Source organism: Lonchura striata, chromosome 3 (assembly GCF_046129695.1).
Source record: "Lonchura striata isolate bLonStr1 chromosome 3, bLonStr1.mat, whole genome shotgun sequence".
NCBI lineage: Eukaryota > Metazoa > Chordata > Aves > Passeriformes > Estrildidae > Lonchura > Lonchura striata.
In genome coordinates this window covers 78,274,583-78,562,940 of record NC_134605.1, presented here as the reverse complement: position 1 = coordinate 78,562,940, position 288,358 = coordinate 78,274,583, and the positions used below count along the sequence as shown (strand labels likewise).

Here is a 288,358-nt window from a genome sequence, read left to right as displayed (position 1 = left end):
GGGGGCAACCCCATCACTCCCACTGCCACGGTTCTGTGCTCCGACTGCAGGGTGAAGAGCTCAAGGGGATGTGTGGAGATGGCAAAAAAAAAAAGTGTTTTCAATCATCAGTGTCTCTTTTTCCCAGTTCTGGTCTCCCCAGATAGCTGATACTTTGCAGTCCCACAGAGCTGCTATTTCTTAGCAGCATCTTCTTGCTGCTGGCACCTGCACTTTATGTTCTGAGTCAGACATCCATGCTATATTGGCACACACACTACCATTTTCTATGGCCAATAAAAATGTGTTTGTGCCTGTGTTCTTGGAAATGAGTCCCCATCTCGCCTCGACAGCATTTAGCCTGTGAGTTAGTGTTCAGATGGGAGGCAATTAGGTCCTACCGGGGGTCTGGATTTACCACTAGCTCTGAAACCAAAAGAATGTGTGACGCACAGCTCATGTTCTCTGTTCCTGAACGATGTCTCCAGCATTTACCTCTGCTCCCCTTGGAGCAGGTACTATCAGCCTCTGTGTCTCAGCTGTAGTTAAGGCACCTGGGAGAGAAGTAAGGAGGATGTTGGCATAGATCTAACATATGTTGTTAGCACAACACACAAGCATATCCCTCAGGCTACTTCACTGCCATTTCTAATGCAAGCAGCGAAGTCTTTTTTAACAAAAACACCATGCTCCTTCCCTTAGGCAGGCAGAGGGAATGAGGGTGTGTTAGCAAGATTTACTCTCTCATCTCCCAGTGCAGGTTAAACGGAGACCCTTCCGTATGCCTGTGATCCCAGAGCATGGTCTTGGGGATCAGAAGAAAAGTTTGGCAAACATTCACAGAGTGCTAACTGTATCAGTGGATGCACATCATGAGTATCCAGATACCTCAGTGGGGAATTTAAGTAATCTAAGTGCTTGACAGGGAGCAATCACAGTCCAGGCAGCTAAACAATTAAAATCAAATGCAGACTTATTACCGTGAGCATGTAAGAACATTATCAGGAGTACTGGACACAAAAGCACACTCTCATACACTTTAATTCCTCTTACACTCGTGGTATGTGCCTGTCTGAACTCCCACAATAAATTCTCATCATTTGATGCTCAATAGGTTGTGCTGCCCTAATGATGCGCATTAATATTTTTTAACCTTTCTGATTCTGCTTTGGTAATTAGCCCAACATTTTGAAGCCTCATTTGCCAATTTTGTCTGATATGTTGATTAAATAAATCTATGGGCTTCCAGTATAAATCAGAAGAATGTGGCAACCAGAACAAAGCATTGTTCCAGCTTTGTGTACAGTTACTCTAATTATCATAATGTATAATTACACATATTCACATGTATATTTGTGCACATTCATGCACATACTCATTTACACATGCACATACTCATTTACACATCCTTAGAGTGAAGGCTGAGGGATAGATAGACAGATACTCAGCATATATAGAACCTACTATCTTGAGAAACCCATATTTTTTGAAGTACTGAGACTACTGGCCAGATAACAAGCCCATAATCTCCCTCTTTCCCCACTGAAAGAGCAGTGCTGGAGCTCTGACATAAATACACAAAAGCAGGAATATTTGAAGTTAAAGCTTCCAGTTCCCTGGATGTGTGTGATATATCATACTTTAACCCATAGATTGCTGCATGACTAACAGAATTAAGGTCACAAGAGACAATGAATCTCAGAGGATTTTTGTACCAGGCTGAAAGAAGACAAAGAAAATTACTGACTTTTCAAAAGCAGAACTAGTGGAGAAAGGTATTTCTGTGTAGATGTCAAAGGAAAGAGATGCCCTTGGTTCATATCTCCATCCATATGTGCCCAGACATGCACTCCCACACAGACACAGAGGCATGTGTGTTTATGCACTGCTAACAGAGAGGATGCACCTATATTTTTAGCCTACTGTATTTAAATCTGTATTTTTTAGTACTATTGTGCATGAGTTGAAAATTTGTTAGCCTATTTTTTAGTCTATTGTATTTTTATCTGCAAGTTTTAGTGCTACTGTGAATGCATTGCAAATGTGTTCTTAAGGGACATTTACAGCCTTTTCCCCCCAGTCTTACTATTCAAACAATTTCATCTACTTCTGAAATTTTTCCTATGAGGATACAAGTCTCTACCACTAAATTATTTCTTGTATGGTATATTTCAGCATTATACTTTAGTGTCCAATTGGATGTCAAAATATTTAAGAAGCAGGAAGGCATGATGATAAAGGATTGACTCTCCACACCCTAAATCTATCAGGGAGTTCTCATGGGAGCAATATAGCCCCATACATTTTGAAATGTAGCATTTCTTATTCATTTAAATCATTTCACCTTTCAACAGTTGCTAATGATGCTTAATATCACATTCAAACCATTTACCAGCTAACCAAGAATGAAAATAAACATCATTGGCTGCTTTGTTTAAATTTGGGAAAGTGGCCACATTTCAAGAATTAAGAGAGACTCATTTGACTGACTGTTCAGCTAGTACAGTGTTGACAAATTGTGTGACTGGTGCTAAAAAAATCCAACCCTCTAGATTCTACGGCTTGCTAAAAATGTAGATATCCCAATGGTTTTTTAATACAGCAATGAAACAGAAAGTTTCCCCCGGAATGTGTTGATTGAGAAATATTAAAGGTTAACTTTCCCCATGCTGCAGAAGGTCAAATATACCCCCTTCCTGGGGATTAGCTCTCTGGTAATTCAAGCTACAACAAAACATATGCCTTTGCCTCTCTTCTCCTGCAACACTGGCTCTTCTTAGGGTTTCCTGCAGGACTCCCATCTGTTAGACCAGTCATTTTCCTGGTGTGCATATAGCAAGATCTATAATTATCTAGGTATAGATATGTAAAAGATAGATGATACACATAAATTATACAGATACATATATTCATACACACGTGCCTCCACATTTTTAATTCCTGACTCTTTGAAGCCTCTGACAGAATCATGACTGATTTCAACAGAGCCCAGATGTGTGACTTTATTTGCAGGTGCAACTGAGCATTCTGTTAACAGTAGAATCAATCTGAAATTTTCTAACAGAATATTTTCCTGTTAGAAAATACCAGTTTGTCCAAAGGGAACTATTTCATGAAAATGTACTAATTACCATGACATTTCTCTTGCAGATAGAAATTTTAAATAGCATATTGATTGGGTCAGATGTGACCCTTTTTGGACATATTTGGAATAGAACAAACTTCCTCCAAACTATTTTTTCACATAGAGAAGTTAATGTAGCATTTGATACTGTTTTATTAACTAAAATGGAAGGGGATATGGTTAGTTTATAAAAATAAAACTCCTAAGTATTTTTTTTCCTATGGAGACATTTGAGATAGTTTTTTACGTTCTTGCTGCAGCTTTGGAGATTTTTCTCTCTCTCTGTTTTTTTGTTGGTTTTTTTTTTTTTTTTCCCTTAATGGTGCAATTCCTAGTGAAACTCAGTTCCAAAGAAACTAGTTCAATCACAGCCATATCCTACATGGATTTTCTGTGAGGTCAGGCTTGAAGCATCTGATAGGAAATTGGCAGATGAAGAGGCAGCCGTGGCCATGCTATCATTAGTCCTGCCCGAGGCACTGCAGAGATGTCCTGCCTCTGTGCTCTGTGAAGCCTTTGGCTGCCCTGGGAGCCAGCTCCAGAGGACTGCTGACACCAAAGGGAGCTGCCTTTGGGTCTCTGCCTCGACTCAGAGCTCCTCTTTACTTGTATCTTCTAAAACCTTCAGCATATTTTCAGTGCTTAGCCAATACCAATATCCTGTGAACCAGGGAGGAGGAAGCTGCTTGTGGTGCTTTTTAAAAAATGGTATAATAAAGCAATGGTCACCTTTTCTGGGACAATGGTCAGTAATAGGCTATTCTATTTTTCCTTCTATCCTTTACAAGCCCATGTGAATAGATTACTTAAATCTCATTTGCTGTGAAATGTGCTACATGGCCCTTTGTAAGTAGGTTGTGTTCAATGCTGAATAAAAGAACGATATGTCATGAACCTCTCATTATTTTAATTTTCAAACCTATTGGTTTTCAAGTTGATGAAAGACATGTGCTATTCACAACAAAATGGTATTGTTTTACTTAATTTTGAAACATTTTTGCAGTGAAAAACATGACCATGAGTCCTCAATTTTCCATTACAGGTAGACAACTTTATTGTCAGGCTGATAGTTATGGGATTTTATCTTTTCTGGAAATGTTGAAAAACCTGCCACATTGTAGATAAATTTCAATCTTGCTGGCAGTGGAAATTCCAAAATAGACTTCAGGTGATGCTGTTATGAACAGCAGAATCAATCCAGTAGTTCAGAAGGAGGTAGGATTAGGAAAAAAAAATTAAAAATAGAAGAGCACTGCTCACATATGGAAATTAAAACAGTCACTGATGACTCCACAAAGAGACAGCTCAAATTATCCTCACAATTATCAGGTAGAAGACTGCAAATTATGCTCCCAGTTCACAAAGAAAAAGCAATCTAGAGGAGAAGTGCTGATTTACATAATCAATATCATCCAAATTCAGGGAGGCTGCCTTTCAGCACACACAAAAAGAGAAAGCAGTGCAGGAGACAGGATTTGCACTAGGCAGATAATGGAAGAAGAACCATGCTGAGAGAAAACTGAGATAAAAGAAAAAGGACTTTAGAGAGAGGAGGCAGGACAGCACCACCTTGCCTGTGTGCCAGTCCAAGCATGAGCTGTAAGAAAGCTGAAGTGGGGGGGAGGATTTAAGGAAACTTGTAAGTTTCCTAATGTCATCTGAAACTGAGACTAAGCCCTTGGGCTGGCTTCTTCCAGCCTAAAATTTTGCTTGAAGTTACATGCATTTGATTTCCATGAGTTATAGGCAGATACTGAACACATCTTTTAACTGCAACATTGAAGTTCCCAATTATATGTTCAATTACAATTATAGTATTCAATTACAATTACCATATTCCAGGTGCCTTTGAACTGTGATGATACAATGACTCAAACCTCTTTGTTTCGCACCCACCTCTTTTTTATGGTGTACAGACTCCAGGAGGCAGATTAACAGCTCAAGAAATGAGAAGTGTGCCATGAACTCAGTCATGCTGAGTCCCCTGAGCATCACACCATCCACTGAGCAAACACCCCACAGTTGTTCTCACCTGGATCTTTCAACCTGCAGCATCCTGCTGCTGGGGAGAAGCTGAGCATTCACAGACATGACTGCAGCCACGACCCTTTTTGCAGTTGTGACCTGCAAAGTTGATGAAAGCATTAATTTGGGCTTGTGGCTGCAACTGCCAGACCTGTAAATGGAACAGACTTGATTATATGGATCCTGATCATACTCAGCTTGTTCCAAAGGCAGGAGGTGATTCTCGTGGGATTGTGAGCATTGATTAGCAGGGAGCTGGTCCTACAAGATAGGCTTTGGACTCTATCCACATTCTGAAAAGGGCTTGGATACATTTGTAGCTTTAAGCACATTTCCATGGCTCACTGGAGTCACTGGGACCTGGTGAGCTCAAGGTTGGGACAAGACCAGAGGAACTTCTGGAAAGCAGTAGTGATGGAAAAGGATGTGCCAGAGCAGGGTACTAGTGCCAGAGCTCATCACTTTACTGCTGTGTTTGGCTGAACAGGCTGTAGCCCTTGCAGGGTGCTCCCAGAGGGAATGCAGCAGCCACAAACTGCAGGGAGTGCAGGCATGCACGTGTGCAAATGGATCGCTGCAGTCACAGCACAGAAATTCCCGTGGCAAGCGCAAAGGCATCCTTCTCATCAGACTTTTCCTTTGCTCCAAAGCAGCTGAAATGAGGTGCTGGCGTCAGCAGATTGACCTGTGCAAACACATTCGGGTGTGGAGAAACTCCCTCCTGACTCCTGTCAGGGGGTCCCAGCACACCACGTCCTCTGGATTGCTGAAGCAGAACCACGGCTGGCCAAAATCAGCTGCCAGGAAGTTGACCAGAGCTCTCTGCTGCTCCAGGCAACAGTGAATAATGCAATATCCACAACCTTGGAAGAAAACTAAAAATAATTTTACAGGAAAATAATACATACTTTCTAATCTGAGTCAAACCTAAAAATTAAGCAGCTATAATTATCAAACCTAATTTAATTAAAACTAGCTGATCACCATCTGGTGTTATTTGTATAAATTTGGAAATCTACTATTTCATATGAAATTCCTCCATTTAACAAATTATATTAGAGAATATATTTACCCACTGTAATCATTATGGAATTGATAATTTTACAAATTGTATTTCCTTCCACTTGATCGAAATATATTTTGTATAGTAACAGGCAAAGGATCAGCTACTTTTTTCATCAGAACTGAATTTAAAATTAAGACTTGGCACATCAATAAAAATAATTCACTGAAATAAAATATATAGGATGAAGCAAGATTTTTTATTTCTCAGTTTGGTCGCTGTGAGTATAAATGAGAACTCAATTGAATTTTTCTGTAGATGCAAGCATATATTCAGACCTATAATATTATATGTCTATTATGTGTATGCATACATTCTATAATAGCTAGCGAAGAACAACAGTTTGATTGGGAGAGCACTATGCACTTTCCTGAGGCAGTATGGAAATGTACAGTTGTAGATATTTTAAAAGTACTGTCAAAAATGTATTTATCTTTTTCCCCCAAGACATATAATGATCATTTATACAGTGATATGTATATCACTGTAGAAACAGAAGCTAAAATAATGATGAGGACATCATGAGAAGACCACACATTCATTGGCACCTAAATACAAGTGTTTGACATAGCCAGCATGAGAGTTGTGGGTTTGTGAAGGACTTCTTAAAAAATTTCTGTGATTTTTGATATGTATTTCAGTAAGGAAGTAGACCAATAAAAATAAGTACAATAAAATAAGTACAATAAAAATAATCTATTGAAATGGGCTCGACTGGATGTGTTCACAGAATGTTACACACATGGGAAGCCACAGAATGGAGCAAGATCACAGCAAAGTACTGAGACAGCAGAGGGGGTGCAGTTTAGAGGCTAAGTTACTTAAATCAGATTTGGAGACATGGAGTTTATTCCAGCTTGCCTGCTGATCTGCTGTATGAATTATGTATGAATAAGCTCTGTTAGTCCATTCACGTCACATGCAGATTGTAAACACGTATGGGCAGTGGATGGTTCTCCAGTTGCACTTGGCTTAAAAGACAGAACCTCTTAGTGGTGGCTTCCAGACAGCACTGCAAAAATAAACAACACCAAAATGCAAAGAAGTCATTCAAACTGGATGGTGAGGGGAAGGAAAGGAAGCAATAGAGAGAAGGTGGAGGGAAAAAAATCTTCCCTAAATCTTAAAAAGATGCAGTTTTCAGAAATATGTTTACACCCACAGTTTTGGCATCACCTGTGGCTGCAAGAACATGAGTTAATCTGTAAGTCACCTATTTGCAATCCCCTAAAAATAAAGCAGGGAATTCCCTTAAAGTGGAGGCAGGGACACTCTAAACTATCCACAGTGAAGCCCTCTTCAGAGTGAAGCATTTGTTAGTAACAGGAGTATATAGAAACAAAAAGGGGAATAGTACTCATTTTTAGCTGGTTTAATAAGCAATTATCTTTCACATAGAAAACTTGGCTGGTGCAAGTTTCCTGGGGCTGACCAGTGAGCAAGATGCTTCCACCCATCTTTCTCTTATGCAGCTCCCAGGCTTTTTCCTTGCCAGCCTGGGCTCTCTGCCCCAGAGCTGCCTCATTGCAGTGGGCCACTCCATTATACAATAATTCTTTTGCACTGACAAATCACTTGCAGAACTTCACCCCCTTTTGATTCATCAGTATTTATAGATTAGCACACAGCAGCACCCATTCCATAACACTTGGTACTTTGCTTTTTAACAAGCAAAAAAATCCAGTATGGTGGGATTTTGTAGTTTGGCTGCTGTTAGACATTACCCTGATGGGAGCCTAAACCCACTAGTGCTCTTTGGACCTGAGCTGCTTGGCAGCAGAAGGGGATGAACAGGGAACAAAGTAGCCCAAATGCAAGAAGCTAAGATGTATGCAGAGAATGCAACATGACAAAGTGCTAGGTTTGGTTAAATTGGGACTGTTAATTATAGCAGTTTAAATTGGGTTCTGACTCAGATTTTGAATTTGTAGTGGCAAGATGACAGCCTGGAGAAGGTGGTTGTAAATGGCTGACTCAGAGGATGATGATCAGCACGACACTGCCTTCTGCCTGTGCTAGTACTATGTGTTTATGGGAGAGATGTTATAAGGTGACCGCCACCAGTTCAGCTCCACCCCGTGATCTGTTCACCATGCGTTATGGAGACTGGAAAGACCAAGAGAGCAAATGGAGGAAGAAATATATTAATTGGGTGAGTACAAAATGGCAATCTGCCATCTTTTTGGTGCTCTGTCCTCTTCTTTCCACATGTAATGCTGGCTTTCCAGATTCTTCTGTAGGCATTCAGCTGCTTCTGACTTGAATTGATGAAATGGCTTCTAAGGAAAGGATGACTGGGATCTTGGTATCTCCATGCAGGAGCTGCCAAGAGAATGGACACTTGGGAGAAAAGCTCTCTGATAAGAGGGTTGGAAAACCTGCTTTAATTTCAGAGCAAATTATGCAAAAATTGAACACTGATCCTGGAAACACCAGATGCTGACAACTCCAGTGTCTTTCCTCTCCCCAAAGTGCTTTTATCCTACCAGTTGTCCTTGAAGTACTTTCAGTCATGCTTTTATGCAAAATGCAAATGTCCAAGATTCCTTTCCCTGTGTGCTAATATGAATTAGCTCAGCTGTTCAATTGGTTGTTGAAATTCATTTGCAAGCATTGTAGGTGACTAAGTTTCGTAACTGTAATTTGTGCATTACAAACAGGGGTCAAAAATCTAATTCCACAAGAATAATGTAGCTAACCCATGCTTTGATCTTAGAAATCCTTACACCAGTGCTTGGCTGTGGGCACTGTCAGCCAGCCTCCAAACGGGGAGTGGGGAGGATTTGTTACGAACTACTTGTGACTGAGCTAGAAGCCAGGAACTACATGCACTCACAACACTTATCAGTTGCTTGTAGGAATTATATATAGAACCTGAAATTATAGTCTTCATCTAACTCTGCTCTAATAATTGCTAGAATTGAGAGACTAATATATTCAATAAATTACTTTTTTCATCCATTGAATAGCTGAGAACAGATTGTGATTCCCCAGTCTATTTGCTATTCAAATGAATTCAACAGATACCTTTTCTAATCTTTAACACTGTGGTCTGAGAGCAAATATCCAGGGCATGTAGTGGCTGGTGCTTTGATAAATCATATGCATCACTGCTGTTTCCTGACAGGAACACTGTGCAGATACCTCAGCTGAATCCTTGTTTATGCAAGCATACAACTGGGTTTTCAGAAGAACTTCCATATGTGGCTTTAAAAACTGTTTCCTCTTGCCTTTTTTTTTTGTTGTTGTTACCAAAAGTCTATTTTCCAAACCATCACTGAAAACAAAAGGAATTTAGATGTGGCCAAAACAAACTTATTTATTCTTTTTTCGCCCATCAAATATCAATTAACACGCAGTGATTAAGACCCTGATGCAGAAAGGTGATTTATGATAGGCATAGATTTCAATGTGCTGTCATGTTCCCATTTAATTCTGTGTGACTGTGCAAGCAAAAAAAATGAAGCATGAGCATTTTTTTTTGGGAAGATCAGGACCTAAGCAAAGCTTATCTGAAAACTTTCTGAATTATTCAGCTCCAGTAATCACTATTTGAATACTACTCCTGAAAGAACTAAGTCGGTCATCACAGATTCACTATCTTGTAGACAGCCCAAGAAATTGAATGTTGACACTATTCGCCTGTGCAAACAAAACAACAAATATAACAGTGAGCATCCACAAACATATGCAGCCTGTAAGGGGAATGCCCAAGAGACACTGACCCTGGACAAAGGGACAGTCATTGATAATTTCCCAGAGGTTGCCAATGGGATTTTTTACAATGTAACTTGTTTCACCAACCAGTGCTTCCCTTTTATTTTTTTTTTTCCCAGAATAAATTTTGTATTTTTTTAGATGTAAGCGAGAACATTTCTCAAGGGCTTCCAGGAGATTTCACGAAGTTTGGACTGCATGTAGCTGAGAGAAGGAGGATGGGCAGAGACCTATCTGTTTGAGATCATGTCACCCTATTTATTAATCCACAGCAGAATTCCTGCAGGTAACACCAGGAAGCCTGACTGCTGGCAAAAAGAAAACACCGATCTTCAAGTGTTAATTGAACTGTAATTAAAATTTCCACAGCAACAACACACTGCTTCCTGGAAACTATTCTTGTGTTGGGTGAACACTTCCTGGTGGCTTTTGTGCCACTTCTTTCCAGTCTGGGAGTCCATTCCTATAACCAAAGATACCCTGCTTTCAGGTTTATGTGCCTGCTTTGTAGAGAAGCCATACAGATCCATCACACAAACTCAATCCAATTCTCAGTCCCTGCTGTGAAATAGATGTTCTGAAGGTGGGGAGAAACCCTCTATCAAAGGCATAAAATCAGTGGAGTGCCTTTCCCCAGACACAAACGTACGCATAGCCATATGAGAAATGTTCTAACCTACATTTGTGCCTGAAACAACTCAGTTGGAAGAAGGAACAAGGCATAGGTACAGAGATTTGCAGTTTTTTATGTCCTCTGGGGTAGAGATGTAGTGACAGATTGCCTAGTCAGAGAGAAGTCTGGGAGAGATGGAAAGATAAGGCAGGGTATTGGCCCCTTTGGATCAGCCTGCAGTCTGGGTGAGCAGCTCTGTTACTATTGCCATTTGTGTATTTTTCTCCTACACATGCTATCCATCCAGTTATGGTACATTCCACTGGCATATTGTGGTGTATCACCTTCACCTTTCCCCCCACCCCTCTGAGTACATTTGTGTCTGTGTTTGCACCACAGAAGACACTCATAGGGTATTTAAACCAGGGATAGCCAAGCTTTTCCTCTGGGAAGCTACAATCAACATTGCCAAAGTCCAAACTGCAACACTTCCACCACAGTCAGTAGTTTGAAGCAACCTGGGAATGGTTCCCTGTGCCGGAGTTACTCCTGCCCAAACTCTTGCTGTGGTGGAGAAAGTCCATGTGGTGGAGACCCTTAGAGAAATCAGTTTCTGGCTCCTTACTATGCTGAAGCAGTGCAGTGGATGGAGGAGGCTGGATGAGTCCAGAAACTGAATGCTGCTCTGGAGAATAAAAGAAGTCAGGAGGCAAATAAATAAAATAAAATAAAATAAAATAAAATAAAATAACAAACAAACAAAACACAAAAAAACAAACAAACAAACAAAAAACAATCAAACAAACAAAACAGCACACAGGTGGGCAGGAGACAAATGGAGAGTGAGTGGCAAGAAGGGCTGGCAGGTGCTGCGGGTCCTGTGAGTGTCGCTGGAGGGCACATTCTCATCTTTTTTGCTTGTTGCACCTTCTTGGGGCTGATGACTTGCAGCAAAGCAGCCATAAAACCCAGCATTGTTTCAAAGCACTTACTCAGTCATGCTTGAAGGGTTTGTACATGTTTGTTAGAGGCTGGAAGAAAAAAATGTGACTGAAAAACATAAGGCCAGCCCTCAGGGTAGATGTACTCTGTGAGACAGTGTAATCTTGTCCTGCTGCTTACCAGCTTTGCACCTGGTTAACTCTAGGTCAGAATGAAACTATATAGTCAGAAGTGATTATTTGTGACCCCAGACAAGAACACGACCTTTCTATCTATAGACTCCATTGAAATGGCAATACCCTGATTATGGAATATTTCTCAGCTAATTAGGAATGCAGACTCTACAGGTCACTGGGAGTTCATACTATTCCCTTGGCATAAGCAGATGTGTTCAAGATAAACTTGTACTAAACACATCAACAGCTCCACACTATCTCATGTGCACTGGAGAGGAAAAAAAAAAAAAAAAAGAAAAGGAAAAGAGAAAAAGGGAGACAGAATCTCACCAAAGCTTAAAGAGCCAGATGACTCCAGGAGCTGGATATTAATTTATGAACATTAAGTAAATAATTGCCTTTCAAGTAGTAGCTGCTGGGCTCTACAGCACATGGCTGCCAATATGTAAGCAGGACTTACTGGGGAAGTGCAAATCTGAGGCCAAGAAGATATGCTGCATAGCTGTAATTCCTGCAGAGCTGTGCAGGATTCATGCAGGGCCAACATGGGTATCTGTGCTGTGCTCCCAGCCTGGAGGAGTTAGGGAGCACACCACATAGGCACTAGGGTAATCATCATCACAAGAACCTGGACAAACTTGGTGCAGCAACATCTTCATTTCTGTTTCTACCTGTTTCTACGTCTATTTTTGTCTTTTTCTTCACTGCATTTCCCCTCCCAGACCCACTACAGGCTTCCTGATTGCTTCCCATCTGATAGCTAAATTTTACATTCCACTTTATATCTCCTTCATCTTTCCTTGCCTACCTTAAACAAACCCACACACCTTCTCTAAACTTTATTCTCTATTTCTGTCCTCTTTGCCTGATCTATTTTCCCATTTCTCATTCAGACAAATGCCATATTCCTGTTGCAGTTTGTCCAGGATTCTCTTCTACTCATTGTTCTTGCTATAATTTCCCCTCCTATAGCAAAGGACTGCGTTCGAAAGAAAATTGGTCATGTTTCCTGGTGAACTTACCTGCCTCTGCCCTCCCATCAGTCTTCTCTGTACCAACAGTTGTGTTTCAGCTGGCAACCACCACACACTCCTCAAATAGATGCTCAAGGGAGGAGAGTCCTGCTGGCATTTCACTGCCAGCAGAGAAGTTGTGTGACAGCCTCTCTCTCTCTGAGCAGCCACTATGGCTCTACTGTCCCAGAATCACTCTCTTATTTTCCCAAAAAACAGCAAGTATTTTATTTTCTTGGCCAAGCAGGAGAGCTGAATCTTTCTCATGCTCATGGCTTATGACTCTTCCTATGACAGGTCATGATGGTGAAGGCATCTGCTTTGCTCTTTGGGAAGCAATTGAATTTCATCTGCTGTATTACAGAGTGCTGTTGAACAAGGCAGCTGATGTTAGAGTTGCTGTCCTGGCCATTTTCTGGGAGGATGATATACTGCCTAGCTGTGCCCAGCCTGCACAATGAGCACTGTAAGCACAGCCCTTGTATGGTTTTATCCTGCAGGACACGGAAGTGTTTGCAGCTGATAGAGATGCGGGATACCATCAGCGATCCTTCAAGTGCTGGGATTTTGTCCCCACTGCCGTTTTCACACGAAAAGAGGTGATAAATAAAAGCCCTTTATATGCCTCTGCCTGGAGATTCATGGGTGAATCCTCCCCTCCTGTCTGTGGCAATAGTGAGACAGAGATAAACAGGGGGATACAGGAGAAGCCCCCAAAGGGTAAGGGACATACCCAAAGCCAGTGTTAGTCGTGTGCAGTGGGCACAGTGCCTGTGAATTGGGAATTGCCATAATACTGGAATTAACATTCCTGCTTGAGCCATAAAGAAACCAGGACCATATCTTTGTGTGTCATAACAACCCTAATGCTAGGGTGGAGCTAGGGAGGCTGGCAGGAGAAGGTAGGGGACTGCAGAAAGCTATGCACTGCTGTCAGAGTTGAGCTCAAGCAGGTTTGTACGGGCTGGTCACTCCAGGATGGATACATGTACTGCCCTTTCCCATGCAGAAAAACAGGTTCTTCTGTCACCATGCCTCTTCCTCAACCCAGCTGCACACAGCTGGTTGGGAGACAGGAGGGACAGCCAGGGACTTGCTGTGGTACCTGTATTTTCCTTCTCATTAGAAGCACCATCTCTGATTTCTATTTTATTGCCTCGACTTCCTTAACACCATTGATTGTGTGAACAATAACATTCTAATGCCAGCAGTATTAAGGCACTGCAGTAAATAGGGGCATTTTTAACTCTGAGCCATTTTTCTCTTCACTAGGACACTTTATTGTATTGTTCAAAACTGAAAGACTGAAAATACAGTAGGAAAATGGTTTCTCAGTGGCACCAGTGATGTCTGTTGAAAATGTGTACTGAAGAGGAAAATCTCATCTGCTGTAGAAAAGAAATTCAGAGATATCAGCCTCTGAAAAATGTGAGCTAAGCACTGAACAGGTCTTATTCTCTGCCCTCAGATACTTACACAATACAGTGTAGGGACAGAGCTTTTTCCAGCTGTTATATCTACATATGCTATCTCTTTAAACATAAACAAATACCTTTCTGCAGAAGATAACTGTGCCTTTCCTTCTTTACTGTCAGCAAAGATAGAGATATTTTGACTGGTGGAGTCATTCAGGTGAGGAGGGACTCCAGAATGTGTCATGATGTCCTCCTCACAGTGACAGATGGCTCCTAAGCACCCCCAAAATTGCCTTTTCTCTAAGCTGAGAAAGTGAGGTCCCTCAGCACATCCTTATGGAGCCAGTGTCCCTTACCATTTTGCTGGCACTCTGAATTTGTTCCCATTTACCAATGCCTTTCCTACTTATCAAGGATCTCAAGACTGGATGCAGTAACTGATGTGGTCCCATGAATGAAGAGGGATAGTCCCTCGCCTTCAACTCCGCAGCAGGGAGACACTCACCTGCATCACATGGAAATATATTTCCATGATATATGCAAGTAGCAGGCAGATAGATAGTGATGTCCTGGTGAATTATTTGTTCCAGTTGTGCTCTCAGGGGATTTCTACTTCTCAAGGCCCCTACATATTTTGGAGGAAAGCATAAATATTTTCTTCCAGTGTCATGTTGGCCTTTGGAAGGCTGACATCACTGTCTGGTCTCCTCTGACACAAAGGGAAACTGTCTATAAAATATCCCTCCTTTTTGGTAATAATATCTTAAATAGACTTTGGTATCACAGCAGTAAAGTGGGTTACAATATTTAATATAATTTACCTTTCATAGTGGACCTGTGAGACAGAAAACGTGTTTCATCTTGAATTTATGAATATGTAAATGAAGCATGGAAAAACAAATAGATTTATAGGTAGAAAGGCTGTCACAGAATAGGAGCTGAACTCATATCTGCTCAGCTATCATGCTCTGTGTTCTGGCTGTTTCTTCTTTCCTGCTTCTATTTTGGTGTCATGTTGCCTTCATGGATGAGATGACTTGTATCACTGCACCCTGTCGAGATGTGCAACAAGATGCAATCTGATCCCACACACCCATGGAAGTGGGAAAGCATTTGGGTTAATCTATCAGCTCATCAAGAGAGCCCCAAGGGTTGCTGAACTTTGTCATCTCCTTTTTTTCTTATGCTGCCTTGAAATGAGCTGATTTTTCATGCTATAAAATGACAATATAAAAGAATACAGAAAATTAATTCTTCAAATGCTGATCCAGGAGTACTAGTGGAATAAACACAATCTTCCTTTTATCTATTCTGCTTTTCTGTTTGGTTTTGGCATTGAATCGTCTCTGTCCCTCTTTGCCTTGTTCCAGTGCACAAATCATACCCGGATCTCCCCAGCTCCCACTCCCTATTTCATTAAAAAAATGGAATATGAAAGGTGTGCAGAAGCCCTGGAGGGAAGTGACACAAACCCAGATGTTGTACAATCTATGTCCCAGCTGCAACGAGCCTGCATGAGGCAGCTGCTTTTGTACAGCCATCAGCAGCAGCAGCTGGAGGGGCTCTGCTGTTAATGGCTCATCCCCCAGGAAGGAGCCAGTGTGAGGAAAACCAGCAGGCTTTATGTACAAGATATCACATTGCTACGCTTTATGTTTCGGTTTCATTATAAAACAAGCAAGAACCTAGAGAAAAAGAAAGCAAAATTAGATATGGTCCTTTGCCCTAAAACTGCCATGAGATATTACTCCCTGCCCCCTGATTAAGTCCTTTCCTTTCTGATTCAGTCAATAGGAGATCAAGGTATTTGTTACTGTATGAACTATTCTAAATACCTTTTCTAAGGCAGTAAAAAATAAAAGTGGTCTAAAAGCAAAATTAAAATGAAAAAAGAATCACAAGCTTTAGAGCCTGTCCAGTGAATGCATATTCCTAGTGGGATTTTTTCTCATCCTTGAAGAAAAAGGCATATTTTAGGACAAATAAAACAAAATAGACGTTTATATCCTCACTAAAGAAAAAGTAGTTTCCACCTTAATTGTCACTGTGTTTTGATATATGTTTAGTTGTGTTATATCCTAGTATCATCTAATTTCCATATAAAGTGTAGCTACTTTCAGTTTTACTATATAGTGTTCAGGGGAGACTTTGATTTGTGTGCCCTAGGGTAGACCTGAGAAATGCATAATTTTCTTTAAGTTCCTTCTGTCATGCACCATCAGTAAATTCCTGTACAGATTACAACATGGATGTTTAGTCAGAGGTCTGCACTCCCATGGAGGAGAGTGGGAGGGATGATAATAAATGTGTGGACCGAAGTGGAAAAAAAAAGGTAAAATAAAAGAAAGGAAGAGAGAGAGAAATTCCATTAAGAAAGGTTACTGAATCAAGAAGAATTTATCAAAACTAGACTGGTGAGAGTGGCTCTTGAATTTTTATGAATTTGTGGGGTACACTAGTCAGTCTGCTTTGGACTGTAATTTCAGGTAATAGCAGAACTGGGACCACTAGGGCATAGTCTGACACTGTTTCTAATCTCCACTGCTCTGGAACAATAGTTACACATCAATTCAATTAATCACCAATGATAACAAAAGTTGTTTTTTTCCCACTTTAGAAATGTTATTTTTTAAAATTCTTTTTGTTTTTTTAGTGCAGAACTTTATCAGACACAATTTCTTTTTCCCTTGTGAAGAAAAGCTTATGAAGTTCATTTATACAGAGAGCATAAATCGTATCTCCTACTGTTTTCCCCTGTAACCTAACATGAAATATGGCTTATAGCTCAACTAATTCTCAACATTTAGTGTGAACTGATGAAAGTAGTTCATCACTCACAGGGATTCACCAGGCTTGCAGCAGCACACACAGACCAGAAAAGGTGCATGCAGCAGTGTCATCGCGTGACACATACAGTCTCGGATATACCAAAGCGGCCAGGTATCTTCATGATGTTCATTGTGGACATATGCCATTAAAAAATGAGTGCTTCCCATTTTACAGCAACACTGCCTCTCTTTCTTGTCACTCTTCCCCCTTCCCAGATTTATCTCCTTTTCCTAATGACTCCCTTTTTTCAATTTGTGTCTCTGTCTGACAGATAATACTTTGTCTCCTTGTTCTCTTGGCTTGGTATGTGTGTTGCCTTGTTTGCTGCTCATTATTTGCACTATTTATTTGCAGGACATAGATACAAGTACTTGCCCATAATAAGTTCAATAATTCCACTTCAAAACAAGCCATTCTGCTGCCACATATAATCCTGACAACTCATTATCCACCAGAGTGGGTAGGTCTGGCTATTGCGTATTAGCTGTGCTGCAACACCAGCCTCTTTCCCTTGCCTCCTACACTTTAATTCACTGCAATGGGAAGGGAAGGGAAGGGAAGGGAAGGGAAGGGAAGGGAAGGGAAGGGAAGGGAAGGGAAGGGAAGGGAAGGGAAGGGAAGGGAAGGGAATGAGCAATGCAGCAGGGATGGCCAGCTCTTCCTGACTCCCCAAATAGGACTTTTCCTGGTGAGAACACCTGAAACTGTATTTTCAACTTGTGACATATAAATTATTAGAGCTGACATTTACAATATCTGTCATCTGAAGCCTGAGAGATAACATTGGCCAGCCTGCAGGCAGGCAGGTATGATCACCCCATGTAATGGAAGGGTAAACTGAGGCATAGGGTAAGGACATGCACCTGCCAAAGGAAGTCAGCCCTGCACCTTAAATCATTATGTGCAGTTCCACTATCAGATGGATGAATAATGAGACAAACCTCTGTTGAGACACAAATGCAGCCCAGCACCACAGCCCTGTTGCCAGCCAGTGATCCCAGCAGAGCAGGTAGTGCAAGGTTTTACACTGTCCAGCGGCTGCCCTGGAGGGGTCACTAGGAGCAGAGCAGAGTGATGGCCCCAAGGACCCCAGGCACTTCACAGGATGGGGAAGTTTTCCTGCTGCTGCATGCAGGAGGATTGTCTTAAAAGATAAGGGATGGTCTCCATGGCAAACAGGAGTATCTTGCTATGTTCCAAGGGACAGGAAAGTCAGACAGTTAGTAAGGCAGATAAAGACCTAACCACATCCTTCATAGAGAGGCCGGAGCATTCATGTACAGTTCCTGTATCAGTGTGAAAGGAAAAGGTTGACTATGAAGTTTACTAGGCAGCAAATAGATCTGTCTTATATCTCCTCTCCTTCAGTCAGGTCTATTTCTAGTCATGGACACCCAACTAACCATAATGTTTCTCATTGCAAAGTGGAGGACAGGAAAATTTCACAGCCTGATTTCTCTCAGATGGTTTGTGTAAGAGTCAAATGTGCATTTGAAGCTGAGCATTCATGTATAGCTCAGAAGATGAATCAGAGTTTTGGCTCTGGTTCTTCTGCAGAGACAGCAGCCCCAGCGATGACCAATGTGGTGGCTCTTGCATCAGCTCCTCAAAGTGACAAATGTCTCTGACTCAGTGTTTATGCCAGGCCATACAGCATCACCTGGCTCAGCCTTTCAGGTACTGCCACAGCACAGACAATGGAAAGAGGCTCTGATTTTTTTTTGGACACTCAGTGGAGCCGTCAGATAAGTTCAGCTACCACTGCCCTGAGGCGGCTGGGAAGGTCCCAAGCCGGGGTTGTGCACAGCAAACTGCTCCCTTTTGTAGCACTAACCCGTGTCCCCCCTCCACTAAAGGCATCCACTCTCCTGCCCGGTCTAAGGGGCGTGCTGTTCATTCAGCACCATTCCACACCACCTCCAAAGGAGCAGTCCGCAGGGGCAGCAAGCACATAGAGCCCCATTTCCAGTGCATCACCCATATGCGACCTCTGCAGCAGTGCCCTGGATGACAGGAAACCTCAACGCGTGTGACACGCCAGTTCTGCGCAACCCTGGGCAAGGTAAGGCAAGCTCCAGGCTTGCTCCAGCAAGCTTTGGGAGAGGGGATGCAGATGGCTTTAGGAGACCTGTTCACACCTCTTTTACACTTTTGAGTTCTGTTTGTTGGCTGCTTTTGGTTTGGTGTCAATGCTTAGGTCAGAGAAGACCAGTTCAGGCTAAAGAAATATTCTCAGCTCTTTTGCAGTGATTCAGTTCCCAGCTGATGCCCCCAGGATGAGAGGGTCTGAGGGCACAATAAAACTGATAGCTTGAACAGCTGGGCAAGGGCATGCAGTTAGAATGCTCTGAGGACAGTAATGTGTCTCCTGCTTTTCTTCTTGTTGTCTATCTTAATCTTTTTCCACCATAGGGAGTGCTTTCTTTTTTTTTTTTTTTTCTCTGATCACCTTCCTAAATTGTGCCAACTGACTGTAATTTTCTCCATATCATCCCTCAAATTCGTAAACCATGTTTTCCTGGGTCTCTCTTGTGGTTGCTCTTGCATGACCCTTACAGAAAATTTATGCAACAAGAAAGGGCTTTATACAGTAAAAAGACTGCTCAGAGAGTCAGAAGGCCTTGGGTGGTCAGTTCAGCTTCACATAAAAGGCAAAGAGGGATATTAAGCAAAGGGGAGAGCAGCAGTGACAGCTGCCTGAACGAGTGTAGCAGGGCTAAGTACAGAGTGGGGCTGTGGCTGAACCTCAGGCAGGCTGAAAGCTTCTCACTGTGAGCTGCCACTGCTGCTCCCTGGCCCAGCCTCTCCTCTCCCACAGCAGCGCTCCTTTGTCCCACCGCCACTTATTCGGTGGGTGAGCCGGGCTGTGTCACCACCCCAGAGGGACAGGGCCCATCACACCACCAAGACACATCCCTGGCTCTGTGGTTTGGGAGCTGCTGGCACTGCTCATCCCCAAGGCTGACCAGACCTACCTTTGACAAATGGAAGCTTTTTTGGCATTTTTGCTCTTGTCACGTCGATTAAGTAGATTTTTATGGAAGGGTCAGAACAGTGCTGATGAACAGTGCTGATGAACACCCTTTGCCACCCCTTTGTATATTTAGCTTGCTGTATCTCTTGATGATGTGCCTCTGTCCTACCTCTGTGAAAGTGGTTTCATTAACCTTAATGTCGGATTGACTCTCTTGTCTCTTAAAATCACTTACTGCCTCTGCCTTCCCCATGCCCCATTCCTGCCTAAGGGCTGGGCTTCACAGAGTCCTGGTGTTTCTTAGGATATTTAAGAGAAACATATAGAAAGAAGTGGAAGAAATATAAGTACAGTGATGACCCAACATTCTGGGACAGTAATTAATAATCTAGGATCTAGTGCAATGACCTGGATGAATTAGGGGAGTTGTCAGGAAAGAATGAAATATGACAAGTATAAGCTGAGTACAGTTAAGAGAATTGCAGATGCAAATACAAAACAGGTTATCCATGAGTGGACAAGACTAGAGCAGGGAAAGAACCTGGGGTGATCAGTCATGAAGAAATAAAGATGAGTAGTTAATGAAAAGCCATAATTAAGAAAAGACAAATACAATCCTGGGATGTATGAGAAGGAAAATAATATGAAAAATATTACCCCAGAGTGTTTTGTCAGAGCAGCTACCATCAGCTGAGGTGCAGCTACTAGCAGTACTGGGTTTGTACCTCTGGAAGGAGAGGACAGGTATTCATCTTTAGGCTGAAAAACAATACTCAAGAGCTCCCTTCCCTCCCTGGGCCAGCAAAGCCTCTGTTTGTTAACAAACACTCAGTGCAAGGTCAGTCAATTTTCAGGCTGTTTCAGGGGCTGAAAGAGCAGGGAGAGCTTAAACCTTCCTTTCTGGATCAGATGCCAGTTTTCACATCTTTATATTTGATGTTCATTTTTTAATTCTCTTGTTAGTACACAGTGGGGTGATTCTTAAAGCTATAGCAAACACATGTGTGGATGAAGAGTTTATCTCCTGCTCACAGCATGCTATTGTACACACTGTAGAAATTATACACAATGGTGGCCAATGCAAAAGGAGATGTGACATTGCTGAAATGCAGGTGAGAGTCTGCTGAGCTGCAACTAGGCAGCATCTAATGTTTGACTAAAGTCACAAAGTGACTAAAAGTTACTAAAGTCACATAGTGACTTCTTAAATTTTTCTGAAATTGCTGCTTTCAACAGCTCCCATGCTGTATGGCCAGCAGCATGAGGAGGACAGCTGGCAGAAGTCAGGGTGTCAAGCCTCTCAAAGAATTACAATACTCAAAGGTGGGATGTCCAAAGTTCATAGTGGACTCATTGCAAGTGGCTGCCTGACTTACTGCTTTTGGAAATTTTGTCCACCCACAGGGACAGTTGCCCATCTGGGCTACCCAAGTCAGCACTCTGGGATGGTGGGAGACTGACCCATAGCAGGCAGAAAAATGTGACTCAAAGAGAAGATAGCTGCTAACTCCAAAAATGATGGGGCTATCATGAAATACAAATCACTTGAGCTAAAATAAAAGCAGAGTGTGTTATGGAGAATGAGTAACTGGCAAGACAGGCACTGGCTGTGTCCTAAACATGAACAGACAAGGTAGTCTCAGAATACAGCAGAAATGGAAATGCCAGTGGAAATGCCAGCAAACACAGTGAGTGGAGCAGGAGTCTGCTGTGGTTCTTAACCATGTCAATGGAAAACTATTGCTGCCATCAGAGTACATTTCCCAGATGTAACCATGCTGAGCTATATATCCCTTACACTTTTCTTTCATGGTGGAAACATGAACCCTCTCAGCCCTGTTCCCTGGGGACTCCAGACCCTGGTCTGACTGTGTCTTGACCACCCATCCCTCACTTGCACTGGAGCTCGGTGTGGCCTGGGGCACGGTGATAAAGAGGAAGGGCAAGGTTGCCTCAAACCATTTTTCAGGGAGACCCATGGGGCTGATTTTAGTTGGTGTCTTCCTTCCCTCTGTGTTTGCAATGTCAGGGGACTATCCTCTGAAGAGACTGATGAATAGTATGTTGGGATAGGAGATAAAACCAGGAGAAAAATATTCAGTACTCAGGAGAAGAGGAAAATTTTGAGGAAGACAAGGTGACTATCTACTTACCCAACTTTCTTAATCCTATAGAGGCAAAAAGTTACTTTAAAAGTCAATATTCCGTTTGTTTCCTCACCTACCTGTCTTTGAAGTGAGCTCTTGCCTGAGTTCTTTAAATTCTACAAGGAAAGGAGAAGGAATAGGGATTGTCTTACCTCAGGAAAAACATCCATGCTGATAACTGTCTGACTTCCCTTTGATGTAGTGAAGCTTGAGTCTCTAATACCACCACAGTAAAACTGGACATGCTGGGCTCTATGCCCATTTTAATGCCTTGAAGCTGTGGAGGAACTTCTATGATCAAAAGTTTGCTGCTAGTAGACAGGAGGTTGGTTTTGTCCTTCTTGTCCCAGCTGAGCTACAGCAGCTGACATTGCCATCTTAGTAGTGGTTTTTAGCTCTTTGGATACTGTGTCCCTACCCCCTCTGACACACAGGAGAGAAGACTCCAGCGTTTGCACATCTAGAAAGCAAATGTGATTCATTATTAATACAGACCTGATAAAAGTGTGTTGCACTTTAGAGACTTTAACTGATTGACAGGTCTCTGACCTAAGGAGATTTCTTTCTATGTTTAAGCATCACAGGACAGGTAAGCATGGTAAAAAAAAGAAGGTTGGATGGAAGAGGCTGAAAGGCCACAAAATTAATATTACATGCTAGCATGGTTCGTTACACCAAAGTCTTACACACACTGAAACTTTGCTGACACTAAGAAGTCTGTAGCGTCCAGAAAAGAATTTGGTATTTTACTGTTATCAGTAAGTTTGAGTGGTTTCTAGGGAGCTTTCCTAACTCCAAAACCTTACTGAAACTATTGGACAAAGCAGCAGTTTTCCATGAGGAGGTGTGGAGTAAGTGCACCTTTATTCTGCAGTAGTTATGGGCTCACGTGAAGATCAGGACACATAGTGTGGGGGTTTTAATGCAAATATTTGAGAGCCTACCTTGGGGCTGTGAGTCAGAGGTAAAAAGATGACAAGAAATCCTTTAAGTTATAGTCTAGAAATAGCAAGTGGAGCAAACTGCTGCATGGCCTGGGGGTCAAGGCTACAAGACAAGCAACTTCTTTGGGCAGTATTCCAGCTGAAAAAAGAGGTTTCAAATTTTGCTATGGAAAATGCTTCCTGTGTTCTTGGTGCCAAATAAAAAATGTTCTTCAAAGAAATATCTGATCACATACTGATTAAAGGCACAGTAAAGAAGATCATCTGCAGCAAATACAAGTGCAGAAGCTGCAGGAACCAAGGATATATCCAGCTGGCAAGGTAATAAAGTCTGTCTGAAATTACCCCCACACTGCAGACCCACCTAGGGCTCTTAATCACGTTTAGCTCCAAATTCCCTATTATTAATATACCAAATCCTTTGAAATCTGACTTGGGCTCTTAGGCTTTCCATGGCTAAGAATATGGCTTAAAGGTGTTGGGATTCCTCTAACAACTGGCTCTGGAGTGGGGAAACATCTCCTGTCCATAACGCAGATTTTGGTAATGATCGGTGGGGAGCAGTGACTGTGATCCTTTCAGTTATTTTACACTCCTACCTTGGAATGCATGAACCAGCCTCTGGAGGGCTTTTCTTCTCTTCATACTGAGACCTGTGGGTGCTCAGCCCCAGTCAATTAATTACAATTAACCTTTGCTAATTTGCAGGCCTCTCAGTCAAACAAGGCAAATCCCATTGGAGCTTGTCTAGCAGTGGCCAGGAAGCCTTAGTGAATCTGCTGAAGACAATGTCACACACAGGGGTGCCCTCTTTCACCCCATTCCGTACATATTCTGCTCTCTCTCTTTAGTCTTCTGAGGCATACATGGGCATGTTTTTTTTCATAAGCACAAACCACTTTTATTCCAAAAACAAATTTACCTTTTATTTAGGTATCTGAGTAGAATTGCACTAGATTATTGTGGTCCTGGTTGCTTTCATAGGCAGTACAAATGTGTCTTCTTTGCTTGTTTTGTTTCATTTTGTTTCATTTTTTTCTTTTACATATGCCTATATTACAGGGAAATACTGAACCTACACAATGTATGCAAACACAATTTGTGGTTTGAGCAAGAGGAATCACAGTTGGGTGACATTCTGTAATTCATCAAGAGGTCTGACACTGTGTTATGAACGTTATGCACTTTTCTGTATTTTATTCTGTTGTACACTTTTCTGTATTTTGGAAAACCTTTTCCCCAGAAAACATTCAAGTACATTGTTTGATCAAGCAATAATAACACTTTAATCTACCTTGTGTATTCTCTTCAAAATAAGAGGTCAGAGAATAATAGCTCTCTCTGGCTTTAAAATGAATCCCTTAACAAATGGTTTTAGATGCAAAGATATGGTGAAAGGATTTTTCTTACTTGGAGAATTTAACATTTTGCTGGAAGAAAAGCCATGTCCATGGAGTCCAAGATGACAGATAATGGGATTTATTCTTTTGGTGTCACAGATGTGTATCCGCACAGATGTACAGCTCCCCTGTTCTTCACCAGAGTCACTCTCAAATCAAGGTCTGATGCCATTATTTCCTCCACTGCTATCAATCACCTCTGGATTAGGCCTTCAGAGGATAAAGGAAGAAGTATCTGAATTTATTTATTTGCATCCTTACCTCCCATTGACTCAGTATGAAGAAAAGAGACTTGGCACATGGTGTCAGAAACTCAGTACCTTATGCAGAGGGAGTGAAACAAAGCTGTGAGGTGGGTAAGATAGGTGTAGAGCAGCTGAAGCACTTGTGGAGTTCACAAAATGTGGTCTCACTCACAGCTCAGTGACACCAAGTGAGTGTGGGAGGAGACCTTGATCAAAGGTCTAGGATAGATCAATGAATGATTCTCCTACTCCTCACGTGTATGTTCAACTCCTGACCATGATTGCCACAAAATATTACTGATCTCAAGCACTGATTTAGGAGCACTTCAAATACCTGGACATTTCTATCAAAACCAAACAACCTTCAGCTGTGCTTCTTTTTCTTACCAAAAATTAAATTAGTGCTGGGATCCAGTTCACCCAGATTTGCCTGTGAAAGGACAAGTGCCAGTTCTATCCTAGTTTTCCTGGATATCTTCTTTTGCTACCAGGCAAAAATGTCTATCCCACACAACTTCCATACCTCCTACAGGAATGTAAAGTACTTGTTAAGCTTTTAAGTGGGCAGTGGTGAGTAATATGAATGTGTCCTACAGGTAATATAAATGTCTCCTGCAAGGACATGGGTATTACACCATACTTGATCAGGATTTTGTTCACTGCACACTGTTAGCCCCAAAACTGCATAGCAAAATTCTTTTCTGTCTTGGCTGTTCCTTTGAAAATGATTAGATGCCTGGCTGCTTTCAAATTCATTTAAAAGTCTAGAATGCAGCCAGATAGCACAACAGTCAATCATGACTGTTTTTATCAGGACCTCATCTGTTTCGGGATGTCAGTGGAGGTTCTGCTTAACCAACCAGGATAGAAGTTGCCCTAAGCATTCCCCCCTCCCTCTGGCTATTATGTTGCTTTGCCAGCAGTTTCTGTATTTCATCTATAGTTATGGGAACACCTTTTGCTGGAAGTTAGAAAAGTGAAAGCAAAAACTGGAAAGTTAAATTTAACAATAAGTTAATAAGGATAATTTGGCAATAGTGTAGAAAGACCATTTGTCTGAACAAAAAGCTCTGAATATGTATGGCCATGTTCGAAAAGGCAACAGTCAAAAATAATATAATAAGAAATTCTGTAAAGCTAAGGTGTCAAAGTGGAGAGCCAAGATGAACTTTTTCTACCTGCAATTTTAAAGCATTTCTAATGATACAAGACTTTCGAAGGAGATGGGGGAAAATGTATCTTTCAAGTTTGCCCATTTGGCAGACAGTAATTCAGCTGACTTAGGAAAAGTGGAGCTGATAAACCCCTTATCCTTGGTGATAAGGGGTTTTTCTCCTTTATTTTTAATGAATACAAGAAGGACCCAACTTTTCTCCTACAGAAGACCACATCTGGAGATTTTCCAGAAAATTCAGGGTCACTGTCTTGTTTAAGATGGAGCAAAATAGAGCTACCTAAATTTTTAATAAGAAAGTAAGACCTGAACAGAACACAGCTCCAACATGCTATGCTAAGCTGCTGCCAAGGCTGGCCATCTTGAGGAGCTGCAGCCGTGGGTTAAACCTCTGTGAGTCTCCAGAACTCAGTGGTACAGGCACAGCAGGGCCATGAAACATCAGCCTTGGCTGATCCAAAAGCTGTTTTCACCCATAAAGTTGTTCTTTAAAACAAAACCCAAGTCTGCAAAATTATGTTTCTCTTTGTATCTTTTAATGGAGATGAGCAACATTCTTTGGGTTTTTTTTTCCCACTCAAATGAACAGCCATAATTCTATATTCCCTGCAGCATTTTAGGTAAATTTCTATTCCTTCCTTTTCATGGAATACATATTCCTAGAAGGACCAAGTGGAAGTAATTTAAATAAATATCATGAATATTTTTATGACAACAAAGTTAATTAAAAAACAAGTGTTTGTGAACCTCAGACTAATTTCTACCTTATTGATGCTGATGCTGCACATCGCAATTCTGAGATGGCCTCTCATGTCCCCCTGATGTTATTTATTGGAAAAGGTGCTGAGATGAGAACCAGGCTCTGCATTTCACATTTTAAGGTCACTTTTAACAAATGAGCTCATTTCACACCAAGCTATCCTAGAGCATCTTACCATAATAAACATAATAATTAACAAGCCCTCTTGAGGCTTGCATAATAAGCAAGCCCTCTTGAGTAATTTTCTGGCATGGGGAAGTTGACCTTTTGTAGGAAGTTTATGCCTCCCCTAGCCCATCTCTGAGGGTCTGTCACAGCAGCTCTGCCCACAGCCCTGCTGAGAAACCTGCTCTCCTCTTCTGCTCTGTGCTGCCTTGGGCTGCATCCACTTCCTGCTAGCCAGGCATCCCATGGGTGCTGGGAAAAAGAGAGCACCAAGCTACCATCTGGAGCTGATCTGAAAGCCCATAAAGCTTCCCCACAAGTGCAGGGTCTGGGTAATCACACACGGCCCTGCATGCAGACGGTGCAAAGCACCAGGCATTTGGGAAAGCCCAATAGCACCCAAGGAAAATGAGGGGTTTTTAAATTTCAATTAGTTTATAAGAGCACATGCATTGTTGAAATGTCATAAATGATGAAGTAATTTGCATTTAACTCAATTATTATGTTGTGGGATTCACCAGAGCTCTTCAATTCAGGTTACAAACTGTGTTTTTCTAAACAACCAGGATAGGCTGCATGTTAGTCACCAGTTTGTCACGTGGATGCTTCAGCCTGGGTGGTGGAAAAGGAGGGGGATCTGCACAGTAGTTCCATTGCAAAGAACATTGCCAGCACGATGAGGGAGGTGATTCTCTCTGTGTAGCCCTGGGGTGATGTCTCGAGTGCTGGGCTCAGGTCTGGGCTCCCCAGTACACAAGAGACTTTGACATACTGGAGTGCATCTGGGAAGCATCTTCATGTCCCTCTTCCAAACTCACTCCAGTGAATCCTGGAGAAAGAAAAGCATCTCACCAGCTGGGGAATCCCAGCTTCTGCTACAGGGAGGCTGCAACCCAGCCTAACATCAATGCAGTTTTCTAGAGAGCATGGACCCTGGAAAGCTGTTTGGTATAATGAACACAATCCACATTTCCCAGACGGATGGTAAAGATAGAAAAATGACTCCTGCCTAAGGAATTTAATTTTTTAGAGCTATAGGGCTGTCTCTGTTGAGAGAATTCTACCTCTCCACACTCAGCCCCTCAGTGATGCTCCAGGAGAGACTGGATGGCAGCAAGAGCCCTGCTGCCTCTGCCATCCTGAAATGATGACCCTCTTCCAATGCCAAGATATTCCCAAGTTAGCAATCATTCAGCTGGACCTTCCTAGCAAATCAGAACCCCAGAGGTATCCCAAAGCTGCAATGGCTAAAATAAACATTCAGAGAAAACTTCCTGGATGTCAGCAGAGGATACAGCAATATCCCTACAGTGCTATGAGAATTTTACCATGTAACAGTAGTTCTTTCCATGCCTCATAACTGCAGGTGTAGTGGGATGATGGGATCGCTGTCAGGTGTGGGTAGCGACATGCAATCTGAACACGTGACAAGACAAGTGTTGTTTTATTTGCCTTTGGTTAAAAATTATGATGGTCTCTATATTTGCTGTATCACAATGACCTTGTTTCCCAGTTTCCACTTCCATTTTAGAAGATGGTCAGTTAGCTGCACTTACAAATTGCCAGTAATCCATAACTTAAGAAGAAAAATTTCCCTGCTAAATTACTACTATCATGTCCTCTCCTATTAGAGGTTCTGCTATTTACTTGTATTTCTTTAAGATTTTATTTCTCTTATCATTGGAATTATTATAAATATCTTACCTGTATTTGGTATTCTCCAGTTTGGTAATATTAGATTATAGTTGTGGAAAAATATATAATCCCTTGTTTATAAACCTAGAATAGTGCATCTAGGCAATGTATCGTCCAACAGATTTATTTGTTTGTATTTCCCCAGTGATGAATCACTTTCTTCACACCACTGTACTCTAACTTCATAATGACATTCATTATCATAACACATTCAAAGCCTGTGCCTTTGGCTTTGAAGTAAGGATTGGTTCTTATAATAAAGATAAATGGGATGGGAAATCTGGTAGTTAGTGCTAAGCTAAGTTACAGTAACTCTTTAGAATGAAAGTTCTACATTCATTTGTCAATTAGAAGTTCATACATAATATGGATTAAAACCAGGTATTAGCATCTGGACTTTTCCCAATTCTGCTCTGAAGGACTGCCTAGAATCATTGAATCATAGAAGGGTTTGGGTCAGAAAGCACCTTTAAAGGCCATCTAATCCAGCCCCCCATGCAATAATCAGGGATGTCTTCAACTACAGGTTGCTCAGAAACCATCCTGCCTGCACCAAAGCGTTTCCAGGGATGAGGCATCTACAGCCTCTCTGGTCAACCTGTTCCAGTGTTTCACTGCCTTCATCATTAAAAATTTCTTCCTTGTATCTAGTCTGAATCTACCCTCTTTTGGATTAAAAAAAATATTCCTTGTCCTATTGCTGCAGGCCCTACTGTAAAGTCTTTCTCCATCTTTCTTACAAGCTCCTTTTAAGTATTGAAAAGGCACTGTAAGATCTCCCTGGAGGCTTCTGTTCTCCAGGCTGAACAATTACAACTCTCTCAGCCTGTTTTCATAGGGTAATTTTTGTGGCCCTGTGGCATGGTACCCCCAGCAAAGATTTTTTTCATCCTAATTTCAAACTTTTTTCTGTCCTAGGCTTTGAGATGTGTCCTACCCTGCTATAATGATCTCTGTGTTTGCCACCTCATGATAGCCTCATGTCAGATGCTGACATGCCTTCCCTGATGCATCTATCAATAATCCTGTGATTTTTAGCAATGTAGTAGTGGAAATAAAGGCAAATCAGGCTGCTGAGAGTCTCAGTTAAGTAGGAGGGAGGTTTTTTTGCATTTGATGTAAGGAATTGGCTTATGCTGAAGATGATGCATGGAGTAATTTGTTCTCTACCCAGAAAGGGCAAACAGCTTTATTTCAACAGAGAAGTTTAAGCCATCTTTGTTTTAGCTGGGAAACAGATTATGAAAGATATCAATGCTTAGTAGTTAGGGATGTGTACAGAGTAAGTTCTGGGATCATTTTGCTTTAGGGAATTTTGGTAAGACATCTGCAATAGTAATATAGCAACACATATACAATAATGATGATAAGGTAACCATGGCAATGATGATAACACAGAACTGATTCCAATGCACACATGTCAGCCACAGAGGAGAGATCCATGAAAATAAACAGTTTAAGAAAATTAGTATGTCAAATGCATATTCTCAGGCCTAAAAGCCACTTGTGCAAAGGGTAGTTGCTTTACCCATTAGAATATCAGCTACCCTCTTCTTCTTTTTATTTCTTGTTAAACTAGAGACATGATGGACCTGGAGGATATAAAAGACTGAGAGATTTGCTTTCTTGATTTTAGCAACAGAGTGAGTTAATAAAGATTTTGGCTTCTGAGGCAGCCATACAAATACCACAGTAATAATTTCTGTTTGATTAGACAGGCGAAGCAAGTACACTGCAAAATGTTTGAGCATTTCTACTTTTATCTCAGAAGAAACTTGAAGTCAGACCCAGTATTTCTTTTAAAATTAGAGGCATCAGTTTCTGTCTGAGATGCCTGTATTATCATCAGAGGCTGACAATGGAGTGGCAGGTCTGGGAATGGGGATGATGTGCAGGCCATGTGCTGTGCAGCCAAGCTCAGGCATGTGCACAGCCTCTTACTTGTGCAGTCACAAGAGCCCAACCAGGCTTTACAGCTCCACTGGTCAGTCCCAGTCTCTCTAAGTCCTCTCTACACATGTCACAATCCAGGTAGCACAGTGATCTCAAAAATGTAAAGAAGTGCAGCAGGTAAAGAAGAGGAGCCCATCATGGATGGGGTCTTTAGAGATGAAGAACAATAGTTTTTCAAGCAGTAACCAATCTCATAAACCTGATTAAGAAAAAAATTCTCATTGATTTTAGCTGGAATTTTCCTGTGTTGGACTTACAATATTCAGCCCACTGCAATGTATTTCAGAAGCATTTGATTGCAAATATGGTTCACAGGTCCATAGGCTTGGATTAGCATTGTTAAAGACACTGAAGTTTCCACTCCTCCGTCTTTTCAGGCTTGCAGCTTCATGGCAGTATCAACTGTTGCTTTTTTCCTCCTTGAAAGAGAAAGGAAAAATACAAATTTGCAACATTACAAATCTGTTTTGCATAAGTCCTTGGGCCAAAGCCATCTCTGATGGAACTCTGTTGCCTGGAGTTGTATATATTTTCTTCCTGCATTTCATTCCAGAAGTGTCATCACTGTAGACAGTAAGATGATTTGCTAAGAACAATTGCAGAGATTATCACAGAGATCCTGATCTCAAACCTAATCCAAATCTCTGTCTAATACTCTTCACATTAAGTCCAAGTTCAACATACTGTGCAGTAAATGATGCACTTGGCATCTCTTGGACCAGGCAGCAGAAGAAGGAGATGAATGCATAAAACAGGAAATGGATCATGGCCAATTAGTGGTGCAGAAACTATGGAGGGTCACTTCTAAAATAACAAATGAGCCTGGCAGGCTGGCATATCTTTTTGCAGTGACCTGGATCAGGCAAGTGTTGAAGACCTTATCTGTGTGGGCTGGTTTTGGTGCTGCAAGATGAGCTTAGGAGGCCCTGCTAGTCTGCAGGCACAGAGCAGCTGCGTGAGGGAAAGAACAAGAAGAACTTGAGATATAAGTCAAACTTGTCACTGCAAGAAATCATCTGAACTATGATCCCCATTACTCAGAGCCTGCTTCTGTCCAAGAGAGATATCTATCCAGCAGGGAGGAGGAGAGGAAAGTCAAAGCACAGATTTCAGCCAATTCCTTTCACTGATTTTTTTCCCCTTCAGTTTTCAAGAGGGAAAAAAGCATCTGAGGAGCTGGGAACATCTAGTCAGGTCATTAGAGGTCCATGAGCCCAACTGAGCTCAGAGCCCACCAGGGCAGGCAAAACACAAACAAACCATACAAGTTGCTCCCTGCTGGAATGGGACTGCAGGATAAAGAAGGGAAAGGGTAGAAGGGGAAACAGAGGCAGAGAAAGATGATGAGATTTGTCTTGGTTTGCTGTTGACCACAGTGGTGGGCACTGACCTTCCACGAATGACTGACCCCCAGCTAATGACTGTCCTGGTGGGTACCCTCTTGGTTGGTCAGGGTGAAGCCCCAGTGTACAGAGGGAAGATTCTGTTCCAATAAAAAAAAAAAAAAAAAAAAAAAAAAAAAAAAAAAAACACCACCAAAAACCCAAAAACACCTAGTAACAATAACACTAGGGTTTTGATGTTTACAGATGTCACTGTTAAATGAGAATGATCAAATTAGTTCACTGTAACTTGATGTCAATGTGAAACAGAACAAAAGATGAAAGGACCAAAAGCTTTTGGGGGGTTTTTGTGACACCAGAGAGCACTTAGAAGAGAGGGGGGAAAAGCAAAAGAGAAGAAAACAGGAAATAAATACATTTGAAAACCTTTTCCTCACAGCTTTTGTTTAAAGGAGAGCTAGGTACTTATATGTACTTAATATTTCTTACTTGTTTTTCAGGCAAAGAACAGGTGAGAACTCAAAAGAATTGCTTCTTTTGTATTTTATTTCTGTTTTTTAAACTTACTGGTTTTGTTATGTGGCTCAAAAACTTCTTATATAATTTGTGCTTTAGATTTCTTTCCATCATTAAGGCCTTCAACAAATAGTTTTCTCCACAGAAACATTTGGGGGCTGGATATGAAAAATTGTAATTTCTAGAACCTTATGCATGAATTGATGAGCTATAGGTAAAAATGAAGACAAAGGCAACTTTCTTGCAAAAGAGGCATTTGGAATTGCAGCTCGGAATTAGGCTGTACAATGCATATTCCTGACACCAGACAAGTTTTACTCATTCTTCTCTCTGATCTTGTTACTGATTCTATTACAGATAAACATGTTGACAGCTCATCTTAGGAAAAGAATCATCTCATCTCTGTAGAGAACCACCTGCAGGATGGGGTGTATGGCTGCATAATCTATACAAATCCTTGGGCAGAAAAACTGCATCTGTCTTGGAAGACAGGCAGAAAAATCTTCAATATTCTTGTCTAAGTCTTCAAGTCCTCAGTAAGAAACTGACCCAGGACTACTAGCTAGAGTAGGTTGTGCTGAATTTTTGAGCATTTTTATGTTGGGATTGAAGCTGTGAAGAGAAAAGAAATTCTGATTAATGTAAATTTTCAAGGTCTTCACGTAAGTCTTCACCATGAAACCCTTACGCTTCAGAATTCTTCACAAAAACATTTTGAAGATTTAAGTTGCTCGAAATACCTTTCAGCAATGATACTTCATTTTTATTTTATTTCTCAGAAATGTTGTTACAATATAAAATAGAATACACAAATAAGCAATTCAAAGGAACACATTCCCTTTAAAACCTTGATGTTTAATTCCAAAAAACAGGATAGTTCAAAAGAGGATATTCTATCAGAGCTACTTTTGGTGTTCAGACTGGGATTTGGTGAAATTGACATGGTTATATAATAGAAAATGGTACTGCTAGGTTTTTTCCTGTCCAGTTCTAATGGACATCTGCTAAAATAGGTACAAATTATTAACTACTTATCAATATTAACATTTTTCCTTGCTGAACAACAAAGTTTATCAGACAAGTAATGTGGCTGGTTCTATGACATACTTTAAAGGGAAAACAGCACTTTGTTTTATATGAAATTTTATACTGCTTACAAAGGAGTTTTTATTTTACAAACTCATTTTGTAAAATTGTACTAAAAGCAACAAATTATTGGGAGAGGACACAAAAATATCTGAGTGTATCAAATAATCAATTTACTTATTCAAACACCCCACACATATAACAGGAGATTGGTTACTATTCTGTAATAGGGTCATAACGCAATTGATCCTATGGTAAAATAGGGAAGTGACATTGTCACATTGCACAACCAACCTGATAACTCTATAGCTAGAGTGAACAGAAGCTTTATGAAGAAAAAAAGAACATCTTAAGAGTTAAAAAAAAATGTATGCAAAAACCCCAAAAGTTGCCCTTTACCAGGTAGACCCAAGACATTTGCTTATGACCAATGGACTTACAGCCACAAATGAAGTCTGGGACACCTTGTGAAAGAAGCTTTCTGAATTTGAGATGGTCATGAACTGGAGCTATACAAAGGCACTGAACTCCAGAATAATACAAACACTGGGGAAAACAGGAAATTCAGTAAGTCAGGAGGAACAGAAAGGAATATTAGAAGTTGGAAGTCTTCACTCTAGGAATGAAGACCAGGTCGGACTTTCAAAGGAGTGGAAAGGCTGTGTTAACTCATGGGCTAGATGAATAGAGGTGCAATAGCATGACATATGAGTTTATCTGCTTAAAAATAGCCCAGCTGTGAGTTGGAAGTTTGCTAACTGGAAATGACAGAGAAGAAAGAGCTGGGTGGACACAATCAGTTGACCATAGCTATGACATTTCCATAGGTAAGTAGGCTGGTCGAGCTATTTCCACTTGATACATGAACACAACTGTTTTGGAGACTTAATATGGATTTTTGCATGCAACTGTAATTATTCATGTTTCAGAAGGTAGCTTAAAACTAGACCAGGCAAATGAAGAACTGGTATGAATATCAAGGGAATGGAAACAGGTACAAAAGTGAAGTCTAAAAGAAATTATATCTTTATATATGTTATATGGTAATAAACCATAAATTCAATGCCTACAGTTAAACAATATGATGATTTCCTAAAAATATTTATACCACTTCCTGCAAGTTTGGTATCTTTAATCCAGCTGTTTTCACACTGCCTTTTATCAGCTTATGGCAGAGTTTGGCATGTATAAACTTAGAGAGCAAATGCTGAGACAGAATCTGATTACCACCCATAAATATACTGAAGGTGGGAAAGGGAAAGCAATAGAGAAGAACAAAAGCTAATGAAGCTCCAGGACTACACTGTCACCTGGGCAATAGATAAAAATTGGTCATAAGCAAATTCAGTCTGGAATTCTGAAGAAGGATTTTACCAGTCCAAGTAGGATAGCTGGAGAATGGCTGTGTAGTAGAAAAAGAAGGAGCAGAAAACTTAATTGGTTTTACAGTTTCATCAAACTGAAACTCAATTAATATTTTAAAGGGATTTCATGGCATAGCTCTCTGAAATAATTGAGATCTGGATTCAGTGATCCAGAACATTGCTTCTAATTCTATTTTACTAAAATACAGCTGTAAATAATATGCCCAGAAAACACAAAAGACAACAACAACAAAAAACCCTCTGAAAAAAAAGCATAATGGAGAAAATAGAAAATAGCTACAAAGCGCAGTGTCAGGGTTCCGGGAGAAAGAAGACTCTGAACTGGAAAGCAAAATATGCATAGGGAAGGGACAAAGCACCAGGCAACACATGAGAGTTATTTAGTAAAAAAAAAAAATCACAACACATTGTTTGTGTCAAAAACACTGTGATTTAGTGTCCTTATTAAAAATATAGGAAATATGAGCTGTACATAGAGGGCTCTCACAGATGACCCTGGCCTGAGAGGACCTGAGAGGTGAGTCAGAATATGGAAATAACACAGAGTGGCCTACAGAGTCTGGGGACATTACAAGAGCAAATAACAAGATGAGTTTCCACTTGTAAGCATGAAAATATACCTGAGGCAAAATCCTCCAAAACACTTGTAGTCAATGGCAAACTGCTAGCAGGAATACTGAAACACTTTGCAATGAGAGTGGGTGGCCAATTGAACGTAAGTGCACATTACAGTTTGGCTGCAAAAATGCTGATGTAATTTTAGGGTGAAGTTCCCTTGATATTTGAATCAAAGACAATAGAGATCTATTTTCTTCATCATTTTAATGCAAATGTATCTGGAATAATACACCCATTTAGGGGAGTTACTGTGCATGGACAAATTGGTAAAAGGAGAAAAAACAATAAAATATACAGGAAATCTAGACAGACAACCTTACAAAGCAGATTTAAAAGCTCTGTGAGTATGAACAACAAAGTCCCTGTTTTTCTGTGACTCCAGGCTAAGCAGGTATAGATTCAGAAGACAGGAATGCCAAAGGGGAGGTAACACTTTTGACTACTACATAGAAACAGAAATGCCAAATAGGGTGAAACTAGCAACATGAAACCATAGGCTGAGTAGCAGGCAAATCTTTCAAGATGTACTCAGCTGTAGAAAAGCTGCTGGGGGACCTGGTGGAAGCCTGGTCACTCAGGATTTTTGCAAGGCTGGACAAAACATTAGAAAATATACCATAGGGAGCAGTTCTCTGCTGGCCAAGAGCAGTGGAGCAGATGATCTAATAGGCTTCTTGCATCTCTAACCTCTGCAGTTTTATAATTCTTACTGTGAAGCACAGTATTTCAAGAGGAAAAAGAAATAAATACAAGGTAAAATATTGGATGGTAAAAAGCCCCAACAAACAAACACAAAACAGATGGAGAATGAATCAAGTTTTGTCCTTTTGCCTTTCTGCATTTAAAGGAGTTGCTTCTGGCATATTGTTTCCTTGTCAGATGCACTTCATTTTCTTTCTTTCTCTTACCATTTTCTTTCTCACTACAAAAGCAGAAATAGCCACTTGGGACTGCTGATGTCTTTCTAAGGAAGGATGCTGCTCTCATTCTGTGGAACAGCATCAAGACTTTGGTCAGTCAAAACATAAAAATCTTACTGTTTTCTTTGAAAGCAGATTTCTTTTTAAATCAAGGCCCAAGCAATTACATGCATCATGGTATATATTCCCCAGCATAGCAGTCCTTCTCATCTTCTGCATTTCCTTCCTCCCCCCTTCCAGTACAGACTCTCATTTTACCACCTTCTTCACCCATTGCTTTTGTGCAAGCTGAGCATTCTTAAGTCCATACTACCTTTAGGGAGAAGTATGTGTGAACAGCATGTCCAAAAAAAAACCAGGGACAGTAGTTCAGGTTTTTCAGTGTGTATTAATTTGTCCCATTCATCATTAGTGGAGATTGTGAGACCTCTGGTGACTTCAAAATTTTGATCAGCACACAGGTCCTGATGACAGGCAAATGCACTTTCAAAGGGAATAATAAACTGATTTTCAGAAGTCATGGCAGCTTTGACATACAAACATGTCAGCTAGATAGATATGTAACACAAGACTATGCACATCGCTGTTACCTCTGTCTGCCCTGGGGCATTTTCACAGCACGTGGTCCCCCTCAAACACCAGGGTACACTCTACATGAGATCAACAGGGTTACTGAAACCTTGAGGCATTGTTTCAAAATGCTGTTTGAGCAGGGGTTTCTTTGCTGAGGTTTGTTTGCTGGGAGTTTTTGTAGAGAAGGAGCATGGTAAATATAAGAGGGCAGATTGTAATTGTGTGCGTCAAAAAGAGTTTCCCAAAGCAGGTGCTTCAGCAACACTTCCTAAAGACAGATGTATGATATTACTTCCTCAAAACCTACTTTCAGATAGCAGTAATAATCTAACTATGATTTTGGTCATGACAATACCTCTAAATTGGGTGGGGTTTTTATACAGGGAAAAAAACTGTTTCTATTTCTTGTGCAAATCATGCATTCTGTATAACATACTATGAATACTTTGTCTATTGACAAACTGCAGCCAGCTTCAGGTGAGTAGCTGTGATTTACCACAGAGCAAGGCTGCACTTGCACCATGAGAAGAGAGCTATTCAGCCTAGAGACTGAATCCAGGATCTTAAAGCTTCTGTCTTAAACTGTGTGCACATGCTGGAATAGTTAGCCTGTCAGGACCAAGCAGTTCCTAGAGGAATGTCCTCCAGCACATGGCTAGTTTTCAGAAGATAAGCAAACCCAGCAGACATGCTGTTGAGTAGAAAGTGGTCTGAAGGTGCTTTGCATAGTAGTTTCATTCTTCTTCCCTTTGCCATAAGTCAGTCCTTCCCAGCCTACTTCAGTAATTTAACATTTTGACTTCTGAAGCTGGAGAAAGAAAAAAAAAATAGAATTAAAATTAATCAAAAGCCTGAAGTAGCCTTAACACAGGCTGTGCAAGAGTAGAGCATCTCTGATGGCAAGCTTGTGGTCAGAGGGTTGCCTTGAGTATCTGAGGGAAAGGGATCTGCCTGAAACAGCTGTCTTACAAAACATGAGGGAAAAGAGATTCCTATTTACCTTATAAAACTACTGGCAGCACATACAAATTTGTCACAGTTTGTGATATTAATGCTAGCAATGGGATATGGGACTTTCAGATTCTACATCTCAGCTTCACGTTGCTGACAGCTCACTGCTCATCGTTTCCAATTTGGGGGATCTTCTCATCTATTTTTAGTTACCTAAAGATCTAGCATATGGTCTGAGCTTGTAATTTGCCTTCATTTTAGAATCAGTGGAGAGGGCCTATGACTATATGACTTGTGCCATCCTGTCCTGCAGGATTCTGAGCTTGAGTGGAGATGTCAAACTGGGGACAGCAGTGCTCACTGATCTACAAGCAAAGGTGCTTGAAACAGACTGAGAAAATTACTTCGCTCGCGCAATTAGAAAATCTGGTTTTGTGCTCAGCTAAAGCATTGTAAGTCAGTGAGAGAAGATATGGACCCTGTCTTCACGTTCAGGTTTGCCCAATGTCTTTAGAAATTACAATAGGGTCTCTGATATTCTTATCTTGGCATGTCAGTGCATGAACACCCTTGCTTACACAGGGTAATCACAGGGACATAAAAAACAATACAAGCCAGGAAGACAGAAACACTTGTAAACACCTCCTCAGACAAAATAGAAAGGTCAGTGTTCTGAGCTCTGCCTGACTTTTTAAATCCTCATTTCCTCACTCCTGACAGGTGTGAACAGGACACCATCCTCTTTGAGGACTGTTTTCTAAAGGAAACACATACAATAAATGAACCTTGATTTAAAGTCAGAGAATTAGTCCAAACCATATGGCTTGTGATACTGCTTCAGCCTCCCTCTTTGTCAAGCTAAGGTTCAGTCTTTTTCTGTTCCTTTGAGGACTGTCCTTTGGTCTTCTTCAGGCTACGTGGTCCTTGTGTTCAAATACCCCTGGGGGAAAAAAAAAATTAAACCAAAGCAAAACAGCCCAAAATTCATCCAGGGTTAAAAGGAATATGTTATGCCACAGAGAGTGCCCATTACTTTTGTTGACTTCAGGGCCGTAGTCATTCACAGAGAACGGGTGATAATATTTACATTGGGATTTCAAGGAAGACTGCTCTTATAAATTAGTAAAAGGCATGAGTCATCCCAGCGCAGTGTTGGATCCAAGAGATGCAGTTATCAGCCCAGCATAACACTCTAGCATCTGTCCAAAACACTGCACACCCTCATTAGCACGCTATTCCTGGGAGCTAAGCAGGCTGAAGGTTGCAAAGAGGTGCTATTGTTATACCAGGAGTAATTCTTATGTTTTATTGATACCCAATAAACTGTGTGTTAGCCTGAAAGCACAGAGAGAGAGAGAGAGAGGGAGCAGAGGGCTGGAGTAGTCTGTTATATAACACTCAAACAGAGGGAGTGGAACTGGACAAATCCTTTTCAATTACTTTTTTTCAATAAATGTCAGGTTTGGGGAGGAGGACCATCTGAGCAATTTAATAATTAATAAGAATACATTCATCTCTCTGTATAGCTGGACACATCACCTGTGAATAAATCCCCCAGATAATATATTTGTGGATTTTCATATTTTTTCATTCTGCTTTTTTCACCAATTTTTTTTTTTTTTTTAATGTGTCTGTCTAGACCCAGTTGTCCTAGGATTTTTCTGGAAATCAACAAGCAAGATAACCACTTGGGGGAAAGGGAATAAGCCTGTGGACCTCAGGTGGTTGGCTGTTCAGGAGCAGAAGTGATGTTTGCAATGATTAGGGCTCATGGCAATGCAGGGAACCTGGCTGGTGAGCTGCGCAGATTAGGTGATGTGACAGGAATCTGGAAAAGACAGACAAATATGGGTGCTGTGCACAAACTGGGAATTACTGTGTATATCAATTAACCTTGCAGATAACAGGGTTTATTAGGCTGAATTATTTATCCCAAAGATAAAACACTGGAATAAAGTAAGGCATCATTAAACAGCACAGCCTTGCACACAGTTTAGGCAGTGAACCAAGTTTCTGAACAATTTAATTTATTAGGGACCTAAATTGTACTAGATTATCAAATCAAGTGGAATAGAGGGAGGCAATGCATTTTATGTTCAGTGTTCAGAATGTAATAAGTGTGTTATTCTATTCATGCCATGTCTCAGCCTGAGTTCTGAAGAGAAAGGGATATTTCCTCTGTAGGGTATTTTTCCATTTTATATCCATTTTTAAAAACTGTCAAACTGTTGTCATGAAGGAAAAACATTTCTAGTTTATTACTGAAGCTTGAAACCTGTTAAATGTTAAATGAAGAACTACATATAGTCCCAATACAATGGGAATAAGCTTAACTGTTTGAAGTCTGTCTTTGTGAAGATTATACCCTGGCAGAAAAAAGACAATAGGAGAGTTTTGCCTTGGGAAAAGAGAGATTGACAGGTCCGCATGTTTTTCTGCAATCAATATTGTAGACAGAGCTCTTCTTACATGGTGGGGTTCAATTAAAGAAAAAAAAAACACGAGAATTTGGGGGAATTCCCTAAAGAGTTGAAATCCTTTCTGAGAGGAGGGAATGTTTTTTTCAAGATGAGCTTGCATGAAAAATTCATGCAATGGATGGATACATTCATACAAAAAGAAATTTGATAAATAAATAATTGTTTTAATACTGAGTCACATAGCAGTTGCCCATCCATATTGACCAATTTAGTTGCAAAACTAGTCCTTAGTGTAAACATGTGTAAAATTAAATCACCCAGAAAAACAAAATAAGACAAAAGGTCATACATGTTAACTGAAGCAAGTAGTTCATACTAAAGTCTCTCACAACATCCAGGAAATAAGGAACTGCCACATGCAGACAAGAAAGCAGTACAGGGATGAACACAAAGAGACAGACAAAACACAGCATGAAAACGGGTGATAAGCAGAGATTTGCAGCCATCAGGAAGAAGAGAAGAGGAGGCAGCTGCAAAGACAGGAGGCCGGAAAAGATAGACGAATTGAGCTGGAAATATATACAGTTATGATAGTGGCTATGAAAGTGATTACATGAAGCTGCAATTAGCTAGCTGTACTCGACTGCTATTCAGCCATACTTGCAGCCCTCTCCTCATTTTCCCCTGTATTGACTGCATGAGAGTCAGTTATCTTTGTTGGAAAAGAGTTATGTATAGAACACCTGGGATGGGCAAACACAGCGCCAGCCTGGTCTAGGGTCTCTGCATCTCCAGGCCATGGAGAAATGCAAGAGGACAGGAGCTCAGGGAGAGCTCATCAACTAGCACAGCCTGTATTTCTGCTGCACTCCTTCCCCACCAGGAAAGCAAAATCAAAGAGGGAAGACTGCAATGCTTTTTATTCTAGTAATTTCCGTGTCTTTGGTACCTGTCAGTTCCTCTCCCTCACCTTTTTTCCATCTTTTTATGGCTGTTTTTTGTGTTGTCTCATATAATTTTCTTTCCTCAGCCAGTTGTTCCCTGAGATATCTACAGCTCAGTGAACAGTCTTGTAAACATCTTTCCTTTCTTTTTCTGCACCTTTCTCCACCTGCCTTCTCCCCTACCTGTGCCCCTTGCTACAAGAAAACCTTCCTTTGTGTTTCTTTCACAATCTGTCTCTGCACAGTCATATTCTGTCTGCACCAAGGGAAGACCTAGGACGCAAGATTGAAAAGACCTTTTCTTCAGTTGCAGGGTAAGCTGCTCCAGTGCTGGCATGATCCTGATAAATTAGATGAAATCTTCTGTAAGAAGCTAGGAAAAGTCTCACAATCACTAGCCCTTGATCTCACAGGGAACTTTAACTTGTCAGATGTATGCTGGAAATATCAAACAGCACAGAGGAAGCAGTCTAGAAGGTTCCTGACACAACTGGTGAGTGAGGCAACTAGGGAAGGCAATAATGAAATTACAGAGATTGTTAGAGAAGTAAGGAGGAGGATCAGCAGAATTGCTAGCTTGGACTTCCAGGGGGCAGACATTGGCCTGTTTAGGAGCCTGGTTGAGAGAGTCCCTTGAGAGGCAATACTAAGGGCAAAGGAGTCCAGGAGAGCAGGACATTCTCCAAGAAGGAAATCTTAGAGGTGCAGGAGCAGAACACTCCCATGTCCCAAAATACAAGCTGGTGTGGAAGACCAGCCTGGCTGAACAGAGAGCTTTGGCTGAAATTAAAGAAGAAAACTATCTTTGGAAGAAGGGGCAACAACTTAGGAAGACTACAAGGATGTCTCATGAGGTTATGCAGGAACAAAAAAAAGGGGCCAAAACCCAATTAGAATTTAAGGCTATGGTTTACTGGAAGACTTGGGGATGCTGGGTTAATGGTTGGGCTCAATGATCTTAAAGGTCTTTTTCAGCCTAAATGATTCCATGATTCATCTTCTTTTCCCTTCACTGAACGGGACTCCCAAAGCCTTGCTCAGAGCATTTGTCTTTAACTGCTCCCCAATGACAATGAGCTTGGCTTCCTAAGCAGACCAAAAAAATTAGAAGAAAAGTCATGCCTCCCATCCTTCCCCCTGTAACAGCAATTACCTTAGGAAAAGAAAATTTTCCTATTTTTTTAAAAAAAGAAGCTAGAATTAACTCTCCCTCACCCTATGGTACTACAATAGCCCGTGCTCTGCTTTGACTCATGACTGGGTCACTTTCAAGTTAGAGAACAGCACAATGTAGTAAAAAATACTAATTTTTAAAGAGTTAACTAAAAAGTAGAGGCTGGTGGTTGTTTTAAGTTATAGGATACATTAAAACTGCATTGTTTAGTCCCAAACTGTGTCCCTTACTACATTAGATGTTTCACCACAAAAGAGCTCTTCTGTGAAGGAGGCTGGTGAGCAGAACTTCATGGCCATTGCAATGGTGAAGACAGGTTTTGGCAAATAGTGCTTGGGCAGACAGCTAGGTTTATGTAAAATAGCCTGAATCTCTGATTTATAAATCTGTAAAATTCATCGTTGCAGCAAAAGGCGAAAACTCATGTGCCGGTGCATTTTTAAGGTCTTGTCCAAAAGACCCTACTACAGAAAAATCATTTAATCTACCTTAGAGGGATGAAGGACTGAGTCAGTCCTGCTAGGATTTGAACCTATCACTCCAGGGAGCCTAATTATTGCAAATGTGGTGTTTAAACCACTAAACCCTTCCCTCCTGCTCTAATCACTTCTCAAAGAGTCCGTTTTGATCCCCGAAGTTTACACAGCACCTGTGATAAAGGCAAAGTATTTAACAAAGTCTCTTTAAGCTGAGTATATCATTATTCATATTACAGCAGGTTTAAAAGAGCTGGGCAAGGATGAGAACATTGTGCTGCAACAAAGATCACAGCAGCAGCATCATGAATTGCTTCTCAGCTCCACTCTCACTTTTCTTTCTGCTACACAATAGAAAAATAGAGTGAGAGGAGAGCTGAGACAAACTGTGTGTGCTCCCTCCATGCTGCACCCCTAACCATAGGTTTACTTGAAGGAGGTTTCATGTCATGTGTCTTGGTGGCAGGCTGGTGCACGGCTGGAGGGTGACAGCTGACTGAGCTTTGTTCCCCTCTGAACCCATGCCAAGTGTCACCAGGAGCCATGCACTTGGAAATGCTCCTGATAGAGGCATGACTGTGCTGCAGGAGCATTGGAGGCTCGTTGTGTGGCATTGGGAGGGCATTGGTGCTGCAGGGTAGCAGGTGATAAAATATCCGTAACAGGAAATGCTAATGACAGCTCCTTGAGGTTTTCTTTTTTTTGCTTATCTCAGGATGTTGGTAGTATTTCTGCACAGTTTAGAAGGCAGAAGTGGAAGCTGATGAGAATCTCTTGACAAGGCTCCTGGTTGGAGGTGGAAGAAAAAGCAGGGCTGAAGAATAAAACTTTCTTCCAAACTCAAAAACCCCCATATCCAATGTTCCTCCTCAGAGATAACACTGCAGCTAATAATTTTGCCTTTTATTCTCTGGGAGAAAAGGGAATTTTTTTCCCCCCCTTCCTCCTTCTATTACCTGGAGGGATACATTTTTTTCTACTGACACACAGGGAAACTAAATCTAAAATGCTAATGGACTGGCAGTGTTTGCAGTGGGGCGAGCAGTTTTCTGCTGGAAGGCTGGTTGGCAGGATACCGTCCTGCAGTCATTGAATCATTGCACTGAATCACAGCCATGTTGGCAGGATCCCATTCTGAGGAAGTTCACAGTACTGTCAAACACCTGCTGTTGCCATTGAATGGTATTATGCAAGATCTGAAATTCTATTTATTGAAATCCCTATTTGATTTTTCCCCCTCCTTTTCAGTCACTAGTCTCAAATGACTGCAGCAAAACCTATTCCCAAGAGCATTTTAATTCAGCCTGGTGCCAGGATACCAGTTCTCATAGGGTGAAAATCTGCTCTTCTTTGTGCTGATGCAGAGATTCCAAGGTAGCACAGGATATAAAGACACACAATCATTCCTACAGCATGCACTCTGAAGAGTTACTCGGGTAAAAAGATCAAACAGCCTGACTCACAGAAGCCAACCACCTTTTATTTCCCTTGAAAGTCTCAGGTGTACAGCCTGGTGGGAGAGTCCACTGCTATAAATAGGTTTTATCTCTTACTCTTCTTAAAGGTAGCGGTTGTTTCAAGTTTGAGTCACCATTATGAGAAACTTGGCTTACACACAACTAGGAAGTGAACAATGCCAGGTTATGAGAGCTAGAGAGCAAGTGTGCTCCTCTTTCTATTAGCTCATAAAATATAGTAATTTAAAGTGGTATTTCACTGGCATGACCCATACCTTCTGTCCTGCCATACATCCCATTTCACCTTTTTGTTTTGGGGCCCTTCCTCAAAAGCAGTAGCTCCACTCTGTCTCTGACTTTGCTCACAGCCCAGCTGGGATCAAGCATCTCTGGCCCCAGGGCAGCCTCAGCCATCCCAGCTTTCCATGCAGCCACCTGTATCATGACAAATCTTCTTCTTTTTTTGTTTCTATGGACCTGGCATTCTCTTTCCTGCAATCCTCTACTTTTGTCTCTTCTGTGAACACCATTCCCTGACTCTTTCCTCAACCAGTGAATCTGCCCTCTGCACAAAAAAGGTCTCTCCCTGTCCAAACTAAAATACCTATTTGGTTAGCAATTCATGAGGAGATATCAGCGAGTTACGCCAGGCTGCAACAGAGCTCTTCCTGTCAAAGCCCAGTCTTTCCTGCTGGTTCTTTCTTAAGCCATTGGATAACACTGTTACCTAGCATCAAACTCACAGTCTGTGTGTGAGCTTCTCTTTAGCTTCTCACACCCATCCCCTAGCTTAAATTTCACCTTTTTTTTTTTAAGTAAAAATAAAATCTAACTTCCTTATCCAGTTACACAATAAAACCCTCAACCAGGAGCTCAATAACTGGTGTCTCAGTTCTTGCTGCATCCTTTACTTTAGCACTAACACAATCTTGCCTTGCCAGTATTCCTCTGAGCACCACTGCAAAAATAATTTTTGTAGCCTGTCTGTTTGCTCGTGTCACCTCTCATTGTGAATCTCTCCACTGGCTGTCGTTGCTCTGTTGTGTAAAGATATTGCTTGTCCCTGTGCTGTCATTTTCTTTTTAACACTTAGAAGATGATTTCTGTCTCCCATTTGCCCATGGCTCTCATCTCTGCTGCCCTGTTTGAATCTCAGACAAGTCCATTTTCTTTCATACCATATTCTCCTTCATGATAACACCTGGTGTTTCAAACGGCATGTCCCCAAACAGGTGTAAAAAATGCCTTATTTTTGTCCTTGAAATCCTTCCTCTACACTTGTCTTGCATGGGAGTGTTACAAAAGCCTTCATATAGTTAGGCTGGCAACAAGTTCTTCACTATAACCAAGAATCCCTCTCCAGCTGCATCCTTCTCCCTTCCTTCCTTCCACAAGAAGTCACCATCTCTTCAGCAGATTGTGACACAATAGGATTTAACAACAAAAAAACAAATTCAAGCAAGTTTCTTTAAAAGAAACCAAACCAACAATAAAGCAAAAAAAAAAAAAAAGTCCTAAGAAAAACTGCAAACCACACTCAGTTTTACACACTTATTTTAGAACAGAGCCCCAGAATTAGTTTATATTTGTAGGAGGGATGTGACGGAACCTGCAACTGGGGTAACAGAGATTGGTTGCTGAGGTATCAGTAATGCAGAACTGTGTCCAAAGCCACTTTCTTCCCCCAGTCATGTGTAGAGCCTGTGGCAGTGCAAGGGCCTGGACCCCTCTCACAGATCCCCATTAATCATCTGCACACTTGCTGTCTTCAAGCTGATACAAGCTATTTACTTCTAAACTAAGAGCTTAGAAACAAAGGCTTTTAAAATCAGGAAGCAAGATAGTAATTAATATGACCTGTCTATCTCCCAGAATATTAAACTGCACTATAAATGTTTTGTTGCTGAAGATTAATTATGTAAATCTTCACAGGAGTCTCACACAACTGAAGGAAATATCAATGTTTGTTCATCAGCTCTGATTTTTAGCTCTCAACTGCTTTCTAAAGGTTGTTGGAGTTCTAGTCTGCTATCAACATCACACAATTACCATCAGCAGTAGCCCAGTGCTTTGTGCTGTGTGTAGCTAATAGCTCTGTGTGCATATGGTTGACTAGAGCTTGTCACAGAGATTTACACAAACATTGTCTGAACCTACAGAAATGGCAGGTCAGGGGCTGCAGCTCTGGCTGTGGTCACACCCACTGTAACCTGCTCCTAATTCCATGAGCAAGAGTTGCCAGGTGGTTCGTGGAAAAATATTGCTTAGTGAAAAATAAAAGAAACTGAACTTTTAAGACAATTGGAACAATATTTTTATTACTTTTTCACTGTGTAACACAAATGCCATTCTGGAAAGCAACTTTTAAGCCTTGTGTGGACTCCTTAGAGCTTTTTATGTGCTACTGGCAAAGCAGAATCAGCTGAGAAGTATTACTTCTGATGAAATTTTCATGAAGCTCAATGAAATTATTTTCAGCATGTCCAAAACTCATAGGCTCAATCAAAAAATATGTTCTGGCGAGTTGGTAATTTGTCAATAGCCAAGTGCTAACATGAACCTGTGTCTTGAGGACTTTGTGGGAATGTGATTATGTGTTCAAGCTCCAGCTTCAGTTTTTGCTACCAGCATCTCCACTGCTCAAAGTCACATGATTTTGCAACCCAAGAGCTCTCCTGGACAGAAAGGAAGCTGTGATGCAGGTGGAACACATCATTACAAAAGCACAGTAAGAAACTAATTTTAAACAGGGAGCAACTCTGCATTTTAAGTTACAAGAGAAGTGAGCATACTTGGGCACAGTTTCAAATATAAGATTTCTCTTTTGTACTCCAGGCCTCACAGCCATTTAACAGTTTATCTTTGCTGCAGAATGGAGATTTTCTTTTAAAAAATGGAACATTTTTACTAGAGCTAACCATGGGAAAATTATATGGCAAACCTGTGTCTTGTTGATCCCACATATCTCAGTACATTGTTGACCCTGAAACATAAAGTCAGAAATAAAAAAGATATCATTGATTTGCAGTCCTTCCCTAATGATCATGTTAGCAGAAAAACTCAGCTACCTTGTTTGTTTTAGACAACCTCCAAGCCTCCTCAGGAGCCAAACCCAGCACTTATTAACACCCTGTTCCCCCGGGCTCCTTGTGGAACACTTGGTTGCTGCTGCTAGTGGCTTTCACGCATAACTGCACAAAATTACAAAACAAGAGTGTTAAAAAAAAAAAAAAAGCTTGCAAAATTAACATGTGAACAAACAACAGGGGCCACATAACTGATTATATTTTCACTGTCATGTTGTATTAATTAAAGGTTCCCATCCCATAATTAATATGAAACAGTCAGAGAAACTCCCCCATGTTATGCAGGGTGGCTGAATCAAAGGGTTGCTCTTAGGGGTTTACAATAATGCTGCCAGGTAGTACCCAGGGCTTTGAGTGAAGAGATCATTCTAATCAATGGCATTCAGAGCTTGGATCCCAATTTCCATGAAGTATAGGCTTGTGACCCAAGTTTTTTTTCTGGTCCCATCTTTAATTAGAACCTGCTTTGGCTTTCCCTAACTCAGCTGCAATACTTGGCATGGAATTCCTGCATATTTAGATGACAACTAATGAGGATTTTTATTAAACTTGAGCCTCGCCTGGGTGGGAAAAGGGAGCAGCTTTTTCAAATCAGATGGAAAAGACTTTTGCCTCTGGAATATTTCTCAGCACGGAGCAAAGAACTGGAGGAGGAGATGGCGATAGGAATGCTGTCAGTGCTGCCACTAATGGGGCCTGCCTGGGGCACACTGTTTGGTATCCCTTGGAAGGTGACCTTGATTGCTAACATTTACATTTTAGCAGCCATTTGGCATATTTGATTGTGTCTACAGCAGAAAGCAGCACAATTCTCTGAAAGACATGTAAGCTCAGATCAATGTCCTCAACGCCACTGTCCCCTCATCCTGACACCCTCTGATGTTTGCTAGTTAGTCTGAAAGTGCAGACTACAAGAACACCACAGCACTGCCCCTTCTTATTAATGTGGGTAATCAATTCCATCAAGCACCATCCATACAGGCTGACTCAAGGCACAATCTGCAAATTAGAGGCTTTCTCAAAACAATTAAGTAATTGAAATGGGTAAGAAAAGTGTTTGTTGTCCAATGAACCAAACAGCTGGCCATTATTATTTGCCTTTGGTGTGATTTATCAGGCTTGGACATGTGGGAGAGACTGTAGGTGTGTGCCAGAGGTATTGCTGGAGGTATTGCTGGGTCAGATCCCAGAAAGCTTTGTGACTGCAGCTCCTGTCATTTCCTTACTCCACAGGATCTGTCTTGCAGAAGGTGGAGATTTGACAATAACTCCCAGTCCTCTCTGCCACATGTTTCAGAAGTTCAGCAGATGGCTGTGTGCTCCTACCACCTGGGCAAAGGGTGCTGTCACCCTTCCAAACACATGGCATTAGCACCTCTGAGGGATAGGCTAACCCACTGATGCTGATGTGCTTTAATTCACAATATCAGGATGGCTAAGAGCACACATGGGGCTAGATAGGATGGCTTACCAGATGGGTGGTAATTTGTTAAGCTGCAAAAGCTTTCAAATGAGTAATCATAGGCTAAGGTCTTCAGCCAACATAAGAGTCATCTGGTTTTTCTTTAATATAATTGTAGAAAAAAAAAAAGAAATTAGAATTTTGGGGCACAGTGTGTGCCAATCCTTTTATTTACTTTGGAAATAAAAATCTCCCTTCTGCCTTCCCTCTCTGCTGCTGAAAGTTCAACCACTTATCAAATTAGTGATGCCCTTTGTCCTGGTACATTACTGTAATGCTAAAACATATGTGTATATTAAATATTAACCAACTGCTAATTGGAGCATCATTTAGACACAGAAAGAGGTGGCTTCATATTGTCAAAGGTTGTTTTCAGTCTCCTCAAAGATAATAGGATAAGGTAACTTTGCTCTACAGCTAGCTTTTCCTGTTACTCCATCAGCCTTGAGCTTGAGAAGCATCGCATCATCTCCTGAAATCAGTCTTGTGCTCCCTTTTATACCACAGTTTATGTACACTGGGAGTCTCCATTGTGGGCAATATTGCACAGAGTATGAGCTGATGAATTGAACACTGGATTTCAATTCAGTTTTCCAACTGTCCTCCCATGTAAACATGGGAAAATCACTTAATTTACCCTGTGTTTCTCTTTCTGAGGTATAAACTACAGGAGGAAAACCATCATGTTTAAATTAAGGTTGTCTTCTCCCTGCAGGTCATAGGAAGAAATATGCATTGTAAAATCCCATGCTGGAAAATCTTTGTCAAAATCATTGCATCAGCTATACTGTTGACAAATTCTTAAATATGAGATTGTTTCAGTCAACACACCTGGAGATGATGAGTGGCTTACAGGCTTCAGTTGCAGTGTGAGATGAATAACTGTCTGATTAATTGAATGGCAGTGATTTTTCAGAACAAGATGTGTAACACACCTTCATTTGCATGGCAGGAACTTCAGGCCTTAAAATATTTTCCAGATTCCTGAGCAAAACCAGCTTCTCACTGAGAGCTGCAACTGGGGCAGTTGCAGGGAGGGACCAGTTGGAAGATCTGTAGAAGCCCAGCCTGCTAGGGGAAAAGACAGTGCACACTAGAAACTCTGACCATACTGCAGTTTGGTCACTCTTTATCCTTCCAGCAGGGACAAGATGTAAAAGTTACCAATTGGATTAATCATTAACATTCCCCAAGCTTCTTGGATGTGGTCTAGTTTTTGCAGCTTCAGATATACCAAACTGATATACAAAACTCTAGTCTCACAGATCTGGCCCTGTGGCCCATATTTCCCAAAAATCCTAATGGTACTGGTAAAAACGCTGAGGCTTCAGAGCAGAAGTCAATCATTGGCAAGTCAGGTTGGAAAGAAGCACTCTCAATAAAAAGTTTGTCCCCAGAACAGGGAGTTATCCTTAAAAAACACTAGGTACCTGTCTTATCAAGATAAATGACTGGGGTGGGTGATGGTTCTCTGTTCCTGTGCTCTTCAACACCTTCATTAATGTCTAGGAGCAGGACTGGAAGGAATTTTAAGCAAATTCACAGATTATACAAAATCAGAAGGAGCTGTTGTCTCCCTCAAAGGCCATGAGACCCTGCAGAGAGATAAATTAGAGGACTGGGCAATCAAAAACCACATGAAGTTCAACAAATGCCAAACTCTGCACCTGGGATGGAGCAACCCTGGATGTACGGACAGAGGAGGGAATGAAATGCTGGAAAGCAGAGCCACAAAAGCGACTTGGCATTCTTGGTCAAGTGAAAGTTGAACATGAACCAGCAGTGCCCTGGCAGCTGGGAGGGCCAACCCTGTCCTGGGGGACATCAGGCATAGCATGGCCAGCCCAGAAAGGGAGGGGATTGTCCCTCTCTGCTCTGCATTGGGATGGCCTCACCTTGAGTGCTGGGGGCAGGTCTGGGTGCCACAATGTAAAAAAGACATTATTAGAGAGCATCCAAAGTAGAACCACACAGATGATGAAGGATCAAGAGGTGAAGCAAGAAGAAGAGCAGCAGAAGACACTTGGTCAGTTCACAGTGGAGAAGAGGAGACTGAGGGGAGGCCCCATTACAGTCTACAACATGCTCATAAGGGAAAGAAAAGAGGCAGGCATGGATCTCTTCTGCATGGTAAACTAACTAGCTAAGGCTGGTTCAAAGAGAAAGCTGTGGAGGAAGCCATGTTCTGGGAATTCTGGTTCCCCTTGGCATGCCTTCTTCAGCTGTAGTGTTCTTGGAGCTCTGGGCTTTGTGCCTTTCAGAACCCTAAACCTAGGTGTAACCCTAACCTTAGGTGATTGATGAAACATGAATAGGCATTACCCTGGTGACAAGCAAAAAGATGTGGAGGAACACATATTGTGGCAGTTCAGTGCTCTCCTTGGCATGCCTTTTCCAGCTGCAGTGTTCTTAGAGCTGTGGGCTTTGTGGCTTTCAGAACCCTAACCCTCAGCGTAACCCTAACCCTGGGCAGAGCATTAAAAGCAGCCTTGGCTAAGACTGGTTCCAAGAAAAAAGCTGGGGAGGAACACATGTTTTGGCAGTACTGTATTTCCCTTGGCACACGTTTTGCACCTGTAGTGTTCTTGGAGCTCTGGGCTTTGTGGTTTTTGGAACCCTAACCCAAGGCATAACCCTAGCCCTAGGTGGTTGATGAAACATGCATAGGGGTGACCCTAGTGTCAAGCAAAAGGATGTGGAGGAAGCCATGTTGTGGGAGTTCTGTGTTCCCCTTGGCATGCCTTTCACACTTGCAGTGTTCTTGGAGCTGTGGGCTTTGTGGCTTTCAGAACCCTAATCCTAGGCGCAACCCTAACCCTAGGTGAGGGAGAAAAGGTGCAAGGGGGTGAGGCTTCGGCCAAGCTGGGAGACTGGGAGAAATCCATGTTTTGGGACTACTGTGTTCCTCTTGGCATGCCCTTTGCAGCTGCATTGTACCTGGAGCTTTGGGCTTTGTGGTTTTTGGAACCCTAACCTGAGGTATAACCCTAACCCTAGTCAGAACACTGCAAGAAGACTTGGGATAAAGCTGGTTCAAAGAAGAAAGCTGTGGAGGAAGGTATGTTTTGGGAGTTCTGTGTTGCCCTTGGCATGCATTTTTTAGCTGCAGTATTCTTGGAGCTGTGGGCTGTGTGGATTGTGGAACCCTAACCCTAGGCAGAACCCTAACTCTAGGCAGAGCACTGCAAGATGACTTGGTATACAGCTGGTTCAAAGTAGAAAGCTGTGGAAGAAGCCATGTTGTGGGAGTTCTGTGTTCCACTTCTCATGCCTTGTGCAGCTGCAGTGTGCCTGGAGCTGTGGGCTTTGTGGTTTTCTGAACCCTAACCCTCAGCGCAACCCTAGCCCTAGGTGACCAGTAAAACATGCATAGGGGTGACCCTAGTGCCGAGCATAAAGATGTGGAGGAAGCCATGTTGTGGGAGTTCTGTGTTCCCCTTGGCATGCCTTTCACACTTGCAGTGTTCTTGGAGCTCTGGGCTTTGTGGTTTTTAGAACCCTAACCCTAGGGGTAACCCTAGCCCTAGGTGATTGATGAAACAAGCATTGGCATTACCCTGGTGACAAGCAAAATGATGTGGAGGAACACATATTGTGGCAGTTCTGTGTTCCCCTTGGCATCCCTTTTGCAGCTACAATATTCTTGGAACTGTGGGCTTTGTGGTTTTCAGAACTCTAACTCCTAGGTGTAACCCTTACCGTAGGTGAGGGAATGAAACATGCAAAGGGGTGACCCCTGGTGCCAAGCAAATAGATGTGGAGGAACACATGTTTTGGCAGTTCAGTGTTCCCCTTGGCATGCATTTTGCAGCTGCAGTGTTCTTGGAGCTGTGGGCTTTGTGATTTTTGGAACCCTAACCTGAGGCACAACCCTAACCTTAGGTGAGAGCGGTAATTATGCATGGACTTGATATAACAGCCTCAAGGTTTCTAAGTGTAGGTTCAGGTTGACTGTCAGGAAAAGGTTCTTTAGTTATAGGCTGTTTGGTCACTGGAGCATGTCCCCATGGAAATGATCACAGCACCAAGCCTGACAGATCTCAAGAAGTACTTGGACAAAACTTTCAGGCACACAGTATCCTTCTTTGGCATGGTGCTGGACAGGGCCAGGAGTTGGACTTGATGATCTTTGTGGGTCCCTTCCAACTCAGTGTATTTTGTGATTTTTTGCGAAGTCCTCTACCTCTGAATTAGAAAGAACAAGTATAAGCTGAGCCTCTTTGTATTCACTTCCCTTCTTGCTGCCTAAAGGATGGATGAGAGAACTACTGAGCCACCTGTCTTTGGGGCAGGAGTCTGGGCTGACCCTCCTGGCCATACAGCAAGGCTTGGCTATCAGCTTCAGAGCTGAGACAAGGAGAAATGCTGATGGCTGAAGTCAGGAAACAGTGAGGCAATATGGTCTGAAGAGTTATCCCAAAGTTAGAGTCACTGAAGAGCAACCTCATCCACAGAACCTGTGTGGCCAGATCCACCACTAGCACATCTCTAGATTTACTTCCTCAACACAAGTTATTACAGGAGTGAGATATTAAAGATTTGCCTGGATAGGTCAATGTTTAGAAGACTGTTTTTTCCCTTTCTTAAAGAACTCAAAAGTCCTGTTCTGTTTTGCAAAGAGTTAATTCTCTGTTAAGAAATATAATGCATTAAAAAAATATTTTCATTGTGCAGGCCCCAGGTTTTTGAGATGGTTCAGCGTGCTGCTGGAAAATCTCTTTAGGACAGAGTCTGGCTGAACTGTCAGATTGACTGCTAGAAGCACAGCTGAGTTTCAAATGGATGAGCAGTGCGTGTGAGAGACACATCCCAGAAAAGGAAGATGTTTGACAAGTGAAGTGTTTTTATTTTACGATGGAGAACGAGCAGGAACATCAGACAGGTAAATCAGCCTGCCGAGCATGAGAGTCCCTGACTGACAGGCTCATCACCAGCCCTGCTTGCTCGAGAGGATCCAGCATTCATTCTCCTGAAAAGCAACTGTTTAAATTGTTATTTACTGACTTTTCATTACTGATTATAATTGGCATGTGCAGGTTCAGAAGAGCAAAGGGAAACCTTTGCTTTGCAGGCAGGGGAGAATGGGATGTGATTCTTCTTGAGCCAAACAGAAATGAAGGAAGCTGGTGCAAGTGAAAAAAAGCCTGGAAATGGTCAGAATAAAAACCAAACAATCTGAGGCAGAGAAGCAGGACTATCACTGATGTTTATCAAAATTTATTCATTAAAATCACAAAATACCTATTAGAATATATTTAATTATTTACTCCTACTACCATGCTCTAGCAATGCAAGCATCTTTATATAAGAAACTTTGAAAACATATCCCTGTAATTTGAGATTATTTACTATCATGTTACTATACAAACATTTCTAATTAAGCATTTTGCTGAGTGCTATGATAAAGATGTTCAAATAAACAAACAAACTAGAAGGACAGCATGAGGACATTTGATAGTGTGACATAAATTGTTCACCCATCTGAATGAGAAATGCCTTCTTTAGTCACAAGTGCCAAGGCCACTAGTGAATGTGTCATTTCATCCCTGAATGGGTGAAGAAAAAACCTTGCAATACAACATCTTGCATTTAGTATGGACTGTATTCAGCAAAGTGTTTAAATCTGTGCTTTAATCTATTACTATTCAGCAGTTAAGTACTTAACTTTTACTAAAATCCAGGAGAAAAGTTATGCTGAATCAGACACTATAACTGAATATTTTAAAGCAAAATTATTTTGACAGTGCTTGGAAACATTTTTAAAACTTCATTGGGACCATTTTGAGATCTCTGTACTTTTCAAGCTCTGGTTGCTGTAAGGTCAACTGTACACAGACCAGAATAAAAAAAAAATTAAACTTAATTAATCCAAAGTGATTCATAAAATGTCTGAAATAATTTCCCCATACCTAGGAAAAGGGCTCAGCTTTGAAGTCTGCTATTTGGAGAACACTCAGGGCTAAAGACAAAAGCTAAAGATCTTGGCAGAAGTCTTTGATGTTCTCCCTTCCACCACTGTTATAAAGTTCACAGTTCTACTCAGTAAAATTATAAGGTATTTGATCCTCAAGCAAGACTTGGCAAAAAACTGAGCCCTGCATACAGCAGCAGTGAAAACAGACTAACCCCAGGGGTGAGAGCAGGGAGGATCTTTGGAAAAAAAATAAATAGGCAAGATATCCAAAATGGCAGCAGCTGGAAGCTGCTCCGAGGTGGGATGTCAGGATGAACCCCCTGGGAGATGCGATACCACACACAGGGCAGGGGAGGAGGTCAAATGTGCAAGGCCCTGTAATTTGTCAGACGGCTAACACCATCATTACCTGTGTGTGTGTGCAAGGGGCATGCTTGACAATAAATTACACTCACAAATTTCCAGGCTAAATGTCCTCTTATTGGCAGCACAGAGCACTGCACCCCCCCTATTAGGAGATATTGTTTTATAATGGGCAATAAAAGTTGGCTCTCACAGCATGAGCCTGAAAAAGAGTCACTGCTGAAATTAGCAGCAATGTAAATACTTTGGATTTTTCTGCATATTACATATTTTTTCCTTTTTTTGACATAGCTGGGAAGAGGAGTGTGGGCTTGAAAATGGGCATAGAAATGGAGAAGGGGTCTGAGGGTGGAGCAAGAGGAACAGGGAAGAAGATAAGGTCTCTTGTAACCATTGTTACCCAGTATCAGGCACACCAGCCTCAAATAGCTGGCATCAGTGGCAGAAGCCAACATCTTAGCAACATCAGTGGAAGAAAGAAGGTGAGAGGACACAGAAAAGGGAAAATTAGAGTCTTTCCATTCCCAGTGGAAAATCAGCAGCCAGTTCCATAAGGTGACTGCAGAGAGATCTGTCCCATCACCCTGCTTGGTCCAAGAGCAGCACATGACTTAATCACAGCTGTATTGCCTTTTTGTATTGCTTTCCCACAGCCATCTCTGGCTGAGGAGGAAGGCTCTCTTTTGCAGTTGACAGGTGCCACTCCCAACACTTTCAGGGCTGGGAACCAAGGAATTGCAGAAGAGGCCACTACTCCAAATTAGATAAAGCCAGAAGTCTTGGCAGTGGCACTGTCACTCCTTATCTATGCACACTGCTGTGTTTCAGTCACAGTGAGCCTGCCCAGAGTGGGAATAGGAGAGGGTGGTGAATGCAGCAAAAATGTCAACATTGAAATCTAAATATGTTGAAATTTTCCTACATAAGCTGTATCTAGTGCTTTCCTAAGAGTCCAATGCTCCTGTTTCTTTAGACCCCTGCCTTGTTACTCCCAGAATAGCTATCTCTTTACATCCTGTTGAAAAACATCAGCTGCTGCATTGGTACCTCCTCTGATAATCAGTGAGGAGAACTGGCACTGAGATGGCAGATAACAACTGCAAGGTAATGCACACTGAGAGATACCATTTGAACTACCCATATGCATTGCTGGGTTCTGAATTAACTGTAACCATTTAGAAAAAACAAAGGTCCAGGCAGCTTACTGAAAACTTTGCTATTTTATGCTAGTCATTATCTCAGACTCTGTGGAGGAGAATTTTTTGTATTATTTTTTTCCATTATATAAATTGAAGACCTTTGTTCCATTCTGGTTATCTCAGATTGAAAAAGAGGTATGGTAAGAATAATAGGGGCCTGGGGACAGGTGACAAAGAGGATTAGAGGGATAGAAAAGCCAGTGTGTAGAAGAGATTGAGACGTAGGATTTGTCACAGTTCCAGGGTTAGCTGCTCCTCTGACCTCTTTCTAGTATAGAGGCATGCTCTGCTTCTTCAGGCCCCTGTGGGAGTCTGTCTATCTGCTTGTCCTTTCCCTGCTAACAGCTCCCTGACAGCTAAGTGAACATGTCTTTTAAGGACTTTGCTTTTTAATGTCCAGCATGCTTGGGATCTTTTTACTCCTGGCCTTGGCAAAAGAAATATATAGCTGTACTCTGAAAATAGCATCCTTCCAATTCTGGCTGTTTTGTCATGACCCCTACCATGCTAATTGCTAATCTGGAGGCACTGTGCAGCCTTACAGCTAGTTAGTTCCCTGCTATTAAACTGAGACAATATTTGCATAGAGTAGTGTCCACTGCCACTCCATCATATACCTTATTCTTAGTGACTTAAAAGCAGCCCTGCATTCTCCACACTCTGGTTCAGTGATGGTGACACATACTTGAGGCCTTTTTCCCTTTTTAAGAATGGGGGTTATGTTTCTCCTTTTCCAGTCAGAGGGAACTTCACTAGACTCCCATGACTTCTCAAATATGATGGACCGTGACTTAGCAACTTCCTCCACCAGTTCATTTACCACTCATGGATACATCTGATCAGGTCATGGACTGAATCATGGAATCATAGAATGGGTATGTTTTTGAAGGGACCTCAAAGATCACCCAGTTTCAAACCCTCCTGCTATGGGCAGGGATGCCATTCACTAGATCAAGCTACTCAAGGCCCTTTCTAGTCTGGAGCATCCCTTCCAGGGATGGAGCATCCACACCTTCCCATGGCAACCTGTTCCAATACTTCACCACTATCTGAGTAAAGAATTTTTCATAACGTTTTCCCTAGTCTTTCTTTTATCACTGATGTACCTATGGAAACTTTTCTTGTTGCCCTTGATGTCTCTAGCCGGATTCAATTCTATAAGGGTTTTAGATTTCATAACCTGATACCTGGCTGTTTGGACAATTTCTTCTATTCCTCTCAGGCTACCTGTCCTTGATTCCTGTTTTGTGTTTGAGTTTGTTCAGGAGCAAATATTTCATCCATGCTGACCTCCTGGCATTTCTGTCTGACTTTCTCTTTGTTGGAATGCATCTCTCCTGATCTTGGAGAAGGAGGTGATTCTTGAATATCAACCAGCTCTCTTGGGCCCTTCTTCCCTCCAAGGCTTTATTCCACAGTGCTCTATCAAGCAGATCCCTGAAGAAGCCAAAGTCTTTTCTCTGGAAGCCCACAGAAATGACAGGTATTAGCAAGGGAAATGGCTCTGCTCTTCCCCACTCAAAGCTGCATGGCTGAATAAGCATGATGAGGAGAAGCTCACCTGAGGTTGCTCTGGTCCCCAGGGAAGGTGGACTTAAATACTCCTGAGACACTGAGAGAAAGCCACTAGGCTTGTTTCAAGCAAATCTAGAGGGCTGAATCAACCCACCTAGTGCCTCGTGTTTCCAAGGATGTTCCATGTTAGTCTGCTGCCATCAAAAATAAAGCAGGCACTGAAGAGTGAAGAAGTGATCAGCAATTTTTCCAATATATAAGACTTCTAGCTCTAAATGCCCTGGTCTGTAAATGACTTTGTATCTTAGCTTGGGTTCACTTGGCCTCTCAACTGCCCAAGAGAAAAATCAAAGTGGCATAGGTCCACTTTTGGCTCCCAGTTGCTTACACATATCAAAACAAGATGATGCCACTGAGGTCTGAGTGACTATTCCTAGGAAAACAACTAAGAAAAAAAACCAAAAAATGTCCTTGTAGGGGCAACCAACCCTTGTGAAGAATTAATGGAGAAAGCTGTTTCTGTAGAAAAATAAAGAATTAGTTGTGCCTTCAAATCTCCTCAACTATGGAAATGTAAAAATATCCTAATTTTTCATTTTTTGTATTTATAAGCCTGTTTTGCAGAGCTGCCCTTCTTTTACACAGATACTTAACACGGTACATACCCTTCCTTCCTTTGCTGTCATAAATTATCTTGTGGATATGGTCTGTGAAGTTACTAACTGTACTTTTGCTATTAATCTTGGCTCTAACTTTTCTAGACTTCGTCTCCTTGCCAATCCATCTTAGGCAAGAAAAAGAGAGCTTTGGTCAGGGCTCTTCTCCCCTCCAGGGAGCACCACTCTGTAAAGTGTCTGTAACAATGCACCTTTTAATGATGCTCCCCTTTGGCTTTTACTGGGCTCATTGCAAGGCTTGTACTCCATTTTCCTGTAATAACTCAACTGCCACCAGGTTGGTTCTCCTGACAGTTACATCCTTTCCAAGACTTTTCTGACTTACCCCATCTGGAGCAGGGAGACGCAAAGCGACTGCCGTGCTCTGGGGAAGCGATAAGGGCTCACCTCTTCAGTGACCTGGAGTATTTCCACTGGGGATACGATCGGCAGCAGCCAGCAGAAGAGCATGTGAATTAATGCTCCCTGCAGATCCCTGGAGTGGTGTTATTCACTCATTTCCCTGCACATCTTTCTGCAGACCTGAGCACATGTACACTTTGTGCCATGTTTACCACCTTAACCTCTTCCTTTAGTGGACTGTATCAAAATAGAGTCAAAGAAAATTCATTCCCTGTACTAGATGCTAATACAAATAAGAGAACTCTTCAGCTGAGTGAGTTCAGATGGTAAAATAATTGGTGTAACTATACTCAGCATGAATATATGCATGCAAGATGCAGTAAAAATATTTATGTCCTTTAACTCCAAAGCACACAACTCTACCAAATAAGAGCATTTTTGCTCTTATTTAACTCAGCCAGTGGAAAGAACTGATAAACACTTGAGCAACCCTCATGTATATTTATTCTGGTAGGCAAGGGTGATGGGTGCACACACACACACAAATGCATATGTACCTTCTACTATTGCTATATAGTATTTCTGATGTATTTTAAAATATCAGAGACTAAACATGCACCTCCCTACCTTGCATACCACAATAGGAGGGGCAAGGAGGAGCACCGTGATAAGGCAAAGGCCATGCATGAAAATGTAGTGCCTGGGATTCTGTTTTATTTTTACAGGTCAGCACCTAATTTTGTTAAAATAAGTTAGGAGGCTAGTGTCCTCCCACATCCAGATGGGCTCAGGCACTCCTGTTTCAGAGATTAAGGCAATGCCTGCAGGATGGAATTCAACAGCAGCCACATCAAGAAGAGAAACCAATATTTTGTTGAAAACAGAACAAAGCCAAACAAAAGATCCTTCTCTGAACAGCAGCACATAGAAATGTGAGAATATCCCTTCCTGGGAACATTTAGCTTCCCTTCCCTTCCCTTCCCTTCCCTTCCCTTCCCTTCCCTTCCCTTCCCTTCCCTTCCCTTCCCTTCCCTTCCCTTCCCTTCCCTTCCCTCCCCTCCCCTCCCCTCCCCTCCCCTCCCCTCCCCTCCCCTCCCCTCCCCTCCCCCTACTGACACAAAGTGCAAATTTTAGGAAAGTGCACCCCATAAAATCTAGGAAAGCTGTAGTGCACTTTGTCATGCTTGAGGAGCTTAATCCATTGAAAACAGGGATCAAATTGCTGATAAGCAATATACTTACTTAAGGGAGAAAAAAACCCTACTCTGACAAGGTAGAGTTGCAATAAATAATTGGTTAAATATATCTACAGCTCAAACAAATTGCAGTCTTCTGGAGGAGGCTGGTGGGTTGCTTCTCCCATCACGCTGTAACCTTCCCTCTCAGTCTGAGACTATTAACTTCTGACAAGGTGTGAGGCCTGATTTAGACTGATCTGATCTGATGGAGTGACCTATTTCTATTATCTGCTCCCTCTCTCCTGCTGCTCTCTTCTCTGATGGCCACTCTGGCTCACTCCCACAGGTCTGCCAGCAGCTTTTGTATTTCAGCTCTTGGAAGAGTCACCATAATAATGAGACCTGGACATGGTTTCTTAGCTCACAGGTATTTTTGAAGCCATTTCTCTTGTCTCACACACATCACAGGGAACTCTTACTCTTTTTCCTTTCTTTACTTAATGTCATCACTCCCACTGTAGCAGAAATGCCCCTCAAACATGTAAAACAATCTGGCTAGCCTACTATTTCTTGACACTTTTTCCCTCTTCTCTCCACCTGATGCTGAGGGTCACTTCTCCTGTGGGATCCCCACCCTGGGAACAGAGAGGGGCTGTGGGAAGCAGAGTGGAAGGGAGGTGTCTTCACTCTTGACTTGCACTACAGAAGGCTGCACGTATTTAGGTGTCTTTTTCTAGAGCAACTATGCAGGGTCCTGTCAGGTTCTGAACTTGTCCATTCTTGGACTTCTTTTATAACTCACTGTGATAAACAAGCCAAAATCTCCAGAATTTTGGGGATTTTGCACATCTTTTTTATTTTCCTTCAGATTAATATTTTTCTTTTATTTGTTTGTTGATGTTTTTTTTTTCTGCACTCTGCAAGCTATTGCCCTTTTCAAACTACTTGACAGAACACTGCTTCATGACACAAGGTTGACAAGCAAAATATTGAATGGTTAAATGCTATTTTCTAAAACAATATGGGACAGTTTACCACCAGGAAATGTACCATGGCCAGAGACACTGGGAGAAAAACCATCACCACCGCAAGTCAATGCTGGCTCTTGATATAACATTAGGGTTCTAATTGTCTTAAACCAGGATTTTGTGACCTAAGACAAATTATGAAAAAGTTTAGATTTTTTACAGCTACTCTTTATACTAGGACAAGCTGAAAGAGCTTGGAGTTTTGCTATTGATTCTGACTTAAAGTGATATTGATATGAATTTTAAATGCGGACGTAGATAAAGAGTGTGCAATGATCATTTCAAATATAGTCTATTAGTGCTTGTTCAGGCAATTTTGTATTCTATAACATGATAAAAATTGGACAATACCTTATTTGGTTTCTGTGTTTGAAGCTTTAGCAGGTATGTGTCCCATGTCTAATCAATACATCCTGGCTCTTTGGATGAGTCCCAGGGTCACTGCTTAAGGACTGATGGAGCTTAAATGCTGGGACTTTACTTCATTGTGCAGTTTTCCTTTCCATTTCTGTATAATCATTGTCATTCTGGGGAGGCAAGGTATTGTATATCAAGGAGCATATTCACAGGCCTTTTGTGTTGGCCTTCATCATGATAACAACAAAAGTACTGGTAATAGCAAGAATACAAGAAGTAATAACAATATACATGCATGTCCTGAATTGCACCCTATTGCATCTGAGCTCAAATCTTTGTAAATGCTGATAATATTTTGTCTTCCTAAAGCTAGAAGATGCTTTACTGTTTCAAGTTTTTCTGCACAGAAACTCTTTTCAAGGTTGAAGTATTGTTGGAAGCTAACAACGGTGGCTTTGAAATATGTAATTTAAACTGGAGAGTGACAAACACCCTATCCTTCTCCTGGGAGAGTAGCTGTGCTTTCACTTAATGAGGTAGCTGAAGACATCTCTGGTCCTTTTCCTACTTTGAGCCCAAATGCCAGAGGCAAAATGGTGAGCTTTCCTTGCATGTGTGCAAAGATTTCAAGCTGTGTCTCTATGCACTTGCAGCTGTTGTCACCTTTCTGGAAAGGTCATTTTGACTTGCATAGTTATTAAATCTTGGCTCTTTTGTTCTACCCAGATCAATCCTAGGCCAATGCATCAATGAAGCGATGTCTGATTCTTTGTAAAATGGAGCATGAGTTCTGTTTCCTTTTGAGAGCATGGCATCGCTCAGTGCCAGGGTATATGGGTCTCTGTGACCATTATGCCTGTTAGTACCACAAAGGGTAGCAAAGCAAGAGTACAGCTGTACCAGTTATGATAACTACCTGGTCCAGTGGCACCAAACAGAGGCAGAGAAAGAAGATCACTTAGTGATTTTTGCATGCTTGGTAACAATGGACTCTCCTTCTACCCCAGAAGATGCCTCGACTTGCAAAGCTCATTTGCTTCATAACAATGGCTGTGTCTTCTGCACTATGTTCTTTACTATATACACTTCAAAAAGATTCCTGAAAAAAGACCCTATGTAGCACCTCTGTATGTTATATTCGGAGCATATGCTCAAAGAGAATTCTTTGTGTAGCACTTGGATAATGAGTAGGCCCAACATTCTAAATATAGGATAAATGTCACATGCATGTGGAAGAATTCATCCATGAGATACATTACAGATTTATGAGTTACAAATCATTAGGTTTTGTTATCTGATTCACCAAGTCTTCAATGAAGACAGATTACCAAACAGGAAAAGAGGAGAAGAAAAAACAGTCAATTTATTCTAAAGAATCCATTCTATTCATAGGACATTGTTTTGGAAGAAGTCTGCTTTAAATAAGGATGTATGCAATTGGTTAATGAAACAGTTTGATTTGATGGTACTCGGTTGTCCTTATCAAATAGTATTTATTTCATCAAAGCAAAGGAAACAGAAACTCGTCCAGAAATTGGAAGCCTTGCTCATTAATCTAATGAGAGCTGTCTTCTCTTCCCATTTCACTTTCATGCCTGTTGGGGACAAGAAGGTTGTTTGTTTTATCATCATTGTCCATACAGCTATCCCACAATGCTGAATCCATGATGACTGCATTTTTGAAAGAGGGTATCCCCAGGGACTGTAATTATTCATCTTTCAGGAGACACAAGATCTATAATACACAAGTGCTGCAGACAAGAACTAGTTTACAGGTTTATCTCATGACTGAAAGTATAATCCATCTTCCCTGGCATGATTTAAGAGGTGCTGCATAAGAAAAGAAAGAAAGTGGGTCAATCCCATTTCAACTTTCCCCTGTTCACACAGGTCTTATCCTTTTAATTTCTCATTGAAGAGAATTAACGCTTGAGTGAGCAGAAGAAATGGGCCCTGTTTCCTGTATCCTGTAGCACACCTGTAGCCATTAGGGCTGTGCCTGCACCAGGTTTGGACTCCCTGAGAGCTTTCTTGCCCATCACTGACCCAGACTGGCATCTGGTCTGTTACGAGAAAGCAGAACAAGGAAACCCTGTTTCTAGTGGAGATAAGTGGCTTGGGATCTGGAAACCTTGACAACTTCATGAGGTAGGAATCAAGCTATTCATAGAGAACTTGAGTGTATTAATGGAATTTTCCTAATGTTACATGGTAGGTCTAAGCCTCTGAACAGGAATTCCAACATTTTCCATGTTTCCTCTAATGAATGATACCTTAAGACACTTCCTTGTGTCTCAACCCTTCCTCTTTTGCCAACAAGTCAGTCACTTCCCACTATCACCACAAAATAGCTCTGTAGCTATCACTACAACTCCTTTCCCAGAAAAGTTTATTCTCAAGAGGGAACTTCAGGTAGTTTAAGCTTCTTGGAATGCAATTTAGCATCTAAAGACACTGAAGACACAAGACTGGCATATGTTCATGCATCTGTTTGAAAGTCCAGTTTGGGTGTACAAAACAAAACACTAACGGACATGGCACCAAACTGAGAATTCATCTGCAGAATAATATGCCATGTATGACCGTGTTGCCTCCTTAGAACTTATTTTTTCACCTTCATCACCCCATATTTTTAATTTCCATGTATGCTAAAATCCCCATTGGAAACAACCCATTCCTCTCTGTTTCTTCTCCCCACACCCTACAATAACCATCTGTTATTTCTAAAGGGTAAACATAGCTTGTCTTTTTCATTGCGACATAAAATGTTACTCAACAACCCTAAAATATTTGCATTTTCTATAAAAACCTTGGATAAATCTACTTTCTGTGGTCTTGCACACAGTCTTACCTGCTCACCAAGCACTAAAAAGCCTTCTAAAGGATAGCTAACAGAGGGAGCACAAGGTCTGTAGCAATGGGTACATTAGGAAACAGGCATCAGTCCTGGGTGCTCACACTGCAAACTATTTCAAATACCAGAGTAAGAGAGGAACCGCTAAATTGTGCTCCAGACATCTAAATTTAAGGATTTACGTTTCTTCTGATGCAGCAGATGACATTACAAATCCGAAAGCAACAGAAGGAATGTACTGCTCTGCCTTGCTTTTGCCATTAGAGATTAAATCAGTTCTGCTTGGTCTTTGCAGATAAAAAAACCCCAAAAACTCTAAAGAAACCAGTTCAAACTTCAGCAGTGGTCTTAAAGAGACTGAATCCAACCACTTCAATTTTAGCTGTATTTTTTAAATACCTCTAAAATATACTAAGATGGGTAGAAACCCTAAATCTAGGGTTCTTTGAACATATAAATCCAAATATCTTTGTTCATCTTGAGGCTGTCTCTGATTTTGTTAGGCAGAATTACTGATTTTAGTAAGGAACCATTATTTGAAATCAATATGATTGTCTGGGCAATATTTAGGAAAAACATCCTCATCTCTAATATTTATACTCATTCAATTAGGACCATCTGATGTTAACCACGTCAAAAATAAGTCTTATTTATTTTTTACCATTTCACATCAATGAGTGATCTGGCTGATTTATATGATCATTGGTATCATTATAGTGTCTAGATGAGAAGTTGCTTAAAACTACCTTGATTTTTTCTGGCTTGTGCACTTTTGTGCAGACACTGGAAGGCTGCAGACACTGCAAGAAAATTATCATAGGCAAAAAATGCCCCAATAAATTAATAAGATAGTTTCTATAAGTCCCAAGTCTTGCAATACAAAGAAATAACCCACAACTAAATGCAATTTAGGGCTTCACCTACTCAGACCGTGTTCATTAAATAATACAGGTCTTCCAAAATCTTACTTATTTATCTGTTGCAAAAGCATTTTAGATTTTCAGCTCACCCTCATTTTCATGCAATTTTAGAATGGTAAATTGCAGCATTAATTGATTTATCTGGAATTTGCTAATTCTCTGTACCTGCCTCCCACGTTACTGTAGTTTCTCCCTGACACCTGCCCTTCTGTGACATTTTTCTGGGAAGCTGACCACTGTGCTTTAATTTATTAAGCCCTCCACATGAAGATATCAATTGCCTCCTGGCAACAGGAGCATTCATTATATGTCTTTGGGGGACAGGCACTTTCAAGAAAATTTTCTGAGTGAGGAACACCACTTGCTGTTAGCTCTTTAGAAAGGAGGACACTTTTTACCCTTTCTTTCATCAAAATTATTCAAAGGCAGAAATACTGACATTTCTGTCAAAATGGTCACTTACCAGGAGGTGGAGAGGCAGTTTTAGGAATGACATGTACAACAGTTGTGCCCGGGCTTTTCAGAGCACAAAGAGTCTCTCTTGAAAGGAAGAAGCGCATATACATGACTCTGTGCCTCTGATAGTTTGTGGGTTCAGCTGTGAGATTTGCTTGAAGCCCTGATGAAGCCCAGACTCCCAGGTCCCAGGGGCATGCTCACTGGTTTCTACATTCTATCACTTGTTTGCATGAAGGAAAACAGAAAACCCGGTCTTACCAAATATTTTAAAAAACTAAACTGGGGTGTTTGGGATATTATTAGAGGACTAGACACTAATTTATAGGTAAGCATGCTCTTGATTGAAATCTGTTAGTGCCAAGAGGGCCCAATCATTGCAGGGCTCAAAAAATGCATGTAAATGACTGTAAATTATAAATTATAATTTTTTAAGAATATACATTGTAAAGTTGACTCTAAAAGGACACTTCAATTTCTGGGCACCAGGACACAGAAAGAGGAACTGATGAGCAGAAAGGAGACAGAAGGTCAGTAACAAAACAAAATGATCTGACACTGCATCTGAAGAACTTGTAATCCAGATATGGAGTTCATATAAAAGCTTAAAGTGAGAAAGCTGAGACAGAAAATGCCCTGGCAGACATTAACTTCTGAAGCCACAAGACTGCTTGTGCCAACACTCCAGGAGAACTCTGTGCACCAAACCTACCTCACAGCTGCCTCCATTGTCCCCTTACTTCTCTGACCTCTCCTGAGAACATCCCCAGGATGTCTGCAAAGAGCAGATTTTATCTGTGCAGGGTGTTAGCCAGCTGCTGGCTTCCCCATCCTGTGGATCTTGCAATCAAATTTAAAGAGAAGTCAAGGTTCTTGTAATCAACACTGGGGAGACGACAAAGGTAAATTGTAACAAACCCTTGCTTTTAGCATGCCCAATGCCAAAAGTTTCTTCCCATAGCATGTTCCTACAGCATTGAGCAGGATGGTGCCTGGGATGCGGACAGGATATTCTGCTGAGGAGGTTGTGATAGTGGGCAGCAGCAAAGAGAGGCTGGAGAAGCAACAGGAAGGAAACTGCTCTTTCCTGGCAGCAATACAGCATGGCAGAGACCACGAGAGTGGGCAGCACCACAGGGCAGATGAAGAAATATCCGGGTGGACAACAGGAACTGCCTGTAGCAGGAAGCAAAGGTTTGTGCTTGTAGAAGAAAGGAGCCTTTCCTAAGAATCTAGAGAGGACTATAAGAAATTCATAGATCTTGAGAAAAAACTGAAAGTTGCTGGACAGAGTGAAGAGTGAGGAAACTTCTATTAACCCATTTTGCTTTCAAGCCTTTTATTTAATTTTTCTCACCCATCAGTACCTTGGTTTGTTCCACTGCTCTGTTCTTGTGGTGGCTCAATTTGTTTCAGGGGGTTGTTTTGTTTATTTGTGCACATCTGTCTAAGAAAGCATGGCTTTGGTTCTTGGATAACTTTCTTCTCTATTAATACACTTGCTTAAAAGAAAATGAGAGGTGCATCCTTCTGAAAGTGTCAGCTATTTTGTTAGGCTAATTCAATGATACAACTGATAGAACCCAAAATAAAGCCAAATCAAACCAACTTCACCAGGCTGTACATCAAAGAGCACGTAGTAACAGATGAGAAAAGCTTTTCAGCAGCTTGCCACTATGAGTTAACTCAGTAATATACCAAATCTAGAAATACTTGCCATTTCACAGGCTGTTGGATCTGCTTTAGAGAGCCGATAACTGGGGAAAAAAGCAAGATGGGATGAGGAGTTCATTTATGCATTTTTGGAAGGGATCAGTCCATGGATATTAAGTCAAAGGCCATATGTGTAATGATACAGTGAAAGTCATTTTTTAAGACAAAATATGGGCTTAGATACCTTGCTGACCACCCATTTATGGTTAAGTGAAAGGACATACATCACTGGAAAATATTAATAGCTAGTCTTCAGGGAAAAACAGTGGAATACAGTCAGTATTAATCACATCCCTGACTCTATCTCAGTAGCCAAGAAGAGGTCATTTTTTTTCCATCAGGAACATCTTGGTACTTAAAAGAAAAAATGCATTCACACTTAAGGGTTTCTGTGGTGTAACCATAGAGATGTGTTAATGTAATAATCACACACAGCCATGTAGGGGCTTGTGCTGTTTTGTGCAAAGGGGGTTAACAAAGTCCAACCTTTCTCTACACAAATGCACCCTTTTATAAGTAAAGATAAGGAAATATTAAGTTTTACAAAAGCAAAGGTTTTATTAAAATATAATAAACTCAGTTCCCCTAATTATTTTCTTCATGGTCTAAAATGGTGACAGAATTTCCACATTATGCAAATCAGCACATCCAAGGTAGCTCTGGGGATTTGCTCCTGCTAAGAAACCAGTCCATCACTTCCTCAAGGCTCTGACATTTTGAGGATCGTGTTACGACACAGAACAGCAATTCTGAAATGCCAGAGCAATCCCACTTTATCACCACGTGGTCCTGCTGAGTAAAATAACAAAGCTCAGTTTCTCTGTGCAGTGTACATTTCAGCATACAAGTTTATTTTTCTGCAATGGCAGTTTTCTTCCTCTTCTAATTTCACCAGGAATTACTATGGGCCTGCATACTCCTCAGGTGATACTGGCTTAGCAAACTGATTTGCTACAGCTTCTGAACAGAATCAAAATTCATTAATCAGATTCTTTGATAATTCTGTAGAGCACTGCTCTTAAGTGTGGTGTGGAACCACAAATACAGATATTCTTAGTGTCCAGTAATTTTAAAACCTGATGAGATATCTTGACAGTTCATCATCATCTCTGCTGATGTGTGCACATGTACTGTTAACATTATACTGAGCAGGCATAGTAAAACCCACCAGAATATCCTATTTTCTGTATTTGTAAGAAGTGAGCCCATCTCTGTGGGAATCCATCCCCAGCACAGTACAGAGACCTCTGGTACTTAATAGCAAAGCCACAAATCATCTCTAAACTCACCTAAACAAAGCCAGAGATTATCTACTTTATTGCTGGTGGTAATCCTGCTTTGAGTTGCTGTAGGTAGCCCCTAGCAGCCCTCTAGCAGTTAACAGGAAAAAAAACTCCTACTGGACTTGAAATGAATGGCCTGTGTTTGGGGAGAGGGGTGGGAGTAGCTTAAGATTTAAAAAGTTATGCAAACATTTACAATTTGACCAGGAATTTGTCCCCTCTAATATTGAAAACTTGTTTCATTTTCAGCTTGCTGATGCATTCAAAAACATTATTTCTCTAAAATGTGAGAAGATAATTGCCTGCCTGAGAATGAAAATGTATTGTGATACCTTTAGCTGGTTTCCATTCTGCAGATCCACAATACTCCTTTGAGTTTGTGATTGCTGATATACACGATGTACTGTAACAAAATGTTATCTTGTTTTTGTACTACTGAAAGGGTTAGCTGTTTCTTTCCTCAACTGTGGCATCACAATATGCATATTGTACTCACTGGCAGGCAATTCTCTGACTGCTTCCATCTTCCACCTTGCTACGGGCAGAGCTGTATTTCGGCACTGCGCAGATATTCACTGATGCGTGCTGAGCTCTGCATCTGGACATGTCCAACAAAGGGCAGCAAGGCTCCTGAGAGGTCTAGAAAACATGTCTTTTGAGGAACAGCTGAGGGAGCTGGGGTTGTTCAGTTCCAAATAGAAGAGGCTCATTGCTCTCCACCATTCCCTGAAAGGAGGTTTTTGGGGCTGGTCTCTTCTGCCATGCCTGCAGTGACTGGAGTAAAGGGAATGGCCTTGAACTGAGACAGGAGATATTCCGATTAGACATTAGAAAAATATTTTTCACTGTGGTGGTCAGGTGTTGGAAAAGGTTGCCCAGGATGGTGGTGGAGGTGTTCAAGAGGCATCTGGCTCTGGGTGATGTGGTTTAGGGGATTAGGGGTTACAGTGGCAGTGCCAGGTGGACAGCTGGACCAGATGATCCCAAAGGTCTCTTCCAGCCTTGATGATTCTATGATTCTGTGTAGACAAGACTGCACTTCTACATGGTTCCAACTTGCCTGCCCTAGCAGTTGCTGCAACATAGCTCTGAAGCTTGCTTGCTTGTTTGACCATTAGGGTTTCAAAATGAGGAAAATGTGGACAATTTTCCAGAGACCAAGAAGATACTCTACACAGGGGTCTTCCCAGTTTAACCTCTCTAGCCCATATTGCTATGTCCTCTCCAGAAATTAACCAAAGAACTTAACCTCTCCAGAATTTAACCAAAGAAGGTGTCATAAAAGGTAGGGAACAATCAGAGCTCTGACTGAGCTACAGCTGAACATGCTCCCAGCAGTTAGGAGCAATAAAGAAAATCCTCTTGAGTGCTCAAGCAGGGAATTCATTATTTCCAAGCTGTATTTTCACAAAGGAGTTTAGACTCCTGATAGTGGCACCTGAAGAACTGAAAAACAGAAAACTTGCTTCAAAAATAGACATATTTGAGAACTTTGTACAGTCACATTGTTTCAAGACAACTGTTTGACAAATGAGAGCATGGTGAGTGCTAAACAAAGGTGATCTATTCAAATAATGTCACAGTCTGAAAGAAAATACCACTATCAGAACTAGTCAAGTGTGCGTCCATCACGACTAATAGCCGGTGTCAGTCCCCTCTGAGTGACAAGCCCTGTGCTCTGGGGCAGGTGGAGCCCAGCAGGGCTGTGGTGGCAGCACACCAGCTGGGACCCTCCAGCTGGCCGGGGCTGCGGCGGCCCCAGGGCTGCACAGAGGGAGCCACGGGAGCAGGGCTGGGCGACTCACAGTGCTGGTAAGGAGGCAGATAAAGCACCCTGGAAAATACAGGTCACAAGCCAACGCTAAACTAACATGAGGAGCCAGTTCATTTACTGCTTGACAGCTGTAATGGGTGGGGTTGGGGAAGAATGAATCTACGGGTCCCTGAAGAACTCCTCCTGCTGTCCACAACAGCATGGATGGTATCAACAAATACGAGTATTAATGGCACTGAAGTTCTGCTATTTTTCACTTAAAACCTCCAAACTATAAATCAGACAAACAAAACCAAAGGTAAAACCTTAGCTGTAAAAGGTTCAGTGGAGAATCAAGAATTTCCCTCCTTTTCTTGGTTTAAATCATATCCAGTTCAAATTATATGCACCCATGTACCTTGAATCTGTAAGGGCTTTGTTGCGGCTACCAGAAAATAGGAAGAAATTATTGTCCCAGTGATTTCTTTTTCAATTATGAAATAAAGGGTTAATGACTATAAAATATGAGTGACTTGTACAGAAAATATATCATATCTTTTCTCCTTGTCCTGACTACTGCCCCGTAATCATATAAGTAATTGAAAACAGACTGCACCAGCCTTCAAGGCACTTAGAAAGGATGGGAATTCATTCTGTTCCATTTGCAGACAAACTTTGCAATTCTGAAACTTCCTATCCCAGAAAATCACATTTATGAGGTAAAACAACCATAGGGGTTTGATGAAGGAAGAAAGCTGATTAGGTTATTGGTGTGTCCACAGTAATAATCATGTTTAAACTGGAACTGGAACATGGCAATGTCCTTAACAGGCCTCCTTGATAAGACCTTCTAGAAAGAAAGTGGAAAGAAGGGAAAAAGGTAAATCCAGAGAAGGACCATGGTAGAAATAATATAGAGCAAGGAATATGGGAAGAAAATGCTGCACCAAAAAGCCAGCAATGGGCTGCATGTTTTCCCATGTATCAGGGATCAGTCAATCCATCTCATGGTTTGTTCTCATACCCTTCTTAACTGCACAGGGTGCCTGTTCAGCATAATACAAAATGAGATGTGTTTCTGTATTTTAGCTGAGTTTTTTAAGTTCAAACCACCTTTAAAGTGCGTTTGCAATACGGTAACACCTGACAAAGAGGAAAGGCTGGGTACAGTTCTTCCTCCCCAATACACCCAGTCTTCTGCGCCACACTCTCTGCCCCCAAAAAAGACATGGCAAGAAAGAGGCATTCTAATCTTTACAGACTATTCACTTCAATGGGCTTTGGTTTGCTTGAGCCCTCCACTTTTGTATTCTAAAGAAACCAAGAGAAAGCTTGTGAAGATCAGAGGCAGCTGAATGTCTTTATGTATAAAATAGCTTGAAAGATAGGGCTTAACCCAGCAAAAGAGAGAAAAATTCACAGTTCACCTACTCTATCCAGTCACAGATTTGTAATTTTGATACTTGTGATAAAACTAAAAGAAAAAATGTTAAAATTACATGGGTAAGGGAGGAGGGTCATGAGTCTAAACTAAAAGTCTGAGAAAAATAATTTCAGGACTTCAATTGTCCCTATAGATTTCCTCTAAAGACTGACAGCATGTGGTACTATCTTACTCTAATTTTCTCCAAAGGGAAAATGTGACTCTGTATTAACATTGAATTAATCAGAGGAGCCAAATATATCTGTATGCACAACATATCTGTATCTCCCTATCTCAGAAAACTTTCTACCTCAACTGAGCACCAGCTGGAAGTGAAATTCTTGCAATGGAGCCCTTTCTGTTTAATCCCTTAATCTTCTCAACAGTAGGGATTCTCTCTTAAACCCGACTGGAAAGTAACATCTGCACTGTTGAAAGAGAGAAAGCACCAGAAGGCAAGCCACGGAGGTCTCAGCTCCCTCTCTCCCACTCAGTAGTTTTCTCTTGAAGATGCCTGTTTAAGGACACTTTACATTTAATGGCAGTGACACAGATCAGGCAGAACCCTAGAGGCTGAAATATTTTCTGTTTCTGAGCAGTTATGGCTCCCCATTCTCATGATGTGGCAGGAGAACTTTAAATGACAAGGACACCACAGAGATGGATTAACCTGCAGAGATGGATTAACCTGTAAGTGTTGTTGTTCCTTCAAAGTTCCTACCTGTCCTCCCTTCAACCTTCCCTTCTTATTGTTCGTGGTTAGTATTTCGACAGCTTGGACCACAGTGATGTTCCTGTCTGTAACACGATCTGACTGTCAGTCCTGGGGCTTTATTATGGGTTTCAATGCCTCTTTTAGATTTGAGGTTAAGCAACATAGTAGCACAGATTAGTTCAGCGGCTGCCTCCCAAATGCTAGGTCAAAATTTCATGGGTCTGCTGGTTAATTCAGCCTTACAGAACCTCATGAAAACTCAGGCACAGCACTCACAATCTTGTTATGTCTTCTTACAATCTAATAGAAAGAGGAAAACATCCTTCTCTAATTAGAATTAAATGTAAATATGTATTGATATATAGAATTCTTATGTATAATGTCTTCAAAATATCAAACCACTCTGAACTCAGGTGACCAGATGGAGTGCTAATGTGACTCACGTCATTCTGTTCTCTCTTTGAATAGCTCTCTTGTTTCCTCTCTGCTCCTTTTCCTTCCTTTTTAAATTCTCACAATGCTGCAGTACAAGTATCTGTTGCAGAAAGGAGAGGTGATGGTAGCTAGTCTTATGTTGTTAGACTGGCCTGTTTCTGAAACTGCATTCACAGTCAATTAAACAAACTTTACCAATGGCCAAGAAAATCTTCACAGAAATTCTTCACACTTACTTTTTTAGTAAACTTTCAACTTTATAATAGTAATTACTTGCTCTGGAGAACAGAGCCTGACCCATGCCACATCTTACGTTAGAAGCTACTTTTTGGAAGAAATACTTAATTGTGAGTCCAAATCAGGCATATGCTGAAAAAGGCAAGTGCACAGTGATAAAAATGCACCTTTTTGGTCTTCCATCTAAAGTCTGTAATTTATCATAGGTTGCATTGGATATTCTGTGACTTCTGGTGAAGATTAAACATAAATAATGCTCTACTTTATCTTTCTGGGCTCAGAATCTGCGACTTATTTTATGGTTGCAGAAAAATTGGTATGCAGGCCCAGAGCTTACTCCAGTCTCAGCTGGAAGCTTCTGGCTCCTCACTCGGGTGAGACCTGCCCAAGAACCAGTGAGTTACTGAGCTGTGACACCACAGAAAAGGCCCCCAGGTGAGACATTTAGATGGCACTGCAGTGGTGTTCCAGAAAGAACAAGGGACTGGGGACCTAAGTTTACAAGGAGCCCTGAAGCCCTGTGAGCATATGTAGGGCACCATGCCTATGGGTATTCTCTTTATACAAGTGATGCTGATAATAGCAAACACCTCCCCTACTGAACACACCACACTTTCCAGGTTTTCTGTGTCCAAAACAGACCAGAGACTTGAGGTAGACCTTCTGATCGCCTCTCTCTTCCAGCTAGATCCATCACACAGAAGACACGAGAGTATCCCAGACTCTCGTAGAATCAGGTCTTAATAAAACGTATAATTAATAACTTAAAGATAGGTAAATTATTTCAATGGGGAAAATTTAGGTAAAGTGACGGAAAAAGATGAACTAGAAAGGCTGGTAAACAACTTTTTTTCTATTCACTGGGTCCTGGATAGGTAGGCACATTCCTCTGGTCCTTGTTCAATTTTCAGTGCCTTCATGAGCCAAAAATACCCCGGTAAGGTTTGGCAGTAAGTCTGCTTCCCTGTCAGGCCTCCATCGTCTCTCACACACTTCTCAGTCTGTTCCTTGCTTGTTACCCCTTTTGTCCACTGCCCATCCCACCCTTATTTGGGAAAGCTGTACCATGCCCACCTTTCCTTAGGGGAAAAGAAATCATCCTCCTTTCACCTCCTCCCCCAAGGTTTGGCTAGACCCAGAATGCAGCAGTGAGGACATTCTTACTCTCATAACTTCTGCAACATAATGTACAATACACAACAGTGGGCCAGGAATAAATTAGAGAAGGAATACTTATGTTCCAAGGTTGTGGTATACTCTGCTGCTTTTATGCCTGCAGTGTTTCTAGTGGGGCCCTTTAGAAAGCCAGAGTTAATGCAATGGTCTATGAATAACAGAGTGCAATTAGTGAAGGCTCCTGGAAGCTTGCAAAGCAGGAGAATCGATCTTTGCAAACCTTGGCCTTAGCCTGGAAAGCAGTGGTTTATGATCATGGTGCTTTTTGACCTATCAGCATCATGGCAGTATATTACAAAGGCTGCTGCTGTTCTTCCCTGGAGCAGCACTGGAAACAAAAGTGGATTAAGGGGCAGAGGTCACTGTGTTGCCTCCTCAGCTATCCAAATGCAAAAATATATATATTCCATGGCCAAGAAGAGTTTGTAATGTAACAGCTTAATACAGTTGTTAACATACCAGCCCAGTAAGAATCCCCGTGCTGTTGCATTCAGAAGGTCAGGTGCCTCCCCTCACTGTATCTTAACTGGGAGGCTCAGTGGTGAACACTGATTCATGGTCAGCATCTTTCATTTCTGCCCTGACCCAGATTCTGAGCTTTTGCTCCAAACTGGCACAACACTGCAGGGATCAGGGGCCATTTGCTCTGTTGTTGGCATCTAGGTACAAGACTGTCCAGGGAGAGGTGGAATGGAGGCGTTGGAAAAAGATAAGTCTCAAAAATAGATATTTTTACCTGGGAAATCCTAAAATGCCACTGTGCAATCAGGTGATGCCAGGGATATGCCATACTCAGTCCTTAGGAGCCAACAGCTCTGCTTTGCTGAGGGCTTTAGTGGAATTGCAGTCGGGTAGTGATGTAAGCACAGGAACCTCTCCCTTCCAATTCTCTTGATCCCATTGCTTTGAATTGCAGATTCAGGCTGAGCATACAAAAGAACATACTGTGAGACTATGTCTGTCTTTCTTTCTTTCTTTCTTTCTTTCTTTCTTTCTTTCTTTCTTTCTTTCTTTCTTTCTTTCTTTCTTTCTTTCTGTCTCTCTCTTTCTTCTCTTTTTCTCTTTCTCTCCTTTCATCTCTTTCTCTCTTTCTCTCTTTCTCTCTTTCTTTTTCTCTTTCTCTCTTTCTCTTATAAAGATCTCTGCAAGTGTGCTGAGAAGGGGCGGGAGGGTGTCTGCTGCAGATTATTACTGAGACCACTTGTGACACTTTCTCATTAGCCTGTGTAATGGGAAGCCAATCTGCTGCTCAGGAAGCAGCACTGCAAATTATTTTCAGCCACAGATGATACAGCCTGGCTTTCAACTGCTTGGGCCTTGTTGCAACAGAAGCACCAGCAATATTCATTTAATGTGCATTGACCTTTCTCTGACCTGGGAGACAGAGACAGCTCCTGCTCTGGCCTTTTTCTATCACCATGCTTTTTTTCTGTAAAGATTTTGCTTGGCAGACTACCAGGAGGAAAATATTAAATGATGTCTGCAAAAAAAGTACCAAGTTTGTTTGGCTTCAGTACAGCTAGGGGAGAGAAACAAATTCGTTTATTTCTCCTCTCCTGTAGCCATGCTGAGGACACATGGCAACTTTTGAACCTTAAAGGACAGCAATATGGAGTGAGGACAAAGGAGTAATCTGGACAAAGGATGCCCCTAGGGCATTAAAAATAACTACTCCCCTCACCTTCTGTTGCTGCAGTAAGCTCACACCACTTGTCACTCAGCAGGAGATCTGTATCAAATAGGATGAAACTGGGGATGACAGGAAGCTCCTGAATGTAGACATCCATCAAGGCTGTGCTTTGGACATGAAACTCTGAACTACTACCTGCTCCTAAAATGATATCCCTTTAGTATGCAGCTGTAGGGACACAAGCTTTTCATTTTCCATGACAGCACAAGAGAGACTGGGGATGATGCCCTGACCCCAAAGCTTGACGTACTACACAGTAGCAGGCCAGAACAGCCATAGGACCAATTGCACCAAAATTTGAGCACCCACAGAGGAATAAATGAGAAGGGGAAACATGAGACAGATGTGGAAGGGCATGAAGAAAACACCACTTCCTTGAAAATCAATCAGAGCTCAAGGGAAGAGATCACGAAGAAGCAGAATACAAGATAAGAGATTACTGCTTGGTCAAAAGCATAAGACTTCATACTGGAGCTGGAAGAGCCTTTACTGACCACACTACCCAGCCATCACAGCGCCCAACTGGGTCAGGCACTCAAGACTGATCACAGAATCACAGAATCATTAGGGTTGGAAGGAACCTCTGGAGATCATCCAGTTCAACATCTATGCCAAGGTAGGGTTACCTAGATCAGGCTACACTGGAACACATCCAAGTAGGTTTGGAAAACCTCCAGAGAGGAGATCCACAACCTCCCTGGGCAGCCTGTTCCAGGGCTGTGCCACACTCAATGTAAAAAATTTCTTCCTCATGTTGAGGTGGAATTTCCTGTGTTTTAATTTTTGGCCATTGCTTCTCGTCCTGTCATTGGGCACCACTGAAAAGAGCCTGGCACTCTCCTCCTGACACTCACCTTTAAGAAGTTTGTATGAATTGATGAGGGCCCCTCTTAGTCTTCTCTTCTCCAGACTAAACAGGCCCAGCTCCCACAGGCTCTCCTCATGAGAGAGATGCTCCAGATCCCAAATCATGTTTGTGGACCCTGCTGGACCCTCTCCAGTAGCTCCTTGTCATTCTTGTATGGAGGAGTCCAGAACTGGATACTGCACTCCAGATGTGGGCTCATCAGGGCCAAGTAGAGAGGGGAGGATCACCTTTCTTGACCTGCTGGCCACACTCTTCCTGGGCACCCCAGGGTCCCATTGGCCCTCCTGGCTACAAGGACACACTGCCAGCTCATGGTTGTCATCCACCAAGACTCTCATGTCCTTCTCAGCAGAGCTGCTCTCCAGCAGGTCAGCCCACAGCCTCTACTGCTACTTGGGGTTATTCCTCCCCACATGCAGGACCCTACATTTGCCCTTGTTGAACTTTATTAGGTTTCTCTCCACTCAGCTCTCCAGCCTATCAAGGTGTCACTGAATGGCAGCACACACTTTGGGGTATATATCTAATGGTATACTTTTACATCATCTGCCGCCAGAAGGCAATTTTTGTTCTATTTATCCACACTCCATCTTGTTTTCTGCCTCCTTGCTCTACAGATTACTCTGAAAGCTAAGAAAAACATACTGCAACTTCAGTTGCCGCCTTGGAGGAAGGCCTTTATATTTCCATCTTGGCCTTTCTTGTTCTCTGGTTTATGGATTGCTGACATACTCATGTGGCCTTTGTTATGACCTCTGCACTATATGCCAGGGCTTGACAGAGCTCATCCAAGGAGCAAATGGGCATTTGTCAGAAATATTTATGCAAAGACAGAGCAGTGATGTCTCAGAGAGCCTGCCCTGGATGCAAAAGGGTTGTGCCACATCAAACTGTTCTGACATCAGTTGTCACCTTGGCCAATCATGTAAGCAAATGTTGGTCTGGTACCCACTTCAAAGAAGCTGTGCAGAAAGATCTCATTTTTCCAAACTGCAGGGCTGTGAATTCTTCCTCTAACATGTCTGCACTAACTTAGGCTTAGAGGGAGGCTTAGAAGGGATAAAGGTTCCATTCCAGCTATTTATCCTGTATAGAATCAGAAACACAAAAAGATACAGCCAAATTAATTTCTGGCAATAGAGGAGTTTAAACAAATTGCAGAGTCACGGGACAAAGCCTTGCTGCCTAGAAAAGCCAAGAGGGAACAATACTAGAGCCAATTGCAATTACCTGCTAACCCTGGTATTTCTAAAGCTGACCTCTCATTGCTATTGCTGGCTGCATATTTTTTACAGCAATCTTGAATGTTTACATTGAATTAATAAAATGCAAACATTTGTGTCATTAACTTCTGGGCTTGGTAATTCTGACATTTCTGGTATTTCTTCTCCAGTGTGCAGAAAGCACTCCTCCCCTCCCTCTCCTCCAGTTTTGTAAAGGCTCCAAGTAGCTCAGTATAATCTCTGCCCTTTGTTCCAAGATCCCATTGTGGGTCCTTGCTCCGATTTGGGATCAATCTGAATATATCCTCTGACAAAATGACTATACCCCATCTCAGCACACTCCTGCTCCACATTCTGCTAAGTTGATTATAGGGCTAATTGGACACAGGCAACAGAGCAATTTAACTTCCCTGGAAGATGACAGCACTTAAATGCCCAGAGCCATTGAGAGAAGCTCTACGCAGGAGCTAATTTTTCCACCTCACTTACCACAGGCAGCTTTCATGCACTGGAAGTTTTAGGGCAATGCTTCTCATCAGAAAAGAAACCAAGTGTTCGGAAGCACGCTGCATCAGCCCAGGACATTAATTTTCTCATTCTCTAATCTGTGTTGAGGTGTGCCCCAAATGGCTCTTTTCCCTACTGGGAAACATAAGAGCCAGCAGCATTACAGCTCCTACAAAAAATTATGTAGAGGATGGAGTAAGCCTGCTGCTGTTCACTGAAGAAAGCTGAGGAAAATGGGATGAGATTGGGAAGAAAAAAAAAAAAAAGGAAAGACTGAGCATTTGGGGAAAATAAGTAGAGGAACAGAGAAAGAAAAGTGGACAAGAGGACAGAGGCGTCTCCTTCAGCTGGACAAGTAAAGCTATGCCACTGAACAACTTTGGGAGAAGCTTTCTGGTTATCTGGCAAGAGGCTGCTGAAAAAGGGAGCTGAAGAGTGCTCGTGAGTATCCCTGTAGTTTTGAAACCTTCCAAAGGAATTGTTTCCTCTTGGTATTCATCAATGCTGGCTTCCCATGGGTGTGATAGGAAGGGGGACTCTTTTAAAAAGGTTTTAGCTGCTTGAAGGTCACCTCAAACACCACTCTGAAGACAACGACATGGGTAAACATTTCAGCCTCACCTATGCTCCAGCAGAAAGAACAGAAACCTCACTGTTTTTGTAGTATCAAAGTGCTCCCTTGTGAAAATGAGAGAGCCCATATATCCAGACATCTCAGTCCATCATGTGGCTTGAGCCCCACCACACCCTAAGCCCTGTTCACAGCCATCCTTCCGTGATGGGTGTGGGACTCTGTGCTGGGAACACACAGCATTGCCCTAGGAAATGCAACCTGTTGTGCAACAGCATGTCACCCCCTTTGCCAAACAAAAAGCAGCTGGGAGAAAACATCTCCCCCTAAATGTAGATTTATTAACACTCAGCACCAGGAAAGTCAAGGTCAGGGGTTAAAGCTTGCCTTTATCCATCACCTCTTGATATGACCTTGGTGGGGCTTTTTGCAAAGGGCAGGGACAGTTGACGCTGTAATGAGCTGCTCTTCCCAGGAGACCCAGCACAATGAAACAGTACAGAACATCCACTTTCATGTATCAGTGCAAGAATACAGGTTTCATTGGCAATAAGTTGCCCATTAAAAATACATGGGAACTTACCTCAGAGAGACAGAGAGTAGACCCCACAGGATAAAGTCTTTTCAGCCAGCTTTTAATGAAGACAATTATATCCATGCATTTGAGGCTTTCCTTCTTCATTCTTCTCCAAAGAAAACAGGCTCATTTCACAGGGCAAAGCTAGAATGAAAAATAAACTTACAACTGTTGTACTTTAACTGTGTCAATTATATTTTGAAATCTGAGTGACTGTGGTTTTAACACAACTAAGATGGTCCATAAATTATTAGCTCACATGAATGTGTAATAGATGCTTTTCAGAATGAAATGGTTTTTAGATTCTGAGGAAATTAACAGTTTCTAAAGAAAGAAGAAGAATACAACTTGGGTGGTCACTGAGACCATTCATTTTAATGAGTTTACCAATAGATTGAATCATAAAACGAAGGAAGGATCTAATGCTGCTTTATTCTGAGTACCTATTGAGGCATTCATTCATCTCTCAATCAAGACTGGATGTCACACATTTTGTCATTTGTTTGAACTTTTATTCCAAACATGGTAAACAAGATGTTCTTTGGTGCCCTCCTTCACTATTTCCTGTCCTGTCCCTCCCTCTCCAGGCACACATGGAGAGCCTGTAGCAGTTTGCTCAGTGGATTTGTGGATTTTACCCAGTGAACTACAGAGTTTGTTTCACCTATCTGTATTTCTGAATTTGAACTCTAATCTCATATTCATAACTAATGTAACTTGAAGCATGGAACTTCACAGCACACAAAATATCCTGTTTTGCTCAACTGGTTCTCTATTACTACTGACACAGGGCCATTATTTTTATGCAGATAAGGACATGGAAGAAAGCTCCTCAGTCACCAATCCAGACTGGAACAATGAAGAAAAAAATTACTGGTGTTTCATGTGGAATAAAGGCAGAAAGACAGTGCGTATAAACCAGTTTGCACCCCTGTCTGCTAGCAGATCTGATCCATCAAGATTAGATTGTTCTCATCTATGAACATCTTCCCTTCTGTGCAGTACATCATCTTCTGAGGATCTGAGGTGAAGTTAGGGGTGCAGATGAAGTTCAAGCATCATTATTAGAAAAGAAAGAGATGCTTTGGAGTACACAAATCATGATACCTTTAAAGGTGCCCAACAGGTTCAGAGCAGACACTGTAAAGAGTACCTCTTTTAAAATTGTCTCCAGCTGGAAATCAGAAGACAAATGAACCATAGTCACCAGCATTTTTTAAAACTTTGGTCTTGGTTTAAAGAGCTGAACTGTGAACATGGGATCATGTGAACCATAACAGCCTCATTAACTTAAAGCTGACCTGGACCTGCAACTCTCTTAGAATGGCCAGGACACAGGGCCAGTCACTTCTCCACCCACCTCCAGCAGCAGCACTGGAGAAAACAGAGGCACAAACATCTGCCACACACACACTCCCACTCAGGAACCATCACACCAGATGGTATTAAAAAAAGCATCAGATAGCACAGGCAAGAGCTCATGGACAACAGGGACTACAGCAGCACTGAATCTTGGCTACCTCTAAAGCTGGGTAGATCGGGCAAAATGGCTCTTCTGTTCACTCTGCCTTGCACTCTGCCCTTCTATGAAGCAGCCACAGTGGGCCACCATCATGGCACTTGGCTGTGTTCCAATCCATCCCCAGAAGCTGTAAGAAACTCACACAGGGGAGTACCCTTTATCAAAGTGCCCAGCCCCACCAAGACAGGCTTTGGGTTCAAATGACATTAATTTGCAAAATTCTCTGATTTCTCTCTGAATGTTTCTGTGTTGTTTAGTGCTTTTCTTAGAGCAGTCTATTTTTTCTCAATATTGCGTTTATAAGAAGAATTTCCTTACCCAGAACTAGCAGACATTCCCCCTGCTCCACACTTCTTTATCTTCCTCCTTGTCCCCATAAAACTATTATTTAAAAACAGGAAAAAATACTCTGGCAAACAATCTTCCCCCCATCCTGCCTGCTATCTGTTTAAATATCCTTGACTGCAAGACATTCAGTACAGAACAGTCATCAATTTTTAATTCATTTAATCTCTTGGTAACAGTGTTCTTGTGAACTGAAGGGCCCCTGAGGAAACTTCAGAGAACCCTCAGACACTGCGTCCAGGAATGAAATTCTGAGAATAAAGTGGACTCTGTGACACTGTATGGGTTAATGGGGGGAAAAGAAACTATACTTAAAACTGAGAACCTTTCACCCCCAGCCAAATCAAAACACATTGTAAACCAGAGCTCTGTACCCTAACACAGCACAGATTGAAACAAGCAGCAGGGAGAGAATTCCCTGCGTCAGAGATGTTCATGATTCAGCAAACTTGGGAAGGAGCCCTCTGAGTAAACATGTGGGTTGTCTGTGCTCCTGGTCCTGCTCCTGCTTCTTCATTCCTGTTCCAAGAAGCTCAGAGAACATCCTTTTATGCTGTCAGTAATTAAATTCTGCCTGCTTAAATGCCCTGGAAGTCTCAAGAGAGGACAGTTTTTCTCCTTGAGTCTGTAAATGTGGAAGAATCTAATACTGTGTGTACCTGCATTGTTCTCCAAAGAACTGTCACTCAAAAATGAACAAAATGCTACCTGTGTACAACGTGAATGTTATTTGGCTCTGTAGGCATTTTAGGGTAGGGAGCAAGAGGATTCTTGGTTATATTCAATCACGCTGTATGTCATTTGTAGCACTCACAGGCCCCAGATGTACTGGAGTGTTGCAGGAAAACAGGGAAAGAGCAAAACCCTGTCCCCATTATTTTATCATCTCATGAAAGAGGTTAAAAGTAACTTACAGGTCCAGTTCTGTGGTAGCCAGAAATTATGTGTTTTATCTGAACCCAAGTTTTCTCTTCATGGCATGTATAAGAACTACATTTCTCTGAGGAGGCTTTTGGAAGGAGAAACAGGTTTGATCACACATTGTATGATACTGAGCTTAATGTATGCATAGAGCCACATCAGCTCTACAGCACCCAAGCAGCACAAAATGCACATAGCTCCAGATATCCAAGTGTCTGGGTCCCACTGACTATCACAGAGAAATGCAGTGATAACAAGGGTGGCAGCAGAAAGAAGCCTAAAGCCTTTAGCTGCCCTCCTCAGCACCCTCAGCCCTCCTTCTGAGTTGAGATCCCTGGCTAGAATTTCCTTACCTGTAATACCTGGCAAGCTGCTCTGTGGGGATGGGAATGGCTCAGTCCTGTTCAGCTTCTAGAGGCCAATGCTAAATAGCTACTTCAAGCAAGCAGACTCAGTTGTAAAGAGACTGTGACTGTTTACACTAAATCACACAATTCCAGTCTTTCCACATGCACCTTAACATAACAGGCAGGCTGCTGCTGTAATGACAGGCAGCACAAGAACACAAGGCACCACACTTCAGAGCTACTCAGTAAATTGGTATGGGTTTTTTGCAAGATTATGCAATGTACAGGACATTTGGGGTCTACTTTTGAAAAAATGGTGACCAGAAAATTGTGATGCAAAGCATGGCTTTGATGCTTAGTGCTAAAGCACTTTCCACCAGCAGAACAGCAGCTCAGCCAGCCAGACACAGAGGTGCTGGGACAATTTGCAAAGTTACTATTTCTTGCAGAGACTTCCCCTATTTGTGATGCCTTTTCCTAAACAAGTGATTTGCCATTTACCAGCAGCAACCTCTGATTCTTTGCCTGTGTACCTCCTGTTCTTTTTCACACTATTAAGAACATTATTTTCTATTCTTCTGTCAGTGGAGTGTGCTGATGATTAGCACTGCAATATCTGGTCCTCTTTATTGAAAATGTTAATCCTTCCTTTTTGCAGGGTTTCTTTAGCCAGGGGTGTTAATACTTGGTTAATAGAATCAGGCTGCCTTTTTCTTCATCTCTTGTGTTGCATTTGTGTTGGGTTTTAGGAAGGGAATTATTTTTTGTCTTTTGGTCAGAATTTATTATAGTCTCTTGTTTGGTTCTCTTTCTCCATAGGGGCTGCTTTGACTTTTCTTGCTTTTTTTTTTTTTTTTTCTGTGATTATGTTCTAACATTTAGCACTCAGAACACTCATTGTTCTGTGTCTTTTTTTGGTTTCTGTAGTCTGTAAAGGGAAATTAAGAGTGTGTCCATCAAGGAGGAGTTACCTGTGTTCACAACTAAGAAGACTGGGAGCTGAGAGGCTTCCCTCACTCAGTGCAGAGGTAAGACTTTCCTTGGCATTCCACAAGCTTCCCTTCAACCTGAAGATCCTTTCAGAATTTGGATAGTAACCAGCAAACACCCACTGCTCATAAGACATTTTTTTCTGTGGAGAGCATGATATGAAGCATGGGTCACCTACTGTATGTACCTTCAGGAATCACAGATCCTGCCCCAGGGGATAGCAAACCAGAGATGGCTGCAGAATGAAGCATAGGTAACTTCAGCGGCATGATCTTTTAATCCTGATCAGGCAGCAGTTCAGTGAAAACTCTTCTTGTTTTGATGTGAAGAGCACAGACCCTATTTCCCTCAAATTGCTGATGATTTTCTTTAAAAGGAAAGACATCACCTGGAGAAATGCAGCCAGTCAAGGAAGGAAAATGCGAAGCCATCTGATGCTTTGTCTCTCCTGATTGCAATCATATTTTATTCTAAAGTAAAGAGAAACTGTTTTGGCACGAAACTAGGAAGCAGTGGATGTTCAACATGTGGCTACTGTGGATATGGGACTCCAGGACGATTTTCAAGGTCGCTTCTACACACAGACGTGCTCCCACCGGAGATAGTTTCAGCAGGCACACCTAAAGCTGGCTGGAGCTACGGGAATTGGTTGGCTCTCCCTCCCTCTATCCAGCCAGCCCGCGGAAGGCGCAATGGGGGCACTGCGGGGCAGCTTTCCTTGCGTCTTCTACGAGTCAGACCGTGAGGCTGGCAGAGTTCTCCTTTGACCCTTCGCCCCTAAACACGCGTGGCCCCGGCCCCGGCAGCGGCCCCGACTCCGGGAGCGGCCCCGGCAGCGGGAGCGGCCCCGACTCCGGGAGCGGCCCCGGCCCCGGGAGCGGCCCCGACTCCGGGAGCGGCCCCGGCCCCGCCCGGAGCCTGGGCCCGCGCACGGCGCCGCCCGGTGGCAGCAGCGCCGCATTGCAGGGGCAGCGCACGGAGCCCGCCCTGGGGCTGCGGCGCGGCTTGAGCGACAGCCGTCCCTAATTATGTTAATTGCACAGCTCCTTCTTCTTCATTTTTTTTTTTTTTTTTCTCTCCAGAAGCCCTTAGGCTTTTGTTTGCAGGGAATAAATAAAGAGGGATTAGTTACGTTTATCTGTGTTTTCCTAAGTCTTTACGGAATAACTGTTACGTGTAATTAAGTAATTTGTCTGTCCTTGACCAAGCTGATAGCAAATTACCAGGCATTACTGATGAGGTTCCATTACATTTTAGAAATAGATTACATGGATCTGGGAATTTATTGATTTTATTTCTTATTTTAGACAGGATCAGCTGAAAATAATGGTTTTAGGAAGGTTAAAATGCAATGTGCTTTGACAAGTTGCCTTTATCTAGCAGTATTGTTTGGCTATATATGGATGTGGGACTCCAAAACCATTTTTAATATTGCCCCAACACAGAGATATTCTCCCTCGAGAGAGCGTTTCAGCAGGCACACCTGGAACTATGGGAACTGATTGAATCCCTCCCTCCACCCACCCATCCATCCAGCTGAGGAGCTGTTGTCTTCTCCACAAAGGATCTGCACTGAACCAGCTGCACCACAAGTTTTCCATTCACAGCTTTCCCCTGCCCAGTGTCAAACATGCTGATTGGATATATTCAGGCAACTTTTGTTAAGAGCAATATCATCCTGTATCTGTCCTCTGTGATCCTGCTAACTGATATTTAAATAATTCACACTCTTCAAGGATCCAGCTTAGCTGCTTCCCCTATAGTTTCTGCATCTCAAATCATTAATCCATATACCTTTTCTTAAAATCTGCTTCCTGTGAGGTTTCCCATATAATTGTCAGCCCAGATTGATGAGTTTCTCTTCAGGAACCACGGAGCATTGATGTGCAGAGAGAATGTCAAAACGTCGTGTTTAAAATTAGATTCTCTTGTCCAAGATACAGATACCATTTCGTTCGCATACTTTGAAGGCACTTTATTGAGCCTGCAAAATCCTTAAAGACTCCCAAGGAATATGTTCTCCTGAAAACTGAGACTGGATACTTCACCTTAGAATTTACTAATCTTATTACACCTTTGTTCTTTAGGTATATATTAATTTACTATAATCACACATACTTCTTACGAAACATATGCACCACTCTGCCAACAGAAGGCTTGGAAGTATGTCCACAACTCCTGACAAATTGCAAAAGGAAAAAAGTCTCCCAAGGAGATATGCACTGGCGCATTTGCCAAGAGGCCTGGCCAGAACTGATTACAGCCCACCATGGAGCTCTGGAAAATGTGGCATCAGGGCTAGGTCTTCAAAACTGAAAGGCAGCAACTAATCGTAATTAAAGGGTGTGGATGTTCTTTCATCCCCCGGGAGCTAGCTCTTGGGGTAAAATAAGAAACTCTTTCACTAAACCCCATTGTGTGGCTTTGTCTTCCAAATACACTGGGGAAAAGAAGGGGAGGAGATTCAATAAGTGCATCCAGGAGAAACCTGGATTACAGCCAAGAGTCGTGATCTGGACAGTGCCAAGACTGTGAGCAGCACAGAGAGGAGGGGTCGCTTCCAAAAGACTTTTTGCAGAGATTTTATCCCTGCCAAACCCTCCTCCCAAGCCTGTAAGTAAGCCATGATGGTTATGCCTTTTTTTAGTACATGCAAAACCTCTGCTACCAGAAATTAGAATGCCATTGTGATGCTTCTGTTTCTTGAGGAAATGTCAGCTGTTTCCTCAGAGAAGTAAGCAGCACCCAAGGGCAGATGCCAATGCACAGAAAACATTTTAGGTTATTTTGGTCATGGGCCAGCCCATGCCTGTGGATACATGGGCTAAACTGGTCTAGTTTTCTGGGACATGGGATTTCAGGCCTTGTTTCTCTGACAGCCTGACCTGGCACACAGGCAGCAGAATATGCTCCAGAGAAGGCAGCTATTTTCAACAAGAGAAATGTGAGAAGGTGGGAGTCCCCCAGCCCAGTCTGGGGCAGCCCCAGCAGCCAGCGGGGCTGAAGCACTGGCTACCCACTGCTTTGGGTGAGGTTTACCACCATGGGATACGCAGACTCCAGCTGCTCACTGGCATGCCTAAAGGACAGTCCCTCTCCCTGCTCCTCTCCTCCTCTCTCCCCTGCTTCTCTCAAACCAGTTCTTGCTCTCAATCTGCCCTAGGCGAACTGATTCAGCTCATTAAACTGGCTGAAAGATAATTAACTGTGCCTGTGGGGGAAAAGGAGAAGGACAGGGAGGGGCAGTCCCAGAGACATTTCTCCAGGCTGGGAGTGGCTAGTCTTGACCAATCCTCCCTTTCAAATCGGCCAAGGAGGGACAACTAATCACAATTCTTGCACAGACTGCCTTCCATTAAATGATGTGCCCTGTTCCCCTACCTGCATCCAGGCTGGCAGCTCGAAGCCACCAGGGAGCTTCACATGCCCCTTACATACTCCACACACTGCATTCAGCATGAAGGCTCCTCCTCTCCTCTCTTCCACCTCCCACACGCAGCATCGCCAGTCCATGGATCTTGCCAGAAGTCCACCACTGGCAGCTGTAGTTGTGCCACCTTAGCCTGAGCAGAAACATCCAAGTTTTGTTCTCACTGATAAATATGTGAGGGTTTCATAGTGCCCCTGAGGAAGGATGATAATTATTTTGCTTATTTTAGGAGTTTTTATAGCTGACCTCTCTGTTGTCAAAACTATAAATCTCACAGATCAGAATATAAGTTACATTGTCTTCTGTCATCAACAGGAGCATAAACTTCTCTCAGTTTCTTTCTTCTCCTCCATGGGGAGAAACCAAACGTTTTTTTCAGTAGCTCAGTTGTTGTCCCTTTGTTCTGTTTGTATAAAGCAAAATGCAAAGAATCCTGAAGAAGCAACCAATTTTTGTATTCTTATTACAAAGAACAAGTATGTCAGAAATCTTTTGGTTTTTTCCCTTGGAACCTGTCTTTTTATGTAAGCACTTCTTGAAACATAACAAGTTAAGTCCTTCCTTCATTTCCCTTTCCATTTGGAATTGGTGGAGAATTACACAACAGAGAAGGACAGTTCATTTTCCTAAATGTTTTTTCTAGCAACCAACAGGATGGCAACTTAGAGCTGGCACCATCTCTTCAGGTCTTAGGGTCTTGGCCAGGTCACTGTGGAGAAAAAAAGCCCAACGTGTCTGGATTCCTTGCAACAGCTTTTCTGAAAGGCTGCTCCTGCTGTTCTGCAGCTGCTGCCCCTCGCTTCGCTGGGGAGCACCCATGTCCCACGGGCTGCTCACCTGCTCCTGCCCTGCCTGCAGGGTTCCCTGGCCAGCAGAGCCACCCGCAGAGCCACACGTGGGGTGTTGCTGCCATGGCTCAGCCTGGCCAGCATCAGCCTTTGCCTGGCTCCAGCCTGCTCCCTTCACACGGGCAAAGATCACTGGGGCACAGCTCAGAGCGAGCCTCGGCACAGATGGAGCTTGCGCTGGTCAGAAGCGCTCCAAAGCCCCTCGCTGTGCATCTCATTCCTGTCACACCGACCCTCTTCCCTTGGCTGCCTCGCCGAGCACAGTGCTCAGGCTTTAGTTAGTCCCATGTCCCCGTGCTGTGTCTGGAAAGATGCTGCAGAGCATCTTTCTCTCCAGACACCTAACCTGGGTCTCTTTACCTCCTTATCTGTGAAATAGAGACCATCTATAACGGATTTTTTTCTTACATCTGATTGCTGACTGTGTGGAAATTCTTGCTGTAATACCTTCTCCCCATTCAATTTTTAGCAGATTAGTACACAATTCCACTTTGTGATACATCAGAGATGGATCATCATTCCTTCTGAAACCCTGGAGTGATTGAGGATAGAGTTTAATTTGGGGTGCTGTAGAAAGCATTGGCTTTCTCCTGGTTTTGAGCTTTCAGCTGGTGCAGGGGACCAGGAACAAAAAAAAAATAAAAAAATGGAGAAACACTGAGTTATGTGCTTGCTGAGTGAGACTCTCTCTATTTAAAAACAGTTTCATCTTAGGAAAGGTTTTCTCTTGACAGAGATTCTTTACTCTAACACTTGTAATGAGTATTTATTACAACAGTTGCATTTGTCAGTCCCTTGTATGCACTGGGCTCTCTGGAGATTTAATGTAGCTAAATGAGAAGATGGATTGGATTTCTGGTGAAATATCAGATACTTGTCCTCTCTTAAGAAACCAAAGCAACTACTTCCTATAGTTTTTCAGTTTTTCTTATATGGCAGCACTCATTCTGTTTCACATAGTGCCAACAAGACACTTTAAAATTTCCTGGACCTTCTACCTTGGCAGCTCAGCAAGAACAGCTCTCTCTGAAACCTCCCTAATCAATTGACTTTGCCAAGCCTTTTGCTTAACAAATCCTGCAATTGCTTCCAGCTTTTTCCCACAAGTGATACCAAATTAATGGATTTGCAGTGTCTTGGTGAGTCTCTTGGCCTTTCCTTGTCTGATTAGGCACACTCTGGCCTGCTGGGAGAAATGTACTGTGTTAATAAAGATGCTGGAAGAGGTTCATTTCATGACCCGCTTTTCTTTTGTATTCTTGGATTCATGAAAGTCAAAATGTTACATTGACAAGATTAAAAAACTCGAAGTCCCTCAATGTGGGCACATCTCACGTCATGAGTAATCCAGTGTCTTGGGTATCCTAGGCAGTCATGCATGCTATTCCATATCTGTCTTGCATTTAAGAACTTGGCCCAAATTCATGAATGTATTCTTAAAGTATATTTGGGGCTTAACTGTACATGCAAATAAAATGTTCATACAAGTAACCTAAGGCCCTGGCAAATCTAACTTTATGCCTCTGTCAAACAATCCAAACCAAAGCAGTATATGAAATTACTACATTTTTAAGCATGGATATTTTGAGCATACAACTGCTTTCCGAATGCTATTTTCTCTGTCATATGTTTAGAATCACTGTCCTTAAACAACAGACTTGTCTTAGAAAGAAAAACAACAAAGAGGATTTTGTTATTTTTCTAAATAGTTTCAGTTCTATTTCTGCCTTGTACCAGATATTGTTTCATTTCCAGATAACCCAGTAAATCTCAGAAGCAGCTAACTCTTGCATCCCACTAGATATGAAAATGCTCACACTTCACTTTCCTCACTCTTCCTTTGACCACCAGTCATGCTGCACATATGACAGGATTCAGGTCTTCTTTCACAGAATCTGTGTTCAGGCTGCTAATAATTTCCAGTTCTGCCCCCCTAGAGCTAGCAGATTCCTCTGACCCTAGGCTTCCCTTGAGGACAGATACTGATTGTTGGGCTGGAGAGTTGCTCTAGGACTTGAGGATCATGAACCTACCTTCTGCAGCATCCATGGATAGGAATCCCACCACCAAGCCTTTGCACACCCCGGGCAGGAAAGCTCTGCACAGCTTCTCCTGGCACTGAGCCATTTCACAGCCAGGGACACAGCCAAAACCCAGTGAGACAGAAGGGCAGGCAGAAAATCCTTTGGTCAGCCTAATTACTGCGTTATAGCCTGGGAGGGGAGAGATACAAAACCCCTGGATTGTTTCTGTTTAGTTTCTTTCTGACAATAATCTAACATGTACACAGGAACACAGGATCCGCACTTTAATTCTGGTCCTTGGTATCATGTCATCTGCTCAAGAGAGTCTTGGATAGGATGGGAGCTATAAATCATGGCATATGTTTGGTTTTGCATGCTAATCATACATTCAGATATTATAAATTCCAATTTTAACAGTCCTATTCACCAGCATTTTTCTGTCATCAAACTACTTCTTTCCCCCTGAATTTTTGGACTGGAGTTAACAGGGACTTGAGACATTCTCAGTTCAGAGAGTTGTAGGCAGAGTATTTGAGGTAAATCCCCCTATTTGGTCAAGAGCTCCTCTGAACCTGATCACCCTTCTTGGTTTCTGGGGTTAGGTAACACTGCTATATCTCAGCAACTCTTGATATTGCCATACAATTTTCCTTGGGTTTCTTGGGGGGTTTAGTGGGATTTTTTATTTGTTTTTGTTTGTTTGTTTGTTTGTTTTGGTTTTTTTTTTTTTTTTTAGTTTTTTTTTGGGGGGAGGGGTGGGGTTTTGTTTTTCTTTCAAAAAGGCTTATTTCCCCAGTTCTTATCCCAGCAGTGAGTACTAGATCAATATATCTTCCTTTCATTCCTTTTTTTTACCTGAAGTTGAAGGTAACTTTTGCTGAACTGACAATTCAGGGGATTCTCAACATTTTATAGTGAGCAGTAGGATAAATGTCACTCAATCTCTTGGAAGATGTCCTCAAACACTTCTCACTAGTTTTGATCCCCAGCCACTCCAGTAATGGTGTTCCTTGAAAGGGACTCAACACTTGATACATATTACCTCCCACTATTAACATCAATACATTTCTCACATTTTATAACTTACTCTTATACCCATCTTTAATAAACCCTCAGTGGGAATAAAAGTTATCCTTTTTCTGAGAGTACATCTGAAAATTCCTCTTTGTCCCAGTAACACTGTGTGTAATGCCTGTGTCCTTGTTTCCAGCGGCCTGTCTAGGACATTCTTGGTACAGCTCTTGGTTTCAGGTCAATCCATTTAGCATCTCCTCCAACACTATTAAGAAGAACACCTCTGAGCAAACAGGACCTGGCACATTCTCTGTTGACATCATTTATATTCATACTTTGTCAGTGACAGTGTTCAGAAATCACAATCACATCCAGAAAAGTGTCTGGCACCACTAAAGAGCAGCAACTCCTATGGCATTGGGACTTCACAGGAATGCAACCAGGGCAAGAGATGTCACTCAGTCCCTCTAGCAATGTGTATGTCTCCGTCCTGTTGTATTTCACCATGCAGGATACCAGGGTTTGCTTCTGGCACCAGGGCAAAAGCAAAGAGGGACACCAGAAACAATTTCTCCTCCCTCACATGTGTGAAGGAGAAAATAAAGAGTAGAGCAAAAAGGAATCCCACTGAAGGCATCCAAATGCTCATGACTTCTGATTCATGACTTCTGATACCTGCATGTTCTGGCAAGACAAGAAAGCCATTGCAGCTCCTGGATGTTTCTTTTCAGTCTCTGGCTCTTAGTCATGCCCCATGCTTTTTCCATACTTCAGGGAGCTCCATGATGTGTTTTTGTGGCCTTTGGGTTTGGGACTTGCTTTTTTCTTTTATGATAAGGCATTTCAGATAATCTATAAGTCAACTATTGGAGTATTAACTTTTGCCCTAAGCTTCAATGTGAGCTAGGCAGCTATGCTTTGTGCAAGAAATTTTTGTTTTGTTGTCAAGGGTTAATTATCTTCACAGTAGTACTTCTTTGTTTCCCACTCTTACTGTCTTGGAATTTAAGGGTTTGGGGCAAATTTCTTTGTTACAGATAACAAGCTGCTATTTTACCTTCCCTGAAATTGCAAGATTGACTGGGAAACCTTAGATCAATCACAAACTATGTTAGGCCTTCACCTTCTCTGTACAGTATCAGTTTAAAAACATACTGCTCATTTCAAGGGCAGTGCAACACTTTTCAAATATTTGTAGCAGTTTCACAGATAACTTTATCTGTCTGAGTGGATAGAAAATGATTAAACACATCTTCAGGATCAGCTATTGTAAAAAAAAAAAAAAAAAAAAAAAAGCTCCCTATTGTGTTCTTTTTTCTCTGCAGAGCTAACCTAAAGCTGACTTTGTGCTTTCCTCACTTACCTGTTTCCATTTTCCCGGAAAACTCAACACTGGCAGTGCTTCTCTCTGCCTTGTAATTCAAGAAGTGCTGGCCTCAAGCAGGTTACCCGTGGTGTTGTGTGCTGCCTGTCCAGCACTGAGCCATGGAGTATCCCAGAGGCAGGCTCCCTCTGCCAGCTCAAGCTCTAGCTGCTCCGTGTGGGGTTAGCCTGAGAGTCTGAAGCACATCACAGCTTGTCCCAGCCAATTCTTTGCAGACTCTCCAAGGCCATAACTTCTTATTGCTTTTAGTGATCATTTCTTGGTCAGATTGAATGAGTGCTGCCACATCCAGACATACTTTTCAGGTATCAACCTCCTCTCAGTTATTTGCATTCACAGTTATACAAAAACTCTTGCTGGTGGAGCGAGTTGGTCCATCCATAGCACTGGAGGACTTTGTGTTAATGGAGACCTTGCTGGAGAAGATCCTCAGTTAAAAAATACCAGGAAATATTTAACGGCTGCCTTTCTACATTTGAGTTTTGCTGTTATAAATTTCCTGGCAGTTTTTGCCCTGTCCATACTCTTGATCCAAGGGATAAAATATCTATGAGTTTGCCCATTGATCACAGCTGCAGTTACATTTTCAGCCTGACTACAAGAGTTTATAAAATGGAAAATTTGAGCAGACATCTGTGGATATTCTAAACATAAATCCAAAATTAATTTTCCCCAGCATATTTCTCTTAGTATGAAGTGGCACTCTCCTGTACAGCAGCTCATGTGCTGCTCCACCAAATGGAGAAAGACAAAAGTAGATGTTGCTATCAGTGGAGACCATTTAGCTCATTACCAGCTGATCATACACACACGTGTGTCACCTGCAGAAACAGGACTGGGATATTATTAGCAGGCTGGGGAGAACCAAACAGAAGATATGGAGCATTACAACAGAATTCCAAAGTACGAACCAGACTTTAAGGTATCAGCTCAAAACACCAAATTATTGAAATTGGCAGCATCTACATTGGTAAAGGCTATGTCCTGGAAGTGTGCCTCTGAACAGGCTGCTTTGCTGGATGTTGAGATGCCCACCAGCAAGGTCTTGGCATAGTCTCTGCCCTGTACTGGATTCCAAATGCCAGCTGAGGCTGGTCAATGCATGACCAAGGAGGCTGGCCTGATGTACATTGTCACAGAGAGTGAAAAGTCCCAGTCTTCAGCTGCAAATGAGAGAGAAGCAAGTTTGCCTATTATCCAGCACAGAGTTCAGAGCCAGCTGTGTGATGCCCAAGTCCAGCTCAAGAGATTTTTCCCCTTACTGAGCTAGAGAAATCTGAGTAGACTTCTGAAGAGAAGAACCAATAGCATTTTGGGTTAGTCCTATTCAAACCATGTTACAGGACTTCTACAAAAAACACTCACTGAAGCATCTAGTGATAATGGTTTGTGCTTAAAACCTACATTTCTGAATATTCCCTTGCATGGCTTCATTGTAGTTCCATGGAGATGCAGCACCAGAAAAATCTTATCCAAATATGTGTAAAGTTTACAATTTTGTAAGTCCCAGCTGTTGAAGAGGTCTGAGAACTTCCAAATGAAACTGCATATCCAGTTTCAGATGGCAACTCCCCACAAGTTAAATGAAAAAATCCCAATCCCACTTCCAAAACATATTCTTTGCTAGGCACTGTAATATATCACCTTCTTCTGTAAACTTCTGGCATCTCCAAGTTTCATCCATAGGAAAAGAATAGTTGGAATAGTATCACAGCTTCTTTTAATAAGATACTATTGTATTTTTGGGAACTCCAATATCAGGAAGCATTTTTCAAGTGCATCACAGAAAATTAATTTATTGCAATATTAATTAATTGAATTGCATTTTAATTTATCATTTGCCTAATAATGTAAGACATTTATATTTTGGGATTTTCTGTCTCAAAAACAGCTCTTTCTCACAGATCCCACTTCTTCATACCTGTGACATCACATGAATCATGACATCAGATTCATTACCATGGAAAGACACTTGCCTCACAATATTACTGTGTTATCAAACAGAAGCAGCTGGGTAATGTGGCTGAATAATCCTGTTCTGTATATTCAGCAATAGCAAAATGAATACCGAAAATTACTAACAAACTAAATAGCTACTTCTATAAATACTCCCCTTGCAAAAGTTCACCCTATTTTAAAAGCCACTTCTTAAATGCTATTTAGTATATATATAAAGACTAGTGGATGAAGACCAAGGTCCTTGAAACAAACAAGAAAAATACCTCATTGCTAAGTGTAAAGTAAAATTCTCTATCTCTTTGCCTTATCTGTATGACTTTTGTGTCCCCATCAGTCAGAAAGAGGCATTTTGCTTGCTATCACTGCCAGCTGCTTGGGCATTTCTGGTTTTAAAAAAAAGTAAACAAGTGTCCTGTACATCGATTACGGTAGCACTTTTCACCACTGCATTTCATTCCTCTCAATGTTGAGAGGCAACATTAAATCCCTGCTTGGATTTAGAACCACCAACTTTCTCCACAACAAATGGAGACAAGTAGATAAGTGACAAGTAGTGAGGGATGAGCACCAGAAATCTGTTCTGGAGAGTCATTCTGTTTAATCAGTATCAGTGGAAAAGGAAAGTGTGATAGAGTTGGAAAATACCACAACAGTTTCAAACTAACCTAATTTGGGCCAAATTTAAAGTCAATGCCAGTGAGCAAAGCACCTTGAAAGGAAGCAAATTTCAGCACCCCATGATCTGAGTTGCTTGGGTACTCAGCAAGATTACCCATCATGTTGTTATGACTGATGATAGCACTGTTGACCAAAGAAAAGAGCCCAACAGCATCTGGGCATTATGGTAGGACTCATTCTTAGAAAAGGCATCCTGCCCTACAAGTGGATAAACTGTGCTACGGAGACATGTCCTGTCCTTGTGCTTGGATGGTGAAGCAAGCCCGTCCATATTGCACACAAAGTCCCAGCCACAGCCCAGTGAGCTGTCACTGAAGGCAGATCTGTCTACACATGGAGGGAAAATGTGCACCAAATAGCACTGAAAGCTCCAGAGGAGAGTTTGGATAATAGAGCTGTTCCCTTTCCTTCACACCAAAACAAGTAAATGAGATCTCTTTCCCCTCTTCTCTCTTTAAAATATTAGAAATCATTACCAAAGCTTGGCTATTATATTCCCTGTGCATAAAAGCCCCTGTTTTCTTCTTCATGTGAAAAGAACACTGAATGCATCACATTTAATGCTGAACAAATGCATTTGCCAGTTCTCTTAAATGCCAGAACAATTGCTTTAACGGAGTTAATAAGGGGGGGTGGTGATGTGAACAGCCTTATTTTTGTCCTTAGCGCCCCAAAAGGAAATGTGTTTCTTACTAATAATAGTGTATGTGACAGAAAATACCAAGTACATGCAACTGTTCTCATTCACTTGCCAAAACGGGTAATTCACATCAGGGCTTAAAAAAGTAAAACAAAATAAACAGAAAACCACCCCAAGTAAACAAATTAACCCTTCTCCTTCTACCAGTAATTCTCCTAAACTGAAAGCTTGAATCTAAATTATTTTGCCAGTGACCAGAGGGTGAATTAAAGGGAAGAAGAACAGAGCCTGTGTTTCAATTCCCTGAGGAGCTTGTAAGAAACCATCCTGTCTGACACATTTTTTTTTTCTCCAGTCAACCGTTAAGCACACCCTGCCAGTGTAAACCAGACCTGTGGAGGAAACAGCTTATTCACACCCAAATTTATTTCTAGCCTTCCATTTTTTTGTAGTACTCAATACAATTCTGACAGGCTCAAACATTCAACAGTCATAAATTCACTTTCCTCCTGCATCCCCCTAGAGAAATCGTGTAACTGGGCTTAAAACCAGGGAGACTTAACTGAAATTTATTAATAAATGTTGCACAGTTTTGTTTGTTTCAGTTCCTGATTCTCAAAACTACATGTACTCTCTGCTGCATTTCCAGGATTTTCTGTAACCACAATGACAAGGAATGACGTTCTTTACACCCCTTTATTTCCAGTAGCTGAAGCTGTAGGGGGAAAATAAAAGTGAATCACTATCATACAGCTCCAGATGGAGCAGATGTAGCAATGGTGCTGCCTTGTTAGTTCAAGCCCAGCATGCTTAAACCTGAAACCCCAGCACACTGCCTTCAGGGGGGCTGGAAGTGAATGCCACACCTAATTCCAGGGAGCAAAACAGTACAAGATAGTTGGCTGAGGGTACATGCCTGCACCTCATTAACAACTTGTCTCAAATTAGCAACCAGCTCTCAGAGAAAAGTCTTGTGCTTGAAATGTAATGGACGATGGCATTCCCAACCTAGCCAGGCACTTCTTCCCTGACTTGGGAGATTTCAGCACAGCAGGAGAACTGTGATGACAGAAAGTGTCCAGGGGACCCTGTAGCTGGGATGTCACCTGCAGTGTGTTCAGTGGTTACCAGGAGCTGGGACGTGCCCCTGTGGGTGGGCTTGGCTCAGAGGGCCCAGGGCCAGCAGGGCAGGGCAGTGGGGAGCTGGAGGCTGCCCCACTGCAGTGCTGATGGGGCAGGGGCTGGTGGCCAGGGGCTGACATGGGGTCCAGGGCCTGGAGAGGTGAGGGAGCCCCAGGGGTGGGCAGGGACAGGCAGGCAGGGCTGGCGGTGCCGGGATGCACCATGGCAGGGCTGTGACATAGTCTGGGACAGTCCGGAGTGGATCTTCTCTCAAACATGGCCTTTTTTCCCTTCAGGAGGAAGGGAATGTTTTGGTGTTCTACCACGTTCACACAGATATCTGCAGATCTATAAAGCCTTGCCTAAAGCCACTATTGATACCCCTGTGCAAAAGATTAATTCCTTCCTAAATTAACCCTGGGTTCATAGAGGGACCAGAGGCTTATAACAGTACACCAAAAACCTGTTGCCTGACAAAGGAAGATCACTCTGTACCTTTTATCACTCTTTGCCTACAGTGTACCAATGAGTAATTGTAGTGAGCATTTTCTTCCATGGAGAAAGGGCTCTCTAAATCCTCAAGAGCCTCTGGTTGAATCCATTTTAGACCAAGCAATAGCTTAGCAGTCAGATCCTGAAAATTTATTTTTGACAGCCCAGGACCTAAGGATAGATCCTTCCTTTCCTCCCTGTTGGTGCTCTCTGGAGGCCAGCATGCCCCTGAGACCTGGCATCCCCTGCCCACCTGCCCTGAGAGACTCAGTGGGTCCCTTCTTCCCCATCCAGGGTTTCGGCACCACAGGATCACAGTCAGATCCAGGTCCACTTCTTAGCTCCCTTCTGTATGGCAGCTGGACACAAAATCCACACTATTCCTCTCAAAGACTTGTTTTATTTGTGCAACAGGACTTCAAAGACTGATGAGGTATGAAGCCTTTCTAGTTTCTGGTTAATATGATGTATCTATTCACTGTAGGAACACTGCTTTCTAGTTTAATCTTCCAGGAAAAAACACACCAAAATAAACTAAGGAGTAAAGACTTACTAAATAAAACTCCTAACCCCATCTCAATAATCTCCAATAGTAGAAAGCATTATCAACCAGTGCTGTGGAAAGAGCTGACCCAAAACCTTCCTCCTCTCCTTGCTTGGACAGAGTCAGTCCAGGCAGTACTCAAGCCTTCTCTTCTTTCCAAGCCTCTTCAGAAATGCTTGGTTATGATTTACTAAAGACAGTTTCAAAAGAACTTTTTCTTCATCTTATTTTATGTCTGCCTTAAAATGTAGGGATCTTAAGGCTCTCTCGGTTTGGCACACTTGGATCTGCTCTGCTACAAGGTCAAAATAGCCACTAGTGAACATTTGAAGGCATGGCCCGTGAAGGTACATTCCCTCTGAGATCTATCTGGGGCATCCCACACATCATTTTTAGTGTACAATGGATAGAATAAACTGATACCTTGTAGGCTGGCTTAGCACCTAGACAGAGGCAGCCTTGCAAACCCAGTGCTGCTATCAAAATAGCAGTCATAGTCCAGCACAGAAGCATCTCCCATCTCTCACTAATTGATTCAGTTTCTATACACCCCTCAATGAGCTCTAAGAATTGACAAAACCAGCTGATTTCCACAGTTGTCTAGATTTTGAGGGAGATGGTGAGGATCTGGGATCCACTGGGCTAGAGATATGCCTATGGGCTTCTGCAGTGCTAACAGCCCTTCTACCAAAAAGTGTGGGCTACCAAAATTCTGCAGCGAGGAAAAGCCCATTTTTCTTATGTATTTGGAGTGACAATCCAGCACAACCAGCAGCTTTCTGGGTGCCCATTTTACACCAGCCCTGATGCATGGATTATTTTCCATGTTTTGGTAGCAATGTGAAAATTATATGGCCTACATGGTAGGAGAAGTAATTCCTTTAAAAATTATTCCTAAAAAGCAGACACAAATAAAAACCTAAATATTAGGGGTGTTCCTAGCCTTATTAGGCTTACAGCTATTCCCACTTCATGTATAATGCTAACTAGTCTAATCATTTTTTATTGTCAAGTGTGAAAATGCAGTATTAAAGGCCACCTCCTTATTTAAGACTGAGAGTGTGAAATGGGGAAAGTGTTAAGAAAAACAAAACAAAACAAAACCAGAAAGAAAATTAAATCTCTGCATGTCTTTTTTTATTTTTATTTATTTTCAGTTGCTGAGAATTTTATAGACTCTCTTTCATCATTGTTCCCTTCAAAGACAAGTCTATTTTTTCTTCATTCTGAAGGCATTCATTCGGTGTGAAGCAGTGGCATGGCTCCCTGGGCAGAGAGCTGTCAGCAAGCCCAAAGTGCTGCCATGCAAACCAGGCCCACATCAAAACTTGCCACATGTCTCATGAAGCTGTCTCAGGGAGAGCCATTTTCTGAGAAAAATGTTTCCTTCTTTCCCCTTTACTTTCACCATCCACATTTTTATGGAGGAGCCCTTTTAGCACAGTATTTATTTCTGAGTCATACAAATCAGCTCCAAAGCTTGGGTAGTGCCAAAAATGGGTTATTCATATTCATTCGTGCTCTTGTGCACATCTCTGCTCTCATAAAATGGAACATGTGTCTGATGAGCTTATTTATTTTCTAAATGTGTGGCAGGAAAGGATAGAGAATGTGCAGGAGATAATGGTAGAAGCACTGGAATAACATCAATAAGGCATTTGCAAATAGAAACTTCACAGTTTGCCTGATCTCTGCCAAACTCTGTGAAGTTTGGTTATAATGGTGTTGATTTTATTGTTAGGCCCTTAAAATACACAGGCAAACACTTCTGTCAGTTAATTCCCAAAATAATGATGCTGCTCAGTACAGCGATGACTCACTCCAAGATGCCATTTGACTGGTTGCTGTTCACTTCCACAGGGAAGAAAACTGCTTAGGTCGTCACCTGTGCTGTCACTTGGAGCCTCCTGGGGGCCAGTGCTTTTTGAGCACCCCCATCTGCAGCAGGTTGGGTCTGCTGTGACTCATCCTGCACACAAAACTCATGGTCAGCTCCCATACCACAGCCCTGATGGATTATCCAATACAGAAAATGCTTGGGGACCAAATTTCTGCACTCCCTGGTGCACCCGTGCCATAGCAACCCCTTGCAGAACGGGCAGACCACCCCAGTGACCATGGGGAGTGCTCACGATGCTGGCCTGCAGCATCTCTTTCCACATAAGAGAGAAAGGCATTATTTTCACTGTAGGATTTTGGTGCCCCCTAATAGGACCCCATACTAAAATGGAAGATGCTCCCCACCCAGCTATCTTGTGTGCACAAGGCAGTGGCTAACTGATCAGTCCTGTCTCTGGCAATAAGCAAGCAACCTAATAAGCCTGTGTCTACCAAGCTACTACTCCTGTCTTTTTTCCAAAAATATTGAACATAATTTCAGGTTTTGCAAGTGTGTTTCTTGCCCCCATTGCTGACACTGTATCCCTTGTGTCACAAACATTCTTATATTTATGCTAAATGTATGATGGAATTAAAGAGCACAATTTTGAAAAATCCTTAGGGAATAATTTTGTAAATATATATTCAGTGCTATGAGTCCACTTCAACAGAAAAAAAAAAAAAAAAAAAAAAAGGAAAAGAGAAAAAAAACTTCTCAGCTCTTCAGAAGTATTTTTATGAACCTCAGGGATGAGTCATCTCTGGCAGAGGAGATTTTAACAGGATGCAAAGGGCTGATTCCACACCGAAGCAGAGAAACCACCATTCCTTCAATTTGATGAAGGAATCAATTCAAGGCAAATTTTTTCCAACTAGAACTTCCCTTACCACCACAAAGAGCCCCCAGCTCCTCATGCATGACTGACAGATAGTCCTCTCTGTTTCTGCATTGTGCACGGACAATCTTGCCCATAACCTGGGCCAGGGGATATGTAATAACAGGCACAAGAATCCTCTGCTACCTTGAGAAAGATCCAGAAGGGCTGCTTCCTTTTTTCTTTTTTCCTCCCCAGAAAAATGCATCTCCTTCAACAACCACCCTCTCCTTTCCTCACCAGGCATGGCAATTCAGTATCAGACAGAGCCATCTCTAATCTCCCACATACTTTCAATTTCACTTGCTGCCAGGGCACTAAGAGTCCCTCTCTCTGTGTGGCAGATAAAATGAGCTCAAAGTTACACTTTCAGGGATGGAGGTCAGTCCTTGATATGTCTAGACTGAAGCCACTAATCACTTGAGATTTGTCCGAGTGAGAGCTGTGAATATGCTGCATTTCTAAAATCTACTTATTAACATGATAACAAATGTAATGGATGCCTTCAGATGCTTGAAAGCTGAAGGCAGAAGCAAGCGTGCATACACATAAGGACGGCTTCTACATTTTTAAGCCAATTTGCTACTTGCCTAGAATTAAAAAGAGGATGACAAGTTCAGATCTTCAAAGAGTTTAATGGGAGCTAACAAAGTCTAACTATGGCTGACAGGGCAGAGATGGATGATATCTTCCCTACTGCAGATAGGATTTTATTTTGTGGTCTTAAATCTTTTGAGTCTAAATTTTAAATACTCTATTACTTCTACCATTTCGATGTTTGCGTACAGGTTCCTGTAAGAGAGTTGCAAAAATCCTTTTGGGATCATTTTTCAATCAACAGATTAAACAAAAGACAAAGTGCTTCCAGCTATTCTTCCAATGCATCTTGCATTTCTAGCAGCAGAAAGTACATTCTAGAAAAAGCCCCAGTCTTGGTGTGGGCTCAACAAAGTTTGCCAATATCTCACTCAAAACAAATTGGTAAGAGGATTTTGCTGAATGAAGATTAGAACAGTCTCACCTGTTTTGGTGGAAGGACCCTTTCCAAATGCAAATCAGGAACAGCTTTTCCATTGTTCTCAGCTGAAAGGCAGTCATGCACTTGTCTTCCCAAAAGTCCTGGCCCAGATTCGACATTGCACTGTTACCTGCATCACACAGTCAATTCACCTGGAATGGACGAGCAAAGATCCTTCCTAACACCAACACACACACTTTAAAACAAACATGTTACTAACTCCACACCTGGAGTGGGAAGGAGGGTCCTCAGTTCCTAAGCCTTCTCAGTTTTAGATCAAATTGCTGCTGCTGGGGTGGAGGTAGTGTCTTTCCTACCCCAAGCACAGCTATACAGTGCCATATGAATAAACAATAGGCCAAGGCAAGAGATCAGAGAAATATAACAGTGCTCTGACACCTCAAGTTTGGATTACTTACAAACTGCATCCTGGCAAGGCTGACCTAACCTGTGATCCTGAGAGCTCAATAAATTGAATTCCACAGAGTTCACCATGTAGAGGTTTTTTGATGAAAACTTTAAAAAACCGTGTTGTTTGGTTTTTTCCTCTCCACAGCAGTATAGTTCTAAGAGTGTTGCATAAGCATCGTGACTTCTTTTTCTGCTTTGAGACAAGTTTCCTTCCGTGCTATGCACTGAGTTCTCCTTGGGTTTTTCTGTCTACCCCAGAGGATGCTGTGTTTCCATGATGTATTATTAAAGTGTGTATGTTGTTTATGAGCTACCCTGATATCCTTCAGTAGGGAGACACAATCCAAATGTAAAATAGCATTACTGTGATAAATAAGAATTCAAAGCTGTGGCATTTTTACTGCATGTATGAGATGTGCTTGGATGCTAAAGCTATCCTCTTTTGCATGTAAAACACTAATACTTTGTAGTTTCTTCCCTGAGATCTGTAAGTACAGAAACAAAGTCTGACTTCTAAATGACTAATGTTTGCAACTGCACTGCAGACCTGAGACGCCGCCTCCGCAGCCACCTGAAAATGACTGACTGGTTCACAGCAAGCAGGATGGAATGGCAAGAAGAAGGGCCTGAAGTGGAAAACTGCCCCATCAGTTAGCAGGAAGCTTATGAGGTGCTTTGTTGATTCATAGAACAAAAAATGTGAGAACTGGGGGGAGACAGAGGCCCAAAACCTAGAATGCTTCATTCTAGGCATTCTAGTGGCATTAGCAAAGCATCTCACAGAGCAATGGATATAATTCCCTCCCTGAGAGAGCTCTGTAGGGACTGTGTACAAGAGACACCAAAAGTGAGGCAGCAATGACCCCACTCTGCAGCACTCTTTTGTCTTAATAGGAACAGCTGGTCAGTGAAGTGTTTGGTAGAAATTTAACAAGGCTCAAACAGTGAGAAACGCCTGCCAATAAATCAAAAGGGAGAACCAAGCTAAATGAGTTTTAATTTAAATTCGTACCTAGGGCTGACAGATGAGAACTTCATGGCTCTTCTGCATTGCATTATCACACGCAGATCTGTGCCCACAGCAGCAGCAGCAGCTCGGGGAAGATGTTTCTGGGTGGCAGCCTGGGGTCTTGGGTTAAGTGTGTGGCCATCGTGCATCATACCAAGGGGAGCTGTGGGGAGAGGCAATGGGGAAGTTCTCACTAATGGCACAGTTTCCAAGCCATTTGAACACCATGGAAGCCACCTTGGCCACAAATGTTTTGGGCTCTGCTGTGCCCCATTGCTACCACCAGCTTGATTCCATTGTTCCCCATCAGAGCAAGCTGCCATAGTAGAAAAGGCTGTGGCCATAGGGATAATATTCCCTCAAATGGCAGCTGGGGACAGCAATGGGAGGGAAGTAAACTAAAATTTCTGTTCCCTTGCCTGAAGAAGCCCTCAGTGAAAGGCCAGCTTTCACTGAATCCACAGGATATGGTGGGTGTGGGCAGAAGCCTCCAGAAAGTCACCTCACAGTGACGAAGGCCATCATGGGTACAGGGGGGTCATAAATACCTCCTGCTTCCCTGAGCAGTTTTCAGTCTGGTAGAAAGGGCTGGATTTCAGCTTGAGACACTCACGGGCAGACTGGGTGTCTTTGGTCCCCTGGGGGATCAGGAGAGTCATGCCAAGGGAAGCCTGGATGTTTGCTGATTGTGCCTGCATATCACTCTGCTCTACCAGGAGCAAAGATGACTTATTTTCAGGGCAATGCTCAGTCACACTTACTGTGACTTTGGAGAGAAATTTTGTGATTGCTCATGGGCAGCTTAAGTATTCACTACAGTGGCAATTCCACTGCACACTTCGTGCCATAGCTGAGCCCGTTTGGCATCCATGCCTGCTGGTTTGTCTGAAGGAAGCTGGCATCTGATTTCCAGCTGTGCTGCACCATGTCACATGGGCTTCTGTGCCCTGGGAAAACTGAATCTGCTGCTGAAGCAGCATTCACTTTGCCAGGAGGTCTTGTGGTGCCATCAGTGGAAATAATCACTTTCCAGGCTGTTGGGGTAATGCAAGCAGCCAGTCAAAACCGCATGAACAAGAACAGCAAGTGGGATGAGAGGGAACAGCCAGGTGCCGAGGTGGCTGCCTCTGTGTCTCCATGGTGCAGGGTCCTGGAGCCAGGCACCCCCAGGAGCCTCTCCCTACCCCCCCAGCCCTCTGCCCACAGCTGGAAAGCACTGCAGAGGTACATGGACAGCACGCTGTGCCTCAAAACATCATTTGTGCTCACAGGGCTGCTGGATTGTTTGCTCACAGTTCATGACCCAAGATACAGGGCTGGTTGTCCCTTCATCTGGGATGTGGCATCACTGGAGAGGCAAAGGAGAGAGAGAGAGAAGATGGGAATGGCTGAAGGTTGAGCTGCAAGGTGAATTTCTCTGGGCTGGCCTGTCACTGAATTCTGCATGGCTACTCTTTGCTTGAGTAGGAGAGTCAGTTTGGCTGCTTTTCTTGTTTTTCCCCCAAATGAAATTAGAGATACCCAAAGCATGACTTATGATAAAGTGTACCAGGGGGTATTTCTGGTCTATGAACAAATCTAAATAAATGCATCTGTATAGAAAGAATTGTGATCACTGCCTCTTATACTCACCAATGTTAAGACTGCAAGAAACTTCAATAAACTTATTTTTTAGAATGTTTTACAGAAGTTTAAAACAAAAGAGACTGAAAATAGTGGACAAAATAAAATAAAATTTAAAAAACCCTGAACAGATATACCAGTATATTATTTTCATATAACATTCTAGTTAGCCTTTCATACACAAACTTCCATGCATGTACACACACATATGTACACATAAAATGGATTAGATTTGTTCTGAAGCTTTGAAAAACAGCAGCTAAACTTTTTAAAAGCCAGAGGCAGCCATATTCCCTTCAGAAAAGATCTGGTAGGAAAATACCAAAAGCAGAATGTACAGGCTTTTAAAGAAACGTGTAGGAGCAAAACGAGCTCATTTCTGTTTTAATTCAAATTGAATCATATGTCTTATGTCAAAGCTATAAAAAAGGAAGGTAAAAGAGGTAATTCATGTTCTACAAACTTTTAAAAAATTTTGTGTTAAATTATTTCCTTCTCTTTACACAAAGGAATCCAAAAAATGGTATCAATTCCTAGCAAGAAAATTGCACCTCCTTCCTACCATTAAGAAGAAACTAAGGAAACACATCCTCTTCTGGTATAGTCTGTTACAGCCCCTCAGGAATCAAAGGAAGTAGGACAGTTTCCAACAATGGAGGACATGATCCTCAGATCTTTACTAAGTGAAAAAGCATCCTGTCTGGAGCTATTTGGGAGAGGAAGGTTTTCCAGGGCTAGCTAATAACATACTTTTGGTGCTCTGCAAAGGAGCTCAGTTGATCCCGAGCAGAAGCCATGGAGTGCCTGTCGGTGGGAGCGCCGCGTCCCCTGGCCTTTTGCCCAGCCCTGGTGGAGCATTGCGGGCTCAGAGCAGCTGCCAGCTGAGCCCTTGGGCACCTCTGCCACCGTGCAATGGCCCAGCTGAGCAGGAGGCACTGCAGAAGGAGGGCTCCCAGATGGCAGCCTGCTGCCCCTGTGGGTATTGAGTACACTCCTCTCTGCTCAGGTCTGGGGAGCCCAGGGAGGGCCAGCATCCAGCACGGGGCTGCATGAAGTCCCTGGGTACCAGGAGCCTGCTTCTTTCATCTGCTTCTTCACAGAATCCTCAGATCCTACTGGAGCAAGAGCCAAATTGCTACACAACAAGGGCTGTGCAACAGATTCGGCTCTGAAAAATTACAGTGAGCCAGGTAGTTCTGGAAAGCAGAACAAACTCTGCATGCACATCCTGTCTTCATGGCTCAACATGCCCAGCTGGGACAGTCAGACACCACACAAATGAGCCTGAGACTGGGCTAGGACACGAGGAGGATAAAAGACCTAAAGATGTCCAGGCAAGCTAAAAATGTTCTAGTAGCCTTGGAACCATAGTCAGCTATAAAACCTTAGGACACTGATGCAACAAAAGGATGATGTCTGGTCCAGAGAGTATTTAGAGTGTGCAAGTTGGGTTCCTGTAGGACACAGACCTCCTACTGGTATTACAGACAACTTCAGAGCACCCAAAGGACTGAAGACTCCAGGAGGGAGCCACATCCATCCAAACAATAGACTCACTGCTGCCTGCTCAGTACTTGCCTTGGTACATGAAGCAGGACCTGCCATCTCTCCCTCCATTGCTGCAGATCAGGGTGAATCCACTCATTTCTCGTGGCACAGCATTGTGGAAGGTGATGTCGTCCCAATCCACCAATGGATTTTACCTCCTTCCCTTCTCAGAGCACACTGGGAGATCTTCACAGCATGGCTTCTGAAGTGGGCCCCAGGCCACAATGGGGGCTCCTGGACACACGGTCAGAAACTAATAAAAGAATAAAAATCCAGTAAAAGTTCTTGCAACTACTTCCTCCAGCTTCTTGCTTTCTCATCCCACTCACTCCTGGGTTCTGCAGCAATAACAGCAGCAGCAGAATTTCTGTGAACAGAATAATACTGCAGAATTCAGGTTATCTCTGGAAAATCTTCCCAAAACAGCCTGAAGTGGCCACATGATTTTAGAGAAAGTGGGAGGATGTCACTTTCGCTCTAAGGCCAAGATTAATTGCTTAGCTGGATCCATTAATCCTCTCTGAGCTGCACAGGTCTCCAAATCACCTGCCTCTTCTGGGAACACTGAAATATTAGCAAACTAATGCAAAAACTATCATCACCCCAAGACGTGTTCATATCATCCTAAGAAATTATTCCATGCCTTTGCACAAATTATGTTGGCCTCTTACACCACCAAAGTAGCCTTTATTTAAGGTATTTAATCAGGTTCAGAACAAACAAAATATCTTTTGGAAGAACAGAAAACTGTATAAAATCACTACCATAAGGAGAAAGATGTTTCTGAGCTGCTCTCTCTATTTATTTTCTGCATGTGAAATCAGTCAGTCATTTTGAATGCTTGATAAAATCAAGGACAATTAAACTAAATTGAGCTTTAATTTCAGACTGTGACATATGTCTATGGCTAAGTATTTCTTTCTGAAATGTCTGGAATTACTAACCAGCAGCACAAGCTAAGTTCAAATAACAGTCAAGGTGGCAAAAAGTTCTTCACTGATCAAAAAGCAGACAATAAAAGTGTTGCAATACTTGGCACTGCTCTCAGAACAGGACAAGGTCAAGCAGCAATGACCAAGCTAATGAGGAATCTCACCTTTCTGTGCTAGAGTATAAATGAGCCACATTGAGGGCTGAGCCCTCAGTATTCCTGAACAGCACCAGTGCCTGTGATCCCAGCTTCCTGCACACTCAACACCACCTCCCTGAGCTGCATCACTGAAGATCTATAGAGAAACAATCCTTTATTGGCAAAGGCACAACTGCAACAATTGTTTTTAATCCCAGTGTCAAATCCAACTTTCATATCTTTACCTGCCTGTTACAGGGTCTAGCTCTTCTTTTCTGAGCAACTGGTGCTTCCCTGTGAACTGACCAGACAATTGGTCCTCCTGACAAAGTTTGCTCGTTCAGAAGCCCTTATTACCCCACATTAGCTCTGAGTTTGACTCTGCTCCTGCATCTTTGATGGCAGGTCTAGGCTGGTTGTTAGCCTGGCATGGAGTGCTGTGCATGTGTGATTTTGATCAAGTTCTTTCCTTTAAAATCCTCAGATGACCTATGAGAAGAATAAAGCTTGTCCTCATGGCTTGCAAAGGGATACTTTTTCAGGAAGGACAGGCTGTGTTAATGACTTTTCCAAAGTTCCACCATCCTATTGCCAACAATGTCATTTCCAGAAAGTGAATCCTGTGGCAAGACAGCAAGGAAAGATGATTTTAACAACACTGCACTATCTTTTGTCTATGCGAAAAAGTTGTAAAGACTCTTTGGCCACTCAAACAATGATCCAGATGAGTTTTCTGGAGGTCCTGGATGGCTGAAGTCCTACAGAGGGGAGCTGAAGGGAGATGACTTGTACTTTCTGGAAAAGTCAATTCAATTTAGACTAAAGAGACTGAATCATTTCATTGAGACCACATGGATTCGGAAAAGGGTTTTGGTTCCATCCAAACCTTATCCTAATCACAGGCAGCTACAAAGTAGGATATTACACAGACTAGGGGAAAAAAATTATATCAAACTCCTCATGAAGTTGCTCATTTATGAAAAATCCATCCAGCTGCGTCTCTAAGGCACAATGGCTGGTCTATCAGCAAGGCATTATTCAAATCCCCTCTGTCCAGTGACAGCTGTATCACAGCAAGGGAGGTGTTAAATGTCTTACTAGAGGTTGGCAGAGCAACTTACACAGGGAACTGTGAGTCCCTCTTAGCCCTAAGGAACACTGATGTCTAGAACAATAAAATCTCCTTTTCTCAGTGATGACTTTGAGAGAAACATCACCTATGAAGCTGATTAAGATACAGCTCTGGTACAGTAAAGCCTTCTAATGTCTATTTCCATCTACCTTTGAAGTGCAGGCTGCTACACAGCGGCAACTAAATGTCCTAGTTTAACCTCTTACGTGGTTATCAAATCAAAAGGAAGAAAAGTGAGAAATTCAGCAAATCAAAGGTTTCACAAGAGGGTTCAGGAACTTCAAAACAGCCTCTTCTCACATGCAACAGTTGCATGGGAGAGCAGGGGGAAGAAATGGTGTGTTCAGCTCTCCAGTCAATTTAGGACTTATTCCTGTAACTTTCTAACATCATTTTCGACTATAACAAAACTTAATCCACTTCACAGGAGTGACTTATTACCAGTTCTGTTTACAGCACAGAGTGCCAAGCAAAAAACCTTCTGCAATAATGAAAGTTACCAACTCAAACAAATTCTCTTGAGAGCAGGACTCTCTTTTTTTCTATTGTTTATTTCTTGGAAAGATATAGAAATGCTATTTGTATGATTAGCTACCCAAGCAAATCAGAGAACAGCATATAAATAGGATTCACTTGCAAAATGGAGGCAGAGCCAGACACATGGAATATGTCAAAAGGGAGTTTAATTATGCCCTGTTTTTAATGAGTGACAAAACCATGCCATGAAATCCATAACTAAGTTATTAGAGAAATTTGCAACTTGGTAAAGTTGAAACACATATTTAATTCTGCAGTATACACAGAAATGGCTGAGAAATTACCCAAAATTTTCTCTAAGAAACATCAAAGCAGTTAACTTCAATCACATTTTGCTGGGGCTGATATTCTCTTTCATTTTCAGAAAGTTTAGGGAATTAACAATGGTCTTGGCAAACATTTATTGTGACAAGTTAGTATGCAGTCCTTCTAGCTATAACAAGTATGCTTATTCCCTGGATCTCACTGTACACATCATTCTCTCTGCCCACCAGCATTTTGGAACAGAGCCCTGTGTGTTGAGGAAGTTACAGCAATAGAAAACACTACCCCCATATCCAGTCACATGGATGTCATGAAGCTGAATTCTTCTTTATCCAGAGGAATAGAGGAGGAACCAAGAAATGCTAGACCAGCTCAGCTGAATGTCTGTGAGCTGCCTCTGATCCTGCCTGGATACAACATCCTGAACTCAGTTGATTCATCTTCCCTTATAAACAGGAGCTATCAAGCCACCTTGGTTGTGACAGTCTTCCCTCCTTCAGACATTGAAGCCCCAGTCCAGAACATGGCTACAGAAGGTCTTACCTTCACTTCACTGTGTTTTGATTTTAGATGGATTACTACACCTGGAGCAATTGATTTTTCTTTGATACTGAGCAAAACAGAAACAGGCAGACTTTGCAAGCTGTCAGAAGCTTTGAGTTCCTATTTAGGGAATGTCAGATGAGGAAATGATTTAGGCATCACAGACATGAAGGAATGAGACTGGGTTCCTATGTGGGAAATTACACTGCTTTAAATATAAGGCTGAGATTGTAGATATTTTTTGCAAAATCATTTTCTAATTACTCCAGGCTTTATACACTTGTGGGTTCTTCAATCCTTGCATCCTTGGGAAAATGCAGGAAAAGATTTGGGGTTGTTGTGGAGGGTAGTTTTGTACTCTGTCACAGGATCATGGCTCAGCAGAGAGAAGCTGTAGGTTTTGCCATGGAAGGGCATTCCAAATTGCAGCTCCTCTGAGTTTTTATCCCCACTGCAAAACAGGACAAGAACCATCTTGCAGGAGCATAATCCAATGTCAGGGAATGTGACCCCAGAAGGGAGGGTACTTCAGAAACACAGAATGTTATTTTAAGCATTATTGCCCATTAATGCATTTGTGACACCAATTAAAAGCTTCTAAAAGACCACCTGCTTGTTAAACTTTGAGGTGAAATGGACATTGACAATGGGCTTCTATAGATGCTATCTTTTCAGATTTAATCTATATGTGCTGTATGTGCACAAGACACTGCACAACAGCCATTCACTCATGTTAGAAAGTAATTGTGGTATCCTGGATGATGATTTGTTGATTAGTTAATTGCTGTCACTGAACATGCTGTATGTACATTAGCTGTCCTGTTCTAATGAGAAACAGAACTCTTTAATGTTCCTCTTCTGACATATTTTCATTTTTAATATGCAATTAAAAAATTACAAATGCAACCCTCAGAAGAGGTTGGACTAGACAGTCTCTGGAGGTGTCTTCCAATTTCAGCTATTCTGTGACTTTGTGAAAATATCTTGGAGTATTTAAACAGTATCAGGGGAAATATCATCACCTGTATGTGAACAGGTACTTGAGAGACCAACATGGCTGGTAGCACAAATGAGACTGAAGTGAGTTGCTTTTATCTCACACTGCAGCAGAAATACCTTCATTACAAAATTTGAGTGCAAGAGCTCACTGAGTGCCATTTCAGATAGGTGCTTGTTCCATGTAATGTGTAAATACTTCTAAAAAGCAGGCATCAAAAGCCATTATCTGGCTACATTTCAGCTGTTCCCATCTTTCTGCACCTTACTCAACACCAGAACACAATGAATGTATCTCTCTGTAAAGGACTGAAAGAAATTCCACATTGCCATCAAAAAGAGTGCAAGGCTGGGCCTTGGACATATGGATCCCTGGTGAAGGGTACACACACATTGCTGCCTGACCTTGTGAGCCCTTGGACTCGTGTGACCTGTCATCACAATGGTGGTGGCACAAATTGAGGTTTGCATCTGTAAGTTTAGGCTTGGTGTTCCATTTGGCATGATTGATGCTGACATCAATCTACAAAAGGAAAAAAATATCCCCCTCTCCCCTGTATTTTCATGAGGCTCACATCTATCTGAAACTTACCTTGGTTGTTGCTTACCCAGATTTTTGCTGTGCTGTAACTTTCTGTCAACATGATCATCTGTATTTCATGGAGTTTGTTCTGAATAAGCCTGAGCAAAACCTTCCATTATAACTGCTAAACAAAATTTCTGATTTGTGACACAAAATGGCTTAGCTGGCATCCCAAGCCTAGCACAATACATGCAAGCTTGTGTTGTAGGTCACCTATAGATCGCCCGCCTGAATGTCAAAATTAATTTTGTCACTGAAGTACCTGCAGCTGGGCACAATGGAGGTGATGTGACATTCTGATACCATTTATTTTAACGAACAACAGGCAGTCTTTGAATGTGAATTGAGTTCCATTGCCACTTAGAATCTATATAGCAACTTGAAAACAAGAACTTTAGCACTTCCACTCTCTGGGTTGAAGCAATTTGCACAGAGTATTGCAAGCTATTTTCAAGGCTCATCTAACAAAGCTGAAAATACTCAGTTTATGCAAAGTGCAGAAAAGATTTCCTGAATTCTACCTGCTGACTGTTTTTCTGAACAGCACATGGTGTTTGTGGATAATCTGGACGTTGCATTGCCATTGCTGATCACCATTTCCCCCACAGAGTAGCTGGCCAGCATCTAGCAAGCGAAGAATCCTCACATGCTTTTTGTAGCACAACAAACCTGGACTTGATGATCTGAGAGGTCCTAAAAAAACTATTTTAATAGTTTTATGATTCTAAGGCGCATCGCAAGAGGTGACAGCCCCTTCAGCTGTCAGTCCATTTGCTTTAGCGCAGTGGAGAGGGGATAAAGGACTAGAACCAGTTCACTCGGGAAATGAAGCTCTGCCGCTGTGAGGGGAGAGGAACCCATAGTAAGAAATTACTTCTCAAGAAAAGAGCATAATTGTGAGACATTTTGTAGTTGTAATGCCTCATGGATGGATTTGAATTTGCATATTACACCCTAACCAGTCCCTTGTGCGTCATTTAAACTCTCTTCACACAGGCAATGCTCTGTCAATTTTCATAACCCAGCTGCTTGTACAGGAATTGTTCTGTTTTCCTTCTTGAACCTGTATGCGAAAGCAGAAACATTCTGTGCTCACAACTGGCTTTGTGGAATAGGTATTTTTGTCAAATCTCCACAAACTCAGAAAATATTTTGCCTGTGGATTGAACAGGGGCTGCCACATAATGCAGTAAATTTTGAATTTCATGATCAGTAAAAGCTGATCTTTTTCCTCCTTGAAGCTATCATTAGCAGATGTTGCAGGCGTTTGGTGTCTGCTGCACAGTGCTCCACAGAGACACAGGTACATAGGCTCAACTCTTTTCTCCATCAGTAGGGTGAGGAGTCCCAGTGTCACATCCTGCTGTTCTCATTCCATTTCTGCAAGCCTCTTGATCACTCCCTGTTCCTTCACAGCTCTGGGGCAGCATGACCAAATCTTAACAAGTGTCTGTAATTTTCTGTGAAGCATCAAGAAGCCTCAGTGGCACAGACAGATTTCAAAAAGACAACAGTTATTACCCACAAACCCACAAGGCCTTAGTACCTGCGCAGCCACTCTGTGTCAGGGGCTTTGTGGCTCCCGTAAATTGAAGACAGAAGAGTTACAGGAGTTGGTAACTACAAAGCTGCAGCTGAAAGTGATCTCCTCTTGCTTCAAACCTGTGTGCCTGCATACCTGCTACTGATGGACTGTCAGCCCATTTCCACCAGTCAGGGTGACCCAGCCATGAGCTTCACCTCTCACTGGAGCTAAACAGCCTCTCCTGTTCCGCTGGGATCAACTTGCCTTCCCTGCTGATACAATGGTGCCCTTGAAGGAAAGGAAGAGGGGGATTTTGCCACCCCATTAGACCAAAGCACCTCCTTCAGACACCTGTGCCTTTCTCTAAAGTCTCCAGCCCCAGTCCAGGGTACTGAAGAGCATTACCAAGCCCTGCACTCCAAAGCTGTGCGGGGCGGGGGAAATACACAAAAGCCTGTCAGTATCCAAATACTGTCTTGGCTCACCTCCATGGGGCAACGCTTTTGTAAGGCCATGATGGAAAAAGCCAATTTGTACTTTTACTGCTACAAATGCTGGAGGAGATTGGGCTGGAAAGGAGGGTGCAACACCAGGCTTTTCCCTAATGCAGTCACACTGCTCTCACTGTGCCCATCCCACATGGAGGGAGAGTCCAGCACTGCTTCTAATGGGTGCACCAGGCTCAGCAACAGGAAGTCACCATCCTCATTTAGCTACACGCACTTTTGAAAAATGACTTGGCTGCGACACCAGAACCAAAGGAGGTTGTGTTTTTCTGCTTGACATTTGTAAGAGAAAGCCGAAGGCCAGCTGCTGGTTACACTGGCTGGCACAGGCTCCTCTTGGTTTCAGGGATAAAACACACAGATTTGATGAAAGCAGCAAATGGTGAAATGCACAAAGCCAACCATGACTGCTTCAAACTACAGCATTTACCTGCTGTAGATTAGTTTTGCAGAATAGCAGCAGGTCACTGACTCACACGGATAAGTATTACCTGGCAGCAGAATTGTCATTGATTTCATACGATTGATTTCTCAGCCAAAGAGTTACATACTAAATCTTTTCTGTTAAAAGAACAAGCTGCCATGGCAGGAGAAAGTAAATTATTCTCGAAAACCACATCTTAAAGACCAGAAAGTCTTTCAGAGACGTTTTTCACTGCCTGATGGAGGAAAGAGACTTGTTTTGCTCCTTAGTGCTTTCCAGGCAGTTATTTTATGGGTCTCAAACCTCCATGTTGTCAAACCAGAATTCTTCATTAAGATCTTGCATTCAATAGTCTATCAACCCAACCAAAGGAGATTATAAGTACTAAAATATACAATGAAATAGGACTGACTGCCAAGCAAACTGACAGGGGGAATTCAATATTATTTTTCTATTCTTATCTTACCTCATTGTAAGTCAGAGCTTTTGTTTGCCCTGGAAAGAGACATATTTCTGGTTTTGCTCTCCTTCTGTGCCACTCTGAATGTGTCCCCTTATTCCTGCAATGCCTGGCCTTTCAGTAGACTTGCTTTTCTCTTGGTCCAGTTCATCAGAAATACTACATAGACATGTTTGTGGCCCATTTATGAGGCTTCTTAATCTGGAGTTCACCAGAACAGCATTTGGCAAAGACAGCTGCCTGGAATTCATTCTTTTACCTCTCTAGTGCTGGAGTCTGCTCAGTTCTTCGTCTGAAATTAATACATACACAGGTAAAATGTGTGTATTCCTATTGGCAGGATATGAGGTAAGAGGAAAGTGGAACATGGAACCCTGGCCCCACATTCCCCAACTTGAGAGTCCAATCTGCCCTTGCCATGCAGCCAGGGTAGGCAGCAGGAAGGCCAAGGCCATAACCAGCTGCTGCAATAGTAAAATCTGCACAAGGAGCTCTACTGGCTCTACACATGGGTTTATATAGCACAGATTTACCTAAAAAGGGCTCAAAAGAGTCTCCTTGCTCCTGTGCTCTGATGCAGAGATTTGTCTCACGTTCACTGTGCTACTCCCAGTGATCTGGGAGCATGCTCATGCCCAAGGATCTAATTGTAATCCCAAGCTTTTGGAGCTCAGGAATGGCGTGGCTGTTAGAAGAAAAATGTCTTACTGTATCTCTGCTCTTTTAGCAGCTCACCACAAACACGCTGACTCTTGGTCCTCCCTCATTGCTGCCAGCCCTCTCTCTCGGCACTGCACCTGAGTCTCGTGGCTTCAGGGTTGCTCCTTACCCTCCACACCAGCCCTTGCTCCTTCCCTTGTTCTGTTTCCCCCACTCACCAGCTTCTCTTCCTGTGTAAATGCCTCTTTTCTCAGTGTCACTGATGTCTACTCTGCTCTCATCTTTCCACTGGAGTTCCCTACTCCTTGTGCCATCTCACTATTATTCTGCATCTTCCCTTCCTCTTCCATACACAAAATAGGATCAGTCCTGGCTGCCTTTCATGCCCCTTCCTCCACAGGACCAAACTTGTAGCATCTGTATGCCATCCTGTATTGTTGACTGGTCTCCAGTTGCTCCCACTGCAATGCACTGATTTTCTGGCCACAGAAACACTCAGTATCCCCTTCTGCACCCACAGCAATCTGTGGAAATTTGTACTCTTCTTCCAAGCTTTTTCTGTTGAATCGTCTTACCTTCTTAAATGAAAATTTTTACCATTTGGATTAAAGTTTCCCATGCATTGATGATTAACTTAGTTCAGAAACTTTTGAAGTATGTTTTAATAACAAAATACTGTTCCTCCAGTGTTACGTACTTGGCATTTATACAGACCTATTTCATATGATAATGTTATCGTCTCCCTACATTAGAGAAAGTTCTGTGTAGAAGAGTTAATCAAAACTTAATTTTCTCAAAGTATCATAGATGAATGCCTCTGAACCCAATTAGTATGCTTTCTGCTAGTCAAATAGACACAAAGATACTGAGGGTGGAGGAAGGAGAAAGGAGAGATGAACAGTATTTCTGTTGAAATAAATTCCTATAATGGGAGTCGATTTGACTATAATTTGATTGAAAAATGTCTATTGTTTTTACATCCAGTGCTAAGAGAAGTGAAAATGCTTTGCACTTAAATTTTACTTTAGGCTTCTTTGTAACACCAAAAGAAAGTATTATTACTGTTCCCTCAAGTTGTCTTCTGTATTTTCACACTTCTGGAAAGGCTCATGCTCATGTTCTCCCCCCCATTGTTGACTCTGGATTGAAATAAACCAGATTAAAATGAACCCCTACTGAGGGAAAACTGTTTTGTAAATGTCTCAATCAACCTCCAACCTCAGCCTCACAGATCTCTGCAGAAGCTCAGCAGACTCTCACCAGGGAAGCAGAGAGAGCTAACCTATACTCCCACTGCAAACATTAACTAATTTATCCAGATGTCAGTGTAAAGAGTATGTCTTACCTTCATTTGTACAGGGAGATGGGGTCATGAGGGAGGGAAGGGGAAAAGGGCTCCTTGCTCATACAATGAGCACTGTCACAGCTGGTAGATGCTGCTTTGATTTCCCTGTGCCAGCGTGACTGACAGGGACATCACTGCCCTACCATCGATCCTCAAGGCTGGGGTGAGCATGCAGGCTCCGAGTGGGGCACTGCCCTCAAAGAACATGAGTGGGGGATCACTCACAGGGCACAGGTTTTCTCAGTCTCACACCTGATCACAGAACAACTGGAGAAACAGGTAGGTAGGTATAAGGAGGAACCCAAGCTTCGGGAACTATTCCAGAGCAGAGGGTAGAAACTTGACACTGAAAACACAGGGATACAGGTGAAATCTTAGCCCCTGCAGGGTTTGTGAGCCTTGGAAGCTGCAGCAGCCCCCAGGCAAAGTGAGAGCAAACCTCATGCTGTATCACAGCACAGACAACCTGGCTGTTTAAAGCATTTCAGCCAAATGTTACTTCCATTCAAGTTAGCAGAACTGCTTGGTTTTAGCAGCAGCTGTGTGGGGCTGGGCTGCTGGCTGGGGTTAAACCATAACAGAGGACTAACAGAAAGCAGTATCATCTATTGAAAATAAATAGCTCTTGATCAACTAATTGGGTATTGTAAAATTACAGTATAAATTTAACTGACATTTCAAGAGTTTCAATGCTATGAAATAAAAATATTTAACACTTTGCTCACAAAATCCTAATAACACAGGGGAGTAACATAAAATGTGACACATCATAGTGATTGAGAAAGGACTGAGAGGAAACATTGAAGAGAGAAAAATCTGCATGAGAGATGCAAGAGGAACAAATCTGATTTCAGCTCCCTTTCTCTCTCTGCTGAGCATAGATGAATCCTAGGAAATTACCTTGCTGTGCCATCACCTTTGAGAATACTCTGAGATTGTAAGAGACAATTATGCCTTACACATTATGCAAATATAAAGTCACACCTCTTAGGCACAGAAGTGAAGAGCTGCCATGCAGGGGAGCAGGGATCCTGAAGGACTACTCCAGTGAAAAACCAAGCCAACAAAAACTACACAGTGTGACGTGCTGGCCCAGGCACATCAATCCCCTTAATACACACAGAGCAGAGGACTGAGCAGGGGATAGAGAAGTTCCCAAACCCCCCCTCCTGGTGTGCTCAAATGTCAGATCTTTTTGGCATTTGCACTGAAGCACCACAAAGTCAGAAATGATTGAGAGAAACACAACAAGAATTGTACACATTAACAAGAACGTAACAGCAGTGGAGGCAGGATCTTAATTAGAAACAAATGATAAAATTCAAGATAGGCTTTTTAGCTCCTGAAAAGTGCCACCTAGACAGCTGCAGCTTGAAAAAGGAAACTGCCTTATTACAATACAAGTCCAGGGGCTGATCCAAGTAGGTGAGCTACCAGCTGTAGGGTTACGCTCAATGATAAATTGTCAGGGAAGACTCCAACAGACCTCTTGCACAACTTTTGATGCAGCTGCACTTAGCACTGAATGGATAAGCTACACAACATTAGCCTGTCATAGACTATGTACTTCAGGCACCAATTGGTTTCCTTCTGGTTCTATTTGCAGCAAGATCAAATTGCACTTTAAAAGGGCACAATGAATCATGGCCACTGCTGGGATGGGAAGCTCCTACCTCAGAGAAAAGCCACTGAAAAATGTGGACCATTTTCTTGGAGGACTGAACAACAGTAACACTGAGGCATCCTTGTACTTTGCACTGGTACCCCAGTACCACTGGAAAGGCATCAAAACCAAATACATCTTTAGGGAAAGTATTTTAAACCATTGACTTTATTAAAATACATAATACACGGTTTTTAGAGGAATGTACTTACATTTTCTGAAAACTCCACTGAACCCAAATTTTAATTATATATTTAACAAATGACAAAACAGTGGATGAAATCATGCTGTACACCAAAGAATAGACAAGTTAGGGTATTGTTTTTCATCATCATCATTATTTTCCTGGCACAGGCTCTTCTTTGCTTTTTAGCTTCAATCTCTTGAATATCTAGTAGCAGAGAAAGGAGGTTTATATTTCTCATGGCATTAAACTCATCTGGTCCAAGTGGAAGTCCATTTGTTTTCACCACCTTCATTCAAACCTTGCCCAGAAGCCTCGCCTTCCAGAAAAGCAAAGGTGATTTAGCTCTCTGAAAAGCTACAGGTCACAGTGCAAGACGAGTTCAACAGTCAAATGTGAACATGGAGCTCTGCATATTTTCAGATTCATTACTCTTTCAAAATATCCATTTCAAACCAAGAGTGGGAAAAAAGACACTGTCAAAATACAAGGGCCAAAACACATACATGGACTTAGTGGAATGCACATGGAAGACAGCTTGCAGTGCTGCAGCTCTGAAGTAAAAGGTAAATCAGAAGCCAGATCTTGTTGAAATACAAGATGCAAGAGCTGGGAAGGAGAAAGACGGAAATAACCTGGACACATTCTTAAAAATAATGAAATGTCCTAACCTCACGGAGAAGGCTGTAATCATTGCACACACTGCAATTGCCATGAACCATGGAGATCAGTGACAAAGTGTATGTTATGACAATCTCTCTGACAAGTATAATCTGGGGGAAATTATTCATACTGAGCAAAGAAATAATTAACTGTGTGTTTCAATGCAAGATGCACAGAGGATGCATAGGTTTTCACATCAAATTAATAAGGCTCTTTTTAAGAGATCATTTTGCAATCTTGCATAGGTGATACATCTTTTCAATAGATAATGTGCAGAAACTATGTACAGTTGAAAAAAAGAACTTTGATGAAAGCATTTTTTCCCCTCAAGTTTTACCATAGTATAAAAAGTAACTTATATAACTCCTTCAGTTCTCTAAAACACATATGGAATATCCCAGAAAGAGAAACCAGGAACGCCATCTAAATGATGCCGTGTGCATTTATACAACAGGTTGAAACAACCAGAGAAGCCACCACAAAGCAAAGTCATAAAGTTTACATATAGAAATAAACAAAACAAACCAGTAGTAAATTTTGTTTACAAACATGAAAACTCATTTAAACAGAAATGCATTTTAGTTATAACAAATTAATGACCTTCACTAATCAGACTACTGAATGCATGGATGACTCACACACTAAGTAAATGATAGAAAAAGCCAATTCAATCCCTGCTTGATAAATGGACAGCAAACTTTAAAACCTGCATTTGGTTTCCAATTAATCCCAGCTCAGAACAACTCTTCCTTTAGACATCCAGACGGCAGCTTCTCAAAACTAATATTATGAACATCTGCCAGTATGCTGCAACAAAAGCCATTAGGGCATTCATGTGCTTCTTCATCTGGTAAGAAAGTCAGCCAGAGGATGAGCACAGTGCCACAGGACAGCCAACCCCGTCTTTGAAAATGAGTGTCCTGTTCCCTGGGACACTCATTCACCGCCCCACAATGACTTACTTTTGCCCTGCAATTATGTAAATCAAGAGACTTCCTCTCTGATGTGGCTCTCTTCCACTGAAACTACCTTCTCCTTTACATAGGAGCTGCCTGGCATTTGTTTTGCCATTTTGTGCCTGGATGCAAGACTTCATTATCAGCACTGCTTATTACTCTTGCATATCACAGTGATGTGTACTTTTTAGTAGTATTTACAATGGTATCACTGTGGAGAACTAAGCCCTGTACTAGAAACAGTCTCTTTAACAGAGACCTTAATACTAAAGATTTGGTACATTTCTGATCTACAGATAACAAGGCAAAGCTAAAATCAGCCCACTATACATTTGGCATTAGGTTCAAACATGGGGAGAAAGCATACATCTAGCACATTCCCTTGTTTCAAAGGGATGCTATTTACAAGAAGAATTTGCTTTTTTAATATTTCAACAACAAAAACTCAGCTAATTTCGAAATTAGAGTAATCTAAGGCGACTTAGTTTTTAATCAACAGAGAACACAAACAACATTGCTGTTTGCTGTTAAAGACAAATCTCAAAAATGCAGGGAAACGATGATCTGTTATACTATGGGTGACAAATCACAGTCAGTTTAATAACAACAGTAAAAAAAAAAAAAAAACAAACACTTTTGCTTTTTTTAAACACAGCTCCTAAAAAGTACGGCATCCCAGTATTTTCTCAGTTCCAGACTGCTGACATTATAAATTAAAGGTGAAAAGAGATCCATATATAAACAAGGCAGCTTTCCACTGACTTCATTGTACTTGGTTCTTGTCTAAACCTCTGGAAATTTAATTCAAATACCATAAGGTAAGGTTGAATTTCTCAGTTACAAAACAATGTCCATTCGTAAGTGGAATTCAGAAAAACAAAACAAAATGAAAACCAAACTCAAAAAACACACATGAGAATTTAGAGCAATCCAGCTCTCTGTTTTCCTGGCCTCCACACTTGCATGTCGCCTCGTGGAGAACTGTGCACACACAATCCCCTGGCAAGGCCCTATGTTATGGTACGAGGTCTTTTGGGCGGCGGGGGTGGCATGAGTTCAGTGTCAGGATCAAGGTGGTGCTTCCGCGGCTGTCCTTGGGAAGCTGCTGCACATCTGTCAATGAACTCAAACAGCATCTCCTTCGTCACTGGATTCTGGATGCTGTTGCAGACAGCTGGGAACAAAGAACACATTCTCATATAACTAAACTGATTTGTTCTAGTCGGCGCTTCAATAACTTCACCCCCTCTTGGCAAAACAACAACATACTCTGGCTCAAGTATTAAGCCTTAAACGCATGCTTTAACAAGGCGGTTGTGTCTGGAGTCACGAATCTCTGCTCTGCCCCCACAGAGAGCAAAGCAATGCCGTGGACCTCTATTCCCATGGGAGTCTCTCTTTCTAAAACAAACTAAAGGCACATGTGTGTCTAAGGCTTCCTGAAGCAACTATAAAACCACCAAGAACTGACAACTTTTTTTTCACCAGTAAGTGCTATAAATACCCTAAACCTGCAATGCATAGTCCTTTTTTTTTTCACCCATACACCTTCATGGGACAGAAAGACTTGATACCAAGCAAATGGCATGTTTAGAATACCAGACTATATGATGGAGGAGCAGCCATGGTGCTGCGTGGTGGCCATGGCACACCATGTACAGGCACTCTTGGGGCACTTAACACAACTCCCCAGACCACAGTTTGTAAGTCATGGTCCATGGGATTTTATCGAACAAATAAATAGGCTTACATCTCTTTAAACAAATGAAGTATTTTTTAATGCCTTCCTACGTAACTTTGTATTCCTCTAATTAATCCTCCTGAGAGACTTGGAGGAGAAAAAAAAAGGAAAAAAGGAGCATGAAATTAAGTGGGTATCCTACAACTATCTTGGAAGAAAGCACAAAATGATTAGGGGGTAATTGATAGCATGTAAGGGCTGGCCACAGTAAGGATGCAATTTCCATGCAAAACAATCTACTGACCCCCTAGAGCACTAAATGTTAGGACTCCTTAAAATGTATTTGCAGTGTAGCATTGTTATGAATAACAATTATTCTCAACAAAATTCCTTTCTTTTCCTGCAGAACACCAGAACCAATGATTACTTCGCAATTAATAAAGCACCTTTCTAGAATTATTTTCAATTATCTCACTATTTTTGGTGAAAACGTGGTTTAAGAGTTGCACAGTATTTGACTTTAACAGTTGGGAAGCATTACAATTACCATTAATTTAGGAACAGAATTCCAGTCTCACGGCAACTGGCATAACTCATGTAACTGGTGTAACAGTAACTCACATAAATGGTGTATCAACTTTTGAGTGCTGCCTTAGCTTAATCACTCAAAAAGACCTCCTGTTTTCAATTTGAAAGGTAACCAAGTCCAAAAGCAAGATTCAGACAGATGCTTATTTTGCTGCTATTTCAACCATGGTGAAAAATAAATAGCATTTTTCATCAAGAGAAAGCTTATAGAGGAGAGAGGATAGAGAAAAAGTCTCAAATGACTAAAGTATAACTTTTGGAGATTTTGAAAAATGATCAAAAGTGAAAACTCAAAGACAAAAGAAAACTTTCTGTTCTGAAAATTCCTATAGAAAATCTGAAATATATCCTAAAAATTCTTCCTGTAGCATTTAATTTCTTTTCATTTTAATTTTTAGGAAGTTCACTGTGCTTTGGGAGAAAAAAAGGTCAAGAATAACAAAACTGCTCTACAAATGGAGAAAATGAGAACAGATAAATACATATGCTCTTACGAATAAAGGAAAGAAGAATATGCTATTCATAAAAAAAAGCCAAAAATAAAAACAAAACCAAAAACAAATAACTCCCAAAAAACCACACACAAAAAAAAAACACAAAACAAAAAAAAAAAAAAAAAAAACAACAAAACAAACAAACAAACAAACAAACAAAAAAAAAACTCCAAAAAAAACCCTCCAGGGAAAACTAACTATTGAAACACTAAGGTGAACCAGAGAAGGAAAATTTAGGTCATGGTCACAATGACCTAAACACTAAGGTGAACCAGAGAAGGAAAATTTAGGTCATGGTCACAATGACCTAAATGTCATTGTATATGACTTTTGTGGTCCATTCCTCTTTCCTGACAGGACTGCTCAGCAAGTATTTCAGCAACATTCTGTACTGGTTCCCTAAGGTGCCAATAGATTTATTATCTCCTAGCAAAATGACCACATTGTGTTTATTAAAGAAAATCTACTCACTGCTCAGGCAGAAATACAAGTAGAAGGGTCTAGAGAAAATCCTACATCAGAACTAGTAATTAGCATAGTCTTAAATATGATTAAATTTTGGCACTTAACAAAAGTTAGTGTCAATATGTTTATTGCTATTCAGTCTTGCACACACTTATATTAAAACTCTTACACTTCACCTCAAGGTATATATCATCCTTTAATTTACAATATTTGGCCAAAAACTTTTTGGTAGAGGAACATAAAAGTTTCGCAATGCTGCATAAATATAAACCTTTCATTAGTTTCCCTGCTCCATTGTTTGTGTAACTATTGTTGAAACTCAAGATGACATTTTTCTCCTATTAATTTTCTAGCCCATCTGCCAAATAATGATTTTGGCATTATAATGGATTTTTTGTTTAACTAATTCAACTCATAATGTGCCAGTTTGCATTATATCCCATCAAGCCAAAACAACACTAGGCACTGATGTCAACTGAAGTGATGCTACTGTAAATAAAAACTTTCTTGGCTCTGACTTGAAAGGCATGCCCTGCCATTTAAAGTCATCTTTGCACAAGTGTTTGCAGTTCTGCAAAGACTTAGGCACTTCACTGTGTATTACCTGTTAAATTCTGCATCAGAGTATTGGTTTGACTGACTTCATCAAATAACCTTGCAGCCAGAGGATTCATGCTATCTGAAAACTAGTGATGACATAAGCATTTGCAAGATGAGGCATTACTTTAATAAGTTAGGGGAGTCAAGACTCAGACCATGAATGAAAACACAGAGTGCCTTTTGTACTTAAAACTGAACAGAGGTAAAACATTAAAATTTTAGCCTGAGAAATTTCTAAAGAAAATTGTTCTACTCACCCATGGCAGTGCTGTAGGCATTTGGAAAGCTTTTGTCTATCCTCTGTCTCATGAAGACCCAGCTGTTGTTCTCAAACTTGCACTCTATAATTTTGTTGTCGTACTGTTTGAGTTCTTTTGTCACCTGTATAAAAAAAAATTGTTTAGGATAAACATATTTTAATTCACATTTTTTTCTTTCTTTTAGGCATAAATAATAGAAGATCAGAAGCTGCCCTGCATTTTTCAGCAATATGCCTCCATCCTACACAAAAAAATTGCACAGACTACATCTCCATTTTACATATGCTCAGCTACTTAACATTTAAAAAATACTTTTCAAATATGCTGTCAATATTCAGCAATTATATTATGCTAAAACATCAGCAGTGCTAGCAGAGGGGGAAAAAAGTCACTTCTGGCCCAAATGCAAATAGGTTTCCATGGGAATAAACTGCTTCCAGTTTAAGTGCTACTGCCAGCCTAAGTGCACAAAATGTATTATCCATGTTTCATCAACCTTCTTTGTTGAAGGTCTCACAGCAAAATGTCAGATTTCAATACTGGAAAAGGATTACAAAAAATTATTTCACTCTTTACATGTCTGAGTTTTTTTCTTTTCTTCCTTTTTTTTTTTTTAATTTTTCTTTAAAAATTAAGATTGTAACTTCAAAATAATGCAGACTTTCAAATGGCATATATTCTAAATCTCCTTCAGGCCTCTCTTTATTGATTCATAGATTTGTCAGCAGCCTGAGCTATTTGTCTTTCTATTTGGCAACACTGTGTGGTTTGGAAATGTAGTTTATATGCATTGGACCTCATAGTTGTTTTGGCTACTTCATCCTATGCATCCTAATCTATGATACAATGCAAAAATTTTCATGTAGCCATGGTAACCTGAGAACCTTATCCAACGCTTTAACAATTTTACCCATATACTTCACTTTGCTCCAAAGAGCCTCTTCAGCAGTATGAAGCTGTATTTAACTGCTAGCTGTGTTTAGTTGCTATAGTTTACCAATAAAAAGCTGTAGAAGGTAATGTAACACTTTGGATTCAGGATCTTATGCGTAAGTGCTCTCATAAAAAGGAGGTGGTTATAGCAATTCATTAGCATAATTTTTCACCTCTGTTGACTACTTGCTCCTGAGCAGTGACACGGGAATTTACTGCTGACAGAGAGATGCAGATTTGAAAAAGGCCATAGCTGTCTCCAGACAGCTTAATAGCACATACAGGGGGAAAAACCATGACCCCCCTTTTCCATTAACTCCCAGATAAAGACAATTAATTAAGGAAATGGTTCTGAGCATAGATCAAGTCCTCCTATAATGTACAGTACAAGATTTGATAAGCAGAATTCTAACATTGTTGGTGTTTAATCTGAATACTTGTGTTCACTCCTGGAAAAGGAGCCCGAGGATTCTACTTGTCAAGTGAAATGGAATTTTAAGAAAATGTTGTGAAACTCACAACTGAGTCCTGTCCTGCTGTAGGACTGACAGAGTTAGTCAGGTCTTCATGCCACACACTATTCTTTATCCATTCCTCCACATGCAAAGACTTTTTTTCCTCAAATTATTTACTACTTAAGTGGAGTTTATGTCTTCTGTTGACCATTAGATTGCTCAGATTAGCAACCTTTTCATTTGCAAAATGCTCTACACACCACTGCACTTCTTCCACTGAAAAGCTACATGCAGTCCACAGGTTTGACTGACACGTGTTTATGGATGCATTATGTTTCATTAGGTGTATGTAAGAAAACACAACATCCTTTTCCAGTGTACTATGGATACATAAACCCAGGAAAAAACTCCTGGCTGTGCAGTGCCTTGGGATTATTTTGAAAACAGCTGCCAAGTGGAAGTGGGGGCAGCAGGGGGTATGGCCACATGTCCGATTTTCTGCAAAAGCAGGGAAATACTAGAAAGATCACCTGATAGAGAAGGAAATGTATAAAATTGCAAGTAATGACTTCAACTAACCACCCACCTCATAAGGTTTTCTCATGGCTTATCATTCTTCTAGTGTTCAGATGCTGGGAATAGTAATAAATTAGATGGTAGCTTTATCTGACTGTGGCAATTAAGCAATATTATTAACTATCGAGAGACTTGCTTGGCCATTCATTAGCAATCTGGAAGATGGATCTTTCCACAAAATATGAACACCTGCCAAAGCACTGACCTAAATTAATTTTCCCATTAGAAAACTGGTGATCACAGCCTTTAATGGTTGCATGTTGTAGTAATTACTTTACAAAGGAAGAAATACAGCACTTACTATTTCCTGTATTTTGTTAAGTGACCTTAGTCTTATATATATATATATATATATAAGTCTCATACTTATTCTAATGTAAAATAACCTTTTAGCAACTGCTGAACATTTGATTAAGACTACACATACTCTGAGCAAAACACACTTTCAGTATTAAAACCCCTCTTCCACTATTGCATCTTAGTAGACTTCTAAATGGGCACTGTTTATACAAAAGACTGAACAAGGCTGCAGTGATTCTTGTATCCATATTTCACACCTTACATCTACCTACCATGCATATGCTACTATCTTGTATTTCAGACTCAAAGTGGGACAGGGAAACCATCAAACTTAACTGTCTAGAAATTCCTTCCCTTTGGGAATTAATTCTCAGCTCCTCAGCACAGTGTCTTCTCAGTTCTCCCTTTGCAGTGTGTTCATCCCTCCTTCTTCCCTTTAAAAATTACAGTCCATAACAGTATTTGAATAATGCACCACCACTTCTCTTCCTGAGAGGTATTTCTTCTAGCTTCTAGTGCATCACAGAAGGTCAATTAGGAATTATGGCAGTTCTCAAGCAAAATGCTTATCCTCAGTGCTGGTACAGTGCCAGTGCTTCTGCCATACTGTTGATAAAAGGCCTTGTGCGAGCATTCAGCAATTTCAAGACAGAAACTCCCACCACACTAAGGACTCCATGGAGCCTTCCTTAATTAAACATTTATTCTTTAGCCTATTTTCAGACAGCCAGTCAGAATTAGAATCCCAAAGGATCAAGTCTTGGACAAGGGGCTGTCAGAGGTGGTCTACATCGGAACAGTAGCACTGGTCTGGGCAACAAATGTGTCCTGGGCAAGGACAAACACCAACTTGTACACTTATTTCTTTTCAAGAAGAAGGAAATTGTTCAGCAGCAGCAATATTCAGCATTCCTGCCTGTAGTTGATCTAATTATCAGGAACGAACCTATTTGCCCAACAGAAGTAATTTCCAAAAACACAGAGGAGCATCCTTTTGGATGATTCAGTACATTACTACTAGTCTGCAAGGTGTGACTGAAAAAAAACAGGCTTGAGTTGCATCCCCATTTCAGCAATAGTGCAGTATCAAATCAGACTGATGTAATACAACACAATTGCCTAAGAATGTCAGATAACATGATTGTATCTTCCCCTCCCTACCGAGAAAGGCTTCCCCCAATATAATCTGGGCCATTCACTGGGAAGAACTTCAGTGGCATAAGCTTTTTCTAAGAATGAAGACAGTTAAGGCTTAGGAAATGTCAAATTTTCCAGGCTCCTTCTATCGCCTATGTTCTGAAACAAAATAAAAATATATTTTAAAAAATTAAAATATCTAACCCATTTCAAATTTCCTTGTGTACCTGAATAACAGAGTCATTTTGAGATGAGTAACATGCAGCCACAGTTTATGTTAAATAAGAGCAAAATGTGAAAAAAACTCTAATATATCCAGCTGAGAAAGAGAAGAACCCATTTAAATTGAATGTAAATGGAATATTTTCTCCAGTCTCATGAAGATGCCTTTACTATCTCTGCTGACTACCAGCAGCCAAAGCTTTTCTGTGTCTCCCCACAGGGCACCTGACTGTCAGACTGATCATCATTCCACTCAAACATTAGTCTCATCACCCTTAACCCCAAAGGAGAATGAAATTCCTAGGCAAGCTCCTACTGTACATAAGAGGCACTAACAATGCAAATTTAGGTTTTAAGGGAATTAAGTTAGTATTTCAGAAAGCATGTCTACAATGGACAGGCTGAACTTTACAAATGCATCTACTTTCCCCATTTTCAAGTTCTTTAGAAAGAAAAAAGGAGACAAGTTTTTAAATAAATGGACACTTGGCTGAAAGAAGCCTTATGTTTCCATATGCTTATGTTTTTTTCAAAGCATTTGAAATTATTCCAGTTTAGTAAATAATCTTCTTAAAAGAAAGTGATGCTTGTAAGCAAAATCTTAAAACATTCTATTTCAATTTTTTCCCTTTAAATGCCTTTTTGCTGCACTTTTCCCCATTAACAAACACAGATTGAAAAACATTCTTTAATTTACCAGTTTCTATTCTTACTCCACACCCCTAGTCATCCGCCAATTTTTAATGTCTCAGAAGAAAATATCATAATAGTAGATGCAGAAAACCTTCACTTACAAGAGAGAAAAAATGAGCAAAAGCAGCTGTTGAAGTCTTACAAAATTAAAAACATCGTTATTTTCAAATAGAGAATTAAAAAGTAAAATGAATCATAATATAAAGGCAAGATGGATTCTAAATGCAATGGGTTTCTATTTTCTAAGAAGAATCTGCCTTTTTATAGCTAGCATGAGCAATGAAGGCATTTCTTTTTTATATGCTCAAATACACAAACTGTTTGTTTTGTTTTTTTAAACATAAGTTCCAATGCCTGGAGGCGAGAAAAGTTTAGAGCTGATACATAAGGGCCTAGAAAGTAATTCCTTCTCTTGCTGATATCATATTTTCTCCATTAGGATACATTCCCACAGCCAAAGCGAACAAACAAACAGAAGAGGCACATCCCAAAATAAATTATCAGCTGTGTGGTTATGAAGGAGAAACCTTTTGGATACTTCCCAGTCTCTAACGGCAGGAGAACTGGAGTCCCATACCTCCCCTAGGAGGTCACCCTACAAAGATAAATCACATTCTTGTAAGAACTGTCCAAAACCATGAAATGTGTGAGCTCCCTGTCCTAAGGGTATTGGGATATACTCAGCCACAAATGACAGTCTAGTAAACAAAACCTCTATAGCAAAACACCACCTTCAAATTCCAATGTTTGGATTAGTCTCCAACGCTGTGACTGCCTTCAACTGCAAAGTACGAGAGATGATTTCCAAACTTCCCCAGTGGTTTTGAATGTCCAAGACAAGGGGAGAATTAAGCTGCCCACTGGTACTATGACTCCACAGCAGTAAGGCAAGATCTGAAGACCAGGGAGATGCAATCATAACAGTTAGGGAACAAAAGGAAGAATTACATGGGAATCTGAGGAAACAAAAGGGGTCAAGACTTTGAAGGAATAAGATGGAGACAGAAAAAATAAAGAAGCATCTGTAACAAAATCAAACAGCTTCTGAAGATAGAAAGATAAACCAAACTCAAAGCAAGATCTTTTTAAAGACCAAACACTTAAAGGTGACAAACTCCAAGGACATTCATGCCAAACCAAGGCAACTGAGAGGAAAGGAAGTGTAAGAAATAGGGATCCTTTAAAAGCACTCTTACATGTGATTGCTGGTGAGGTCACAAATATAAGAAATTCTAATCACTTGAGTAAGAACATCTGAGAAAGTCAGTAGGCATGAAGTTACTAGAGCCCCCAGCACCTACAGGGCCCAGACCAGCACCAAAAACAGATGCCAAGCTGTTCATTCAGTGCTTCTTCCTAACTCTTGGCCTGTTTGTTCAGATGCTTTGGAAGAAGTTTTTTGCCCATTCACATAAAGTACCTCATGCTTTTCATAGTCAAACTTCACAAAGAATAAAAAATTTACAAATTGCATGGCTACTAAATGCCTGTTCACATATGTTGTGTATACTGAACCACGTGAATACTGTCTGCTGGAAAAAGTTATCAGTTAATCTGCTTTGCAGTTTTGCTCGAGCCCAAACAGATTTTGTAATGCAGCTTAATATCTATTTCTTTATACAGTTTAAGAGATTAGTTTATCAAACCATAGATTTCTTGCTAAACTAAACATACTGATTGTGTTTCCTTTTTAAGGAATGTATTACCCAACAAATGGTTATCAGCTTGGGTAAACACAATGCAGCTGAGATGGTTATTTAACATTAATAAAGCCTTCTAAGTATAACTATGCTGCTTCCTACGTAAATAGGAAACAGAAATGCTCCAATTTAGAGATGTAATTCCTGAAAAAGAATATTAAGAAATATAAAATTTTAGCACTTTTGTTCATCTTCATTAAATCGCAATGTTAATGTAAATCACAAAGTAATGTAGAATCACGGGAACAGCAAAGAAGAAAAATAATTTCCAAATTACAAGAATGAAGAAATTGTGGATTTGTTTGTTTGTTTGTTTCTCACTTCCAGTGTCTAGTACTCTCAGTTCATGATTTAGTATTTTTTTTAACATATAATATTTTCTGAAAGAATTTCTCATTTTTACATGTAGCAATTAAAAATATGGATACTGTTTTCTGATACATATAATGGTTGGAGTCCTGGGGTTTTGCCTGGCAAGTGACAGATGAAAGCACCAGAAATAAAAAGCTTTCCTCTTATTAGTGATATTACAAGTTTAATGACTTTCAGTGCCAGCTGGAAATAGATTTCTTAATGTATCCTGGAAGGTCTCCTGTACACCTTACCTTGCAACACAATCTGAACTATCTGTAAGAAACCAAAGTTTTCCTGAGCTTCACTTTGGACTGTCAGAGGAACACACTGGTGTCTATGAGAAAGCAGGATGTGGAAATAGACATGTGTTTGCACAAATGTTTTGCTCAATGACCACTCTTCTAGATTTTTTTTTTTAATACTTTTATATGTCTCACTTCACTCAATGGTAAAGCCATTTGCCACAGCAAACTAATAAACTCTTTGAACACTTTCGGGCATTATAGCTCAGACATCTACATTACTCAAAGAGCAGCTGAACTTCCTCCTAAACATTGCCATATCCACCTAATTCCTGAGATAACTCTAAAGCTTTAAAAAATCCTATTTACTTTTAATCATCAAGAATGGGATACAGAGATATGGGTGTCCATACACATCTTGAAGAATTGAATGAAACAAAGTAATAAATGATTGTTTTCCTAGATTGATATCTGTTTCCCCTGCACTCTAATTATCACAGGTCTCTGGATTAAAGAAAAAAAATCTGTATGTCTCCTGTGAAAACTGAGAAATGGAAGAATTCTGTGCTGAGGATTTGTGAACTTGGCATAGCTCTGCTGTGATGAGTTCTAAAATAAAGTCTTGTTGAAAAAGCAGCTCATATAATTCTGACCCTCAGCATGCTGATGAAAGAGCAAGAAATTCTCAGGGGAACTGCAGAAACACCCAGGCATTAAGGGAGCAGCAACAGAGCTCTCAAAGCAAGTTGGCACAGAGAGGATGTGCAATTGGTGCAAACAGAGCTTCACTTGCTCTACAGCTCATGAATTTGTAGGAAGAGGTAAAAACAATGCTCTGCAAGCACCTGGGGTAACTTTGCAGAGGCCAAAGATAGCTACCTTGGTTTTGGCACATCATAAATAATTGTGCTAATAATAATAATAATCCCTGGATACAGTACTGAAACTTGAAAATGTTTTAAGTTCCAAAGGCAGATGCAAGCATAGTAGTAAAATGCCACAGCAAACCGCAAAACTGTTCAGCAGGTTATGCAAAAAACAAATAAACAACAACAGCAACAAAAAAACCAAACAACCCCCTCCCAAAAAAATACCAAACCAAAAAAAAACCCATCAAAACCCTTCAGTGAAGGACACAGAATTCACAGGAGGTTTCTGAAGAAAAAGCCACCCCACCAGAGAACAAGGATATACAGTGCAATCTGGCAAAACAAAAGCTGAAATAATAATATAGAAACGATTCTGTGAGAAAATATTTCACTCACAGCCTGATACATTTTGAGGACTGTACCTCTGCTTGCCATGATCTATCTTGTGAAAGCCAGTCTTAACCCTCATTTGTGCTTTGTTCACTCAGACTGCTTTTGCAAAAGGGAGCCTGCCCCAAACAGGGAGTGCTACATAATGAGACACAAAGATCCAGGAGACAAGAGTTAAACATTACTAGTAAAGAATATAGTTTGAAAACACCATTTAGCCCATTCATAAATTATTAATTCTTAAGGCTTATTATTCTCAGTTTGCAAATGGGGAAGAAAGAGATAGTTTGTGGCCACACCACAGGGAAAGCATTTACCCCCCATTAGGTTCTCTAAACCCAATCTTAATTACCCCTCAGATACCTCATGCTACCAAGAAATCTTGTGACACAGGGAAGCTGAAATCTTGTTAATAATTTATCAATAGAAACCCAAACAAGATTTTTAGAGACAAAACAATGCTATCACTATTTTATAATCGCTTTGGCAACACTATTCCTATACCTCAAATTAAATGAAAGAGAACTTAGGTGATTGTGTCATAATAGGGCGAGGAGTTTTTCTGACATTTGCTGCCTTTCACATGCTGGAGTACACCTCCAATAGGATGGATTTCCAGACAAATGTTTGTGCTTCTCACACATTGATTTTACAGGGTACTTTCTCATATTACTGTTTTTCATCTGCTCATCTGTACCCAAGCTCTTGCTACTGTGGGAGTCTAAGTTAGTCTTGTTTTACCTGTACTTCTTACACCCTACAAGGGATTCTGTCACTTGCTGTCACACAACCAGGGATGGATTAGAGGGAGACTCCACAGGGCTGGGTGATCAAGAGCTTCCCAGCAGCCTTTCTATGGAAGAAAAAACTACTTTTACAAGCTCAGACACTATCTGATGATTATTTATGTGAGATCCAGCTCTACAAGCTCTTATCCTTGTAAATTATATGCCTTTGAGCAGCTTCAGAAGATCAATTAGACACTAGGGCCATCAGGATTTGGCCTTAAACCTTATTCTTGTTATCTCTTATTTGGCTTCTGAAATGTTCTCTAGAAACCATGGCTTTATACTCTTTCAGAAAGATGCCAAATCATATCAGAATACACCAAAAGAAATTTAAACTAAAATCCAAAGTATCAAGTCTTTTAAACCCACTTTTACTCATAACAACAGACACCTTTCAAATTACAGCCATTAAGAATCATATTCTTTTCTTCCATTTAGATCCCAAATAAACACTTGCTTAAAGTTTTTTCCCCATAAATCAAAATTCACCACTGAGAACAACTGTGTCAACACTATAAGGAAATTTGTTTGCTGTGTTAAATTGAGCTTCAAAAGCATGAACTGAACACACATTTGTGATCACAAGTAATGCCTCTTCTTATATCCATTCAAAGTGTTTACCTTATTACAGCTTATTATAAATGTACTGTCTAAAATGCAGCAGCATGACTGTTCCATTTCCAGGCCCTAATTTTATGATAATCATATGTAATATATTCATATGTCTACTTCACTGCCTAACAAAGCCCAAACTGGTTAGCAGATCTGCTTCCCTCATGGTTCAAATATCTTTACCTCAGAACGTTACTGAAAAACAACATTAAGAAAGATATAATCAAAATTTTACTTTGTATTTTGCACTATAGAAGACAAACAAAGGAATATATCATTGGAGCCTGAATTTGGCATATTGACTTTATCAAATATGGGTATCTAAGTGGTATGTAAATTATTCAACACACTATGCAAGCATTATTAGAAAAGTGAGGGTAGGGAGCAAGATTATAAATTTATAAATGTTTTCAACATCTAGAAACCTATTAATACTTGAAAACATTGGGATTGTACAGAGAGAATGTGCAGATAAACTAAGATCAGAAACAGCAAAATTGCTTTTAATCTCCCATATTTAATATGTTTCTGTTTTTGCCTAGAACATATTTATAAAAACAGTAACTTTTTTCTTCATAAATTTCAGAGGCAATTCGTAGTTACTCACAAATCTGACACTAGAACATAGAGAGATTTACAGAACTCATAGGAAATAGAAATTCTTTTGTTCCCCATCTACTCCATTAGACTGAATGGTTTGTCATTAGCCAAGTCTCCTAAGAACCAGAGTGCTGAGCCAGAGAACAGAGCTCTGTCTTGCTCATTGTAGCTTTTTCATAGTACATGTAATACTTTTTTAGACAAATGTCAGATCTTGAAATCAGAGAAGTCTCTTACAGCAGAATAGCATCTTTTAATGAAATTTTCAGGTTTTATATTTGTATTATATATTTGTGCTGGTTTTGGCTGGAGTAGCATTAACTTTCTTCACAGTGGCTGGTGTGGGACCGTGTTTTGGATTTGTGCTGAACACAGTGATGATGACATGGAGACACAGAGCCAAAGCCTCTTCTGATTTTTGTACTGCCAGGCTGATGGGGAGTACGCTGGGGGGAGCTTGGGAGGAACAGGGGATGACTGGGGATGGCTGAACAACCACATGCCCATAGGAAGTAGGGAATTCATTCCTTGCTTTGCTCACGTGCATAACTCTTGCCTTCCCTATTAAACTGTCTCTATCTCAATTAATGAGTTTTCTACCTTTACGCTCCCTATTCTTTCCCAGGTTCTGATGCTGAGGGAGTGAGTGAGTGAGTGAGTGAGTGGCTGAATGGAACTTGGATGCTGGATGGACTTAAACCATGACAATAAGAGAGTACAAACTTTAATTTTTGTAATACATGACAAGAAAAGTCAAATTACAATGATTTTTAAAACCCTGCAATTTTGAGGAGGCATTCTTACACCTAACTGTTGAGGTTGGATTTCACAACTCTGCTGATTCTACCTATATTTTTGTAAATAATTAGTTTTAATAGGACAAGTTTTAGGCAACTGTTAGAACCACTTGAATGAGAAAGCTGATAAATGCCTGGATGGAACACTGCAATAATATACAACATAAAGCCAACAGGAGCCAAACAACAATAACAACAACAACAAAAATAATCTCAGCAGTGCTGTGACATCAAAATAATAAAGCAAAGATGTGCTGGGAAAAAAAGCTGCAAAAGTCATGTTAGGGATTTTTCATCCTTTTAAGATTTCAATTAGGAGGAAAATAATCGTTTTTTCCCATTACAGATAATACACCACAACAAAAAGATTAATAGCTGCTGACTTAACGCAGACTTTCAAAAATTAGCTTTGATCAAAGGAAGTGCTGTAGTGAAAGTCAACTGCCCTAACCCACTTCTCACTTGCCTTTATAGTATTGAGCTGGCATGAACTCCCTCCCCTTTCTTGAATGGTTTCCTTTAAACTTCAAAGCCTAACTGGCTTTGAGGCTTAAGACACAGAAAGCTTTTTCCTTCTTCTTCAAAAGCAATTAATGACATGATGTATAATCTGACCTACAATCTAGTATCTTAAGCACACAGGTCTTCTTGATCATTGTGGGCCTACAGAATGTAAGGGGCTCGACAGAGAAGTTAATTGTGGCTCAGTAACTGCAAAGGGTTTTAGGGTGCCTGCCAGCTGATGAGGTCAGTCTGCTGAAAGAAAGGTAAGCAAGGGCTAATCTATCAATGGCACAAATTTGTCGATAAATGAGGCTATAGAGGGATTATCACTGCTTTACCTTTCATTGCAAGCTCCTCTTTCCTTTCCATGCTTTGTCTTTAATGAGTCTGCAGAGTTTGGAAGCCAGATTTCCCAGGACACCATAGTAATAGATATGGGGTGGGGTAATACAGACTGCAGTAATCACGAGGCAGAGGAATGGACAATATTCGTGGACTTTCAAGAACCACAACTGGCTACAGAAGATACAATGGATTTTGCAAGGTCTGGTTAGAGAAACTTCTTGGTCTGTTTGGGCAGCAGTGTTTCCAAACAAAGGAATAAAGACTGTATATGAGGTTTTTTTTTTAGTGTCAGCTAAAGGGGATTGCAACTTCAAATGGTAAGTGCTGGTAACAAAATAATTAATGGTTTAATAGCTGGTCCTGTCAAAGCCCTGGAAGATAGGAAATCTGGGAAAGCCCACTCTACCTGAGCACATTTTCACAGTTTTGTCCATGCATTTTGTTATTATAGTCATCATTAAAGTCATCATTCTTTTTTCATGAAATAACTTCACCCACTTAGTCTGCAAAAGCTATGGCAAGCAAAGCCAAGGAAAGTCTCTTGAGTTTTCTAACCATATGACATCTCCAAGAAAACCTTTGTCATAAAGTTGTTTTCTGCAATGATCTCTGCATGGGCCAATTCTTAAATTCCCCAGAATTGTAAGCCTAATTTGAATGCTCTGCTCAAGTGTTACACTTTTGTTTGAGCTGCTGTCCTCCCCTACTAAGGCCCAGGATGAAAACAGCTTTGGTTCCCTAAAAAATATGGCTAAAAACATTTGTTTTGCTTTCCACATGATGTAATAGTATTTCAAGTAACATCATAAGCACTTTCTACAGAGAGCCAGTGACTCTAAGACTTCCATCCAGAAAAAAAACAAAAAATCCTTGAAGGGTCTTCCCTAGAAGAACAGAAATAAGAAAAGAGAAAGAAAAACAAAGTAACAGCAATGGCAACTCTGTAAATCTGTTATGCAATAATATCAAAGTGTTTTCTTATACACTTGTAATGTGTATAAGTTAACTTGTAATGTTAAACTCATTTCATTAGCACACTTTAGATAAAACAGCTGTATGTACACAATTCTGCAGTTGAGAAGTCCAAGGTAAAAGGGAGTTGATTTGTCAGGCAAGAGTGCACAATGTGGAGAAATTAATGAAAAAGCCTTGGTTTGTAGTTTCCTGCTATAACTACTAGCACTAATTGCTAATTAGAAATTAGTTAGTACAGACTTTTCCTTGAAGTTCTGAATGAAATATTAACAAGATAGTAATTAAGTAATTCAGGGTCTGTTTGCTTTAGTGTTTGCATTAGCATTAACTTTAGTATTGTAAATCCAAAATCTGTCTCACTGATCTATAAACGTCCTTCTAAATTTATCAGAGACATCCTTTGCTTTCCTTCTTTTGAAGTTAAATTATTCTGAAACCCCTTTCTATGCATTAATGGTATCCGAAGAGTAACAGGTGGAAAGAGAAGGTAATGATGTAGTAAAATGCAGTAATTGTACCTTGCAGTGTTTTCTAAAAGAACAAAAACATTATTGTTTTTAATCCTGCTTTTGCATACTCCTTTACATTGCTTCTACTACAGACCAGCCTCTTCCCTAAACCCAGCAAGGTTTAAAAGGAATGCTACAACATGTAGTTAATCTGCTCCTGCAATGATCACAATCAAGCATGGCTAACCATGACCCACTAACCAAATGAAGCAGAAGCTGGGTTGCACTTGTGTGCATTACTGTTAAATTACACCTGGGGAGATTAATGTACAACACTAGTGGGGCATTTCATTTCTTGTGTGGTGCAGCAGGAGCATGCAGGCAATGAGCAACTCCTCAAGGCAATGAGGACCACAGTCAGTATTAACCACCTCTGCAAGGGGCAAGAGGTTCAAGAGCTGTTTGGCTAGAGCCTCCCATTTAAAGCTACATCAGGGTCTTGGCTGACCCAGTCAGAGTCCATGGATGACTTCTGCACAGCTAAGTGAGACAACTGGCTTCCAGCAGACATCAGGTCATTAATTCTGTTCTGAAACAATGCTGACTTCTCTACTTCATGCATGAAAAATAGAGAAAAATCTCACATCATTGCCGGTACAGAATCCAGCATGGCATCTTGTGAATCTACCACTGAGAACATGCTCAAATATTTTTTATTACAACACATTAAGCTAAAATCAATAGATTCATTTACTGAAATGGATTTAGTACTTCAGCGAACCAAGGGAAAGTAACACTTTTTAAAAAGAAGTGACATTTCATTACAGCATTTGGTTGTAAACTCACTGGCAGAAATTTTTCTGTATACCAATTAAACAGTAACTCACTGAAGTTAGTAACATAAAAAGCAATATTGCGTATTTACACTTCCCTTCTCAGTAAATGAAAACATCTACAGTTCTCAGCAATACAAATAAAGTCTCTGCACAATGGCTTTAACAATGCTGCCACATATCTGATATTTTCCAATATTTCTGAACTATTTTCCCCAAAGATATAATATGCTATTGTCTCTACAATCAACCTTTTTTCATTTGGAGAGAAGCAGAAGTGGCATTTTGAAAACATCAATTTGCTGAAATATAATAGTACCACTGAGTTCTGTTGTTCTTCACTTTCATTCTCATTTTATGCTAGAAAGATAAAACTGCAGGGCTTTACTACTGTCAAATAAAAAATAAATGAATAATGGTTTTGCTGACTATTACATAACAAGATACTGCATCACTATTAGTCAATTGAGTTTTGATATATATTTCTCTCTCAAATGGGAAACTTTACCAATACTATAATCATGCTGGAAAACTGCCAAGAAAAGGTATATGTGAGCCTTGCAATAAAAACTGTGAAACCAAATTTGATGAAGAAATAATATAAATATTTTAGTGTAAATTACACAAATAGAGAAACAAATTAAGAATTCAAAAGGAAATAATCTTACCTGATTTACTGTCTATGTATAGCTTCATTTTCCCCTAGGATTACTGCTTTGTAGATATTAAGGACATTTTTTAAATTGTACAGGTGCTATTTATAATTTCCTTGGGTAGATCAGCATCCTTCTACTTTCACTAGTATAAAATCTCATCTTTTTCCCTACAGGCTAGTCTTTCATGAGCATAATCTAGTTTAGTTACATCTTCCTTATTTGTTAACCTTCTCTAAGAGTCACCAACTTTTTCATCAGAGCTCTAACATACCCTAAGCTGCAGGACTTACCTGGTTTTGAAGACTTCTATTATAGGATAGAAGTGGTGGGGAAAATGGATATCTGAAAATCAATTACCAGTAGTTGAAGTGACAATTGAGCTACAGGACTTGTCTGTGGGGAATACTATACTGGAAATGCTAACTTCCAGCTAAAATAGCTGTACAATAAGAATGTGGTTCTACTCCAGCCTTTAATCTCATACTTAAAAAAGTCCAGAGAGAAAGGCAAGACAAGTATTTATGCCACTATATTAGTTACCTAAAATCTAGGAGTTAGTTTCTATATGTAATTCACAGAGAGAGACTGGCACCTCTAGAAAGTGATTTGAAAGATTCAGTGGGGCAAACATCAAGCATTTTTCTTAGACGATCCCAGACTCATTCTTGGATTCACCTGTTTTCCACCACCTACACAAGGAGCCTGCAGGGTCTGTGGTGGCTGAAATTAGATCATGTGACCTTCTTTATAGGTATTCTAATTAGACAGGATATTATCTACAACCCCATTTCCTTTCAAAGCTGACATCCTGCATAATTATCTCATTTGATATTTCTTCTACCTTCTTTGTTATTGTTTGCAACCCTATTCTTTTTCATTTATCTAAATTTAATCTGTATTTGCCTTTTACTAGCCCTAAACCAGCACAGTACCTCTCAATACAATATTTTTTGCCATCAACTGTTTTTTCTCCAGTCTTATCAGTATTTGACATTTAAAATATTTCTCATTCATGATATTCACTATTCATTTTACATATAGTATAAAGAAAGGTCTCAGAAACAATTTCCTAGTCAAAGAATTTCCCTATTATACCATCTCTCACCCTTTGCAACTTCAACATCTTGATTTATTCATGAGTAATTTATTTTAAAGACATTATCATCTGCATTTCACAAAGGTACTACAAGTTCAAGCTCATTTATCAAGTTCAACCTCATTTGTTCAGTTCAGATTCAAAATAATTCACCTCTAAAAAGCCTAATAAATTTAGATACTCTCTATCTATAAACTGTACAGTAACAATTTGCTTTCTTTTCCCCCCTCAAACTTGATCTTGGCTGATGTTCTCATTCTTTAAAACAACAAACAACTAAGAAATGGTAAAAAATGCCTAAAATGTCTTGTGTTGCCCCTTTCAATTAGAATTAATTTCTAATAAGGTCTGATATTTATAATTTTACTTAGAATCTACTTTTTTATTTATTCTTTCTCTATGACTGTTATCCATCCCACTGCCTTTATTTCATTTGCCTCCACTACCAACAAAAGCCTCTAATAGAAAATAAAAGATGAAGAATTTATTTCAAAAATCAGAACAGATTAATAAAGAACAATTATGATCATAAATATGGTATTAAATGAATATTTTCTGATGGAAATAATAAAGACATACAAATTTAGGACACTACTTTCTCTGAGGACAATTATCTACAATAAGTTTCCTAAATTGTGTAAAACTCCTAGAAACTTGAGCACACTGCCATACTGTTGGAGTATTATATTCTAGTAAAAAGAAAATGCAAATGCAATCACATTTATGGAAACTAAGTGTGGGGATGTCTACATCAAAGGAAAAAACAGTCCCTACTGCCAGTCACTCAAGCATAGGAGCTGGCCCCATAAACAGCTGCTGTCATCAAGGTATCCTCAATTATTCAGAACAAATTACACTCTCTATGTGCAGAGGCACACCCAAACCAGGTTTGACAATGCAGTTATAACAGAAGAACAGCTGCAGCAACAAATTACCATGTTCAAGAGCTTAAAATCATCATGGACAAATCATTCTCTCTGCCAGATGATTTTTGCAAAATATAAGAAAGCAAAACAAAAGATGCTGCCAACCCCAAATCACCCAAGTATGGGAGCCAGAACACTCTCACAAACACTCCACAAACACTGAAGCTTGTGAAATAACAATGTGACAAAGAGGACAAGGACAATAGCAAAGCACAACTTGCACTACAGCACAAGAAATCTGGCAGTTTTACAATGACCTGACCAGTTATTCCACCGTGACAAGTATGAAGGCTCAACGCAAAGCAGATGAGAAGTATCTGCAATATTATGCTCATCTATTGCAAAAAACAATAACAATAAAACAAACCCTTCATTTCCAGGATCTTTCTCAGCAATTTTTAGCTGGTAGTGAGCAATAACTTTATGGTTCAGAAACAGAGCTTAAGCCTTTTGTTTTGCCATCTTTTCAAAGTGGAAAATAAACTGTCTATTAATGTGTTATTATAATGAGGCATAATCTGCATGTCCTAATGCTCACATTTATCACAGTATGTTTCCATATCATTTGGCATAGGAAAGCTACCATAAGAACAATCTGCTTACCACTTTGAAAATTCAGTTTTCTATATGACTGTACCTCTCAGAATGGTATCTGTAAGGGGTCAATGGTAAATACTTGGAAAAATACCAGTAAGGTAAGAAAGCAAATAAAATCAAGAAGGAATGATGAGGGAAAAAAAAAAAAAAAAAAAGAGAAAGAAAAGAAAATAATGAAAACCAAAGTCTCATGGCACATACATTAGCTACTACTTGTTTAAAATCTCATTACTTATCAAATGAAACAGGAAACTCCAAATCTAACATCTCTAATGTGATAAAAAACTGGTTTTTGGCTTAATCTTGTGGGTAGTATGACAGAAATACCCCAACCAAATCAACTGAAGAAGATAATACTAATGGTCTCAGGGATTAATTCTGGAGGCTTTTTCCAAGGGTCAGTGCTGCTGCTGGAACAGACAAGACTGTAGGGGAAGGGAAGGTATGAATGTTAGATAGCATGACTGTGACCTCCCAGCATATATGCAAGTGTTGTTTCCTCTGGTATCCTGTATTGTAATTCTGTTACACACCCTCTTCCCTTAATAATGCACAACAGTTACAAACCATTTGACACATTTACAAAGTCTCTTGGCTCATTTACATCCAACAGCTACTCATGGGCAGCTCTTCTCCCAGCCCATTACTCCTGAGCTTTGCTACTAATCTAGCTACTGCTGCCACTTCCAATTTCTTTTCTTCTTTGCTATTTTTCTTTTTAAATTAGTTATATGGCTCTGAACAATCTATAAACCTCTTGAGTTTTAGACACATTCCTGAGAATACCAGCTTCTTTCAGCTCCAGTTAGACTCACAAATTTTTAGATTAAGACAGAGATGCTTTATTTTCAACATATACCGCATGCTCCATTAAAAAATCCATACTGTGTCATTACAGGAAAACAGCTGCAGAATGACTTCAAAGTAAAACACCCATCTTTCTTCTTCTAAATAAACATTTTAGTGAAGAAAACACAGCATGTTCTTTGAAAGAGGACCACAGGATCTCTGGAATATAATGAAATTCTACCTCTTAATGGAAAAAGGGTGCATTTTTTTGTATTTTTTGCATTATGAGAAAAACAGACACTTTCAAGGTAAACATATAACAAGAAAGATCCCAAGATACTAAGAATGGAAGTACTGAAAGCCTTGTATAATGCAAGTTGTGGTCACAGCCATCGGAAAAGATAAGAAGGAGAACTGACAGGAACACTGTATGCTGAAATTAATTAATGTATGCTATTCAATCAGTAACAGCAGAGATTCAGAAACATCCAACTCTAAAATTTCCCAATAATATATCCTTATGAACTAGTTAAATTTCACAGCAGTGACTGCTTATATTCCAAAATGTCACAGAACCTGAAAAATTCAGGTCAGAAGGGACACCCAGCCAACACCCAATCCAGCCTCCTGCTCTAGGCTGGTTAACTTCAAAGATGAGTCAGGTTGCTCAGGGCCTCTTCCAGTTAAACTCTTGAAAATCTGCACAGACAGAGGTTTTACAACGTCTTCAGGAAACCTGCTGCTGTGCCCAACAAACTTCCATGCAAATTTTTTCTTACATCCAACTTTCCAATTTTCCAATTGGATTACTTACATCCAATTTTCCTGCTTGTCCTTCCCCAGGCACCTCTGAGAAGTGTCTTTCCTTTGTTCTGCAAACTCACTTCAGATGATGGAGGATTGCAATGAGTACCCCCTTTACCCCTCCCTTCTAAACAGACCCTATTTCTTTAACCTCTCCACCCAGGCCATATGCTCTTCCCTTCACCATGACTCCAGAGGGACGGCTTCTCGTGCCCCGGGAGCCCAGAACCGTGCACAGTTACCCCAGATGTCTCTCAGAAATGTGTGAGCAGAGAGCAGGGACCTTCTTCAACCTGCTGGCAAAGCCCTGGCTAAGACAACCCCAGGTGTGGCTGGCTCAGCTCAAGCTGTGGCCACTGGGACCTTCAGGTGCTGCTCTCCAGAGCTGCTGTGCAGCCACTCAAAGGCTCCAGCTCGCTCTGCCCCGATGCACAACTCTGAATTTGCTGCTCCTGAACTTGTTGAGGTTCCTTTGTCAGCACTTGTTTTTCTAAGCTTTTTGAGAAATGAGGTATGATCATACTGATTTTGTATTGCTAAGATGCATTTGTAAGCCCAGGAAATGGAAGGCTTGAAAAAACTGCAGTCTGTTCATTTTCATTTTTGCAATACTCATGAAAAGCATTTGAAGGCTTTTTTTTTCTCTACACAGTTAATATAGAGGTAAATAGAAAACAATAAAAAATGCCCAACAAATTAAGGTCTACAATCAATTAACTATTATTTTAACCTTTCCAGAAGGCTTAATTCACCCCACGCTTGCCAAGAACAAAGAAGCTGAAATAACAAAACCTGCCCCCCCCACACCCCCAAAAAACCCAAAAACTCAACCAAAAAACCCAATTAAAATCATATTCCAAATAAAAAAAAAAACCCAAATTTTTCTATCTTTTTGGCAGCAACAAGATAAAACTGCAGAGGAAACACTCCTAATTCTGTGGACTTCTATGGAATACTGCATGCTTTACAGAGAACCATTTTTAAACTGAATTCATAGCTATAATCATGAGAAAAAGCAAAATGGGACCTGATCCATCAGAAGAGCGTGAATTTACAAATTATAGCTCATTAACATTTTGTTCTTAGGGGCAGCAATTGTGACAGCACACAGAATCACTGCTTCAGTTTTTGCAGTGCTAATGCAGATTTTATAGTTATTCTCTTTCTGTTTACATCACCAGTTCTAAGGCTGGATTTTTTAAAAAGTATTTTATTTTTGCTCCTTAATATGTCTACAGAGATTAAATATGTCCACTGTATGCTGGCTTTTACTGTAATATAAATGCAAATATATAATATATTAATATTTATTTCTATTATTGGTGTCTAACATTCCCAGGCAGGACTGAGAGCTCTAATATTCCAGGACCTGTAGAAACACAGGACCTCTTGCCCTTAAGAGAAGCAAATATAATTGATAAAAGCTGCAACAAACAATGTCAAGACATAGAGAAAGGTAAGGAGGAAATCAAGGAAAAAAGAATTAAGCAATATGCTTTTTTTCTTTCCTAATTAATTCTCAAAGTAGTGGTTCAAAAGTGTCTTTTTATCAAAATGAGCTAAATTCACTACCTTTACCAAACATATAACTTAGGAATGAGCAGTTGGTGATTTTTTGCTAGCACCTTACATTTTCTAACTTGCAGTTTGTTCAGCAAATTCTCCCTAGCACCTCCTCCACCTTCTTTACAAGGTATCAGCTGTGTGGGTAGGACAGAACCTCCCATGGATTCTGTTACTGCTCTCATGAATTCAGAATTTTGTTATTGAATATGTTCAGATTATTGTTTAGGACACAAAGAAAGGCATCTTGAGCTTGGGACAGAAGATTCCAAGATGTCTAAGTACTCTAGGTTCCACCAAGTTCACTCCAAGTCCTGTGGTGTCCTGAAAATAATCTTGCTGCTGAGAATTATTAACTTTATCTTTAATGTAAAATCTTTCAGAATTCCTGCCAAAGGCAAGCACAAGAGTCCACAACTCTATGCCAGGTATCTTTTCATGCATCTCAGAGAACCCTGAAGATAAAAAAAAAAAAAAAAAAGCTGCATTTGACTCAGTACTGTGGAATGATGTGAAAATAGTGCAGAAAAAAAGGAAGGAGTAGAAAAGGACAGGTTCAGACTCCAAAAGGCAACACAATATGACTTTCCATGACTGGGAAGTGCACTGGCCCATACAGACTTTCCATAAGAAGACTGTACATTGTCATTGTACCAATAAACATTAAGGCAAAGTCCTAAAGTCTCACTATATTGAGAAATGTATTTTGAAATATTATCTCTCCATCAACCCTATTTTTTAAAGTTTTGTGCTAAAGCTGTGTCCATGTGTTGACTTCCGCATGCCACACAAGTATAGGTGGTTACCACAAAACACAGAATAATAAAAACAAAGAGAAGGATTTCTTTACACAGTTTCTCAACAGCCTAATACTAGCAATTCCAATGATGTCCAGTACAGTTTCTACGAGTAGCAAGAGGATATGAAAATCCTGCTGTAACATCCCACAACACTCTATAAAATGTAAGAGACACCCACCAGTTCTCTTGGAAGACTGTTAATAATAATAAGTATATATAATTAATGTTGATTACTTTGTCCTAAAGATGCAGTTTGAACTTCAATAGAGGCAGATTATACAGCTTTATCCTCATCCTGTGTGTTTTAATTTAGAGTGACTGTGTTTAATGAAATGTAGAGACTCAGATTACCTCGATTTATCTTCTTCCTTCACAATCACCAAATCATGTAATTATCACATTCATTCTCAACACTGTCAAGGTATTTTTTCCTAGTGGAGGTTGGATCCAGATCTGTAGCTCTGAAAGCATCCTTCAGCTTTCAGAACAAAATTATTTCTTTCTAGGATAACCCATTTGCTGTTCTATCATTACTTTCCTAGCTAAAAATAATCTTCTCCCGTTTTTCTTCCCCTCACTGTCCATGTTAACTCTGGTAATAAGAAGATGAAACAATCCTTCTCTGACATTATCTTGCTAAACTAACAAAGGTTACAGTTATTTGTCTTTAATTTGACAGGCCTCTGTTCAACCCAGTGATGTCTCTTTCAGTTTGAAATTACTTGCCTTCAATGTGAGCAACCAGAACCAAACACTTAGATATAAATCTGCACTTCTGTTTTCTCAGGAACATCTCACTTCAGAGATTCTAGGGCTGTACCATCTTCAAGCTGAAGACATTATTTCCCTAGGTCATATTCTATGGCATTTCACATCACATAAAACACAGTAACAACACAAAACAGTAAGAAGGGGAGATAGGCTAGAAAAACAAAATTCAGGTCGTGACTTGACCATGATAAATGAGTTCTTTTGCTCTACTATTTGCTCTGGTAGTGAACATAAAAAAAATCTCTGTGATATGTATGAAAGAAAAGCATCAAATAATTAAGATACCAACATACTCTTAGTGGTTGTCAAAAGGCTCAAAGGGAAAACTTTTAAACATTTTCTGCTAAAAAAACTTTACAGACCACACTGCTACTGTGGAGCTCTGTCTGGACAGCAACTGATTGCATGTTGAAAATTGGACCAATTCTCTCTCTACATTTGGAGTGGTCTGAAGACCTGTATCCTAAACAAAGGCATCCCAAGCTTTGGGATCACTCGTAGTAGAAGTCATTATCACTCAGGGAAGAAAAACATGCCAGCTTCAGTTGAGAAATCAGCAGCTTATCCTGCCTTATAAAATAACCTCTTAAGAGCAGCAAGACCATAAATTCATTCTTGTTCCCCCTTCTTCAGCAAAGATTGTTTGGTAAATTGTGGCAAATCATTTCAGTAATCAGCTACAGAGGTTTGACATTGCTGAAGGATTCATGAATTATGTCTGACCTAGTCTTCAGACACCAGTTCAGCCCAGCTGTTTGGACAAAGGTAAAGCAGCTATGTTCATGAGGTTTCAGCTCATGAGGTTTCAGCTCTTGGGAACATTACAGTAAATTACCTGAGGTGCTGAGCCATTGCCTGCAGATCTTAAAGTAAAGGTGGATGGATTTGAATCTGGAGAGTCTACAGGTTCTGATTTGATATGATCAAAGAAATTATTTTGTGGTGATTACCTGCTGCAAGGTCTCTCTCTGGAAGAACTTTACTAAGCTTTATCATGTTTTAAGTTAAAAGTGTATTTGCCAAAGGAAAATGTGGCAGGGGGACAAATAATAGCTTAGAACCAAACTACATTCCTGGAGTGTAGGTGGTCAGCTAAGCTGTCTCAGCAATCAGCAACACTGTTCTCAAGTTTAATAAAATCACAGAATAGGCCTATTGATGTGCAGGTCAGAGAAGAGATCTTGATTCCTTGATAGTCCTTGACAGCAAGACTGTTGTAACTACAGCAGCAAATTCTCCAGAAGCAAACTTAAAACTCAGAATCTTTCCACAGGGATTCTATCTAAAAAACCAAAATACTAACAACACATTATTATTTTCAAAATATTCTTTTCAATGTAACTGTCCTCATATTCTATCAAATCAAACAATTCTGTTTTGAACAAAGTTACTATGAAACTTTTAATAACTACTCTTAAAATACTAAAAATAAAAGAGTAGTAATTAATCTTTATCTAAATGGTAATTTAATGTGCTAAGAAAGCCAAAAAATGAAACTAGTCATTAGCACATAGTAAAGACTGCCAGAAGCTTCATTACTTATTAATAATGGAGAACACAGTGTACTGAGCCATTTCCCCTAACCCCAGAAGCTACTAGGAACTGAACCGCAAAAACTGACAATCCTAATAAATGGATTAAGCAGTATGATTTTCTTTATAGATATAATTACTGTATATAGTGTACCTAAGTTTTCATTGTAATCTACATTGATCAAATCTCAAGTTTAAAAACAATGTCATAAAAACCCAGTAACTTACCCTTCCATTGAGCAATTATTATGTATACTGGGAAAATTGATTTAGTTACTTCTAATAAAATTTCTATGATAAAGTTTTTGCTTTAATAGTATCCTTGTTAGCAAAAAAACAAAACAAAACAAAACAAAAAAAAAACCACAAACAAACAACAATATTTAGGAAAAAAAGATAAAAGAAAGCTTGCCAGTTAATTCCAGCTAATGACAACACTTTATCTTCTTGATCAAGATTATCACTTATAGGAACCTTTTTCATTTCATCACATTTCCAAGAGGTGTTTAACAAATCAGAAAACCACTGGTCCTAAACCATTTAAGATCCAAGGAAAGCTGCAAATCATTGCATTGCTCCAGAGGTCATTGAAAGAAAGCAGAAGTGACAGTAACCACTACTATTACTACTAACATAGCTTAAATGGGAAAAGATACTAAAAGCAAACATCTATGGTGTTCTACAATACCATTGAGTGGACATTAGAATTAAACAGTAATTTAGAATAATTTTATTTAGAAACAAAATATTTTTTTTTTTAAATAACTAGCCTCTATTAAATTCTTCAATATAACCTTAAAGAACAATCCCCTGGGAAAAAAAAGAGAAACACCATAGCAGAATTTTGAAAGAATTGTCTCATAAGCTAACTGAAACAGCCATCATTTATAAGTCACTGAACTTACTGAAACTCACTAAATATTAACTATAACAAGAACAATCACAAATACTGTGCAAAAATTTAAATATTCTATCATAAACATTGTTCAAAATAGCAACCCAAAAAATCTTGCAATACCTATGAACTAGCAGATTATTAGAAGAGTTAAGTTCCCTCTAGCCAGGAAAACTCTTTTTTCCCATTTCTGCTATCCATCTGCTACCAGATGCAAGATTCAAAAGATTCAGGAGTGAGTGATTCACATTTCTCTTGCATAATGAAGTATCCAACAGCTATGAAGCACAACCACTGATACCACTGAAAGCAAGTTGAGGTGGAAAACCAGGTAATTTCAGTTAATCTTATCAGTTCAGCTATGTCTCAGAAACATCATAAATATTGATATATATTAATGAATTATTGATATAAGAAAGAAAGACATAGAAAAATCATCCTAGAGGAGATATTACTATTTCAAACTCTTTTCTCAGAATTGCCATCTACAGTTCTTCATCATCAAAGACACTGTTGCAATTATATCCTGCATAGTTTAGGAAAGTAAAACATGTTTGCTTTTGGGAAGGGATACTTTGATAAGGAGTTTTCCTTTTTGCTGTTCTGTAAATGCATATAAACTGAAACATGGATATATAAGTTTATATGCTACTATGAATATTTCAAAGACCTGGTAACATTCCTACTTGTCCAACTGAAAGTGCACTAAAATGCACTGGAAGACTGCTGTCTAATAATGGTCCACTTTGAGTAATAAATCTACACTGGCAGAGGACTGTAGTGGTTTGGGGCATTTCTTAATGCATACATTTGGCAAAAAATGCTGTATCTTAATAGAATACGTAATACTTGAGATGTTTGCAAATGAACATGGGTGGGTAATTTATATAACAAGAGGGACCAATCTATCACACAGTGTGTAAAAGCATATTTGAACTAAAAGGTTATAAAGATTGCCTTATATAAATTCAAGGACCATATGTAGTTCCCTGGTCTTTTAACTGATGGGATCATTAGCAAAAGCGTATTAAACACCTGAAGAAGTGCTGAGGGAAGAATGAAAGAAACCTGTGTCAACAGTTAAGAAAGACCACTGTACATCTCCAGAGTACATAAACTTCTTTTTGCACCACCAACTCTATTACTTCTTTTTTCTTTTTTTTTTTTTGGTGTTGAAGATCTCTATAAAGTTGTGACACCATCACTCCATACCAGTTCCTCCTGTTGCCATGCAGCAAAAATCAATCTAGAATCTCAAGCAATCAGAGAGGAGCTTCAATTTCAAAAGCTTTTTGTCTTTGTTAACTACATGCCATTTCCTAGTTGAAGGTAATAATAATCCACACCAATCAGCTCACCACTGCAGCATTGTTTTTAGCACCAGAAACAAAGTGAAGCAAGGCAAAGCAACAGTGTGCAAACATACACCTATATATATCCCTATAGCTCCAAAAAGCAGCTATATTTTACAGAGTGCATCTTGTGGAATTTGCTTATTCAAACTTATCATTGTAATCTCTAGTAATTAAGTGGAAAATAGGCTTTGTTTTAAAAAGGCAGCAACTGGAATTTATTTTGATTATCCACTTAACCTATCCTGTGGCAAATGCAACATTTAGGATGAGACTAGACCAGTGATATATTACCAGAAAATCCAGTATTAACTTACTCAAATTAACTGTACATCAGGTATTTACCAAGCATGGTACCATGTATAAAGAGCTGCAGACACAACAGAAAATGCTATTGTGCCCATATCTTCAACACTATGCCATCTCCTACTCTAAAAAAACCAACAATAGAAATACAGAAGGATATTGATCTGAGATACCGGTGGGATTTCAGGAGCAATTAAATAGATTAAGTTTCTGTGGTCTGGAGGATACAAGATGTGGTAATGTCGAGGGGAAGATAAAAATCAGGAATAGAGAATGGCTGCTTATCACTTCTCTTGACATAAGGGCTAGGTTGAACCAAAAAGATTAATTTTGCAATAAATTTAAAACATATAAAATAATACCTTAACTCACAATGATAGTATGGCTTTTTATGTTGAAAATATAGTGGAAAATCCCTCAAGTACACTGAGATAGGGAAGTCCAACTGAATCTATTTAGCAGTAGGATGCAGATACCACTTCCAGCAGAGAAGACACTGCGTGCAAATTGCAGGAAGCTGACTACATGTTTGTATTTATTCTGTTAGTGCCTTCTTTCCCTAAGCATTTGCAAGTGGACTGCTACTCCATCCTGCAGCTGGATCCTGCACAGCATCTCTGCAGCTGTCCTGTGAGCAGAAGGGTCTCTCCTTGGCCCGAAGTATTAGGAGGGGTACCATTGATGACTGCAAGCAGCAGAAAACCAGTGGGGTGTCCACCTCTTCTCTCTCACTTCCAACCCAGGGGACTTAAACTCTTCCCAGCCATGGGGAAAACCTCCCATTTTGCTACTTAATATTCTCATAAGTGGATGGAGCAGGCAGAAACAGAGCCTCATTTAGAACAGGAGAACAATTAACTTTTATAAAGTTTTTAAAGAAACACTGGTCTGAAGAGGGATTAACAAAACTATACAAGGTTATTTTTTAAGAAACTTCTAGCAACCTTTTTCATGCAAGTAACATTTTAATTGTTTGGTTATTAGCCAAACTGAATAATACACATGTAGGAACTGGAGAGATGAGTGAAAGGGAAATAGGAAGATGAAAAGCAGGCATTTCTTATTTTAAAATAATTTTAATACAGTACCAAGGTTTAAGTTATAAAACGTATTTGCTAGATACAGTTGGGAATACTGTTTAGCAACATAATTAGGGATGGAAAAAGAATAATCTGAGTATTAGAAATTTATTTTCATTTTGATGTAAAACAAAACCAAGGTTTTTAAAATTCTGAAGCACAAGCATATGCACATTGTGGAGGGAACAATGCATCCAAGAGTGCAGAATATGTAATAATTACAGGTATCATCTAAGACATCTTAGATGACATCATTTTCAGCATTCTAAAACAGATACCACATTTCCACATTGCAGTGTAATGGCTGACATGCTAATGCCTCCCTCTCTTTGCTCTAATGAAAATATCAATGACACTCACCACAATCAGTCCATATATACTTGTAAAACATTTTTGTTTGCAAGTGACATGGCAATAACTAATTAGCAATTGGCAATTAGAAACACGAAGCTATTGTAGTTTCAATGAAGAAAAAGAAACAATAAGACATAAAAGACAAATTATTTTCTAGCAATTGTATGAGTCTTTAATAATAAATCTAATAATACTGGGAAAACAATCTGTGTTTTTTACTGCAGTGTCTTCCCTGCCAAGGATCACTTAAAGAACTACATGGCTTCAAAAGTAGCTTTGCTTTGAAATGTCTTTGACAAAAAAACCTTCTGGTAACTAAACCAGAGTCAAAATTAATCTAAAGATGATTGGAAACACTAAACTTCTTTGACAAGTTAAGAGCACAGATTAAACCAAAAGCAAACCCAGAATATGGTAAACAACCAAGGCAGCACTGTTTACCATTGTTTTTCCTGAACCTATATTGATAACTTGAAGTCCTGAAGTTTTCTAAATCATAAAGAAGTGAAATAATTGAAATAGCAGCTTATTAATCATACCTTAATTTGTGCAAAAGGTCTGTCAAAGTTTCCAACATAAAGAAGACCAACATTCTGGGTGAGTAGCCTAAAAAATGAAAAGAATCTTTTAAGATATCAATTTACATCCATAAGTTTTTTCTGCATCTGCAGTAATTGTTACCAAACCCTAGCACAGCATCAATCTTCATCACAATAGCAAGAACTACCCTTGTAAATCTGATTACACAATTCTGTGTGAGATACTATAAAAAAGGAAAATGTGCATTAAAGATGGATGCACACCAGCAATTTGTCTTTATGGTGCAAGCAGCTCTTCAACAAAATCATTTCATAGGCTTCTTTGTAATGGATGCCACTGAGTAACTTGGAAGAATGGCAGGTATGTGCCTTTTCTATTTATTAGAGACCATTAGATACAAAGAGAAAGCAAGAGAATAGAATTGAAAACACACACATGCAGAGCAGTAAGCCCAACAGTTAAAATGGATCAGGGCACATAAAAGTATTCACAGCAATACAAAAATGACATCACTACAAGCAGAGAAATACCAGAGAATCTTTGTAATATGGTCTAATGGTTTGCTAAATAAAAAGAGCCCCAGATACAGCTTGTGCTTGCTGTTCTCTTCAAATCTTAATAAAGCTGTTGCATACACCACCAAGATCCAGAGGGACAGTGGGTAAATTGTCTCAAATGCCTGTTCATACTTCTGGAAGAGTTTGATTTCTGCAGATACTGTGCAAGTCAATGTTATCAGTACAGAACCTCCAACATCCAAAGGAGCATTAGGGCACTGCTGTTACAAACAGGCTGACAAGAACATCACTGGCCAGCAAAAAGGGCAGGAGAGTAGTGTTCTGCTCTGACTGCATAATTACAACGTTCCTCTTGCTAAGCAAAGGCCCAGCAATCATCCCTCCATTTTAGAGCCTCATAAGCATAGCACTGAAATATGGGTTCTTCATAATAATGAGAACTTTTTTGATTACAAACCTCAGAAAGAGTTTCTGTTTTGATTGAAAGGGACATTGGAAATCCATCATAATCCTCAGCAGCTCCAAGTTTTCATTAAGTGTTTGCTACTTTATATTTTCTTTCAATTTTACATCCCATTCCCCCTAGCAATAAAGCCTCATATATGAATTAAATAAAATAGCCAGAAATAAGTACAAATGTAGGTATGACTCAGCTTAAGCAATGACACGTGGTGTCTCTTTCTTACATTATAAAGCATACATTAAAAAAATATAAATATACACACACTCATAATTCATACTGCGATTTTTTTTTTATAATAACTAAGCCACCTGTCATTTTCAACTAATTTCTCACCATTGCCAGGCTTGTTTTCATAAACAAAAGAAAATAGAAACTTAGATGGCAGTAAATAATTTTGAGCCCACTGAATGTACATACCTTAGTATGATCTTGATTCTTCCCAGTCTGACAACAATATGATGTATATGACTTTAAACTGGTTCACCAACAGTGGGAATTGGTAGAACTCAGCAAAATTACAAAGTCAAAACATTCACACAGTTAAGTAAGAAAGGGTTTTGAACGATCACTCTTCAAAAACCATTCAGTAATTAGATATGGTATATAAAAATTGCCAGTGCACTGACAGAAATACCCAAAAAAGAGTAAAGACCAGAAAGGATCAGATCACATCAACCATAGTATGGACAGGCCTGTGGATTCCTCTCTTTCGATAGGGAAAGTGTGCCAGTTTCCATCAGGAAGACTTGTACTGTTAGGCAATGGTTTAGCAATGGTATATGTAAGTCAGGATAAGCATACTGAGCTCATTTTCAGTTGCAGTAAGTCAAATTTATTCAGAATTCAGGTGCCTGGAACTGGAAAATCCAGCATTTTGATCCTTCTCCTAGAGCTATAAAGCTAAATCAGAAAATATTTTACGGTTTTCTAAATGGAAAGAAACATAAGGGAAGTAATTAGCAAAGAAGGTTTAAAGAAGCTAGAAAAAGAATTCAAGGTAGGACATCATATTTCAGAGAGAGGCACCTTAAAGCAATAAAGTATTCTTACAATGAACTGCACATAATTATAAGACAGAAAAGAAAAAACAGTCCACTAGCTGTATTTCTAGTAAGGGACCTTAAAAAGAGAAGATATTCAGTGTGGTAATTCCCACATGGTTATATCCATTTTCTTTACCAGATAAAAATATAGGACTATCAAAAATTGAAGTCTTTAGGATTGCTTTCGTTAGAAGTAACAAACATCCAGGGAACCTTAAGACTGGTCTTTCCAGGAGACTGCCCATTTGTCTACACAGTTTTAAGATGCTATCACTGATATACACGCCAAATGAACTGCAAGACTTGGCTACCTTAACAAGATTGATATTGAGACAGTACAAGTACAAGCTGATTACTATTCATTCCTTTTTCATTGCTTCTGCTAAAAAGTACTTTTCTTACAACTTTCTATTTGTACATAGCACTTCAAAAAGCAATGTTAATGCAATGTTAGGAAAATGTTTAGGGAACAGAGTTACTTGTGTTCTCCCTGCCTTAAACAAGAGTTTGCATTCTATATTTCTCTAGTTTACACATTCCTATTGAGTTCTGCAGTTCAAAATTATACCACCAGGACATAGTCAGTTTCTATTTAAGAACTCAAGAAGGGTAAAATGAGCATTCCAATATGATCATAATTTAATATTCTGAAATATCTGTGGTTTATGGCCCTATATGGTCTGAACAATTAAAAAATACCCAATCTCATCACTAGTCTAAATTCTTTTACTCTGGGATTTTCTTGCAAGCATAATCTCTGTATTTCAGAGGCTGAGCTGACACAGAAGAGCCTGGAGAGGTAAGCAGGCTGTGACATGAGTCATCACTGAGGCTCTGAATAAGCCAGGCTAGAGCAAGAGTGTTACCATCTCCTCCAGCAGTCACCAGTGGCAGTACCAAAAAGTCATGTGCCATCGAGGAGAGGGGCAAGAGAGAGGAGTATGTGCCAAACTCCATCTCATCCAGAGAAACTCAGCACAACTGACCTCTAAATGACATTTAGATGTACCTCCCACCAGTCAGAAAGTTCAAACTATGCATAGCTGGTTTTGGAGTTCTTTACCACAATACCAGGGTGTACTTTTAAGTACCTAACATTAACTTTCTATTATAAACATCAATGTGTCTAAATTGATACAGATATTCTCTCCTAATACTCTCAGCTAATTACCCTTTGCTTTTATAGGCTTCTCAATAGTAATCAGGGTTGGCATGTAAGCACTTATATGCCAAAGCTGTCTTTTAAATGTCATTCTATTTCTTACTTAGTTTAACAATTGCACAGTTCTGCTCTTAAAACACCATCAGCAGTAATCAACACCAAACCATGATAAAAGTTGGACATCACTTGTAATTGCTCAAAATTGATACCAGGCTATGAAACAGTGATGACAATTTCACAGCACAATTATTACCTTTGAATTTCACTTCAAATAACTACCTTAAAATTATGAGAAACAATCATCAGAAATACAAATGCTTACTGGCACTTCAAAACATATTCATTTTTATTTAAGCATATGTAGCAATATACAAAGCTGCCTAGCTTAACAGACTGTCATATATTTTATTTGTAGTCTCTTCCATTCAATACATTATCTATGTAATTCCCGTTTTTTCCCTGTACATTGAAGGAAAGGAACATGACTCCAAGAAACAGTAGTTCTTTAAGATGTGCTGTCCATATGTTACATGACACTCCATGCTTTCCCCTCCTATATATCCAAGTGAGCAGACCTCTAGCCCAATATACCTGTTAGGGCTGCAGAGTTGTATTTCAATGCAAACTACATAAAAACCCCAAAAGTGTCAGGACAAACCATTTCAGAGTTTTGACAATATAATACCAAGGTCTTAGAGGCCCTTCCAGTACCACAAAAATGCTGCTAGATAGTTATTACTAAATTTCCCTAGATTTGGTCTTTTATGGGATATAAATGCACACAATGTCTTCAAAATCCAGGGTACAGGAGCCAGGTACTGCTGTTTGTGGGGGAAGTTGACCACAGGAGTAGGCATGGTCAGGCCATGTATTCCAAAAAGTGTGGTGGCAACAGTTGAATATGTTGGTTAATGCAAATAAACACGAGACAGGCCTAAGAACTTGGCTAAAAAGAAATCTGGAGTAGGGCACTGTTGGGATGGCAGGGGATGTAGAACACAAGGGATGAGGAAGGTATAAAGGAGTGAAAAAGCAACCCTCTGGGCTGGAAAGCACTGGGTAGAGCTCTGGGCTGAAGACCAAATGATTAGAGAATGGGAGCAACATAAACTGATTTACCAGAGTTCATCTCCCTGAGCATAGCTGACCTTGTTTGGGGGCTGTGGCATTGCCAGTACCATTGCCTCCTTCCTATTGCCTTTGGCCATGGGAAGCAGTGACTCTTGGCTGTGGACTTTATGAAGGCAGCACGTTTCAAGGAAGCTTGATCATTTCCTCTTCTCCACATACAGTCTTCCTGCTAACTTATTAATACGTGTTAAGATGAAGGTGAATCACCCTTTCAGTACCTAAAAGAGGAGGACAATAACAGAGCTAGAGAGGAACTTTTTACAAGGATCTGTCATGGCAGGACATGGGGAAATGGCTTTAAACTGGAACAGGTTTAGATTCAGAATCTAAATCAGGTTTAGATTTAGATGGCAGGTTTAGATTAATTATTAGGAAGAAATTCTTTCCTGTGGGGATGGTGAGACACTGGAACAGGTTGCTCAGAGAAGCAATCCATCTCTGCAAGTGTTCAAGACTAGGGTGGATAGGATTTTGAGCCACCTGGTCTAGTGAGTAGTATCCATACCCATGGCAGGTGGTGAGAACTTGATGATCTTGAAGGTTCCTTTCAACCCAAATCATTCTGTGATTTCAAGATAATACTGACAAAAATTCAGGCACTGCTCACCAAGCCACCAATGCTCCAGCCATTAAGTAGTATTTTGTGAAGATAGAAAAGTAAGCGTCAAAGAGTTCCTTCATATCTTTTTGGGAGGTGTACCTTGAGGACACCACTACAGCCTGATCTGTACCCAAATGCCCACCCCTTCAGACTCAAAAGCTGTCTTGAAAATCCACTCAGGTTATCAAACAGGACCACCCAAACTAGAGCTGAACACATTAACTTCTGAGTGGTTCATACACAAAGCAGTTGTGAGTTTTCCTCTAGACTACCTAGTGCTGCTGTGCAGATTATGGAAGGAGACTTCCATAAAGGAGCAGAGCATAAGGAGCACATGCTTCCATAAAGGGGCAGAGAAATAAAGGTGCAGGGAGGAGCCAGGAGCCGCTGCCTCTCACAGGAGCAAGTTACTGCGGATTAGCTGAACGCAGTAATTTGCTCCTGTGCGAGGCAGCAGCTCCTGCGCTTGCTCTGGTGGGTATGAGACTGGTGACACATTGTGCAGGGACACAGCCCTGCAGCTCTAGCCAAGAGCACAGGGGTCAGATAGGCTTGGAAAGCAGGGAGTATGGAGTGAAAAACCCAGTGTGTGCAGTAGGAGGGTTGAAAAGGGGTAACGGGCACTGGAAAGGTGAATGCGTAGAAGGAAAATGATGACCAACGAACAAGCTTATGGCTTGGGGTGTCTGGTTTCTCAGGAAGAAAGCTGCCCTGCAACAGGCAGTGGTGGGCACAGAGCTGCCCACAGCAATGCTTCAGTTACTCACTAGCCTTAGGAAACAGAACATTCAACTTCTTCCTTACATTTCAACAAAAGTGCTCACAAAATCCCAGAACTGATGACAAATTATCAAATAATGTCTTGCAGTATTTTATTAGGCAATCCTAAAATTTAACTTGTCAAACATTATGCTTGAAGAGTAGTTCATTGCTCCACATAAGTCAAGTACTTTGATACTTTATTTCTAGTTTATTCTTGATGGTTGCCTGTTTCACCAGCCACTGGAGCACCTGACTCTAGATGAGTTTAATTCTAGATAAGCTTGTTTGCTTTTAGGAGCTTGGGTAAGTGCTATAGCCTGCCACCAAAGCTTTATTGGATGTAATAAAACTTCACTGTTGTATTTTATAAACACAAAGGTATTTGAGGGCATGCAGAATTGCATAAATTTTCAAAACTCATCTTGATACTGTGCATGTCTGTCTCTGCTTGTAATGACAACATGGATGGAATTGACTGGTTTCTGCCAAGGATAAGAGACAGCTTCTGCTGTGGTCTGTTCTCTTACCTGAAAGAACTCTCTCCAGATTAGACTGGTTTTTTTCTGGTTTATATGAACAGTGGATTGATACCTGAAACATCTTTGGTGTCTGCCTGGAGGGATCTTGCTCTATCAGAAATGATTAAATAGGAATTTGACTGATGAGATGATGAAATAAAGGGATTAAAATACACAGATTACTTCCACTTTACAGTCAGAAGCAGCAAAAAGTAGCTACACTGCCACTGGGAACTGATGTATCAACTTCATGCTTCGTATGCTGTGGGCAGATTTGCACTCTTCACAGAGATTGCTAGTGAAAAGATTTCACTAGCAGATTAGAAGATTTGTGCCAAGATTGGAATAGCTGTGAAGCAAAATGTAAAGAAAAAAAAAAATCCTGACACCTAGCTGGGTTATTGACCCTTCTGAACATCTGCATCTTTATTGCTAAGACCACCTCAGTGTACACATCCATGGTTAAGGCTGAAAATGCAACACCAACACACCCTGTTTTGAATATAAACTGGGGAGACAGAGTAAAATTTTAGGAAAATCTCTGTCACTACACTCACAGTCTAAACTCCTGTATTTAAAATAGCTATAAAATGGGGATTAATATTAGTTATGGATGTTTTATGTTTAATTTAAAAATTTATCTTTTGTGTGATAAGCATATAGAAATACTATACTGATATGCTCTGTATGTGCTTTTAACTGTCTCTGAAAATCACTCTGGATGCATTTGCACATTTTGGGCAGACATGACTGTTAAAAGTCATGAAAACAGATGAACAACAGCTCTGACAACAGAAGTAATAACTTTGTAAGTTAAGTACATGTATTTTCTAACACTGATTGAATGTTCTTCATGGGTAGCTTTGAGGATGAAGGTACCTTTCATACATAACATTGTAAATTTTGTATTGTATTGTACAAAGACATTATTCTACTATGTCATTAATACACATGACGACCTGAGCACAAATACAGCACTATGACACAGCAGAAAGGACACCATAATCATGTGATGAAGCTGATGTCTTTTACAAATATGATAAATATTCTGCCTTTATCCTGTGTTCACTTAAACTGGGAGGGGAAACTGCACTGTGCTGCAATATCATAACCAAAGAAAGAGAAGCAGCTTCTCAAATAGTTTCTTGAAGAATCACTTGAATTCTACTACAGTGACATTCCAATTGTATTTTACTTCTTGGTTATGATAAACATTTCCTATTGGTTTAAAACTCTAATATGTATTTTCTAGGAATATATAAAAAAGAAGAAAATCAGAAAAGAATAAACACAGAATTATGAAAAATGATGTTAGGGTCAAAAGAATTAACTTCTTGTATTTAATTTTTTAAAGATCATTATTTCATTAATGTAATTCACTGACTATTGTAAGAGTAACATAGTGAAAATACTACACTAGGTATTTAAAATAAATATTTTAAAAAATATTTAAAAATAAATATTTTAAAACAGCAATATTTTAAAATATATAAAAGGATCCAATACAAGTTCTGAAAAATACCAATAACAGAGCTTGCAAATTTAAACTGCCATGCATATATGGCCTGCAAACAACATGCATTTCATCTTTTTCTAGAAATATAGAGTCAAGAACTTGACAGTTCCCCAGAAGCTGTCCACGCAGAAAAAGGACAATGGAGCATACAGGCTTCACAGGCAAGACAGAAGAGCTGTCTCTTGCTTTCCATAGTGCATTTACCAACCACCTGTTTGGGCTAGAAAAATATTCTAACAGGAATTGTGACTCATCAGTCAAGCAAGAAAATATTTTTTGTGGACAAATACAAGCTATTCTAGTATAATCATCATTGTAAAGAGTAGGCAAATAGACTGTATATCTGATTTAGGACATTCTTCCTCAAATAAGACCACAAACTCAAGAAAGTTATGAGGGAACTGAAAGAGATAATATGCACTGCCACTTAAAAAGTAAAAATGCAAAAATCACTGATGAGAACATGAAGGAGGGAAAAGGCTGGGAAGGAATATATTAAAGTACAAAAAAAGAGACCACAAAGAGTTTTATAATGCTAAATTAATCTCTACAAGAAACAACCCTGCAGAAATGTAAGTAAACCTCCTTCATTATGAATTTGCAGAATTGTCCAAGCCAAGTTAACAGTGACTGCAATTAACATAAAAGTGTATTCTAAACAATATTCCCAGGGAAAAACGCAGTGGGTAGCACAAACTACAGACTTGAATGTAACACCCTCAGCCCTCCCACAACACAACTGCAATAGCATGTGCCATTTGTCATATTAATAAGCGTGGTGCTTTCAAGCACATGCAACTCAGGCAACAATATCAATGTTATGTGCTAATTGCCCTCCCAGCTCTTATGTGTGGTACTTGAAAGGCTTCACTGCACTACCTCACTCCCCACAGTAAATCACTACCTGTCACTGACCATTGATAATGGGAATCTTGGCAGTAACTGATCCCTGAAAGACATACTTCCACTGAACAATGTCACCACAGTTATATATCAAATGAAATAAAAATTACATTTAGAGGACTTGAAACTGCAAACTGAAGTGACCTCGTATCTGAGGTAATAGTGATTCTAGACAATCAAAAAGAATAAAGTGATGAATATGAAGGTTTACTTTCAATTAGTAGGGTTTAATTTGCATCTGGTTTTGAAAATGTGCTTGGCTGTGGCGGGATTTCTTTTTTTGGGGGGTGTGAGAGTGTTTGTACACAAACACTTTCCTACGGGCGGGGAGATTGTTTTCAAGGCATATTCTCACACTTGATAAATACAACGACAATATCAGATGTTTCCAAACAGCACTTCTTTTTGTTTGCTGCATTAATATCTAGTGCTGATAATATTTTAATGTTTGTCAAAAGCATGTTTGGCTTTGTTTTACAGGTAAATAACATAAAGAAGCATTTTGACTACATTTACATATAACCTATCCATAAAAAATAGAAAGGAAAACTAAGTAGAAACAAAAAGTACCTATTAAATAATCATGCCCATTCCTCCACCAATGGAATATTACTCCCTGTAGTATAATGAGCAATTTGGCCAGGCTGGCCATAAATTATCTGGAAAATGAGGCTGCTTGCCTTTTCCTTTGGGAGGTTATTACGTAGTTCAAGAGATTTCACTATTAGAATCTATTTCTGATCATAAACATCAATTTTTCTTTCTGAATATCATCCCTTTCATCTCAGTGAAATATAGGACAGGAGTTAGGAACTATTCCCAATTTGCTGAAAGAGCTGCCTGACACTAGCTGCGATGCAATTCTGCCCAGATTTATCCATGTATCACAAAGCAAGAGCACTCACACAGCTCTGCAGTAGTCTTACTGGAACACCATAAATCCACATTCTTGTCTATGACCCCAGAGGGTCCTTGGCCATCTTTTGAAATATAACAGACACCACAATACAGCAGCTTCAACTACCAGAATTAACTGAAGAATTGATACCAGAATGTGAAGCTTTGTATCATGAGACTTCAATAAAATACGAAATCTCATTACAATTTTGAAGTCCACACAAAGTAATTTTCAGTGTTTCAAGAGCTATTTAAGAAAAACAGATTTCTAACAACAAGTAAGATATTGAAGAAATAAATGAGATCATGAAAAAGAATCTCAAGCATAGCCAAAGTAGGAAACTGGTAAAAAGAGAAATCATGTGGAAATACAGGAAACAACCAAAAAAGACAGGGAGACTGAAGAGGTTGAAAAGGTAGTGGATTTATTTGTACCCACCAAAAAAATAAAGGCATTTAGTCAGGCACACGGGGTTTTTCAGTCACCAAAATAAAATCCCTACAGAAAAGGGAGGTACTAAAAGGAAAGCTCTGGAGTTATATTGATAATTAAGGTGAACTAAATCACCAAATTCTGACATTTTTAAATATAGAGGGTCTGAACTGCTATTTTTAAAGAATCCAAGTCAATCCAACACACAGAAATAGGGTATTTTCTGCAAACTTCCCAGAGCCCTACCCTTTAGCACAGCATTGTTCAGCACGCTTACCTTGGCCACACATGGCAGTGCTACTTAGGAGGTTGCACATCCCCTGCACTCACACTGTGGCTGCATCTGCCTCTCTTTTGATCATTTTAATGAAAGAGTGCTTGAAAAGTAGTGGGGGACGGGAGAGGCAGCACACTGACATAATCGATTCAGACTGCCAAAAGGCATCTGTTACACTCTTATTCCATACTAATTTATATTTAAAACCCCATAAAAATAGGCAGTAAGTACTTTCATATGGAAGACACTTCTTACTGTTAAGGACCAAATCCTGCTTCAGATTGGAAAGGCAAATTAAATGGTCAGTTCCCATTTTGGCAAAGGCCAAGCAACTACTCCATTTATGTAACAGATTGTTTAATATATTTATTAGTAATCAGAAAGTCATGAACAGAGAAAGTCTGCTGATGAAGCAAGTTATGAAGCAATGGCCGGCAACTTTAGCCAGATGACAAAGTCCATCACTTTGAAAGGAAGCTGATGTTGTATTTAGTATCACTCATACCACCTCAGCATTACTTTCTGAAGTAAATGACGTGTGCTCTTTTGTGTATGAATGAGGGAAAGGTACTTACACCTTTTAACTAAGGGATGTATTGTAATGTGAATGAGCCTGTCAACTAGAATTCCGTTATTTCCTAACATTTAAAGGGCTATCTTCAAAGCTCACTGATTTTTTTTTTTTTCCATGTGAAGTTTTGTCATTCCTTTGTTCTTGGTCTTTCTAATGAAAAAAAAAAAAACAAAACCAAACAAAAACAATATACAAAAAAAAAAGGACCCACAAAAAAAAACCCCAACCCCCAGATTTTTGTCTCACACAACTATCAACTATTCTAAATCATAAGAGCAGAGCTGGAAATGTGAATACTCTGCAATTGTAACAGGTTGTTACTACTGAAAAACCATGACAAAGAACTGGCAAGGAAGTTATGATGGGGTGATTTCATCTGGCTATAATTGCCCCCATTCTGCCCTTCATTTGACAGCACAGATGCTCCAACAGATTCCTGTTTTTTCCAGAGCCCTGCATGCCACACTAATGGTAGCAAGACCTCACTGGTACCCTGAGTAAAACAGTTGGAAACAGTATCCTTTTCACAATGCAAGGCAAACCAAAGACTGATCAAGTGATCTGTATTTAATTCTTCTTACAAAAGAACAAGGAGTCATTGAATTAGTTGAAGTGAGTGAGAATTTAAATATGATTAATAGTTAAACACAAAACACATAATTAAACTGGAGCTCATAGACACTGCTCTGGTGTGCAAGAGAAACAGAGATTTGACATGCTTGTGCATAATAAAAACATCTAGAAGACTAAAATTTTCCCCTTAGAATAAAACAGAAGACACAAAATTCACCTGTCTACACTAACCAGAGATACAAACAGTATGAAAATTCCCATTTTCTCATTAAAGATCCTCCATGGGCAGAGCACCCTTAACCATATGTATGCACACAGCCAGACCACTCCAACTGATTTCTTTTCCTTCCTGTTTCTCCACATCACTTTAATCATTTATTAAAAATAAATACTTTATTAATTGATCATACACAACCAGAAAAATGATTGAAATTACAGTCTATAAACCTTTTAGGTATGGGTTCATGGGGGACTATGCAGATTGCAATCCTAAGGTGAAGCCTGTAATGAACAACGTATTGTTTGTTTGGAATATAGGTTATGGACCCAGCTGCCACTCTATCCAGACCCAAGTGCCACCAGCCAGAATGCCTGAACAGCCATCTGCTGCAAACAAACCTACTACCCAAAATAAGGTAGGAAGGCTGTCAGAGACCTCATGAACTCTACTCATTGCTTCAAGCTCATTACTGAAACCTTTACAGATGGTGCAAGATTTAGTTCCTCTGTCAATTATAAAATTAAATCCCTCAGCAGTCATACACAAACTTGTAAATTAAATTTCTTTTCTAGAAATTCTTACGGTAGTAGGAGACATAAATGTAGTATTCCACATTCTGAAATATTAAGAAATGTAGGCTTCCTGTGTGTGACAAAATAAAGGACTATCTTGTAGTATCAACTAACAACACTGTGATACTCATTATTGCATCCATAATCTACAAGGCATTTAAACTGCCCTGTGATCTGAGTGTGCTACTCTGCTCAAAAAAAAAAAAAAAAAAAGTTAAAAAAAAAATTTTGAATTCTGACCCATAAATCTCCTTTCTCTATAAGGGAAAACAGGGTGCTCTGCTTCACTTCAGAAGTGCCACATCCCCTTCAGTAACCCCTTTATCCATTTCTCTATCTTTCCTTTATTTCTCACTTTAATGTTCAGCTGCCCCTTGGTTTTGTTTCCTATATATTCCTAAAGATGGCTATGTCCTCTCAATACATTGCACCCCTCTCTGACCTTTTACCCCAATTCCCAAATTTAGAGGGGAAGTGTACTTTTATCAGAGCCACCAGGACGGGAGTGGGAAACTGGGACAATGGCAGCTTGAACAATGCCAAGAAATGGAAGATAGACAGAAAAAGGAACAAAAAAAACCCTTCTGAGATGCCTCTGCTCCACACAAGCTCCAAGGTTCACAACTACTGTTCCAGTTTCATCTGGGCAGCCTTGATCTCCACTCCAGTTAAAACCTGAGGCAGCTACTAAACCCACACAGGGCACTAGCCAGGCACATGCCCCCTTCCCAGGCATTTGGCACATGGTCACATCTCAGTTCTCACCCTGAGAAGTCCAATGCAGCCAGACCCACCTCCCTGTGTGAGGAAGAGGACCAGGAAGCTCCATCTTAAGGAGCTGCTTCTAGAAATATTTTTGTCCAATAAAACCATATTGCAAGGTCTTCATATGCTATCAGTATTCTTCTTTTCCAATGCCAGCTTTTTAGATTTTATTTAAAATTATTATTCAGTTTTGTGACACACTCTCTAAAAATTCAAATAAGCTGAAGTCTGTGTGATAAGCAACTTGCAGAAATATATCTTTTCTATAAACCGCAGGGAAAAAAATTGAATTCTTTATTAAAATGTCTGTATTATTATTACAGAAAGAGAGCATATTTTCATTTACTGTACTGAATGATTGATTTTTATTATGTAGGGCACAAATGAAAGAGCAATTATGATTAAATGCAAATCACACAGGACAAAAATTGGTTATTTCCAGACCCCGGTTGATAACCACTGATTTAACTAGTATCAGGATGACCTCCTTTGTCTCTTCTTTCACATCTTTCTGAGAAGATTTATGTAATGTAAATTATTAAGTTTTTAATTAACAAATGTACAGTAAAGCAGGGGTGTTTTTTCCATTTTGCAGTCTGCCTCCAATACATATTTTTTTTACTCCAAGCAATTTTGCATGTCCTCTTGGGCTATAATTTGCCCTTGCTAAAAAAAGCTGGCTTAAAAAAATTAGTGCAACATGGTTCAGTATATTTTGGTTTTCCAAGCAGAAAATCCTCATGGTGGTTTTTAAGATACATGCATGGATAATAAGACTTATAAAGTAATATAGCTAACTGCAATTATGTACTAGTATTACAGGAAAAAAAAAATCACAATGTTCATTATAAAAATTGTGAACTTAATTCAGGTTTGATTTAAGGAGGACAGCCTCTACAAAAAAAAGTATGTTTTCTTAGGCTAAGCAATACAGCCAGAAAAAACAAGGATGGAGCATGCAAGTTAATCTCAAGTACAAAGAAAGACTTTGATGTCTAGAAATTTGGCTATTTTTTAATATATCTATGATAAGCATAACAAAACATAAGCAATTGCCTTTCCATACATACCAGCTACCATCTTCAGACCATCAAAGAGAGAAACTTATCAATCAGCATACAGGAATGAAATTTCAGCTATTTCATGGAAATTCTATGCATTTTAACCAGGACCTAAATCACTTTGGAGTAGTTATAGCAAAAAAAAGATAATCGCTTTTACTGGGAAACCAACCCTGAAGACTCATATGCAAATATGGGTGAGAGAAGTAAAGGAAAATGAGTAAAACTTCAGCAGGAACACAAAATTGAATCTATCTGGAAACAGTGACACAGTAATGAGAAGACACAGAAGAGAGAAAAGGACAGACTGGTAGAGCACATATTACTGTAATAGATGCTGGGAAACCACATTTTAACACGCCCTGCTGCCAAGTTTATATCAGCTAGGAAACCCAAGAGCTGAGTGTCTCATATCTTCTTTTACAACCTTGTTTCTTAAAATAAGTGCAATTTAGGAGTGGTTGAAGTTATTCTGTTTACTTAGCTAATACAGAGGTCTGTGCTCTGGTTCTGTGCTTGGTCCCAGTACAACCCCTGGGGTCAACTCTTTGTGGAATAATTCCATTTCTTTTGGACATTCCTCTGCTACATTTTACATGCACAGACTAGTGACAGTGGGATTACACTGACAGTTCCTGCAATTCTAGGTTTTTTTGTCTAAATATTTAATTCCAAATTCAGAATATTGCTTTAAATTTTCACACCTGACATTTACACTGGAAGAAGTCTCATCCATGATCGATCTAAAATGTATAGAAAAATAATAAATTCCAAGTTAATGTTATAGGCAAACACATTCCTGAAGCAGTAAGAGAATATCAATCGGATGACCACTAATACAAATATTGCAAAATCACGTTTCAGTTGTTCCTTCAGATAAATCTTTATCACTCCTTTTTTGAAGTTACATTCAACACTACCTTGTTATAATGGCAGAGAAAATTTATTATCAGAGAGCAAACAGGCATTTCATTCAGATATAAATCACTCAAAGCTAAGACAGAACATAATTACTGTATTTGACATTTGAAAACTAAGAGAAGGAAAATAAACTGTTTTCCTTAGGATCAGAATGCAAGAAGGGTTTTTAGAGAGGCTAGAGAATTCTTGTTCATTAAGTTGTTATGAAGATGACCACGCTAAAATAGTCTGAGGGAGGGGAGAGTGTGCAGTCTTGTATTTGTTGAGTGTTTGTGGGTCTGAAATAATTTTGCAACTCTCAACTTTCTCAAGTTTGCACACGGTACAAGCAGATTTTCTGCAACTGTCCCAATATCCCAGCCAGTTCTGTAAATCCAAGTCAGTCTGTCTGTACTGCAGTTGAAATGATGCTTATTCTCCTCACTATACATTCACTTTCACCACTTTCAATAAGTGGAGAAAATAAACCTCTGTCTAAGTTTATCAGTGGTCTTGCCTTATATAGGAAACTGGTTAGTATCTACAGAAACTTAGAGTTATGGGGATTGGGATGTTCTTACTGTTGGTTTTGTTTACTTATATCAAACTTAAGTAGAAAGCAACCACAGGTACCAACAAATAAATAACAGATTACCTAAAATGAGGGTAGAGAAGGAAGCTCACTAGAATTAGATTTCCTCCACCCTGCTTCTTCCAGCTACTCACCTTTCCCACTGCTAATATCATTCCCTAACTTCTGTATTTCTGACTTTTCAGGTCCCCTTATTAATTAAACTTGAGGATAAGGCTTTGTCAAAAGAAACCAAATAAAACTCCCACCAGCTTCTCCGTTGACAGAATTGCTGTTTTAAAGGTTCAGAAATCCATCTGATTTTTTCAAGTTAAAAAAAAAAAAAATAATGTGTGATTCTGGAGCTATTACATCATAGGAATTAACTTGGAATAATTACCAAAATTTTGCCCTTCTGTCAGAAACATCTATGCACTTTGTCTTGCAAGAAATTTATATGAAGTCAAGTTTAGTGAATGAAAGTAATAATTCAAATTGAGCAACAACAGAGATAGGCCTTCTTAACAAGAAGACATATCACTAAACAAGAGTACATAACTAGATCACACTGTTCAAATAACAACCTGTTAAAAAAAAAAACACGTAAGAGAAGCAAATGTGCAAAGTCTTAATCTATAGCATCTTTATGTTATACATTCCTAGACTGTTTAAAAATGTTTCTGCATTAAATTTTCATTTTAGAGAAGTTATCCGTTTCATAACTCAGCTTTCAGCAACAAATACTTTTGGACCAAATGCTGTACAAAATCCTCTGGGAAATGAATGACCCTCAGTCCCTCAGTCTGTACAGAGGAAAGTAGCAGAACAGACAGTGACATATAATTTCAGTATTAGTTCTTTTCTGCAGTCAATATGGATCATAGCTCTTCCTCAGGCTTGTCCAGTCAACTTGTCAAGTTTTTAAGTAATTGGTACAGGTTATATCATGCTTTAAATATGTGGTACCAATTTACTTTCATTCAAATGAAAGTGTTTACAAGTGTAAAACAATGGCCCCTCCTCTTACCACAGTCTGGACATAGGCATGCCTTTTGCCCATAGAGGCTCTAGCAAAACACAAAATTTGCCAGACAAATAACGTCAAAAAACTAAATCTCTGAAAAGGCAGGATATAATCTTCAGAAAACACATGGAAAATTCCTACATACTGCATGTATCTGAATATTACAGAAAAACAAATGGCATATGATACATGAAAAAAAATTGTGTAATAACTTCCTCTTGTTTTTAATATGACAGCAAAACTAAAGTAAACAACAGAGAAACTATCACCATGCAGAAACCATTAATCATATCTTATTAAATGGCTGAACAAAAGAGAAAAATGACCAGCTTTGAACATTTTGTTTTGGTGACATAATTCAAATACCTGAAGCTTAATACTTCTGCCGTTAAAGCAAGCTGTATTTTAGCTGGAAGAAAGCATTTGCATGCCAAACCATTCCCTCTCCAAACCAAAAAATTATTCCAGTTTATCATGATACAGAATTCACCTTCTGAAACACAATTTTCTTAACACACAAGTAATGTGTGAAGATTTTTTTAAAAGTGACATTGTGCAAAAACCAAGTGCAAACATCCTGCCCAGTGGTACTTGAGTAATTTCTGCTTCTCTTCTTGAATGAGACTAGAATGATCAACAGTAACTCCTGAGTGAGAACTGTGTTCAGATTATTTTAACTACAAATTAAGAAGTCAGAATGTTAATGATACTTAGTTGAGGAGAGTTAACCATGTCCAGAGGAAACATCCCCTTCTGAAAGGGAGATCATAGTTCAGATCCTTCATTAAGAGATATCCAATTCACTTCTGAAACTATCTGTCTTACTCTATGCCACAAATCCAGAGATCTCCTGAATATCCACTTTCAAGTAGAATTCTGTATTTCTGATAAAAAAAAAAGACTAAGATCCTGAGAATTTGTTATTTGATATATACCAAAGGAGTGAAGTGTTTTTATAAACATCTGTGTGAAATGATGGTTTTGACATTTTCCCATCGAGAAGGAAAAAAATAAAATAATCAAATTCAATATCCTGTTTCACTTTCTCAATCCAACCTTCTCTATCCTATACTTAGAGATATACACATTAATTTATAATCCACTGATAAATATTTGGCCACAGTGCAATCTTTTAGTAGTTTTTGAAGAAAAGACTTTAAATATGAAAATAGCCAAAGATTATAGCTTTGAAAATATTTAGTTGTTATAAGGGGGAAAAATGCCATCTGCTGGGTACAGCTGAGGACTGTCCTTTTCTTACTAATACACCATGCTGTCCTGGGAGTTTTCTCTCCATTTCATAGTTCATTTTTCCCATCTGGAAAACTGATACAGATACATCCACAGTTTTTGAGGGGATGTAATAGCAAACTCATTAAAACTCTGTAACAAAAACTTGTTACTATATACCCTCAGAGGCTGGAAGGCTGACAACAGAGAGCATGACTAGCAAAGGAAAAATATTGCTATTAATATTTAAAAAACATTAGAACTGTCTCTAACATCCCTCCCCCCACCCCCAAATACTTCACATACTCTTGTATTTCCACTTATATAAACTTCACTACTAGGTGATTTATAAGCCGTGGAACACTGGTTGGTGGAGTACAGGTGAAGAACCACTTAGCTACCTAGCTTAAAAGCACGAAAGCAAGGCATTGAAAATCTCCTTAATAAAGTATGAAAAAGAAGTGGAGAATGTCCAGTTAAGAAATATATTTGTATGAAGAGTGCAAAAAATTAAAAAGAGAAAAATCTGATTTAATAAAATGGAAAATTTTAAAATTAAGAAATGTGATGAAAGGTAGATAGGGTTTCCGTATGTAAACATGAAGAAAAAACAAAAGAGTTGACTTGATTCATAACAGACAATGGGATTCCTTTACATTTTTGCTTGTTGTTAATTTTACAATGTAAAATGTAACAGCTGTCACCTGCGTATGCATATACACATATGCATATAGGGATGTATATTTATAAATTAAAAATTCTGATTCATTTCATATGAAGCTGAACCAGCTTACAATCTTGAAAATCTGGGTTTCAAATTTAAAATAAAGTCTTATTTCTCATGTATACAATGATGCTAAAAATCATGCAGCTTCTGTGATGTACATACCTTTCTTCTGTTTAAGATAAAACACTTGATTTCAGAATAGAATTCAGTACAAAACCATGCTTGTACTTTGCACTCACTGCTTTGTAAAAAGACAACAAGCATAAAAACTGTGAAAATAGTTTGGCCTTTTTAAGATCTTCTAGCAAGATGACATTGTCAGATGGAACCAAAACTCTACTGAAAATGATTAAATGCTCTTTACAAATTCCCACTCACAGTGCAATATGTGCACATGCTCCATATGCCAAAGTTGCCGTTCTCTTCCCTATCTCTCAGGTAAGTAGCAGCATGGATTCTCCACTACCACTGACTCATCAGGCCCTGATTATGCAAACTGATTTCCCACTGACAGATACATGCACCCATAGCCTCACTGATCTTAATGTGCTTCTACAGCAGGACAAGCATCTTTTCCCAGAAAGAAGCGCTACAAGCTGGGTGTTAGTTAAAAAGACAGTAAATGTGAACCACCAAACCTATGGCACATCCTAAGTCATTAAAGAGATATCAAAAATCCAATTTACTTCCTCAAAATGAAAATGGCCCTTAAAATGCTAATTTTTAAAAACTCATCCTTCATGTACATAGTTTTTTTAAGACAATCATCACAATTTGAATCCCTCCAAAACCAAAGATACTAGATAATTATCCTGAAAAGGGATTAAGTAGGTTTCTTTTCTAAAGTCTCTGAAGTTGTAAGATAACCACATGTACCAAAGAGTTTCTCTATGCTATCAATGAGAGAAGGTGAAACTGCTGATAATCTCCCTGTATTTCAGAAGCTCACAGCATGCATACCATATTGATAACAGTGTTATGGCAGAAATGCAAACAATCTGCACCAGGGTAATTTATTTTTTTGACATATTTTGCTCATTCCAAACTACTTGTGAATTCAGTAAGACACAAAAAGCTAGGCTTCTAATTCCTAAACCAATTTCAAAACATTCTGATTGTATCAGAGCAAACTGAACAGTAGTCTTGGAGCTATGCCTGTCATGATTTTTTTTTTTATCTTTAATATATTCATTATTTAGTACTTATATTTGTTCTTTTATGATTTCTGAGTTTGGTGTTGTCAGAAAAATAAGAAAGAGCTCAGAGTAAGATCAATGAAGAGCAGAAACATATACATTATCTTTGTCCATACTGTTTGCTCTACCATGGCGATAATTTTTTTTCTCTTTTAGTTTGCTTTATTTTTCTTTGAACTACAACACAGAAGGCAAGGAAATAATCTGAGCTGAGTTTTTTTTCTTTTTAAATGCATGTCTCATAGAACCACAGACTAGTTTGGGTTGGAAGGGACATTCAAGATCATCTTGTTCCATCCCCTGCCACAGGCAGGGACACCATTTACTAGACCAGGTGGCTCAAAGTCCCATCCAACCTGGCCTTGAACACGTTCAGGGATGGGGCATCCACAGCTTTTCTGGGCAACATATTCCAGTGCCTCACCATTTCCACAACTAAGAATTTCTTCCCAATACTTAATCTAAATCTGCCCTTTTTAAGTTTAAAGACATTCCCCTTTGTCCTATCACTAGAGGCCCTTGTAAATAACCCCTCTGCAGGTACTGGAAGCTCTCCTGTCTCCAGGCTGAACAAGCCAAACTCTTTGTCTTTGTAGGAGAGGTACTCCAGCCCTCTGATAATCTTTGGAACCTCCTCTGGACTCACTCCTACAATTCTTTAATTTCAAACACCATAGAAAAATACTTATTTTTCAAATCTGTAATAATCCTATACTACTGATCCGTTCTGAACATAGTTTAAGATGTGTAGATCTGCAAATTCAAGAAAGCAGACAATAAGATCTCATTAAGCAACAAACTAAAACTACAAACACATACCACCAAAAAAAAAAAAAAAAAAAAACCAAATAACTCAATATTAATTGGTACTGTAAACAATTAATGGAGAAAAAAATATTCTGAGTTAAAGTACCTTTCATGACATACTTTAAAAAATCTAGAAAATACCCCTTGTCTGAAAAAGACCAAATAGTCACTACATGCAAAAATGCAAAAAATGCATTTCAAAGAAGCTCATATCAATTTCTAAAATCCATGTAAAGCACTTTGAACAAGATGTTCACAAATGCTCTCTAATAAGTCCTATAATTTTAAAAATTTATATGCACTGGTGGAAAAAAAGCATGTTCACCACTGAGTTCCAGTAACTTTCAGAGCAGCATATCTATTTCAAGCTATAGCAAAAAGAAGATGAACATTTTTTTCTATGTAAATTAGATGGCTTTTAAATAATGCATCTGGCAAATCTTCACACAGTATCAATATCAAATTCCTGTTTATAAAAACTGTATGTTATTTTACTTCACAACTCACAAATCTTCTCAAAAAGGACAATCCCACAATTTGCAAATTAAATATATGTACAATAAGTATTCTTACACTAAGTACTGTACTGGAAAATCTCTATTTACAGTAAAAAAAGCATAAAGAAAGAACACCAAAAATGTTTTAAAATACATATTAGTTTAAGTGTCTAACAGTTCCACGTTATTTGCAAAATATTTAACATCTGATCTGCAAATTATCTTAGAATAAGCCTGATTGGCAAGGACTATTGCATGTCATCTGCCTCATGTTCAGGACTGGGTCAGCTTCCAAGTTATATCAGGGTGCTCACAGGCTCATTTAATTAACTTCTGAATGCTTCCAAAGATGGAGACTCCACAACTTGCCAGCCTACTACAGTGTTTGACTTTCATCACACTTTTTCTCCTTTTGACTTTCTACAATGTGTGCCCTTTGTCTGTCATTTTTTCAACATCAATCTCAGAGCAATGTGGCTTCACCTGATCTATCACCTGCCATTAGGGAGTAGTAAACAGCAGTAAAGTATTACACAGCCTTCTCTTATTTGGACAGAGGAAACCCAGTTCTCTCAGCCTTTCTCTATATGTCATGTTCCCCAATCCCCTCATGGTCTTGGAGGCACTCCACTGAATTTGCTCCAATGCATCAATGTCTTTTTCAATTTGGGGAGGCCAAAACAAGACACAGTACTACAGATGCAGTCTCACAAATGCCAAATAGAATTGAAGAATCATCTACTCCACTGCAGCCCAGCCATCACATTAAATTGGCTGCCTTTCCTCTAAGGACAATCCTCGCTCCAGTTTCAGTTTTGCCTTCCAGTATCCTGAGGTCCAATTTGCCTAAGTAGTCCCAAACTTCAATTTCCCTGCCCTCTCCCATGAGATTCAGGGACCTCAAAAGCCTGAGAACAGACCTTGCCAAAGCAAAGGCTGCAGTGTGTACCTTCAGCCTTTTTGTATCTTTTCCACTGTCCAGTGCTGCATCAGCATCACACCATTTCCTTAAGCCCTCCTCACATTAACAAGGTACCTATAGGCATCAGTGACTTACCTTCAACTCCACCGTAGTTTTGGTTTTCCTATTTCCTTTTCTCTACACCCAAACACTGTTTTTACATTCTTCACTGAACTGTTCACAGATTCCATACATTTCATTGTTTGGGTGAGTTGACTTAGGAATTCCCCTTTCAAGCAAGCTGCACTTGTTTGCCGTATCTGCTTGTGCATTCCTTCACAGGGAAGAGTCTGTCCTTGTGCATTTGAGGAAGCTGTTCTTGAAAATCAACCAGCTGTCCTGAGCCTCTCTGCAGTTCAAAGAGACCTGACATGGGATACTACCTCTGTTACATGAAAAAGCCAAAGCCAACTATTCTGAAGTCCAATGTAATTTCTTCATTGCCTGCTTCTCTCACTCCTCTCAGATCCTACCACCTTAGTTTAGCTGGGGTGGCATCAGCCCTCCATTTCCAAATTCACAAGTAGCAAGGAATCTAAGATACATGGACAAATAAGAATAAATATCTATCCAAATGTAAATCAGAAGAGAGAAATATATGGGAGGTATGAAAATTTTGAAGATGTGGTATTTGGGAGCTTTTCTCCATCTCACTCAAGAGATAGAGATAGGCTCTTAGAATGGATAATCATGGTGATAACTGACACAAGCAACTGGAAAGACTACTTTAGGGCAGCAATTATTTAAAGAAAAGGGAACAGGGTCCACAAAACATATGAGATTACATTTACATTCCAATTTGCTAGCATACAGATAATTTTAGGATGATATGAGGCAAAGCTTTTAAAAATCTGGAGAAATGAGTAGCTGAAGTAGAATAATTATCTGACAGATGGAGATTGCCCAAGACTGCCACTTGAACATATAAAAAGATGAGACCGACTTCATTTCTGAAATGCAACATTAGAAATTCCGAGAGCATCCTGAGCATTAGTTGTGGAAGGTACAAGATTTTGTTCAGTGTGCCAGAGTATAAATAGAGGTTAGATTCAAAGCTTTATTTTGAAAATAGTTTTTAAAGCCTGAAGCTTTACAAAAAGATTCTAAGTATCCTCATATAAACAACACAGCATACATATTCACAGCATAGCACTTCACTAAAACGTCTGTCCACCAGCTTCCTTTGCAATGCCAGTGTTGCAGCTGCCTATTTCTACCAAGGTGGCATTTGGGCTTCCCCTTCCTGTGCCACTGCATTGCTCTTTCTGCACATTACATCTTCTGCAATGTGTTGGCACAACCATGCTCCTACATTTCCTCTTCAGGTCAACTCTAGCAACAGCTGAATGCCTGAAGGTAATAGCTAAGCAAATTACTCCTTTGCTTGCAATGGCAACTCTCACATTTGCACAAAAAGTAAACAATTCCACTGCATGTGTGCTTCCTTTAACAACAGTACAAGCATAAACACAACACATTCAAACCTGCACTCAGGCTGCTGCCATCCTCACATGGCACAACTTTAACTCTATTTGCAGTATCTTGGCTTATTTGTTCCATTATTGCTGTACAATTTCATCTGCATTCTGCCTCATAACTCCACTGTACACAACAGTAATGTAGCCCCAACATTCACTGTGGTCTTTGGAGACTAGGGAAACATGGGATTACTATTTTTATCACCAGGGTATTACTTGTAAAAGCCCCTTTCTGTGATGCATGGCACATATAAGAACGAGTCTGTGCTATTTGATAATGGACACTCTGTAAATGGTGAGAAGGCAAAGATTTCACAGCCCAAACTAACAACTTCAGTATCACATAAAAGTGGGAATGGGAAGAGAGGAAGGAGCACCAACACCTGGGCCATACAAACTATCCCATCAGTTCTGCTGTCTTAGCTGATTCAATTAACTCATATGATTTTTCAGCCAGTTACTAATTCTTTTTAAAGCAGAAGAGTGAGAAAGATTAGCTTATAAAAAGGATAGAAACATAGCTGTATGAGAGCAAATCAAGAATATCACAGCCATTTTGAACCAGTTGCAGCTCTTCTCCCCCAGTCCTTTTTAGTTTGTAAAACAAAAAGGAAAAACCATTTCTAAGAAATGAAGAAAAAAAGAAGACATCCACTTCCTGTAGTCATGGTATCTACATGTGGTTGTTGATTTGTAATTTCCAATGGTTCCAAGGAATACAATACATTCAAGGAACAATCCTTGGATGTATTGTATTATATCTCCCATTTTTTATTACTTGACAATGTCCAAGGTAAACACAACTTTGCCTAAACACTGTTTAGGGTTTTCCGCATATGGTCTAGTTAATAATGGATATAATAAAAAAAATTACAAACACTAATAAATAGTTAGTGTCCTCTTCAGATTACTAATTATTTTTAGAGGAGTACAACTTCAAAGGTGAGCAAAATCGTTGATGGTTTTTATCTAGTACTTCAATGTACTAGATAAAATTTATATTGTGATTGAAAATAGTATCAAATTGACCCAATAAGATATTAATTCAAAGCAAATAAAGCCAAAATTTGCTTGTAATTTCATTTTAGCAGTCTGATACAGATAAAATTAAGGGATTTGCACAAGCAAATTAAAAATCTGTAAAAGGAAGCATGGAAATTTAAGAAATTCTGGTTATGGAAGTTACCAGAAATATGGTAGTATGTGATATTTTCAGTTGATATTTGTGATATCTAAATAAGACTCAAGAGTTAGTTTGGGGTTTTTTGGCTTTTTAAGAAATATTCATACAACCAGACATTTTAAGAAAAAGCATCTCTACTATTTAAAAGCAGTCTTCCCTGTAATAAAAGTGAGAATCTGCACACAGCAAATCAATATCCTTCACATTCTCTACTGATAAGGTTATTTAACTTGTAGGTCATTGGGAAAAGCAGTTAATGTGCTTAAGGCCTCTTATTTTTCATAAGCATCACCATAATTTAAGAAAACACAAGGTATATGTGAGACCATTGGTCTAATAAACCTGAAATGAAAGAGAAGTGCTGGGAAGCAGGTCAGCCTTTTTAAAACACATGTAATACTAGAGCTTTTCAGTCCAACTGCTGTGTTTCACAAGAGACAAACAACAAAGTACTCTCTTGTTTAGCTGGTTTAATGAATTGCTGGTTGTTATTGCAGGGGTTTTGTGTTAGGGGGTTTTGCTGCTTTTTTTTAACAAAGACTAACTATATTGATGTAATGAGAAGAGATTGAGAGAGAGCACAAGCTAAAATTCTTGCAAACACAACACAAAAAAGAGTTAATCTCACCATCATCCTGATGCTTGGAAAGGTTGGACTATGATAATACACAGGAGACAATTACCAAGGCTCAGCTGATAAGATGTAACTCACTAAGGTGCAATAATGCAATTTCTTTCAGATATGTGCACTGAACAGGAGTGTCAGTATTAGGTCACTGAGGTTACAGAAACCCTGCCTTTCTTTAGGATGAAATAGTATATTTTTTCTTTATGTTTATTCTTTGTTATGCAGTCTTCATCTTTATCAGGCTTATTGTAACAGTACTTCACAGATCGTAAGACCAATCCTTTTTAATTCAATGGCAAAACTCCCTCCAATATCAAGAGTGAAATAACTGAAGCCCAGATAAAAGCAATTGGTCATTCATCCGTAACAGGACTACATCTGGGGTGAAACAGCAGCTATTTTGCAGTTAACACTTCTTTTGCAAACTGATCTATGGATGGAAATGCTCAACTCAAAAACACAGGGGAATTTATATAGATGGAAAATAATCACACTGACTAAAATCTGGCAAAGTCCCCAGAGGTAACTCCTTAATTCAGATGAAAAATGCACAAGATTGTTTACAATTGTTCAGGATCTCAATTACATATGCTATCTAAAAGACATGTCCAACAGCTGACAGAACTCTAATCTCATGTTACTGAATAAATAATGCTCCTATATGTTGGGTTTGTTTTTTTTTTTTCACTGTTTGAGTGATTAGAGAACTATAAATGCAAGGGCTGCATGGTTGTAGCTTTGTGATTTGGTTCAGTTTGTAGCACTACTGTTCAGGCTGTAAACTGTGATAAGATCATGCACAACTGCAGGACAGGTTTAGTTATGTCTGCATTTCAAGATTTAAATATGAACCTGTAAATCAGAACGGAGGACTTGGAAATTACAGACAATCCCTTTTCACATTGTTTCAAGCTGTTATGCATTTGAGATCAATATTTTAACTTGGCCTCCTTATTTGTCTATAAGACATCAATACAAAGGCATATCTTCTATTTCTGTAAATGTTGTCTGCCTATCTGTATCAAAACAACATGCAACTTCTGTAAATTCTGTACCAGTACTTCAGCCACATCTGTTGTATTTTGCTGCCAAATGCCCAACAGATAACTGGTTGAATAGCAGATCCCAGAGGGTTGTGATCAGTGGCACAGGGTCTAGCTGGAGGCCTGTCCTAATGGTGCTCCCCAAGGTTCAGTAATGGGCCCAGTATTGTTTAATATATTCCTCCATGTCTTGCATGGAAGGGCAGAGGCCTCCTCAGCAAGTTCACTGATGACACAAAGCTGGAGGAGTAGCTGATACCCCAGAGGGCTCTGCAGCCCTTCAGAAGGGCCTCAGCAGGCTGGAGAGAGGGGCAGAAAGGAACTTTCTAAGATTTGTCAAAGGAAAATTTGGGAGCTGGGGCTTCTGCTGTTCATAAGCCACCAGTGCCCTTGTGGCCAAGAAGACCAATGGTACCCTGGGGTGCATTAGGAAGAGCATTTCCAGTAGGCTGGAGGAGGGGATCCTGCCCCTCTACTCTGCTCTTGTAAGGCCACATCTGGAGTGCTGTGCCCAGTTCTGGGCTCAGTACAAGAGAGACCTGGAGCTCCGGGAGCACATCCAGTGGAGGGCAACAAGCATGACTGAGAGACTGGAGCATGTCTCTTACAAGGAAAGGCTGAGGGAGCTGAACCTGTTCAGCTTCAAGAAGAGAAGAGTGAGAGGGGACCTCCTCAATGTCTGTAGGTATCTAAAGGGAGATATCAGAGGTTGCAGCCAGGCTTTTCTTGGTGGTCCAAAGCAATAGGACAAGAGACAATGGGTAGAAGTTCCATCTGAACAAGAAGAACTTCTTTACTGTGTGAGTGACCAAGCACTGGTATGGATTGCCCAGAGAGATTGTGGATTTTCTTTCACTGGACATATTCAAGAACCATCTGGATGCAATCCTGTGACATTAGCTCTAGGATGACTGTTAGAGCAGGGAGGTTGGACCAGATGACCAACCCACTGTGGTCCCCTCCCAACCTTACCCATTCTGTAGTGCTTTTGGATTACTGAAGAAGAAAATTTTCTTTACCTAAAAAGTTGAAATCAGTATCAATGCCTGCTTTTAATCTCAGTGTGGTGGGAGGAAGCAGGAAGCTTCCTAATGTTGTCACATTAGAACTGCAGTAAAGAGACACTCAGTTCATCGATTCAAACAGAATTTTAGTTAGTGCTCAGAACTCAGAAACTGTCTTTATACAGTCTAAAGTTAAAGATGCTTCTTTTAAAACTCTGGTCAACAATTTCAAAACCTGTTTTATTTCAAAGTTTCTTCAAATGACTTTAGATTTTACCCAAAGTAACAACTGAAGCAGACAAACCAGGAGTATTTCATTCACAGTTTGTGTTTCACTAAGCAGAAGCTACTGTTTCATAGGACATTATTTAAGATAAACACCTCTCTCCCAAGAGTGCTAAGTTAATATTTTCTGTCCCATACTTCATTAAATTTTATTTTTATTGTACAAATACACTTAGTAGCAGTCAACTGTCATGTGTGATGGAGTAAAACTTACCTGGAAGAACTGTACTTTATTTATGAAATATCAGATTTCTAGGACTTCCTATATGCATGTGAGAGCAGCATAAACACTGACATATTTAAATATTACATTATTTACAGAGTAATTCAGGTAGTGATTTCCATAATACAAGAACTGCTCTCATTTTCACATAGCTGAAGTATGATAGAATTTTCTAAATGTTAGAAAATTATTTCAAGTCTACAATTAATCAGCCATTCTTTAATAATTTGTTATTAACTGCTACTTACTTTTTAGAAATAGCTTTTTTGCTGGCTCATATTTTAAAACCTTTTCATGTTCCAATCAAATAATATATGATGTAATATATTAAACATAACACAACAGTACTGACAGTTTGGTATCTGAAATCAGAGATAACTAATCAACCAATACTCCTTTATTAATGTGAAATGAAAAATATGCTGTATTTTGTTTCTGAATCACTAGTACTAATCATGCTAGTACCATGTATGTGTAAACTCCAGCAGAAATCATAAGAATACTCTTATAAAAACAACCTTCCTATCAAATAATGGGCAATTTTAAAAAGAACTTTTACATAAATCTTTCATATTACATTATCCTGTGACTTAAATAAATTGTAAACAAACATAAAATGTTGTAATTAGCTGATTATCTTTAGTAAAATGAAGTATTTCAGTGTATTCTCTGAAACAGTTGTGTTGTCACTGAAGACATTGCATTTTCAAACACAAAATTTGAACAGATAATTCTGATCTCATAAAACACTGAGAACTTATCAGTTGAGTATACATTTTTTTGCATAAAAACCCCATAGCCTTAAGATTCTCTCTATTCAGCAAATGTTTTCATTAATGTGACATTCAGATGTCTAAAAGTTAAATGGGCCATTATTAGCACCCTGGAATATGCAAGCAATAGCTGAATAAATTGTTTAATCATATTGAGTTGCCTGTGGCACCAAAAAAAAAAAAAAAAAAAAATCTGTATTTCACATCATCAATTGAAATAAGTCCCAGATATTAAAAAACTAAGCAACCTAAAAATCATTAATTTCATTTTAACCAAAAACTTTTCCAAAGAAATGTTAATCCAGAGATTCAGAGACTCAGTCTTTCCCTTCCCCTCCTCAGCACAACAAAACATGGAAATAACCCCTATTTAGTATGTGCAGTGACTGAACTAGGCAAATAGCAGGACCAATGTAAAGATGTTAATGTCTTCTGCCATTAAAACTCACTGGTTTTGATTAAGATTTTAACAGTTTTAAAGACAATACCAAAGAATCCAATACCAATTTTACTTGTTTATGAACAAGTAAAAATGTCAGGCTTTGTTTTTCTCTAAGAAAACAAGTACTGTTTTCTCTAAGAAAACAAGTACTGACAAACAAAACTGTTTGTCATTGTGCACGTTCTAAAGTAGAAGAAAGCTTCAGTTGTTATCATTTGTCTAAAATCAATGAAAAACAGTTTTAGGCATTTAAGCTAATACAGCCTGCCTACTCTCAAAAACATACAGACTAGTGCCAAATCCAAATGGGACTTTTTTCAGAAATTTGAAGAAACTTAATTTAAGAATGAATAAATTCACAATATAAACATCTGCCATTGTTTTCAGTACAACACTAATTACAACAGTTGCTTATATTTTGAATGAACAAATTCTAGAGAATATAGAAAAGCTTAGCCCCAGGAAGTGTCAAGAAGTATCAGAGGTCAGTCTAACTGCTAAGGGACATTCACACCAGTGCTACAGATTTAAAAAGGGAAGAGATTACATACCCCTCTCCACCAATTCTTGTTATCTTTAGACGAAAATCAACTGAGTTCAGGCTGGGTGGCTTCCATTTCAAAATATCATCACATCGACCAGGCTTGTATTTCTGAAGTAAATTAAAATGCAGTTTAATTATGCTTATTGGTTTTCACTGGTTTTAAAAGTAACAATTCAGCCTTTCAGACTCTATTAGCTGTCTCTAATGAATAACAATAGTTAGTGACTGAAACAATGAATACCATTACCAGGAGGTAGTTGTGCTTCACTACTTTGCTTCTCCCTTTTAAAACTGTTTAGTACTGTCGCTCTGCCATTGCATATAATAGAAAGCTGAGAATGGAAATAAAAATTAGCATACTTCATTATCTCTCTCTATCTAATGGAAAATTTTAAAAAACAAAATGACACAGCACAAAAAGAAACAAAAATACTCATAGGATATACAGAAAAGACAAATTTAAAGTAATCTCAACATTTTCAAACTATTTTATGAGCAAAATTTTTGTTATCCATGCTGGTGGCTTACAAAACATGAAAATGGCAGAAGTCACCATAGTGCCAGCTCTCAGTAAGACTCATCAGAAACATGTTCTTTCATAGCAAAGGAATTGAAGTTATGTAAAGATTAACGAACATCATGATATACCAGAACATAAATAAGAGAGCATCTCTTGCTAAAGAGAGAGGGTACACATTTGAACAACAAGTTGAAAGGAACAATTTTCTCTTAAATTAGAGCTTTAGTTTCTCATGGTCTCAGCTATCATTTACTAAGCTGCCATTTTGTTCATCCTCAGCTAACACTTAACTTGTTAACTTGTTGACCCCTTCCTTACCAAGTAACTTTCATAGCAACGGAGAAAATATGAATTAACATGAATAGGGCAAAAGTAAAATAATAATTAGCATTGCACAGAATGAGAAAATTTACTTCTTTATTTATATGCAGTGAGAAAACTTAAGCAATTTTATATGAAAAATAAAACTAACCAAGAATGTCCACTATATTTTGGTAACAGAACAGTCATCAGCATCACACTGCAATCCTGCTTGTAAAATATTTTCAAAATACAGACTTTACTGATGATGAACCCAGATCTAAAATGACAAAAGCAAATTAATTTTCTGTTTTCTGATGGAAGAATGTAAAGTTCCTCTTTCTAAAACAAATGCAGAGTCTCTTACCTACCATGCTTTGATTAAAAGATGGTCATTAATTCTTAATGATGCAAAAAGGATGGACCAACCTCTCTAAGTCAAAGCACTGAAATCCTGAGGAAAAGCTACATCTGATCTGTATTAAAACCTTCCTCACCAGAGCTCTCGTATGCTGACTCTGACAACAGCCGAGAGCATGTGCTCAGGGAAGATGAAAAGCAAGACTATTATTTATGATATCTTCTATTACTACTTCTTGAGAAACTATCCATTTTGAAGCTCAGAGTCCTCCTGATGTGGATATGACTCAAATGTGGTTCCTACATATTTAGTTATTTTCAATTTCTCTGCATGGATTTGATAGCCCCACAGTAAGGTCATGTAAACCCCCATCAGCCATAAAAGCCTGAGGCACAACCTATCATGGGCAGCCTGATTACCTTGCAGGAATAAAACCACTACCTTTTATGGTTTTTGAACAAATTTTTGTTGTTTTTGAAGACTTGCACTTCCATACTAAGAGAGATGCTCAACAATCAAATTCCATTGTTTCCATGCACATCATAGTTTCATTTGCCTCTATATGCACAGAAATGCACTCAGCTCAGAGGCTATAATTTTATATTTACTGTTACAATTTTTTTTCCACTGACATTACTCTACATTTATCTACATAAAAGTTTATGCACTCTTTTATCACTCAGCCACCCAGTCTTGTAAGAGCTTACTATAATTCTCCACATTTAGGACTAGCCCTTGCTGATCCACCAAGAAAACATCACTGAATGGTTCATCCCATTTTCCTACTTGCTTACATGCAGTACAGGTGGCTGCCTTCCCTGGTGAGGATTGAACAGTACCCCATCCCTTCACTCCTACTTTATAACCAATTAGATATCTCTGCAAAAATTTTAAGTCTCACATTATTTTAGTTTCTTCAAGAAAATTTGACAAGAGGCTTTCTGGAAATCTTAACAAGAAAAACCAGATGATCCTTACTTAAATGCCTTTTGAACCCTTTGCTGGAGAGGCATAACCTTCCTTCAAAAAAGGTATGTAATTTTCACCAACTATATAAATCATGTTCAGCCAGATACCAACTACTATATTCCTTATTGTTTCTATTTCTTTGTCCAGTCCAGATACTAAGCTTACAGAACTTATTTCTTTCTGGATCTTCCATGATACCTGTCCCCACCTTAGTTGTTTTGTTTTTTTTTTTTTTTAATTGGTATTGTATTTTCTACCTTACATGCTTAGGTACTAATGTAGATTTTTCACATAGGATCTACTATCCAGCTTTTTCAAACTGTTTTTCCTAGACTGACAAGTTATATCCTCCTAAAAGTTAGTAAGAAACCAACTTCACCAGAGACAGAAACAACTATTCCAAGATCAGTAATGAAAAGCAATGTTTTGACAGAATATATCTGCATACCTGTAATTACACGGTATGAACTACAATTTTGACTCAAGTTTAAAATTAACTGGCTGACTTACTTGAAGGGAATGGGGGAGGATTTATTAAGATGGAGATATTTTCTTTACCTTGAGAACCAGCATAGTGTGACACAAGCCTCGAATAAACATTTTATTCTATTAATAAAAAAATAATCTCTAGTACACCTCAAGTTAGTCAAAGATATCTCACTTAGAAAGCAATAACAATAAATATACTCTTTTATATACTTTTGACTATTACATTTAGTTTTGACCACTGTCAAACAACAGCCTTCTCACTTCACAGCAATATGTTGATACCAAACACCTGGTAAAGGTAACAGGTAAATTACAGCTATCTTTCAGAGTTCTAAAGTCTTAGATAAGCCATCAGAATTCAATGCTCATACGAGGAACAATTTATGCAACTCCTCCCTGGCCTCCCCCAACTTCTGTTACCATGAAAGACAGAAATTCACAGAAGACTGGCTCAAAAGGAGAATTCATTCAAAATCCATATTAATAATCCCTACGAAAAGATTAATTTTTAACAGGTGAATCCCCACACATAAGACAGCACTAGTAAGTTATCGAGTTTGAATGCTAAGTGCTAAACCAAATTCTTTAAATATGAGCTGAAGCCAAGCAAGAGTTTTGCTTGTTAAATATATGGAAACTTCACCTTAGATGAATCACTGCATACTGCAGACCTGTTCTGCATGAAGTTAATCTTTATTTTAATTCCAAACCAAAATGTGAAGCAATCTGTTTGAGATCGAACTACACCCTAGCATTTTAAATATAGCATTCATAGCAATGATATCCTCATCACCACTCCCCAACAAATATCTATGTACACGACTACTTCTAAAACATATCAGATTCCCTGTCATCTCAAATACAAAGTTCATGCTTCAATCTAAAACCTGTCAACCTAGTCTAAGCACAAAAAGTAGAACTCCACACCAAGAAGGTACATTAACAAAACAGAAACTATCTCAAACAGCTTTATCTCAAATGGCCTCCTGAAGTCCCTTCCAATCTAAATTATTCTGCAAAACTGTGTCTCTCTTTGCTTGCTTGTTCTTTTAGCAGCCATATTGGGTACGTTTTAGTTTCCAAAAACAACAAACATTCACAATAAATGCCCCAGTTGTTGCTATTACTATATTAGAGTTGCAATAGCTGGGCAGCTCTGGTGGATGCAAACTGGATTCCATCAATGTAACACCAAATTTGAAGTTTCCCTTGAGGGACACACCTAATGCCCTTCACACCAAAGTACAGACACCAGAGGCCAAGGCAAAGCCATTTCATTGCATTGCTACCTTGCATGTATGGAGCACAAACAAATCTAACCTGCAAAGGTATTCTGCAACATCCTGAACTGCTGCTTCAAAGAAATAAGGGAGTGTATTCAGTTGGCTATGAACCCTAAGCTCTCCAATTTTTAATTTTTTTTACATCCACTCACCACCTACCCAACATTTCTTCTATCTTTTCAGTGTAGTAGTCATCATATCTTCTGTAGCTAAATCTTCTGTAGCCATTCTCTCCTGGCAAAACCTCAGGTCCTTCTTACTTTCAAGAAAAGGATGAAGATCAGGGACAACAGATGTGTCAACAGTAGCATCACAAATCCACCCCTTCTATGAGCATCTTGAACTTTAGGCAAAAATACAAGAATGACCCTAAAACTCATTCAATGCCCCGGGATAAAGAATCATCACTGAAGATAGCTCAACAGAAAGCACATCCTCTGGCATCCCTCTTAGGGTACTAAACCCACTGATTTCTCACCTTAAACTCAATTCCAAAGGCTCAAGTGGGTCTAGTCAAACAATTATGAGGATTTTGTTAGACCCTTGTTAGAACCATTTTAGCACTGCAGGCTACAGTTATGGGTTGTCGGTCATTTTGAACCTTAATCCTCTGTCCTGTTCCCGAGTACAAAGTCTATTTTCCCCCTTCCTCTTCATCTCCCATCAAATCAAGAGAAAGGCTGGCCCTCAAAGCCTCAGATTCTGTTATCTTAAATTTTGCTGACACATTTCTTGTCAATTGCAGATAGCCTCACACACAGGTTTGGGATTTGCCTAAAGCCATGTGCCAGCATCTGCATTCAATGGATGGCAAGGCAGAAAGCTGAAAGCCTAGACAATGGAGATATCAGAGGCCCATAAGGAGGATAAACTTTAACTCCAAATAGCTCCTTCCACATGGGATAGATGTTTCTGCTTAGTATTTTGTAGGATGAAGAGCAAGGTTAGTTTCTGGGACTGCATTCTGGGCAGGCAGTCTGGGGTGTGGGGTGGTGTTGACTCACCATGAAGACACCCACCTGGAAGGCTGAGTGACTTCAGCCTAAAGTCTAGACAAAACAAACTGTTTCTCCTAGTGACTGAAAAGGAAGAGGTGGTGGGATGATCAAGAGAGAAGTTCGTGTCTCATCAAGAAGAGGAAAAGAAGGTTTCCTTTACATGGGTGGATGTCTCACTATCCTACAAACTCTAACCAGCCAGCTCTACCTCCCATAACCCTTCTTAAATACCATCCTCCTGAAGTGCAAGCAGCAGCTAACACAGGCCACCTTACATTTCCCTTCCTCCGTATCTTCCCTCACTCCTTCCAAATGACAGGAAGCCAGCAAATAACGCAGCTCTTTCTTTTCTCCTAAGTGGCACAGAGCTGCTGCTTGTCAGCTCTAATTTCTCCTCAATAAACTAGTCAGACCTAGCTGCAAAGTATCCAAAGGCTGCAAAGCTGGCAGCTGCAGGCACACACCAAAAAAAGCTAAATAAAGGCACAAAAAGCTCAGGGAAGGTTTGTTTACATTGTCATGCGTGCCCAAGAGGCATGGAAGGTTGAGTACCTTTGAGGAGTGACAGCAGAGCAGGTGGGAAGGGATGGGGTTAACCAAGACTGGAAATCTACTGGAGTTCTTTCAAATCATTAAATGTAGTTTGCCACATTAACTATGACAAACCTATAATGACAACAAATCTGCTTCTCTTACAACACAGAACAGTGTTTTATCTGAAGAGCACTACTTAATTCTGAGGCCCCTTAATCCATAAACCAGCTGCTGGCTCGCCCAATCTAATAGGTGGCATTCAGCTGGGTAAACATAAAGACAGAATCATTACCCAAAATGTGTTTTTATTTTCTTGCACTACAGACGCTGGATCTGGACCCTGGACCCTGATGATTATATTCAATCATTTCAGGCTTGACTTTATAAAGAAGAAATGAGCTGAAGACAGTTGCTAGCATTGTCAACAGATTATGTGAATAAATCACAACTATGGATAAAGGAACCACAAGACCAAAGGCAACCATTGAGTCAATTGGATATTCATAGATTTTTAGGACTGGAAATCATTACTGGGCTCATTGAGTTGGCTCTGTTGCATAAAGGGCAGAGAAACTTGAACAATGTTTATATCAAGCTTATAACTCCTGTTCAAATGATAGTAGTGTTTATCTCAAGTTTATAATGCCTATTCAAAATACAAGACACCTTTATGCAAAATACCACCTAATGAAGGATTCACAACATGTATCTTAGGCTGTTTATTATAGTTGTGCTTAAAAATGCTTATTTCTACATTGAGTGTTAATGCCTTGCTTTAGACTGAAGGCTGGCTCTCCATATAATTACTTCCCCTTTTAAGATAAAATGAGTAAATCTGAGTCTCACTGCATGGATAATTTCCCCATTGGCTAACATACACATCATCATAGTGTAATTTCACAAAAGCCTTTAGAAGAGTAGCCAACAGAACAGAAGCTACTATTTTAATATTTTTTTCATTGCTTACACATACAGCAGAACACAAAGTGTATTTGTATTCTTCTGCATTGCACTGAGAGGTGTTGATAACTAGCTCAAATAATTCTTTTCAGATTCATACCTTTAGCTGGGACTTAACACACTTACTCCTGGAAATATAGCCCACATTTGTCTGTATTCAAGCACCATCACAAAATCAAATGATCCACCTTAGATTGATTTTTCAGGAAAACATGTAAGTTTGCTGAAAAAGTTAAAAATATTAACATGACCATAAAACATACGCAAAATCCCAACACTATCATTAAAACCTTTAAAGCCTTCATAGTAATGTACTTTAACTGTCACAAAAAAAACCCAAAACCAAATAAAACAAACAAAACCCAAAATAAAAATGAAACAAACAAAAAACCCAAACTAAAATCTACTTGAGGAAATAAGTTATGTCACTAGCAGTTAAACTGTGATCCTTAGCTCCTTCAAAAATTCTGCCTTCTGTCCCTTACAGCTTGCCTTCTCAGTTCCAACTCCTGTTCCTCAAAGTGCCCATACAAACAACTTACAATCTCCCCATAGTTCCCACAGACCACCACTGTAATTCTTCATGTATTCTATTTTCTTTGACAGGGGAAAAGCTAAGCAAAAGGGAATGTGGCATCAAAACTTTCTTGGTCATTGATGGATTAATGCTTGCTCTTGCTGTATATTGAGCAGGACATTGGGAACTGGAAGAAAGGGATATACAAGTCTGAACACAGGCCCACTGCACTCCTTGGCTGAGGAGCAGAAAGTCCAGCTGTTCTTATTGATGCCTGAACCAAACTGGTTACTTGAAAAAACCACTTTGAGGGCAGCAGGATCACCTCTAGCTCACATCCTTGGAGGTGAAGGCAAACAGTGTTGTACAGTCTGGTATTTATGCTGTTTGCTGGTGGTCACTGGTCATCAGCAAGCCGTCTTCAGAGATTATTAATCCCACCCACAGAGAAAGCTACTTTGAATGTTGGTGGTCTGGGAAAGAAAGGAGAACAATGTCCAAAAGCAAACGCGTCCAGATTCAAACAACAGGGTGTGTGACTGATACACAGAAAAAGTGAATAAAGTTAGTGCTTTGATCTGAAGTGGACATTGGAAATAAACACCTGGACAACACATTCTACTTAGACCAAACATCAGACAGTAGAGAAAAATATTATTGTTCATTCTTGCACTAAACCATCATATTTACTTCTTATTTAAAATACATCAGAGCTGGCCAAACTGGCTACCTACCTTCACCAAATATATTCCACATACCACAGAGGCACGAAGAAAACTCTTAGAAAGTCTGAAGAATTCAGAGGCATCTAAGAAACGTCTATGAATGAATGCAACAGATGAAACTTTTGACAAATGCATTTCAGCAAGGGAAAGATGCATAACTTCCCAAGAAAAAGGTGCTTTAAAAAAAACCTCGTCAGTGGCACTTGAGGTCTTAAAGACTACCAGGATTCCTTTGTTCTTTAAAAAACAAATCAAATGTACCAAATACTGATTTCTTTCTTGTAGGAATTTGAAATAATTTCTGTAAAAAATTCTGTATAAAGTAGGCATTTCTTTTAATAAATGTGAGTCAACTTTTCCTGTATTTGTAAAGGAAATACAGGGAGATGTGATTTGTAAGTACTCCTAAGAGTGATCAGGCTAAGAGAAACTCCTGGATAAACTGCTACTTTCCAAACATTTGTCAGTTCTGAAAGGCATTTTCATAGTTGAGACAAAACACAAGAATCTATATACAGAATGGAAAATATGTAAGAACACAAAATAACTGCAAACTTCATAGAGCTCCAAAACACTATTCAAATGCTTTCCAATTTCATGCAAACAGTTTTCATACGTTCTACCAAATTCTCCACCAATCATATCCTGTGTCTAACTATGGAGAGATGACCATGATGCCCTAACTAAAAGATGGCCAAAAAAAAAAAATCTAATTCCTTTCCTTTATAAAATTATTTTAATGAAAATAAATTAATAAATGCTGCTTTTAATGCTTAATGTTCTAAATTACTGATTCAAACCATCTGAACAATCAAAGAGCTGCACTTCTCACTAAACATCAGCTTTTTGCCTGGTTCAGAATAGACACACTGAAGTTCAACAAATATTTGATCATGTTGAAAATAAGGCTGTTAATGAATTCCAGACATTATACAACGTAATGTTGTCACATCATTGAAAGCAAATCTGCAACAGTAACTTTAGAGACTCAAGAAGATGGAGAAAAGACAAGCTCCTTGGCTAAACTCAAAAAAATATATAGTGTCCATGGTTAAGACAAAAAGATGATAGAGCCAACTCCAGATAACACAGTTTTAAGTAACTCATTACTTGACAGTGAAGTCTCCATGCTATTTTAACTCCATGTAGTCAAACAAATTTGTGTTATTTCTTCCATTCCTCCACTTTAAAAATCAAAATAAGGAAAATTAATGTGTTTTAAGACACAATCACATCTGTATTCCAGAAATTTTTCCTTTAGAAAGTTAAAGAATTAAGTAGGAATGATACTTGTTAATGCACTAGGACTGGTTATCTGTGAATAACTGTTTTAGAACAGCTGTTTGAGAAAATGCTATTGTACCACAATTTATCTTTAATGAAAATGTGACTTGAAGGTACACTAAGTAGAATTAAAACTATTATAATAAAAACTACCTATGAAATATTAAGCTTAACTGTCATACCGGACTAAGAAGCAAAACATGCACCCATTTAAATACTGTTAGATTATGTTTTATACTAAGGATTTAACACTTGAATGCAAATCAGGTTTAGAAGGTTAACCTGTATGGAAAAATTATTTGTTAATATGTTAATAGAAAACTGCTTTTTCTAAAAGTGCATCTGATCCTCAAGCTAATGTAATATTTATATTAGACTTCTTTGGTAATTAGTGGGCTAAGCGTCTTCTCCTCTTCCACTTTAATTTAGCTTTATACCTCCAGCTTCATTAAACATCTTGTTTCATGGCAATACTAAGAGCTTTTATCAATATTCCATTAAGCAAGGAGAAAAATATGAGGACATTTTATTCATAGCTAAAATAATTTACATATTAATCATATTAATATTTGATAAATGTAGTTCAGATCACAGCCAAAACTCTATGTTTATAGCAATCAAAATATAGGAGCCACACATTTTTTTTCCTCCTCCCCCCAGCACATTACTATGAGCAGCAGAAACCTATTTTTGATCATTTCTGTCCTTTCACTGGTATAATAGTTAGCACCTAGAAACTCCAATACATAGATTTGAAGTGAAACCAAAAAAGTAAATGGCTTCAAATCACTGGCTAATGTATATGTGATTCAAAATGGACCAGCTGGTGTCTGCCTTTGATTATAAACTCTTCTTTTGGCAAACTAAGGTAACCATTGAAGAGCTACATACTTCTACCTTTATGACAAATAATCTCCTGACAAAACAACTATAGTGCCCAAGGCCAAGGGAATTGGTGATGGCCCATGATTGCTACTTAAGACATTAGATTTATATTGCTACTGATTATTTTGTAAGCTTTTCGCCATCACTAACCTCATTTACAACTTCATTGCATATGTGCTATGTAAGTCTTCTGCAAAATTAATACAATAATAGCAACATTCAAGATACTTCATAGCAACACTCAAGATACTTCAATTGGTCTTCTATCATTGTATTTCACTCTATATTGCACTTTCTATGACTAAGTTAAATTGAGATGGCCTCAGCATGTAGCATCAGTGTAAACTGTCAGCAGGAACTATTGTATTTACTTCTCCAGAAGAAATTTTGCTTCAAATTCAGCTTCACAATTCATTAACAGTCTTAACCAGAAATTAGTACAAAGGAAAAGCTCATATCTACATAACTTTTACTCAGCCATACACTGTTAATTTCTACCTGTCTAGAAACACATATAAACAAACCCAGAGGTAAGAAGTTAAATGGCTTAAAACAGCTGTCCACAAACCGTTTTGAGAACCATGATAAAATAGAAGGACTCCCAGCTCACTCCTTTACTGTTTTTTTCTCTCTTAATGCTTATTATTCTTCTCTCTGCCCCAGTAACACAACAAATCTTTGAAAGATTCTTAGGGAGATCATCTTCCCTCTAATCTTCCTTTCACACTTTTACTATGAAAAAAGCCTTGGTCACATGAAGCCAGTAATGTTGGAGAACACATCAATTTTCACTGTATATTTGTAGTTGCTTCACTGCATCACTTGTTTTATAAGCCTTACTGTTTATGTCTCTTTACAATTTTTAAGTGTTGTACATACCAGCCAAAACTTTCTCTCATTTCTCAAACCCTATGGCAACAATCTCTCTTCACCTTCTGTCCTTTCATTTTTACCATCTCTGTCCAAACTCAAGCTTTAGTGTAATCACTTTAAGTGTCATCACTTAAATTTACACCAGAGAAAGAAGGAAGTCAGTCTCTCAGAGGACTTCTTTTTGGCTAGTTAGTTTGTGATTAAAAGCCCCTAGAAGTCCCATAAAAACTGGGTTGGATCAGCAGAAAGTATTCAGTGCTTCAAGTCTGACATCCTGTTATAACAAAAGAATATCCATGAACTGAGCAGCAGTGTGTTTGGCTGACTCACTACAATAACCCAATTTGGAAGCTGGGTAATTTATCAGTATTAGAGGCCACATTTGCAGAAGCTCCAACCTGTAAATTTAAGGTTTCATTATAACATCAGTTTTGTTGACATTTTTAGTAAGCTCCGATGATAATCAGTATACCAGGAATAACATTTCAGAAAATCCCCTCAGAGCCCAGGAAGATTAATGAAAACTACCAAACTTAAACAAAAAAAGATGCAAAAATATATTTTAAAATACTTCTTGGGGAATGCCAATCTTAAAAACAAAAATGAAGCCTTACATCAAAAGGCAATCAGTAGGCTGGAGTCTTTAGCTAGTCTGAACATAAGGAGAAATGTGCAAGTACTAAGAAATTGCAGCATGTTGGTCTCAGACATAGTCCAATTTCTCTTTATAATTCCCATGCTAAAAAGTCCCTCAAGCTGAACAGATATGCCTGAAAGATGATGCACAGAATTGCCAGCAGGATTTTTTCTACATGTTGCTAAATGTATGCTACACAAAATAGTCATTATAGGCCAGCTTATTACATCTTACAGGGCTACAAATCTCCTTGAATTAAATATTCATGAGTCTTGCTTGGAATACTGAATCCTGTGGTATTTTATAAGAAACAATAGAAACTAGCCTTTTCAACTCTGTATTCCAGTATATAAAGTATAAAATTGTGAGTTTCAATCACATTAAATTCATCATTAGCCATTGACATGAAAGTAGCAAACCACATATTCACATGCTTATTTTCAAAAGGAAACATTCATACAAAATGGGAGTTAAGTCCCACTAGTAGAACTCAGCATGTGTTCTGCAGTGCTTTCTCTTGGCAAGTAGCAAGCTCATGTGCACAGAGATGGAATGCAAAGTGGGGAAAAATGTATATGAAAAAAAAAAATCAGTATGTACTTTCTATTTCAAGTCTCCAACAAGACTAATACAACTTAAAACTGCATTTTCAGGAGACTAATTTGGATATTGAGCAGGGAAAAATCCTCATCTAAGAAGAAAAAACATACCACACCAAATGAGAAAATGAAGGGATACTGCCCTCTCTTTGTGTGAAATTAATCCTTGTAGTTCTGACTTAGAAACAAACAACTCAGTGTCTCTTGGTAAGAGCAGGTTAAGTTGAATACCATAGCTATTTGCTGAGCACTGTAAGCAAAGGGAAAAGACATGTAGGTTGTATTTTAAGAACATTACTCAAAAAAAAAAAATCCAGTTACTGTGAAATAAGTTGCTATCCTTCTTGGGAAGGACATTGTTCCGTTAAAAGCAGTGGTTCTGATGTAAGTTGTTAATACTGCCTTGTAACCAAACAACAGTTCCTGCCACATCAGAATTTTTTGCCCCTTCTACAGAGCATGACCACACAAACACTCATCAGACATGCAACACAAAATCCCTCGTTTGAATACTGGGATTGAGCAACTGCCATGAAGAGCCTGTTCCAAATTCTCTGCTGCTGGCAGGAGCTTTCATTCTGTTACTGGCAGAAGGGTTAGAGTGAGACTTTTTCCTCCTTTCATGTTTCTTCTTTAATTATACCAAACGTTTAAATGTTAATGTAGCTGTGCTTTGAGCAGGCAAGCAGCTGAAGGGCCAAAGAATTAGGGGAGGGGGTAAATGACAATTACCATTTGCCAAAACAAGTGTCATCAGGTTTAACTGCTATTTAACAGTTTAACATTTTAACAAGGACGAATAGAAGGAGTAGTTAAGGAAAATTTTTCCATAATGTACAATGTATTAAAAAAACAGAATTATATTTCTAAAGAAAGAGAATTACAACTCATAGCACTACATCACCAGCATCCATCAAGTGAATTGAAATATGTGATGTGCAGTCACTGGGAAATTCTGGGAAAAGAAAGCAGACAAACCTGAGCCAGTTCAGGAGAAGCTTCTTTCAAATCGGATTTCTCTCCCAGAAATCCTTTTTCTTAATATCATAAAAAGACTATAGTCCTTTCCTTAACCTCTAGAACATAAAACAAAACTGAGAACGCCATAGGAAAAAAATACCATCACTGATTCAAGCAAGACTCTGTGATGATATTTGGAAGACAGTTTAAAAATCTCTTCCAGCCCTCAAGATAAAGCAAGTTTGTTACTTAACGATATAAATGTTACTAAAACACTGCCATCATGAAGAGCATGCTAGTATGAATTCTGAGCTAACAAATTAGATCTCTGCAAAGCTCAATCCTACTTGTGAAACAACTTCAATAGTCCTTCAAAAACTTTATTAAAGCAGAGTGAGCGGTACAGAGATAACAACAAAGTAAACAAGCTCACCAGTCATCAATCCAGCAGGTACTCCAGAAAGAATTAGAGAGTCATGTCAAACTACATCTCTCTTGACACCAAGAACAGTAAGTACCATGCTCATTTGATGAGCTATCTTGTAAAAAACCTTTCCTCTTGTATAATACCTCCTCAACAGAACGAGAACCTGGCTTTTATAAACCAAAATCATTCAATAAGCTAATTGTTGAAACTAAATTCTAAAGCTGGGACAAAAAATATGAATCTTAGCAGATGGAGAGTCAGTGGTACCGGTTTTGGCAGAAAGATCTAGAAATTCAGTTCAAGTGGAAATCAAAGGCATTTTAGGTAAATTGAACTATAACAATGATAGCAGTCAAAGTTGAGGGAGAGTATTAAGTGAAGCACCATTCTGCATTTACCAAAATACTAAAATAGGTGAATCAAAGTTTTACCTGTATTACATAGACAACACTTAGGTTACTAGGCTTTTGAGCACATTTCTCCTCAGCTGCACATGTGTATTTGTGCTTTCAAAATGTGTGAAACTGGGAAAAGCTCAGAAAAAAATGGGTTTCAAAAGGGGTAGCATCTTAGGTCCTGACAACTGTTTATAACAGTTGCAAACAGACATATTACAGAATAATATGCTCCAAGAAGTTATTACAAAGGATCTAAAGATTTAGACTTCCCCTTACAACTGGAGGTAACAGAGAAAGACCATTAAAAAAACAAAACCACTCTAGGACACTAAAACCTAATTAGAGCAGAAGAATGGTGTACAAAGGGAACAACAGTCAGCTGTTCATTAGGAACAGAAGGAAAGCAATTTTGTCTTGGGGTGGCATAAGAATACTTAATGGTGTTTAAGTCCCTGTGTCCCTCCTCCTCAGCACCCTTGTACAGGAGGGAATAGGTCACACGGTGGTGTTCAGCAACAGTATTGTTCCCTAACCCCTTCTCTTTCAGCACCTGGGGATCACAGCCATGTGCATTTAAGTGCAATCTTGCAGAAGAGAACTGTGAGTGTGTGTGACTGCAGTCAGAAATGCAAGAGAGCGGTCAAAAGCTGCCTGCAGGTGACCATGACATTGCCCTAACAGCCATTAAGGAAACTCCCCTTTATGAATAGCTGCCAAGATTTTCATATCTTAAAACCACTTCTTTCATATCAAGAAAAAACGAGCTTTTGTAATTTACCCCATAGCCAATAGTGAGCAATATCATGACTTGAATTAAAAATTTACTGTTATTCAAAATTCCCCTCCAGTACAAGGCAGTTCTCACAGTATAAATCCATTAGACAGGTAAGCTTTTTTTTTTTCTGTAAAACCAGAAAAGGTCTGCTTTACTTCTTTAATAGTTGTATGCTCTTTTAAGTAACGAAGATGTGTACAAGCAGAGCAGTATACCTAGTTAAAATCAGGCTGGAATATTTATTATAGTAAACAAACATTATCAAAAACCTCTTGCTTTCTGCTTGATCATGTTAATAACTGATCATGTTAATGAATGTGAATAACTTTTTTCCCCTCCATTTTTTTTTTCCTGGACAGTCACCATTAATATTCCTAAGAAATTAATTAATATATATTTGCAGTGAGATACTGCAAAGTTTCAGAAGTAATGGAATTACACCCACCAAATTTGATAGAGGACAGAATCCTACTTCTTTTGAAGGCCTAAGACAATATGCAAGCAAATGTCATGGAAACAGAAGCACTGTAGCTAACCACTCTAAGATGCTCCAAGACAAGGTATGAAAACCCAGTTTTCATTTAGTATTTGTTCCATAACATTCCATATCTCTATCAGCCGTAAAGATTTATTAAAAATATTAATAGTTCAAAAGAATGCAGCATCAAAGTCAAAGTATAAAGGCAAATTAATCAGCTGTGATAAAGCAAGTCTGAGTAACATCTTTTGGGAAAAAAGCCAAGAGACTGATGGTACTGTAAAGAATAATTGTATTACAGCTGGTTTCTACTACAGGCTCTGACTCCATGCAACAATTGTCAGATGTGAAATAGCATCTTACACAAAACACATAGAAGAAGCTACAGAGTAAGACACATAAAAGTAAAATATTTTTTTTAATATAAAAATATATAATTACATCTAATTACACATTACCTGCTGTTATACAAAATTTAAATTTTTTATCAACACAGCAACTGAAACCAGCTGAAGAAAGACTCCAGCTAGCATTGTAGCTACTCTCCACAGAGATAGACCAGCTTAGTGCACAGCAATCAGAGCCATGGGAATGATTTTCAATGAAAATTTATTTCACAAATTCGGTCCTGTTTGTGAACTATCTGTATGCAGTTCATGACTCTGACAAAAAAAAAAATCCTGATTAATTTTGTGGCAATGCTTGTTGGCTTATTTTCTGATCTGATGACCAATGCAAAGTTTCACTTCCCTGACTGTTACTACATACAAGGCATGTGGTACTACGTGTCCCTTCCATCCAGAAACTGAAAAGGGTCAGTAGTGCAAATAGGTACAAAAATACATTACCTCTGACATTTTTGCAAGTAAAATGCCAGGTCTTGCAAGCATAGAAAAGATCCTGTAGAAATTTTTTTAAATGTCAACAAATAATCACAAAAATCATTCCTCTGGTTACTCATATGCAAATTATGAAATGTTACACTTGTTCTTTTACTGGTTCAAGAACTTTAATGCAATATAAAGTTTAAACTGAATCCTGTAACAATGAAAAGCATCATGACTGTATTACTGTAATACTTAAGCTGTCTGAAAATAAATTAAAATAAATAAATTTACCACTTGTTGTACATGGAAGTAGTCCTATGCTTTCTATATATTTTAGAGAGTAGAGCTGATTCTACTCAAAAAATCAAACATATTCTTCCAAAAGCATCCTGGTGTTTTAAAAAAAAAAGCTTTGAAGGTTTCCAAAATTATATTATATCCAATATGGTTCACTACATACATGTTTGTATTACAGAAAAATCTGTATTACTTGGAACTAATACCTTTAAAAATGTTCTATAAATAACAAACAAAGCAATAATATTTTTGTGTACTGGCCTTTGCCTACTGGCCTTCGAGCCAGCTCTTTTAGAAGAGTAGAGGGAAGAAACCCCAGAAGCCAAATATGAATTTGCTTTGCTTTATGTTAGTTGATGGTAAAACTCCTGCAAAGTTGTTGACTCTATGCTGCCTAAAAACTAGCAAATACTGACCTCTGCCAGTCTCTTCTTCAACTAAACTCACATTTTTCCTTATCATCATATGCATCAGACAATTTGCAGAATAGATTTAAGTAGGAAACTGGAATTTTACATTTCATACTTGAAGACGAAAGGAAAACCTTGAAACTCTTCTTTCGTTAACCACATAGCAAACTTCATTTTTCACCTGTTTTGAGCCCTGAATCCTGTGATTAACTTACATTTGTTGAACAGTTGTTTCCAAAACTATTTAGAATTATCCTTTATTCTCCTGGTTGCTTTTTCTGATTACCAGCAGAACAAGCCATATTTTCCCTTAGAAATGGCAACATCAATTCACTGTCTGACAAGTCCCACAGATTCACATTTCAATTACTCTCAAAAATTAAAAGCTCTCTAGAGAATCTCATGTTGCTTAAAATATGTTTTGTTTCAGTGGTTGGATGAATATACAGATGCAAGATCTCCTTGGGATGTCTAGAGATCGCTGTTTGGAAACAAGCAACCCAACCTACTGTTTGTCAGTTCAAACTTGCCAGAACTTTCAGACAGGATGTAACATGTGCACTAACTGATTTTTAAAGAACAATTCAAAGCATACAGAACATCTGCATTTTGGAAATCTGGGAAAATTTCCAGCTAAGACTTCTAATTATTTTCCCCTTTTGGAACAAACCAGTGGACATGTCATAGTTGTACATTCCCCTATTTCAGTAGAAAGCTGCTAGAGTAATATGGAAAAAAACTTAATTTCATTTCAGAAACACAACTAGCAGCATAAAAAGAAAATAAGCTTTTGCTTTAGGAATATCTGTACTAATCACATAGGAAACTTTCATCAGGTTTCTGATCTCTGACTTCTGTAATCAAGGCATGAAGTCCAGCAGTGTCCTTCTACCTCTGTACTTAATAGACCTGTATGATACAATCACATCTAAATTATTCACCACACTCCTCAGGGGAAGACAATGAAATTTTTGTGGAAGCAAATTATAACTTTCATATCAAGCTCAAGACTTTCATTTTTAATCATGTTAATGGACTTGATTCACTATTTTTGTCATATCAAAGGCTAGGCGAGCTGATGAAAGGAACAGAAAGTACAATTACACCTGAAACTAAAGTTACTGTCAGTCAAAAGGCGACTGAATTATTACACAAGTATTCTGTTGTACCTCTTCAGTAGAGTATACTATTTGACAGGTACCTTTGAGCCTTACAGAGTACTTTTCTGTACAGTATCATGAACATGATTATTTTAAATGTGCAGTCACCAATATACACAATGGCCTTCTAAGATTTATCTAATAATACATACTAGCACCTAAGAAAAATATTCTTATAATTAAAAAATTCAGTTACCCTTTGGTGATATTTATAATGCATTTTCAAAACTGCTGTTTATAAGAACAGTGACCCAGTAAACACTCCAAATTACAAATAACACGGTAATGTAGAATAAATCATTCTGCTTTTAAAGAAAGAGTCTCTAAATGTTTTGATCATCCAGATATCACAATGCAAATGCTGATACTCCTCTGAAAGCTATCCTGTTTCGTCACATCTCACGTATACACATAATTTTTCTGAAACGCTAGGCTACGGCTTACACTAAAAAGCAGGATGGAGATCTAGCTAAATATTCTGTTTATCTCAATTCCACTATTTTTGTTTTATTGCTGTGCTCCTGACTAATAAAGAATGAGAAAATTTTATGAAGAATTTTCATGAAAACTTGAAGGTTTGTTGGCTGTCTTGTTCTGTTGTGTACAAAGAACAGAACTGGATGAAAACAATAACAACCTAGTTCTTCCAGATACTTTTCAGTTTGATAGAAAGAGTACAGAGGGATCATAAATGAAGTACTCTGTTTATGGATATCTATTCTATGATCTGAAAAAAATAGAGTGCTGGCAAAATACTTTCTACTGTATTGTCCAGTTTCCAAATCATTCCTGATCTATCAACTTCTTAGTACTGGAGAGATTGCTGTAAATTTCAGGATGAGTCAGAACACTGCCATGAAGACAAGTGACCACTTCATTAACTATTCAAGAGCTGAATCAGATGATTCTGTAGAGTTCTCATTAATTCAAATCAAAAACTCTCTTAGATTTCCCTATGCAGTTATAAAAGAGATTTTTTTCCAAAACTGATCCACAACACATATAAATCAATGTAATTTTTGGAATACAGACCTACTCATTTAAAACAGGTATGTTCTGTAGAACCTGAACCATTGTGTTGGCATCCTCACCTGAAATCCCATTTACAGTATATATTCCTAATATTTACCTATTTATTTTTGTTAGAAAGTACATACAATCATAGTTAGAAGCATGACAACAAATGCACTCCACAAGTTCCCTGACAGCTGGCTTTGAGACAAAGAAACTACGCAAAATTCATTTTTGAAAGCCTTTATGATTAATGATTCTACAACTTTATTTTCCCAATATTCAAAACAGTAGCAGGCAGAGAAAGTATTCTTTTCATTTCCTAAACAACACATGCAGAGACACCACCATATTAATGTCAACTGACAATCCCAAAGATTACTAGTACTCATAATGTAAGAAAGATCTTTCCTACTGCCACTGGCAGGGAGAATGATTAAACTGCACAACAGAAGTTCAAGAACCCATTTAGATAGCACCCATAAATGCAGTTCACTGCCTGAGAAATCAGAGAATGTCAGGCAGTACAAGTTATTAGCAAGCAAATGAGACAGCATACCAATTAAGACCAACACTCTCCTTAGGTAATCAGACTCAAGGCACTGACATCTATTCAGGCTGACATAATAAGAAAGTCAGGTTAAACAGCTCTGGCAAATAGGTTTGCATTTCAATCTGAATGTACTAGAGGACCAAGAGCAGAAAGATAAACAAGAAAAACTTTTGTTACACCCCAACCTTACTATATTTAGAACTAAAAATTATTCATAAAGGGAAATAGATAAATGTAAATATTTTCTGGGGTGTGAGTGATCTCAGTTTATTGGAAAGTAAGTGGAAATCATAAAAATCTGCTACATTCAAAAATCATGGTACTTGTATCTAGGAGTCTAATAATTTAATTAAATAAGGTGCAATTAATTTAATAAGACCTTAATTATTGATATTGGGTTAGCATTTCTTAACTTTCTACCTTTCTGATTTAAAAAAAAAAAAAGGTAGAAAACAAGTCACAGCAAGTGAGCAAACACAAACTTGAATTGGTATAAAAGTTTTACTTGTATAGCCACAGAAAACTCCTCAAAGGAATATTGTGTATTGCTAATATATTTGGGCATGTTTGTAAAGCATATGAAAAACTGGTGTATTTGAGATAGGAACAGCTACTTAAGAGATGAACTGCAAGGAACATTGCCATGGAAATGGAATATAACAACTATTCATAGGCAGAAAAGAGTTGCAAAGCTCAGTAGCATTTTAGGAGATTGACAGCAAGTTCTCTGTTAAAGGAAAATCTACAACTGCACAAAAAGTGCACACTGATATGACAACAGCATCCCCTGACTAGCAATAGATTCAGTCAGGAGCATTACTCTTACAAAAGAAATCACATTTACCAAAGAGATACTCTAAAGATGAAAGGTTTTAGCAATGTGGATCAACACAAAATACCGATGAAAACTATTCTCTCCAGATTCTCCTTTGTTCTGCTGCAAATTCTAGAGAAAAAAAAAAATTAGGTGGTCTTAGCTTCTTTGTAAATAAACTGAAGTGTTGATATCTTCTCCCAGTGATAGAGGTGCAAGAACAGTCCAAAGCTGTGCCAGGGAGTTTTAAACTGGGCATCAGGATGTATTTCTGTACTTGAGAGGATGGTGAAACATTGAACAAGCTTCCTAGAGAGGCAGTCAATGCCCCAAAGCTGTCCCTGTTTAAGAGGCATTTGATCAATGTGCTTAATATTATGCTTTAATTTTTGGCCAGCCCTGAAGTGGTCAGGCAGTTGAACTAGGTGATCACTGTAGGTCCCTTCCAACTGAAATAGTCTGTTCCATTCTATTCCATTCCATCGCCTCCAAATCTTACATGAATCACTACAAAAACAGAAAACTAAATCCAGAAACGTGTTTGTTAGAAGCAAAAATCTATGCTATCATATGATTCTTCCTAAGCCTTTATATATCAGCTTTGGTATTGAAAGTATATTTGGTATATCTGAGGCTTCCTGAAGCCATTACTTGCTATTGCACCAGAAATACATGACAATAATTGTTACCCATCACAGATAAACAGGATATCTGAGCTTCAGAAATGAGCCAGCAAGTGACTATGCCTATGATTAAAGATTTACACAGCATTTGATAAAATATATACTGTGGAAGAAAAGGCTTTCCAATTATATAGGATTATTTATGACTAACTGGCAGTGCTTAATGAAACAAATCATGGAGATAGTTTATTTGGTGGTATCTTTTGGATATATTTAATTCAGTTTCAACTTCGGTGATTTTGGAAGAACTTTCAAAATGACAGAAAATAACACAGCCTATTTTACAATGGGAATAGCACAAATAATTAACAGGCAACCAAGCATTTCAGATCACCACTAAGTCTGCCAAGGGAAGGGAAGGAAGATATAGTAATAACTCATGCAATGTTATTCAGTTATAAAAACCTATTCATTATTCTTTCATTTTAAAATCTAAGCTTTCCATTAGTATTCAGTATGGGGAGTTATGTATTAAATAATTCAGCTGTTCTTTAAAATAACATTTATCTTAGAAGAACAGAGCTCAGCAGCTGCCCTTTGTCCTTCCCTCTAAAAATCCCAATTCCACACAACTGGACTTTATTTCTCATCCAAAATGAGAGCATGGAGGAGTACCAAACAGAAATCAGCCTGAGCCAATGTAAAAATGTAAAAGAGCTCAGGAGGCAAACACAAACCAGAAGACTTTAAATTGTGATACAAGCTTTCTACTGATGTTCAAAAGCTGTCCTTAGGCCTTCCTAACTGATTGCCAGTGAGACTTCATTTACTTGGCTAAAGTAAGAAAATAATTCCTACATCCTTTCCCAAAGCAAATGAAAAGTAATAAGTTTTAGTCAGCAAGAAAGCTGGTTATTAGGAGATTACTAGCATAAAAATTAAACAGTCTGAGATATTTAGCAAAAGTAAAATTTACAAAGTAGACATGAAAAGAAATTTCACTGATGAGTGGGCAGAGCCCAGAGACCAAATTCTGCCACCAGAAGAGGTCATTTCTGAGATTATCATTAAAAAACATATAGGCTGGCAACCTGCAAGTATTCTAAAACAAATGCAATAAGTTTCCTGTTTTGATGCAACATTTCAAAAAGAAAGGACTGAAAGCTTCCAATCTTTACACAAGTATTCAGAGTCTGTAAATGCACGTGGCTTTTTCACCTTTAAACTAACTCACTCTGTCTGGGGCATGATCCCAGGGTGAGATACCTGTCCATGAAGTTTCCTGCTCCTGTGTTTTACTCCTACTTAGCACTTACCTTTGGGCCCTGCTCTGCCAACCTGTTACAGGTAGAAGAACCAGAAAGTTGATCAAATGGAACAGAGCTGATTTAGGCATATGGGAGTTATAGTGATAGGATCTTAAGTGGATAGACAATAGTGTAAGGAACAGAGTGCCATGGAGAAGCAACAGAGAATGGAAATCAAAAGGAACCAGGAAACAGGCTGCTGGATAAAGAGAATGGATGAAGAGAAAAAGAGTAAAGGAAGAGTACATGGGGAAGAAGAGAAGCAATAGTAAGAAGACATTTGTCTCTTGCAATAGAGTTGTTAAGAGTAGGATATATTAATGCAGGAATTGCAAAAGAATAACATATCACATCAAGCTGCTTACTTACAAAGCATTCTCAAAACATAAACAAGTCAAAAACATCCATCACGTCCACTAAACATGCTCTTCTCATGATCTGTGAAAGCTTTCACACTGAGAAGGGAGGAAATCAGAAGGGGATGGGATGCATCAGCCTCAGTCTTTCAACTGTCACTGTGAAATGAAAACCTTTGCATACCCCAAGCAATAAACAATATAAGTAACTCAAATAACCAGTGAATTAGGAATAATAATGCTCACTTAGTCTGATCTTGCAAAATAAACCAACCTGCACAGGCAGAAAACAATCTCCTTACTCATTAATGTTGTTTCTACCATCATGAGTAACAGTGCAAAATAATTTCTGCTTTAGTACAAGAACCTTGCTATTCATGATAAGATTTTAATAGCAATACTAACAGGAGAAAACAAACCTTTTTACATCTAACTGAAACCCTAGATACAGTAGCAAAACTTTTTCACAAATCCCTTTTCATTAAAGCATACCAATATCTTGAAACTGGACTAATACAGAGACACTTGATGCCAAATCTCTTCAAACCAAAGAGAAAAGCAAGAAACCCAAGAGCTCTTAGATCCTAAAAGCATATTCACAGATAATTTTGGATATTTTGAGTTTTATTGCAAATCAGAATTAAACCAAACTTCAAAACAACAAAACATTCTTTCTCCATCCCTATTGACTCGCAATACCACTGCTGCCTGTAGCTAGTGGGGAATATACATATACTCACATCTGGATGCCTTTGTCTAAGACCAGACAACAAGAGGAACACTTCTGAGTAAACTAGGGCAGAAGGGAAGGGAATCTCAGGAAAGACTTTCAAACAGTATGAACAAATAAGCTCAACATTCCTTGTATTAAATAGTTAACTTCTGCATTCTGCTTCACCGATCAAAAATATGGCAAGTGTGGGTAATTTTCCCCAAAGAATTTTCTGTCTGTACATGTTGACATTCTGTTTATCTTCCTCTGCTGACACTTCATTCTTTGTGATTTTGCTTCAATTCCTGTCTACATTTCTGTACTCCTAAAAACACACACTGGATTTCAGGAGTTCCCAAAAGATGCTCTTGAATTTCCCTGATCTTCTAAAACTCAACATAATTTCTGTCTATCCTTTTTTTCTGCAAGATCAATTATGTCAACAAATATAGTTCTTCATTTTCTTCTGGATATGTCATGATCTCTTCACTTGAGATGAACAGGCATTATAAAAGTCTCTAACTTTCACAATAACCAAAGTTCAGAGTTCTACATCCCAATCAGCAACAGGAGGTCGTTGTTTTCTGTCTGAAAAAACCTAATACATCATGCATTCAACTACAACACAAAAATTATTTCAGGTAGTATTCTCAAGGGGTCATTCATGCACTGTTACACTATTGCTCTTGTATGGTTGCCTATTTATTCCCTCTGTATCACATAACAAAAAAAAAAAAACATCTCTATCAGCTTCATCCTTTTCAGTTATTCAGCTTTAATGGTTCCTTACCAAGTAACAGGACTACAAGAATATTTTTCACTCTAAATATATTACTGTAGTGGAAAACCAGCACGATTACTTACACTTTCTCAACTAAGAAAGTTACCACACTAAGAAAACTGCCTATTGCTTCATCCAGGAAAATCAGAAGCAACAAACTTACATTCCATAAACTCAGAAACAATATTAAAATCTGAACATTAAATTAAATAAATATACTGAAGATTAATAACCTTTATAAGTGTTTATAAAAGAAAATTGTTTTAGTTGAGTTATACATTTTTCAGTGTGCCAAGTCAGAAAACACAAGTTCTAGAAACAAAACATATCAGATATTGATTTCCTGTAACAGTGATTAAGAGATACATTCTTCACTAAGTTCATTTCAATTAGAAAAGGTAATTTCAAATTTAGCTGTAGTAACTCTGCTTAGCTTAACCTCCAATTTTCAGGGAAGTGCTTCTGAGAAACTTTTACAATTTTTAGATTCTAACTGTATTCTAAGACATCATCAGGATTTCTTATGAAAGTTTGAACTCTCTTTATCTTAGTAGTTCTGCTTTAAATTTGAAACAGCTATGTATTAAAAAAAAGGAAATAAAAAAATAGAAAAAAAAATATGTGGCCTAATTGCTTAGTTAGCTAATGTAGAACTTAAAATAGAGAGGTTTATCTTATTTCCAGATGGGAGTGTCATCACCCCTTCCTAATATCTACAGTATAGGAAGTAGACCAGGAAAAATATGTTTCAACTGGAAAAGTGTACACATGTACTTTCCACAAGTAACTGGAAAGGTAGAAATATCAGTCAAATTTGAAATAATCGAAAACAATTCCTTGCTTGATTCAGTCAACACACTGGAGGGAAGGCATGACATCTAGAAGGACCATGACTGGCTTGAGCTGGGCTTGTGCAAATATCCAAGTTCAACAGGGCCAAATGCAAGGTCCTGCACCTGCGTCAGGGCAATCGCAAGCACAAACACAGACTGGGTGAGGAATGAATCAAGACTTTCTCCCTGGGGAGAAAGATTTGGAGGTAAAAAGCTCAACAGAAGCTGGCAGTGTGCACTTTCAGCCCAGAAAGCAAATCATGCCCTGGACTGCATCACAGGAAGCAAAGGCAGCAGGGCAAGGGAGGTGATTCTGGCCGTCTGCTCTCATGAGACCCCACCTGGTCAGCTGCACCCAGAGCTGTGACTCCCAGCATAAGAAAGACATGGACCTATTAGAACAAGCCCAGGAAGGGCCACTGAGATGATCTCAGGGCTGGAACACCCCTCCTACAAAAACAGGTTAATGGAGTTGGGGATATTTAAGCTGGAGAAGAGAAGGCTCCAGGGAGACCTTAGAGCAGCCTTCCAGTATCTAAGAATGGGCCTACAAAAACAGATGGAGAGGGACTTTTGATAAGGGCATGTACTGAAAGGACAAGACAGAATGTCTTAGAATTGAAAGAGAGTAGGTTTAGATTAGAGATTTTGAAGAAATTCTTTATTATGAGGGTGGTCAGGCACTGAAACAGGTTGTCCAAAGAAGCTGTGGATGCTCATCCATGGAAGTGTTCAAGGCCAGGCTGAATGGAGTAAAAGGTGTCCCTACCCCTCCTCTGGCAGGGGACTGGAATTAGATGATGTCTATAGTCCCTCCCAGCTCAAACCATCCTATGACTTAGAGCTTAAGAAAAAAGCCAACATGGATGATACTACAGCCATGATCTATACTAATATACAGTACACATTGCAGGGTATCCACTGTATATGATGCAACAGGAGGAGGAATAGAATGGACGAGGCCATGCTAGCTTGGGAACCACTTGCATTATTTTTTTCTGGTTTTCTGTAGTACTTCTGGTAATTTCCCCCCAGGCCACTCATACACCCTTACACTAGCAGACATGGCTCAAGAATTTATCATGCTTCAATTGCACTAAAACAACACAAGTCAAAAATTTTAATGACATTTTAATGTGTGAATCCTTGAAAAAGCAAAATAACATGGTCGAAAGACTCATGGAATGCATGCAGTCATAGAAAATCCTTCATTATTTAGCAGCACACATCCATAGTACATACTCTAAAAAAACAAGAGATGATTCCTGAAAACTAACACCATTGATTAGTAAGAAATCACACATACTACAAATGAGATACCAACTAGTCAGAAACAACACTGCAAAGTAATCCTGACCAAAACAAAGATTAGCTAGCTAGTAGATGGATGAGTGGAGAGTGAGAGCAAAAATTTAATCTGGAACTAAACTGAGAAAAAATTCCATTTTTTATGCTACTTACTCCTGTAGGCTGAAATATCAGTCCATCCACTTCATGGCTAACTTCTCTGGCAAAGTTTCCTTCCAGGAGCTGTAGAACAAAAGAGAATAAATCCTTTTTCCATAGAGAAATGCACATCAAAGTGAGTAGTAGTGGATAATACGTTACTACTGCAATCATTTGCCAGTAAACAGCTTATTTATGGTTTAACATTAGAGCTTGGGAAATGTCAACATCAACAAAGTAGCAGTTTCTACAAAGAATACTCAAGGCTAGAAAATTCTTTGTCCAAAAAGAAATACTTAGAAACCAAGATGATTCTATAAACTAGAAAACTAGGAAATATAAATTCTAATACAGGACACTACAGTCATTTGTGGACAAATTAAAAAATTAATTTGTTATTTTAACACACAAGTAGCACTTTAGATTGAACTTATTTCCTGAAAAATATTTCAGGGCATCATTTGAAATTCATATTTGACAAACTTCCTAACTAGGGCATAAACCAGTAACACAGATACATGACTGTAAAACCAACTCTTTGAATTAATTTGTATCTTGAATACAAATACTGAATATTCTATTTAATGCTTTCAAAGATGGTGAATTCTGTATGGAGGTAAATATACCCATCAAGACTAATTTACCAGAGAAAAATCATCTAATTAAACAAACTACTGAAATCAGCTAGTCAACAGTTATGAAAATTGATTATATACTTCCATATTAAATTCTGACTTGCCCAAAAAAGCAAATAATCAAGGAGAATTACAACCAACATATAATGGCAAAAATTAGGAGAATTACCAAAATATCTCTTTATTAACTTCAATTTGTTTTACTGTTGAGATGAAGAATCTGTCCTGAAGTTGTAGATACTTTTAGTAGTATTTGAAAAAACTTTGGCGTAAAAGTAACCACATGGTGATAAAACATAGCAAATACAGAATCACTGAATCACAGTCACTGAATCAAGTTTTAAAAGCATAATTTTGGCCTGGTCAAAAATTTTGTACTGAAAATTTTGTACCATTTTCTTTCTACAACTCAACTTAATAACCTGCTGACCAAATTATGACTAAATTATTCAAATGAAGTCAAAGTATGAAAGGAGCTGAGAACTAACATTTGTATCTACTAAGGCTGTACAAGTAAAAGGAATGCAATTTCATGTTTCATGGATTAAAAGCCTGATGGCCAAATACTTCAAACAATAATGATTCTAAATACTTCACTTAAACCTGTAACTGCACAGAGTGACTGATCATTTTGCCATAAAAAGTTAGCTTTTTCTCTTACGCAGTCATTAGCCTGTATTTGTGCCTGCATCTCCAACAACAAAGAAAGCCTTCACTATTCAACTTTTAGATATAGTTTAACTGGAAAAAACACACTATGAGAGTACTCTCAAGTGGAAAAATACTTTTAGAATATTTAATTCTGAATAAGAAACTATCCAATGAAACACAATTTTTCAGAAGAGAAAACCCATAATTGAAACTTGAAGCTGTACCTTGCTGCTGTAACCTGTTGCTGTCTTGAAATTTACAGCTGAAGCTCACCATGTAATGCATCTGCTACCATATGACTACACAAAAAACAATAAAATAATCCTAAATTCTTTCATAAATCTATTGTTAGTCTTTGTTTTGATTAGAGCAATGAGTGCATTGGAAAAACATTTAAACACATGCCAAAAAGTTTTTTAAATAGCGGAGTTTTTAAATTTCTACACACCATGGATCACTTGCAAGTTACTTAGCAATTCCAAAACTGACTGGCCAGTCATCTGTAATAAGAGTATGCTTCAAACTTACAAAAATGCACAAGACTGATTTCTTTAAATTCAGGTACCAAAAAAACCCTCACTGAATAACGTTAATATTAAGGAATAATGATATTTAATAATGAATAATTTAACAATTTAATAATGAATAATTTAATAATAAGGAATAATGATACTTAAACATAGGAATGATGATATTTAATGATATTTAACAAACAAAAAAAACAAGCCAACAAAAACAAAACAGAAACTTCAAACTAGTTGAGACTACTTTTTATATATTTCTGACTAACTTATCAAAAGGCATTAAACAAAGTGGCAAAGAGAAAAATCAATCACCTCTATTTCTGCCTCTTTTTGAAGTTTTTAAGGGAAATACAGTTTGAGGAAACAGTTACTTAGGTGCTGGAGCTTACAAAACTGAATTATATATTCCATCCCAAAATAAAACTTAAGACTATAGAGACAATCTTCCAAGTTAGAGTATGTGCAAAAGCAGAAAATAATTATCATGCTTTTTGGCAACTCTCTCCACTATGGTGAACATGTAGTTTTAGAAAACTACATTCAAGTACTATTACAACTTGATAAATGGAGAGTTTTTACATTTCAGAAATATATTCTGATACTTTTAATTCACTACTTTGCCAGAATTACAAAATGTAAAGGCATCTGTCCCATCAACCTCCCATCCAGTTTCAGAGTCAAACATGCTCTGTTTGGAGGTCCACAGTATTTTCACTAAGACAGCTCCTCCCAAGTGTCAATTAGACATTAAAGACAAAAGGACTTCAAATCCAGAGCAAGCCTCAACAGATAACTACACTTCTTTGTACTCCCAGTTATTCTGCTTTCATTCTCATTAGATCAATTACATGTATTTGAATAGGAAGGAATTTTCACTAGAAAGGATTAGTAACTGGGGGAAGGGAATGGAGGAAGGAATGTAAATTTTCCCTGGCATTATTCCCATAAAAATTTTCTTGAAAATTAAACTCTGTAAAGGTTGTCTGTGAACAGCAGAACACACAGACATCGAATACTGCAGAAGGTTTGGAATGACACAGAAATGAGCAGAAAAGAAATGTCTGACATACAAGCAAGTACTTTTTCTCTAAAAAAGTTACATTTCTTCAGTTTATGAACTTCAAATGCAAATATCATGGTTCATCTTTTAAAAAAAGTTGTTCAACGTTCCACATGTTCAAATTTCTAATTAACTTGAACAGAATGGTCTTTTTTAATCGGTGCCATGATAAATGGCACACCTGCTTGACTGGGATGACTGCCATGGATCAGATAAAGTGCAATGCATCTCAATGACATTTTATAAAAGATGGGTAAATGATGCATGTGAACCAGCTCTTCTGGCATCCAATTCCATGTTGCCTCATGGCATTTATTTTCACCTGAGATCCCCTTTGTTCACTCCTTTCAGCTTCCTTCTTCCCCGTGAACATTGCAATAAGCCATATACTCATATTACAGTCTATTATTTAAAACTTTTCCTTTCATACTTTTCAACTAAATTTAAAATTATCCCTACATCTAATAACACTTCTCTAAGCAAAAGAATGGTATATTTACATGGATTGAGTGGAGCTGTATGATGAGTAACAGGATTTCTCCTTGCTCTTAACCACTGAGAAGAGCAGCAAAAGAGCACTAATAACTTGCTGAAGCTGATTTTGCTAAAACACTGAACCAGTCAGCAGTTCTTCTGTGGATAATTGAAAATTCACACTTTAGAGATCTCTCTGTACTTATACCAATGAAGAAATCACTTTGCTCCTTCAGCAGGAAGGGGAGAAAATTTAAGTGCATACAGATTCCATACAATGCTAATAGGTTTTCATTAGTGTTTTGGTATTTCTGAGCCAAGACACATAATTCTATGAGTTCACAGATATTACATTATACATAAAATAAATAAATCCAGCAGGTACTACTGTGCCTTTTCCTTCCCCTTGCAAAAAAAAAAAAAAATCTCATGGAAACACAACACAGTATGAGTAATGAGGATTCTAAAATATAATGATGACTCTGCAAAGTCATGCTGACTTTCTACAAAAAATTATTGATCTCCTGTGTCACAATATGCAAGTACTGCTAACCATTTAGTCTGCATTTCTGATTCAAAATTGACACTGCTTGCTAGCCTCCTGAAATACTTAGGGATACAGAAAAAATCCCTTTGAATGTTATAATACAAGACAAATGCATGTCCCTTTTCCTTGCTTTTTCAGTTTCAGAACTGCTATATACTTCACTTCAAGTCAAGATAGAAGAACTCTGCCTGCAGTCCCTATGGAGTTTTCCAGATCCACCTTCAAATTACTGATCATCTGGACCTGTTCACTCTACAGAGAGCTGTAACAGGAAATATACTTCACTCTAAAGTATTAGTTACAAATAAGCTATTAATTTAATTGCCAGTCAGCCAGAACATAAAACACCTTCATACATGGGCCTAATATCATTCCTAACTTTACAGAGCCAGCATCTTCATTGTCTTAGGTTTCAGTCCAACTTAAAGGACTATCCCTTTCTCCAAGGATGACAGCCCTCTCCATCAGCCTCAAAGAAATTCTTACATCCTGACAACTGTTGAGTTTTATAAACATGAGCTCATACATCTGTGTAGATAACCTACTACATAAATCTTCATAAATCCTCTTTTTGAATGACATCAAAAATCCCACAGAATGACTTTTATGCTAAGATCATTTAAAATAATGCAAAAATAGTCTGGCTCAGATTCATCCCAACGATCACATTTCCCAAAAATAAATCAGTCTGTATCAGGCAATGATGGAGCTATCACCCAAATGACTAACATTCTAAACTCCACCTTTCAAACAGTATATTTTGAAAAGGAGGCCTCCTGAAAAAGAACTAAGCATGCATTTGGTGAGGTATAAGCTTCCTTTCAGATGATACACAGGATGCTGTGCAATGCTTCAAAACATTATCAAATGCAGCCTAATGTCAAGTGAGGGAAGTGGCTGTAGCTCCTTTCTCCTCACCAGGATCTTTCCAGTTTCCCCTGTCCTGCAATCTGTTTTGGTTTGTTTTGTGTCTGAAAGCAGAGAAGGTACCAACAGAACAGTTGCTTTCAGTCTCAAAGCAAAAAATCATCAAATAGCATGTGAGTAACTATGTCATAGGGAAGAAAAGTTGCATATATTATTTAAAAATTAAACACAGAATCTCAACCTTTCCACAAACAGAAGTTGGCTACTTCACATTTTAAAAGAAATAGAGCCCAAACCAAAGTCTTTTGAGAAGTTTTGACTTCATTTCACTGACTGTATTGCTATAAATACATGGTAAAACTTTAAAAATAAACTTTAGTGACTCTGGAGAATTCACGGTTTTGAGAATTAAAGGGAGAACACAACTTCTGAAGTATAGATTTAAAAAAGGGGAAAAAAAACCCAAATACAAACACATGAAATTCAATCCATGCAGACTTTTATCTTTTTCACATTCAGGATTCCAACAACTCATCTAACATTTAATATTTACTTGTTTTTAGCAAGTAAAACATCTGATCTAAACAAACCTAGTGTAAATTAACAATCCGGGGGCAGATGGGAGATGATCAAAGATACATCTATGGCAGTTCTATTGCTTCCTATCTTCCCTGCTCCAAACCAGACATAATCTGGATCATCATTTCAGACTAACTTTCAGACAGCTATGAGGATGAAACCTTCTCCTCTCACAAATATATAAGTTCCTCTTCAAGTGATATGCTCAAGTGCCAAGTAATTTATTTAGAAAGCTCTGCAATCTCAAATTACAGCATGCTGTGATGGAGAACCACAATCTTCATTAAGCTGTCCAATGAAGTACTGCCTGTGCAATTAAAATATTAATTCCTATTTCTCAGCAATTTTTTTCTTCCTTCAGCTTTTCTTCCTTACTCCACTTTTTAGACTCTGACCAAGACATCTCTTAGAGGTTTTGGTTTTTTTTTAAAAAAAACAAAGTTCACATTTGAAATATTTGAAATATTTTGTAAGGAAGCATATGTAACTCTTCAAATATTCCAATGTGTCCTCAAAAGATATCCCACAGATACCATGTTTTTATCAAATGAAACCATGCCATTTAGACTCACAGAATATTCCAGAAGGGCCACAGCAGCACAAAAAAAAAAAAAAATATATAAATGCACTCCCTGTTCTCTTTCACAGGAGATTCCTTTCAAGGAGATCTCTGCATACTTGAGCACTTGCCAAAATATTTGGCCAGCCAATGGTTTATTAAAACTGGCTGCTTGCTTCAAAGTGGTTCCTTCCAAGTAATTCTGAAGATCCTGAAATCACAGTCCGTGATCTCAGGAGTGTGACTTAAAACATGGTCATAAAGTAAAGATTTCTACTTCATGGTTAACATTAATTTCCCTCTCAAAACCACAAGTGATCTCTCATTTATATGATTTCAAGCTTTCCTCCAAATGACCTATAAAAATGTTGAAAAGCAGATTTTCAATAATTTAACATGACCTGGTTTCCCCTGCATCAATCAAAATATGATATGCTACCTTACATCAAATAAATCGGGTAAGAACAGTATCAGCTGAAGTGTATCTGCATCAGGGCAATGTCCAATTCTATAATGCATCCTTCTTCATTAGTTATTGTATTTAGCTATATTTATCTTACCAGCAATAAAAGGCAAGAAAGAAAATGCATCATAACTGAGAATACAGTTAGAAAACCACAGCTTATACTAAATATTCTTAAGCTAATATGCTAAGAAAAAATCATGAAGTAACAAAATATTTCCTGGTCCATGTCAATGATCTAAAATATGCATAAAGGAAAAGTAGGATCAAAAACTGTAGAAAATAAATTAAAATCTGAGCTCTCCAAGAAGTAATTGCTTAAAGAAGTTTCCTATGCTAATTAGGAACCAACACATATTGAAGATAACTGCTACATTTTTAGTAAACCCGTGAAATTATCTACTTTGCCCTAACTGCATAAGGAACACAAAGTATAAACTTCTCACTTGCTCATTACTTAAAAAGAAATTTTATGCTTTTCGGCTGTAAAATCAGGGCTGTAAAACTGTAGGAAAATCCTTTAAAAAATTCATGCTCAAAGCTCAAATCCTAGCTTTCACATGGCCATCCAACTCAAGATGCTAATTCTAGACAAAAACAGAGAAAAGCTGCAAATTATTATGTCTGTATGAACAAGTACATATTGAAAGTACTTGATGTCAACCAGTAACCCAGTAACTTAACAAAAAGAGTAAAAGTAAACTCTCAAGGTTCACCTGTTTAACAAAATCATCAGTATTTTGAACTGTGTAATCTCTGGCAACAGCTGAATCATATGGTGATGAAAAATGTATCAAATGACTGTGTAAAGATGTATGGGAACTTTTTCAGTTGATAAAATTTTAAAATGTGTACTTTTTATAAAATATTATTCTATGGAAAGCCTTTCAATTTTTTAATTTACTAGAAGCTCTGAAATCAATCATTCTGAAAGACTAAAAATAACCTCTTTACCAAGTTAATCATACAGAACATTTTGGCTCAAAAGATATGAAAAACACCTAATTATGGCAATAGATTTGTTCCCTATAAGAATGAAGGCAGATAATGGCAGCATTGTGAGACTGATGTTCACTAATATGATCAAGAGACTAATTATTATCCATGAATCATTTGTAGCATTCAAAACTTGATTAATGTCAGGTCAAGTTTAACATGTGATAGGTTTTATTAGTAATGCTCAGCTATCCCACAGCTTGTCAATGTACACGAGTGCCATCTGTTAGGTGTAGGAATAGCCAACAGTCACAACAAAAACACATTGGCAACAACTGGTCACTGAAGTAGGTTTTAAGAATTCCATAAGGAATACCCTAGTAATTTTAAACACAATAGACCAGAATCCAGTACTAAAGAACTGCTAAAGATAGGAGACTTGAAAAAAGTGAGCATGCAAGGCATGTTTCTCTCTTTTGAAAGGTCAGTCGAAGGTATGTTCATACTTCACAGTCTGACCAGTTTCTAGCAACAAATATTTTTTTGCAAAAGAAGTATGCAAGAGAGTAGCTTCCTCTCTACACTCCTCCATGGATGTTTAGCAAGCATTCCCGTAGAGAATACACTGTTTTACCCTTTTGAGCATCACTAATAATATAGAGGATGCTCAATCTGAAATTCATATTCCACACAAAAAAAAAATAAAAAAAAAAAAAAATAAAAATTCACTGACAGTCTTCCATTTGTTTTAATTACAGATAATGGCAAGAGGAAATCCTTTTGTGGGCAGGTCACTTTTTAGCATTTCCCAGCACTTTGTGGAGGTCAGATTTACCAGGGGTCACCTCTCCCATGTACAGCCCATTATAGCAGGACAGGAAGTCACCTGGAAACTTCCACTGAACCTCCACAAGCTCTGCACTAGTAACAGTGTGAGCAGCAAGGCTGAAATAACATGAAGTGGCAACAGACAGGTGCACACACAGAGAGGAAGGAAGGTGATCTAATTCTGGCAACCATGTACTCTCCTCTGTCTACAACTAGTTAGAAACTCAGCAGGAGCATTGAAAAAAACATTCACTTATCACTACAACAGCCCTCTCAGACATATTATTAACGTGTTCTCATTTGAGGGCTCTTTTGCATTTCATGTGAATGGAGCTGAAAGGCTGTGGATCTAGGCTGCCACTGGTACCTGCAGTCTGCACTTTAGCTCCAAGTATTCTGTTTCCTGCAGAAAAGTGAGATGTGCAGGGCTCCCAGACTCCCTTCTGTACAAAGTCAAATATGCTGAAGATTTAATGCTACTCAGTAGACCATAGACCAAAAATAACGTAATTCCAAGAATCACATCTACTGTAGAGTGTCTTCCTCAACCATTTGCTCTTATAATTTCACAGTCAGCGACTGACAAGGGCCCAAACTACTAGTCATTAGCATTCTAATGACACCTCTCTTCATTATCCTTTAGAATAGCAATTCTGCAGAAAATAATCAATGGAGTCCACATTTTTTCCAGTTGAGGAAGACAGTAGAAATTCCAGTTTATATTCATGTGATAGGAAATGGGCAGCACCTCCAAGCAAGAAAGCGAAAGAGATTCAACCCTTCTCTCTGTAGGCTGCTTTGTGCCATGATGCACCTCCTAGGAAAAAGTGTGTTGGGATGCAACTAAGAACCACACTAGTTTGATTTCACTACCCAGCCATACAGGAAAAAAATGCTATTGTGAACAAGAATAAAACAGATTGTGAGGGTGGCAGGGAATCAAGTTTGATGGTTCTAATTTTTTTTTAATCGTCTTGGCTTTGCAGCTAATGCATTAACAGCACTCTTCAAAGATGCTAATAACACTAGCTGTATGCCATGTTTCTTAATTATTTGGAGACACCTTAGGAAAACCTAGAGCATAGTACAGTAAGAGCTCTACTGAACTATCACCCATGTGCTGGTTCTGAGTGAACAACTCCAAAGGTTATGCATATAATATATTCAAAACAATACCCAAGAATAACATAAGCACTATGTGTGTTAATGCTGAATTTGACAGCACATCTGCATTCCTGAATTCAAAATAAGCATGAGGCATTTCTCACTGTCAATCTCTTCTCCAAAACACAATTGAGAAACTGACATCAATTAACTACGATGTTTCCAAATGCTTCTTTCAAATTAGAGCAATAAGCTCCTCCAGGAAACTCTAATTTACTTTTGTGATAGCTTCAAAATTAAGAGAAACATGCACTCCTCAAAGTTTTGTGGGAATGACCCTGCCAAACACTGATATTTCATATTTAGTTTTCCTGATGAAGAAACAGCAATATATTTCATGGCTTGGCCATTTCATGTACTGCACTCTTCAGAGCTCTCTGTTTCAAACCACGGTGACTTCATTTTCTTTCCTTTAGGCATGGGGTATGTTGCCCACATCACTCTCCCCACACTCTCCTGCCTGGCAGAACACACCCATCTGAGATTACAGTCTTCCTGGAGCTGGAGGAGATTTAACAGGTTCCACTAGCACACACTTTGAACTATTTACACATTAGCTGCAATCTATGGCACCCCTGAATGGATGAAAGATGCTCGGTAAAGTCTGTAATGTTTTCAACTGAACAAGGCTCTTATTACTCTCATTGCAAGCATCACTGATGCTTGCAAGCTCCCTAATATTCTGGGTTTGACCAAATACTACATTCAATAGTTCTTCTAATGTCAAAGGAAAGTATGGCACTGGGTTGAGTACAATGGCCTGAATGATCTTCCACAGTTACATACTTGATAAGGTTTATCTGTTATCCAGCCCCTGAGTAAACTGTTCCTACATAATCTGGTCTCTGGTTGCAAAAATCGTGGATAGGTCTGTTTTAATTAAGTCAGATAATTGAGGTTTTTATTTTATTAAGCATTTCTAATAAGACTTATCAACAAAGACAAAGCTGTATATACAATAATTCAGTCAGACACAAAACTTATATACATAATGTTTTCATATATTTTCTGCTACAATTCCTGATTTAAACTGGGCTAATATTTTATACTGGGCCTGAAGCATTGATTTTAACACAAAAATTAAGGTTTAACTTCATATTCTGGGTGTTTAAAAAAACTGGATTCTTCTGCTATGTAAAGGCACTTGAGGGCTTTATTTGCAACAAAGTTGAAATTAAAACTGTAAAGCCATAATAGTAAAATGCTAAGATTTTGTAATTTCTTTATTTTAAAGATTAACGTTGTTCAGAGTCTGGTTTTGGGGGTTTTTTCTCAAAATTGAGCATATTACAAGAAAAGAAGCAGCTAGTAGCGATGTCCTATAATCTTGCTTTATAATAAACTGCTTTAAATTTCACCCCTATCTTTACCATTCTCTTTGTGCTTTTATTCATTTTATCCAAATTAAGTGCATGTCTCTTGAACGTCATTCCAATAGGAGAAGGCTGATGGCTTCCCTGTGGAGCTGCATTGCCAGAAGGCAGTTTGGAAAGTGACAGGCTGTGAAGTGGCACAATGGACAATATTAAACAGTTGCCCCTCAATTAATGAGTGGAGCGACCCACTTAGTCACCACAGCTGAGTCTTCCAACTAATTCAGAAGATATCAAATATACAATTCAATTGTTCATACTGGCATACCAACTGGTAATTAAGTCCAAACAGATTTGCATTTCCCTGGTTTGGTAATACACCATAAAACTGAAAGAAGAAATCATTGTTAAAGACACTTTTCCTACTTAGAAAGGTATATGGTATTTCCACTGTACCAAATACAGAAGAAATTAATTTACAAAAATGTTAGAATATTCAAATCTAATGTTAAAGTGTTAAAAGCTAAGCTGAGTATGTATTGTCCTGATGTTTAAACTTACAACGTGCACCAAGTAGAACATTTCGTGCATAAGCCTTTATTTTTCCACTAGTTTCAATGCTTTCTTTCTAACACGATAGTTTGACAAGTCAGAATTTAATTGCATATTCCACAACTGAATCATTCTACATTAATTTGTACCACCAGCAATATCTAACATGGGCCACAAATTATGAAAATAATCCTTCATGGAAATATCCAAGACTCTGTTTTAACTTCAGCAGATAACTTTCTGAAAAATGTGAAATGTAACTAATGTGTGAATAATTTCTTAAACAAAAAGAAAAAACTTCTTTCCTAACCAAAATACTACTGTGCTGAAATATTATACTTGACCTTCAACATCATAAATAATAATAACCAAAAGCAAGTAGCCTAATCCTTTCTGTTTACTCCAGGAAACAAACATAGATTCTTCTTCGTGAATGGGTCTCCTTAAGTGACTCCAGCAAAGCAAGGATGCTGAGAAGTTAGCCACAGCTGAGTCAGTGTTTGCCCTAGCTTGAGGGAACCCAAATCTAAGCAAGTAGCTGCTGCCTCCCTGTCCCACAGAAAGCAAAGGAACAGAGGCAGCTGGACACCCCACTTACAAAGTCTCTGCTACCCTCAACCTCTCACTGAGAGAAATTTTGTTTACCAAATAGTATTCACATCACTGCAGTGCTGCAGCTGGCTGCATGAAACAGCTGCAGTTCAAGCACTGAATTTCAAGTGGCAGTAACCTATATTCAGCTCAACATCTTCAGTTTAGCCACCTATTTCATCTTACAATTTACAAAGCTTCCACTTGGGCTGACTGGCTGTACTTACCTTTACAATTCATGTGGTGAAATAACTTTGAGCAATCTGGCTGAAGTACTACATGCCGGGATATAAGACAGCTGCCAAGCAAAGATTTCAAATTCTAGTATAAGAACAAGGTAACATCTTTGCAGCTTCTTATTCCCTATTTGTTTACTAAGTTCCTCAGGTCAATTGTTATTTGTGTTTACAGGAAGAAAAGCATGCCAAAAAGATTTAAATGAAGGTTATACCAGCACAAAACCATATAAGGGTGAAATAAGGCAATACTGCTTTTACACTATTAAATTTTCCATTCTTGGAGAGATGGACCAGGAGTAAGTGAGGAAGAAATGTAAGAAATGAAGAAATAAAAACAAACAGAAACAAAATGGTAGAGGGGACAGGGGTTAGAAGACAACTAAAAGGTGATAAATAGGCCAAGACCTTGGAAGGGAACAGATGGAGTGAGGAAAATGATGTAGGCCAGACATGAAGAATGGCTGCCAACTTTAGGTCAGGAGATGCAAGATTGAACGGTAAGGCGATTAAACTTCTCCTGAAGGCATAGAAAATAAAAACAAAAGTAAAACAGAGGAAACAAGTGTTCTTGGCAATAAAAAACCTCCAGATGGTAACATTCCCTCTCCACTGACATGGGGAAATTCAAGATTTTCAATAAATAGAGTATTTGACACTTCTGGAACCACCACTGTTGCCACGCAATTCTTCTGTCTTCTGTCCCATGACTGCAAAGCTTCTCCACATGTTGTCTGTAGGCAACTTGGAGATATAAGACAGGGCCTTGTCATTTTCAGTCAGTTTTGGTTAACAGCTCTCTTGGCAGACATGGATGAGCAATGTCTGCATATTCTGCCCTTTATCAGGGTTCACTCTTTCAGAGCATGCAAATACTAGCTTACAGCTGCCTCAGCTGCCTGCAAAACACATGAACATCAGCAAAATGTGCATTTACACGTTCTCCTGCATCATCAGAAGTCCACAGCCGCTTAATTTTTCAAAGCAAACCATCTCAACAGGATCTATACCTTTGTTGGTATAAACTCTAAACATTCCACCTCTCCTAACTACAGCAAAAGCACTTTTAAAAAGTAAAAATAAAAATCTAAATGTCAAATAAACACAGAGAACAAAGTAAGTCACGTGTCAGTTCACAGATTTGACTGAAAACTTTTAAAAGGATCCTAGACCATTTAATCTTCCAGCAGAGATTACCTTTTCTCTAATCCCTCTAGGACAAGCTGTCATTTTAAAACCAGATAATAGTCTAAGAACTGACAAGTCATTGACATGCAGTGTGCTAACATTTGCAAAAGGTTGTTCATTTGACCTGTATCATTGTTTAACCTTTAGCCCTTTTGTTCCATTGAAAGTGATGGGCACAATTCTCCATGGGACCACAGACTACACAGAAAGGAACCTTTTTCCTACTCCTGCTAGACAGAATTTTCAGTAGAAAATGGGTTTTAGTCATGACATCCAGACTGAGATTGTCCACACAAAAATGCCTTGCAAGAGAACTGTGAATTGGTTTAAGCAAGGAAAGCCAAGAGTTGGACAACTTCCAAGGATATATTTCTATGTACCTGTACTTCCTGCTCAATATAATGAAAATAAAGTCTTGCTGAAAAGCCTAATATTCCTGTAAATACAAGGCCAAGGTTCAAAGCCTAAGAGTACCAAGTATTTAAAGAACTAACTTAAAACTCAGCTTCATTGACTGCTGCAATCCTTTCACAATGGGTGGGAGAATTTATCATCTCCTTGAAATCTGATGCAAATCTATAAATGCAAAGAAAACAAGCTATGCAACAAAAGTGACCAATCATGCAAGAGTAATGACAAACACCAAAAATTCAACTTTGCTCAAAAATGTCTAAGAGAACATGGAAGTTACATTAAAAGGAAGTTCCTAGCTAACACTAAAATACTAATCTGTGTTTAATTGATTATAGATGAAAAAAAATTTAGTGATACTGCTTTCTTCATCAATATCAGAGTTCAACAAGGCAATATTTTTAGAGACTGAGAATACACAACTTCGACTTGCTACCCAGTGACTGTTCGTTTCTTTTGTCTTACCACTAAAACTCAGTCTTACAAAAAATAAAAGTCCATTCAAACATTTTAAAATAATACTGAAGGCAATATTATAAAGCACTTATTTCCAAAATCCAAAACTAAATCTCAAGACACACAAACGCTGCCATACTTTATAATTGCACTTTAAAAGTGCATTTCATTTCACAGTAAATTGATTTCCAGATTAAAAAAAAAAAAAAAAATCAGTCAGTACCTAACTCTGGTATTAAAGTTCCAAGTCCATAACTCAAAGAACATTTTCATTAGTGGATGTATTATATAACACAGCACAAAGTTTACTGCTGTTTCAAGTAATTACTTCCACTTTTTCACTGAAAATAACTAAGTCCACATGGAAAGCACTCATTTTTGCTGGTATAATTAAAAGTTTTACCCACTTTTTCTGCTATTAACTATAGCAATGAAGCTCCTGGCCTTTTGAGTAATCTTCCTACAGTCCACACAATCTAACACACATTTACTGATACACTCTTTTTAATAAAAAGAATGGAATGGAATGGAATGGAATGGAATGGAATGGAATGGAATGGAATGGAATGGAATGGAATGGAATGGAATGGAATGGAATGGAATGGAATGGAATGGAATGGAATGGAATGGAATGGAATGGAAAGGAATGGAACGGAATGGAACGGAACGGAATGTCTTAACTCAGATCATAGAAAGGAATGATGGGGGGAGGCTGTGAAAAAGAGGTCTAGAGCATTCTCTTGTGAAGTTCAAACTGCAACCTGAGAACATGTTTCAAAAATTAAAGCTTCTCAAAACAAAAATCGGATGTGATGAAGTACACTTGATTCTTCTCTTGATCCAAAGCAAACCCCTGCTACACTGAAAAAAAAAATGCCTAAAGTTTTGATGAAACCATTCTGACAAGGTATGTTGATTGTCAGTCTTGAATATGGTGGTGAAATCAGAGAGTCATCTTATCTGTGTCCAAGGACTGCTACCTTAATCTTTGAAAACAACAACCTTTGTGGGTGACTTAAGAAGTCACATCTTCTCTCAGTGAAACACACTCGGAAGAAAGTAGGGAAGAAACCCAGGCTTAAAAATATCACAGCTTTTCTGAGACTACTCAAGGATGTTTAAGGATCTTGTCGTGGTTTTTCCCCAGCCAGCAACTAAGCACCACAAAGCTGCTCATTACAGTCAAGAAAGGAAGGATCCTGTTAGACCCTTTCTAAAGATGAAAGGATCCAACTCTTCTTGGGAAAGAAAAAACGTCTAATTGAACATAAGGAGATCTACCTAAGCAGGTCCCACTTGTCATCCTTTAGGATCCATTCAGCAGCACCTATCTCTGGAGGGAGATTGATGGATATAAACAGACTTAGAGGATAGAAGTAATTCCTTATTTTCCTGCAGATCTTGCTTTTCCTGCACATAGAGCTAGCAAACTCTCTCAAGACATTTATCATTGAAGCAAGAGGAAGTCTGCTCACTTTTTCAGCTATACTGATGAGTTATTCATCACTATATTTGTTGCTATAGTTGCAGAGATGACTAAACAAAAATAGGATAAAGATTCTTTGGGCAAAACAATACTATTTTTAAGTAGTCTTTTTTCAGAATAGGGCAATGCTTCAATAGACTGGACTATTGCTTATAGTGTATTCTGACCATACATAATGAAAAATTCACAAAGTTATAATGAGTATTAAAATGCAAGCCTTTCTTCATTACCCTAAGGAAGTGTTACAGGAATCATACTCATCAAGTTCACAGAAGTAATGAAATTAAAAAGGTATTTTGAGGTAATTAAGAGCAACAATAATTCTTAGTTTATATATTGATCTTTTGAGAATATATTTTTATGAATACTATTCTTTTGAGCAGATATAGATTTGAAATCTATTTTGAACCAATAATTATTTCTCTTAAGTGTTTACCAATATTGCCTTAGATACACCTCCACATCAATACTGGTACTACTACCTAAACCTCCTTACAGTTATCATAGGACACACAAACAATTCTCAAATACTGACATAAAACTTCTTGCTTATTGAAAATAATGACCAGATTTCAAGCCCTCCAAGAAGCTTCCTGTTGTAAGAGCAGTAAAAATAACATATTTCACTATGTAAGACTGAAATGATGACAAAAATACTCTATAATGTACATTGTACAAAAAGAAAAATGTGTAACCTAAACTCCAAAATGTAGAAGGCTTCAGAGTCTATCAACCAACCAAAAAAAAAAAAAAAAATCCAAGGAAAAAACACCAAAGAAGCCATACACCAACCCCAAATATCCCAATAAATTAAAAGTGTATAGATATTCATATCTCAAAGATGCTTTTAAGATGGTGGCAATACATTAGAGTAAAAAATTTTTGACTGAACTTCATTTGAAACACAATCATTTCAAATGCAGATTGCAATGTTCTTAAAGTTTTACCTGGTACTTCATATTTATTGATAGCTTCAAAACTGTTTTCTAAAAGCCTGAAATAAGTAAGAAAACAACAAAACAAACAAACAAACAAAAAAACTCCTTTTCACAATTTCCCAAGCTGCTGGTTGCTCCACAACAATTGCTGAACATTTGGTTGGCAGAGGACCTCATGGAAGACACAACAAAAATGTTGAGGGAAAACCTATGTCTACCACTGCTATACAGCCTCCAGTACCACAATATAAAACAACTGAAATCAATCTTACCTTTCTGGAAGTGTAGATGTCGAAAAATGGTTTGTTTCGAACACTGAATGGTTCTTGTGCTTTGTCAATGAGACCACTCTTCATCTTTTCATGTCGTGGAAATATAATCTCTTTCTCTATACATGCAAGTCGAACATTAAAATCACAGTCTCCAACAGGTTGTCCCTGCCAAGTAACAAAAAATCAGTATTAAAATCAAACACCAAATTATTTGAACAATCTAAGTCTTCCTAACACAATATTTAGAAAACTACAGATAAATAGAAGTATTATCAAGTCACTAAGTTTTTCCCAAATGTGTGGTTTTCAAGCATTTTTTCTCAGGCTATAAGAGGTTTAACCAAATCAAAGTTCACAGAAAGCTAGAAACCTGTAATATGCATTCAACCATTCACAAATTAAACACCTAAACAACCTTTAAAGTTAAGTAAAATAATTGAAATACTCCTTAATTATGGCTTTTATATGGCAGCTATAATTCTCCACATAGCTTTTGTCTGAAGTAATTTAGATCATTTTGTTCACAATACTTTTAATGACAAAGCATCAAGATTTACACATTTAAGTGAACTCCTTGGTCTGAGTGCAGTATATTGATGCCTTTAAAGAAACATTAATTAATGTTCATTTTTTCTGTCATAGAAAAGAGAAAAAAAGGTGTAGCTGGAAAATGTGCCAATAAACAATGGCTACAAAACCCTGCAAGATATTGGATGGCTCAGTCACAAAAAGGCAACAAAACCCTTTGCTAAGCTTCAGCAGCATATCCTGACCTTTCAAGATGTGAAATAAACCAGCAGCTTTACATTGCTGTTTCTACATTTGGTGCATTGCACCAGCTCAGTATGAGGGTTCAAAATGTGCATTTGTCAGATTAGTATTGGCTTGTAATGGAGTTCATTATATTTTGAGCATTAGATAGAACAAAACTAGATATTACTAGAACAAAACAAGTAACTGTCAACTAATGAATTCTAAAGCTTGTTTCAATCGGAGGTGTCACTTTCACAGCAATGAGACACAAAACTCGTAGATTTGCATTGTTACAAGTGTGATTAAGCACTGAAAGTTATTTACATGAGATCATCCTTCATTTTGCCACTCTATTCACACAAGGAAATAATTTTCAAAACCCGTTCCTTTCATGGCCTACAGGGAATTAGCTCACAGAACCTTGGCCTGCAAACCAGAATTTTTCAAAAATCGAAAGCAACGAGCAAATGAAACTGGGACTCAAATCATCAGTGGCAGCAGTACAGTTGAGCAGAAGTACTGACTACCAGGTACCTCCTATACTAAAGGCAGCTTGAAGGAAAAAAGCACTGCTCCAGATTGCATCAGAGAGGATCTTGAAGTGGTCAACTGGAAAGAAGGCCAAAAAATAAATGGCAAAATCACATTCTGATGAGGCATACAAAGGTGAGAGAGAAAGTAGTATCTGAACAGGTATCTCAATTAGGAGAAAAACAGAGTGCTAATTTCTAATAGCATTAATTTAATCAGTTCTTTCCAAAATCTTTGACATTTCATGCTCCCAAAGCTTGTCTTCTATTTCTTTGCTAGCATTAGAACCTACTAGACCCCTATCACAAGTCCTCAGTTCATGACAACAGCTTTAAGAATAATGCAATGCTCCCATACAACATGTAACTCAAAACCACTTTCTTTTAGGACTCTGCTTGAGTCTACATAAGAACAGGCAGCACAGGCACCATCACTCTTTGGGGAAGCACATCTTGTACAAAGCCTGTGGCAGATACCATGGGTGAAATATCTCCTAATCTCTGTTCACTGATCCATGCTCGTGAAGAAGAAAGCTTAGCTGGCTGTTAATGTTGCCTTCAGTGTAGTCCTCCTTTCGAACATGAAGGTGTTATCAGTAAAGAGCCATTCAAATGAATGGAAAATTAAGAGTATGGAAAAATCCAAGAGGCAGTGTAGTTCACTCTTTATTCATTTTTCACAGAATACAGATGCACAATCTACAGATTTTTAAGTGCCACAGACAAAATGTTGGATAAATCAATCAATCAATCTTTCCTTGCTTCTTGTTTCCTTCCTTTCCTTCTCGCCCTATGTATAGCATACTTGAACACTCATCTATACAGTGATTGAGCATATCATGGTTTGTACATGTAACTAAAACACAGAAAACACATCTCAACCCCTGTAACAACTGACTGAAGAACTGATTGAAGAATTCTTTTCTGGGAAATGTGTATATATTTCTTATATCTTCAAAGAACTCCATAATTCTGTAGTAGATTTCAGCAAGATCTAGTGCACATGCTCTCTTCCCTATAGTATCTCTTCCACTCAGTCACATTTTATTAGTAGGTCTGAAAGAGCAAATAAACTATTTAATATTTCATACATTTGAGCTTCCAATAAGCCAATAAGCAGTTACGTTATTTAGAAATCTTTTTTTACAATGACTCCTTCAAAAAATGGGTCTGTACAGTGATTTAAATTTATTTCCATCCAAAAACAGTTAAATTAAAATCTGAGACCACTTTATATGCACCATAAACCAGCTGAATCACTTTCTTTTCCTTAAAATATTCCTTTCACTTTTCTCACCTACTTGGAACTAATTATTTCCTGCAGCTCTGCCAATCATATATTTCTATTTTAAAGCTTGTTAAGTAGAAGGGTATATTACAGCTAGGTTCCATCAAATAAAGGTCAAAGCTAGGTTGACATAAGATCATATGAGAAAGGAAAACACAGACAATGCTGCCAAGCTACTTCTTCATCAGATTAGTAAACTTAGAAGTCAAAGAGTGTTTCAGTCTTACAAAAGCACAGGACATTAGCAGTAAGAAAATTAGCACATAACTGAATTTAACTAAAGGACATACTAAATAAAAGCAATATTGTAGGAGACTGGCTCATTCTTTGTTATCAGACATTTCTTATAATTACAAAAAATGTTGCTAATATACAACACATTTATCCCAGACATAGACCAAATCTTGAAGTGATAAAATTCTTAACTTTTAGCAAATAAGTAGGAGGGTAACACAGGCTGCAATAAATAATTCAGAGACCTTGACAAAACCAGGAAGATATTATTTAGTGTATAAAGCACTCATTTAATAATTGTCAAAATCCAAGACATTGATGCATATATAATCTAAACCCAGGCATTAAGTAATAGCATATTTTAGGCAATATAGATGTTTTATTGACTTAAGCATTCAGATAATTAAGACCTTATTCCAATATGTAGGCTTTTACTTGTCTGAGAAGAATAAGGGCCACTACTGCTTGACAGCATAATTACTGAAGTACATTAAATGATAATTCCTGTTCTAAACATTTTTGACCTAAAATAAGTGTGTTAGGAAAGGGTAAAACAAAATTAGCAAGCAGCATGTATTTCCTATGATAGAAAGTTACACTTCCCTCTCACTGTAAATAAAATGTAACCTCTAAAGCAAAATATCTTTAGACAAGCCTTAAGATAAGAGTCATTTGTTGAATCAACACCTCTTCCTCAAGCAGCTGAGCTTTCTTCACCTGTTGAAACTCTATGCATTGCACTAAGGTCACAGTATGGAGTGGGCTTGCAAAATATTGTTTTGATGTTAAAACATCCTCCACAAAACTTCAAAACATAAGATGAAATTTCTACTAAACTTTGAAATACACCCAGGACTCAACATTTCTAAATTTAAACTCCGGTTATTTCAAATTAACTTCTCAACAGAAATCATACATAACAAGTCACATAAAAATCACAAAAAGAAATGGGTTTAAAAACATTGAAACATGTAGTCCTTTACCTACATAGAAACAGTGAACACACCATGGTACACAGAAACCAAATTCCATAAAAGTATTTCATCTTTTATTTTGGTGTTTATGTGCTTTTTTTCTGCAATGCAGCTATAGTAAAAAGAAAAATGATGCCTAGGCCTCTGCACACAGCTGATAACCAGCATGGTTCAGGAAAAACTGAGAATATTTATTCTTTTCTTCCATGAGATATGGCTGAAGTACCCACCAGCAAAGCATGCTCCATTTGCTTATCCAGGGCAGTACCTGAAGCATGAATAATGCAGCACACACACACAGGTAGACGTCCATGCACGTCTTCACTTACTGAGCCAGAGTAGAACATATGTCACAACTGTCTTAGCTTTCATGATTTTGAGAGAAGAATAAAGAATAAGCTCAGCCTGATATTCTACCCCATGTTTAACGCTATTATTGACAATTCAAGGCACACATAGCTGACATCTGTATTCCCAATGAAAGCCCATTATTAGTTTTCCCAACTTCTGAAGATCACGCAGTCTAATATTTTTAGTTTTATATTAATGATCTGGCATATACTTCTTCTGACCATGGTTTTATAGATGCTTTTTTTGTACACATAAACAAACAATCTAAAACTGCTGTTTGTGTTTCAAAATAAGATTATTACTATATTCAATACCTAAAAGGCTTTTTTCATTTCCTATGAGGTTTTCTTTTTGAAGCAGAGAAGTAAAGTATTAGAGAAATGAAAAATTTTATAGAATTATATCCCTTAAGTTCTTTATTCCTAAAAGGCAAAAGGCATGACAATCAATAGAATCTAAAAATTCATTTAAAAGTTTTGGCAGTTATCTAACTTTAAAATGTTAGAAGTCTTCTACCTTTATTCACTCAAATATTCAAAACATGTATGATAAGGGCAAAGAATACAGCAGTTTCAAAAGGTTTCTAAAGTTTATCTTAGCATCAATGAGGTACAACATGTGAAATACTGTTTCAATTGTAATAATACAACCAGTGTGCTGCAGGAACATGATTATAATTTATAAGTTGTTGTTTTGTACAATGGAATATTGCTCTGATTTACCACAGAACAAAAATGGTTTGAAGAATCTGACCTATTAAAAATATTGCTTGAGACATATATTAAATTACTGGTATTTCCTTAAAAAATAATCATTGAAAATAAATTTAAAAATGTGCAAAGAAAAGAAGTTAGTAGCCAATGGATAACACCAAGGTCTAACAGAACATAAAAATATAGCTCCACGGGGGTTTTTTATAAGTAAACATAACTTGAACAAAACAGCAGGACTGTCAAAACTGTGACTAAACAGATATGACCAAAACAGAAAAAGTAGATTGTAGATTGTACTACAAATATTGCTCTCTCCCTTAATCTTCTCGGATTGCTTGAAATTTTAAATAAATTCACAATAAAAACCATAAAACTCTGTAATTGCAACTGGATGATAAATTTACACCATCAGTATAAAGGTAACATAAAAAAAGCAGAATATTTACAATCAGTTGAAGTGACTGAATTATGATTCTCATCACCAATACTGGGCAATTAAGAAGCAGAATTATGGAAATAGGCATCTAGCACCAATGAAGAGCTAAGCCCTCCCTTTTGAAAACAAAGCTCCAGTTAGACACTGAGAGCTTAGTAGTTGCTATATTCAGAGAACAGACAACTCGATCAAATTCATTGATTTCATGTACAGTGACTTAATTTAGAAATTCTTCTGAGCCCCCAAAACCAGAGCTCAATAAGGAGATTTTACTAGGACATAAATGATTAAAACGAAAAGGAATCCTGCTCCATCTAGACTGGTTGCCTCCCCTCAGGTAATTTGAGTAGATGAACTTCCCACTTCAATTACAGAACGAAAAGTCATAGTTCTAAAAAACCCTAATTATAAAACAGATGTGTCATTATCACCATGGGATATTTACACACAAAAAGACTGCATATGGGAATATAAGTTTTAATAATTTATTTTACACTGAATTTAGGCTATCTTCAAAGTCAAACACAGGATTTTACTGCTTCCGTTTTTTCTAATTATTTTTCCTTGTGTTTGTGTTGTATGTAGTATGGAGGTATTCTTACCTTAATTGGACCACCTAGTACGTGTTGCAGTCAATATTTTCTCTTTCTACTTCTATCCTCCTCACACTCTCTTCCTTTCTGTCAGCCATTCACAATGATTCTTCATAGGAATAGCTATTGCTGGGTTTTCACACAGCTGTCTTTATGATAAAGAATTATCTCTCCAGTGAATTAAAGAACCGTGGGAAAATTCCTTCATCTTAAAAACATTATTCAAGCCATTTCAAGATTCTGGCACTAGTGTTTTTAGAATATAAATAATTTCATTGTATTTAAAATAAGACTGTCTAGTACAGTTTGTATGAAGTCTTATAAAAACTAGAAACAAAGGGGGGAAATAGTAGTAACAATCAGCACTTATTCACAACTATTCTCTTAGAAAAGGAACCATCTACGTTGCCTAAACCATGATAGAGCTAAAAATTAAGTATCAGTTCATAACACCTGAAGACTTGTAAATATCTATAATTTCAGTATACAATCTGTCTTTAGATATCTAGTTCATTTTGTACATGGTTAGCTTGTGAGTAAGAAACACTGAAAATGTAATACTTGTTTCAAGAGAAAGTGGAATTCTTCTTCATATTTATTTTAAATAAGATAAATATTCTAAAAAGGATGAAAATTCAGCATTCACATTCTCTCCTAGACCATAACAGTCAGTGAGGCTATTCAAACTTGCTGGAATCATAGCAAGGTGTGGGTTTGAAGGGACATTAGAGATCATCAAGTTTCATCCCCTGCCATGGGCAGGGACACCTTCCACTAGACCAAGTCACTCCAAGCCCCATCCAACCTTGAACACTTCTAGGGATGGGGTATCCACAACTTCTCTGGGCATCCTGCTCCAATGCCTCATGAAGCTCATGGTGAAAAATTTCTTCATACTGTCTTATCTAAACCTGCCCACTTCCAGTTTAAAGCCATTCCCTATTGTTCTATCACTAAGGCCCTTGTGAAAAGTCCCTCTCCAGATCTGTTCTATGCTCCCTTCAGGTACTGGAAGGCTGCAATAATAATAATCCAAATTCTCTCTTAGTTAGGCATGAAAAAGAAAATACTAGCGAGGTCTTGCTTTCAACCTTCATAAAACAATCCTGAAATATACAGTTATTATATTTGCTACATTCTTCTGATTAACATTGACTATTTATTTTTCTTTAGTCCTTTTCCCCTAGAAACAGGAAAAAGATGGGAAGAGACAGGAAGAAAGCCAAAAAAAAATGGAATATTGTTGCTAGATTAATTGTAAAAAATGAGTAATTGAAACTACGTTAGGGAAATAAGACATTGCTACATTGGAACACTCTCACTGCTTCCATATGACTTCTCCCCAATACTCTATTTTGCCTATAGATTTTTGTTTTGACAAGAAAAGTCCTATTTAAGACTTCACCGCTAGTACTTAGAAAACTGGACATGAAAGTGCAACTGGAAAACCTGCTTCACTGTAGAATTTTTTACACCTTCCACTTCAACTGTGATTACTGCCACATTTTTGAGAGATCTTAATATTTGCTTGAGACAGAAGCTGGGCTTAAGTCCACTCGGCAGTTCCTATGAGAGTGACTCACAAACTGTGAGATGAAGGAGACAGTTTTCCTATTTAATCATAAGTTTCCATAGCATAAGAAGAAAAAAAAAATACTGCAGAAAAAAAGAGAGGGGTTTTAAAGGTTTGAATCCTGAGAAGCAGAAAATTGTTTAGCAAAGATACTGAGAAAAGCTCTTTAAGGAAACCTCTGAAGAACAAAAAAATTGGGTTTGGACTTTATTCTCCAAATCGTATTTAAGGTTTAAAATATCTCAGCTATTTTCATTTATAACCCAACTTAAATTTTCAGGTGTGACTTTGTATTTTTTTTTTTTGCAAGTTTCATGGTTTGCTGGAAAAGTATCACATGAAGGTAAGCAAGTAAGAGTACACAAAGACAAACACTTGAAAAATATAAAGGATTTAGTATCATGTTAACTTCTAAAGCTACTCTTGGAGAACTACTTGTCCTGCGTCTCTCTCCCAGGAGAAACACTGTGTCTCTTCCTCTGACAATTAGTGATAATCAGCCATTCAAAAGTTTCTGGTGAGACATACTTCATGTTGAAGTATAAGAATACTTATATTTTGAGAATAAAACAGGCATGATAGAATTTAATTAAATCCCTTTTGCTTTTATATAATACTTTATTAAGCCATCTTTATTTTAGAAAATATGCCGGGGGGCACTGTGATCCATAGTGCCCCCTGGGCTGGGAAAAGGAGGTTAAAAGTAATAGATGTAAGGGAAAGAAAGAAATAAATGGGTTTTTTTTCTTCATACAATCTAACCAGCAAGTAAAACAGTCAAGCTTCAAGCTAATTACAACACTGGAAAATGCTCCCCAACAACAAGCAGCTTGTTAAATAAAAAAATAAGAGCACGAAAACAGCAAAGACATCCTGGTCAGCATGCACTAATTATCACTCTTCAACAACAATCTAAATTTTGCATGTGTCATAGCAAAGAAGATTTTTTTAAAAAAGGGATGCAAAAATGAACAGAAATGCTACTTTTCAGTTGCTGTGCACTTTACTGAAATACAAGGAATAACCATGAAGCAATAAGAAGATTTTCAAATTGCGGTGTTGAGATGTACAAGTCAGGTTTTTAATGATAGATAAAAGATGATCAGCAGGGAAGGGGAATAAGGCAAGAAAGACTTTTAAATGACAGTTAGCTATGATATGACAATCCTACTTCACAGACCCAAAAGCTTCTGCAGCATCACTCCTTTACTGTGTTGATTCTCCATCCTAAAATCCACCATTAGTTGCTCTTCCTATACTGTAATGCTGCCCTCCTGGAATTTCAGGATACTCAAATGCATTCCCAGGCTGCCCTTGCTCTCAATGAACAGCATCATAAAAACTGAAGGAGGAAGAAAAAGCAAACTTAATGCACCTCTTTCAGACTGAACAGGAGAAAGCAAAGTAAGATGGAACTGAGTGGATAGTCTGTATTTCATTTACCTGACAGCCCTGAGCCATGAAGCAATGAGGTGATATATATTGAGAACATAACACACAGCACGAGCACCAGTACAAGCATTTGGGTGTTTGTTAGATAAGTTTTCACAAGAAATAATCTAAAGGGTGCAAGAGCAAACATACCCAGAGTGCCCTTACTTTCCAGAGTACTGTAAGAAACAAAAGCATTTTAAATCTGTATTTTCAGGTGATACCATTTGAAAAAAATTCAGAATTAAAATTAAGGGCAGAAGGGTGACTGGCAGCCAGGTGCATTTGTAACAGAAGAGATGCAATTAAACACTTGCATCTATGAATTGTGCCCTCAAAGCTTTCACAGTACAATCTTAAGGTTAATAGGCTAATAAGTGAGAGACAGCATGGACTATGAGCCTTACATTGCTTTAAAATTAGGTTTGTAACAGAAAAGTCAGACATGGTAATGTTTTACAGGGATTTAAAACAAACATTTTTCACACATTAATTCAATGAGCACATTGGCTGTGGACAGGATTTATGACCAGCATATCCGTTTACCATGACAAATTTTATCAATAGCAACAGCATTGCTATACATAACGACAACCAAAGAAATCTTGATCTTGACTTAATTCAATGCACAAAGTATTAGGAAATTTAATCAAAATTCTATCTCCTTTCTAAGCATTTAAATAATTATTATTTTTCAAGCATTCAGTTTATTCTTACCACTGCAATCTGGTCTCACAAAAACTTGGCTAGAGTTTAGAAATTTAAAGGCCAGGGTTAGAAAGGAAAAGGAAAGTTGTATTCATTTTCAGCATCTTTGCTAAGAATGCATTAATTAAATCCTACATCATGCCAGTGTTACTGTTTGTTACTTAACTAAGTAAAAAACCAGTTGCTTAAGTTTAGTGCCCATACATTTACAAGTAACTACTGAATATTATCAAAGGAAAAGCTTCTCAAAGCAAGGTTTTTCAGGAAGAGCTGTCTCCAAGATAACTGGAGAATGAAGGCACATTCTTTTGTGGACTGTTTCAGATGAAAAGGGATTTGGATTTGCCTGCATTTGCTTCTGGTGCTAATTATTCTACTGTCAGCTTCCTCTGTTATATTAGAATTATCTACCAAATTATCCACCAAATTTGAAATTGTAGCTATACAGCTGCAGTTACTATAATGAACTCAACTGTATACAGACACAAATCAAGAAAAGCAACATGCACTGCAGGGATTTCCCTCTGTACTCATTAAGACTAAACACTGTAAGGAGTGTTGGGTGCTATAGCCTTTTATGTTCAGAGGAATATGAAAAATCCATATTTCTTGTGTGTGGAGCACACAAAGGTCAACAGGCATGCTTATTTCACTAGGATACAGCTTTCTTTCTATTAATTTGATTTTAGCAGGTGAGATGAAGGCAGTGAGACAGCAATGTCATATTTTGAGGTGCTATTAATAACAATCAATGCCATGCTTCATCCTGAATAAAATTACAATAAAAAAATCTTTTTAAATCTGAAGAATCATTTGTTTTTCTTGACACAAACACCTCTTGCAACAATACGGGATGTGTTACAAGCTTTTAGAAACTAGATGTCACAGAAACAGTAAGTAAAATAAATAGTCAAAGAGTTCCATCAGTGTCTTTGAAGACAGACTTTTGCAGCAGCTATACACAATAGGCATCAGAATTCAATACAGAACTTACCACAGAAAGAGACAACCAAACCAATTGATATGTTTTGCTTAAGAACTCAAGTGTAGGTTTCTCCCAATCACTGAAATTCAATTTTTATGGTTTTCTTCCTCCTAAGACTTTTCTGTATGGACCTCTAGAGCCAAATATACACTATGTATGTCAATCAATCTATTCTCTTAGTTCCCTTTATTTCTTTCTAGAAAGCTGCTAGAGTTTATTCCCGACACACTACAGCAAAATCAAAAAGTAAGTAACAATAAGCCTCACTAAATACAACATGGATTAAAATCTGTAACAGGAAGGTGCTTATCCACTCACTTCCTCTGCATTATGGATGCAATATTTCAGAAGGAATATTCCGACAAAGCCAGAAAACTCTGCAATGTTTAGCTAGCAAAATAGGTCAAGCATTTGAGAATAAGCTCAGCTAAAAATATCTTAGTGCACAAGACCTGACCAAAAGATGAGGTTCACCTGAGCAAAGGTGTTTATCAATGGGGCTTGAATGTGCATTTCCCCAGTTGCAAAGCTTCATCTCCCAGAGCAGAGTAAGCTGAGTCCGGTGAAGGGTGAGACAGGGGACATGCTGCAAATCTTGTAACTAATGATGGACAGCAATACAGTAACTCCATTATTCACCTTCAAGACTCAACTGCTTTCCAGATCAAAACAAACTGCCAAATTCCAGAGCAATCTCTGTTTTGGGGAATTTTTGGGAGAGGGGGATTTGTTTGGGAGGCAGGAGGGAATGTTCTGGCTTTGAACAGGACTAGTTCGTCATATAATTATTTTATTTGAAGATCTGCTAAGAGAATGAACAAAAACCTAACTTATACAACTTAAATAGGAACTTACCCTTTCTTGCTATTCACAAGTTATATTACATTTACCTCTCATAGTGCTAAAATTCTGTTGATCATTTCTTGCCAAGCCAAACATCTTTGGGTGCCCATTTTTATAATTAAGCTTCTAAAATTAATCTAAAAACAGCTGTGCTTTTTAATCTTTATAGCAGGGCCACTGCTAATGACTTCTTGCAGCTAAAGCCCTGCTTATGCTCAAACTGATAACATTATCTCAATTTGTCCTTGACAAAAAAACTATTACACAGTAATTAGCTCCTCCTCTCATTCCCACAGCCCTTAAAAAACAAACAAAACCAAACACTGTTCAAAAGCAGAGTTTTCCTAAACATTGACAATCCTCTGGAAACCTACTGATCGTTTTTCCTGTTTGCCAAGTGGGATTCATCATGTTAAGTCTGGACCCTTCTCTACAAATGAAGGCTTCCATCCCTTCCACCACCAAACAAAGCTTAACCAAAATAATTATGAGTTTTGAAAAGTGTTATTTTGCTAGTATATGCACATCCCAAACTGAATGACTGTACACTTCTAATATTACATGTTTGTTTCAAAGGAAATGTAACAGCTGTGAATGGCAGGTTAGACTCAAAAGGAGAGCAGAGACAAGGCAAGACATGAAGGTTAATAAACATGGAATCACAGGTGTAGCAGCAGGTAAGAAAATGTAAAAAAAAAAAAAAAAGAGAACCCATAAGTTGTCATAGAAGACTGTATTTTTCAGAAGAGTACATGGAAATCTTGCTACGGGAAAAGTCTTCATGGTAGGAGGGATCCAGGATACCAACACCTACTTTTCAGAAAAGGCTAGAGAAAGGACATCCAGATACAGAATTAAAATGTGTTAACAAAAAGCTTCTAGTCCTAATCTAACACGTCTTCCCCACAAACTACTCCTTTTAAAAGTAGCTGTCTTAAGTCACAGTATGACTGTGCTTCCAAGAATACCTAAGTAATTTCTGGTGACTGGTACCATGCCTACACTTGCAATTCCCACTTAACACTGAGTGACTGAGCTGAGTAGTACCTTACTCAAGACTGCAAGAGTCAACTGTAGTTGAGAAAAGCTGAAATGTCCTCTTGTTTACTAATATTGTTTTTGTCCTGTTAGGTGCACTGAAACAATAATTTTGTTTTTCCAGAAGCATTAACAGATACTAGTGTTTTCTCCATGGTCTATTTTGACTAAATTTAACACATTGTTGTGGTTTAACTACAGTAGGTGCTAATCCTTCCGCAGCCATTCACTCCCCTGGAATAACACAGGGGGAAAGAATCAAAAAGGTATAAGTGAGGAAGCTCAGGGTTTGAGATAAAGACAGTTTCAAAGCTCTAGCAAAAGCTCCATATGCAAAAAAAAGCAAGGAAGTAATTCACCACTTCTCATAAGCAGGCAGGTGTTCAGCCATCCTCAGGGCCGAAGGACTCCATCACACATAATGATGACTTGGGAAGACAAATGCCACAAACATCCTTCTTCCCCCAGCTTTATATGCACAGTACAACATTTCATGACAAAGAATGTCCCTTTGGTCAGTTGGAGTCAGCTATTCCAGCTGTGTCCCTTTCCCTGCTCCTCATCAACCCCAGGCTTACTCACTGGGGCAGTAGGGTGAAATAGGAAAGGGCTTGAAGCCGGACAAGGGCTTGAATGCTGCTCAGCAGTAACAGAGAGCATCCCTGTGTTATCAGCACTAATCCATGCTGATTTGCAAATCTATACACAATACCATATGGGCTACTATGAGCAAAACAACTACAAAAAAACCTTTACTGTATTTCAAAGCTGGTTTCATAGAAAACAGGTTTCCCATTTCCAGTACTGTTTAACAGCTCTTTCTTGTGATCATGAAGATTTTATTTCTACACCCTATTCTTCTTTTCCACAGCTTCTGCAATGCATTTTCTTATTATACGTTTTCCCTACAGCCTGTGCCACCAGGAGACCCTGCTGTTGAGGACTTAACAGAGGACCAGTTGCCTGGTTTCAAACAGAAATTTAAGAAGGAGGTGACAGAGCAGCCTAACAAATACTGTGAAGCTCTGGTAACAAATACACCAGGCTTACTCCTCCATCCCCTCTTGATTTCACTGCCTAAATAGTTCACATATGGGAAAATTTCCAACAGTGTCTAGCAGACTGTTTCAAATGGCTATTTTTCCTTGAGCAAGTGGAAATAAATCAACATATATTGTAAGGGTGCTTTCAAACTAAATTCTGACGCATTTCTTGTTATCAAGATGCAAAATACTCAAATTATTTTGGTGTTTATATTTACTCTGAAGCTCTTACTTATATAAAAATATTAAAATTGAAATAAGAATTAATGAAGATAAGCAACAAAACTGAAAGCACTTACATTAAACTTAATAATGTCGTATATCAAGTACCGAGGGACAACCTGTCCATTAACCTTGTCGATGATCATTTCCTTAAAAGAAAAGAGAAAGCATTGGCATTTTTTTCATAAATACAGAAGAAGAATGTCAACACATTTATACTTAGTGCTTATACCTGCAAGCATGATAAAAACACCAGCTACATCTTTATTACAAAAAAAAATTTAAAACAGGTCAAGATTATAAAAATATTATTGTGGTCTTAAAAGTCTCCCATTAAGCATTTAACAAAACACCAGGAAGCTGTGTTAGGGCTTCCCATTCTGATTTGCAACATTTATACATTAGTTTCCACACAGCTTTCAAAATCTTGAGTGAATAATGAGTTTTTAAAAACCTTAGTAAGAACTGTGATCCTAAGCCAACCAAGCACTACTGGAAATCTTGCCCACAGTCAGAAGCACAACAGTGAGAATGTAAAGAACAAGCATTCACATTCATTTCCTATGCTCAGGTTGGATCTTTTAATTTTAAAAGTGTCCTAAGTAGCACTGAGAGCTGCAATTTGCTTGAATGTTGTTGCATTGTGACTAAACAGGATGGCTCCTTCAGTCAGAAGTATCACAGACACATCACATGAAGTCAGCTAACATTCAATATGTACCAGCAAATCAGACTGAAAATAGGCCTAGGAAAGAACATTAATGATCAACATCCAAACACAAAAGTGTTTCCTGAACTTAATGGTACATGCAAAAACATATACACCTTGCATGGTGGTGTTACATCAGGAACTCAGGCCCCCTATGACAGGAATTAGACATAGTATATAGGATATTACTATGTCTATAGCATAGACACAGTAATATAGAGTTTAATGAACCAACAATGAAGACTGAAAATGGTAATAACCAACCACTGATAAATCTTTTCCAGAGACAACTCTGAAATAAACACTTCTCTAAATGTAATCCATCTTCTCCTTACCTCCCTCCCCTACCTGATTCTTGGCTAATAAATTGTATCAGCTACAGAGGTTTTTTTAATTAAAAAAAAAGTTAAAAGTTAAAATTCCAAATTCACACAAACAAGTAAAACAATTGAAAAACATGAAAACAGTTCACTATGACATGATGAAAACAAAATAAGGAGCTCAAGAATTATTCCAAAAAAGAACATTACATCAACTCAAATTATTCTTGTTTAGTTAATGTCTTGCTATTTTTATGTCTTACAACCTTTTAATCTCTCTCAGAATCCATAGATTCTACAAAATAAACCCAAAATGTCTGATAGACTCATGTAAGATTAATTTTCAGTCTGTACAACAATAACAAGATTATTGACTTACATCGAGCATTGAACAACAATTTGCTTTGAAAAATAAGCAAGCAGTTTGGTTGTAAAAACATATATTTGGTTTAAAGCAAACATAAAGTTTGAAGCATTGAAAACTAAACTAGAAAACATGAACATGTTGTTCTCAGAAACCACTGGGAAACCTAAGTTGCCTACTTAGTATTTTGGAATTTCATCCTTTGTGAACACAACACTGAGATGGAGACTGGGATTTCAAAGCCATGCACAGCTTTCACAGGTGTTGTGAATGACTCCCTGAGGTGACCTTACACATCATTCCACATAATTTCTTTTTTAAAATTAAAAATTACAAAAACATTAATCCAATGGATGAAAACTATTCCTTTGTAATATTACAATATCTTCCCTCTAAAAATTTAGTCACAGGCACTGTCAAATAACATGTGCAAAAAAGGTCTACGTAGAAGTGATGTAACAAAACGCAATTCTGTTCGTGTCCAATATTCAGGTAGGACCCTGGTGAGCTCTCAAAGGAACAGCAGACACAATGCTGCAATGCCTTCTTTGACAATAGCTGTTATAACTAACTACAAGAACAGATGGGTGTGAATCAAGAGACAGAAGGCATGATATGCAAACTTGGAAGAAGGTGTAAAAACATAACGCAAGGGGAAAAAACCCCAGGATAAAAAAACCCACCTGAAATTCCTGATAGTAATCAGGTGAAACAAATAACAAAATAACAGTGAAAAAAAGAATGGCATTGTTTTTCATTAACACTCAGCTGAACTGGCAGGTGAAACAACTTTTTTGAAACACTTCTAATTGAGCACATACTTAAGGTTTAAGGCCCCACTTTCTCAGTATGCATATTCAGAACGTCAGCTTTGATGCAAAGCTAGCATTTGTATGCAAAACCCTGAAAACATTTCAATGTCTGGTATTACAAGATTTTGTGCCTAATTTTAAAAATCTGAATCTTTGCATATTCAGTTTAAGAAGGATTAAAAAAATACAACAAAGAGGACCAAGAAGTGTTTTTAAACATCCTTTGAAGTGTTTATTTTTAACTTTTTCTCTACTTCAGACATGTAAACATTTTTATTATACTACTGATCAAACAAGGCTTTTTCCTCATCTCCTCCCTTTTTTTCTTCTTCCCCTGCCTCCTGTTCTCTTTGACATCCTGACTGAAATCCCAGATACCAGAGCAAAAAACAATAGCACAATATGCCTTAGAAGATGACAAATTCCTGCACTGCTCATCTCCATCATGACAACAACATTCCCTGCTCCATTAGTTACGCCAATACAACTGTCATAACGCAAAAGCTGTAAAGTGAGCATAGAAATGATTCAGATTAGAAATGCTCTAACACATCATTATTTTACATTCTGATTTCAGAATCTTCCTTGAAATTATCAGAATTGAAAAATACACCAGGGAATAGACCCGAGAGACAACTTCAGAGAAGATGGGAAAATGTAGTATTTGAGAAATGACCACAATTAAACTCATTCTGACCTGAGTAATAACCTAATACTGTAAGACTTGAAGCCAATTTTTAGATAACTAAAAACCTAAACCCAATTCATTCACATGACATGTTAATATAACATAACATTATCCATAAGGTACACCTGCATACATGCAGCTCCTTCTACAGACTCCATGCAGATTTACAGCCAACATTGTGTGTTTCAAAGCTACCTCTTCTATTAGCACTTGTCCATTAGCTGCTGGTTTAGGTACCCACTTAACCCATGGGCCTGAAGAAGAAGGTCCAGTGTTCAATTAATGCAATGTAATCTGGCAACACTGTGCTGGTGTTATTCTCCTCAATCCTGTGGTGTTGCAAAGCACAGTTGTACAGTATATTAGACCTGCAACAGTGCTAAGAGCTTTTTGCTGGACAAGTACTAGAAGAACAATGCTGGACTGAGAGCTCATGGACTTTTTTCCTTGAATCACATCTCTAGAGAGTAACTTGGACTTAAAAGAATCCAAAATTCAATCACAAAGCAAAAGATCCAATTTCACCTGCCACTTGCAGAATGATTTTTTTCTTGACACAGAGTATGGAATCAGATGTAATAATACATCTGTTTGTTTTTCCTTTTTCTCTTGTGCCTTTTCTTAATCCTTTATCCATTTACCTTTAACACAATTCTAGTCACTGATGTATTTCAGGAATGAAAACAGGTTTTGTTTCTTGCCTTTTCCCTTAAATCTGTTTTGCACAAATCTATTTTGCACCAGCTTTCGCAAACTCAAAGTTTAAAGTTCTGCAATTTCTGAGACAGCTCACAAATAGATAAGGCCTCTCCTGACAGAAAAACATAAATGCATCTTTATCTCACTCTCCATTTATGGAGTTCCTGGCCCTCTTAAATCTCCAAGTGTAAACAATATTTTATATAAAAATAAAATAATTTTTAAAAATTTTATTAAAACTGTAAAAGTTACTTCAAGCCTAAGGATGACTCTGCATTTTCTACTCAACTGTTCCAAAGCTAAGTAGAATGCCAAGAAAGTTCCTGAAAATAGCTATTTAGCTTTTTTGCATGACAGCCAAAACATTTGAACAAAACTCTGTGCATTCCCTCAGAAAGCACTATGGATGCAAAACACTTGGCTCTTAAAGGAATAAGTCATACTAGTCACCTGTAGGTGAAATTTAAATTAGCTTTAATGAGCTTTGCAGATAACTTTCTTCCATGACAGGAGAACAATTGCAACTGAAAAGTTGGAGATGAGCACAGAGTGTTGCAGATCTGCCATCACCCAAGACGTCACTGATCAAATAAGAACTGTTTGCAAGAAATTTCAGCCCAAAATGAGCCACAAATGCATCTGAAATTCTCAAAGATAACCACACGAAAAGCTTACACCAGAGGCCTTAAAGCAAGTTAATAGATCCCAGAATGCAAGGAAATTGACTTTATGAATATGTCAAGTATAATGTCATTCTAAATTATGTTAGGGGGATATTAATGTTTTGTATTCTTAAACTCAATAGTTGTTTGCTACATGGCACTGATATTTCTGTTTTCTATTTCCTTTTTTCCTCATATTTTTAAGAACACTCTAAAGCAATACCAATTGGACCACCTCACTCTATACTTTTCATTCCCTGAGAGAAAGCTACTTCAAGGACAAGAAGTATGAACTACTTCAGCCTGTAATTAAAGAATTAATTTCAACAGCTCTTCAAGCACTGATTAGCAAAATATGTTAATAGAGAAAAAGCCAACTTCTTCCATGGATTTAAAAAAATAAAATAAAATCAATCATGCATATATCTAGAGTAAAGGATCATTCATGGAAATTTTCATTTAGCATCAACATTAGACAAATATTCAATTACAAAGTTAAGTTCTTCTGATGCTTCAAATAATAGGAAAGTCTTATTCTCAAACCTATTAAAGGAATTTGAATTGAAAAAAAAAATCATTCCAGCAGCATCTTTTTATTTAACTGACCATACCAAAACAAATTTAGAAATCTGTACTATGAAAAATATTTATCCATTGAGAGGTTTTAGTTTTGTCTCAGGGTACTTCATTCAATCAGTACTTGCTCATTTCATGTCATTTTGCTTTTCACTTTATTAGAAAAATAATGTGTGTGCGGGGGGGAAGGGGGGAAATCACACTATGACTGATTTCATGCCAATAGAGTGAAACACCAAAATGCACTATTAACAGTCAAACTTTTACAGAACAACAAATTAAGCAAAGTTATAGTTCATGCCCTGGGTACGTGAGAGAACTTCAGTCATTGTTAAGAGACTTAAACTATAAATCTGGAGAACACAACACACCAGATCAGAGACCCTCTTCCATGCCCCACAGCTACATGATGCACTTATCTCAATATCCCTGTCTTCCACCATATACATATCAGCCACCTTTACTAAAACATCTGTGTGAAATAAAGAGAATAATTAAACAAACAAATTAAAGAAAAGCCATTTCCATTAAGAACACCTAGGACTGTACCATATGGACACTAACAAGCCATTACTTTCTCAAGAGCCTTAGAAGTAGCAGGGGAAAAAACAGCAATATCAGGCTTTTTATCTCAAAAGCATGGAACCTAATGTATGTCATGAAGAGTAATATTATGTATATCATTAGGAAGCTGCCTGGCTGAAGAGGCTCCTACCAGACACGACAGCTTGTGCAACCACTTCTGAGCTGATAGCATGGCATTTCTTGCATTATGCTCTCAATTTTTCAATGAAGCAGAGGTAGTGGAAAATATTCCATTATCTGCTTCTCTGTTCCCTGAGACAGCACATTGTTCCTTGCAGTAATTATCCTCGTAGATTCAATTTATACAAGCTTCACATGTAATGTGTGTTCAGTAAGACACATCATTCACAGAAGTGACATTTCAAGTAGAATACTGACAACAAGGGCCTGAGAAAGGAATGAAAGTTAAGACAATATGGCTGAAAAGTGCAGTAGGCTTCAGAGGATCTACAGGGAAGCTATCTCAGGTACAAAAATATTCATCAGGCAGGAGTTACAGCAATGTAGAGTATCCAATACTTCTGAAACATAAAAGTAAACTGCATTGCTCTATCAGTGTAAAAACTAGTGAAATTTTCTCAGTCATGTGAAACGGGACAGTCAAGAAAGAAATAATTTCTTCTTGTGGCTACAGTTGTGAAAAGTTTGCTACCAATAGTCCAGCCCAGCCTCCAAATATACAAATACATATGTTTTACAGGTTGTTTTGCAACTGGCTCAAAAAGTTAATTAGCAAGTTTACATAATGTAATTTTTAATTTAATTTTTGAGCCAGCTTGTTTTACAACTGGCTCAAAAGGTTCATAAGCAAATTTACATAATTTAAATTAGCATAGCAACTTAGAAATGTTTTAGCCTTAAACAAATATAACTAAGCCATTTCTAAGTCATTCAAAAATTCAGCTGAAAATAAAGATGACTGAAACAAAGACATCAATTCAAAAAAGTGTATCAAAACATTATGAAAATTTTTCAAATTTTAGCAGTATTTCCACGAGCTCTGTAAAATTTAATATATTTACTATTTCAAAATACAAAGCTGTAGCAAGAGATGAAGTTCAGCACTATTTTTTTTAGATTTTCTTTAAGCCTTTTCTCATATTCAGAGAATCATCTCAATACCTTGATTTATTTCAAAGACAAACAGCTCCCCCCAGAGCAGTCATCAGTCCTATTCGGTATGTAAGTTATTTCTTAAAAAATGTAACTCCCACATTCAGCTGGTGACTGAACTTCTATTCCTCCTGAAATCCTATGATTCACTGATCCAGCCTAAAAATTTGGCCCTGTTTATGAACAAAAGCAAACAGTACTGAAACAGTTACAATAATTATATAGTATGCTCCTTACCCCGTCTAGAAGAGTGTTTGTTAGATGTGTGCGAAGATCTTTACGAAACGGAAATTCCAGGTTGGATACATGAAAAATGGAATTGTCTCTATCAATCATATAAACTTCATTCTTGCCATCAATCAGCATCATATACCTGCAAAGGCAGTGTTAAGATATTATAATTACAGGTATATGCTCAAAATATCTATTATTTTGTTTTATAGTAAGTGTTAAAAACAAGTAATTACAACAGATATTATTTAAAGAAACATTTTAAAAGTAATTTTTTGCATTTAAAAGTTTAAACCTGTAAACTAACCAAAGGGATATCGCAGACCATATGATGCTGTTCTCAGCAATAAAAAATGGGAGAAGGAGGAGGAGACATTTGGATTTATGGTGTTTTTCTTCCCAAGTCACTGTTGTGTATCATGAAGCCCAGCTTTCCTCGAAATGGCTAAACACATGCCTGCCAATGGGAAATAGTAACAATTCTTTATTTTTCATTATATGTATCTCAACCCCTGATCTTTCACCTTTCTGATTCTCTTCCCCATCCTGTTACAAGATGTGCGGGCTTAGTTGCTACAGGAGTTAAATTGTTACAGGAGGAGAGAAATATCTTAGGCCACACCTCAGATATTCCTCTCACATGGACAAACACTGCAGAACTGGGCTACAGTTCTTCAACTGAGTCCATGGAATAGAACTCTTAAAGCCCACAGAGAATTTTCACTGGCATTCTGTACGGAAACAAAGTTTTTGTCAAGCATGCCTCTCTGCATGCCATCTTCCTTCATAACTAGATGATCTGGGTGGTCCCTTCCAATCCAAATCATTCTATGATCCTATGATTTCTATGATTCTGTATCTTACTTCAGAGAGATGCTGAAAAACAGCATGTGCTGACTTTGAAGAGCGAAAAAAATCTTGGGACAGTGAATTACTTTCAGGTAGACCCATCTGTCTGGGTCTCATGGTAATATACCTGTCTAACTTAGAATTTGAACAAGTTCTCTGCTTCGGAAAGGCATTAAACTGATCCAGATATGTCTCATTTTGAAAGGTTTTTTTGAGGTGTTTTTTGCTGAATGGCTGAAAATTCCTCTACTCTCCCAATTTAATGAACTATTGAAATAAAACTCTGAATGTGGTCCAAAAGCAGAATTTATCAAAATTCTAATTACTACCAACGTAAGACAGAAAAAATTTGGTCAAGGATGGACTGAAAACCAGAAGTGTTCTATAAGCACTAATAATTGAAAATGTGCAAGAAGCAAGAGATAGGCACGGTTTTGGTGAAACCTAATTTATCAATTAATGAGGGATTTGAGCTGGTTGGTTGAGGTTTTTTGATTGCTCATTTCACTCAAAAAGCTTAAGTTCATGTGCTTAATATCAGGTTTAAAGTTTTATCCAGATGACACTACAAGCATTCATGGAGAAATCTTGTGTACTGCTGAACAGCACATTTCTGAATATTATTTTGATGTACCATGGCCATTTATATTTTAAGAAGTTAATTAAGGTATTAGGAGATAAGCATTTATACCAGAATAGAGAACACGCCTCTGGGCAACACCAAAAAGGCAAAGAAAGAAGAGCAATGATTTCTCAAACACACTCACTAGAGACAGAACACAAGAACTTAACTGTCAGGCATTGCACTGCCCACTGTGAACACTACTTGCTATTACAGCTGTACATTTATTACTAATTACCTCTATTGTGTGAGCACCCAAAAGCTCCAATTAGTAACCAGGCCCCATTGTTTTAGATTCTGGGCAAGTACACAAGATGACATGGTCCTACATCAGATGGCTCAATCTGAATGTTAAACCAGAACAAGTGAATAAAATAACAAAGGCAGGGCAGCAATAAGAACAATAACGTAACTGCTCATTCACCTCTGAAAACTATACAAGGAAGTAGAGAATCGTATTTGAGCTAGAACATAATCTCTCAAAACTGTCAGTGCAATCTCTACAAACGAAGAAATTCTGACAGAGGGTCATAGTGTCCCTGCAGATTAATCTAGTCATAGAAATGGTAAAATCTAAAGTTTCATTAGAAGCTACTTTTCCTTCACTTCTGATCCTGAGGCAAGGCCTGTTACTAATTCTAATTGAACAATATTATTAACACAACAATTCAGGAAATAGGTTGAAAATTTCATTTGCAGAGTGACAGTTCTTGCCATTAGACAAACAGATCTCCAAATAACCTACCAGAGTATGAATAATCTTAATTTTTAAACTTTAAAAAATGTCAACCATCAAATAAAGTTTTCTCTTCAGAAATCAATTATTTTTAGCATAGTCAAATAAACACAACTGTATCAAAGGCTCATTTGCCTCCTCCTATATCCCATATCATGCAGTCCACATCAGCTGGGCACCAAACACAAGATAAAAGCAGTATTTTATTAGGCTTCCATTTTCAGTTGAGTTTGTTTTGGTGGTGGTGGTAGGTTTTTGGTTTAAACATAATTTTGAAGTTGACATAAGCTACACTGAAAATCCTAAGTTAAAAACAGAGGTTTCTCCTTTATGTGGATGTTTAGTATTTTTCATCATTAAATTTGGAAGTACATTTCAGGAAGATATTACTTAATGCGTAAAATAAGGTAAAGTACTTGGTATCCGCCAAGATATGGTCTCTGAGATTGAAGAACAAGAACAGAACTGCATTTCCCAATCTCCGAATCCAACACTGTACCCAGTGGAACATGTGACCTCTGCCTTCTTTTCCATACTATTAGGATTCACAAAACTGGATTTGAAAATACTCCCCCAACACAGTACCTCACTACACATGGTGTAGTGCTAGCCAAAACATATTTACCACTAAATTGGTTGCCTATGTATTCATAGAAGTTTTGTCTCTGACTTCAATTTTGTGATGTGCATTATTTATGTTTAACTTTCTCTCAGCCAAAATGACAGCAACCATCTCAACAGTAAGCTTACATATGTTAATTTTGTGCTTTATAGGAGTTTTAAAACCTTAAGAATAATGCAAAAAGACAACATGGTTTCCTCAAACTTTAAGATCCTATCTTCTGAGCTTGAGTTCAACACACAAGTAATTTTCTGAAAAAAAAATCTGCAAGTAGCAAATGGATTAGAAATATTGTTTCAAAGGAAGCTTAAAAATCCAGCTCCTCTAGGAGCTTTCTTTGCCCTGCAGTATTTCGTTAAGACAGGCTGTATCAAAGAAGATTATTCATTTCGACACAGTACTGCCGTCGCTGCTTTTTTTTATTTTCCTTTTTAAATATGCCTGTGTCTGTATTATCACATTAAAGAATGCAAAATATAAGAAATTCCATCATCAACTCTAAGCACGAAATACACAGCAGCTCTCCATTCCAAAGGGAGTTTATTATACAGCCTGGAATTCAGTCTTGTGCAAGTGCTGCCCTCCCACACAAATAAGCATTACCCAAATCCGAATAGCAATTAGCATCTCTAATATGCTCACTGACGCAGAGCTAACAATGAAATCCTGCTACAGATATGATTTTCAGTTTCTTAATTTTCTTTTATGATTGGCAACATTTCAAAACCACGAGCATGTCACCACTCTGCAGATGGATCACCTAAGATGAGGCCAAATCCCATTGGACCCTGCCACTCCCTCCTGGCAACAAAGCATCAACTTCTGGCCAGATGCATCAAACACTGAGGAAAAGGCCAAGAGAATGAAAATTAATGACTGCCCTTTATCCACTGACAGTAGGAGATCAACTATCTGTGTCACTAAGCTGCTGCAGTTTCATGTCCTGACCCAAATCCACACTGTGCTGGAGTTAAAGTTTAAATCAGAAGAGTTTGAAGCTGGCCTGTGGCACATGGAGCAAAAGACCCTAAATCCCAATAAATGGGGAAGGCTCAGCTTGTTTTCTTCTCTTAATTACTGCTGGCAATGGTTGTTGCTTTAAAAGATGTCTCCTCAAGGATGACAAAGCCTCGATACAGGGACACTAACACAGGAACTTACAAGAATATTTATAATATTATTTTCAATGTGTCAACAAAAGGAAACAATGTCTTTTTAATCAGCACACTGATAGCTCTGTCAACAAACTACCTTCTCCAAAGTTGCACACATGCTGTCATTTGCATGAGTACATGGCACACCAGCCAGCAAGAGAGTGCTGGCTACATGCAGAAGCTGCTGTAGAATTATGTATTCAACAGTCCAAATTCCAAATATTTTTTTAAAAAACACACACACAGACCTTTGGAAGTAAGACTGCTCTGAGTATACCAACACTCTCTATTTTTCTCGCTTATTTCTAGATTAAAGTATGCCATCAACAGTCTCCACAGCATTTTAAACCAAAAAATCCCTTAGATTGTGACTGACAGTCATTTCCAATTAACAGCCTCCAGCTCCAATATTTCTCATTCATGACCTTGCATTTTCTACTACGTAATATCCTTCCAGTTTTATTATTCTGCTCCTCAGTGAATTCAGTGGCTGATCTCCCTCATTTGTTTATCAGAACATACTTGGATTCTGTTTCAAAATACTTAATGATAGAACAAAATTAATATTCAGGATCTCTACTTGTGTATTTTTTAGGCATTTTCTTTCAAAACCATCCACTGCCATTTTCTTTCAATCTGTTCTCTACCTATCTTAGAATTCTAGCAATCTTCTTAGCCTCATTTTCTCTAATAAACAGCAATTTTGTCAAAGTCCAGAAGCATGAGATATACCAGTCTTTCTAGGTCAAAACCACAATTTTTCCCTTATAGGAACTCCTACCAAAATGGTTGAACTCAGAGGAAATCCCATTCCTCATCTACACTGCAGACTGTTCCTCAGTCACAGCAATGCTGAGTAATTCTATTAACTACTGCCCTTAGGGCAACCAAATCTGTCATTTAATAAAGAGAAAACCTGCATTTTTCATCTATTTTGAACTCTCATTACAATAATAATCATTTAAATTTAAAGCAAAGCCTTAGCATGATTGTTCCAAACTTAGCTTCTAAAATCAAGCCCCTTTTTCCCCTCAATATTACAATACTGTTACTAGGCTCTTGTTTAGTACATAAATGTATCTTGTTTATCTCCTACTACACTTGGAAGTACCTAGATTTGTCACCTGTTGAAATGCTCCATCAATTCTCCACCCTTTTAAGAGGGTAGAATTCAGCTTCTGGTCTCCATGGGTTGAAATGACCAGTTCCCTGTGCTTCAAAACTGTCTTGATAAACACGTATTATGAAGGTCAAGACACTCAGCTTGCATTAGATGTTCAAGTGTGCTCATCATGACAACTCTAATCAGGCATCTGCAGAAGATTCAGCGGTAACCCAAGTTTTCTTTAACAGTCCTGTAGTGATTTTTTAAAAAATATGAACTCTGCAACATTTTTTTTTATCTTTCAGTTATTAGGAAAATAAAATGTTATTCTCATAGTTGATCTTGTATCTTTACAAAACAAAATGAATGCTTTCCTATATTTATGTTACAGTCAAGAAAGTTGTCCTAGTTCATCTGCTATACTAACATCTAATTTTGCGAGAAGTCAGAAGGTTTCCAACAACCAGCCTCATGTTCTGAATCATTCGTTTAAGATACCACTGCCCTGACTCAATGCTAGTACAGAAAAAAAATTATTTTCTTGTCTTATTGATCACCTCATATATCACAATGGAAAGGCTATGCTTGATTTTGGTATTCATAGCATCATTTCAGGTGGAAAAGACTTTTAGGATAATTGAGTCCAAACGTAAGTCTAACACTGCCAAGTCCACTACTAAACCATGTCCCGAAGTGTCACATTCCCATGTCTTCTAAACACCTCCTGGCATTGATGAATTGTTGTTCATCAGTTACTCTGCTTCTTTGAGAACAAAGAATTTTATTTCCACAAGATTAGTTGACGTGGTATTCCAGATAATGAAATAACCTTGCCAAGTCACCACTCTAAGTTAAGAGATACCACACAGCTTATACAGCTTTTCAGTCTCCATAATATTTACTACTTATCAGTCTCCTCCACATTTACCTCACTCAGCATCCAGACTTCATTCTTGCCTGCCACCACTCTTCTTTAAACTCTGAAAGCAAGTTTCCCTTTTCATTTGCTTCCCTTGACAATGCAAGGCTCGGAGAAGTTATTTTGTGACTGTTATGGCCCTGAACATCATAAAAAGTAACTGGATCTGCAGATTATATTTACTATAGAAATATTCAATATGCCCAAAGCTACATCAACAAACACTGCAAGTTTTGATACCCAAAGGGTACCACAGCCAGGAGGAGAAGAGATGTGACCACACTTCCCCACCTTACAAGGTTCTACATTAACTGGCAGCTGGAAAAGCTCATAGAGCCGCTACTTTTTAGGGTTCAGTAAGAGCACAAAACAGCAGCTGCATCCAAACAAGCAAACAAACAAAACAAAGCAGCAAACAAATAATTAGGTCAAATAATGAACATGGTAGTGAAAAATATAGAAATAATTTTGCATCACTATAAAACTTTATGGTATCCCCTCACCTGGAGAAGTTTTTTAATAAAGGAGACAACAGGAACATTAAGGATCATGGGAAAATGTATAAGAAACATGGAAACCACTATAATTTCTCCTAATAAAGTATTGCAGTTGAGACTGAGCTCAAAATTTAGCTTTTCTTGTTTTATAAATTAAAAATAAAGATGCTTTAATTAATTTAACAGATGGCAAATTCAAAACCAGTGTAAAACTACATTTTCTATCTTAAGTATTATTAGACTGTGAAACTGCTGATAAAATGAAGAATTTAGCTAGGTTTAAAAAGCCTATCCAATTACAGTGTTTTTCTTGTCTGTCTTCCAGTGTTTTAATTAAGTTAAGAGTGCAGTTTTGTTTCTTTATTTTTAGAAGGATATTAAACGTTATGGGTTAAATTTAAAGTTGACTTGTAATCATTATTTGACTTACAAAGAAGGGTAAATTAAACTACAACTGAGGAGCTCTTATAGTGCATTATGACATGATTTGTCTGATGTAAAACAAAAGAATTATTAACAAGCTAGAAAAAATATTACCCAGTAACAACCTGTACACTAACAAATTAATTTTAAATATTAGATTTTCTTTGTTTCACCCAAATTTTAATGATGCTAAGTGCATTTCTCAATTAGTGATAGGAACACTGTTGAAAAACAACTGTATGTTATAATGTTCTGATTACTGTTTTTTAAAGCTGCAAGATCAATGGTACAAACTATCTCTTGAGCTTGACAGAACTCCTGAATTCTTTCACAATTTTTGCTGTTGTTGTTGTCATTGTTATTATTATCTTCATTATTTATTGCAGATAGATTTTCAAGTTTGCTTGATCTTCTTTGGCTCCATCCCTCTCCACAAACTTTTGTCTGGAAATATCTTGGCAGTTTAGGGCAAAATTCATGCCTGAAGCAACAGGCTAAAAAAATTTTTTAAGAAAGAATAACAAATTAATTTAGCATTAGATGACAAGTAGTTAGATTGCTTCTTTCCCAAGTAAATGTCTCTCATGGAGGGCCATAACAGAGCAGTCACAAAAAGAGTAACACAGCTTTGAAAAAAGAGATCCCTTAACTTGGAACAGATTTACACCAGAGTGTACTCTGGGTGAATTCTGCCTGCATCAGCAGTACAAGCCACAGCAGGAACACAACTGCCACTTGTGCTCACAGAATAGATCAGCTCCAAGAGAAAGGGATGCCCTAGATATCTGTATAGTTGAACTTCATAAACTCAGTGTCATTCTTCCCTGACAGAACATAAGCCGTCACGCTTCATGGATGTGTCTGTAATCCCCCCTAGGAGAACCAGCAGCACAGAACGTACTGTTCCACTAAAAGTGGTCTGGAAGAAAGGAAAATAAGTAAATAAGCCAGTAATCACTGATACTGGTTGTTTGAAAGGCATGCAGGCACACCCTTTATCTGCATCTCATTAGAACATTTTAGGACTACAATTGAATACTCTAATATTAGTATTCATAGCACAAGCTACATAACAAGTATTTTAATGCATTAACTATTTATAAATAAACAAAAGATCTTGCTTAAAAGACAATCTGTCCAAATACTCAAATAGTTACATATGAATAATCAGTTAGGTATCATTTTTCAAAGAGCCCAGAATTGTGACCATAAAACTGCGTATGTTGTCAAGAGGCTTCAGAACTGTGAAGTATCAGGCCTGCTGCTCCACAGAATAGATTTCCTGTATAGTATCTCATCAGAACTGCTCCTTAAACACTTAAGGAAGGGACATAAAACCCTTCTTTCAGAATCATGCCAGTGCTGTGAGCATATATAAATGAGAAACCACCAGACTTTCTGATTTATAGTAAGAATGATTTCTTTGGCCATTCAAGTCATTTAGATCCAAATGAGGGACAATGTATTCTGTCACACCTATTTATTAATTCCTCTACATTGACTCAATGACTGTAAATGGAATATTTCAGGAGATGAAGAAACAGCTAAGTGATATGGATGTGCCTTAGTAATAAATTCATAAATACACAATCACCAGCACCCCACAAAAAAAAAAAAAAAAAAAAAAATAAAAGACAAAACCAGATATATTTTTATATCCAATGGCTCCATATATTAGTCCAACAGTTTATGACATTCTATGCTACTTTGTTTGACTTACAGTCTCCCAATCAGGAGAGGCCTTTCCTGGCTCAAAATCAGTAGTTAAACAAAATGAATGAGTTATCTGATAATACCCACCAGTCTGGCTATCAAAACCTGAGAGCTCCTTTTCTGCTGTCAAAGTCTCCCAGCCAAAGCCTAGACATGGTCTCATTGCCTGTACAGTAAGGAAAACAGAGGAAATGGACAACATGGCAACATGGGGGAGATAATGAGGCCATCTTGTACCAGACCTTCCTTGCCCTGAGCTAGAATAGCCCTACCTAGAGACTGGGGACATGTTAAACAAACCAGAAGTGCCTTTAATCCAAACTCAATTTATAGAAGTTTTATTTTTACACTCTCAAATGAAAATTCAAGCAACCATACAATATTTATGGGTTCTAATGCTGTGGAAAACAGACAAGTAATAGTATATAATCCTAAATTTACTGGCCAATACAACTGTATAGTACAATTATTAAGATGCAGAGCAATAATTCACAGCTCCTGAACCTCCAACTCTTTAATGTCCAAACACATCATTCCTGCCTCCCCATCCCATCTCCTTTTCCTCTCCTACCTAAATGCACAAAACCGTGAACTAGGCATCTGCTTTTTAGAAACTTAAGAGGAATGCTGTATAGAGTGCTTAACTTCTATGAATTGCTCCTGTCAGCAATCATTAGAAAGGCACTTTATACATTTTAATCCTGAATCATTTATGTGATCTTTATATACTTTCACAGAAGCTTCTGACATTATGTTATCATTACACACTTCCAAGCTAAACTGCAGGTTCCTAACAACTACTAGTACTGCAGTTTATAACAGCTATTTATTTAGAGCTTTTAATCTTGACTGGGAGTAAAAGCTTTCAATAATTTCAATAACTTTCACAACTTTAGTTTCCAGACAAAATATATACTATCTCCACTTAGATATATTATTCCAAGTAAAGTCAGTGAAATAAATTTGACATGGATTGCAGCCTCATTCTCAACCAAAATTCTTCCATCTACAGAGGCAGACGCACAGAAATAGTTTAAAATGAGTAAGCTTGTTTTCCCCTAAAGAATAGTTAAAATAATTATGAAGAAGGATCACAAGGGACAATGGCATGTAAACAAAAACTGTATTTTTCCCCCCATGACCTTAAAAACTTGTCATAAACACAGTGTGGAGATTGGAAGACTGGGCTAAGAACAGTCACTTTAAAGTAAGGTTTTTGGTTCCAAATCTCTTCTTTAAGTGTCACCCGATTTTGACAATTTCATGCAATTAATAATGGCAAAATCCTTACGACTACTTCTTTGAGACAATCAATGAAAATAATACAAATGTCTGAAGAATGGCTGTCCTATACACACAAGTGATGTGTAATTACCAGTTGAGGCTTTGCCCACTGCTGATAGTTATATAAGCACAATTGAATCAAGCTCATTTAACTTGAATCAAATAACTTGGGTTAAACCCAGTCATTCACAAAATTGGTCACTCCTATAAAAAAACCCATTTGGTCCTGAAAAGTCTATTCAGCACATGCCCAACTGTGGAATATTTCCATCCTTTAAAATTTCCCACCACTGAAACATGCCACAGCCACTGAGAAAGGAATACAGAACACTACCAACTAATGCTGCAAAACTGATTAACATTTAAGTATAGTGGGGAGAGGAAGAAGGAAAAGAAGGTGTGGTTTCAAAGCAGCCAGATGATTCATGTGTGGGTTCTTCACCCTATCCTATGATTAGGACTCCAACATTCTTTCCTTACTCCAATACCACAAACATGTATTAACCCTAAACATGACTCAATGACAAGACGCTCAAAACACAATTTATAATAGTTCACTTTTTCAGTAGTTACCTGGGTCAGAAGGCAAGGTGCCCAGGGAGAGCGTATTAATACCTTGAGAAACATTTATTTTACTCATAAATACTTTGTTGTGATTAATAGCCCTTAATTTTCCTGCTAACAGCATTTCTGAAGATAACTGAAAAACTCAACACCCTACAATTTTGTCCTCCTCTACATTAGGGAAGAATGCACTATCAATTTTGCAAACTTCTATTTCAGGAACTTTCCACTGCTAGGCAGAAAATTTCACATCCATGAGAATCTAGTTGTGTAATGTGCACAATCTGAAAATTCATCCATGGCTTCTTTCTCATACCCAATAGCTTCCTTCAAGTTCAGTTCTACATTAATATCTTTGCTCCCAGGAGCCAAGCTTTCCATTGCAAACCCAGGACACTCCACATCTGCTTTCATCACAATCTGGTCTCTTGTTCTTAATAATGAGTTCTCAAGTGTATAGATTTGGGATTTAATTGGATTAGTACCAGTCTTCAATCTTATCTGTCCTCCTTCATTCTCATTATTATCTCAACTTCTTCTCCTCTCTCTCAGGGATAATAGTTTTTCCATGAACCCATTAAAGTATCCTTTCTTTAAGCATTTACAGACAGGCAACCTTTTTGCTTCCTTGCCACATAATTTTGGGCTAGTGCCTTTTACCTCCTAATTTCTAAAACAAACAATTGTTTATCAGTTTTCTCCTTTTTTTAAAAAGTTGTTCCTTAGCAGTGATTATTTTTTCACAATTTACTCTGGACCAAATGACTTTTGGATAACTTCTCATATTAGGAATTTACAATTTCTCAGTTATGCATGTAAGCTTCATCTCAGAATGTAAAGGATCAAAGAGTAAGGAAAGAAAAATTATTGAGCCATGGAAATCAGAGAGAAACTTCAACTTTGCTTTCGTGACATTTATAGAAAAGTTATCATAAAATATATGGAGTAAATTTCCTTCAAGAGTCACAAATATGTTTCTGAAAAGGCTGCAACTGCCAAAAAAAAAAGAAATTTTCTTCAACTTCTACAAAAGGTGAACCAAAAAAAATCTAGGAAGCTAACACAAGTTTGATAATATAGCAACTAAATCAAAATAATTTTATACTCTATATATAGATATATTGATTTATTGATTGATACATTCAGGAGAAATAAAACTTATTTGATTAATAAACAATCAAAAAATGCCCATCAGTTTTATCATACAATTAATTGTACATTTACTATTTTTATTTTTTATTAGGAAACAACAAAAAGTTAATTACTTAGGCAACAGGCCTTTCTTTTAATGTAAATGTAATTTGCTAACCATGAAAGAAAAAACAACTTCACAGATGTACCTATTTTGTTACAAACACGTTAGACAATTATCAACAATTCTCAAAGAGCTGTTTTATTCTGCATCTACTTATTTACATTTAGATATCTGCAAGCCATCAAATTTGCATGAATTTTTTTCAAATTTAATAGCCTTTGGCAAGAACTACCTGTTCTGCATTTTTTAAAATAGCTGCCTTAACATAATTGAACAGCCATAGTATTACAATATTTATTATTTTTCATTAAACCTGCATGTGTACAAATATGAAAAATAAAAATGGTACTCACAGAAATGTAGGAAAATAACTTAGTCCCATTAATAGGTTCCATTTAGTGCAGGTCACATTTTGCCACCGTAAAATCTAGTCCTGTTTGATTTTATTGATTCCAATTATTCCACAGCCATTTTTAAGCTTTTTATTATTCTTAGTGGTGGCAGTCCTTCCTTCAGAACTGGTGTCTCATTACTTCACCCTGCCTGAACAGTCAGCTCCACTCATTAGAACAAGCATCTGCTACAAACAGTATTAATGAGATCCATATGAAGGGATACAACAAGCCATTACCCACCTGGGCTAATCATTTTACAGTACAAAGCTGATAATGCAGAGTCATCCAGCAATGCCTTGAACATGCTATTACAATCACCTTACTCACACAGTAACTACTATTTTAGAACAGGGCACTGCAAAATTGGACAAATTTGTAAAGATGTATCTACTTTCTAGCTACTGTTGACATACAACATATATTTCATCTCAAGAAAGCCAAAAGGCATGATTTTACTAGTGGAAAATTTGCCCTTTGGCTTATGACTAGATTAGCATTAAAATTATTTATACAACACCAATAGTTTGACTACTGTTCCAATAAATACTGAGAATTTACACCAAACCAGTCAGAATAGCTGCAGAACTCAGTGACTTTTATTTAAATAATAATAATTTAAAGCAATACTATTTTAGAGTTTTTTTTTTTTCAAAACAGCATGAGTTTGCATACAGCATTTACATACAACCAAATAGCTGGTACAAAGGAAATATTTCACCAAAGAGTGCCAATGCTAAATGAGCTTCAGAGACCTTTTAATTTAAAGTTCATTTCTCTAAACCTAACATACAAATACACACATCTTTATACATTGGCATTTACAAACATGAGGGGAGAAGTATTTGTTCAGACTGTATTTTTCCTTTTGGCACAAACATGCTCCAGAAGGTGTGACCTGCTGATACTTGCTGATGCAACAAAGGCCCTGGAAACCAGGCACAGAACAAGCAAGACCACAGTGAAGGCTCAGACTCTTCAAACCACAACAGACCAGGCGAAGCAAGGCTAAGTCAGAAGATTTTGAACTCAGAGCTCCAAGAGAACGGCAGATTTGAGTTTTGACCCAAACCAGACTCATACACTTAAAAAAATACGTAAGATACTACTCTGGTAAATGCCCACAAGATATTTCATAGAATCACTATAAAATAATTTAACTAATCAATTTCACACTGTTAGAAAACATTATTTGGGAAATAATGCCCTTTTATTTAGGGAAATACTTTTTCTAAAATTATGGGTAGAAAAATACAACAATGCTAAGAAACCCAAAAAACATGCACAATTCTGCCACTGGGAAAAAAAACCCAAACAATGGGGAAAGGAGAAAAAAAATATCAACCACAAAAAACCAAAACCAACAGCTCTTAAAACAAAAGATAAGGTTTAGCTCTAATCGGAATCTAGGATGAGCAAATGCTTTTGAAGAAAAGTAGAAAGTCCTTAGTGAAGTCACTTACACTGTATATCAGTTAAGAGAATGCATCAAAAAATGCTTCAGTCATGAAACCTCTAGGAAAAACTACTGCTGAAGAAATCAAATACAGGTAGTTAACAAATTGTGACATTTAAGAAGTTTGGCTATGTTGAGCAAATGTTGCTTTTAGCTAAAATAAAACTGTTTTATCTCAGTGAGAAAGTATTACAGAAAGTTATTAGTTATGCATCTGCTTTTCTTTAAGTCCAACAGGGTCGACAAAAGAGCAGTGCTTTTTAAGCAAAGAGAGAGAACAAATCAACAAAAGAAAAAAGCATGCAAGCCTAATAATATTCTAATAGGCAAGGTCTAGACTGATGCATCTAAACCACTTTTAACAGGATAGCTTCAGAGATATTTGATGATAGAGGTTCCATCTCCAGATAATGCAAACAGGGGATCCATAAATGGGTCTCCACTAACTGATGTCTTAATATTAAATTCAAGAAGGTCATGCCTGTCAACAGAAGCATTCAGAATAACTAATGAAAATCCATTTAATTGCATATGGAGTCTGGATCACTGGAGAACAACTAAATAATTCGAAGCATGTCCAATGTAAAAATGATCATAATTTTTCATTGTTGATTAGGATACATATCATGCAAAGTGTCTAAATGTCCAAATAATAGATCAGCTTTTCATCTTTAATCTCTCTTTCATATTACTTAAGGTGATTTTCATTAACACTGGATATCTGTAGATCCATTTTCTTCTCTGAATATGCCTATCAGTCTGTGTACCTTCATAATCTATTACCAGTTATTATGTTTTGAAAAAAATTAAAGGAGCTATTTAGTTCCTTCATTTTTGTTTGTCCTCCATTCTGTTTTCCCACCATTCTAAAACTAAAAACAGAGGATAGAATGCTCAAAATACTGAAAATTTCAACAAGAAATTACATGTACACTTCAATTTCTTTCATAAAATACAGTCTTCCAGGTACACTACTACATTCTGTATAATTGCTTTAGTACTCAGAACATGGGCATCCCATCCACACATCTGAGTAAGAAAATGAGAATATTACATTAAGACATCAGTTTTCTAAATTAGTAACATAGGATATGACAAAGATTCTTCAGGTCAGTTTAAGCTGGCTGACTTCATTTGTTCAGGGTCAGCAGCTTTGGAATGCCCTCTGCCCTGTAGTGATCTGAGAATATGTCTTGACCTCCCAAAACCCCACTGCTGTAACTTTCCACCCTGAGAATACCTGCACTGCAATATTCATGGCTTGTGCATACAGCCAGTGTTAGTAAACCAATTATTCCCACACATTTCTTTATGCTAGGACTCCAAACTGACTGCAAGCTTACTTTAACTTTTCACACCATGGTCAGCCCAAGCTAATAGACCCTTGAAGCACAAATTCCACAGAGGAGAGACACTTGAAGGGTCTGGGGGCTTTTTATACAAGACAGCTTAGTTCTGGCTGAATTGTGCTGAATCCTGACTGACTCCATGTGGAGCCACTTGGCAATTCTCATAAGACATCCAATTCCCCATATTCTCCAGGACTTTCATTACCTACGATATTCTATTATTAAAGATAACAACCTAGCAAAATAAAGAACTCAGGAAAAACTTTAGAATATGTCCAATAAGTCAAATTAGGATATACTTTATTACTAACAAAAGGCACCCCTGCAATGAATGTAAGAGAACTGGTGAGGGAAGATACAATTATTGACTCTTTAGCTGACATGAATTACATGTTCGAACAAAGGATCACAGGATGAATTTAAAAAAGGACCCCTACAAAATTTCTGATATTACCTAGCTTCTGAAGGATCAATTAGAAGTTTTAATTTTGCTTATAAATTAAGTCTTCACCTTAGCAAACTCTCACTATTATGTAAGATTATTCTAAGATTTTGTTGGCAAGTCATGACTGACAGACAGGCAAGGGTTATGAAGAATAAGGTACCTGCCTTTAACAGTCAGTGTGTAAAACAGCTGCCAGAAAGAAACTTGGCACAAACTTCAGCAGATGTTGGGTACCAAGACAGAATAAAAATTAATCTCTGGAGCCAGTTTTGTTGCTGTGCTTTGCCCTCTGTACAAGCAAATTCACTTTCCTGAGAAAATACAAACTGTCTACCGAATTTACTGTGTTTTGCTTTTTCATTTAAAATTAACTTACCGGGTGCCGTCTGCTTTCCAACTAACTTTGTATGGCTTCTGCTCCAAAAATTTAATATTTTGCTTGTCCATGGAAACAGGCTGTGCTCCGGGGAATCCAGTCCTAATAAAAAGAACCATGTTTATTAATGGTTCTGCAATAAATAGTCACACAAGTAAATACATTTTTCACATCAGACTCAAGTCACATCTCATACCAGACTTGATGCCAGGTTAAGTCTGATTTAGAATGTCTTCTCCAATAAAATATTTTGCAATAGAAGTCAAAAGTCTATCTCATAAGAACAAAGTTATTTGCTTATGACAAAACACTAAATTATGTGGAACTTCAAAGTTTTAACTTCGCAGAAAGATATATTTAAATTTAAAATTACAGGCACGATAAGCATCAACAAGTTAGGAAGCAGTGTGGATCACCAACTTTGGAATGAATAAGTTCAGAATCATAGACACTAAAACCAATATTTTCATTAGCACTGGACACAAATCCAAGTTGGCTATAAAAACAAGTATTATACACTCTATACTAAAGTGTAATAGCAATGGTATAAATAAATCTACTGCTGAGAAAGAACTAAGCTTTACACAAATAGCTGGACTATGCTACATCTGGAATTTGAACAACATTTTGTTATCTCAGTGGAAAAGTAATTCTAGAATCTTGATTCTTAACATTAAAAACTGATCATTTTCTTTCATAGTGCAGTGCAAGATTTTCACTGCCAAGTGCGTTTGAGGCTTTTTTTTTAATAAACAATCCATGGTGTTACCTTTTTCCTCATCTTCACAATGAGAATTTTCATTCTGCAACATACAACACTTATTTCTAGATAGTATAAATAAGTAAGTTCTAAATATTCTCGTACCCTTCCCATCCACAGAACTGCTGACATTTTTGCTGTATTCCTCCTAATTTTGGTTGCGTTGTCACCTGGGTCACACATTTAACTGTTATTCCTTCCAAGAAAATTGCACCCTAAATTAAAAAAAAAAATTAAAATTTAGTATTAAAACCCTCATAAAATCAAATCAGAATATGTCAATAGAAGATTAATACTGTTTTCACAACCTTCTAGAGCAATACTAGCTTAAACATTCCTTAAGGATTTACCCCCAAATGTCAAGATACATTAGCTGAACTTTGCCGGGAAGCTCACAGGTGAGCCATATTATAAACCCAGGAACTAAATGAGTTATTTATGAGGAAAAAATATAATTTAAAAAAGGCAATAGTGATAAGACAAAAGGAAGGGATAGCTGGTACTTAGAGGCTTACATTTAGCTAATACTCTAAGCTAATATTAAGCTACTCTTAGCTAATACTCAGGAACATTGATCTAGGACAAACTTAAAAGAGAAAATATAAACAGCAGATTTGTAACAAAATACTTGTGTAAATATATTTTATAATTTATTCTCAATCTAAACCAGTTATTAGAGTGAAGCTGCTATCCTGAAAGCCCCAGAAAAGCCTATGTAGAGATAAAAAAAAAAAAAAAATTTGGAAATAAAACTCTAAAATAACTTGTACATTTTAAAAAAAGTTTTATGTCAAGAGGAATAAAAACAAATCTTGCATAACAGAACACATGAAAGCCATCAGGTCTACAAAACTACAAAATTAAAGATTTCTATGGAGATCTCAAATCAACCAGACTTAATTCAACAGAATCTCAAATAAATTTTCAATGCACACAAAGAAGATCAAACCATGACTATTCACCTGTTGAACCCTGCATGTGAAAATACAAGTATCTCATGCCTGTTCTCTAAAACACTTGAAACTAGTTTTAAGAAATCCAGCTGCATACCACTCATGAAAGGAATAGTATTTTTCTCCTCTGCTTTTCCATGCATTGTGGCACTTATGTGTTATACACTTGAGCAAATCTAGGAACTAATTTGGCAAAAATAACATCATAAATTGATAATCTTCTGCCAAAACAGTATCCTAAGCTAGCTCACCATAGGATAACTCAGTACTAGTGACAGCACAAGGGAAGCAAAAGGGCAAGCAGGGAAAAGCAGGACCACAGTCTCCAGTACAGCCTGCAGTTAGTTAAGATTGGCTCAGTCACATCATCAAATCACATTCTGAGAAGAGAACATCCTAAAGAACTATACTGATTCATAATCTTAACTACCTGGAGCTCCATAGACTTTCTGTGTGTCATTCACCCCATACAATTTACATGGCACCAGCCGGCGCAACAGCACGCAGGGGAGTGGGTGAGAGGCAGACAGCTACTCGTGCCTGGCCAGCAGCACAGCCTGAATTCTGATAAGTGGTGAAGAGCCCCAGGAAACAAAGGAAGATGGTTCTGCCTTGCTTCTGTGAATAATGGCAGAGTGTAATGGCAGTACAACTCCTAAAATTGAAGTAACAGGCAGGAAACGGGAAAGATTTTCCAGAAAAGAAAAAATAATAAACACAAAATCCATACTTGAAAGTGTTTCTTGCAGATAATCTGCTTCAAGTATAATCACTAAGGCACAGCACTATGAAAACAAGGTGAGTCACTTGGGTATTCGTGCTTGGCTAACTTAGCACTCCAGGTTTCATGAGGACATTCCTTGGATAAGGTGCTAAAACTGAGCCAGACCCACGTAGTTTTTCCCTACTGTTCAGATACCAGTGCCTTTGGAAACAGGACACTGGAGACCATGGTGCAGAGACTCCAGAGAAGTCAGATCACCAGGAGCACATCAACTCCTCAGCACTGATACTAAACCGAGAGTTATAAGCCCAAAAGGATCCAAGGAAACTACATGCACTAGTATCTACACTGTGCACAACCTTCACACCATCTGTACTAATCAACCTTGCCCCACTTGCTATGAATTTCTCCACCTATCACTTCAGCTGAAGGAGAAGTGCCAATGTGGATCATCCTGTGTTGGTTCATATCCTAAACACCATCTGGAGGAGTGGGTGAGTGGGAACAGCCCCAAACACACACCCTCCTGACCCTAGCAACTATCGCCAGGCCTGGGTGAGAGCTGTCTTCAGCTACTCAGACATGACTATATGCCAATATGCTCAGAGACCGCCTCACAGAAGGCAAGAAACATTCAAAAACATGTCAGGAAGAGGTATCTTCTAAAATGAAGGAAGTGAGAGACAGAGAGTTACACTTATCAGCTTAGATTTAATACCTAGAAACACAGACCAAATCACAGTAACTGCCTCTTGGCATGTAAAAGTGAAAAAGAAAACAAAATCATACTGACTGTCACTCAATAGCAAAGGTGCTCCACTAAACATTTGGTTTTCATAATGAAGCAGGCTTCAGAAAATTGGCATTGCATGCATTTGCCTTGTTTATCTTTCACTTGCTTATCTTGTCCTCATAGAGGAACTCAGAAAACATGGGGCAGATGTAACTTCCATATACCAGAAGTGTAACCTGTTTCAAAACCAGGTTCAGAGGAGTTAGCATTTCATTAACAAAATGAAAGAATCTGCAGGGTCTGGTTTAGTCATAAGATAATCAATTTATTTCCACTAAACTTCCTATTAGCATTCTTATTTTTGTGACATCTCTGACTTTAGTAACAGGGATATAGACTGGGATGGTAATTTAAGATTCAGTGTTATCCTTCATTTTAAAAATGGGCTAGAAATAACACTGTGCAATTCAGCATAAACAAAGTTCTACACTTAATAATGGATAAGAAATTATACAAACACATACTGGTAGATAATTAGAGAAAAAGACATGGAAGCAGCAAGAGACCAAAAGCTGAATTAGTATTGTTCTGCCTTGTGAAAGGCAATTATATTGAGATATATAAACAGAAGTATTAGCCTTAAGACATGTGAAATTAATTTCTCCCTATTAAGCCTTACTAGGATGGCCTCAAATAGAGGCTTGCATTCAATTACAGGAACCACAGCATCAGGAAAACATGAGTCAACATGATAGAATACAAAGAATAACAAGAAAGGTCAGTGGAACAAAAAACACAGACTATAATGAAAAAGTGAGCTAATAAGCATTTAACATGGAGAAGGAGGAAATTATACTGATATTCAAGCACATAAAATGGTGCTGCCAAATCAAAAAATAGTATTTTTCCCATATCTTTCAATATGCCCAGAGGCAGAAAAATAAGTGCAAGGGTTAAACTTCACAAAAAAGAGTTGGTTAGGCAGAAAAACTCCAAGTCACTAATATTTTGAATCATTGTACTGTGATAGTTAACTAATAAATATTATCCTCATTACATCAAATCAGTTTAATTGCTTCCTTCTGTCTCACAGATGACCACAAGACAACTATACTCAAAATCATTTAGAAAATCATTAACAGCCACCATCTCTTCCAGACTGTTTAAGATGTCACCTTTCATTTCAGAAGCACTGCATAAAACACCCCATAAAATGCAACTTACAAAGGACTAGAAGAGACAACATTCCTTAATGAACAGTAAAAGTTCCATTTGACCCATGAAAGGTTTGTAGGTTCTGGCTCAGAATTACAACTTTTTGTCCGATTTGCAAAATGAAATATTTTTTTCCTGAAGTGAGATTCTAAGTGTCAGTTAATAATGTTGTTTTGATGCTACAATCAATACTGCATTCACTGACAAAGTCAAAACTTGGCAACCTCAGACTGCAACAAGCAGATTTCCTGGTACCTGTCAACTTCCTTCAGGTAATGACAAAGGAAACTGCAATGGCTTTATGTTCTAATGATTCTTAACACCTTCTGTAGTGTAGGAAAGAAAAGCTGTCAAGATTTTTTGACATCAGAATATGGAAGTTTTAATGAAAAATGCTGTAGTAAAGTTTCTCACATCAGTTTCTGAAATGGACAGCATATTAACTTCATTTCACAGGCTAGCTAGCAGTTGTTGCTGACTATTCATTATCCTAGCAAGATGCCTGGGAGCAGTCTCCTCCTCTATTATTAAACTTTTCTTCTATCTCCACAAAGATATGGGTCAAAATGAGAAAAATTCAGAATACTGCTATCACTACAGCTACCTCTAGTTTTACACTGCCTACCCCTAGCCTTTAGGAAAGAGACGAATTATAAAGGTGGAAACATCTGCTGCAGGAAACCAACATAATACTGAAAATGTAGCCCTTTAGACAGTAAAATAAGAATATCTCAGCAAGAGGTATTTACCTGATACTCACTCCCCCTGTAGACCGCATATTTACAAGGAATCACAAATATCCATCTCTACTGAGTTAAGAAGCAGTCCCATCTGCCAGCCAAGAACCAGGGTAAAGAATTCTGCCCGTTCCTCCTCTTCGTGTCAAAGAATGTTCCTTCAGAGCTGCAAAACTGAATTATACGAATATGCATATTAACTAGATGATTCTTTCACAAATTCGGTAACTCATAATTAACTTTTAGTTATTAATATGCTTATTCGTATAATTTAGCTTCCAGCTTTCAATAAAACTATAGTGGCAGACAAGAAAAAGCCTGGGAAGCCAATATCATTCCTGTTATATAGACCAGCTGAGCTTTATACTTGATGAAAAGAGGCTGTCATTGTAATTCATCCTAGCACCTCAGTTCCTAATGCATCAGAAGGCGCATCAGAAAACTTTAAGGTTCCAGCCCACCAAAAATATTTAGACATAATGTTTTACAGCAAGGCTAATGGAGGAAGTCATAATACCCCATGAATATACTTTTACTATGTCTTTACAGTGTGGGAAATTTTTTATTCCAGATGAGGGATAATTTTCATCTTGCTTCTTTAGAGTGGATTTTGTACTCCTGTCAGGTTAACATTTTCCATACTCCACCTGTAAACCTTGTTGACCAGCTGCAGCAACAACAAAATGCTTTTTTGCAGCCTATTTCAATATAAGGATTCCCAAGTCTTTGCAAACAAACACACCTCAGCACACAAGTAAAAATATAATTCAGTATTATGAAAAAAAAAACCATTCTTGCACTCAGCAATAGTCTAGCCTACTTTATTTGCAAATAAAAAAAAGCGAGTCAGAAATTTGAAGAGAACCGAGTCATTAGTCTTCAGATGATACAAATCTATTCTTTGTACTTGAGTATTAGTTCCATATCATGGTAACTACAGTAACTCATTTAATTGGAATTATGCAGATGTATGTCAGAATTACAGTAAGTAATGAGCTATATTTCTTACAAAGCTAAAACAGATTTGAACACATTATGATCTCAAAGCTGCCTTGGGTTTTTTAAGCTCATATTGCTTTTTGCTAATCCGATTTTCAATCACACAAAATTTCCCAAAGAAAGACTATTTACCAAAATGAACACTGAATTTTAAAAATTATGAATTTCATCTACATGACTACAAAAAACAAGAGCTGCTTCCATCCAACTCTAATAACATTCCATCTTCAAAGAGAGACTGAGTAATTAAAAATCAAAAAAAATTGTTATATTAGAAAATTTTAAAATCATTTTTACAAGTGAAATATTTGAGGCACTGAATATTAAAGAGCACGGTTCACATAGGAAATACAAAAAAGTCTACATGTCTACAACTTTTTCCAGTTACAGACAATGCTTCCAGTCCCCATTTGCAAGAGCAGTGACACATGTATAGAATGTAGAATGAGGTAACTGATGGGTTATGAAATTATGTTTGGCAATTTGAATATTAAATTTCAAATCACAATTACCAGTTTTAGGCGTTCTTTTCTCCTCTTGCCAAAGGAAGAGCTTGATGATCCGGGTTCTGATTCTGGGCCTCCAGTTTTACCATTATCATCATCCTCCTCTTCATCTTCATCAAAGCACCATTCTGGAAGCTCTGGTGGTGCTGGTGCATCATCTTCATCACCATAACGACGAAATAGTTCCTTCAAATAGTCACCTTTATAAATACCTGGAGGTCTGGCCTGAGCAAAAGTAGCCACAGCAGCCTCAATACTGTCAAAAAAAAAAAAAATAAAAATCACTCTGGGTGCTTAATTTACATGTCTTATTCATGTCATGCTTTACCAAATGTAAGAATTATTGGGACTGAGAATCAATATAAATTCTGAAGTGGTAATTGCAAAAACATTCCTTATATTTTAAAGTCCATGCTTAGATCAGTCAGGTAGCAGTTGCTCTTGCACAAGATTCTGTATAACTTTGTGGGCACTGCAAATGTTCTCAAGTAACTGCAGCTGCTCTCAGTCCTTATTGCAGCTCCTAGCACGTTGCTGATCACTGTTTTATTACAGATAAAACTTTTTTTATTGCTACAGAGAAGCAATGGGTGACATGCAGGTAAATACCTGAGGACTGCATGAATACAAAAAGGACCAAAGAAACATATCAACAAACTTAATGGAGAAAAATGCAAATATTTAGATTCAAATATGGTTACCTTTTTCTCTGCTAAGAGAAGGAAGTCTTTCCTCTCATTAGAGGTTTTGCCATCTGGGGGAAAATATGGTTACCCTTTTCTCTGCTAAGAGAAGGAGGTCTTTCCTCTCATTAGAGGTTTTGCCATACTGGGGAAAACCACCCTCATCTTTTTAAATTACTTCTCTTTCCAGACGTTTCTTATAAAAGTACTGCGGTTCACAAGACTTTTACTATGCACCTAATACTTAATCTTGCTCAAATAAATTGGAGGCTGGACCACAAAAAAATTAGAAACCAAAACTAAGAGTCATGCATCTTTACCAGCCAAGTGGAAAACTCTCCAAAACACAACAGTGAGCACACCACAAGGGTTTTATTGCTGCCATTTTCATAGATCCTATGAAAATGTTTAACTAAAAACATTGGATATAATTCTGTCTTCCATTTATCATGGCTATGAAGAACAGTAAAGCTCCAAGAATCAACATTTTAAAATCTTACTATATAGGGGAGAGGAAAAAACAGAAAAACAGAGAGATGTCCCTGTTAGGCTTCTTGACAAGCACATGTCTTAAAACTGAAACAAAAGCAGATACTATACCCTGTAACCTTTTTTTTACAGATATTTAATTCAATTTTTTTTTTTCTGACCTGTACAGTATAGAATAGAGCCTGAGAACTTTAAGAGGCAAATTTTCCAGAATGGACAGAAACAGTGTCTAAGAACCAGTAAGGTTGATTCTGATCTTTGAAAGAGGAGAAGACAAGACTTTCTCCAGAGTGACACTATTACACAGTATAAGTTCAAAAATGACAGTTTAAGAGCCTGAGTTACTTAGAAGGACCTTTTTTCCCTATTCTGTTTTCTAAGACTCCTAATTTCTTTCTCACAAGACATTTTTTACTTTGCTATCTTTGTTTCACATCTTCTGTAATGAATGCCACTGAAAGGACAAAACAAACCAAAAGTTATGGGGCCTGAAAAATGCTCATTTTTTTTTCTGATTATATTAGAAGAACTCTATAATCTTCTAGAATAAATGGCAATGAAAGCCAAAAGGGGTGGCACAGATTTCAAATATAGTACCCTAGCTGAAAAAAAACCAACGTTTCCAGGTTCTAGAAACACAGCAGTTTTTGGGAAAAATGAGTTGTTGAAAAGAGAATCAAGTAAGTTTCTGACCTTACTGGTCAGAAAGCTGAAGAGATTTCAGGCCATTCCCTAAACTAACTATAAAACATATCCCACTGTACACAATACAGCAGCAACACTCCTACATCATACGCTTAAGGAATGAATACAGATGGATTTTTCCACCAGGAAGATCTTATTTCCTCATTAGCAAGAAACAGTGCCTTGTTTTAAAGAATGAAACAGCAAATTAGATTTATCTTGATACAATGCTCAGCATTAACCAGCATCTTGCAAAAATTGTTTCTTTCACTGTGGACATTTTTTCCTACCAGGGGACATCTGGATGTTCTATTAAAATAATCTGACAGAGATTAACAAATTTGATACAATTAACTACCCAAAGCAAAAAAAAAAATAAGATATGGCTGTTGAGTTTTAAGGCTCTTCCCACCAAGGTCTGAAAAAGAGAGGCGACATAAAAGGAGATCCGAAGAGATTCAAGTCCCTTTCCTCTTCAGAACAAAGGATCAATTCTAAGTCTAATTCTTGCATGCTACTTTAAAATTGTTTGATTAAAAGATTACAAATTTTCTAATTCATAGGAAAAACAAGAATCATACTATAGAGCCATTTGTGTCTGTGTCTACTTCCAATACACAGCTAGGAACCTGTGAAGATTCAGCCACCCATTACTAAAGGTTTTCCACCTCCATTACTCCAATATCTTTATTCCAGGTTTACTAACAGACAGCAACGACCCAATTCTTTGCAAACAGCTTGCACATGTATGCTAAGCATAACAACTGTATGTCCAGTCACAAGAAAATCCTGCAACAGTAGTAGAATTTTCTTCACTTAAAGGACCACAAATTAGAAATATCATCAGAATGTTTAACGGGCTTGTCAAGAAACATGACTTTCACAGGACTCTGTCAAGAAGGAAATAGTGTTTTGTAAACACTACACAACAAAAGTTATGCATAAATTATGTTCAACAGGATGGTACAGGCATTGTTTGGGTTTGGGGTTTCTTTTAAAACTAATGTTATCTAAAAAAGATAATTAGTCTGTATGAAGGAAAAAATGTTTTTAAACATGGAAATAATGGTGAGTCTGTTGTAGACTTTAGTCAACAAACAAGCTGAAAACAAAGGCTATGTTTGCCCTCAATCCTTCAGAAGTATGAATGTTACTCTGTTGTTGCTCTAGTTAATCTCTTCAGGTTTCAAAAAAGCCCAAAAACCTACATGCATGCCTACATGAAAAAGATGAAAATGTACGGAAAAAAATCTTTCAGAAATCTCTGAACTCTACATTCTTACTAAAAATGTGGGACATGTCACGGGAAAGAGACACAATATGATACATACACTGCTTAAGGCCCACACACAGCAGGTACAGCTGACTTTTGACCTACCAGACCCGGAATTCTTGACTGCAACAGGCTAAGCTACCAAAGGATGATACAAAAATGTTAATATGGGCTGTTTACTCAAGATTATTAGGCAGCTATAAAACAAGCAGTAGTGAATACATTAGCATAGCTGTAGGACAATGAGTGAAACATACTGAAGAACCCTTTGGCCACATTCCACAAATCCCCAGGAACTAACATACAAAGTTACCTCCAGTCCATCTTCTCGACCAAAAAGGCACAGATCAAAAATCCAGTTCTATTGAAACCATGTGTACAATGGACACCTAGAAAAGACAAGAAAAGGGCACAATCACTTACAAGTGGTTTAACAAACATACTTAGTATCAAAAGTGTGGATTTAGATCCTTCCACCTTCATCTGTAACGTTAAAAGGTTATCTCCTTTCCCATCATGGCAGTACAGACCACATAAGGCACATAAGCCTAAAAGGCAATTTATTACACTCTTTCTGCAAATTAGTAGCAGCAAGGGTCAATCATCACAATCAAGAGCACTAACTTAATGTCATTGAAATATGGTTAATACAGATAAGATTCACAAATCTGCTCAAATGCTTGTCAGAAGGCAATATAATCAAATTCATTAATTGAGCTTTTACTGAATTCAGCAAGCATGACATTCATTTCATACCATCAGGCAAAAAATCATACTCATATTACCTTACCTCAAAACTGAAAGGGGTGCCAATAGACCATAATTCTATCTCAAATTCGCTACAACCATGCTAAGACCAGACATTAATTTGGAAAAAAAAAAAAAAAGTACAAAAAGAGAACTATACAACAGTATAATTATCTTGAATTACTATATTTTCAATGTGAAAAAAAGAATTAAGTCTTCAGACTCTTTTTTTACTGAACTCATCCCCCAGTGAAAGGAGGGATACACTGTCAGATGCATTGAATTTTTTTTTCCTCTCAAGGCAACAGCACCATCTAGTGATAAGCAGACCAGCCTCAAAACTTGTATATTAAAAATATCATGAAGGATTCAGGCAAGATGTTGCCTCTTCCTCCTACTTATTTTAAAATTATAAATATCATTAAAGTTTCCACTAACATCAAGAGCAATTATTCTTAACATTTTTCAGTTGTTACCATAGAATCATAGAATTATTTAGGTTGGAAAAGACTTTTAAGTACATTGAATCCAACCATGAACCCAGCCAGCACTGCCAAGTCCACCACTAAGCCATGTCCCTAAGTGCCAGATCTACACAGCTGTTAAATACCTCTGTGGATGGGGACCCAACCACTTCCCTGTGCAGTTTGTTCTTCTGCTTGACAACTTCACCTTTTGCTGAAGAAATTTTTCCTAATGTCCTAAATCTCCCTGTGTAACTTAAGACCATTTCCTCTTGTCCTGTTACTGGTTGCCTGGGGAAAGACACCAATCCCCACCTGGCTACAACCTCTTTTCAAGCAGTTGTAGAGAGTTATAAAGTCACCCCTGAGTCTCCTTTACACCAGGCTAAACAATCCCAGATCCTCAGCCACTTCTAATAAGACTTGTGCTCCAGACCCTTCACCAACTCTGTTGACCTTCTCTGGACACACTCCAGAATGTCAATGCCTGAGCACCAGTGCCAAGTACCGAGGGACAATCACTTCCTAATCCTACTGGACACTGGCCTTCTTGGCCCTTGGCACACTGATGGCTCATGGTCAGTAGACCAACACACCCAAGTCCTTCTCTGCCAGGCAGCTTTCCAGCTGTTCTTACCCAAGCCTGCAGCATTAGCTGGGGTTGTTGTGACCCCAAGTGCAAGATCTGGAACACAACACCATGAAGCAAGCCACTTAAGCTTTAATTAATTTGCTCATTTCTCTACCACAGCTAGTAATGTAAGGCTAGTTACAATTCACTTGATGCATATTCAAACAAAATTTAATATCTATCTTTTTTTATACTCCTCTACACTGAGGTATAAACTTTTTCAACTGGAGAACCACAGTACCTACAAAAGTAGACCAATGAAAAAAAAAACAAACCAACTTTTAAGTGGGTAAAAGTAAGCATTAACTGTAACAAGATCGGGTTTTGTGACTGCCCCACTAAGGCTCCCTTCTTGATAAAGCAAGATAAAAATTATCATTGATTTTTTTATTAATTTCTAACCATTTAAAAATACTAAAAACTGTGTAACTTGCATCAAATTAAATGGATTTTTGCTTCCTTATATAATTTATTCCTAACTATAATTTCTCCTTTGTCTTCTGCTGAAGCAAAATTTTTGCATGCCACATCCTTAATAAGGTTGGCAGGCATAATCCTGTCCTTCATGCTGCAAAAATAGTTTCCTTCCTATATTGCTCTAGATGAATTGAAAATTTTGATCACTTAACATTGACATTTCAGTCTCTTTTCATATCTAATTATGACACTGAGAACAAAACTGTATACAAGCCTTGCAGCTGTTACTGCTGCCAAGAAGGTTAAGTAAATAATTTTATACACATGACAAAGATAAGAAGCATCTCAGCATGAGACCAAATGGCTTGGAAGAGAAAGATCACACAGGGTACAGTACTATCACTGCTGTAGACCTCTTTCACTTTTGATAAACATCCTCCACACCAGTCCCTCTGATGCTCTGTCAGAGGAAACAAGTGCCCAAAATGACAAATTTCAGTAATTCATGGAAAGAAAATGGAAAATTCCAACATTTCTTTTACTATCAAAGCCTAAACAACATGTTCTTCAAACATTTAGTCAACTATTTTCTCCTTGGCTCTTTCTAAATTACGTTTTTCCCCTAAAGAGGTGCAACATCTAAATAATGGGAAAAAATTCCATAATTCATCAAAAATAAAAAGTTAGTGATTCAACACTAAAATTGGCATTTTATAAGTTGAAACATCAACTAAATAGGTCTGCTACTTATAGGATATCACCATGGTATCCATGCACTAAATAAATTGCTGACCATAACCACTAGTTTGAGTTCCAAAGTATTATTGGAGGACCAGTGGAAGAACTGCAAAAGGAGACTGAAAACAAGGAATTGCTAAAAGAAAAGTGAGTGGGATCAGTCACTAACAATATCTTGCTTCTGGTGTAAGTTTTGAAATACTTTGGGTGACTGGTTCCAATCATTCCCATTTAGCAGTTCCTCATTTTTTAAACCACGTAGTTGTGTTACCATTCAGAGATGAACACACAGGTCTTGGTTTCAACTGAAACAAGAGTTAATTTTCTTCACAGTGGTTGGTGTGGGACTGTGTTTTGGATTTGTGCTGAATACAAGGTTGATAACAGAGAGATGTTTTTGTTATTGCTGGGCAGGGCTTACACAGAGACAAGGCCTTTTCTGCTTTTCATGCTGTCAAGATGGTGAGGAAGTTAAGGGTGCCTGGAACACTGGGAGGAGACACAACCAGAACAGTTGACCCAAACTGGCCAAAGGGATTCTCCGGACCATAGAACACTCAGTGAACAGAGTAGGAGGAAGAAAGAGGAATGGGAGGACATTCAAAGTGATGGCATTTGTCTTCCCAAGTCACTGCTGGGTGTGATGGGGCCCTGCTCTCCTGGGGATGGCTGAACACCCACCGGCCCATGGGAAGCAGGGAATTCATTCCTTGCTTTTCCTGTGTGCATGGCTTCTGCTTTCCCTTTGGAACTGTCTTTATCGCAATTTATGAGTTTTTTGCCTCTACCCTTCCACTTCTCTCCCCAGCCCTACCAGTGGAAAAGTGAGGGACCAGCTGTGTGGGGTTTGGCTGCTGGCTGGAGTTAAACCACAAGAGCATCGAAACAAACTGCGTTTTGTGTGCAAAAAAGAAGTAAGCAAATATCTAAAAGAAAACTAGGTGAAAAAATGTGACCAAATTAATTCTCTCAAGCACTCAAAAAAAAATTCTCAGTAGTATCACATCCTGCAACAGAACATGAAGAAATGGCTACAGATTGGAATACAATAAATTCTGTTTCAACATGAAAAAAAACACCTGTTTATTGTAAGAACAAACACTGTGAGGGGCTGCCAGAAAAAGTTGTGGAGTCTCCAAGCTTAGAAGCTGGTCAAAAGCCAAATGGGCATAGTCCTGAGGAAGTTGCTTTAGCTGGCCCTGTTCTAAAGAATGGCAACTGAGTAGCTGATTTCCACAGCTCCTTTCCAATCAGTTCAGCCATCTTAACATATATCTGAATGAATCCTAAACTGCATGAACACACCAGCTTAGTTTACCAAGCTCTTAGCAATGACACCTGCACAAACAACTGTTCCATGCACTCCTAAGTCACACAGACACTCAGATTCAAGAAGGCTACAAAATTATCATCCAAGATGATCGAGGATAACACCCATTCAGACTCTGGAAACTCACATGCAAAGTAATTTCTTGTCTCTAATACTTTGAAGATAAAGATGAACATTAATATGATTGACAGAAATCAGAGTAAAATAGTTTTAACTCAAACTAGAAGGGATGCAAACTAAACTCAGAACTTATTTCTCTCTGAGAAAAAAAAAATATGCTTAGAACATTCAAATATTCACTGCAAGACAGTATGCCACAGAAGAAAAACTTAACCTAGTATCCACTATCAGTTTTGTGAGACTTACTAAAGAATCTCTGATAATCCAGTTACCAAATATGACTTCAAGTAAACCAGACCACCAAATACAGAATCTGCATTTGTATCAGCAGAAATTACAAAACCACAGTGCAAGTACCATGTATTTCTAGACAGCTCTTGGGCTTGTGTAATTTTCTGCATTAAGTCAACAGCTGTTATCAAACTGATGGATGCAGAAACATACTACTTTATGTAAAAAAATAAAAGAAACATATTGGTTTTGCAGCAAAAACAATCAAATTTACATATGCTTAAACACCATAGTGAGGAAATTAATTTGCTCGGACTTTTAAGAATAAGAGACTGCAGTTACAAGCAAATATTAAACAAACTAAGAATAAAAACTAATGATGGGCATAAGATGGATATAAGATGTACCTATAAGCTCTGAAGGATTCTTATCACTGAAGTGTTCACATACACGGATAAATGTTTCTGTATTCTCAGGTGTAGGGCATTCACCATGCCTGAAAAACACAAAAACACAAGAATTAGGAGACCCCTGGGGGAAAGGCAAAAAGAGAAAAAAAAATTAATTTCTTCAGTTTGATCTTTCAAAATAAAAGCCAAAGAAATAATTAAACAGTGCACACAACTTACCCTTTACATTGGAGCTTTATATATTTAATTCCCTCTTTCTCTATATCATTTCTGTCATAGAATCTAGTGGTGTTGGTCAAGTCTACCAGCAAACCCATTTTAACCTAAAAAACAACAACAACAAAAAAATAAACTTCTATATGTCGTTCATATACCAGACATTCAAATACTAAATGTCTAAAAACATAATAATTAAAAGCAACCACAGGCTACATTTGTAAGTCTAAAAATAATTAAATATTGTATTTGTTTATAAAATCCGTATTTTACCACCATTACAGAACATCTGCATTTCTTTGTGAAAGCTGGTGTCTAAATTAGCACTAGTCATCGACTCAAAAACTTCAGTTTGCTCCACTCAATGATTCTAAATAAGAAAATTCTGCTAACAGTGGGAAAATCTTGTAAAGAATTACTTTAACATGCTAAGAAGACAAACATGATGGAATCAAGTGCTCTTATACAAAGCAGAACAATACTAAACACTGGCACAGTTAAAGTACCATAAGAAAAATTAACTACTGAGACTTAAATATAAGTACACTGTCAGAAAAAATAACTCACTTTAATTTACTTATTAGAGTACAAAATAGTGCAAAAGAATGAACACATTTTCAAGTTAAAAAATTAATCAAATTAATTAAATTCTTAAAAACATCTTATTTAAAGCTAAAATGCAAAACAACCTCAGATATTCAAACATGCTGTCAGCACCTAAGGTGGCAGTGTTAAGCAGTCAGATGTTAGAGCATTCCTGAATCCAGGATGGGATGCCTTGCCCACTCTACCCTAATGTGTCACATCGTGCATCAAATTATTTTTTTAGTGTTTGTTTTTATAGCCGGAAAACAAGTCTTTTAAAGAGCATTGTGGAAGTTACTATGTTTTTAAGAAGGATGGAAAAGCAGAAATTCCCCTGGGTGGAACAAAATCAGTGTATCAAAGTATATCCTACTGATCCTTGTTCCAAACAAATTTTCCAACAACAAACCTACCAGTTGTACTCTGCAAAAACAGCCCACTAACACACCTGAGCAAAGAAAGTATTTCTGGTTTTCTGTCTTGTAAGTGTAAGCAATTGCTTTTGGACAAAAAACTCAATGTCACACTTTCAGGTAAAATCCAGTTATAACTAGAACACAGTTCAGAAACAGCAATTTCACATGGATGTGTTGTTTAGTAGAACCCTAAAGGAAAATTTCCAAATATCTACAGATAGCTTTCCAAGACAGTCAAACTTCTGATGATATACATTTGTAATACTTATATACTTTCATATTACTTTTATTTAATAAATATTAAAAAGCATTATGTTATGTCAACAGCATTAAAACTTCTAAAGTAATATCCAGATCAGTTCTTAATTTCTCATTGTCAACTTTGCATATTGTATTCAGAATACTTTATTTACTCTTATTACAGTGTTTTGCAGACATACAAACCACCTCACAAGGGGGTCCACCTGAAAACAATGTAACACCACCTGAAACGTCAACCATAAAGTGCCAATTGAGCTGCTAAACTGGAGACTGACAGCATCATAGACAGTAATTAATTCTGTAGAAATTATACAAGGCAATTAATTCAATTATTGCTTTCCACCCTCTCCATTCCCTACAGCATTTTGCAAATTTTTCCAAGACTACTTAATTCAGACTTCTCACTTACTATTCTTTTGCCATTATTATGTATAATTTCAATCACATACAAGTGAAGCTCATATGAAGTGACACTGTTCCTCACACACCTCATGGAGCAGCAAATAGGCATTGAGTGTAATTTATCCAAAGCTATAAAAGCATTTATGGCATACAGAGCATATAAGACCTGAAAGCAGGTTTCCTGCTTTACAGAAAGCCTAATCATTTGAATTCTCAAACCATGGGATTGACTGCACATAACACATTACAATTTAGAGACTGCAAAGCACAAGAAAATTATAAAGAATTTTTTAAAGAACAGGAGGAATATACAATATATCAAAGTATACAACTATGATTTTCAAAAAATCCATGCAAAAAAGAACACCAGTACCACTGAAACAAAATAAATGCCTTCCCCTCACTTCCCCACATTCCAGATATCCCCAGCTATTAATGCCTTATGCATGTGCTCTTCTGCTGTTGTGCAACAAAATGGGCTTTGCTAGGTTGCCCTGTATGACCCCAGAAGTTCCTCCTTAGACACTGGAGATTGAAAACAACCACCCCAAGAAGAAGAGTATAGTACAATACACTGAATTCACTCCAGTCTCAGGAATTTTTTATTGCATTTCTTATTGAGGAAAATAGTTTAGATCAGTGATTTAATGTATCTGTGAAAACAATAATATGGCTGAAAATTGGTAAGTAGTTTTCCTAATAGGAATTCTGTAACTTGAGTGTACTAATTACCCAAACATTCTTTTCAGTAAACTTATGTCTTAGCTCTTTGTGACAGAAATAAATCTACCTGCATAAAGCATAAACTGTGCTAACCTACCTACTCAAGAAATAAATTTAAAAAAAAAAAAAATTATTCACGCTGTCACCAATTGCTCCTGCAATTTGTTTAAGAGAACATTAAGATACTCTGCCAATATTGGCTATCACAAGAAAAATGAGGCTGCCATGGCTAATCAAATCAGTTTCTAACATTCAGATTTTCAACAACCAGCTCTGTGAGAGAAGGAATCACACAGGAAGCTTGTTACAGACAGTTCTACCCAGACAGATGTTGTCTTAAATGCTAAACCAGTAGCTACAAAAATCTGTGGTAACATCAACATCTCTCTATTACAGAAATCCAGATGTAAAAGTTTCTCCTGAAGCCTTTTATTTGGGAGCTAAATTATATGGACTTAAGTAATAACCAGTTTTCAGAAGTAATTATTCTGCAAAGTACTAGCAGTAAAAAACACACTAAAATAAAATTACAAGAACCATGCAAAGTAAGCTACTTTCACCCTGGGTGGGAAAACTCACTCTTACAGGGCTCCTCAATTTCATGTTTATTTCATTGCTGGCCTGTTGATAAATTGCTAATCTACAAATGGAGCACTCCAGTAACCACTACATAACTTGGCAAATAAAAAAGAAATATATATTTTCAAATAGCAAACACTCATCAACAATGCCAGAGTCCAATACAATGTAATAGAATTTCTCTCAAACTCTCTGTTCTCGTCAAATCTATGTTCTGCTTGTTAATCAAAATTACCAAAATATAAGTGGGGATCTTCATGCTACTAATTTTACTATTGAATTCTAGTAATCTGATGTCACTCGAGACATGAATTTGTAGTATTACAACAGAACTGACAGATGTGACTACTGGAAAGGTTACAGAGTCTCACCATGATTATTTCTTTTTGGTGGCAAATCACTAAGGAGGCAAGCATTTAGAAATTCAGAGTAAGGTTGTGAAAGTACCTTCAAAACATACACAGAATTTTAAATTACTTTAAAACATGAATAAGATTGATTTGGGGAAAATTCCAGGTATGCCTACCAAATCCAGTCAGAGTCAAAAATAACATAATACATAAAAGAGGAACTCAAGTAGAATTTAGATGCATATGTCAGATACTGAAATATAACAGTTTATGGTTTAAACATTTTTATTAAGGATTTTTGTTCACTAAAACTGTATAATGAAGCTACACCGATAAAAGCTGCATCACCAAAGCCCACCCTGAATGGGCCCCCTAACTGAGGCCCTAGACTGTAAGCTGATCTTGAAACAGAGATTTCTGGAGTTCACTTAAGTTAACAAAATGAATTAAGCATTTATATTCTAGCTTATAGAGTTATGTGTTGAATTTTAACCTTTTACTTAAGAAACCTCTGCCAAGGTACAAAAGGGCATAAGAAAATGAAAATTTCTGAAGCTTCTTGTATAAAGAACAATACCAAAAAGGACCGAAAATACAAAGAACCCAGATAAAGAGGCTCCTCTGCCCCTAAGCCTCCCGAGACTGACAGACGGGACTCAGATAAGCACCAAAAGACCGAAAGCGCACGCGCAGAGAGGGAGAGTTCAAAAGTTCAACCATGAGGAAGACCACGATCTTCAGCCCCAAGAGACCACCAGAGACCCCCACAGGACCACCACAGCAAACCATGCATTTCTAGAAGGACGTGGACCTATTTAGCATGAGAGGTGAAGACAGGCAGGCCCAGGGGTTGAATATGCACAGAAAAGTTGTGTAATGTACTGCATATGGAACACCTTTGTGAATAAAGGTTTAGGTCAGACTAAGGCTCAGGGCACAAGTCTTGGAGAGCAATCTCACTTGTGTCGGGTGCTAGCAATACATACCCACTTCATAACTACCCCAAGTTCTGGAGTCCATTTATTTATTCTGTGTATCATTTCAATCTGAGATAAGATAAAAGTGACACTATCCTCAGGTCTGGGTTGTGGGAGAAGAATACTTCCTCAAGAGAATTAAGTCCAGCAGCTTCGGGGTGGAGCCATAGCCCCAGGCTTATCTGCTGCCAGGTCTGTGTAGACTCTCCCCCAGCCCCGGGGAGGAGGAGAAGTTTTGGGTGCGTAACCTCCAAGCAGAGGCAGTGAATGCCCTGCACAAACTAGCTCAGCTGTGGGAACCCCCAGCCCAGGAACACCACATCTACAGGACATTCACGTGAGGGACAGCAGAGGGGGTGTCATGGTCCATCAAAGGTCCCCTGAATGGTTCCCCAGACCCTGCATCAGAGCACTGCACATGATGTAAAATTATGCAACTGACACAGAACCTTGCAAGGGACAGTGCCAAACTTCCCCTGCTCAGAGGAGGCACCTGGGCATTCCCACCTGACCCAACCATATATTAATCCACTGGATTCTATACTTTGTGGTGAAGGACCCTGCCCACCAAGAAGACCAAGAGGGGAGCAGCAAGATGTCATTGGGACCCATGAAAGGGCGATATGTTTCTATTCAATCTGTCTCTGTCACCCTTTCTGTGCCCCACCTACCTCTTTTTTCTATTTCTGTCTCTTTTTCTTTGTTTCTTTTACTGTTAAATAAACTGTATCCATTTTTTGGTATCAACATTTAACCTCATTTGGTTTTAATCTTCTTTTAGGAAATACTTTGACCCTCAGGATTATTACCATTTTATTCACAGAGTTCTGTTTGATCCTCTGTGATTAGAGTGGATCATAAAACCACAGATGCAAGAACTCTAACAAGAAAAATCCTACCAGTTCAAGCACTGAGAACAGGCACATATGCTTCACTGATCGTACTTTCTTATCGCATTACTGCACAGGTGCTCCTACCACGCTACACTGAGTAGTTCACTATCTACTTCATACCTAAACTTAAGTAAGATTAATGAAATGAGGATTCCCGTCTTTTAGTCACCGAATTCTTCTGATGTTTCAGGTCTGATACTGTTAAACAAATTCAGAATTTAACCTCGATCAACAGCAAAACCTAATGAAAAAACCCACAGAAAAAACACCACTTGCATGATTCATCTCATAGACACAATCAGAACAAATGGCACTAAACTTCTATACAAAGTTTAGTAACCAATTAAATTAATTATTCTTTGCCTGGCAGGCTCTAATCCCATTTCCTACATCTCCAGATGCACCAGACTGGCCACAACAGTACAGAGACTTACATGAAAGGCTGGAAAGGTCCTGTTCCAACCTGCATTGTCACAGTTTTGTTACAGCCCAGAACAACATGCAAACTGAAGCACACAGATAGAAATGGGCAAAACAGAAAATGAAATAGTGAGCCAGAACCACAAGTTTGTAGTGGTGGATGCCACAAGGTTTAATAAGGCAAAGTGCAGGGTCCTGTCACAGCAGCCCCAGGCAGTGCTACAGGCAGGAGGAGGAGTGACTTGAGAGCTGCTCAGCAGAAAGGGACACAGGGGTGCTGGTTTACAGCTGTCTCAGTATCAGCCAAAGCTGTGCTGCCCAAGTGGCCAAGAAGGCAAATGGTACCCAGCCTGTATCAGCAATGGTGTGCCCAGCAGGACCAGGGCAGTGATCATTCCCTGCACTCAGCACTGGTGCGCCCACATATCGAGTGCTGTGTTCAGTTCTGGGGCCCTCACTTTAAAAAAGACATTGAGGTGCTAAAGGGTGAACAGAGAAGAGCAACAAGGCTCATGAAGGGTCTCTTATGAGGAACAGCTGAGGGACCTGGGTTTGTTTAGTCTTGAGAATTCTAACCTGTAAGAAAACACTCAGAAATCCATTAGTTGCAGAGGAGACCTGGAAACATAAATGAACAAAAAATATTTCTGTACTGGTGTCCCAAACAAAGCCATCAACAACTTCTTCCTTAGATCTGAAAAGCAACACTTGAATAAATATTAATAATGACAACAATGTTTCAATTATTAGAAAATTTAACTTTACCTTCAGACTCTTTAAGTAGTTGGATAACATACTCGGGTGAAAACGATTTTCTTCAGCAACCTGTTCATCATATCTTGGTCCTAACATTGTCTTCAAAGGTAAAAACTTCCCTATGAAAGATAATAAAATTTTGCAGTATTTTATGCATACGTACTGTTACAACTTAGCCTTTCAAATCAACATGCTGAGTAGCTTTAGACATTCCCCTTCAAGAATTACAGTCAACAGTAAATTTGAATATTTTTTAGTTATGAGTTCTCAGAATTCACAAGTTAAGTTTAAAAGTTTAAGGGAAATACAGGTCAGTTCATCTAAAATGGAGTAATTTAACATTTTTTGCTAACTTTTAGTGTAATTAAAGTCGGGAGGGCTACAACACAACAGAGTATAGAAAATTTAAACTCAGTAGAGCTGAAAACATGAAAACAGCATTTTAAAATAACAGTTTGTCATCCAATCATGTAAACATCAGTTTTGATTACCTGCAAATATAACATACAGTAAGGATCCCTGCAAAAAAAAAAAAATAGGAACACTCTGTATAATCTCAAATAAGCATCTATCTTCCATGAAATAAACATTAGAAACCACAGAAGACAGACAGATGTGGAAACTATGAAGCTTTATGCAACTGGTTAGCTCAGGTTAGATGTTAGTGAGCAACATGAGAAACAGCCTCACTTTTCCCTTGAGATCATTCCAAAATTTACAGCTAAAAGGAGAGTTATTCTGTCATACAATCAACACTCATGTTAAATGGTAATAAATTATAATAATTTCAACTTTTTTGACTGTAAGAAAAATTTCCGTTTATTGCCCTTTGCCTTTTCATCTCAACAGTTACACACCCTCCACCCACCCTGGTAAAAGCTGTTGGGTTGGATACCTCCCCTCCATTTCCCCAGCTCTTCAACTACCTTTTTCTTTTTCAACTAATTTTCTTGCTTCTTTGTGTTCCTTGTCACCTCCAACACTATCATTCAGCCTCTCTCTGCTAGCCCTTCCACTTTACCTTGCAATATTCCTCTGTGCAGACTGATTACGCAAATCCTAAATTTACATGATCTATACTCAAAAATCTATCATCACCCTAATTTTTGAGAAACAACATCATGCTTGACAGTTTTTTGACTTTGCCACTTGTCACACCCATACTAACATATCTGCTCATTCATTATGGAACACAAAGAAGGTAACTAAGCTTTTTTAACCATGGCACTCAAGAACAGGAGCAGCACTGATGAAAGAGTCAATGGCTACATAAGAAAACCACCATCCTTTACAAGATGCTGGGAAAAGAGAAGAGTGCGAAAAGTGCCTAGAGGTTACAATTGTTTCCTGTAGCATCTGATATGAGACTGTGCGGTCGCACAGAAGACTCTCCCGTTCTCCATCTTCAGGAACAGAGAATGAACACATTCATTCTCTTCCTAGTAGCAAACCTTGATTTAGTGTCTGATTTCTTTTTGAGCAACCAAAATACATTCCTGTTCACTGACAGGAAAAGACAAAGTTGTCTAGTCAGCATCCCCTGCAGCATTTGAATGCCTACAGACAGCTGTGGAAGTGATGAATATTTCATATAGAGCCAATTTACTATGACTTTCAAAGCTGAAACACAGATATTTGGAAGTATTTAGGTGCTCAGCTTCTATAAATTCCAGTTTCTTCTTCTCTACCTGGAAAATCTGCTATTTGGTTTTTGTACAGATGCTTAAAAAAACTTCTTCCCCATGTGCATACAAGCTTCTCATAAAACATCATCAAGCTATTGAAAATCTGAGCTCTAATTCTAAAAATGTTTCTAAGCTTTTTGAGTAATATGGACAAGTATAAAGGAGGCAGTAGCTACGGTCTCTTCTACAGTTTTACCTTACATCTTGTGCTAAAGAAGTGATGCAGTAATACCTGATTGCAACTCAAGCTGCCTTGCATAACCTTTTGAAGATTAAAAACTCATTTGCTGAATTAGGAAATCCAACAGTAACAAAGTGATACTTTACATGAACATCAAAGCACCCCAAATCATTCAAGTACCTCAACTCCATTATGACAATAATTGTAACTCCTCAATAGAATTTCCAAATTAACTTCAAAATGTTACTGGAACCCTGACAACAGATTATTACCTACTTCGACAATTATGTTCAAATTTTTCAAATAGTTCTGGAAAATGGCTACTAAAAACTAATTTTCCAAATTAGTTACCTGTCTAACAGATGGTATTTCTTTAGGCTGAAAAACAGGTAAAAATTCTAAAAATAAGAGCCCAGTATATCAGAGCACAGACATCGAGTGGATAAATCTGAAGGAAATCAAAATAAACAATGTAAGGTATCACATTTTCTACATGTACATGCTCTAACTTTGTCACTTTTTTTACCTTCAAATATAATATATTATAGAGCATATATCCAGAGCATACCAGTGAAAAAATACTCTTAATTTAGCCTGATTTCCTGTGACATGAAGCTATCAACTCAAAACATGACATAAATAATTAAGTATGACCATGGTATGTTTAGATTGAGCATTGATTAGGAAGGCTAGACTGGGTAAAGTGTGAGGTTAAGGGAATAAAATTAAACAGTAAAATCCACCATTAAAAAAACCACAGTATTTCTACAAAGTTTTCTGATTCAAGAGAACTATGCTGGATCTAAGCATCCATTTCACCAAGTATGTCATCACCAACATAGACCAGTAACAGACAACTAGGAAAGAGAGTAAAATAATGCCAATGACAATCCATCATCCAGATTATTCTCCCCAACAACAAGCTATAGCTCAGAAACTTTCTGAACCAGAAACATTACTCTTATTTAAGGTGCTTTCTCATGTGCAATATGGATGCTTTCCATAATATCCCAGAGTTCTGCATGCTACATGTGTGTCTAGAACAGGATTTATTAATATGCATCAATAGAAGGAGGCTGGAAAACACTGCTGAGACACTTTTCATGCCTCTTCTTCTGTATCTTGCTAGCACTTTTCATGGCAAAATTGCCAAGAGAATGGGTTTTCAGTGGTCATGAAAAGCAGATACCTGCTGGGATGGTGCTGCCAAGGCAGTAAGGCTGAAGCAACCTGATCACTTCAGAGTTTAGCATTCAGAGGAAAGCTCCTTTCATCAAAATTACTGAAGTTCTACTACAATGCAATAAATGTGAAAATGTGCGATTCTGAGGATAAAACCAGAAAGTGGCACAAACTACCAATATTTAAAGAAGCGAATAATGGCAGACATAGATGAATTCACATTGTCCAGGATAAAGAGCCCTGTTAACCTGAATGAACCCAGTCTCACCAACAGGAGAGTTTCAGGACTCATTAGTACTTTTCTTGAGGTCATCTAGAAATCCTAGATGCCACAACTATGACACAAGAGCATCACAATCAAACACTCAATGAATACGAGTACACAGAAGCCATACTAAACTTTTTAGCAGCACTATTACTAATACACTATCAGATGGAAATAAAGTCGCACTCAGGTGCTTAGAAATCAGATTTAAACACTAATTAAAACTAGGATGTAACATCTGGGAGATAGTACCAACATCAATTAAACCCTAAAAATCCTCTCATGTAGAACTGCTAGATGTCTTTGAATGTAAAACAGCAAAAAAGGGAAGATCAGTGGCATACCTTTACTTTTGGTATATTGTTCACGCTAAAAAAAGTAAAAGGTGAATAAGAACACATCCTGATAAAGCACACAAAGAAATGAGCCAAGCACTTTCAGTTTTTTCACTTTGCATTAACTTCCTGTTCATGATTGCCTGGAATGGAAAATAATTACCTTGCAGTTCCTGAATATACACACACAAGCAGTGATGGCACAGCAGATGACACACTGATGACCCTCATTCATGCTTACTCTAGGTTGCTATTTCTGAGAAACCATGGCTCAAAAGACAAAAAAAAGCCACAACTAACAGAGATCAAGAACTTGCTGAGAAGAAGAGCACAGAATCATTAGTCTGTTTTTGTCATGGTCAAAGGCTTAGGCTATCAAATTTCTCTCATTAGATACAAAGTAATGTGTGCGGCCATGATCAGGAGAAAATGGACATGAGCATCCAACAACACTGTTATTTAACTGAGCCAAGTTCAGAGAAGTGTAAGGAACTTGATGGAAACCAGTAACCCATAAAATGAGCAACTGATGTTAAATACTGACAAATGCCAAATAATGCATATTGATGATTACTGAGGATTAAACCAACTGAAATGTCTCACCAGGTTCTAAATATTGTCATCAGTGTCTTCTATTCCACAACCAGCTGCCATCAAAAAATGTAAGATGACGTGGAAATGTGGGATAGAAAACACAAGAGTTGTACCTATTAAGCAAATCATGGCACAGTGCCAGTTTAAATAACACACTCTGTAGAACATGTCGTGTTTTGAAAAAATACCTTCACATCATCATAGAGAGGGATATGAAAGGAGTGAAAACTAGAAAAAAATGGCAAAAAAAAATAACTGTAGGCAGGAAGTGCTTGCATTATAAAGAAAAGAAGAACTTGAGAAAACTGAAAAGACACACTTGTTTACTTTATCTCACCAGGCAGCAGAGGAAACATTCACCTGAAGTCAGAATGATAGCTAACACACAATCAAAAACGCGTGTTTAGATGATAATGAATTCATTGCCATTATATGCCAGAAGACTTGCTACTGAGTAACAACCAAGACAGTGCATCATGGGCAAGAATATCCAAGAAGACAGCAACTACTAACAAACCCTGAAATACAAGTGTAACACTGGAGTGTTACACAGCTAAAGCACTCAGGAGCACATTGGTGACTGGAAGGGCACTATCAGTTAGCAGAATAACAAATTGACACAGGTAAGACTTCAGAGCATTCAGGAAAAAGAGACTCAAACATGGAAGAGGCTGCGCAGAGGACTGGTATCACAAAATTGGTCAGGGTGGAGGGGACCACAGAGGGTCATCTGGTCCAACCTCCCTGCTCAAGAAGAGTCATCCTACAGCATATTGCACAAGACTAAATCCAGATGGCTCTTGAATATCTCCAGTAAGGGAGACTCAATAATCTCTCAGGGCAATCTGTTCCAGTTCAGTCACCTGCACAGTAAAGCTCTTCCTCATGCTCAGGTAGAACTTCCTGTCCATCAGTTTCTACCCACTCCCTTTTGTCCTACTGCTCAGCACCACTGAGAGGAGCCTGGCTCCATCTTCCTGACCCCCCCACCCCTTTAGATATTTATACAAATTCATGAGATCCCTTCTCAGTCATCTCTTCTCGATGCTGAACAAGTTCAGTTCTCTTAGCTTTTTTCTCCTAAGAAAAATGCTCGAAGCCTCTCATCAACTTAGTAGCTCCAGTACGGCACCTTCTGCATGGCTGGCTGTCACGTCTCTCATCAGATGTGACAGACAGGAAAAGTTTCAGCCCGAAACTGAACCACTGCGAAGCGAGAGCTCCGCACTAAGGCCCCGGGGGGCAGGAGAGGGCCCGTACCCCCGCAGCTCTGGGTGAGGCGGGGCGAGTCCGTGTCAGACGGGGGCACAGCCCGGGGGGAGGGCGAGCCCGGCGCTGAAGGCAAAGCCCTGCTGCTGCCGCGGGCCGGGCTTTAAGGAGAACAGCCACCCAACGGGACTCGGGTCCGGGACAGACAGCGGCCTGGAGCTCGGGGTGGAGCAGCGCACAGCCGCAGCCCCGGGACAAAGAGGCGAGAGGCCGCGAGGAGGAGCGGGGCCGGCGGGCAGCGGCGCCGCAGCGGAGGGGCCGCGCCCGCCGCCGCCCCGCGGCCGGCACGGCCGGAGCGGGCCGGGCGCTCACCTGCCACGGGCTGGCCCCTCCTGGGGCAGTGGAGCCAGCGCGGCGGGATCTTGTTGTAGGACATGGCGGGGCCCGGGCGGCCCCGGGGGAGGGAGGGAGGCGGGGAGGGGGCGCGGGGCGGCCCCGGGGCGCTCAGCGGCCCCCGGCCCGCGGCGCCTCCATGGAGAGCCGGCCCGCCTCGGCCGCCGCCGCACACGGAGCGCCGGGAGCCGCTTCCGCTTCCGGGCCCCGCGGCCAGGGGCGGCGCCCGGCCGGGAGGAGGGCGGCTGAGCTGCGGCGCCTCGTTCCGCCCGGGCAGGGCAGCTGGCCGCCCGCTGCTGCAGGCTCCTCCTCTTGTGCAGAGAGGGGCCGCAGAGCTGGGGAAGGGGCTGGAGCGCGAGTTCTGTAAGAAGCGCCTGAGGGAGCTGGCGGCTCCGGGGGAACCGTATCGCTCTCTGCTGCTGACTGAGAGAAGGCTGCAGCCAGCTGGGGCTCGGCCTCTTCTCCCGGGCAACCAGCAGTAGAACAAGAGAACAGACCTAAGCTGCACCAGGGGAGGTTTACACCGGACATTAGGAGGAATTTCTTCACAAGGATGATTAGATATTGGGATGGGCTGCTCAGGGAGGTGTGAAGTCACCCTGGAGGTGTTTAAGGAAAGACTGGACGTGGCACTTGATGCCATAGTGTTTGGTCATAGGTTGGACTCAGTCTCGTAGGACTTTTACAGCCTAATCGGTTCTGTGATTCTCAGTGAGTCCCTCCGAGTC

At 38.7% G+C, this 288,358-nt stretch overlaps 1 protein-coding gene across 2 annotated transcripts; it reads right to left on the bottom strand.

Moving 5' to 3' along the window:
- Nucleotides 1-118,206: 118,206 nt before the first annotated feature.
- On the bottom strand, nt 118,207-287,736 carry RNGTT (RNA guanylyltransferase and 5'-phosphatase). Of its 2 annotated transcripts, XM_021545647.2 has the most exons (16): nt 287,610-287,736; nt 281,796-281,905; nt 275,428-275,531; nt 275,206-275,294; nt 270,434-270,509; nt 266,998-267,247; nt 261,230-261,339; nt 260,365-260,466; nt 244,610-244,745; nt 237,922-237,993; nt 224,130-224,294; nt 207,415-207,483; nt 181,305-181,405; nt 151,792-151,858; nt 123,956-124,079; nt 118,207-121,044 (listed from the first exon to the last, which is right to left on the bottom strand). In XM_021545647.2, the coding sequence occupies exons 1-16, from the start codon at nt 287,671-287,673 to the stop codon at nt 120,881-120,883; spliced, it is 1,803 nt and encodes a 600-aa protein (XP_021401322.1). In that variant the 5' UTR covers nt 287,674-287,736; the 3' UTR covers nt 118,207-120,880. The 2 variants fall into 2 exon arrangements, 1 of the variants encoding a protein (XP_021401322.1); XR_002466815.3 differs by lacking the exons at nt 118,207-121,044; nt 123,956-124,079 and adding an exon at nt 156,127-156,327 and having other exon boundaries at nt 151,790-151,858.
- Between the last annotated feature and the right edge of the window lie 622 nt (nt 287,737-288,358).

What these genes read in the sequence shown, in the direction of transcription:
- RNGTT (XM_021545647.2), bottom strand. Translation starts at nt 287,673, where the DNA reads ATGTCCTACAACAAGATCCCGCCGCGCTGGCTCCACTGCCCCAGGAGG. An exon ending in ACATCTACACTTCCAGAAAG is followed by an intron (nt 207,484 to 224,129) that starts GTAAGATTGATT and finishes TTTGTTCTACAG; the next exon opens with CTCCTGGAAGGAAACTTTGC. An exon ending in ACAAGAATTGGTGGAGAGGG is followed by an intron (nt 151,859 to 181,304) that starts GTATGTAATCTC and finishes TTCATTTTTTAG; the next exon opens with GCTACTCACCCAGAATGTTG.